This window comes from Chaetodon trifascialis, chromosome 6 (assembly GCF_039877785.1).
Source record: "Chaetodon trifascialis isolate fChaTrf1 chromosome 6, fChaTrf1.hap1, whole genome shotgun sequence".
In the NCBI taxonomy this organism is placed as follows: domain Eukaryota; kingdom Metazoa; phylum Chordata; class Actinopteri; order Chaetodontiformes; family Chaetodontidae; genus Chaetodon; species Chaetodon trifascialis.
In genome coordinates this window covers 27,219,864-27,508,221 of record NC_092061.1, presented here as the reverse complement: position 1 = coordinate 27,508,221, position 288,358 = coordinate 27,219,864, and the positions used below count along the sequence as shown (strand labels likewise).

Below are 288,358 nucleotides of genomic sequence, written 5' to 3'. Positions count from 1 at the left end.
TGTTGTCATATTATATTGTCATGTCATGTCAAACTCTCGGCTCAGCATGGCAGAGGGACTGTGCATCACTTGTGCTGGGGGCCATAAGGTGGTCCAGAACAAGAACTGGGAACCCACATCAGTATAGGCTTTGAGGATTCATAACAAACATGCTTTTATCTCGAGGAGTCAAAATGTCTGCTGTGCTAAAGGTTTATTCAGAACAGTCAAATGAGGCATTCAGTTTTGAAGAGTCTTTTGCCTCCTGAAAGAATGAGCAACTTCCATTTACTCCATGATAGATCCCATAGTCCTACCTGCACGATGTAGCACTTCATTTGGAAGCACCTTTACTCCACTGATCAACCAGGTTAGCTCATCTGAGGGACCACAGAGCACCATGCTGTGCAGGGCCACAGAAAGATCTGTAGCTATGTCACAGAAATTGTTAAAGCAGCATTTACAAGACTACATGTGCAGTACGTCCTCCTTCAATCCAGCCATACCTTCAACAGAAAAGGCTGACTTTAACATACACCTTGGCCATAAAGTATCTAGATACATGCTAAGCTTTCAAAAGTGAAAAATTTGATTTACTTTTATTTCTTGGTGACACACCTGATTCTGGCATACATGTTTATTCACCTGGAAAGCTAACGTTCGCTAAAGCTAACACTGTCTATGAAGTTTGAAGTCAAATGTTTTCAGCTGCATCTGCTTTCAAAGATTAGTGTCAGCTTTTTTGCTTTTACATTTTTATTTTGAATTTAGCTTTACTAATAGTCTAAAACACTGAGAGTTTACCTTTTAAGTCACTGTAATCAAACGGTTTTCTACTGTCTGTGCAGTTCACACAGTCGAGTGTGACAGCAACACTACATCTGGAGTCCAGGGCATGCAGCGCCCCCTGCTGGTCACTGATGGTCACCCCCAACGTTAAAAACGTACTGTGTATTTTAGGAATTATTTCAATAATAACAACTGACAAACAAATGCACTTTGATCATCAAAAGACTGACATAAAATTCAATATACAGTATCTAAGGACAGTTTTATGCACAAGCACCAAGGACATTGTTTGAAAAGTTGCTGATGGAACTAGCGGAAGTGACTAAAAATGACAACCTGCAGACAAAAAAAGTGATCTGACGCACGTAACAACATATCTCCATGTCATTTATTTTCTGCAATGAATTTCAGGTTAGCAAAACTGTGTAAAAGTGAAATTCTTAAAGCAGCAAGCTAATAATTAAAAACCATGTAATGGTACAGTCTGAAACCACTGATGACAGGATTACTGCTGATTCAACAAACTAATCTGCTACAGTGCCATGTAAAAATTTAGGAATCAACTGCATCACCAACAGATATCACATAACTGATGACAAGTATTTCTTTTGATTCATCTGTGAGTGACTGGTTTGTTATTTCAACCAAAATCAGGGCCTGGAACTATAGTTTTGTGCTCCAGGATGCTGAGGCAGCAGCTGTCAGTCAGCAGGACAACGCAGAGGTGAAGAGCACATCTGTCTGACTTCTCTGTCCAGTCGAGTTCTTCAGCAGAGGCCTCTCACCATCACTGCTCCACCAGGCAGAGACAGCTGGTAAAGCACCTTGTGCCTGTTTATAGTGTTGAAAATTTAGACGCAAACTTTTATCATCCTGGTTCCATCTCAGTTCAGCCAGTCCAGATCATCATCGTCCTCTTCATCACCAAACAGAGGGGCTGGGGGGGGGCGCCCTTTCAAGCTCTGGAAACAAACAAGATAAGTGAAAACTTGAATTCTGTCCATCAATGTTGTATTAATGGATTAATTAATGGAGTTTAGTAGTCTTTAAAGACGTATAATGTAGCGATAAAACACCACTGACTGACTCAACATCGAGACAAAACACAAAAGAAGGGCTGGGGTCAGAGGGTGACAGGGAGCGCTGAATCATCTGAGAGCTTAGATGTCCTTCCTCACCATCTCATCCTCTTCTTCCTCTTCACTGGGTGCTGCGGGGGCTTTGGCAGGAGCTGTGTTCTGGAAAAATGGCTCCTCTCCATTTTCCTCACCCATTCCCCCAGTCAGACTGAGAGAATAGCAGAAAAGAGTGGGGGTACGAAAAGACAGCGACAATGAAAGAGAATAGGACCATGGAGGATGAAGCAAGCAAGAAGTGAGTTTGCAGGATTACATGCATTCATTAGTAAAGATGTTACAACTGGAGTCAAGTTAAAGTTAAATGAAATCGTAAATAACAATGAGTTAAGACTGCATCTGACAACATGTGACCAAGTCCACAGGTCAAAACTGGTTGGCCAAGAATAATCTGACACAGTAAACCAGGTCTCACCTCGTGTCCTCTCCTGAACTGTTCTGAAGTGCAGGTGGTGGAGGTGGGTTGGCTGGGGGTCCAAAGGTTTTCTGAGAAGCAGCATTCGCGTCTCCTCCATGACTTATGTCAGCCGTGCTCTCCTTGTCCACCTCACTGCTCACAGCAGCATTCTTTTCTGACGCAGCTTCCTGTTCATCCTCATGTGGTGAACTCTCACCAGGTTCATCATCTGGATCTGCAGACTTCTTGGCGTCTTTTACCTCTGCACAGGATTCATGAACTGAGTGTTCTGCCTGCTCCCGCTCCTGCTCTACCTCAGACTCTGCTGCTGCTGCTGTCTCTTGCTGTTTCACTTCAGTGGATGAAACAGGATGGAGATCAGTGGCTGCTACTGCCTCCGCCTGTCTTTGTGTCTCTGACTCTGTTGCTGTGTCTGTCTCCGTCTCTGCAGCTACTCCCTGATCCATCTGGGTGTCACTGACTTGGTGAGAATCCAATTCAGCCACATGCTCTGCTTCCTCCTTTTCTTCCTCTTTCACTCCTTTCTCTCCATTTACATGTACATTCTGATGAGGTGTCTCCTCTCTTTGTTTCACATCATCACTTTCTTCTTCCTCCTCTTCATTCTTACTCAGACTCAGCGAAGATCTGTCTGTGCGACTGAGCAGCTGCAGGGTTACATTCTGGAAAAAATGATGTCCATATGATTGAGGAAGGTTCACCAAAACATATGCTTGGCACTAGTGTTTTGTTGTACAAAGTCAGGTACAGCCAAGAGTCATTTTTGCCAGTTTCAACAGAAACAACCCCCTCTGAATGAGCAAGCTACACACTGATCTATGCTGACAATGCAAATGACCCTAACCCTAACATGGTTGCTAACAGTTCAAACATGAACAAGCTAGCAGCTGTTAACCTTTCCTTTACAGGGATTTAGACATTTTAAAGCTTGCCTTCACACATGCAAACGTTCCACCAAAATAAGCCATCCATTCACTTCCATGATTCTGTCCAAACTGCCACAGAAAGGCTGCTTTGGTATTTTATGACAAAGGTACTTACCTTAATGGTCGTGACAATGACCCCCAGCACAGCCTGGCCACTGTAAGATTCACTGAGGTCAAACTCCCCTCTCAGAGAATGAAACACTCCGTTCATCACGCGTTTCACCTGCAAGTACACAAAGGTTGTTCTTCCACTGTGAGCCATGATATGCAGCACTAGTCATTATGTGATATGCTCATGTGTCCGTCTCTATAAAAACAAACATAAATAAATGAAAACCTAACTTGTCTACAGCAGGTATCAGTCATGACATAAATTATCTTAAAACTCTGTCACTGGAAAAAATGACAGATTTATTGTTAAAATGTTTATAGCGACATAATCAGTGGTTCTGTTCACAAGGTTATCAAAAAATCATTCTCATGGATTTACAGATGTTTTTGGACAGTGATTAACATGTATCTTGAAATACCATAAAAATAGGAACATCTGCACTTCTTAAAGAAGCGCAAAAACAGAACTTAAATCCTACATTTATGAAGATTCTTCATATTGATTAACATATGTTAGATCTTTGGCTGTAAGCTGTTTATACTGAAAAAAATGGAAAGATTCCAGTGCAAAAATCAAAGCCCTACCTACTATAGAGAGTGTAAGACATTCTAGGCTATACTGCAAATGTAGAGGGCAGGGGAGCCATCAGGTAATCAATAAAAGTGAATCATACTGAATTGGATTTGAACATGTGAGCATTCATCGTACCGTATCCCCTGCAGGTTGTCACTTCCTGTTTGTGGGTGGTGAAAATCCCCCACTGAGAGGGAGGGGCTGAACGCTCAGCCATTCTTCACTGACATCTGGTGGTGGTGATGTGCTATTGCTGATCATTTTTGATATTCACTCTGATGCTCGCAGTGACAAAGTTCCACTCTTTTCATGAAAGCTGGAAAACTGGTGGGACTAATTGTGCGGCACCCTCAGTTATTTGTTCCGGTCGTGCATACAGTGCGGGTGTGCTCGCGTTTGACTCTCACCTCTGCTGCAGTGTCTCCTGAACTCTCTTGCTCTGCCAGTTTCCTCTCCAGTACAGCCACTCTTCTTTCCAGTTTCTCCCTGACAGCTGCTCCTTGTTGCTCCAAGTTTGTGTACTTAAAGAGAATAACAAAGTGATTGTGTGTGTTTGTAGGTGGGATGCACCCAGGAATAAATAGCAGCACACAATTTTCTTGAGAAATGAATAGCAGTTGAATACATAAATGCAATGTCCTATAGAATTCCTGGAAAATGACATCCTTGATGGATGCATTCCCTGCCAATGATGACCATTTAATCTAATTAGAAGCACAGGCTGACTGACAACGACTCGTCCATCTTACTTTTTCCTGAAGGGCCTGCAGCTCTTCAGTCTGCCCGCCGTGTTGTAGTGAACTCTGTTCGTCTGCATCTCTCAACTGCTTCAAAGCCGTAAACTGTTGAGAGTGAGAGTCACACATCATATATTCACATTTACATCACACTACATGACTAACTTCTTGTTTCCAATTATGGTTACTGCAGGTTCAAACTGAGCTCTCTGGTTGCAGCTAACCAGAAAGACACGAAAGCTGTGGTATTTGTGACTGAAGGTATGCTTCAAAAATCAGAAACAAAGTTTGCAGTTTTTTCTTCTACTTTAAGAACTTGAAGCTAATGCTAATGCTTTTTCTACAACTGGTGGTTTCATTTTTCAACAATAGTTACAATAAAAAGATTTAGATAACCAACTGCCCAATTACCTAAAATAGCTGAGTAGTAACTATCTAGCCGATAAAAATGTCAAGGCACTGTGTATTTGTTTTCTTTGGCATAAGCTAGCCTGTGTGTTTTCTGGAACTGTTGAAAAGTCAAAAGTTGTGTTCAAGGATTTTATGTCACCTGACAATGTTCATTAAAAAGGGCAATCAGATGTTAAGACGTTAATGCAGGCCGTACTGAGCCTGCTCTGCATTATGACCTTAACCTAGAAACTTGCCCTACATGAAGATGAAACAAATACATGATAACGTTCTTATATAAAGAAATGACATGATTATTAAAAGGGGTGCTGCAACTTCTTAACGTTGCTGGACTCACAAGAGACAGATTTTAAAAAGAGGTCGAAATATGTACAACAGATGCCAAGATATTAGGACTTTGGATCCTAGCATGGGTCAAGTTCTAAAAACACATTCCCTACATTTCCCACAATGCACCCCTGATGACATCATCAGGGTTATTATTAAAGTAACCATAATGTGTAAAGTTTGAGTTCCTCTACAAGTCAACAATAAGACAAACTCTTTGATTACACTGAATCACAGTGTGTGTGTGTGTGTGTGTGTGTGTGTGTGTGTGTGTGTGTGTGTGTGTGTGTGTGTGTGTGTGTGTGTGTGTGTGTGTGTGTGTGTTGCTTGTCTACCTTTTCTTGGAGCTGGGTTAGCTTGTCCTGCAGAGCATCTCTCTGCTCTGTGACTTCAGCCAGCTCTCTGCTGTGTTTCTCTTTAGCAGAGGTCAACGTCCGTTCACACTTCACCTTCCACTCCTCCTCCAGCTCCGCCTGCATTTGAGACAACTGCAACACATACATGGTACAAACATTAGTGGTGCCACTTCAGATAAAGACTAACAGACCCAAAATATATTTAAGGGAGTTCAGAGACCCATTGGGAATGGCCATTGCATTATCATTCATGCTGCTTCAGTAGTATATTCTGTGCAGGAAGCCCTTCCATTGGATGCTACCTGTTCAGATGCAGCATTGTCAGTGCTGGTCCTGGCTTTGCGCAGTTGAGCTCGGAGGTTGTCCAGCTCCTGCTGGCTGCTCTTGCGGAGCTCCTCCACCTCCTCATCCCGACGCTGACGCTCGGCCTGCCACTTCTTCTTCCTCTCCAAAAGTGTCTGAATGGGAGGGGAACCAACGGCTTGTCAGCATTTATTATTTCACATTCCAGAAACTCCTGTCTGAATTATTTCTTAACAGTTTCAAACAGTTCTGAACAGTCTTGAACATATTATCTTTCTTTCCATGGTGATTTCTGTGTCCTGTGATATGGTGAAGGACAAAACATGAAGCATACTTACTCGTTCTAGACTCTCTTTATCAGTCTTCAGGTCCTGTAGTTCCTCCTCCATGTTGTTGGCTCTCAGCTCTGTCTCTTTGCGTCTTTGCTTCTCTGAGCGGTACTGAGTGTGAGCCCTCTCTGCTGCCTCCTTCAGCTCTGAAACCCATCAACACAGCACTGTAGATTAGTGTTTCTTTACAGTTAACATGGGCTGGACTGACATGGCCTTGGTCACTTAGTGTGTAACATTGTTTGTTTTCAGATTTTCTTTTGGCTTTTGCGCTGCACAGCCGTGCTCTTTGTAAGAGCAGTTACCTTAAATTGATTGCTGATGATCTGACACAAATTAAATTGCGTGCTTATAATAAGAGCTCACTTCTGTCTGCCTGTTTTATCTTATTCTTCTGTGCCATAGAGCTAGCAGGCTGACTCTACCCAGGCTGGACTGGGAGCTCAGAGCTTCGGAGCAGTTTTGTTCTTCACATGGCTAGCACAGGAGTTTTGGACCACTGGGAAGAGGAAGTTTTGGGCCAGGAGTGGGGAATGCTGGCTGGGAGCAACGACAAGTGACAGAACCAGGCTCAGCAGCCTCTACAGACATTATGGCAGAGGCGAAGACACCAAAGACACTGGTGGAGGAAGCTAAGAAGAGAGAGTGCCTGAGCAAGAGGCAAGAGACAGGAGTAAATCTCAGACTGGCTTTCAGTCACTGGTGAGAGCTTCACAAAATAAAAGACTGAGAGACAAATGTTTTTTACTGTTGGACTGCACATCTGGCCATATTTACAACAGTGGAGTATAAGTGAATTGCATTCATCATCAGCACAGACCTTCCAGCTGTGTTTCCAGGGCAGCGACTCGTTGGCTGTGGCTCTCACTGTCCTGCAGCGCTGAGCTCAGTTTACTCTGCAGCTCCACGGCCTTCTGCTGCTGAGCTGAAGCTTCTAGCTGCAGCTGAGAGAGCCGGGCAGTGGATGAAGCCAGATCCTCCGTCAGACGAACCTGGTGGAGTCACAGGTGGATAGGGGGAGGGGTGAGTGGAGGGCATATACCAGTAGCTGTCTACAGTGAAGTAAAACCCAGGGCACACAGAGACAGAGTAACAACAGAGCGACAGCCTGGATGAGTGGCTACTGGTGCTAGTGTTGTGGGCAGCATGACCCTGTGGGGGAAAAATGGTGAGTGATGACTGATGGAGAAGACGGAAGGGAAAAAAGAGGAAAGAAAAGTTAGTTCAAATGTTAATGAAGTATGATATAAACAGGATGATTCTGGTGGCTGTGGTCAGATCTGGGTCAAATAGTAGATCTATATAATTCTTCACATTCTGTGCCACATGTTTGGAAGTGGGGAGTGATCAGGATTAAGACAGTCAGATCAGCTGACCAATACTGAACTGCATCTAAAGGGAAGTCATTTACAGAGACTGTCGAAACTTACTACTGTCTTTACTTTGTCTGCTGAAAACAGCTGTTGATTTGAAGGTTTTTCTTATCTTGCAGATACTATTTGACCCCAGACTACTAGCAGTATACAGAGGAAACAGGCTCACCTGGCCAGAGCCCAGGTCCTGAGGCAGTGCATGCTGAGAAGAGAGAGCAGTGAATGCTAGATTTTCCTCAAGAGGAGCACAGCAAAGAGTGAAGCCCTCATCATTAGCATCAGAACAGGAAAAAGACACTAACTGATTAATTAAATACCAGCCCAAGCCCCACTGACAGTGCTGAATTTAAAGTGTATTACTGAAGTGAAAAGCTTAATGTTAAATTCAGATTACTGCTGCAACGATTAATCGAATAATTGATTAGTTGTTAGTTATTAATTGCCAAGTATTTTGATAATCAATTAATTGGTCTGAGTCATTTTTTAAAAGTCAAAATGACTCCAGCCTCTTAAAAATTTAGATTTTCTGGTTTCTTTACTCTATGACAGTCAGCTGAATATCTTCGGGTTGTGGACAAAACACGACATTTAAGGACGTCATTTTGAGCATTTTCACCATTTCCAGACATTCTATACACCAAACAAGTAATCAATTAATCAAGAAAATAATCAACAGATTAATCGACAATGAAAACAGTCATTAGTTACAGCCCTAAATACGTATAACAATAGAAGATAATGATGCATGTATCAAGTTACAGTGCTATTCCAAATTTATCATCTTGAATGCAGCACAAAATATCAGTGTTCAGTAAGTTTTGCAAAGTCATTTTGTCCATTATGATGATGCTGTGAAAACATAAAAATGGATCTTAAAAATGGAAAACATTCTGCAGGTTGTACCAAAGGACAGAGCTGCATCTTCACACTAGATTTCATCTGCCAGATGGTAACAAAATAGATATAAATAAAACCACTCAGTCTTTAATTAGACAGACATCCATCTGGCCTTGTGCTTTTAGCCTGACAGATACTGGAGTTAATACCGACAGTGATATTTAAAAGTAAATACGTGTGTGTGTGTGTGTGTGTGTGTGTGTGTGTGTGTGTGTGTAGTAACACATATATACACATAAAATATAAATTTAGAAACAGATTAGATATGGTTATAAAAGATTAAGATCTGTACTGAACAGAACATTTTATAAATCTAAAATAAGCATGTCAGTGGTCTCTGCTGGACAAATTAATACTAATAATACAATAATAATAATGTATGACACCAACATGGACATACCTATGATAAAGCAAAATCAGCTTTTAATCTTGGTCCCACCAATGTATCAGTTGACTTCTACTTGACCAATCACGTTGCATAAAACCCAGATCCTCAGTCTGAAGGCACATACACACACTGCAAGCCACTTGGTTGATGTCATGCTGCGTCCAGTATGCTCTGACCACATGCTAATGCACATGCACAAGCAGCAGTCTGCAGCCACAAAGGTCTGATCAAGCATATTACATACATGGCAATACTCTGGTGTATGTGATGGTTTGGATCCACTACAAACTACTATCTTCTGACTAATACTGCAGTTGGTCAGCACTGCAAGAGAGTAAGATCATCCTTGCTACAGTGTGAATGCATCAGTCTCCAGTCTCAGCTGTCCCCCTCTTCACCACTGAAGACAAATCCTCACCTTGTCCTGCTCAGCCTGCAGGAGTCTGGCCTGGCTCTGCTCACTGGTTGACTTGAGGGAGTCGTTCCTCTTTTCCAGCAGCAGGTGACTCTGCTCCATGTGCCTGGACAACCACAGCACAACTACATTACAGACCTATTCAGACTGAAATCCTCCTGATTCCTCCTGAGTCAGTGTGGTCTGTTGTCACCATTAGTCCAACCAGATGCAATACGAAGGAGACACTGACAATTGAAACCTTTCTAGTCTTCAGTCTTGTTTCCATCTTGCTTTTTTAATCCACCAATTGCATTTTAAACAAAATCAATAATAAATAAACCAATAATAACATAAGACACATAATGGTGGCTTCAAACAGAAGAGCTCCAGACTATCATGTGACAGAGATCGTACTGTATACATTTCTACGCAGTAGAAATAGTGGTAGGACATGATGTTTTGGCCTTCTGTCAGCCATAATTGGGACATTTCCAGCTCACCTCTGGTTCTGATTGATGAGCTCTCCAATTTTATGGTTTTGCTCCTCAATGCGACTGCTTTTCTCAAAGACTTCCTTTCTTAAACATTCATTTTCCTAAAAACAGAAAGTGACACACAACACGGTTTGATTTGAAGTCCCAATACACCAAAAGATGCAATAAGAGAATCAGTATTTGTGTTATAAAAAGAGACGAAGAAAAAACACGAGTAACAGAGCCTCAAACAGCACAAGGCACTGTACTATTGAGGGTGTACCTGGACAATTCTTTGGATGTTATGCATGATCATGGAGGTTTCCATCGGCATATTAGGCACGCCCATGGAAAGACTTCCTTGCCTCTGAAGGTCATCTATCTGTTTAAGGAACAGAAAAACAAGAGCCAGACATAAAGCGCCAGTCAAAGTTTAAATACGCCTTCTCATTCAACGGTTTTTCTGTGTTTGAACTCTTTTCTACATTATAGATCAATACTGAAGACATTAAAACTATGAAATAACACACACTGTGTGGAATTATGTGGTGACCAAAAAAAGTGTGAGCAAAGCTGAATATTGTAGATCCTTCAAAGTCGCCCCCTTTCACTTTGATGACACACTGTTGGCCTTCAGCTTCAGGAGGAAGTGACCTGGAATGCTGAAGGAATTCCCGTATATGCTGAGCACTTGTTGTCTGCTTTTCCTTCACGCTGTGGTCCCACTCATCCCAAACCGTCTCTGTTGGGTTCAGGTCAGGTGATTGTGGAGGTCAGGTCATCTGATGCAGCAGTCCATTACTCTCCTTCTTGGTCGAATAGCCCTCACTCAGCCTGGAAGTGTGTTTTCTGTCATTGTCCTGATGGTCAACAAATGAAGCACAGACCAGATGGGATGGCATGTGCTGCACAATGCTGTCGCCGCCATGCTGGTTAAGTGTGCCTTGAATTTTGAACACCACCAGCAAAGCACCCCAACACCATCACACCACCTCCACCACCTCCTCCACCTCCTCCTCCTCCTCCTCCTCCTCGTTTCACAGTGGGAACCACACATGCAGACACCTTCCATTCACCTTCTCTGCATCTCATAGACACAGTGGTTGGAACTTATCAGACCAAAGTACCAATTTCCACTGGTCCAATGTCCATTCAACCATGAAGACCTGATTCTAGCAGTCTCCTCTGTGATGCTGATGTTGAGGTGTGTCTGCTATTTGAACTCTGTGTGGGTTCTAATCTGAGGTGCCATTAATCTGCGATTTCTGAGGCTGGTAACTGTAATGAACTTCCCTGCAGCAGAGATAACTCTTGGTCTTTCTTTCCTGTGGTGATCAGAGCCAGTTTCAAAATAGTGTTCTTTGAGAAATTTGATGTCTTCAGTATTAAACTACAATGTAGAAAGTAATAAAAATAAGGAAAAGGAGCATTAAAATGGTAAAATTGGTACTGTAGCACCTTTCTGTTAAAGCTCCTTAATGAACACATCTCTGCACATAGAGTTCATACCTTTGAGGCCAGCTGGTCCACTTTATCTGCTACTTTTGTGACAGATAACCGGATCTCTGTGTTGTGTTGTCGGGCCTCAGTCATCAAGAAGGAAGTCACATCATTGGAGCCTGAAGAAAACAGCATGATCACAACAGGGTGTGTCATTTGTAACAGTTTCACTTCTTAAACACAAAACTGTCATGCAGCTGTGTAGTATTATTGACTATCGAGGGTGCTGTGCAGAACTGCATCATGAAATGGTCAAATGGACCTGATAGTCACTCTATAATCTATGTCTATATTATATATATATGTGTGTGTGTGTCCCTCACCCATGTATGGGACAGTTTGTGCAGGGTAGACCTGGCCAACGGGCTGCAGCTGAGACGGAGCCACAGAGGTTTGTGTGTAGGAGTAAGGCTATGAAATAACATAATGCAAAGATATAAGGAGATATTTCCAGATGTGTTCATATGTAGGTACTGATGATACGTTAGTATTTAATGTGGTGAAATGTCACCTGAAAGGCGTGGCTGCTGTCTGGCAGCCCAGGCTGTGGGGCAACAGTTGTCATAACTGGAACTAAGGCAGAAGGTGGAGCAGTGTGAGGATGAGGATGCACTGCAGGAAAAACATTAGAACTTAACAGATCACATTTAGGGAATTCATCAAGAAATTGTAAAAATACTCTCCACTATCATAAGAAAATTGTGTTCTGTCTTTGTGATCCTAAACCGCAGGAAAAATCTATATTATCAACATGTGGAAGAAGTTTACCGTGTATTGAAGCTGGAGCAGCAGTGGATATATGCACTGGAGATGGAGCTGCAGGCCGATCCTTCGCTCTGCTGCCACTGGTGTCCTGGACATGAACACATTGTGGCAGATACTCAGTAAAGACACCAGATATGGCAGATCAGGGCCACTCCAGCTATTTTGCATTGTATTTCCATTATGTTGGGCCATTTGCAAAAGACAGGTTAAAAAAATCAATTATCAGTGCAGGAGAGGCTGTGAAGTTTGCATGTTCTTCCCGTGCATGCGTGGGTTCTCTCCGGGCACTCCGGCTTCCTCCCAAGAACCAAAAACATGCTCATTAGATTAACTGGTGACTCTAAATTGCTCCTAGGTGTGAGTGTGAGCGTGAATGTTTGTTTGTATATATATGTTGCTCTGTGATCGGCTGGCGATCTGTCCAGTGTGTACCCCGCCTCTCGCCCGTTGACAGCCGAGATAGGCTCCAGCCCCCCCGCGGCCCAGAAAGGGATAAGCGGCATAGAAAATGGATGGATGGATGGGGACGCTAAGGTGGCCTGAATGAAAGCTGCTGAAGTATGGGTTAGGCTCCAAAAACACTGGGTCCTACACTTCCCATAATGCAATTCAAAAGTGTTATTCATTGGACCCTCCCTGGCTGGGAAATTCCCACATTCCCTTTGCTACATGTCGTCCCCTCCCTCTTTCCTTAGCTGCAATATCCAATAAAGGCAAAAATAAAGAAAGAAATAAAAGCCCAAGCACAGATCGCTCCAGTGATGTCATTATACAGCTGTATTCGCTGTACTACACGGCAGCATTCTAATACGCCCATCACCTGTAAACTGATTTTAACAAGTCCAAATGAAATCAGTGGAGTGTCCTGTAAGAATATTCATTAAATACCAAATTTTTAAGTCAGTCTTTTTCACAGAAGGCGTTTTGATGTGAAGAGCACAGGTGTAAATAATCAAATGGATAATTGTTCAATTCCATTTAGCTGATGCAGTTTCAGGCTCCTGGTATTGTTGGCTGGCTCACTATCAACATTTACTGGGAGACCTGAATAGAAGAGAGCCGTTGTTAATGTTATTAGTAACACCTGAGCTTTTCCCACCACAAGTCACAAAGTGTGCTGTGAAAAAGGCCCATCAATGCTAAGCTGTGTGCTGTGCTGCAACTGCATCGATCCACTAATCAATTAATACTCATCATTTAAATTAATTCTAAAGTATCAAACGTGTTAGCTAAAGGTTCTTTGTCAGGCTGCTAAATTTCTCTTCTACCATTGTAAGTTGAATACTTAGACTGTTTAGTCTCCTGTGACTTGTGGAGGGCATTAAGCATTTCTCATATTTTTGACATTTCATATACAACATAGTTAACTGACTCGTTGGAAAATAATCAACTGATCAATTAGGGATGGGAATCGAGAACCGGTTCTTTTTGAGAACCGGCTCCCAGTGGCTCAATTCCTTGGAATCGTTAGCCTGCCTGGTTAACGTTGCATTGTTTTGGTTTAGAACGGAGCCGATATGGCGTCGAGGCAGAAACGCTCAAAAGTATGGCTATATTTCACGTGAAAAGATGACACCAGGGCCACTTGCAACACATGCAAAGTTTCCATTTCTTCAAAGGGGGGAATTCCTCCAACATGAAAATATTTGTCCACACAGCATGCAATTCATTTGCAGGAATGTCATGTGTTTGATACGCTACTTAGCGACGCTTGTGAATCTAGCGGCAGAGCAAACACCAGAGCGTCATCTGTTATTAGTAATGAGGGTAATGTTGAACTCTTACAAGCCGTGTCTGCTGTGTTAAGGTTAGCACCATTTCACTGTAAACTGCTTTCGCCATATGAATAATCTCCATGTCCCTCCATCAAATTTAGATGACGATGACTGCCAGAGTCAGGCTGGCTCAGAGGCTGCAGCGGACACCGGCAGGCCTCGCGCACCTCTAACCACTCCTTCGCTGAGGCAGGGAAGAGTAAAATGACCGAGACGAGGATAAAGGAATGTCACAGAGCTGTCACTAGATTTGTGGTGAAAGGTTTGCACGTTTTTGCCACTGTAGATGCCCCTGAATTTCGGTAGGTTCATTCGTTGCATTTTATCTGGCATATCTGTTCAAATGAAAATCAAATTCTGTCAGAGTTGCATGTTGCTATTTTAACCAGTGGAGTTCTGCTTCATTCAAGACACTTAACACAAACAAACCCATTTGTACTCTTTTATATCCTCACCCAATGAGAATCGATAAGAAAATCGATAAGGAATCGGATCGATAAGCAAAATCGATAATGGAATCGGAATTGTTAAATTCTTATCAATTCCCATCCCTAAGATCAATCAATCAAATGCTTCTTTAGTTGCCCCATTAGGAGCATGATTACAGTACAGTGAATGTGTTTCAATGCCTTCAAACACACTGTAATTTAATCATCTTCAAAAAAAGACTCAAACAGAAAGTGATACTGTGACGCACACATCACGTCCTTTTTTGGCGATATGCTGACATTCTGTTGGTTGTGGGCCAACAGTAGCTGCATTTCCATTACACCTAGAAATGCGATAAACCTAAATATCGCAATAAAATACTGGTAATGGAAACACCTATATTTCGAAAATCCTCTCAAATATCGCAAAAACATTTTTACGCTCTCATGAGGTGGTTTTTCAGACGTGTCGATTTAAAAGTGTATCGCAAAAGTGTAATGGAAACACTTTTTTCGCATTTACATGTCGCATCTGGTGCCACAAGAGGTTCAAGAACATCGCAAAGCTCGTTGAACGTGGCCCGGGTCATCCGAAAATGTTGTATCCACAGTTCGTCTGTGAATTCCTCATTTACAATCTTCTCCCAGAAATCCCTTATTCGTGGCCGCTGCCACACATAAGGGCTTCGCCTTTGAACAGTTATACGTTGCCTCCGCCTTCTGTTCATAATAAGTACAGCAACAGCCGTAGCGGCTCCTGAGATCAGTGTACCGAGACGCATAACGCTTTCGGCCATCTTCCAGTCTCGCGGGACGGCCGAGAATTTACGAGAATTTCGGTTAGTTCGCAAAACACCGTTCAATGGAAACACCTGCAAGTAGCACTTGAACTTTGTCGAAATTTCAGAAATATCGCTTTTATTTTGCGAACAACTGTAATGGAAACGCAGCTACTGACTGGGTGAATAAAGGATAGCTGAATGATTAATGGACCAGTGTGTAGGTTTCAGTGACATCTAGCGGTGAGGTTGCACACTGCAACCAACACAATACCATTCGCCTCACTCTCACCTTCCAAGCCTGTAGGAGAATCTTCAGTGGTCTGTAAAAACACAAAAAATGCAAAAGGATTTAGGGCCAATAGATGGTCCTAAATCCTCCACCCTGGACCTTCAAACTGTGTCATCTTTTTCAGACACATATGTGGGTTTCTATGTCATCATAAAAAAAACTTAAAGCAATTTAGAGCATTTGAGTGGGCTTCAGACTAAAGGATGGGGCTGGTGTTATTCTAGAATTATTTTATCATTGCCAATAAATCCCATGAAAAGATGACCTGACTAGTCGTCAACCCTGAGCCCAGTGCTTCCGACCAAAGACAAACATCTTAAAAATGGCTCACAAATTTATAGTGTTGTTTGTAAATGATTTCCTAAAACAGCTAGTCACTGAAGTTTTGTTGAGAACCACTGCTCTAGAGAGTATTTCAGGCAGCAGGCTGGTGTATTTGAGACTGTGTCAGGATAAAGTACAGTGTGTGTGTTCATGGTAATGAAGGAACATGTCATGATGTGTCAGGCCTTGGACACACACAAAACACTGGTTAGTAGGACACATTCATTGGTTTTGGCCTTTTCATGAACTTTTTTGACAATAGGAAATACAGAATATCAGCACACTTTTTCATCAACAGACCCACCTCAAGCTCAGAGTCACTGGATTCAGGCTGGCTAGCCACGCCTGTCAGAAAGGGCAACATGGGCTGGCCCATCTTTGCCATGCGAGAGATCAGCTTGGCTTTTGTGGCGTCTGGATTCTGAAGTTAGAAAAGTAAGCAACCCATCAATAAAGCTGCTAAACAACTGACGGCAATTAATATCGCAGTACGTCATTAATAAGAAAAAAAGCAGAGTGGATGCTCACTGCCAGCTGCTCACTGAGCGAGTTCGACTTTGAACGAAGCGGTGGCTCCCTGGAACAACAAGAGATGGTCAGAGAGAAATGAGCTTATGTGACGAAAGAATTAAGAATGATGATGATGATAAAGATTTCCTGAGGCTTAACGCTCACCCTGGTATGCCTGAGGCTGAACCACTTGTCTGCACTGAGGGCTCTGGGTCCAGATTCTCCACACTGGGGGCTGGAGAAGGAGCAGGAGAGGGAGCAGCAGAGTCTCTGGAGCTAGCACTAGCCCGATCAGACCCACTGTCCTTGGAAAACTTCACCTAAAGCCCAAAACAAACAGAATCAGCTTCATTTCACACCTCAACAACATTACAAGCAACTTGGAGTAAAGAGGTCGTGACAGAAGTATTCACGTGGCCCTCGAATGATCAGGTGATTCAGAAAAAGTCAGATACAAGAGAGATGAGGGAAGGATGTAGAAAACTGTTCAGTGGGTGTTACCCGTCGAAGCTCTGATTCAAAAATAAGAGTGCTGTTAGACGGGACACGGTTGGGGACTCCCTTGGATCCATAAGCTAGGTTGGGTGGGACGACAATGAGACGACGGCCTGCCTTCTTCATGCCCAGCATGCCTTCCTCCCAGCCCTGGTCACCCGGAGAAGCACAGGAAGAGGGATCATGAGGTAATAACATAATAGCAGGGCAGTGATGAACATGATGCAGTCACAGTTTAGGCTGGTCATTTAAAGCTCGGCTGGTTTACTTCAAAACACAGTGTTAGCACATTTTTCTCTTTCAATTTAGTCATTAAGATAGGCCACTAGTTTGTTTCTTCAGACTTTATTTTCCATTTTTACTTTTGACATTGGGGGAGGAAGTAACTGGTGCACACATTCAGGGGAGCTAGTCCTGTAGATCGTTTCAGATGAGTGCACTGCAGTGTTTGCTCAGTGTTTGAGTTCAATGGAAAAGTCAACTCATGTTCGAGTGACTCTACTGATAATTCATATGATGATCTCCCTGGCAAACAGTGAGCCAGCATCGTGGTACAGAGTTCAGCCCAAAGACAGCTGGTTAGGCCACTGATCTCGCTTCGTCATACAGGCCCCAGAATGATAGATCAACAAAATGTTGATGTCCTGTAGCTGCAATGTTTTGTACATGATGTTTAAGTCTAATCTTTAGTTAATTTAGAAACTTATCTTAACAATTTCAAATGTTCCTGGGCAAAATGACCATATCTACACAATCACATTTCTCTTGTTTGTCCTCTGAATGCACCAACATGTGACATCCAAGCATCCTCACATTATCAATATCACAGTATCTGGAAATAAGAAATGTCGCAATGAAACATGTGGAGTACAGTATGTATGTGAAAATAACTCTACATTTTTAAAAATGAAGCTAACACAAGAGGATACCACCAGACTGAAAAATAATAAAGTACAAAAACTAGAAGTCAATCTGAATATTTTCTAACATTATAGTGATTGTATTAAAAGGTGTGTGACTGCCCTTGAGCCGCTATTTATTCAGAACAGTATGTTTCGACTCACTTTGATGACTTTCCCCGCTCCAACTTTCAGTCGTAGCAACTTGTCTTTGTTGTGGTTGGAGTCAAAAACCTGAAATCATATTTAAGATTCGGTGAGTTGAGTGCCATCAAGTCCGGAAAATCTACAGGACCTGGGGTCAAATTGATGGAATAATGACTGAAGTGTGCGACCTGTCCAATGGCGTGGTCCTGCAGGAGCCAGCCTGTGTACACCACCTCCAGAGAGTCTCCGTTCTCCACCGCCTGGCCCTCACCAAGACTCAGATCCTGAACCACCACAGTATCTAAGGAGGCTGCACTGTTTGCTTTCGCCAAACACACCTGACACACACCAAAGGGAAGAAGTCACTGTCCGTTACATAACTCATGTCATCTGGTGAAAACTTGTATAACCGCATGTCAGAATGACAAAGGGGTTTAGATCACCTCTTTGCAGAAGTCTGACGAAGTTTTCTCTGATTCAAACATGAGGGACCAGTTCTGCCTCTGATCATCATAAAAAGTGCAGTAGTTGTTCGGCTGTACCTGCGGGAGAGAAAGAACATGTGGTCCAGAAGACAGAAAAGACAAGATGGCAAACACTTGAGCTCATTTGCGTCATTTTTTCACCAGGCACACATCAGTCATCTGCTTATTCACAGCAGCTTGCATCAAAGTTTACATGTGAGAAACTGTCATGGATGTGGAATCTGTAGAGCAGTGAATTCTGACATGTTGTTCCTGTTGTTATGTTTCCAGTAACTTATCTACCCAGTGACACACTGAAGTGAGTTTGGAGTGTGCTGCTGCTTTTATTTTAATTTTTATATATTCAAAAAAATACAACAAGTTTAAGTGGAATAAATCTTCTTGCTTTGGCATTTTGATTGGGGATGTGCACGATTAGTTAACTGGCTGATTAAACTTTGCTACCCTTGCTAGCAGGTGCCAGAAAGACTAGTCAGTTAAACTTGTTTTACTAATGAACACATTTAAATTACAGGATAAGTGTTCATAATGCACAGCAGGGTTTCAGTAATCCAGTAATTACTGTTTTTTGGCTGGGAAAATCTACTGAAGTCTGATATTTAAATCTCTGTAGTCATAATGTCTGGTGAAATTAATTCCAGAGTTAGATGTGAAAATATCCTGGCTTCACAAACTCTTTTTCCCTGCTACTTCTCTGTCTTCCCTCGCTCTCGCTCCTCAACCGAATCCATGAACAATGGGTTTATTTTGACCAAACCAGAGGTGGTGATTGTTGGAACAGTGAAAGACAAACAAAGCAAATTTTGATCAGTTCTATTTTGTTCCTGTCAAGTTTGAATGAAGTGCTTTACAATGATAAAAATACTACTTCTGCAAAAGGAGTCAGGTGGCTTAAGCAAGAGCAACATAGAGGCCGCTTCGGTTCAACAAGAAGGATCTTACTCTTTAAATATAAGGGATCCTTTCTATAAAAATCTGAGCCTGTCAGTGATAAAAGCAAGCACTTTTAGTTGACGTACACTGAGGGTGCACAAATGCATGGAGCCCGTTCACACATATGCATTCGACATTCTTTCTGTCTCTACTCACCGTGAAAACAAAGCCCACATGGATCTTGGCAGCTGTCACTTGTTTCTGCTGGCTCAAGTACAGAAGCAGCTTGTACTGTACAAAAGAAGTGGGGCATTATACATAAAAATCAAAAGTCACACCAATAATCTCAAACAAGTGACCAATTAGCAAAGCTCCAACCTCTTTTGTTGCGTGGTTGCCCAGTACGGCTGCTCCCAGCTTGCCCTGCTTCACATACTGTCCGTTAGTACTGAACATGGGACAAGAAAGGCAGAAAGGCTTTTCACCTGACTTGCTATAAGATGATTTGGAGAGTCATGACTTGATTTATGCAGCTGATTGTGGAATTCATTTTCATATCATGAAGCTGAAAAATTCAACAAAACACAACATAAACGGGGTCCTTACTATCTGAAGGTTTGGGCTGCTGTGGCAAACAGCACTGCAGGAGCTCCAGGTGCTGCCGCTGGTTTCTGGGTAGCTGGTGCTGTAAACGGACAAAAGACATTCATTCTGCCTCCACATTGTGGCTGAATCTGATGCTATTAATGTCTCTGTTCTGATGGTCTCACCTGAATTGGAGCTCTTTCTGGGCTGTTTCGGTGCTGTGTACTGGAAAGACTCGTTCCCCTGACTGGCTTCCTGGTCTAGTCCAAACAGGGAGGCCAACTTGGCCCTGCAAGGAGATCGAGCGTTAAGATCTACCTATAGTTATGTTTGCCATGAAATGTACGATCCACTCCATGGTTACACTCCCAGAATAAAAATACCCTGGCCGCAGAAACACATCAAGACATGACGTCTGAAGCAGCGCTGACTGTGCAGTCAGGCTAGTTCCTACTCACAAGTGTAAAGCCTTTCCTCTTCATTCCAGGGATCTCAGGAGTTACTGTGGCTGCCTGTCACACTTCAGCTTCCAACACCATTTTAATCCACATGAAGGTTTAAAAGTCAAATACGTAATAGGCTACATTATGTGCATTCTAGCTGCACAAACTTACTAAAAAATGTCCACACAACTGTGGAGCTGCATCTTCATAATCAATCAAACAGTCTTTTTTTTGGGTGAACCAATGTCATTTATTCTACAAAATGTCAGAAAGGGATTTAGACAATTGTTCTGAGCCAAAGAGATGTGATGAAATATTTTGTCATTTAACAAATGACAAACAAACAAACAACTCACAGTCCACTTAGCAGCATAAACTGGAAATGTTACCTCATCCCATGGTCTTCAGTTTCAGACTGAACTTTCCTCTATGAATTTTATGTCATTTGCACTGTTACTAAACTGAGAGAAGCAGCAGGTCCTCATGTTTGAGGGACTGCAATCAGCAAACTGTTTTGATTTTTGCCCGACTAATGACTTAAACAAGTAATCAAATATCAAAAGTGATGGTGATTCATTTTCTGATGATTGACTAATCCACAAGAACTGTAGTGCACAAACAACCAGACCATTACTACACCATCACATGCTGCAACTTCGTCACATCGACTACCTCAATCACAGGCACCAATCTCATTGTTTTCAACACACAGGAACAAACCTGCAAGGCTAGACCAACATTTCTGCAAAGTGTCTGTGGTTTCAAAACAAGACAAGTTTTGGAAATCTGTCCAGCTAACTGTACTGACCCCTGGAACTCCTTCCACTGGTAATCATTGGTATCTCCAAAAACAGACATGTTGAAAGCCTTTAGGCCTTCATCCCCGATGGTAAGGAACTGGGATGAGGAGGGCCAATCTGTTTGCATGTGTGAGTTAAAATCCTCTCAGTGTACGTTCCAACGCCTCTATGCTGGGCTGCCCCTGTTCTCTCGGTCGCCCGTGCAGTCACACCACTGTGGGAGATTCAACAGCATAGCAGAGGAAGAAGCTGAGCAGCTCCGACTTCGTGCTGGGTTTCCACTGAGCAGAGACGGGCTGTGGCAGAAGCCTTCACTTTACTCCTCTAACAGGCAGCATGTGAGAGGAATTAGCCGCCATAACACTCCTCCCTCCGCTGGCTGCTTATTCCACCAGCTCCTACACACTGTGCTGCCATCGCAATGGCCTGAAAACGTGGCAAAGCTGTAACTAAACGCTTCACAATTGAGAGACATGGGACATTCATAGTCACGGAGTGTGTCAGAACACAGTGGTCACACTTTAGATTCCTGAAACAGCTCATGTGTCAACGTCACAACTGAATAACCTACACATAAACGCCGATTTTCAACAAATGAACTGTTTCCTTCTTCACTTTATACGCTGGCAGCCTTTGAGTGCTTGGACTTGGCTCTGAAACACTGTACTTTGATAACAGGGATTCTGGTTATTAATACAGTAGTTGAATATGTCAATGGAGATATGAAGGCATGTGATGAGCAGATCAGATGTGCAGTGGATGTGAAATCAGTGAAGCTGTGTCTTGCTATAAAGACGAGCCATGTTTTGAATTGTCCGCAGTGAAAACACTTTGTGGCTGCTGTGGCTCTGAGCTTTCCTGGACTGTCCGCACCAGCACAGAGTTAACTGTCGTACTAGGAAAGACTTTTAGAGCTATCAAACGTGATTTTCCAATTCGGCACATACAATATGACCTTCAGAGTGAAGTTAACTTAATTTATATCGAATTTCATCGTGCTGAAATGAAAGCGCTTCTTTTGGTATTTTTGTGTAAACAATTACTGGCAACAAAAACTTCATTTTAAAACATTAACTGAAGTATGTGTTTCATTGTGAAAAAGTCTAAGTCAGCCTAATAAGAGAAGAATTCACCAAAAATCACGGAGGCTTTAGGCTATTTTCTAAAAGACATGACCTACAAACAAGGTCGCAATAAATGAACAAATATCAAATCAAATTTGGTCCATACAGCACAGCAGCTAGCTTAATGCTAGCTAAAGCTGCTCAGCTAGTTAGCATGTAGCCTGACAGCATTACCTTATTTTAACAAACAAACTCACCCTCCGCTGGGGGACATGAAGTCCCCGTCTTCATCGTCTCCGCCGAACATCTTTTGAGCGTGAAGCCTTTTCTTATAAGACAAAACAAATGCACAGATCAGTTAGCAGTTTTTACATGGCTATTTTTTTTAACCATGACTTCCCCTTCCTGTTTGTGGTGGAATCAGCTGACTTTCCACCTGATCCGAATTCAATTAGCGGCAGCTACCACTGGAGGGCGCTAAAGACTATTACAGGATTTCAAATGACTCCCCAAAGGTAGCGTGCTCATTACAGGATTTAGTCCTGAGGAGGAAGGCAGCACAAGGTCATCCTGAGTTGAAAGTGCTGCTTAGTCATCAAGAGTTCACACTAAGGAGATGCTGCTCTGTAGTCAACCACAACCTCTGACCTCACAGAAGGGCACAGAGGACAGAATTTCTTAATATAGAAGCAGTACTGAGTGGTGTGAATGGCACTGGCATTAACAACAAATGAATGAAGGAATAACAACTGAATTCCTCCCACACATAAATACTATTCAAAGTCAGATTTGGAAGAGAGAAATTAAAAATAAGTTATATCAGAATAAGTTTTATATTTCTATTCTATCCATTGAATCCTCTCATTTCAACATGTGGATGTGATGTGGCTAACTGATATTATTTGTTACTATGACAATATCTATAACTCTATGTTATTGGAAAAATCAAAATCTCCCCCATAGATCTGTTTCTATTAACTGCAATTATTTTTTATTTACTATTTACAATTCAACTTATTCTAATACTTTTTAAACTTATTACTGTATTGCATTTTATGAATACTTTTATATTATAGAGTTGACTGTCATCTGTGCTGTTATATTTCTTGTGTACTCATTTTATAACTAATGCGATATGTGCACTTTCCTTTATAAAGTCTTGTAAAAAGTTTCATTTCACCAAATGAAAATAGTTTTCACTGAGTCTGTGGCATTTCAGACTTTGTATGCCATAACAAACAGAAAGTGTTGGTGTGCTCTCACCAACCTGTTTTCAAATGTTTTCCTATCATCATGGCAAAAATAGATCTCATTACGTTCACATAAACACAGCCACATTTCCTACAGTCACTTTTAATTCAGTCTAAGGCTCATGCCTTCCTTCTTTGCCAAGTTCATTAAAAGAGCTATATTGCTTGGCTGAACTCCAAATAGCATTTTGATCTGTCATAATACCGTGTCAGTCCTGGCAACACATACATCTAATACAATTAATCTTATGTGTGACATGAGCACTGGTGGTTGTGAGTTGTTGATGTACTTCTTGGACTCATCCTTTTCCCCATCGCTCCTATACTCCATCTTCAGGTTGATCCTGAGTGAACTGCTATCATCTATTTTTCTGTTCTGATATTTTCTCCAAGGCTCTGAGATAATGATGATATGCAGCACATTCAGCATCATTACAGCTGTTGGTGCAGGATGTGACACTAATACTATTTACTGTCTTAATTTGCAAGCAGCTGTAATTATATTCTGTACAACTGACAACACTGACAACAGTTCATTCTTTTCTGACAGCCGAGCAGTTTATATGTACCACATGAGCAGCATGGCGCTGGGGAAAGCAGTGTGGGTCTGTCAGTCAGTCCACCACTTTGGTCCACATTGATTTATCTCAACACTATTTCATAGGTTTCCATGATCAGATGTTCATAGTACCCAGAGGCTGAATCCTCTTCACTTTGGTGATCCCCTGACTTTTCCTCTAGTGTCACCATGAGATCCACTAGAGATCCCAAAATCACAAACTTTCTTTCAAGTTCTAGTTCAGGGTGATATTTTGAAACTCAGCTCTGGACTGTATTTAACACAACTGCATCATTAAGATAAAACAGTGATATTTATCTAAAAGTTGAGTCCCACCACCTGAGTGTGAGTTAGGAGTAAGTACATTTCAGATCAGGTTAAAATATATTCTCACCTTTCATAACTTTCTAGAGGTCCCTTTTAGCTGAAGAATATTTTGTGCTTTTGTAACATCATATATCATTGATGCTCATGAGGCATTTTAAGTCCTAAACACTGATCACTGTAATCAGTGCATACTGTACAGGAGATATACAAATTAACATTAGTACAGAAGGATGGAACAAAGGTGTGCTGATGGTAACTGTTCGTCATTGTTAATGCAAATTGTATGAGTTTGACAAGATGTGATTTTTAAAATGTTACCTTTTCACAATTTCATTCATGGAGATTTATTTATTTATTTTTGCCTGCAGTTAAGTTCAGAAGTTTTGGCTGTTTAAGAGCTCCTTTAGTTGTTCTATGTTGAAAAAATTATAGAGTTCAGCTGTAGCTGATAATTTGGCTGCAGCCCAATCAGTTACCACATCAACCATTACAACTGCTATTGAGTCACTTAAAAGATTCTCCATGAGGTTTACACACTATTTTATTCCCCCCTCTGCATTAAAAAATCTGAAATAATAGGGCCTGAATACTTAAGTTAATGGGAAACCTGTCTATTATATGAGATGGCATGGCACAGAAAGTCATTTGATGGTCGATTTGAACTTAGAAAATGCTTTTTATTGTATTATGGATATATTTTGGTTGACTGTTCATGCAGCATGTTAAATCCTTGGAGCAGTGTTTTGACCTTGGATGTGTATTTGGTTCCTATCTCAGAAACAGCCATCTGTTTTCCAGGTAATAAAGTGTTGCCTTTATCATGCTGCAGGTTGTTGCTATCCACCTGTCATAAAGTCCCTTAATCCTTCTCCGTTCCCCACCAGTCAACACATACACACAGGACAATTAAATATAATCCATCTTCTTTACTCTCTTTCAGTATTTACACATGATCATTTTACAGCAATATTACTTTAGATTTATGGCATTTCAACCATCTTTACCTATCAAAAATATACAAAAATAGAATCGCATCTGTTTCGTCCTATATCACAACTGTCATCAGTCCATTTCTCTTGCTGTATGTTAGGAAGAGGTACGTGATTTCCTGTTCCGCTTCGCTCGACGTGTGGCCGGAAATCGAATGAACTCAAAGTGTTTGCTTTGGTCCGTGTTGGGGAAGGGAGGCGGGCCTGTATGTAGCCTCTTGATGAAATGTACCTCTCTCTGATTCTCCCTGGTCCTGGAGGCTTTGATGGGCCTCCCTTTCCGTGTGAAAGCCACATACCAGCCCTCATACTTGGCATTCTGGAAGGCTGTGTAATTGTTCTCCAGGACTATCTCTGTGAAGATACAGTCCCTGCTCCGGCCGTTGGGCTGCGTGAGGAGACAGAAAAGGTTGCTTTTGTTAAATCTGATTGTCTGATTCATTCATATACACAGGAGCCAAAAAACATCCACATCAAACACCTTTATTACCAATATGTAAGTCCTAAGATTTCAAATAAGCGGAAACATTATTAAAACAGGACAATGTAATTTTAGAAAGTAACAGACTCTTCCCTCTTAAGCCTTACTTGGTCAGGTATGACCAGTAGCTTACGGTTTGTAATGTTAACTAACATTCGCAAAATTAAGAAAGATATTGCAGTGTAATGTACATTACTGGGTCAGTTAGCATTAACCACAATTATCACTTGTAACCACATTGGCCACAGTTGAGCAGGAGTTTCACTGTGTACCCTTTAGTCATTTTAAAAGCTTTAAACTGGAAGGCTACATAGCCTCATGTTTAGCTGTCTGGAATTTTTAATACAATACAAATAAGAAAAATGTCAGTTTCTTCAGTTTATTTCTGTTTAACTAATAGTTTGACAATTTGGCAAATTCACTGAGTTGCTTTATTGCTGACAGCTGTCCATTAAGTATGAAGCTCCAGCTAGGTGGTTAGCTTAGTAGCCTGACTGTGAAAAGGTGGCAAAATCTGCCCATGAGCACCTCTAAAGCTCACTAGCTAACATGTTATATCTCATTTATTTAACAGAAATAGTTTGGCTTATAATGTTCCTGTAAAACCACAATGTGTAGAGTTTCTCTATTAAACAGGGCAAATTAAGCTGAATTTGGACAGAGCCAGGCTAGCTGTTTCCTCTTGTTTCCAGTCACGCTAGGCTAAGCTAACCAGGTGCTGGTGGTACCTTCATATTTACCACACAGACAGGAGAGTGGTATCGATCTACTCATCTAACCCAATTCTGATAAGCATTGAAATTATCCTACCTGCGCTACTTATAGCAAAAAAATCGGAAAAAGAACTGTCCTTCTAAAAGAGCAGCTTCATCTTCAGTGACTCTGACTCCTATTTACAAGAGTTGAGACCTGTTTGGCAGTGCAAGTCTTTCTCTGAGGGTACTTTTTATCTGCGTAAACAGACATTACAGCAGCCACAGTTTCTAGGATACACTTCTGAACCATGATGAGAAATAGATTTATGACTTGTCATGTCAGCCAGATATGTGAATCCATCTTTTCCATTTCCATTAAGGAAGTGGAGAGCTGACATATGACCAAACACACAGGCGGTGCATAATGGGAGGGTACTTTCCCCTCATCGCTGTCAGCCATGGCCAATAGGACTGAGTGACTATCACTCAGTCCTCTGAGGACTGCTTTTTTCCAGCACATCATGTCCTGGGGTGACTGACAAGCTATGAGACCACAATGACAATGGACTGAAGTTTTAGTGTGGGAGCTACACTGACGTTTGTATTGCCACACGTTGTTAGCTCTCATGATAAATACATAGATGTTTAATTTCTGTTCCAGTGACGTGTTGACTGGAGAGCTGTTTGACCACTCACAGATGTGGTCATATGTCCACCTTCTGTCCAAAATGAATTGGTTGGGACCGAGGGAAACATTGGTTTTGCATTGATTCATACACGCTCAGAGTATCTGTATGTTTGGCAAATTTTAAAACAAATGTCACTAGTGTGAAAATAAATTTTGCCATAATGTAAAAAGAGCATTTGCTTTTTCATTAAATATGTCACAGCACTGATTAAACACTGCCATTAACTAAAATCAATACAATGTTTCAATATGTGCTGCCACTAGTCTCCTCATTGTCGAAAAAAAAGAAATGCATATTATACCTTTCCAACTAGTTTCCCCTTCCGGTTCATGCAGAGGTATCGCCCACTTTCTGCACCTCTTATCCTCACTCGACTGCCAAAGGTATCGGTCTCAACAAAAAGTCGAGCTGCCAGAAAGAGAGAGGAGAAGGTCAAGGAGCTGAAGGGAAAAAAGACAGGAACGCCACCAACCAGACTTTTTTTTGGTTTGTACTTTCAAGAGTTCTGTGTAACATCCCAAACAAATAATAAATGATAATAAATAATGAAACATGCAGTTCCCTTGACAATATTTAGACTATAGGCTCAAATCTCTTTGAGGCTCACATTGATTATGAGGCTCATATATGAAGGACTACAATATATACTCTACTGCACAATGTCAGGCATCAACAGTATTTAAGGTCTGCTCTTTGTTCATTAACGCTTCTGGTCTGCACTTTCGTCTCAAACAGAGACAATGGAGTATGTCAAAAGTTTAAGAAAATTCATTATGTTATCCGTTACTACAAGAATTTGTAGTAATTTCAAAACATTTTGTATTGAATTATCTTTTTTTTCTGTGGACTGAACAGAAGCTACAAAAACTGTTGAGTCAATAAGAGCCTTGAGATTGGCCTGAGAAACAGGAAATGATACTTTTCACATCAAATGATTAAACAAATGTTATCATTAGACATTAAAGAGCTTTATTGGAAGTAGAATATACATCCTCAATTGAATTTGTCCTGCAGTCAATCATGGCCAGTGGGAATTACAACAGCCTTGTGTATTGGGGGCTATAGCAACAAAGGACTTGTCCTAATCAGCCGCTAATTCGCCAGACGATGGCTTCATGGATACAGCAGGGAGGCTGAATTAACATATAGGCCTGAAAACACCTCACCAAGGGAGGGCCAAGCAGGCTGGAGGTGAAACTGCTGGTTATAACCAAGGATATCAGTCTCCATCAGGGGCTTTGTAGCTGCACTGTCAGCAACCAATAAAGTGTGTTCTATTGAAGAGCTTCACTTAATTCCTCTGAATAATTGCTTAACATAATAGTTCCATTTATTGATCTTTGTTTACCAAGAGTTAGCAAAAATCGCTATCAATACAGCCAAAAAAGGCTCCAGCTCAAATTTTACTGAGTGAACTACTAGACATAATATCCCCTTTTGAAAAAAATAATAATAATAATAAATGCAAATATCAATCAAAACTAGCCCCACATCATATAAATGTAACAGAAATAAGCATCTGATTTTCTGAAATGACTAACCCCGTGATCTTCTGACTAATGATGCCAAGATATTCCATCCACTGCAGGATAAAAAGATTTTTAAGCAGTTTGCTTATTTCTGACACAGACATGGATGGTGGCCGGAAATTACAAATATCCCCTTACTCAATTTGTACAACATGAACCTAAAATTTTTAAATGTTCAATCATATTTTATGTTGTAGTGTAGGCCTATGTAATGATGTTACTTGCCAAGATTATATATTTTCATGAAAATATTTGTGTTGTGTGCAAAAAGAGCAACATGTTTAAAAATACATCTACAACTTGAGACAGGTTAAAAATCTTGTATTTTTTTTTTTTTTTTTTCATCCAGAAGGTTGCAGTAGTCTGTGAGGATACTGGAAATACCTTCAGAATACATGTAAGCGTTTTTAACAACCTTCTGGGTTTTTCAAAGTTTAATGAAGTTGATTTTACAGAAAACAGGATGCTTAGTCCTGTGACTGCAGAGGAATGGTAATACGAGAGAGGCACAAACTGGGGGGGGGGGGGGGGCTCCAAAACCTGATTTAGTCCCAAAATAAAAAGAAATATATCTGACTGCATCATTTTTTGTCTTTTAAGTACTTTGGCTGTGAAGCGTGCAGGATATGAAATAACGCAAAACCTGCTGCAGGATTCTTATGGGGCTCTACTGTTGGATGAACTCCTCAACAAAAAATAAAAGTAGCCAAGTGTCCCACAAGATGAGCAGCAGGCCTGGGGTCAGCTCTTACCGTACATATTTCCATCCTCAGCAGTGGCGGTGACCCTTTTGCCCTGAATCTGGACGTGCTTCCCGCTGGTGCGGCTGTAGAGCTGGTACACTCTGACCTGTCTGCGGCTGAGCTGGTCCGTCACTGCGCCCTGCGTCCTCACATACTGCTTAAAATTAGGAGACGGGTGATTCTCCCCCTTATTTATGCAAAGGGAAAAATAAATTACATAATTTTTTCTTTCTAATCTGGGATAGAGAAATGTATAGTCGATGTTATAACCATCAGAACAGAACAGGCTGTCCTACACATCGAATTCTCCTTCACACAAGTAAAGTAAGTAGTAAGTAATATTAATAATATAGTAAGTAATATTCGTTACACTCAAATGTGAAATTCAGAAGTGATATATTACAGATATTTATTATCATTTTTCTTCCTTCTTAAAATGAACAGTGTGGAGCAAGTATTTAGTGCGCTTACCTGGGCATGGCACCACAGCACGAAAAAATGAAAAGATCTGCAGAAGTAACAATAAATGAAGAGTTATTCAGAAGTCACGTTGTGGAAAACGTACAAGCATACAATCTGTCGGTCGTCTTACATGTAAATACAGCGCTGGTTTATTCCATGCATTCTTCTTTTTATTTCATCCGATCAAGAAACAGAATCTTGAAGCAGTTAAATCCCAGAAGGATGCGGTCAATAAATCCACCGGCGCAGCCACAGTGTTGCATATGCACTCCTGACCTGTCCATCCACACCAAGCAAGTTCCTGATACACGCACCTCGGAGTTATTCCTCCTCACATTTAGCAAAAAGCTGAGGCAGCTGACTGAGAGGTTAAGAGCTCTTCAACAGATCCGTGCAGCCCATCAACAACAAATACATCCATTATAAAAAGCTGTTAGGTGGTTCTTTCCATCGCAGCCCAAAACATGAGGGGTCCCCGGCTCGGTGCAGGTCTGGTTGGGTTATGTCCAGGTTTTGAAAAGCCCTCTGTCTCACCGAGATCAGGCTGCTCACTGGTTAAATGTTGAAAGGCAAAGTCCCTCCCTGAAATCTGTCTATTGTGGGTGGGCACAGAGACAGGAGCCCTAATGATGATTTAATATGGAGATGCAGTTGTGCAGAAAAATCATTCACATTCTTTGAGATTTGCAAAAGAAAACGCCCAAAAAAAATAAAATATTCCGCATCCAAACCCTGAAGTTTGCTGCCAAGACAGCAATGCTGGTTTCAGAGTTTTACTTCAAATTTGATTCAAGTCTATCCCTCAGTCTGCCTTTAATGCAGATCATTACTGTAGCACTGTATTTAAAAGTGGCAGCCTAATGACACCTTGGGTGTGGCAATTAGGTGTTAAAGAGCCCATTGCCCCCTCATCCCCCAATACACCTCCCCTTTTATCTTATGTTAACTGGTCACACTTCAGCTCATGTAAAAGGGGCCAAAGCAAATCATATAGACAAAAGGCCTGTTTCATCTTTACATAATAACCAACCATCATCCCAGGAGGAGCAGGATGCTGTTTTTCCTCTCGCTTTGAAAACAAGTCATTTACAGAGAAATGAAGAAAGGAGACAAGCAGACAGAAGAGAGAAACAAAGCGAAGGGAAAGAGAAGACGAGAGAGGAGAAGGGAAAAGGTTGATACAATTCTGTATATGTGGGTAGCTGCTAAGTCCAGATGAGGCAGTCTGAACAACAGCGTAACACGAAGCTTCAAGTGCCTTGACATCTTATCCTTCTCACGTTCTCTTGACCCCACCAAAACCATCACCCCTGTCCAGGGCAATAAAGTGATAAAATGCGGCAGTTTGGCATCTCTGACATGTTGGCCTGCTTTTGACTGGCTGACAAGAGCCAGCAGCAACTGATTCCACTTGTTGATGCCACCAGCCCATCAATCCATCAATCAGCTCTGCTCTTGTATCACAACAATCAGTACTGTTTTAGTCAGAAAGCTAAACAGGCATTTAGTGATGTGAGTGATGTGTACTGAGAGGGCCAGGTCACAATTCAACAGCTGATTGGAACATGTCTGTCCACTTCAGAATCAAAACACTTTTTAGTTGATTGATCATTCATTCGGCATTTGTGTTAAGATAAATAATAATGCCAATAACACTGAGATCAGAAATGTATCTGTGCAAAAACTAATGAATATACTGTATACATGCTCCATTTATATGCTATACACTACAGAAAAATATAAGCACAATGTCCTAATCTTCACATTTTACTAATTTGGCAGCAGTGTCCCACTCATTACAGTGGAACAGCAGGCAAACAGGGTCCAGGAAAAGGCTCACCTACATGGAGTGCCATCATGATCAATGTTATTAAATGCACCTGTGCTTTCTCTGCTGTGAAACACTGCTTCATAATGAGGAGCACCACAGTTGGTTTAAAGCATTAGTTGTGATTTTAGTCTGCATGTTGTTTTTTCGAAAATAAAGCTGCTCCAATCTTCAGGACTGGGAATTAGGGCCAAGTTACATGGTTAAAAAAAGCTGCTATGCACAATATAAACAGTAAATACGAAATAAATATTAATGACTTCTCATGGTTTTTCATATAGCAGCAGAAGTGCTAGACTTCATGCCATCCTCCGCTGCATCAACCCTTTTCACTGGGTTTCAGTCCAACATTGTGCTGCGGCCCACACATGTTGGAAAGCTGTAAAGCGGTTTAGTCTTCCTTCTAGAAGAAATGTAATTTAGCATTCATTTGTGGAGGTTAAAAAGGAGGGCCACAGTAGGTACCTATAGCATTGGTTTTGATTTAGCTGAGTTTCTGTTGATATCACCTCCACAACACTGGACGCAGACATTGATAATAATCAGACATATCACATTCTCACATCTCATCTCAATGCACAGTCACGTGTCGACGATAACCACAGAGACATTTGACCCAAAGCCAGCTGTCAGACCCATGGATGGTCGGCCAATCAGAGGCTCAACCAGGAACTGAGAGATGCACCATCATCATCTACCATAGCCTCCTGACTACCAGGAAAAAAAATATTGTCCAATCGCAATTTTTTTTAATTCCCCAATCTTTGTAAGGTTATTAGAATACTGAAAACATTTTTTTTTACTAAACATCATCTCCTGGTAGTCACCTGAGTACCTGTAAAAAAGTCATGTGCAGCCCTGCCCGTCCAGTTCCTTCATTTACTTTGTGATACAAAGCGACAGTAAGCTTCACAGTGTCTCATTCTCACTCACTTTTGAGCTATGCCATAGCCTACGGCCTAACCTGGGTGGAGGCCCTTGACACATTAGTTGACTCCAGCTTTAGCTAAGGCACAGTGAACTGTGATTTATGTGGAGAAAAGTCTATGTTAATTGCTGTCATTGCTTCTAATACAGTTTTCTGCAGTGAAGAGCTGTGGCTCCATGGTACCAAGTCACATTCTGCTAAATGCAGAAGCATGGCCATGCAAGAACACCTCTTCAGCTTGTGGCTGCAGGAGCTGCAAGGATAACGAGGGTAATTTTTTGTTTGATGATAGGGTTGTCCGTGGGTGTTGAGTACTTTTGCAGGAGCTGCTGTCAGCACTGTGGAATTCACAGATCTCTGGCTATGCTGTGTTGTCAGCGATATGTTTTGGTAATGGAATATAGAAGAAGAAAAAGAGGAGCTAGGGCCTCATGTAATGCCACTCGTCTAGCTTTCCTTCCTCCAGCTACAAGCAAATAAATACATTGTGATCGTACACCTGTTTAGAAGTTAGGGTACAAGAGAGAAATCCTGTCCATTTAGTGTGAGCAAAACAATCAAGTATTCAGTGTGTAAATGTTTTTTATAGGCCCTTTGTGGTATTTCCATGGTTTATCCACAGTGACAGGCTTAGCAAGCCAACCTAGATGTCCTCCACCTTCTGGAGATCAACACTGATATATTGCAGCTTGGCAGATATGTTAATGAACAAAGTTTCCTCAATACGTTAACAGAAAACGTAATCCACTTAGTTTTGCCTTCAGGCTCAGCTCTCGCTTCACCATGAGATCCTGCCCACATTACTGCACATGCTGCGCTGGTCCACCTGCCAGTCTCAGGTCCCATCTCGCCCTCATTCACGAACAAGACCCAGAGACTGACTGGGTCACTTAGGGAAGCGACTCGTTCCTAAGGGTCATTTGTTGCTTTGTTCAAGTTGTTGGAATGCCTTCAGTCAAAACCTCTTTGTTCTGCTAGCAGTGGGTCCTGAGAATGACAGTGTTGGTTGGTTGGACTGTCTGGTCATCCAACGCTTTGGTCCAGGTCGACATACTGACTTCAATCGACTGGCCAGAATGCCATCATATTTGGATGACATATTCATAGCTGCCCAAAAAAGATTTTTTTGCTTTCCTTTTGAGACATTTTCTTCTATTGCCACCATCAGGCCAGAGTTTCAGCTCACATACAACAAACGTCAAAATCAAACGGACTGGGAGTTACTGTTAATGTTGCTGAGAACATTCACGCCTGCAAGGAGCTGAAATTTTCTTAAAATCTCAAACTAAAATTCCAGCTCATTGTTGTCCAAGGGCTTGTGGGTTGATTCGGCTGTGGACACTACCATAAATTTCTAAAACAACATACAGTCCTAGAGTTTTAAAAATCCACACTCTCGTAATTCCTCTCTTTAAATATATATATTTTGTATTTTAGTTCATATTCATTTGAAGGAAAATGCACCAACATTTCTTAAAGTCATTTTGTAATTTATATTTATTGTAAGTAATTGTAATTTATTTGTCTTCATTATTGATGATCATATTAGGTGCTAATCCAAGTTATGATGGAGACAAATAGTACAGAGTGTATAAATAAGTTTAGGAAATGAAATCACATAAATGATGCAAATACATTTGTAGTCTTGTTAATACAGCGAGGAAAAACCTTTTACAGACTTTTGAGCAGTTGCCAATTTTCCACAACTTCAAAACAGTGAAACCCATTTCCCATCGAGCTTGGGCCTTCCTCGGGGCTACTGTAGCTCCACTGACAAGTGAAAGGGGAACTGGGGTCTCCAAACAGCTCTGACCACATCGTAAAAATCTCCGCCATAAAGAGCAACTGGCCACTCTTTCTGACCCTGCAAAAATAGAGGGAAGGGTTCAGAAAGTGGGTGGTCCCCTTTATGAATGATCAAAAGAGGAGAAATGTAAAAAAGGGGGAAAAAAGGAGGATTCACTTGGACAAGCAGCCTGCTCCTCATCAGCAGCATCGGGGCTTTTCTTGTCCCTCCCGAACCCACAATCAGGTCAGTCTTCACTGCTCTCAGTTGACTGATTCAGCAGCCTGGGAACGTTACACTCAAAATGTGAACATAACAGTCATCTGTGATTGTGCTTTTGGCACTTTTTGTGTAGATGAACACTTATCATATACACTTATACACTGAGGGGTAAAAATGTACAACTCTGTGCTTATTACGAAAGCTGCTGACCCTTAGATATCGCCCTGCCATTTGCAAGCTGACCATTTGAGCTTGCCAAATTTGACACAGCTGACGCAGGCAATAAATTTGAACAGGTTCCCCACCCCCCTTTATCCATAATGAGTGCTGCCCTGCGAAGCCTTTGAACACACACACACACACACACACACACACACACACACACACACACACACACACACACACCAGCAATCCTAATGTGATAATAATAGGATAAAGTTGTATGATGTGATGAAAGACACAAGCATACTACGAATTCAGAACTCTGCAACGAGTGAAAATGTGTCTAATGATGATGTCTAAAAATGCAACATTCAGGTCAGATTGATGTGTGTGAATGACTAAATAGGAAATGAAAGAGCTAATGGGTGACAGACAACTCTGTCAGGGCGGCCAGACTGTGCAAATCCCCTGAGTCCCTGAGTGCTGGGATGTCCGACAGGTGATACCCAAGTTGCTGATCCGTGATTAACACTCACCAGTTGCGGACAGGCTCTGACTGCTTCATCTACAGGCCAAGAAGCTGGGAACATGTCAGACTGCAAAACTAATAAAGTGACTCACACAACTGCCCTTCTCAGAACCACGGACACAGAGAGAGAGGGAGGGTCGGGTATGGGGGGGTTACAAGGGGTGGTAATGAAAATAGCTGGACATCCAGCTACGCTGAGGCTACAGAGTCAGACGGGGCCCAGCATCTGTGTTATTTTTAAGGAGCAAAATGTCACTGAGCAATGAACATGCTCAAGGCGCATATCTAACAGGGTTAGATGCAAGGTCACACCAAAGCCAGATCACTTTCTGAAGACAGACGCTGTTTTAAATGGTAGTGACTCCTTTGAAGTTGTAACCAAAGTTCCTGAGAAATTCATTGTTAGCTTTTAATTGATTGGACTGGTATGTGCACATGTGGTCTATCTCAGTTGTTGGCAGAAAACAAACTAGTTCTATTCTTATATACAGTATGGTCATGGGTACTCAACAGACATTTACAGCCCCTACATCTAAAGAAATGTCTTATTTTGGTTTACTCTGTTCACTGCTTGTAAGATTAGTAAGTTATGAATTAAAGACAATTCTGATATGGTCAGCCTGGCTCTTATAGTTTTATCCACTCTATATTGACTATTGGTCATGATAACATTGTACTCACCACCTTTGTTATAGAGATTTGGGGAATATTGCAACAGGTTGAATAACTCTGAATAGGGCAAGGAGTACAGGCCTCCAAGCTTTCCGAAAACATTCCCTGTAGCTGTACATACACATACACATACATATACAATATACAACATATGCACATGTAAAGACACATATCTACATATCTCAAAATCCATATTTAGATACAGACAGGCATGGATATGTAGACCTGGTAAACAAGCCAAAAACAGCCACAAGGCTTCCAAGCCAAGTGAATTGAGTAATTAAAGCATCGACTATTTGAAGTCCAAATAATTAGCTTGGAAAGGCAGGTAGTTGAGAGGGAAGTGATTTGCTATGATGCAAAAAATAAAAATAAAGGAATAAAGGATAGCACTTCCTTGATCCAATTAGGGAACTGATCAGTCTCCAGGCTAGAAGTGAGGCAAATGCTATATAGTTAGCTTGGTATGTAATGATGTCTATATCCTTGCCAGGAACCCAAAAACTAGCAATAATTGTTGGGCTCAATTGTTTGATGACACATACTTGAGAAGCCTTTCCAAGATATGATCCCAAAATGTAATCTAGGATGGCCATCCTCAAAACATGTGCCCAACTGTGTTCACATGGCACCCAACACAGGTACAATTCATGCTGGGGTAGAATTCAGACAAAGAAACACTTTGAATTGGAGAAGACAAAGGGAGGGGGTGTGATTGCAGCATAGGGAGTGTTTCCATGTCTCTTCAGTGAGCTCAATATTTCAGTTTTGTTCGCTGGCTGATTTTCTTTTGTCCAGAGAAGTTGAACAACTAACTTGGACTCCAATATGGAGTCAGACAAGCTCTTTGCTAGCAGAACAAGAAAACTGTAGTGTTCTTTAGTAACGCTGTTGGTCTGGAGGTTCCTCAAGGAGTGCGTCTTTAGTCTATTATGGTTGTTCTGAAGAATTTCAAAGAGACTAAAGTGCAATCCATGAATAGGTTGATAAAAATGCTCAAATGTTCTGACGCCACATTTGAAATGCTGCATACGTCTGTGGGGGAAAAGATGTTCATGTGGCAAGAGCATATGGCCACTGTTGAAATTAAAGTGCTTTCTAAATTGGTGCCAAATTCAGAGATAGCTTTTTATTACAGGATTGTTGACGTGTTTCATAGTTTCTCAGTATGGATATTGGAGAGACTGTGGGATCAGAACGGGTCTCCATTAGAGCCCACGTAGGGTGCTTATTTTCATATACTGAGATCCAGTAGGTTAGTGTAGCTGACATGGACGTGTTCTCTGTGACCGTCACTCTAGAGGTTCCTGGAGAGTCATTGTGAGGCTCAGTGACCATGCCATGTCGTCAGGCTAGTTCTTAGGCTGTTCTCATGTAGTCTTTGTGTTAAACACCTCTGGGCCAATCTCTGCACTAAATCTGATGCGCAGATATCGAACCTCTCATCTAAGCTCTAGGAATTTAAAGATAAAACTCTCTGTATTGCTCCATAATGACAAGAATGTGTCCTGATCATTCATCTAGTATTATTTGCTCAGACTATCAGTATAAAGGCCAAATATTTCAACATGTTTTTACTACACTGATTATGCTATATTAGTTGCTACCTACAGCTATCCTCACCAAAGCTAAAAGGTGCTTTGAGAATTTCTGGCAAGGGAAAAAGCATGCAAACAATTTGACCTCTGAACACTAGCATTGGGAAACTGGCCATTTATTAGAAATTAGTTATGGATGGAAAAACATGTGACCTCCTCCTCCCAGAGGACACATCAGGCCATTATATTTGACTGGTTTGGGATTTCAAGGACTCATTGATAGCCATTTTCATGATTTATTCTGTCATCAGTTGACGGCAAGACTACAGACATATGTCACTGATGTCACTGGGCCTTGCAGTCAAAACACGATTCAGACCCCAAAGGAATTCCACAGAGAAATCCTTTCAAAATAAGAGGATGTATGCAACTGAAGCCAGTAGGAAGGTTTTTTTTAAATGTTACAAGAGGTCACAAATATGCAAATAATAAAACACGAAATGTAGTAAGCCTTTCTTATCAGCCTAGTGTATTAGCTTCACCCTCCCCTTTAGCTTTACTTTGGGATTGAAGGTACCAATAGCTCATGCACAAAATATTTATTTTTCTTAAAAAATATTATTTTTCATCTCACTAATAATAATATTTATACAATTTTCAAAAATCATATTTAAAAAATCTGATCAAAATGTCTCATTAGAATCTATTAGGTGATGGTCTTTCACAGCGTAATACAGCTCAATTATACAACAAACATATGAACATATAAATGTGTAAACTGCATAAGACGTGGACAATACTGACTGGGCTATATCTCATTTTAAATCAGTGGTGAATGAGAGCCCAATGCTTATTGTTTGACCTGAAGAGCCAGCAGAGTGATGCCAGCACTTAGAATTTATTGTTCTAAAGTGAGTATCTGAACAAAAAGAAAATGTATTCCTCTTGTTTTTTCAATGACAGCTTGTGAGTTTGCTGATTTCTTCCAACCTGGCATGGGGTGAACAACATTCACCCCTGGGTGCACATTTACACACTGTCAGTCATCTTTTCTGGCTGCCTCTGAGAGGTTTTATCAAACAGCGTCAGACATCCTGCAAACAAATACATTCATTTAATGTAATTTAATATACCACATTACAGGATGAATTAGTTTAAGTCTATATCTGGTGAAAGTGTTTTTTGTTCTCCACTCTCTGAATACAAAAGCCTCGTAAGCTGCAAAGCGTCTTTGACATCAGTATTTCTTGTCCCCATCAATGGTTTTAAAGCAAAGATGTCACATATTTCCTGTGATGCTCACTACATATGCTCACAGTGCTCACTGCCTTTTTGAATATTCTCTTCTGCTCGTGTGTGTAACAGTGTTTGTTTACACAAAAGCATGTTAATATGGAGTCCAACAAGTTTCACTCCTTTTCCACAGCTGAAACTCATTTTGAGCAACGCTGTCTTTACTATTCATTATCACTTAATCTGCAGATCTTTTTCTTGATTAATTGATTCATTGTTTATAAAAATGTCAATAACATTCAGTTTTTACTTTACTATCAGAAAAACAGCAAATTCTGACTATTTAGAAGCTCTCACTTATCGTAGTAATCCATTATAAAAATAGTTGCTGATTAATTATCTGTTGATTGACTAATAGATTAATGGGCTAATAGTTTCAGTTCTAATGAAATTAAGATCATCTGGATCTGTAATGATCTCAGAAATATTTATAAATAAAAATAAATTAATAAAACTAAATCAATTTAATTGTTTAAAGATACAAATTATTGCATGTATGCATATGTAATACCCAATGCACATTGTGTGTGCATTAGCCAGTCTCTAAAAGACCATATACTATATGTGTACCGTGCAAGAAAAGATTCATTCAGTTCACTCATTAAAAACAAACTGGGTCAGTGTTCCCAAAATCTAAATGGAGGTGAAGCGTTATAGTTCCCCTCCCTTACGCCTGCCTGTCTTCCCCTGAACAGGCCTCACTCCTCACTCCCACCCAGCATGGCTGCCCTGGCTGGTCTGGTGAGAGCTGGAGCCCCCAGGAGCGAGCGCTGGGCCCCAGTCCCAGCTGGTGTGCTGTAGTGGAAAGGCTTGATGTGGGGCTGCAGCAGCTGTCTGCTCCATCCGCCCCTTCCTGCTCTGATCTCTGCTCTGCAGTTCACACCTGATCAGCAACGACTGCACTTCACATAGGAATTTTCCATTTTCTATTTTCTGTCACCCTCCATGGCTCACCCCCACTGCACCATGGGCCCCAGACCAACAGCAAGACAAGTGGTGCCCTACAAGTTGGTGGCTGGCGACAGTGACACCCGCACCAGTGGGTGGTATTTCAGGCCTGCTTCCATGACTCAGTTGCTGTGGAGGAAATGGAGAATTACTGGTCCTCTATTGTTAACTAAAGCCGCTGATGTTAATTCTAATGAAAGACAATGAAGATGCTAATTAGGCTACATGTCAGTGAGGAGACAGTATGGGGAGCTAAAGGATATCATTAAAGGTGCTATGATTAGCCTTTTGGCATCAGTATATCATTATCACATTCACTTTGAGAGATAAGTATACCCAAAACAAACATGCAAAAAAAAAAACAACAACAGAGAATTCTATCAGTCACTCTATCCTATGGGCCTATCTATCCAGAGTTTGACACTGTGCTTCTGGGGCAGATTTCACAGGAAATCGACTGGAAACCACATAGCTAATTTCACATTAGCTTAAATGGACAGTGATTTTTTGTTCGGAAGGACTTTTATCAGCTTATTTGTTCAAAAAAACACCAAATGCTACAAATAACATCTAGAAGGAAATAGACTTTTTGTTTTTTTGCTTCCGCAATTCCTTGTTTGAAGAGTGTCCTCAACAAAAATCAAATGGCGCGGGTAATTTATCTGAATGCTTAAATGACCTATGTTTGTGTTTTTCTGCAATCAATCTCCTGTGGCTGCACATAAAAAGACTGCCCTCAAAAAAGATGAATGTAGTGTGACACTGGATCGTGGAGGATTGGGCGTTCGAAGCATTGCTCTCAGACACATCCAGTGTTCTCCCAAAAGTTAGTGTTGGTTTCTTTAAACCTGCCAGGTTGGTTTTAGTTGCTTTAACTTTATCATATCTCAACTACAGAGGCAGGAGATGAAACAAAAAACCTCAGATTAATCATTTTGTTGTTGTTTCTCAGTGACTGAGTCAAGTGTTGTGGATGAACACAACGCTGCACTCTTACCTGGCTGTGACCTCTACGAGGACTGCCATCGACCCTGGTCAATCTCTCCTCGCATCTTACCTCTACTGGCCCTTTGTTCCTCTCAAAGGCCCCCTCACCGCCAATGAGGGCCCAGGCGCAGTGGCCCTGCAAACTCTAGTGCTGCTGACAAATGCATAGAGTCATTCAGAAAGCCATCAGTCACATGTTTCACAGACATCATGACATAAACAAACAAGGCTGGTGCTACTTCAGCTAAGAGGAGGGAACACTGCCATCACTTGGTGATAGTGGCCATGTGGAGATCAACAAGCAAATAGCTTATTATTCTGCTTTCTGTCTGTAGTACTCAGTATAAGAGCAGGATTCAGAGCAATCAGGGCATGAATATATGATACACTGAAGTGAAAACATTTTAGGTAACACCATCCACAAATCTTCTCCAAGACATGTCTTTTATTGCTGAAATATTACAAAGACAGTTCTGCCTGGAATAATGGGGATAAGCGTCTTACCCATGCAGGAGGAGGGGGTCGGATCAGGTGGTCATGGAGGGGAGCAGTGTAACAGGACACTTTCAAAGACAGCACTTAAAAAAAATACTTTAAAAAACCCACAAGTGGGTCTCTTGTTTCTGCTCACCCGCGAAGTCCAGGCATCAAGCTCTGAGCAAGTCGCTACAGGACCTATCACTACGGCTGCAAGCACAGAAGTGGCTTTAACACCAGCATTGATGGTTACTGTGAGACTTGCCCGCCCATATCATCCCTGAATTGTCTCCATTAGGCTTTAACAAAATGGCATTAGCGCTTTCAGAAGGTTGGATCTCACCCGAGTTGCCGATGATAAAGTTGCATTTATCTAAGGGTGCTCTGATAACAGCGTTTGATCTTGTCTGGTTGAGTAGAGAGCAAACACTGGTGGGGGTCAAAGGCGTTTGCAGAATGCCATTATCCCACTCAGTCAGATCACAAGTGCATGAACTAATAGGGTGATGTGGAGCGTCAAACAGGCATTAGCACACTATTATGCAGCGAATAATTGCTTTTTAATTACACTATAATTGAGGAAAGCTGTTTTTCATGATAAAGTCTGTGACCTACTGTGAGGAGGGTTAAGTACCATACATCTGGCAAGCAAAAGGAGGTAGATTAAGGTGACATGCTGTGTCAGAAAATAACATGTAACATGTATAGAAAAATTACAAGAACCAGTTAAGCAGCAAATGCTTTCATTTGAGATGTATAGTGTCTATCACCAATAATGTGGCTGATCAATTCAGACTAAGTCTATAGCCATGTTTACCATGTTCAGCATCTTAGTGTAATGCATTAGCATGCTACCATTGACTAATCAGCACTAGACACATAGTCCAGCTAAGACTAATGTGAATGCCAAAGTGTTGGACAAACTGAAAATTTGACCAGATGATCCCTTACGTTCTCTGGGAAGCCCGAGTTTCATGGCAATCCATGCCATAGGTCTTGAAATATTTCAGTCTGGACCAAAGTGTTGGCCCGGCTGACCAGCACTGCCATGCCCATAGCCATGCTGCTGGTATGGACAAAAATATCAAACAGTCTGCTTCCACTTTGTCAAATGTGGGGATTTTCTGCTTCTGGATGTTTTATGTAATTGTAAATGTCTTTGAATTTTTGTGCTGTTGCTTGTTTTTTCCAAGCAAAAGCCTCTTAGACCCCACAGGAGTCTTACAAATGTTTCGTCCAAATGTCCTGATCAAAATGTTCGTGCAGGGAGGCAGGACAGAGGATCGGCTCCCAGCAAGGCTCTCAGGTTCAGACAGGAGGCATCAGCAGACTGAGGCAGCAGTCAACAGCAGAGCAGAGATAAAGCCTGAGATCTGACAGCGGATACGGTTACATGTCACTTCTGATAGCTCCCAGCATTCCTGAGAAAATGTCTGCCTATACCTCACTTCAGCACTCCGGCCCCCCTCCCTCCTTCTCTCTCTCAGGTTGACAGGCTGAGCAGTAGACACAGGGGTCCACAGCAGGGTGCACTGTGTGTGTGTGTGTGTGTGTGTGTGTGTGTGTGTGTGTGTGTGTGTGTGTGTGTGTGTGTGTGTGTGTGTGTGTGTGTGTGTAGGAGAGGTGTGTAAAAGCATCACCCCCTCCCTCATAGCTCCCAGCTCCTTGGATAGCTCCGGTCACACTCCAGTTCAAACAGAAGCAGCTCCCTGCTCTCAGGCTGGCTGGGTGCAGACAGCAGGTCAGTAACAGACCGAAAGAAGCAGACACCCACTCCTGACACTGTTTGTCTTTTACACCAAAGAAGAAGATGTACGAGGAGAACATGTGATCCATCATGGCTGTTTGGGGTTGTTGGGAGGGGAGATGTAAAATCCTCATCAAAATAAAGCATGACTTTATTGTCTGTATTTGTGTGAACACAAGAGTTTCCCCATGGAATTGTATTGCTGATGTTTTATTTTATTTTTTGTCATTTTCTATGATGTTACCAGAGGTGGCCTTCATCTCAGGAGAGGTGGCCTCCCCTGGAATAATTATCACATTATCATACATTCATACACCAATATGCACATCAACTACACAAAGTACAACCCTGGGTCCAAAAAGTTGGGAAGCTGTCTAAAATGTAAATAAAAACAGAATGCAATCATTTGTAAACAAATTGTGTTTACCAACAAGTTTTATGAGGTGTTCCTGAGCCCATGTAATAATCTCCTTCAAACAATCATATGTTCAGTAAGTGGTGAACCTCGCTTGTGAATGACTGAGCCTTTCCAGGATGCTCCTTTCATAACCAATCATGATCACCTGTTACCAATCAACCTGTTTACCTGTGGAATGCTCCAAACAGGTGTTTTTGGAGCATTCCACATCTTTCCCAGTCTTTAGTTGCTCCTGTCCAAACTTGTTTGAAATGATATGCTGCATCAAATACAAACATCCACCTATCCCAAGGACAGTGGTTTGATTCCTGGCCTCAGCAGTCTACATGCTGAAGTATCCTTGGGTAAGATACTGAACCCCAAAAACACCCCCCCGATGCTGTGCCATCAGCGTAATGCTCACAATGAGCCGGCGGCTTAGCTATCGTATGAATGTGTGCGCCAATGGGTGAATGCAGACTTCAGTTGTAAAAACACTTTGAGAGGTCTTCAGACTAGAAAAGCGTGATTCCAATACAGCCCATTTACCATGATGAGGTAAATAATTAAAAATATTGTCGTTGCACTGTTTTCAATTGAGTATATGTCAAAAAGGATTAGCATATGATCACATTTTGCTTTATTTATTTTTTACACAGCTTCATCAACATCTTTGGAATCATGGTTGAATAAACTGGAGGGACATTGCTCATTCCTGTATGATGGCTAGCCGCTCACATTCACACCATCTTAGCTGTTCTGACACCACATCAAGTATGAACTCTTTCTGCAGATCATAATGCAACAATTGTTCCTCCTACTCTCAGTGGTGAGCATGGTCCCCTTTGGACAGCTCAACAAGTGTGTTTATCCTGCGCAGTAGTATGGGAATGCAGGTTGTGTCTGAATGGCATCTTTGGGAACAAAACAGAGTTTGTGGTCATTTTAATGCTTGAGTACTGACTACATTTTGCACTGAGGTTTTATTTAAAACAATAACTGAGTACTCTTTGTCTGATAAGATATTTTCCAGATTAGAAGATCTTCAAGAAGGGGGACAGACCCTCTGTATAACTGTCATTCACATAGATGAGAGCAGTAAGAAAACAGCATCATCTGGAAACTTGGAAACTGGCCAATCAAATACTTTTTCAAGACAAAACACCTTGTATTAAGTATTGTATCAAACATTTCAAGGCATTGTTTATGGTGCTGCTGAAGTGTATTGGTCATACTGACATATATGTTTCTATTAATTCGCCCCCCCATCTTTTATCAGTGAAGCTGAACAGAAAAACCTCTCTGTATAATAAATACAGTGCAACAGCACCACAAACTACTTCATCAAAGATAATCATACAGTTGAAGAAACACCAGTTTCACCAAAGACTGAATATTAGAACCAAGCCAGAAGTCATTGTAGGACTAAAAATAACCTTAAGATAATCTATGAGAAAATATTTTAAATCAGATTTTTTTGTATTTTAAATTGATATTTTTCATGATAACATTAAACTGTATAATGTGCAGGTGTTACTCCCGCAGTTCCTCTTAGATCTCATTTTAGCTTCTTTTAGATATTTATCTGTCAACTCATCAACGTGGTTTCCAGCAGCAGCAGGCAGTTGTTTTCACTGAAAAAGCTCTGATATACCGGATAAATGTTCATTACCTGCTCAGTTAAAAGCTAGCTGGTGAACATAGTGAAGCATTTGTCATCTTAAGTCACATATTTTTCACAGATGCTGGTGGAAATCAACTCAGAGCGAACAGGAAATATTGAACGAACATTTTTCAGGTAGACAGAAACATGGCTAATGTTGATCTGTGTTTGAGTAAAAGTGAGTAAAAAGGCCTGTTTGCTACCATGATCGCCACAACAACTATACACAGTATAATACATCTAATGCTGTGTTTGTTCTACTGCCCCCAAGTGGCCAAAATGCAATCATTGCAGCTTTAACCTAAATATAATTCCAAAAATAGAGGAAATGTCATTTAGCAAAAAAAAAAAAAAAAAAACTTTGTTGCATAATATTTTCTGTTGTGGAATTAATGTATATCTTACGTCGCATTTAAGTGAAAACAATTATAACAACTAGATGAAATACCCTAATAATTTTATATCATGGAGGAAGCTCCATGTAGTTGGTATTTGACAACATCTGGCTGAATGTTGTCCACTATTTGATTTGCGGTTAATGTGACCAGCCATTCCAGCACAATGTGTTAGACTAGCCCCTGACCAGAAGGCCATAATAATAACAAGAACAAAAATGTTTCCACTCCATTAGTACACACATCTGACAGGTCCACTCTCTTTAGAAAAGTCATGCATTTCATGTCTTGATGGTTGTTTAAGCCCCCTAAAAAGTGCAGAAAAAGGAGAAAAATGCAGGACAGTGGTGAAATCCCCACACACACATACATACACACCCTTTTTAACACATTCCGGAAGCCACCGATGAATGACATCCTGTGAGGTACTGTATCCGTCAGGCCAACCCACCCATTGCAAATTCTGACCGCCTCAATACACAAGTGCACCTGAACCGTGAAAGGAAGGTGAAAATTAAGTCTACTTTGGGGCATTAAAAAAAGCCTATGGCTTATCTCCCGGCTGGAACGATGCCTTCCCCTATCTGACACACAAGGAGGCAGGGAAGCTGTCCTGAATGGGAAACAACATGGCCCTTTACAAAGGCCTGTTAGAAACAATTAGTCCTGAGTGCCAGGGTTTTGATTTGACCGTCTAATTGCCGGTTCAGGGTTGAGAGACTGTGTGAGGTGGCTGGGAAGGCCGGGGAGCTGTGAGAGCCCTGGGGGAGAGCTGCTGTCACACAATAGAAGCTTTTATTTCACATTCAGCTTCTACAAAGCGGGTGTGCTCAAAAGATTTAATCCCACATTCAGACCTGACAAGAAAAGTCATTCATATTGAAAAGGTGGGTACAACACTGTTTCAGGTGCCTCCCGTCTATTTCCCACCCTTACCCCACCTTCCAAACCAAAGGGGGGCTTGGTGGGGGGAGGAGGGCGTCAGACTATTATACTATAATATATTTATTTCTTCTACAGGTGAACAAATTAGAGGGGGAACCTGATCCTGGTCAGGATCACCTACAAATCCTTCAGTGGCACTCCTTTCAATGAGCTTGCTTTTTACAGAGGCCAAATTGAACAGGATACCATTCCTGACTGCAATATGTGTGAGTGATGAGTGGCTGACACAAATAACAGTAGGCTAGGCCATGCATGTAAAAGGATGGGACTGTGCTCCAGGATTACAGGAGCCTCATCCATGGTGGTTTGAGCCTCATACTTTCACCTCCTAACATGGCTGGGATTTCACTCCCCCCGCCCCAAATTCTGTTTTAAGAAGTCCGTCCTCACATACCAAATCCTCCCCCTGACTCTTAAATATCACCTGCTTTCCTCTCCTTTAATCACCTCAATAGGCATTCCTTCATGCAGTTTACAGGAGGCTGTCGTGCACAGGTAAAGGGGAAAAAATTCTTTCAAAACAAAGGTGAAGCAATCCATGCAAGCTGTAACTGTAGCCACGTCTCAGTATCACTGGACAAGAAGAGCAGATTACTTTGAATGCATGCATGAAGTTTGCAGACTCAAGTCATGAAGTATGGAAACCACACTAGCTTTCAGCTTAAAGGGAAATTAAGGTTTCATAGAATTGGGGCCCTATGTAAGAACATTTTACACACAGTTACTTGCTAAGAGAGGAGTGAAAGATTACACAGAGAAAACCAAGACAAGAAGTGAAATGACTGGGAAACTGTTGTAAACTGATTCACGATGTCTTCACTCGTTGCTGTAGTTGTGAGCAGACACAGGTTCCCTGTGGGGGATTCTACGAGGAGTTATTACCCCCTCGTTGGATGCCCACACATTCAGTTTTACCATCAAATAAAGCAGTGTTGAAACCAAAAGCCACTTTTAGAGGACAAGCTAAGGATGCTGCAAGATTTGTTCATTTAAAGGACTTTTCTGCAAACACTCTTATACCAACACAACACATTGTGTGTATTATTCTCCAGGTCTAACAAGCATGTTGAATGCATTTCCTTTTATTATTTTTATTTACATGTTTGAAAATAGTGTGTATTTTCCTTCCAATAGTGTGCTGGAAATGTTCTTCCTCCTTGCCTTTTCTGGCACATTGCTATGCTTACTTGCACCTGTGGACGATATGAACAAAATGGGGACGCACTCATGAAAGCATTGCAAAGCATTGCAGGATACCTCTAATTTCATGTCTCAAAATATAAAAGAAATGAGGCAACATGAGCTCACCCTGTCACTAGGTGCTGGTCAGTACATGCATGAACAAATTTTTATCAACACAGTGAACTAACTGTACTGGATCATCATTGTCACTGACCTAATCAGCAGTTTAGCAGCGGAGCTCCTCCCTGCTGTCTGAGTGTGCAGTTGACAGCTCAGCTATTCATTGTTTATTGTAAGTCCAATATTTATCTACAAATCCAGGCATGAGGAAAAAATAAATTAATAAAATGCCCATGCCATGAAAAAGATCCCTTCAATCCCTTTGAGTTGATCTCACTAAATGTGTTTCTAACCCACATAATTATGAGTGTTCATGTTTCTGGTCCCATCTGACTTGGTAGTAGTGATGTCACTGTGTTCCCAGATCTTACTGTGGTGAGCACAGTGTTATTACTGTTATTACTGATAAAATTGATGACTAAAACTATAAAAGATGACCAAAGTTATTTACCGTCTCCGTACAAGCTTACCTTACTAAATACTATCCCTATTAGTTGACTATAATTAAATGAATGTCACATTAACCATTAGTTGTCTGTAAAGATAATCTCCTCCAGGTTCACTGTGTTCCAACAGCCCATATGCACCCGAAGGTGTGCTGCAGTCACATTCATCAGAGAAAACCCTAAATTTTTCCATCACCCCAGTCGATGGAGAAGGTCACTTCAAAGAAGGGACTGAGTCACAGGGGCAATAGAAGCCTGGGACCGACAAATGCACCAGTTGTAAAACTTAACAAGGTGTGAATGCCCTCTGTGTGCCCTGGCTCTCCAGTATGCAGGGACAGCCTGTGGAAGTTCTTAGGGCCTGTTGCACACTGCAAAAAATGTTGATTCTGGCTGTTTGTTGTCCTTTGTGTCACAATGGACTACTGACAATACAAGTCAATACTCCACAGACGGCGTGTTCACCAGACTCAGACAGACTCCAACTCACATTTGGATTTACACAATTTAAATGAATGAAACCAAGCTTTTAAACGACCTGACATGTGCTCTGATCAAGGTGTTAAAAGCTTGGTTAAATGGATGTTAACTGATCAGATGGAATGTTCAATATGTGTCATTAATCACATTTAATCATCAGTTCACACCTTGAGTTACACAATTAACAAGAGGACTGAAGTCCTTTGGTTTCTTCACTTCTGATCAATTGTTGAAACTCTGCCAACACTCATCCTCAAGGGAAAGTTGGCCTTGGCTAAATGTTTGCTGAGTGAATCACAGTTGTGTGTTTACCTTGTGATTTGATTTCACATCAAGAATTTCACTCTTGATTACAACCATGAACAGTAACACATTAAGTCTAAACATCATCTGAGAAAAACACGTTTGTTTTTTTTTTGTTGTTTTTGGGGTTTTTTTGTATAGCTTCCAAAAAAAAATAAATTCGGACTCGATAACTGGCATCAATACTAATTTTGTTGCCCACCTTTTTGACTAAGTTTAGGAGTTAAGGGTTTGATCTGCATTTTCTGGTTAAAACCATGGGTTTTACCTGGGTAAAACCATGCTACCAGTGCTGTGAGGGTGTAATGTTGAATAAACCACAAGTATCAAATAGATTAAAACTAACTGAAATATCATCCTGATCATAGTGCTCTATGAAAAGTTTAAAAGATTTATAAAGCATGACTGTGTGAAAGAAATCGCACCATAATGTATCTAACACCTGTCGAGATATGTCACTCTCAACTACAAATGTCAACATGATCTTGGTAAAAGTCAGTTAATCCCCAGAGTCCATGGGATTCAGTGGTAGGGGACAGTGGATGTCTGTCCAACATTTCATAGCAATCCATCCAATAACTATTCAGATATTTCCGTCTGTACCAAACTGATGGACTGACCAACAGATAAGAGAATAAGAATAAGAAGAATGTCATTCTTCTTTTTATTATTACTGTTCAGGACCAGGTCAGGCTGTAGCAATGTATGCCCTGAGCAGCCTTTATTGTTTTGAAATTGTGTGTTTTATTTGCAAGAGGAAGAATTCTTATTTCCTCTCTCAGAATTAACCCACAGCGGTCTTGCTTTAATAAAAATAACTAGATAAGGGCTTAAATGACGTGTTGAGGTGGACTTTTTTTACAGTGTAGCAGCTCTTGGGGGGAGGAGCGAGTGTTTGGAGAGGAAACATCAGGTGGCTGCTTGGACCAGTAGGCCTGGACACTTTTGATTTATCTGTGCATTTCAGAATTATGTGGCCGACCTCTTCACCTGACTACCATTTGTGTCACCCCCAAGTTCTGTTCAGGCCATCACCCCCACCACCCAAACCATACCAACCACAGAGCATACCGCCTCCAAGCTGCAGTGTCATCGACAGTTCGGTATACACACACATACACACTTGGTCAAGAATAAGTACTAGTAATGCTATTACTGGTCACACAGACAGACAGGCTTTGATTAACCTCTGATTAGATCTCTGAAGCGGTCTTTAAATACTCAAGGCTCATTTTATATTGTGCTGTGCTGTGTTGGCTTATGTGCTCAAAAATTGTTTAATTACATGACAAACAAGATCATGGTCAGGGTGTATTAAGCTGTGTGCACAACTATATGCCTGCAGACATCTACAGCTCCGGTAAAGTCTAGATTACCTTTATGTTAAATTATAAAAGTGAATGCTGTCAACATGTCTCAGCAAAAAGGTCACCAAAACAGATTTACTATAAGTGATGATGCAACACCTTTCAATTACAGTTTCTGTATAATTTCTCAGTTTCAGTATATTATCTGAATGAATTGTCAGTGTGTGTTCTTCCAGCATTTGAAATAAACTAACAGCTGTGACATTCCGTAATATGTGTGAAAGAATACTCTAATCTGTAAGGAAAATGAGAAAGCAATCTGACTTTCAGAAATGTGAGTATAGCACCTTCTAGTGGATGTACACGGTTAAGGCAACAAGGTCTCAGAGCTTAAATGCCTCCTAAAAAATGATAAACGTCCACCAATACCAATACTTTTTGTAGGATTTTTTTATTATTATTTTATTTTGGCAAATATTTTATTATAACTCATTTGCATTTGAATCAATCATTCAGTCCATAAGGTGTCATAAAGCAACAAATGCCTCTCAAAACTCCCCAAGCCCAAGCTTAAGTTGCCTGTCCTGTTTGACCAAAGCTGCCAAAATGAAAAGACATTCATTTTCCTAGTGACATAAGACAAACGAAAGCTGCATACAATCAGTGTCTGGCACCCTTGAGTCAAAGAAATGACCAGAAAATAATTGACAAAGTAGCTGTTAATTAATTATTGCTGATCGACCAACAGATCAATCGGACGATCATCCCGGCCCTGTACAGCATATGTATACGTACAGTACATTCATGCACACACACACATATATATATGTGCATAAACATACATTTACTTGTCCTTACACATACCAATATACAGACTCTATCATTATCATCATTTAGGCTTCATCAACGGATACCTCCTCAGGTTATGGTTGAATAGAAAAACAAAAAGGGAAGTGGAGTTCTGATGAAGCATTAACTCTGAGACTAGAAACTGAAAGGTTTTTGAGTTCCAGCTCAACTACTTTATTATTCTGTCTGCATTGTTGTGGGGGTTTTCAACCTATTTATGTCTTTCACCACTTCATAGTAAAAGAGAGTCATTAAATGACCCTGAGTCAGCTTGCTTATGTGTTGCCCTGCTGACCTCTGTCTTGACACTGAGGGGCTGAATTAAAAAAAAAAAACTCAAATGGAAAGTCAGTTGTGTTCTAGAAATGGCAGCTGGAGGAAGGAAACTCAGACATTTCAAAATTTCTATTTTTATTCTTCTAGTGCAGTAAAAAGCAGTGACTGGAAAATTGATGGAGGATATGATACATCAGGTTTACCGTTTTTAATTTGAGAAAACACAGGACATTTCTAAAGCACAAAGAGCATTTAAGAAGGATCAGATCAAGTCAGATGAAACCACATCACTCAACTTGATGTCCACGGCAGCTTTCTGAGTTATAAAAGTGGTTTACCAGTTTGAAGAAGAAATCAATATAGTGAGGATACATATGATTATGATTGTGAATTTTAGCATCAAAACATGGAGGTGGACTCTGTGAAGACACCATCTGAGGAAAAGCCTCCCACAATTCGCAGAGCATCCATCAACTTAAAAAGTGACATGTCTGCTCATTGACTGCTTCTTTTTCACTCTTGGGATTTTCTGGCTTTTGATGATGATGATATTTTCACCAAAGTTTGATGGGATATCTTTTTGTTTTCAATCTAGATATCCCCATACTCAAGCTGTTTTTATTATAGAATGTAATTTTTCCAATGACACTTGTATTTTATGTTTTTTGAAAAATAGCCTTTTTGAAATAATCACTATGCATTTAAAAAGAAACCCTGAACATAAGAAGAATTAAATTACATTTCATAATAAGTAAGTTGAATAAATCATTGTTTAAAATTATATATTTTCCCAAATTCACTGACGTGTTTAATATTAAACACTTGGGGGGCTTCATACCATACAGCCAGGAAACACTTTCTTCTTGAACACAAGCCTATCCATCAACCTCTGTGGAGTGAACTAGTAGAAATAAGTAGGTTAATGATATTCCACTTGACCACTCAGATTGTTTTCGGACATGCTTGTCATGAACTAAAGGACACCTGAGGATGACTGCAGTGCTGGAACTCTAGCAGGCGATCGGGACTTCTTGCCATGCGTTCCTAATGCCTGCAGGGCTCTGCACAAAGTCACAGCTCACCTATGAGCCTAGATGTGCCGTAAATCTCATTATCCATTTCTGAGGGAAGTCACTCGTCTGCTGACTGACTTGGGTTTCCCATGAATGAAGCTGCTGATGTGCGTGCGCGTGGGTACAAGCAGAGGTGAGAGGAAGCGGGACCTTACCATGTAAACGATGCGCCAAAAGCTCAGACCAAACCCCCAGCCGCCAACTATTTAATGCACGCCCTTTCTGTTAGTGGGCTTCTTTACAGACAAATAAGTGCTCACGCGCTCCTGCAGAGCCGTCCGCAGCATCCGCGCGCACACAGCCAGTATCAGAATGGGTCTCCGCTACTCCCAAACCATCCCTACGGTTATGTTGCTGATAGTGGCAATCGTCGGGATTCTGCTGGTGGTCCTTCCGACTAATGAGATTGAGATGCCTCCTGAAAACATGGTAAAGAAAAGACTTATTCTGTACATCGTGTCTAACTGCTAACTGGCGCATGCAAAAGCTTTCTGGATAACTCTGCGAGCAGATGCGGCCAGTATTAACAGCCTTGTAGTAGTAGTATTGATGCTCCTGTGTGTGTGTGTGTGTGTGTGTGTGTGTGCGTGTGTGTGTGTGTGTGTGTGTGTGGATATATTTGGTCAAAGGCTACAGGTTTCAAGTTGTAATAGTTATTTCCATGTTTCTTTGCTTGAATGGTGGTCCCTGTGACTGCTTTGGGAGGGTCTTTTTTCTCTCGTCCTGTGTTCATATTTTATTTGTTTTCAGCCTTTGCAATAATAGTTACATAAAGAGGTCATAAAGACACCTCTTTGGCTTCTTGCTCCACGCTTCACAGAGATGCCTTTGCCATGCAGAGGGCAGCAGCTCTGTCTCTGGCGGGGGTTCCTCGCGCCTTCGTAGTCGAATGAATCCAGCGCGTGCTATCGTCGCTGTTTCTAGTTCAGCCTGTAACCTTTGCCGCATGTCATGCCACCCCACTTCCCGTCGACCTCTTTATCTCACTCTGACCAATAAAGATGAAAAAATGTGCAAAAATATCTTTAAAACAAGAAGTTCTATTAAGACAGTTGTTTATTAGTAACCTGCACAATTTTAAAAATGCCTTCCAATTTCTGTTAAACTGTTCAACTGTTAAATTGTATTTTAATTTTATTTATTTATGTTGCAGGGAAGTTGAAAGCTCAAAGAAATATTTCATCTACCTCCATTACATCCTGGGGGGGGGGGGACTGACTAGTTAAATGGAATCCCTTACATCTTAAATGTCACTACTCACAAATAGGCAATATTAAAATATAGTGAACTGACAAATAGCTTGCAAGCCCAGACCAAATATTTAAATTCAAGCTTTTCAGTTGTTACTGCTGCTTAACAACGATCAATCAAAGAGTTGAGTCATCATAAGCAGTGATGGTCACAGTCTGAGCTTCATTTCTCCGGACCTGAACGTGCTGAGCCATAAGCCTGTGTGTCAGCAAATACTTAAAATGAAACCTGTAGCCTTTACCACATCACCTAACATGCAGTAGATGTTGGCTTCAGCGGTTAAGAAGAGTTTAGCGAAAGGAAGTGACACAGAACACCCCTGCCTACACAGACAATGAGGAGAATGAAACAGACAGAAACAGAGTGAGATAAAAGAAGCAGTTTGTCGGCTTTATTTCTGAGAACACATTCATGTGAAAGGGTACATACATGATCACCTCCTGCCATATTTTGCCTTTGCCTGTACAACAATACTTGAATAGAACGTGATGCTTTGAAGTTATCTTTGTAAAAGAGCACACAAAGGGCGACAAAGTCAACATGGCTGAATGAATTAAGACACCACAATACATAGCAACACTGCCCCTGCAGCTCAGTGAGCCTGTGTTACCAGAGGTGCACTGAGGCATTTCATACTTTATATTTGCTCAGTGTGATACATGAGCATTGCAATATATCAGGATAGCTTGTTTGTTCACCTTCTGTGTTTCTGACATTTAATGCTCTGTCTGTTTCAGTATGGAATCGTTCTGGATGCAGGCTCATCCCACACCTCCATGTACATCTACAAATGGCCAGCTGACAAGCAAAATGGCACTGGGATCGTTACCCAGCACAGCGAGTGCCATGCAAGCGGTGAGCTCTGGCCATGCGGATAGTTTTGAGATATCCATTTCTGAAACATATTCTTTATCACAGTATGATGCAGCTTAATTTGTGGTGTTCACTGCATTTACAAATCCAGTTTTTAAAAATTCCATTTAAGTCCATTATTATCCACAAAGTATGTTTTCAAAACCAGGTTATATAAAAAAAGATAATCTGCATGGCTTGATACTACCAGTGGTAAGTAAAAAAATATGTTTTCGTTTTGTTTTTTTGTAATTTACCCTTTAACCACAGACTGTTCTTGTGGCAAAAGCACTCTCACTTTCACTTCCACAGTGATATCCTATAGGAACTTATCCAGTGACTTTATGCAGAAGCATTGTCAAAACATTATGTCTTGTGCAAGACCTTTGTTCCTAAGCGGTTTACTTCCTCACCAGACTGTTCAAGCCATCTTAGTCATTGGCAGTTATTCCTCTTCTTGCCTTGGTTTGTTTTCAGAGTTCCTTAGACACATAAACCAGAGCCATTATCACAGGGGTCATCCTTCCTTTCAGACAAGGAAGTCCAGTTTCTTCAGAAGGTCAGAATGAGTTCTTTGTAAGCAGAACTATTTTCCCTTTCTGTCTAGGTGGAGGCATATCCAGCTATGCAGGTGTTCGTGGGGGTGCAGCGAGAAGTCTTGAGGTCTGTCTGGACCAAGCCGTGAAGGATATCCCAAAATTCAGGCACCACCAAACTCCACTCTCTCTGGGAGCTACTGCAGGCATGAGGCTCCTGAAGTCAGTAGAAATTAAGACAGGATATCACAATAATATTAGTACAACTGTTCTCATCGATTATGCATGAGGACATTAATATGGATCTTTGAAGGGCTTAATATAGTTTTATTCTTTACTCTCTTTAATAGCATGGTCAATGCTACAGAGTCCCAGCAGGTACTGAAGGAAGTAGAAAACAAACTGCGGTCTTACCCATTCCTCGTCAAAGAGGCAACTATCCTGAGTGGACAGGAGGAGGGGGTGTATGGCTGGGTCACAGTCAACTACTTACTTGAGAACTTTGTTAAGGTGAGCTCTGACTTTTCTGTATAAAAACACTCTCCATTCATTACGTAAGAAGTCACAGAGGAAAGAATCAATTGTAATTTTCAGATTTTAGCAACAGCAAGTGGTAATATCAAAATAGAATTAAGATGCACAAACATCAATAATGAGACATGAGCAAGGCACAGTAACAAGGATGTGCAGATCCAGGTAGCAAAGCTTAGAAAAGTTTCAATTTTCAGGAGCGTTGGTGCACATCAGTGCTGGGAAATAGGACAAAGACATCAGTTACAGTTAGTCACATGACTGTAAAACAATGCACATACAGGGGCTGAGTAATATAGGAGTAATATAGTCAATAAAGGCTTACAGGAATGGGACAGTTTACACAATTATGATGCTAGATGAAACATCAGGAGATGTTATTAGCGTCCATTCTCTGGGAACTATGAATTCAAGGATCACCAACATCAGTAGGTTCTGGGAACTTTCAATATGTATATAAAATTTCACAGCAGTCAAATCAAATAAAGCTGTTTCTGTCTGAAGCAAAGTCATTTAGCAACCAACAGGCTATGGCCGACTGAAAGTGCTATAGATTCATGTTAACTGCATGGCTAAAATATTCCACACAATGCTTTGTAAGTGCTGAAGTGTCTGTGTCTGGATGTTTTCATCTGAGTAAGCTCAGTTCAGTGTCGGAATATTTCTATTGTACTATACACCAATTCAAATTTTGCTGTCTGACATGTCTTTTCTTGCCACTCAGTATGGCTTTGCCGAGCGTTGGCTGAATCCAGGCAGAGATACAATTGGAGCATTGGACTTAGGCGGAGCTTCCACTCAGATCACTTTTGAGACCTCGGAAAATGTGGATGACAAGAATAATGTGATGGAGCTGAAGCTTTATGGACAAACCTACAAACTATACACCCAGAGCTTCCTGTGCTATGGCCAAGACCAGTTCTTGAGGAAGCTGCTGGCTCATCTTATCACGGTACTGTCACATAGAGGAAGAAGTTTGTGATTTCTGCCTTAAGACTTCTCTTTCTTCTTGACCACAAGAGAGGCCAGAGGTCAGCTAAATAACTTTACTCCTGGACCTCAATCACTGTCTCGCTGCTGTACAATTGCCAACAAGGATTGTTGAACTAGTGCCCTGAGAGAAGGGTGCACTCCATCGACTACAGCAACCTGCTGCTACACACTTGCTTAAATATATCAACATTTTGAGAAATAGGCTTGGTCTCCTTCATGCCTAGAGTTTGTTGACAGGACCAATACCAGTCAAATGTCTGCTCTTTGAATATGATGCTGGAGCAGATTTTGCTGTTGTTGGACAGAGCCAGAATAGCTGTTTCCCCCCATTGTCAGTTTTTATGCTAAGCTAAGCTAACTGGCTGCTAGCAGCTTCATAGCAGACACATAAGCGAGTGTTAGCAATCCTCTCATCTAACTCTAGGCAAGTACGCAAATAAGTGTATTTCCCAAAATGTTAGAAACTGAGAACTAATCTCTCTTGGGCTTCTTAAGTGCTTCAAAGTGCACTTCATCATTTGGAATTGACCGTGTTGATTATTGTCAAAAAATTGTGGATGAAGTTGGCAACCTAAATGTGCTTTTAATTGATGTATGATTGGAAATATTAAGTATAATTATTACCAAGCACTGGTGCTGGTAAATTGTGAGCATTTTCTACAGTATTCTACAGTTTTTTTGTTTTGTTTTTTTGGGGGTGGAAAAAGGTGTGTCATATGCTGCACTTTGCTTACACATGTACCAAAAGAGTACTATAACACTTTTCCTTTTTGTCTCTTTCAGACTCAAGGTGTCAAGACTCAAGTGTCCCATCCATGTTATCCTAAACAGTTCAACATATCTATAAAGCTAGGGCAGGATGTCTTTGATTCTCCCTGTACTAAGAGCTATAGGCCAGCCCAGTTCAACCCCCAGATGTCTGTGTCAGTAGTGGGCACAGGAGATTACCAGAGCTGCCTGGACAACGTAAAAAAGATGTTCTCCTTTGACAACTGCTCCTACTCCAAGTGCTCTTTTGATGGAGTCTTCCAGCCCAGCGTGAGAGGAAGCTTCATGGTGAGGGAGCCTATGAGACAGAGACAGCAACAACCTATAGCTGAGGGGGCAAAAGTTACAGAAAAGGCCAGAATCATTTTTACTCACAGACCAAACATTTCATGTTCATGTTTGCTGCAGTCTTTGGCTTTCTGAATTTCTCATTTTTCATCACTTTTTGCTGGTCCACGTACTGTTAAATTTTAATGAATGTCCTATCATATGCAATATAAACTACAACTTAAAGTAATAATATGACAGTGGCAACATTGTCCAGGGATGAAACATCTGTCCGTCTGTCCATCCCATTTTTCTGAAAGCGACATCTCAGGAACACCTGGACAGAATTTCATTTGGACTCAAAAATGAACTGATTCTTTTTTGGAGATCAAAGGTTGAAGGTCAAGGTCACTGGGACCACACGCTACACATTTTTTATACATTAAATGAATTCATACACTGATTATAACAAAATTTCATAGTATAAAATGCTAAAGTGATGACATTTGGCATCCTAAAGGTCAAAGGTCACCTTCACTTTAACACCATAAAGTTCTGTAAAAACACTTTCACTTTTCAAAACTGCAACTTGACTGGTTGGTGGAGGCGTACAACCACAAAGTGCTAATTCTCGTTTCATTTTCAATCTGAAATTTGCAAAGTTTAAGATTATGTCCAAAGTAACTTTAACAAGCTCCTCCCCATGTAACTGTACAACCACAATCTCTTTACAGCCAGTGCTGTAGCGGTGGATACACCATGGCAATCATCCATCCATACCCCTCCATGAAACTTGTGTGCCATGGATTAACAAACAATGAAAGAGACTTATTTTCTCCAACATTATGATTTAAGACCGTGCTTTTGTCCAGGCTTGGTGCCGTTGCCTGCAGGAGGCACTGTTTTATGGGCTGCAACATGACAGCTAGCAGCAAGGCTCAAGGATGTCAGTCTGTCTGTCCTTGATTTTGGTCATGCCATGAAATTTGGCACGGACATTCATTGTTCCTTACTTCATGCCTCGAACCTCTAAGGTAAACCTCTTAACCTCTAAACTTGAAACGTCCATCAACGTTTACTCTACTGTATTGGTGACATCTCGGACATGAAGGAACCTGGGAGTGATCCTGGATGAGGAATTCTCATTCTCACCAAACATGGCAGCAGTAGCTCCTGTAGATTCCTCCTGTACAGCAGAGGGATCCAGTCTTTTCACTCTATGTCCTTCCTATCCAGAGCCCCTGCGTCTGCCATCAGACCTCTGCAGCTAATGCAGAATGCTGCTGCGTGTCTGGTGTTCAGCTTCCCAAAGTTCTTCCACACCATTTCTCTCCTTCAGTCAGGACATTGGCTGACGTTTGCAGCTCGCACACACTTCAAGACTCTGGTGGTGGTCTATAGGACAGTGAAGGGAACTGCTCCATCATACATCCAAACCATAGGTCGAATCCTACATTTGGGCACTCACGCAGAGCCCTCTATCATGCTTTTAGCTTTTAATTTGAGAGAGTTGCACTTTTTCACATCTAACTGTTGTACCTTTTGAGTCTGAATGCATTAATTATGCTGCAAGCCACTTTGAAGAAAAGCATCTGCCAAATGGATACAATATGATGAAAAAAAAAAAAGAGGTCAAGCAGATGTTTCTGTTACAGACAGTAGTTTATATCCCACCCAGGATTTGCTGTCAGTTGTTTTGTTATGATTGATAATTCAAGTGAATTTCAACCTAAGCATTAAGGAAGTGCTCAGCTTTCAGGTTCGACAGTATGTTTCCAAGCTATTTGTCTTACTCATCTCTCTGTGTCTCCTCCTCTCCACAGGCATTCTCTGCCTTCTTCTTCACTCACAGCTACCTCACCCACCTCACCAACATCCCCATCAAGTCCCCCAGTCAGCTGAAGGAGGCAGTCCAAGTCGTCTGCAACATGACCATGTCTGAGGTACTCTCGACCACACAGCTCTCCAAGTCTGACCCCTAATAACTAAGGAGTTTTTTGCTATTAAATGTTTGACATTGTTACACTGATGATAGACTGAAGGATTAAAATTTGAATTGCAAACTGAAAATCTCTTCCCACTGTATTTTCACTCACAGATGACTGAAAAGACAAATCAGTCAGAGAGATACATGAAGAATGTCTGCGCCGTCTCCAATTTCATCCAGGTCCTCTTAATAGAAGGCTACAGTTTCGATGAGCGTTCCCTTCCTGCCATCTCTTTTCAAAAAAAGGTCAGGAGTGAAGGAAATAAACACTCCTGTTGACCATTTGCTTGGATTTCAGTCTGTGTGTTCAAACTATTGACACCTAACTGGAGCACCGTCTGCTACCCTGAAATCAGGAAGCTCGTCCGTGTTGTGTTGGTTTCAGTGGGTCCCCTCTTGTTTTACAGGCTGGAGGAGCATCTGTTGGCTGGGCCTTGGGTTACATGCTGAATCAGAGTAGTATGGTACCAGCAGAGAGGCTTGGACTGATGAAGGCTCTGCCCTCAGGACCTTGGACTGGCATTATCTTCCTCTTCATCACCATCCTCCTCATTGCACTGGGATACCTACTGATGCTGTACAGAAACACAAGAGCTAAAGAGGGCCTGGTGTAAGAGCAAAGGTGACACACCTCCAAGTCCAATTCACATTCCTCTTCGAGCGTGCACATCCCAATCTAAAGCGCTTAATCTCTTCTCAAAAGAAAAAAAAATTGAAAGAGAATTTTAGATTTTTTTTTTTGTTTCACTTTATTGTCTGTGCATGTTAGTGAATTCAATAAAACAAAGCAGCTAAATATGTCCTGCACAGTTTTTCTTTGCAAATCCACAGACTTCCTGCTTACACATGAAGGCTCACATCAGTGTGTGTAAAAGTGTGAATAAACCATGTTCTTTGGATATGTGTCACATTCATTATGTAACATTACACCCGCTGAAGACGACCACATTAGCGCATCACTGCCTCTGTTCTCCCCTTGTTATGACAGAAACAACCCTCATGTGCTTGAAATGATACGAAGAACCAAATTCACATAATTTACATTTTTGAGACCTCAGCTGTGCTCATTTTTCTCAAACAGATGTTTTAGCCACACCTTATTCATTTTAACCAGCTAACTGAATCTGTCACATTTAAGTCATCTGGTATAAGCAGGACTTCGTAGGTGGTGATTCATGTTTGTGGGTTTTCAATTTTACTGTGTTCACTGCGTCTGGCCAAGACAATTGATTTTAGAGATTCTGTTGTCATTACACACATCGCTTGTTAGATGGTGAATCAGTGACGGGTGATCAGATCAGCAGCATTAATGTGGATGACTACAGTAAACTGGAAGCAGAACTGCAGATAGCTAATTACTTCATGTATTGTTCTGTTGAAGAGCTGACATGTCAAACCATGGGAGGCTGATTTTGATGACCTGGTAAGCCAGTTAGCTACAAAGGATCCAAAAAGTAACAAGTTATGTATTTGTCAGAAACAGAAGAAAAAAACAAAACAAAATAAATCTGAACTTCCAGAAGAGAGAATTTATTGCAGTCCCAGTCCCAAGACTGGACAGCCTTGGGTGGGACCAGCTCTAGGGAGAGAAGACTCATTACTGAAAACAACCAAGACACATGGAATTGTATTTACTCTTTCTTGTGCTCAAAACAGTGTGCTGTTTGTGCAGCTGCTTGTGCGTAACAAAAAATCTGAAGTCACATTTTTAACAGTTGCTAGATGGAATACAGTCATGGATTTAAGACGCACAGCACAAATCCTCATGTTTCTGGGAAGGAAACCCTAAGTACCAAATGTGACCATTTTATGTAGGTGTATAAGAGCTTTTGGGCATGTGAAGTTGGCAGTCTGTCAAATGACTGTAATTACAACACGATTCACTTGATACATCTGAATATATTCACATATTTAAGGTGAGAGTTTGCACTTGAAGTCATGATTTCATTTCAGATTCTGTACTGGACCTACTGTAGGTGTGTCTCCAGCAGTGACAGTGACAGGCTGGACGTGGCTCACAGACCCATGTCCTCTGGGTCTGTGACATGGTCTGCTTCTGTCAGCGGAACGCCCAAAACATTCCAGTACCTGCAGCATTACTGGTGGTGTGGAGTTTTTGCTCAGTGATTCTGTGTGTGTGTGTGTGTGTGTGTGTGTGTGTGTGTGTGTGTGTGTGTGTGTGTGTGTGTGCGTGCGTGCGTGTGCGCGCGCGTGCGTGCATGTGTGAATGTTTGGAGCAGTGATCATGCAGTGAAGTTTAAGTTTACTGAGTAATCACAGTCAGCTGTCCACATCTTTTCTTCCTGCTTTTGTGGTGGAAGAATATAAAGATGATTCTGAACACTTGTGTGTCTTTACTTCAGTAAAAGTACAGAGGTATTAGCAGAGAAAGAGAGACATATGTATGTAATTGTTTTTATTCTGGTGGGTGTATTGTATTTTATATTATATTATATTAAGTATCATAAGTTGTAAATGGGGGCTGCACGGTGGAGCAGCAGGTAGTGCGCGTGCCTCACAGCAAGAAGGTTGCCGGTTCGATCCCCGGGTCAGACGGGGCCCCTCTGTGTGAAGCTTGCATGTTCTTCCCGTGCATGCGTGGGTTCTCTCCGGGTACTCCGGCTTCCTCCCACAGACCAAAAACATGCTCATTAGGTTAATTGATGACTCTAAATTGTCCGTACGTGTGAGTGTGAATGTTTGTTTGTCCTTCCTTACATGTGGCCCTGCAATCGGCTGGCAACCCTGCCTCTCGCCCATTGTAGCTGGGATAGGCTCCAGCCCCCCGCAACCCCGAAAGGGATAGGTGGTATAGATAATGGATGGATGGAAGTTGTAAATGTAGTGCAGTAAAAAGTACGATATTTGTCTCTGAAATGTAGGAGAACGGAAAGTGGTGATAGTGGAAAAACTCAAATGAAGTACAAGTACCTCGAACTGTATTCAATCAGAACTCTCTCTCTCTCTCTTCAGAAAAAAAAAATGCTCAATTGAACACAAGTTAAGTCAACGACACGTGGCAGTCAGACCCACATTATCCATGAAAGTAGCTGCAGACACGCAGCCGCAGCTGCTGCCTAACCACTGAACAGGTCGACGGCACTGATTGGTTTGGAGCTTTGGCGCCACACGTACCACGTGACCGCGTGGCGGCAAGATTAAAGAGTGACGCAGCTCTTTCAATGGCGCTGATTTTTTCTATAATGTATTCACTGACAAAATGGTCAGGGCAGCGTCCAACGCGATGACTACGATCTCCGTGTGCAAAGTCATTTGAAGCCAACAAACAACGATTAAAAATGTCTCTGGAACCTTGTTTTGGTCATTTGCATTTATAAACACGTTCATGATTTTCATTCACAAACACAAATACTCTTAATGGGTGACATATTTAAGCCAATACAGGAAGTCCAGCGGTGAACGACTGACCACTTAAACAAAGCGTACGTCCTCTTTCCGTAGAGCGCGAGTGAGGCAGGGAACTCTTCCGTTGCGAGTGTTTCAGCCGGACTACATACAAAGTTGCAACACAGGAAGTTTGCTTTGACAGCGTAGAACGTAATGTGTTGATATACTTTAGAGCCAGCGAGTCTCTCCTCGGTTACAAATTCCTACGTTAGCAGAGTTTATTCACACATAAAGCTTGACTTTGATGAGCAAACAGACGCGACGATGTTCGCGGGGCTGCCTGAGCTCGGGATATCCAACGGCGAGGATCTCAAAGAAACTCTCACCAACTGCACAGAGCCGCTGAAAGCCATTGATCAGTTTCAGGTAACGCCATGTTACTAATTGTTCTCCGGACCGCATGTTACTGTTAATTATACATGTGCATTGTTAAAAAAAAAATGCTTGTGCATTGAGTATGAGCTTGCGCATCTGCGACTGATCCAAACTGTGGACCTAAATATCATCCAGGTACAGTCTGCACCGGTTCAGCTCGCTGCCTCCCTCTGTTTGTCATCTGTTAGCTAATTTTAACACTTGCAATGAAAGGACAAATGAAAATGTGGATGCAATGTGCAACAGCTGTTTGCACTAAAAGTGGTAACTTCAAATATTGTGACTTTAAGAGCTAATATCCTGCGCTTTATAAATATCGTTAAGTTATTGTAATACTAAGTTATCGACTAGTAAAATATGGCAACGATGGCCACTTAAGTACTACTAGAATGATTCATTTTCCTAAATCACATATCTTTGGATATGTTAATGATAAAATATTAGTGGTATACTTTTGTATTTCATTCATTTGATTCTTGGCTTTCTGTCAGTGAAGCCTTTGGCACAATGATCTGAAATGGACAGTTGTAGAAATGCAGCTCCTCTGCACGTCTTATCAGCACTGTGCTTGTTAATTCAATTCAATTCAACTCAATTCAATATTCCTTTATTCGTCCCGCGAGGGGAAATTCCAATTCACAGCAGCACCAATGAAGTGGATAGAATAGTACAACAAGTGCATGCAAGTTAAGCACAACAAGTATATACACAAGGGTGAGATAGAAAGAAAATGTCATCCTAAAAAATTGTAAATAGTATTTACAGACTGTTATGTACCGGTAGTATTGCACAGGTTATTGCACAGATTATTATACATATTATTGTACTGATTACTTGGAGCAGTTTCTGTTGTACAGTCTTACGGCTGCAGGAAGGAATGACCTGCGATACCGCTCCTTCACACACTTTGGATGTAGCATCCTGTCACTGATGGAGCTCCTCAGTGCAGTGAGTGTGTGTTGGAGGGAGTGGGAGTCATTGACTGTCATGGAGGACAGCTTGGCTGTCATCCTCCTCTCCCCCACCTCCTCCACCTGTTCCAGAGGGCATCCCAGGACAGAGCTGGCCTTCCTGATGAGTTTGTCCAGCCTAATAGATGAACTGAAGGAGCAACATGTTAAGACATACAAGAATACAACCTGCAGACATTGCAGACACGCGAGGGATCATTTATTCATGTGGCTCTGAATCAACCAGCCACAGCTGGAACTAACCCTGATGATGTTCCATGACTGCAGATGGAGAATGGCATCCTGCTGCCGACCCTCCAGTCTGCTCTGCCGTTCCTCGACCTCCACGGAACGCCTCGGCTAGAGTTCCACCAGTCTGTCTTTGACGAGCTTCGAGACAAGCTGATGGAGCGAGTCGCCATCATTGCAGAGAGCAAGGAGGAGGACAGGTGTGTCAGGGCTTGTTTCTGACTCTGAGTAATATTTTCTGATGGAGCCACATGGGGTGCTATTGTGCTCTGTTTTTTCACTCTTACCGACAGATACGGGAAACTTGAAGAGCTGCTGGAGAAGAGTTTTCCTCTTGTCAAGATGCCGTCCATTCAGCCAGTCGTAATGCAGGTGCTGAAGCATCTACCCAAGGCAAGTGGCTTTAGAGCTGCTACTCTCCTGCTGAGAACTGAAAACACCTATATGACGAGAGTGTGGGCAATGATGATGTGTATTGTGGATGGGGATTTTTTAATGTATATCTAATCAGCTGCTGAACAAATTGAAGACTGAAGAGCACATTTCGTGGTCTGAATAATAATTCTGACATGCAGATATTTCCAATTGATCAGCACTGCAGTGGCTGTCCAAGTAGTGCAAACTATTATCTCTGGTGTTATTTGATTGTTTTATTGGGTTTTAGAGCTAACTTGATATTTATTAACTCACCCATAATTAAAACATACTTTTAAAAGTTCATTATTGTTGTATTTTTCAAACACGGATACGATGGGGCAGGACACATGCCCTGCAGCAGCTGACTGTGAGCAGGTCTCAGTGCCTCCAAGCTGCCTCCAACTTCTCACAGACTTAGGAGCTAATTTATGCATTAAAATGCTTTGTGAATTTGACTTTTAGACCAAAAATTATTTAGGAATATTACCATTAGGACACACACACCCCTAACAGAGTGCTGTTGGAGAATCATTGCACTGAAGCTGTTCTGGAGGCTCATGGTGGAACGGCACCTTACTGACACACTTAGACTGCTTTTACCTTTTGATTTGTTACCTATCTGTGTCTGTGTCATGAACTGTGGTGAAGAAATTGACCTGTTGAGGGCGCTAGGTGAAAATCATTCGGATGCACTTTGTGGGAACCGTGAATGTCTGTACCTAGCATCATTTGATAAAGAGGAGGTTGAACCCTCTTAAAACTCCCCTTAATCTTTGTCACGCGCTCCCTCCCTCAGGTGCCAGAGAAGAAACTGAAGTTGGTGATGGCTGACAAGGAGCTGTACAAGGTGTGTGCTGTGGAGGTGAAAAGGCAGATCTGGCAGGACAACCAGGCTCTGTTTGGGGATGAAGTGTCACCCCTCCTGAAGCAGTACATTGTGGAGAAGGAAGCAGCTCTGTTCAGCAGCGACCTCTCCATCCTGCACAACTTCTTCAGCCCTTCTCCCAAAACACGGCGGCAAGGCGAGGTGGGTCACAGTCCTCAGGTGTCTAAAGAGCACTAAGCGGTCTTTGAGATGTGAATCCAGGTGTGGGATTGTTGTTAAACCCTTCTGTTGCTGCAGGTGGTCCTGAAGCTGACCCAGATGATTGGAAAGAACGTGAAGCTGTATGACATGGTGCTGCAGTTTTTACGGACGCTCTTCCTGCGGACTCGAAATGTGCACTACTGCACGCTGAGAGCTGAGCTGCTGATGTCTCTTCACGACCTGGACATCAGTGAGATCTGCTCCGTTGACCCATGCCATAAGGCAAGCACAAACTGATGCAAATCAGTTTAGTGACTCTCATATCACTGAAGAGCCCCATACCCTGTGTTTCCTGTGTTCATGTCTCTTTTGTGTTTGTGCTGTGTGCTGTGACAGTTCACTTGGTGTTTAGACGCCTGTATCCGTGAGAAGTTTGTGGACGGCAAGCGAGCCAGAGAGCTGCAAGGTTTCCTGGATGGAGTGAAGAAAGGACAGGAGCAAGTCCTCGGGTAACCATGAGGGGACACGTTGAGTTTATGAACAGAGCCGTTCACCTGTAATGAATGGATGAATTCATCCTTGGAGTGTTTTTTTGTCCATTCCAGGGACCTGTCCATGATTCTGTGCGACCCGTTTGCTTGTAACACCCTGGTCCTGAGCATCATGAGGAACCTGCAAGAGCTGCTGAGTCAGGACGCTTTACCCAGGGTGAGCTACTGTTACGAGGACGCAGGCAGCAAGATCCACAGCCATGGTGATGGTGTCATGGTATTCTACTGAAGGACAGCTGGGGCAGTGAAAGCAAGCAGTGTAGCCAGCAGAGAAAAGGAAGAAGACGTCGAGCAGGAAAGCATGGATGGAAACAGTATAGTTAAAAAAAAAGTAAAACATTTGCAAAGTAGCTTTTAAAGTGTTTTTTTACTAGGAAGGAAATGTATTCAACATTGATTACTGGTTTTGAGTAAAACACCCTCAGCCAACACTCCAGAGCAGACACTGGATATTTCAGTGTTCTCGTCTTAACAGCGTGTGTGAACGTTAGACGCTGTTAAGTGCAGTCGTTTATGTTCTGTTCTCCATCTCTCTTGGTTAAATGGTATTCTAGGTCTAAAAACTGTTGTATAACACCAAGGCTGTGTGTGCCGTGAACATATGCAGTGGAATGTACTGTGTTACTGGATTGTTTGTTTTTCAAATGACAGTTCCCTCACACACTCACACACTCACTCACACACACACACACACACACACACACACACACACACACACACACACACACACACACACACACACACACACACACACACACACACACACACACACACACACACACACACTCACACACCATTGTGTCAACAGAATGTGAAGTAGTTGTGTCTGTGTGTGTGAACAGGACAGTCCAGACCTGATGCTGCTGCTGAGGATGCTGTCACTGGGTCAAGGGGCGTGGGACATGATTGACAGCCAGGTCTTTAAAGAGCCCCGTATGGTACGTTAAGTGTCACCATGGGAGGATCTTTGCATTAAGTTTGAAAGTCACTGCTAAAATCTGTGTGTAAATGGTTCAGAATGGAGTCATTTTCTCTCTCAGGATCTGGAGGTGGTGACCCGCTTCCTGCCTGCCATGATGTCAGTGGTTGTGGATGATCACACCTTCACTGTGGAGCAGAAGCTTCCCAGTGAGGAGAAGAGTTCGCTGACATACCCCACCACCCTGCCAGATGCCTTCAACAGGTACAGCGCTGCAGCGGACGAGCTGGGGGACACGATATAACGTGACCTGGCTGGAAGCTGCTCTGTGAATAGTAGTGTCAGAGATTCTGCTTGCTTCTAACAGATATATAATGTATGTATTTATTACAAGAGTTTACTCTGATGAGAGAACAACACCGTCCAGACTTTTCGGTCTCTTCAAACATTTTATAGACAACATAGTTAATTAAAAAAATAACCAGCAGCTTAACCCAGTCAAATTCCAGATCAAAGCTTCTGTTTTTTACTGCCTCCATTTATCCATCTCTCTTATTAGCTTAAAATACAAATGTATTGCACATTTTGCAGTTTTTTGATTTGAAATAAATCGTTGTCATTCAGGATTTATGATGAATTATATAACTATAGAATTGTGGTAAAATCCAGTTTGAAAATACATTTGTTTCTAATTCTTAAGATGCCAGATATGATCAGCTGATCAGTGAAATCTTTCAGAGAGGTTTTATGTGTAACTGGTGGCAACTGTGGGCTCACAACTGCATCAGAAGTAGATAAGAGATGGAAAATGAGAAACAAACCTTCACTCAGATCACTTTTATTCAAGTCACATTCAGCATTAATCTTATGATGGGGGTCAAGTTATTTCTAAAGCAAATCCTAACCAAGAATACAGTAAGGCTATTTGCAAAAGCAGGAGTCTTCACAGACTTCACGTTGTGTGCATACCTCCTGCATGTTGTATGAGACTGTCCTTCTGGAGACGGCACACAGAAAGTGAATTTTATGGCACTTTTTGCTCCTTCAGTCAAGGATGTTTTTCCTTGATGAGAATTGTGAAAAAAAAGTATGGTGATTGTGGCTGTCTGTTGCTCCCCCTCAGGTACCTACAGGAGAACAGAGTGGCCTGTGAAATGGGTCTCTACTACGTCCTCCACATTGCCAAACTGAGGAACAAGAATGCCTTACAGAGGTTACTGCCTGCCCTGGGTGAGTATGAGAAGTCCTGAAATCTCAGAGACCATATCATCTAAAGCCTGTCGGGTTGAAAATGTGTGTGAAGCGTCCACATTTTACAATTTCTAGTTTCTTTGCAGCATTGTAGTCCCCACAGGCTCATTGGTTTTGCTGATATTGAGCTTCAGATGATCGTCTTTGCCTCATGTGATGAAGCTCTCCATCAGTCCTCTGTGCTCCTCTGGAAAAGAGTCTCTCAGTGAAGACAGCGTGTTTCTCACTGGAATTGATTCTGTGGAGTCATACATGTCAAGTGTTAACTTCCATTTCACCAAAAAAAGACACTTAATACATTTTACTAAATTCCCTCAAAGCCTTCACTACATATATTATGTGAGTCTGCACAGACATGGATGTGAATGTAACTTCACTGTCAGAGGCGTACAGCCATGAGGTAGTAATTCTAGTATTCTTCATTTTATTTCCACGTTTCTTCCAGGTTCCTTGTTGAATTGCTCTTTGTTTTGTAATTGAAGACATGTGAAAGTAATGTCTGCTGTTCCCCACAGTGGAGACCTATAATGACATGGCCTTTGGCGACATCTTCCTGCACCTTCTGACCGGACACCTCACACTGCTCTCTGATGAGTTTGGAACGGAAGACTTTTGTTCAGTTGTCTTTGATGGCTTCCTTCTTACTTCTTTTTCCAGGTGGGTTGATTCTAGCAGATCCCAACTGCATGACCAGAGTCAGTATAGTCAGCTTTATGAAGTTCCACATCATTTTTTCATCTGAAAACACAGAGTGGACCAATATTCTTATTACACAGAGCTCAAACATCTCTGCTTTGTCTCTTGTATGGAAGGCTCATTAATATTTTGAGCTTGTGAAACAGTGTTCACAAATAAATTCACAGCTTGCATTTGTTTGTAACCTTTTGTGTGTGTGTGTGAAAAAAAATGTATGTGTGTATCTGAATGTGTGAATTTGTGAAAGAAAAGAAAGAAAAGTTTGTGCATGTGTAATAAAGTTTTGAACTGTAGGAATATTTTGTGCATGTGCGAAAGGTTTTGTGCACACATGTAAAATTTGCACATGTGCAAAATGTTTTTGTAGCTGTAGAAATATTTTGTAGATATGGAATTAAAACGTGCAGGAATGTTTTGAACAGTGAGATTTCACAAAGTCTGAGAGGCGGACACGCAAATGTCCTATCCGTGCATGTGACACTGAAGTGTACACGCTACGAGCACGAGCCCTGTTTTTATGCCTGAGCTGACAAGACAAACTAGCATGTTGCCCTGACTAGTCACTCAAAGGAAGCCAAACTGTCCAATCAGGGGGCAGAAGTTTCTGTCGGGTTCATTCTGGTCACATTTTTGTTCTGGACTATTTCACACACTCAGAATATTAATGCCCCTCATTTGTTCCCACACTCCTGATGTTTTTTCTGTCTGAATATCTTCCAGTAAAGAGAACGTCCACCGGCACACCCTCCGGATGTTGCTGCATCTCCACCACAAGGTGCTGCCATCGTACATGGAAACCTTGATGAAAACTCTTGAACCTCCAAAACAGGTTGGCTTCATTTCCGTGTTCAGCTTGTGCATTCAGAGTTGTGGTGATGGGTAGAGCCAGGAAGAGTCTCCCTGTGCTACAGTCTCACAGTGACACCTTAAAAACACATGTGCCTTTGTCACCCACTCAGGTGGCAGGTTAAGTAATAGTAGCTACAGTAGTAAGATTACCGGCATTGCTCAAGAAACTCTGCACGATCTGAACAACAAACAGCTGCATAAGAAAGCAGAATCTATCTTGTCTGATTGTTCACATCCTTTACATCATCAGTTGCAGTTTCTTCCATCTGGTTCACTGCTCAGACTTCCACTAGCCAAAACAAACAGATTTAAACATTCCTTTGTTCCTTCTGCCATCTCCCTACTCAACTCCAGGAGGAAAAGGTAGCTTGCCTGTAGTGTTATGATTTTATTTATTTATTTTGAAATTTATTCTACTTATTGTTTTAACTTCTCTCTCTCTCTCTCTCTATATATATATATATATATATATTATTGTTTTTATAGGATTATTTGCTAGTGTACATGTATTTTATGTTTGCTCCCTCTGCCGTACAACCAGTTGCCCCACTGGGGACAAATAAAGTGATTGATTGATTGATTGATTGATTGATTGATTGATTGATTGATTGATTGATTGATTGATTGATAGGTGAAGCTGTCCATTAACATCACAGCATCACATCCTTTAGCTGGGTAATGTTCTCGCTAATCAGTCCAATGATTCAAGTGCACTTATCATGGAAGACAGGATGGTACATGTGAACATACAAATGGGCAGGCTGATAGGACTGAAAAAGTTGTCTTGATATTAATCAGGATATTTTACAGTATTGATATTTTACGACAGGACACATATTTTCAAAATCAAATATCACTTAATGCAACTGACGTTTTCATTCATTTTCCATCCAAGAGAAAACACACCAGAACAACCAAAGGGATGACAGACTGTTTATATAGGATTCATCAATAAAGAATTTGAATGCTTCTTTTTTTTCCCCACAGTGGATAAAGCTACACTCAATCTGTGGTCAGGATGCTTAAAACACTGCAATATGCAACTCTTCTTCTTTAGAAGGGAAGTGTACCATTATTTCCTCCTCCTGCTGTCCTTTCTCTTTAGACGTCGCATACCTTGAAACAGCATCCATCCAGAATCTTAAATGCCAAACGCCAAATTACAGCATGCTTACAGGAAATGGGATGTGCCCCAAAGTTTAGCCAGATTCAGGCATTCACAGGCAGACTGACGCAGATGTAAATATAGATTATTTATCCAGTTAAAGATTTCAGTGCCGGTTTCATGTCACAGATCAGATGTACACATCAGACTTGCCGTCTTTTCTCTCGTGTATGTACTGACACTTTGCCTGCTGACCACAGAGCAGCGAGCCGGTGAAGGAGCTGTACACCCAGCTGACAGAGAAGCTGGAGGCCCAGAAGAAGAGCCCTCCACCACTTGAAGAAACTCCATCCCTGGATCTGGGGCTGCACCCAGTGACCGTCCCCACCACCGCCTCCACCCCAACCACGCCTATCTGAGACGGAGCAGACACAGAGAAAAGCAGACTGCTCTGTCAGTGACTGACTGTAAACACAGCCACCAGCTGGCTCGTGAATTCGGACTGAACTGGACATTTTCCATTCTTTTTTGTTGTATGATTTTTCATGGAGGTTTATTTTCTTTAGATGTTTGTCTCTGAGAGGGTCTTCCAGGTCTGACCGTGTAGTCCAGCAGCCAACTATTTTTCTTTGGGGTGGGGGGAGGGAGGGGAGCAGTACTTTTCTAAACTTTGTGCTCTTGCATTATTGTCCAAAAATACAGTATTTTCATATGTAACTGGGCTGTCATCGTGTTATATTTGAATTGTGTCAGTAGTGCAGCAAACCTGTAAATAAATGATTATGTAGAAATACAAAGTGGTGTTGTTCCAGACAAAGGGACGAGATGAGGTGCCACATCTCATCCAGCACTGCAACACCTCTGTACAGACCACTTGATGACAGCCACTTGACCTCATTTGGCAACTCCCTTGGCAGCCACACAGCACACACGAGGACAGCGTGAAAGAGGAAGAGCGAGTGTGTTTTACTTGGTTCAACATACTGAGGACAACTTCAACACTGGTGAGATCTGTTCACATTCTTTCTACATGAGTAACCAATGCCCATAGATGAGGTTTTAAGAGGCCATTTTACCTGCTATATCATTCAGTAAGGGTCTGTATGTACAGTGTATACTGATATGCTGGGATATCTAAAAAGCTTTGTGTTCTTAATGATACTTTAATAGTTTTTTACAAAAGTAAAAACATGGATGTAGTGTTTTACAGGTTTAAAAGAATTGTGTTATACTCTTGCTACATTACACTGAGTGTAAATGCTGTAAGTGGGAAAACCATAAAATATAATGAGACAATTTCCAGCCTCCAAGGGGCAAACCAGAAAACCTAAACCATGAACTAAAATGTCCTGAAAAGTTCTGAAAGGCTGCATAGTTTGTAATTCTCTTTGGGTTTGTCACTGTGAGTGATCCTTTTGAGTCATAGTCTTTTCATTCAATATTGGTATAAATATATTTGGATTAGTAAAGATTTAAAGTAGACAGCCGAGATAGGCTCCGGCCCCCCCGCGACCCCGAAAGGGATAAGCGGCATAGAAAATGGATGGATGGATGGAAGATTTAAAGTAAATTGTTCATTGGGCTAAGGCACCTTCAGAATGATCGTGAAAAACAATAATATTAAGTACTATATTGTGTATTAAGTGGGAAAATAGTTTGTTCTTGCTTTGTTAAATTTTGGCATTGGTGTTCCAGAGTCACCGTTTGATTGATAATATAATAGTCGGTATAGAACAGCACAAGTCGTTATGCACTGAATGGGCTACTGTTTTCAGGCTTTGGTTGGGCCACCCTCAGTGTGTGTGTGTGTGTGTGTGTGTGTGTTTTAAAAAAAAAAAATCACGTACTTGAAAACATAGTAATTATGATCAAGTATTACTTTTAATATTCCAAGTTATTATTTTACTGATGTCCTATGCGTACTGAAATGAAGTATTTGACAGGTCTTAAGGCTGACTGGGTTGCCACAGTAGTTAGGAAACCTCACCTTAGGGAACTCAGGCAAAACACTGTGTCGTGTATCTATTTCTAGACATATTAAGCACCAGTAATGCATCTCAGTTCCTTTATAGTACTAAGAACAGAAAGACAGCCTAGTCCTAGTGTGAGTGCAGATGGTGTATGCATCCATCAGGTGGACAAAATAACATGAACTCCTTACAGCATAATGTGATACAAACAATACAAAAAGGTAAGCAGAGGGTTGAATCTACAGCTCTTTGACAGGCTGAATGATAGAAGCTTCACAAAGTTGTATTCATTGTATGGATACTGGATTGAATCCAGTTAAATGTGTGTGTTGTTCATTCCACTCCATAAGGAAGATGCCGTCCAAACAAATTGATGATTCCAGTCCCGAGGGTGCTGCTAGAGAAAGAGTCTGACTGTCCAAAATGGAAAGAGCTCATCTTCTAGAGAGCATGAATATAATCAGCAGAGTCATGCCAGTCTGCTCATTAGATTTTGATATATTTTGTGTAGAGGTCAGACTTTGGGCCTGACGGTGGAACTGGAGGGCATGTTCCAGGTTCAGTTCAATTCAGTTGTATTTGTATAGCGCCAAATCACAACGGAAGTTGTCTCAGAACACTTTCCACATAGAGCTGGTACAGGCGGAGCTCTTTTGTCTACAGAGACCCAACAACTCCCTCATGAGCAAGCACTTGGCGACAGGTCAGCACTATGTCCAAATCCTTTGGATGAATGCATTCCTCTGTAGACAAGAATATCCACTGAGAACAGACTTCGTGGTGATCTGGCCATTAGCTTTCAAAGTGTCTGAAATAAAGTGTAGCCTAAAAATCACATAGTATTGCCATTTATATTCATTTCCATCATATGAATGAATTCTTTTTGGAATCACTGAGCAATTCAGAGACATAGGTGGTGATTCACAGGTCTGGATGAGTGTAATGACCACAACTTACATAAAACCAGATGAGGAATAGAAGGAGTTGGTTTATTAATTTGTTTATTACTGAATATGGAAGCTTAAACTTGCAATAATCACAAGGTAACATCTGCCAGGTGCAACAAGCAAACAACGAATGCCGAGCTGAAATTCTATAAAGCTCAGTCAAGCCGAAGAGAGCTGCATGTTCAGGTGATCATTTTCTGGAGGTTCATCACGACAAACAGCCCCTTTCACACTGTCACAATGTTTTCACACTGACATTTGATACACTGTTAGCATAAAAATTCTTATTAGAAGCTGCTTTCAGTTCCATTTCAGGGATACTCCAGGTCAAAATGACAAAAAATGGACCACAATAGTGAAAAACTGCCTCAAAAGAAAGTTAAGTTGCAATGCTAAACATACCCTCTGAATTACACAAAAACAGGAGGAAAGAGGAGTAAACAAAATGACCCTTACTGGGCTTCCAGGCAATGAGCTAAAAACAGAAAAAGCAGAACCGTCTGAACTGTCTGACATTAAGGTGACAGCAACACGTAAATAAGCTGTGGACCCAAATAGCTCACAGTGCAAATACCCTGCCTGTAAACACGAAGATAGGCCCAGAAGTGCAGTTCTCACACGATGCAGCTCCAAATGGACCGTGATTGGCTGCAGGTCCCACCAGTGTCATAAGCCAATAGCGTGGGGGAAGGTGGAGGATCAAAAGCTGAGACCAACCAGTCTGAGGGGCAAGGCAGCATGAACTAGCATTCTTCAACATTACACATTCAGCTACGGGTGTATGGGATGTGAAACAGGCTAAGTTTGCTACTATTACACTATATTGCACTTTCATGGAAGCTATTCCGTCTGCTATTAACTGCAAACAGACAGTTTATGCATCAAGCTATATTACATGAACTGCAAATGTGCAATTCACATCCTTTTCTGAGTACAAAAACAAAAGACAAATGTATAAGGGACATAGTCCAGAGAGTTACAATTGGTAAACCTGCTTGTATTTCTTTCTTTTTTTTTTTTAATCATTTCTAATTTGGTATGGGCTGGAAAAAAACATGGTTGCTACCCAGAAAATGTTGTGCTTTTATTAAATAAGGTGTGAAAATACTGCTCAGGTGTTATATTGTTAAAGCAGTAATTGTAAAGTATCAGTTAAATGTTGTTCCCCTTTCTTCGGTCTGCCACAACACAGATGTTTTTTGGGGAACTGTACCTTTAATTACTTTTTGGAACAACCTTTATACATTTTTAAACATAAGATTTGATACTTATGTTCAAAAATTGAGCTTGTGTTATTCCTGTTTTGGATCTTCACTTATGAAATGTCTGCTAAGAAAAGTTAGGCCACTAACCATATTTCTTTATTATCAAAGGTCAGTATACACTCAAGCAAACGCTAAAGCTCCAAACAAGTAGAGCTTTGGGAGGCAAATTTCATGTGTATTTTTATTTTTTTATTTATTTTGGTTGCATTGATGTATTTTTAGTTTTTTACCTATTATATTTCTTCATTGATTTATTATTATTTGTGTAATTTGAGCAGACAATGAATTGTTACTGTTGTTGGAATAATAATCCTATTATGAGTCTCATTTTGTAAATAAAGATTTAAAACATTCATACAGTCATCTGTTTATTGATCCAATCTGAAAAAAGTTGCATTTGTAATGTACAATATTCTGTACTTTTCCCACAGGCATAAGAAGCAAGAAGATGTTTGAGACGATGAAGCCTCTGCTGGTTTCCTCACAGCTTGGGAACAGCAGCAATGACTCTGGATCTTGCCTGGCAGCGACCCAGCATGTGTCCATACCCATCCTCCTGAGCCTGGTCTTCTTCCTGGGCTTCATCTTCAACATGTTCAGCCTCTGGGTGTTCTGCTGCTGGTCGCCCAGCTGGACCTCTGGAACTACACTGCAGTTCCACCTGGCCCTCAGCGATGCCATCGCCACCCCGACCACTCCCATGATGGCAGTGTACTTTGCCATGGGCAACGACTGGCCCTTTGGCCATTTCCTGTGCCAAGTCAAAATTGCCCTGCTTAGTTTGCATTTCTACGGCAGCACTGTGTTCCTCGCCCTCATCAGCATTCATCGGTACACGGCCGTGGTGCACTTCAACAGAAGCTGCTGCATGAAACAGAGGGACTTTGTCAGGAAGCTGTGTGCAGGAGTTTGGTGTCTGCTACTGATCCAGGCTCTGATCTACGCTTTCATGCTTCCTCCAAGTAAAGAGGGCAGTCACAACCAATGCCTCTCCATCCATCAGAAGAAGCTGACAGATGCCTACTTTGTCATTAACTTCATCCTGTTCATCCTTTGGTTTTTACTCCCGTTCCTTGTGTTAGCTGCTTGCTATGGCCGTCTGGCCAACACCTTAACCCGCCTCAACATTAGCACAGCTAAAGGTCTGAGAGTCAAGGTGAAGTCTCAGAGGATGATAGGCATGTGTCTGCTGATATTTGGGCTGTGCTTCCTACCTCTGAATGTGGTACGTACTGTGGGGGTGATAGTAAAAAAATATTACCCAGGACAATGCCACGTTCTTACACAGATCGAGACGGCGTATTATGCATCCTGGATTTTAGCCGGAGCGAACAGCTGCCTGGATCCACTGTTGTACTGTTTTGGTTCACAAAATTTTCGAGATGCATTCCAGTCTTTCAGGATTGGACAGCGAGATAGTCCAAACAGAAGTGATTCAGAAATGACTCCAAATCAGTAACACAGTCAGAGTCACAGGCACTTTAACCAAGTGTGACCAACATGGGGGGGGGGGGGGGGGGGAGATCAATGTCCTGTCCACAGGAATCAATGTTTGTGGACAGATCCTGTTCAGATTAAATGACAATGAGCTCTCCCCTACAAACTATCAAAAACTCAATTCTTAGTGCAGGCCTGAAGATTTCCCTGCTGATTTAACAGACTGACACCCTCAATTTGATGAGCTCAGCATATTGTGGCGTTACCCCTTCATATACCCATCTCTTATTTATCTTATAGTCTATCATGTTAGGGTCACAACATACTGTGTCTCTTTTCTGTAAAGGTACTTCTTTTTCAGACTGAAATTCTGTGTGGACCTAAAACTGATAACAAAAAACATATTGCACCAACATATTTAAGAGATTAGTTTGACATTTAGTGAAATAGGCTGTGATGCCAAGAATAAGATGAAAATACTGCCCACTAATGTCTGTAAGCAATACATGAGGATACAGCCAGCAGCCTTAAGTGTTGCATCAAGACTGGAAGCGGGAGGAAACAGCTACCACAGGTAACTAAATCCACCTGTCAGCACATCTAAAGCTCTCTAATTAACATGTTATACAGTATCTGATCTGATTTAATCCATCCAAAAACAGAAGAATAAAAACCTTCATCTTTGCCAGAAGTGACTTTGGGCTAACCAGTTACCAAACTAGCTGTAGCTTCCTATTATCTGTAGCCTCATTCTCAGCAAGACAGCAAATAAATTTATTTTCAACATTTCAACATTGAATTATTCCTGAGTAATAAGTCCTGAATCTGGCTGAAAAGGTCCCCAAAACTTGTGACTGCCAAATTTGACAACCAAACCCAACTTGAGACTCAAGGCTCTGTTTTTGCTGTATTTCATCCATTGCTGATGGTTAGCTTGTTAGCATGCAACTTCCCAGTGGGCATTGCCTATCTATGTGTGGTGGCTGTGCACAGTGCTCAAGGAAAAAATAATACGAACTCTATAGGCTGTAGGGTTTGTAGTGCAACAGAGCTCATAGCTGTCATTAAACTCGGGTAATTCATGACCTGATCCTTACGTATGGACAGATTATGAGACAACGGTCCCCTGGGCACGGTGCTTCAAAGGCTCACTTCTCCCCTGCCATTTTGTTCATGTTGTGATCTCTAAATCCCACTTGACTATTCGTGCCATGGCAGAGCCACACCAACAGCCGTCTCCATAAACTTCAACACAAAAAATCATCAACGACTGGGATGCAGGTTGCATTTTCTCTATTTGTTGTCAAACATATTTACTTGCCTTGCTAATTTAAACTGAGGCTCGTGGCAGCCTGAGTGTGCAATGTGCAGCTGTATTATGTGGCAAAGGTACATAAAAATTGAATCGTAAATACCAGATTGGATTGGACCGGTATCTTTACTCAACTCAGATACTCACCTTTAAAGGATCAAGACTGTAAGAGTCTGTGCTCTGAGCTTAACATCAGCCTGCTATCATGATCACAGTGACAATGCCACCATGTTCACCACCTCAGTGTGTGTGTTAACATGCTGACATTTGCTGATTAGCATTACATATAAAGTACAGTTGAGACTGATGGGAATTTGGTTGGTTTGAATGGTTTTGCAGGTATTTGGTCATAAATCAATCAATCAATCAATCAATCAATCAATCAATCAATCAATTAATTAATTAATTAATTAATTAATTAATTAATTAATTAATTTTTCACCTGATGGTGAAGTTATTCCACTTCATCCTGAGGAGATATGACTGAACCCAACGTCATATTCAAGCTCCCATACCTGATCATGATTTTATTGTGTTTTCTTGTTTGATTTCGGGGAGGGTCGTGACGTCACGCGCAGGGGCAGGAATGGAGAGCGCGTGCTATTGGTGGTGCGCACAGGTGAGCAGCAGTCAGGCTGTGGCTCGCGGAAAACATGGGGAGACTTCAAGAGTTTGAAATCGCTTTTGACAAAAACAAAGTGGTGTACAGTCCGGGCGACTCCATCTCTGGAAGCGTGACGGTGAAGCTGGGCCAGCCGCTGCAGTGTAAAGGTAAGAGGCCCTTCATTCTGGACTTATTTCGCCAACCTTTGCGTACCTGGTGGAAAAACGTCGCCATCGCTGAACAAGGAAGTGAGAGACTTAGTCAAGATTAAATGGAGTAAGTTCGAGCCTCACTCACTGGGATTTCACTTCAGAACTAGCCTGTCGTATTTGAAAATGATTTCCATGTTCATATGACTTTCTGTGTCTACGGTTATTGGCTTTAAATCTGCCTTTCTAACGCGAGTGGAAGTCATTTCTTGTTGGGCACCACTCCAGCCTTATGTAATATTCCTGAGAGATTTGAAGAGGACCTCGATGCGAATATGAGTGTTGTTTCTTGTGTTGGAACTAAATCTTATAGACAGGCCTGTTTTTCCTTAAATATTACATTTATTGAATTATATTTACCATCATGAAGGTCCAATCAGCATCACATCTCATGAAATGTAATGAAACAAATAAAATCAGACAATCAAAAGAACAAAAATATAAGATAAAATAATAATGATAGATGTTAAAAATAAAACAGTGCCAGCTTAAAGAAAAAACTCTGAAAAAAGGTATTACGTTTTGAGAAATGCTTTAAAAGCTGAGACTGATTCTACCGTGAGCTACATTGTTATGTTTGTTTGTTTGTCTTATTGTCGTGTTTCTTCTCAAAGACAATAAAGAGATGTTTCGATGGGACATTTTTTCTGATAATCCAGTGTGTTTTGAAATGGTTTATATAAGCCAGATTTCAGAGATATTTTCTCAACCTGTTCAAGGACATTCAGGGTTTAAGTTTTTCTGAAAGTGACTGAACACGGTCAGCAGGGAAAAAACAAAACTTGTATCTATTCATTTATTTATGTATTTATTATCCTAAAAGAATTCAAAGCCCAACAATGAGTCTGACACACAGATACTGGAATCAACCTTTGAAGTATCCACTGATATAGAGCGTGAACTCCAGAACAGTTGTGAAACCAATAAATGGGCAGAATCCAGAGATGACCTCAGTTTCCTCACCAGCAGCATCAGCCCTGCCATGGCCGACACGGCCTGTTCCTTTCTGTGACATGTACATGTGCTATACGAGTTTGTCCTTGATGCTTATGCCGTCTGTTCGCCTGCCGTCAAAGGATGCTGCTTCTCTGTGGTGTGAAGCTGTTTGTGAATAAGAGACCAGAAATTCCAACTGCATATCCTGAAACGACCTCCTGGGAATTTCAGAGAGCGGAATCCAGACCACATAAATTCAGACAGATGGTTTTTAAAGATGCTACAAATTGCTGTGACATGTAACGTTGTGTTTAAATTCTAGTTTCAGTTATGATTGCATACATTTCACAATCATGTGTTCAGTTGTTGATAAGACACAAATCCTCACGGCCTGCCTTTGATTCCATACATTTTAAATGTGAGGGTTTGCTGTTTTTTTCAGTTTTATATCATTGTAAATTGATCATCTTTAGGATTTGGACAAAACAAGCAAATTAAATTAAATGAGCTTTGAGAGTGTGTGATGTCATTTTATGCAAAACACTCCATTAATTAAAGAAGTTATGGAACAATAAATAAAAAAAATCTGTTAGTTGCAGCTCTAAACTGAATGAATGGGAAAACGTTGCACACTTTGCTACCTGTATGGAGTAGCCTGTAAGCACAGGCTGCAAATTAAGGAGGTCAAACTGGAAAAGTGAGTGAATGGCACTTCCACTTAAGAGCAGCATCCAATGTAAGTGTTCTTCTTTTGTAATTCAAGATCATAAAGGCTTTACTGTTTACTGACGAAGTGACAAGTGATAGAGAACGTGTTTGTCAGCGTCTGTGGACTTGCTGGGAGAAGCTTTTATGTGTTTGTGGGTTTCTGTTTGAATGCTCGCGGGGCCTCCAGTCTGTTTACATTCCTCTTCAGGTAGAACCGGTCAGACCGTCAGCTTCACAGCGCTGCCTCCCAGGAAATACACTCTCACCATGCAACAGTTACAATCACTCCTGGATTATGAAGTGGGTTGGGCACTGAGATAAGATACTCATTACTGGAAAAATTACTATTCACACTGCGTTATCACAGTTCACTTGTATACAGTGGATATGATAAAGTTACAGAAGAACTGTTTCAGAGGTGTGGAAACAGAAAAACAAGAACAAAATGAATGTTTGCTGTTACACTATATGGTTTTTAGACTAAAAATAGTTCCATTTTAGTGGGTCTGACTCAGTTTTTCCTCTGGGCTCATGATTCCCGCTGAACCTGCACAGAGCCCTGACCTCAAAATGGTGGACCAGTGACACAGATGCAGGAAATGACTCTTCAGTGGGCCGTCTAGTCTCTTGAACCCTCCCAACAGTCTGTAGTTAACCTCATATGCTGTTCATTTGCTCATAACCATAGAAAATTTATCAGATGCTCCCTTTATGTAAACCCACTGAACACTGACAAACTCATAATCCCATTGTAATCCTAATCATATAATCATAATCCCAGGCTATGAATTATCCAAATAATGCATAGATCCAGAACTCCAATGGAAATGGCTTCAGAGCTAAGAATAAAGAGTCAGATGGAGACTAATGCTGTTTGAATCTGAATCTTGAAGAAAGCGACTGGATAAAAAAAGATCCAGGAATAGGACTGTACATGATGACATTTCTGATGGAGCGTTGGACACTTGCATGTACATGACACAAAAGATTTGCCTGTATGGCAGTGATGACACTGTATCCATTGTAGTGGGCCAATGTTACAGATTTCCAGGGAAAAAGTAGAAAGATATAAAAAGCAGCCGTGGAAGATCACTGAAGTTTCTCACTGTTCTGTGGGACTCAGAGTTTTTTTCTCTCATGCACACACTACTTCATGTCTGACTTACTGTGTGTGTCATTTTTTTCCTCAAGACAGTTGCACATTGTGTGCATTGATGATGATTCACCTGCAGCAGTTTCATATTCATCCAGCAGCTGGAATTTTTCCAGCAGTGGGTCACCTGATATGTAATGTTATAAAAAAAACAAAAACAAACCTTGTCTGCCTGGTTGAGAACAAGCTCATCTGGCTTACATTGAATGTTTAGACAGTACTTTCGTCAGTCACAGAACTGCTGGGTTTCCTTTTACTTCTCTTTTTCTTTGGGTGTTGGTGTAACACACTTGTGCTTTTTTGGTTCTGCCCAGAGAGGAAATGACATTAATGACTCTGCCCAATGATATGATTTGGTTATAAGATGTGTTTCATGCTGCAGCTGCTTAGAATTGTCATTGTGGCTAAAACCTGCAATGTAATGTGTGTATATTCTTACTCTGCAGCCATCAAAGTGAACTGCAATGGTTTCTGTGGCATCACCAATAAAGTGAACGACACAGCATGGATAAAGGAGGAACAGTACTTCAACAGCACCGTCTCTGTTGCAGACAAAGGTACACAGCTGATCAGTTGAAATATTAGCTAAAAATCTGATTGAGAGAGTTTGATTCTATCCTACAATTAGTATCAGATAGGTACACTTTGCCATATGAGGACAGTTCATATAGAGCTGTCCACTCACACATCAGTTGTCTTTAATACTTTATTATGAGTTTTTCTGTTACCACAGAAAATGTCACAATACACAAGGTGAAGTGCACACACTGAAGAATGCTAAACTGATTTTGGAACAATTAAACAATATATTCTTGTATTTGTACATTGTGGAAAATAAAAGTCGTGGTTGAAAGTAAAGTGTAATGACTGCAGTACTGAAGGTTCCCTTTTTCCACGCACCCCTGAGGCATGTCTGCCTGGTGGGAAAGAGCAGAGCAATGGCTACTGTTTCCACTGACAGATGTTATCTGTGCTCTCTGTGTCCCGGACAGGAACCCTGAAACAGGGAGAGCACAACTTTACCTTCAAGTTCCTCATACCAGGTAGGAGCGTGGAGTGATGGGATGAACACTTTGTCACTGCACATTCTTTCCTATGTTTGTGTGTGTGTGTTATTCTGGCATTTCACAGCCTGACAGACATGTCCTGGCATGTTGATATTTACCCTAATTCCCTTACGCTCCAGCAGCAGCGAGGATGCGACTCTTACCCCGTCATTCACTGGGGCTTATAAGTGCAATTTGAAACATTGTACTGATTTCCAGTATGAGCCAGCCCAACTTGCTGTTGCCATTTTAGATTAACATTTAAAATGCTGCTCTTCAAAGCTGTTCTAATCATTATTCTTGGATGAACAGTGGCTCCAATGACCATGTGTAATGTGAAACTTTTTTGCCTCTTATACCTCATTGATGTGGTCCTAGGGTCTCAACTGTTTCACTCTCTCTGCTCTCATTAGCAGCAGGAGGCAGATGAATGTAGTGAAAAGGCTCTGACTGTGCACTCCCTGCCCCGCAACAAACAGCAGGCAGGTAGTGACTAGCTGGTGAAGAAAGTGGAGCATTTAGTAACAAAAAATCAAACAATGGAGCTTAAAGTATAATCTGTCTCTAACCACTGGTATTCTCCATTTTCTATGTTCAGTTAGATAAAAGTTTCAGAGTAAATACTTCCATCAGTTTTTTTAAGGTACCGACTCAATTTATTTATTTATTTTTTAAAGTATAACTGAGGTTTATTTTGACTTTGCTTTTATTTTCGTAGTTTTAGCAATCATTCCTATCAGTAACAGTGTTATTGTACTTACCAAGTTCCTTCCTTTAGATGTGGGACCATGTTGACATCTCTGAAGAGAAGTCACATTGGGTGAACTATGCACACCTAGTGTGATTGTTGATGGCAAAGTGAAGCTTTTTCATTGTCACAAGATGTCGAAGCTGCCTTCATGTCCTTTGTGAACTCACATATATATGTATATGTGTTAGTGTAACAGTTTGTTTCATTTCTACAACCTTTTCAAAGTGGATTATATTCAAGGGTTGAAATTATACACATTAATCAGGAGCATTGTACAGAAAATGTGTTTATGAGAAGCAAAATTGCAGACCCTGCAGACAGACTACCAAGTCATGTTCTATACAGAGCTGAGAGATGAAATAGAGGCAGTGGTGTGGCTACAGAGAGTGTGTTTTATCACGCTTGGCCTCTGACTTCCTAACACCTCATGAAGATCCCAAGCACTTGACTATCTGTTTAAGTAATGAGAATAAATATGTATCTCAAATATATATAATATATATAATAATATATATATATAATAATATATACCCCCAACTGCACCTGCCGAGCTGTTTGAATTCAACCATGACTTCCATTGACTGTGATAATGGCATTATTTTAGGTCACTTTAGCAAAAATTTGGCTTGATAGGTCCTTCTGAAAAGATACTTTTTTTCTTCCAAATCTGAACCAACTGAACACAACTAATTAATGAACCCACTGGCTGGATACTTGTCTCACTTCCAAATAGATTTTTAAAAGCTGGTGTTTTGTTAATGTGTCCATTTAGTCCTTTTCCTGTGCGTGGAAGACCAAAATCACGAAAAGCTGATTCAAGTATGACCATATTAGATATAAAATAATTGTTTGATTTCTATGGGTTGGGGCAGAGTCCCAGGAATACCTGAACAAGCCTTACCTTACCTTATTAAAAATGTTCTGAAGTAGGATATTTGAATAAAGGCAGACGTAGGGTACGACGAAGGGTAGGTCTCTCATGCAGCCGATTCTCCTCATGGTCATTCCATCTCCACCACCACGTCACATGACATCAGCAGCTGTCTGTTTGCACCACGTACTCATTACAAAGCAATCTGTGACAGCACTCCCTGAAGACGTCAGATTTTTGGATGACTCATATAACAATAATGAAATGTTAACTGTGACCAAACCATGAGTTTATCATCAAGGTACTTGATTATGAAACAATACCTCTGTATTTCTAGTAATTGGTTTGAAAGTCGTCACAGAACTGACATGTATTATCTCAAGATAATGAGAAAGTTAAGTTAGTTCATGAGAAAACAGTTTGGTGTCTTATGGTAATGAGATGAATAACTTAAAGACCTTAAAGACATTTGAATAAGCTGGGCTGCTTTGAGTTTCTATACACAAACAATGGAAGATTTTTATCACTTGTTTTACTTTGGTAGGCGTTTTGTAGTACAGTCATGAGTCTTGGAGAGCAGTGCAGCTTGTCCCTCTCTTCCTGCCTACACACTGTTGCTGTGGTTAATTACGATGGGCTCCCACACATGAAAGAACACAGCCAACCTTTGTGTTTAGCCTTTGTGAGGCCACTTATCTGCTGGAGATCTGCTGGATTTTTCCAGGTAAAGCCCTCTCCACCTGTGACATCACAGAAACTCAAAAGCAACCCAACCAGTCTTTTTACTGTTCAGCTCAATCTAAATCACATCATTTGTGTCTGTTGCTTTCACCACTAGAGTACCCACAGGTGTCTCCAGACAGCCTCTGGAGTCTTGTTTTAATGTTTGCATGAAAAGTCAGGAAAATGACTGGTCATTTGTCAGGTTTTTCAAAGATATGGATTAAGAACAATCTGGAACAAGGGTCTGTTTTGTGATGGCAAACCATCATTGTCTTATATATAATGAGCAGTAATTCTCAGCTGTGATATAACACAATCAAATTGCTATATTTTAATGGCACAATAATCAAACCACCTAGGGAACAGCGACCCAAGTTAAAAGGAGGAAAAGGACAATGGCAACTGTATAGTACCCTGTTACACCCTGTTATATGTATTGGCTGTTGTGTAATACAATTAATATGTGTTTGACCTCTTTCCCGTAGGCTCTGCTCCAACATCCTTTGAAGGCAACTATGGTAGAATCATTTACAGAGTGAGAGCTTTTATTGATACACCGCGGTTTGCCAAGGACTACAGCACAGAGAAAGCTTTCTACATGCTAAGGCCTCTAAACCTCAATGAACTGCCAGACATATGGGTGAGCTGTGATAAGATGTGTGAATATGGTCAGTCCTTGTCTGGTTAGACCGGTGAACCCACCAGCACTGTGTCTTGTTCATGTCATCCCTGCAGAAATATGACATCAACAGTTAGTGGTTCTAGGGGTGATTTTAAAACAGTTTATCTGTGTGTGCAGCACTTCTGTGCAGCATCTCCATCTATACTGCGGGTTGTTGGAGATGCGTAATGTTAGCGCATAAAGCGAAATGCCTTGCATTCTGTGTTGAGTAGCAGTGTAATATTTGATCATAACTCATGCAAATCCTTAAAATGAGATGAGCAGCAGAAATATGAAATGCTGACTACACAACAGCTGTAGGCTACTGACTTAGCACACTTTATTTTTCAGGAGTCCAAATACTGGATGTCCTGATTCAGAACTATTATGTTGATCAACTTAATATATTATATCCATGAAGGTTTAACTGGAGATCCCATGATGATTGATGTGAAACAACCATTTTTTAACTAGAGAACATTCGTTGTCATAAATATGACGAGTGGCTTTGTTCTTTCAAGTTTTCTAACATGATTTTTAATCTTTTGGCTTGTCAAATCAATCCAAGTCAAGAGGCGAACATCTGTACATCGATGGCAGTCTTGATAAGTTCATGATTTTATAACACTGCCCTTCTCGATGCAGGGCAACTGTTCATCTGCAGTGACCCAGCAGTTCACCTACATGCTGGTGAAAACAGGCACAGTGGTCGTGAAGACCCAGACAGACATGAAGGGTTACACACCAGGTCAGATCATCCAGGTGATGGCCAAAATCCACAACCAGTCTGGGAAGAGCACAGGCAACATGGCAGCCAGCCTGATGCAGGTAAACCCTTTTTACAGCTCCAGGATATGTCCAAGCTTCCAGACCAAAATATACTGTCTCTACCTCCAAATCTTGTGCTTAGTTTTTGTATTGTTTGCATCATTTTTTCTTGCTGCAATGAATGTGTTCTCCACTAGTCCCATATTCAATCTGTTGACAATGCATGTTAACAGAAACCCTGTGTAGAGCTGTAGTGTTTGGTTGATAAAAGCATATGCTTAAACAGATTCATGTTAAAGGACAAGGCGGGAATTATTCCATACATGTCTTGTGATATTAAGTTCTTGTCAGCAGCATATCCCACTGAAAGACCAAAATCATCAATGCTTCAGTCTGCCGCCAGCTCTTGCCTGAGACTTAAATCTTAAAAACAGGTCACAAAGATATAGTTTGATTTTGAGCCAGTGGAACAGTGTGGATCCTTGATCTTTTCAATAGTTGTTTGGGCAACAGTGGAACTCTGTGCCACAGAGGAGGAAGTTATCACAGGATTCGGATAAACACACAATATTTGTTGCTGTGGGTCTTTTGATAGGATTTGTTGACAATAAGAAAAATGTGGAAATATTGCCAGCCATATTGTTTACTATCAAATTATTGTTAATGCTAGTTTAAGGACGCTCCTCTCAGATGATGCATAATGCCACCAGCCGGTACTTATGCCACACATGTTATTATGTGAAAGATTCATTGTTACTTGAAGTAGACTTGCACTGTGTCTTTAGTAGTGCTTCTCTATTGCATGTCAGAATGTCTGCTGTGAGAAGGCTCCTCCTCTGTTTTGAGTGGATGACTCTGCATCATTCCAGAACCACCAGGATAACTGTATATTGATTTTGATTGATATTGTTTACTTGGAATTCAAACATTTCAGGTGCTTAGAACTAGCTTTTTGTATTGCCCTGTGCTAGAACAAACAAATTCACGTGAAAGGCACATATCAAGATTAAAGCTATACTGATCAATATTTTTATAGTACCAATAGATCAATAGACTAATGTAATGTGAAAGACGCCCAGAGAAAATCATCACCAACTGTGCCATTCCTTTCAGCTCTGTGGAGTTTTGTAGCAGCTGTCTGGTCACCCTTCTGGTTTTTAGGCTCCTGACTTCACTGTTTTGGGTCCAGTGAGGCTGCTCTGATAAACCTACTGTATGCTACTGCCCAGCGAGGTGGTGATGACTAAATAATTATTATTAAGGTGATCATAAACACAGCTCCAACTGAATGTTGATGTTGTTCTGTGTCAGTTGGATGTCTTAATAGCTGTCTGCTAATACCATATCAACTCTATAAGGTGATCGTGTGCCAATGTTTTATTTTATGCAGTGCCCTTAAGTGGCTGAAACGTTGATTCATAGATTTCGATCAAAAGATTATGTACAAATGCAGAAAGACTTTAATGAACGAGGCTTCAAACTCTTGAGAAATTGTAGTCTCTAGTGTACTGACTCAAGTTTATGAATGTCCATGTTTATGTTTGTTTTCAGAGGGTGACCTACGAAACAAAGAGGCCCACCCATGATGTGAGGACAATTGCGGAGGTGGAGGGTGGCGTGGTGAAAGCCGGCAAGGAGGTGGAATGGAAGGAGCAGATCATTGTTCCTCCTCTTCCTCAGTCCTCCCTCACTGGCTGTGAACTCATAAAGATTGAATATTATGTCAAAGTAAGATATGCCAATCCTCTGTTCCACTATCAGCAGGATTGTCTCTTAGTTAAAGCACCTCTCATTAATGCACCTCCTTTTGTAAATGTGATGGAAATTTTACACGTTGGTCTCATGTCTGAATAAGTGGCAGACATCACCACTTTAACTGAAGCTAGCAGTGTCACAGATTACGTGCCTTAAAATGTTTGACGTTCTATTGGCATAATTATTAGATTAATACAATATTTGCTCGATGACGTGACAATGAAAGTAACTGTTGCAACTCCTCAGTGAAATGTTTGCATTGTGTTTTAGGTGATCACATACAAAACACACAGAGAGGGATCAGAGAAGACAGAGTATATTCATAGAGCTCTGTCCAGATCAGTTCAGCTCAGTTGCTTTTTTTTCTACATGAGTTTGGATTTTAGTGAATGAAACACAACATTAGATTTGGTGTAAATTTTGTATTCTTCCAGGAAATATAACTAACATTCTCTTTTCCTCTGATTAATCAGGTCAGTCTAAAGTCTCCAGAGGTCCAGTTAACATTACCCATCCACATCGGGAATGTCTCACTAGACAAAAAACTGCAACCTTCCAAAAACGCAGCTCCTGCACCCTCTGCTGCAGCTGAAGATAGACCAGCCTCTGCCTCTACCCCTGACGCTTCCACCTCCACCATGCCCCCTCAGCCTGCCCCAAAACCTGCTCCCCGTCCTGCACCTCGTGCCAGGATGTCCTCCCATAATTCCCCCAGTGCTCCTCCAGCTGAGTGCCACCAGGGAGCGGAGGGTGGGATTCCAAGTTACGACGGCTTCCCCAACAAACGGCAGTCTCAGCTGGTGTCACCCAACGCTTTCAGCTATGCCCCTGGCCTCTTTTTCTCCCAGAGCCAGCAGCACATTGGGCCTGGCACAGCGCCCAGTCCGCCCATGGGCAGTGGGTCCACAGGAGCCACAGCACCTTACCCCCATGAGCGTGCTACCTCAATGTCATCACTACTCATCCTGCCTCCAGACTATGGCACCTCCACATATCCCCAAGGTCAGTTGGCACACACTCACTTCATCCTGGCTCTGTCCATGCATGTAAACTGGAATGTAGAGACGAAGAACTTAGGACTGATTTTAACACTTATTCATCATCTGCAGTCCAGTCCAACACCACCCTCAGTAATAAATATGTATCTCTGTTGGATATGTATCTCTGTTCAGTTTCTGTGTCAACAGAAACTGAACATTAGAAGCTTAGTCAACATTGAATTTATGGCAGATGGTATTGGATTACTGTTGATTGAAATGTTGATATGTGCTTGTCTGAGTCGCCTACTGTTGCTGAAAGCAATAAGCTTAAGAGTGCTTTGAGGACTCGTGCTCTGGCTATGCCTCTCAGACTACGTACTGGTTGAAAACTAACTAATGACATGTGTTGTACCGCACTTGAGAAACACTAGGCCTATGTATATGCACAATATGGATAATGAATAGTGTTATTGCACAGTTCAGGCAAATATACAACTTAGAAATTGCACCAGATGAGATGGATAGTGTGTGTAATGTATGTAAAACAGTAGTGAAAAACAAAAGTGGGTTTATGATGTAGAATTGAGAAAGTTGTTGTTGTTGGGGGCGCATGCAGCCTGAAAGGAATACCTGCAGACAAGTTCCCGGCAATTTTGTAGGACAATTTTGTGCATCTATACTAAAAATGATCATAAGTAGGGTCAGTAGGTTTGAATGCATTTAATTTTTTTAAACATTGCCATTATTGTGGAAAGGACAATAACCAGTTTCATCATTATTTCTTGTTTGTGAGGTGTAGCAAAAATGTGTGTGTGTGTGTGTGTGTGTGTGTGTGTGTGTGTGTGTGTGTGTAGTAACCAGTTGGTCTGATAATGTCTGTTACAGAGGCTCCTCCTTCCTATGATGAGAGCTGCAACACATAAAGTGGATGAAGAAGCAGCGACGTGCCAGAAGATGATCAATTCACTCTGATATCAAACAGAAAGCTGAGCCGAAGCTGCAGTTCATGTACCATGCCAATTCATTTCCTGCTATTTAAAAAGGAACTAACTAAACTAACTTGAAAGGAAACTGAATGTGAGTGGGTGTAATAAGGGTTTCTTTAGGCCTTAACTGACATTTTGTTTAAGTTTCAAGCTTTTCTAAATGTAAGAGAATCACATTTTGAATTGAAATGAGCGTGAATTGTATAAACTCTGTTGTCCAGTGAAGTACCTTCACTAATCTAATGGGTTATTCTCTCCTTCAAAGCAGCCACAGCCAATCAGCACAGCCTTTGGTGTCCTTTTAGCACTTTGAATGAAAGAGAGGGTGAATATGCAGAATTTTTATTTGCTACTCTTTGTACAGTAACAAGAAGCATGTTTTTAGTTATGGGTTACTTAGATGACGTCTGTGATGTCAAATGTGAAAGTTTGGTGTATGAAAACCTGGCAAAACAAGCCATCTCTGTTAGTTTAGTCTAGTATCTCTCTTATTTTTTTTAGAAGCCAAAGAAGCAGTGAACCTGTGGAATGTTCATTGAAAACAGGTGAAATCATCTTCATTCTTCTGGCATATTTTTCATTCATTTTGTTTTAGAATATTTAACACTGGATACAATGGTTTGTTTGCAAAGATCTTTTTTAATTTGCCTTTGATCAGGAGTTATTGGTTTTATGATGATGATGTAATCCAGATTTTGCTGTTCCAAGTTGTCTACATATAGCTTTGGAGGGACAGTTTAGCCTCTTAAGAGTTCAGCCTTGTTTGCCATGTTACCTTCATGTCCTTGACCTGTGTTGTAATACCTGTAGACTTCCTTAGAGAAATGGTGGCCTGCAGTATATTCTTCCCCTGCTGAATGTGTTTTGGTTCTGGCGGTTCATGCCACACATCTTTTCTGTCTGAAGTCTGTTCATAGGTATACAAATGCAACATCACTATCACATGAGGTCTTCTTTGGCGTTGGTGATGTGGTTCACATCACCTGTTTTAATCATAGTGTAGTGAATATGTTTTCAGATTTCTTAATCAAGTTAAAGCCTTCAAACATGCAGAAAGACAATGCTGTATTTATTTATTGTTTTGAGTGTTTTCCAACTGCTGTGTTGAGCCCAATAAATTTGTTAAAACCACTTCTGTCAGATAGTTTCATGTTCTTTGGTCTGTGGTAGTGGAATGTTTTTGTTGTTTCATAAACAGTTCTGCTTTCTGATACTGTTTAAAAGGGATGTAACTTCATTCATTCATAACCCTAATGTATTTGTCTTAATGTTAGTGGTTGTTACTGGTACTGCCAAGATTGTGTTTAGAATTGGGCCATGTCCATATCCATCCATCCATCCATCCATCCATCCATCCATCCATCCATCCATCCATCCATCCATCACAGTGAATGGTTGTAGGTGCTGCACAGAGGTGGAATAATGCCACCCACTGGCAAAATGACAGCACTGCGGCCACATGATCTGTGCCTGGAACATTTCAGATGCTGTTCAGATACATATCAATAAAAAGTTTTGTTAGGTATAGACCCCTTTTAATTTAAGTTTTACAAATATGTTGGAGGGTTTTCTGCTTTCCCCCTGTCTGTCTGTCTGTCTGTCTGTCTGTCTGTCTGTCTGTCTGTCTGTCTGTCTGTCTGTCTGTCTGTCTGTCTGTCTGTCTGTGTATAATGAACTTACTGCATGGACCTTTTCAAACAGAAAAGAAAACAGTAGAGAAAAAGTACAGTAAAGAAAGTTTATTAGAAAATAGAAAAGGCTCCATTACTTTAAAAACAAGTTTTGTGCTTAAGAACATTTTAATATGGGGTCTATGAAACTTTATACAGTAAAGAATGTTCAATAAAACATTTCTTAAAAGTCCATTACTCCTGAGAAAAAGTGCTTGAATATGGACCATTGCTTTGAAAAACTGATCAAAAGTTTTATGTTTTAGTTTAAACTTGACATGTAAATCAAGCAATAAATAAATCCTTTGTACCAAATCACCACAAGACGGCAAAACATTCCCTGCAGCGTACTTCCGTTTTCGCCTTATATCGCCACTTAACCCCGAAAATACTTCTATCGTTTTTCTTAACACTTTACCAACAGCTGAAACCACTATAAGCCGGTGAATGTGTCTTCCTCCAGCCTCACTGTGTTCAGCAGCTACAGCTCGCTGAAAGCTGAAATGTTTCACAGCCCCTCGGGATATGAAGAAAGCGCACGCGCGCGCATGGACCGCCGTAACAGCGTGTCACGTGCTTGTGCGGGTGAGGGCGGAAGTGGAAACTCCTGTCTTCCTGTCCCATCCCTCTCTGCTCTCGCTCGGATAGAACTACACCGACTGGAGCTGGTAGGATGAAACTCTGCTGCTTCAACTTTTTTTCCCCACACCGCCGTGTTTTCGTCTTTGCTGGTGTTTGTAAGCTGTCCATGCTCTCTGCTCGTCTCACATGACTCCCTGCTCGGACTGCTGGTCCAGCGGGCTGAGCTTTGCTTTCCTTTCTTCCATCTTTTGGCCTCATTGTCATGCAAAGATGTGATAACTTTTTTCGTGGTGCACTAGCCATTGCTCTGCATGTAGGATGCTGCAAAGGTGGACGTTTTTGTGTGTACTGTGGCGTAATGAAAGAGTTCCATATGTAGTTATTTACTTTGAGAGGAAGTATGTGTTCGGACTTGATGTTTTACATTGAAATAGTGGAGTAGTCTGAAACTTGCTTAAACTTCTCAGGTGCCACTGAGGTCCTCTCAACCCGACTGGTTTCAACAATCAGCCCCTCAGGATAGCAATGGATCACAGTGGAGCCAGTGAAGGGCCTGGACCAGGCAGAAGTCCTTCCAGTCCCTCCTGTGGGACACCCATGGGTGCCAAGGGACAAGCTGCACAGAGCAGCCAAAGGCCCAAAGTAAAGATAACTCCCTTCCACAGCTCTCCCATAGTCAGCAGTGATGGAGCTCTCCGCAGCAGACGACCAGGAGCAGCTTCTGGGAAAGCGCTGGCGTCTCCTGGCAGCCTGTTCCGGGACACACCTGGCCGGCTGACTGCTCCACCTGTCAAAGAGAGGCTCACTGTCCCTGCTGGAAGCTCAGGGGAGCATACGGCCAGTTCAGGCTGCCTGCTGGACACAGCTGCAGCCAAAGCACAGGCAAGCCCTGTTATAAAGGTAAACAGACAAGCCAGCAAACGTGAAGCAATTCCACGTAAACAGGTTTACAGAAATGATTTTGTCAACTCCAAGCACAATTTCAGTGTCTTCTCCTGTTGACCAGAAGATTCTCAGTGATAATCTGAGAGAGGAAGTTCAGGATGGGTCATATGGAAGAACACAGTATTATTTTCCACCTCTTATCAGTCCGTGCTTTTATTTAGCTTGTTTGTCAGTTGATTACTGCATTGTTTAACTTCCACATTTTTATTCTGAAGGATGCATATTTTACAAGCCTTGCTTCAATTTTTCTTGAAACAGTTTAATAACCCTGTGCTGAATTTGAGAACATGTTAAACTAGACCTGTCACTGGAAGTGGGCCAGTTGTTGGTTGTATTTTATTGTACAATCCATTAGCTTAGTGGTTGACAGATAGTTGGAGAGTAGGGCAGCAAATAGCCGGCACATGATGCTGGTAGCGTGGTTTTCTGATAAAAGGCAACAGTTTAAAAATAAAAACAAAGGAGACACAATTGCTGATCTTGACTGAACATTTACAAATTTAACGCTGATGTTCTTGTCTGCATTTTCTGTTTGCTGAAGTAGATGTGCACTCTGTCTGCTGTGCACTTATTTTAAATACAAAAACATCATCTAAATAAATGTCCACAGGTAATCAGAAAATATGAAGAAAAAAAAACAGCTTGTGAATGAAAGATACAGCATTTTTCAGCAGATGGCAGCAGCTCTTTGTTTCTGAGGGAATTTGTTGACATATATAAATAAACAATGCTCCCAGTGTTAATCAACTGACTGATTAAATGCTTTTACTCATATATTGTGCAGAATTTATTTGACATTGACTGTTTGCTTGTGAACGGCGTGTGGGTCAGGAGGTAGAGCGGGTTGTTCACTAATCAGAAGGTTGGTGGTTCGATTCCTGGCTCCTCCTGATCTCTAATGGCTGTGAGTGTGACGGGGTGAATGTGGCATGTGTTGTCAAGTGCTTTGAGTGGCTGGAAGATGAGAAAAGTGCCAAATAAATGCAGCAGTGTGCAGCATATGCACACCGTACATAAACTGCACGTATGAATTTAAATGTTAGAAGTGGTTTGTTCTTCTCATTCATGGAATAAATAAGAAGTATATTATTGTTGTTCTGCCTCCAAAGACTCCTGGCCGGAAGGCACCGAAGACGTGCCTGACAGACCCACTGAAGTCTGGACCACCAGCTGACACCGCGCTTTGTCACAGCCAGAGAGGCAAAGGCAAAGAGAGGAGAGCTGTCTCCACCTCTACCTCCACCTCCATCAAACGTCAGTCAGGTTAGCTGATCCTTTCTCTTGCAAAATTTACCAGTTTGAATCAAACTCATAGAAATACCTGGTGGAAAACAGGTTGCAGCAGCAGCAGCAGCAGCAGCAGCAGCAGAGATCAACACATGTACGACCACAACTGCTGCAGAAATGTGGATAGTCCATCTTTTTTAGTGTGTGATGAAATAAGGTATGGCTGTTAGCAAGCACATCCAGGTATTATGTGTTGCACTTCACATTATTAAAAGATATTTCAAAAATATCAGCTTCTGTGCTGAAATAGCACATGTCTAAAATGTGCTGTCGCTCTGTAAGTGATTCATACCAGCAGATTGTATTACTGTACTAATCTGATTGGTCCTGTAACTTACTATTAGATTTATTATTGTTATTAAACAGTGTTTGTATTTCATTTCTTCGTTGTTTTGCTTTGTCTTTTAACTTTTCACCTGTATGATTTCACATTGCTGTTAGCTGCTGGTTACTCTCCTTAGTTGACGCTGCAGTAATTAAATTTCACATTAGGCTCAATAATTTTGAATGTTCCAGTGCATCATCCTCCCATTAGTTAATGTAAGGAGTGCAATTGGAAGAAAAAAGTATTAAAAGTATTTTTCTTGTTGACACACTTTATGTATTAAAAGCACATGAAGCTGAGCCTGAATGTTATTGAATCCTCTTGATGTTTCAGTTCTCTGAAAGTTACAGCCCATTAATGTCAACGTTACATTAATCACATCATTCTGTCTGTAATAACGGCTTTCCATACAGTCATAATCAGTTTTAAAGAACAAACTTAGGCCTTGATGGAACATGTTGTATCCAAGGGTATTTGCTGGTGAGGACTTCTGGCCTCCATCTAACCTCACTCTGTGCGCTTGTCCTAGCTGTGAAGAGGAGGAAGAGGAAGATGGGAATGTACAACCTGGTCCCCAAGAAGAAGACCAAGGCCCTAAAACAGCAGGAGAAGGCAGGTCCATTTATTTGTTTGTTCCTGTTTGTCAGACGTCCTGCCTGCCCAGTAACATAGAGGCTGCTGTATGTATAAGTAGCCTCTATGTTGGTGTATAAGCTACATGGTGCCTGAACATTAGTGACATGCTGTTTTCAACATTAAAAGTTTGGCATAACTCCACACCCACATATCTGACCTGGGCTGACACAAACACGGCAGCAGCTTTAAATGGGATTGCTTCACTTTTTTGCATTCTACAGTTTGACATGGAAATAACGATTTTTCATTGACGTATAAGAAAAAAGAGTCCAAACAAGTGTAGTAAGTCCTGAACCTTCAGGTGACCAGTTCACAAGAAGACCTCTAAGTCACGATCACATTTTTTGTCAAGCCCCTCTTTGGAGCCTTCACGTTTGCCTCGTCTCAATCCTTCATCAATAACAACCAAAGAAATGCCAAAATGTCTGACGTTATTACCTGTAGCTGACTGCAGTATTTGTCAGTGAAGCGCATGATTTTCTTTTCTTCCTTATCAACAGCCATATGCTACATGTGATGTTTTCTTGCTCCACTTGTTCTTTCTGTGTTCATGCTGTAAAGGCTACTACACTCTGTAAGTCTCGGTAACTTTAGATGTATGTGGATGATTACTAATACGTACAAATGTCATTCAATTTTTCAATCAGAAAGCGGAACCAGGAGTGAGCGCGGAGAAGCACAGAGCCACAGCGGATGACAAACCAGCGATTCTAGCAGGGACTCTGAAGGATGGGGAACCGCCAGCCACCAGAACTGAAGTGCAGGTGGAGGTGGAAACTGGAGCGGGCAGCCATGTTGAATACACAGAGCTGACTTTGGACTGTCTGGACCTGAAAGCTCAGGAGGAGCTGCTCTCACCCCCCCCGTCTGGTGATAACAGCATCTCACTGACTGATTTGGCTTCATAAGATTTATCTGAAATGCTCTATCCTCTGCAGAATACTTTTCAATAGGTCACACAGGTCAGTTTCGGGGTGTGATGTATAGTGAAATAATGGGATGTGTGCATGCAGGTGCAGCAGCAGATGCTGACGTGACAGAAACAGACCTGGCTGAGGAGTTACCGCTGTGCTGCTGTCGTATGGAGACGCCTCACAGTGGAGGCAGCCTGTCCACACTGGATCAGACCTGCATGGCCATGGAAAGCACAGATGGAATGGTACAGATCATCTGAGTGAACAAAAACCCTCATGTATCACTCTCATTATAACCTCTTATCAGAGATCAGATTTGAAATATTAGATAAAAATCCCATCTAGTTAGAGGTGAAAAGTCAAAGCTGTGTGACTCAAATGATCTCATATGACAAAACCTTCTTCAGCCTGGCCATCATCAGAGCACCGCAGTAATTATTTTAGGCATATGTGACTTTTTTAGCAGAAGTTGGATTCATTGTGTCCCATGTTTGCATTCTTTAGCTGGGAGAGGTTATCAGGGATTCAAAGGCACCCACTGCATTGGACGTTTGGTTTGAAAACTAAAACTGCATGGTAGGTTTTTTGTGAACACCGACTTGATTTTCTCTCCACAGCTGAGTCGTTGCCAGAGGCGAGTGATGAAGCAGGAAATGATGCGACCCTCCAACACAGTTCATCTGCTGGTTCTGTGTGAGGACCACCGTGCTGGCATGGTTAAGCACCAGTGCTGCCCTGGCTGTGGACTCTTCTGCAGGGCGGTGAGGAAAACAAAGAGACACATCGAAACCTGACATTATTATTTATCAGATTGCGCTCGTTGTCCATGAGAAGATTTCAAGTCAGACTCATTACCAAGAAACGTTTTGGTCAGATTTCACAGTCATGGAGGAATATTATTAGAATATCATCCTCTATTTGCTCTTCCACTTTGTTCTTCTGCCTTTTGTGACCATCTACTGCCACTGTGGCCAAGTGGTAGTAGCTAGAATGCAACCTTGACCAATCTGCAGTGTTTTCCTGGTCCGTCCCACAGGGCACCTTCATGGAGTGCAGGCCGTATGGCAGCATCTCCCACCGCTTCCACCGTGACTGTGCCTCCATCTTAAAGGATCTCAAGTTTTGCCCTCACTGCGGAGAGGATGCCAGCAGTGCAAAGGAGGTCACAGTGCCCAAGGCTGATCAGTCGCCCTCTGTGCCCAGATCGAACCCTGGGCCATCACTTCCAGCTGTGCCCACTGTGGCCACCCTGCCATCAGTACCAACCACGCCTGCTGTGCCACAGATACTTAGGGCTAAGAAGACCAGTGAGCCGCAGAGGGACAGAGAAGAGAGCCCGAGCAGGTAACGCAGGACACCACTTCCTTCCTGAAATCACTAAACTCGCAACTATTAAAGGGTAATTCCAATTTATTACAACCTGGGTCAAATAAATCTTTCTGCTTTCTGCCTCCAGGTTAAAGGGCGAGGCTGTGTGTGCTGCAGATAGACTACCTAAAGAGTCACTGGAGAGCATCCTGATGGCACTGGACGATGAGAAGTAAGTTAACCATGAAATATTTTCACAAAAGGTTGCAAAGACTTACAGAGTGGGCCCACAGTTTGCACTTTGATTAAATTGATTGAGACCTTTTATTCATTTAGCCTGAAACCAAAGAAAGTGAAGTACCCCACCAGACAACTGTACATCTCTGCAAAGCAAGGAGAGCTCCAGAAGGTCATTCATCTCCTAGGTAACTCAAGTATGTTATTTGACACAGAGTGGCTTCAATTATAAGAGCTCAGTGTGGTGGATTTGTAGTATCACACTGAAACTTTGCATTACAGTTGATGGGAAGGACCCCAACTTTATGATGGAGGGGCAAAACAAACGCACCCCTCTTCATGCAGCAGCTGCTGAGGGTCACCAGGAGATCTGCCACATGCTGGTCCAGGTGAGGAGACTGAGGCTGCACCTCAGGGCCTGTATTTATCTAGAGTGGCACATGATCATGTCTTGGTTTTTAGCAGCTGTCTTTTCTTAAGAACAGTGGACAGTAGAAAAGATAAATTCCATGTTTTCTGTGCAAGGATCCCCACAGCTGTACAGAAGGTTGGCGTCATCACTGCTGCATGTGCAGTATGCACAACATATGCAAGATGCATATTAGTTCAGGCTGACTAGATCTTCTACTGTAGGTCACACAGCTGAATCATATTATCTACTATTTCTAAATGGATATACATTTATAGTTTAAGCCAGATGTTTGGTTTACCAGAGTTTACTTACAGCTTAAAACAGATGGCTTCATGGTAAATGTCAGAAAACGACAATTCATCATCATTATTTCTCCCTTCTGGATGAGAGTGTTGTAAACAGCGACCTCACTCCCAGATTTAATACAGCACCTGTTGAACGCCAATGTAGTACGCTCCATCAATAGCTCAGTTGTGCTCTGAGATATGAGAGTTTTTAGTACTCAGTTAACTTTCAGCACAACTCTGAGGAGGAGATGTTTGATAAGCACAGGCCCAGATCCAACAGAAGGATATCCATTCTAGAAGTGTACAGTGCTTACTGTGCAGAACATGGATGCACGGACTCCCTCTGGAAATAGTGACCCCTTTAAAAGTTCTTTTTAAAAGTACCAAATAAAGATAATACTCACTGATATCTAAATACAGTGAGTCAGTTTTCTCAGTCTTTTTAGGAATACGGGTGTAAAATGTAAGCTAAATCAAATCTGAGTGGAAATTCCATAAAAGTACACTAACTTGCGTTATCCAACTCATATACCTGTACTAAACTGGCTAAGACATATTTTGTTCTGTCTGGAGCAAGAGAGATGAATTGCCTTATCAAGCTGCAGTAGGTAGTGCCACATGTTGGCTGTTAACCACAATGAAGTGTTGTTGGCTGATGTCAGTGTCTTCATTAGTGATGTTGGGGTCCTGTGTCTGTGTGTGTGCACCCATAGGCTGGAGCTAACCTGGACATGTTTGATGAGGAGCAGAGAACACCACTGATGGTGGCCTGTGAAAACAACCATCTGGACACAGTGCAGTATCTGCTGAGAGCTGGAGCATCCGTCAGCCACAAGGTGGGTCAGCACACACTCCGATACAGTCAGCGTCAACTGGCCCGACCAGCCAGATGTGTGCTCACGTCAGAGTCTGCTTCCTCATTCATCACTCAGTCTAATCTCACTCTGTCATCTGCTGCCACTGCTCGGTCCTTTTCACTACTGTTCCTGTTAGTGTTCGATCAATGATGTAACAGCACACTAAAAGGAACATATAGTAACATAATGAGGCAGAGAAATAGAAAATCAACCACTGAGGCTGGTGTGTTCACAGAAGCCACTGCAGCAGCAGCGTCAGTTCGGTCCCACACAGACCTGACACACTCATTTTCCCAGCAATTTGGTCCCACTTTGGTCTAGAGCAGTTTGTAATAGCAAGCTGTTGTGAATTTTCTAAAATGTTCAGCCCTTTTAGAAGAGAAGTGCTGGACTCAGTGGATGTGCATATTAAACTTGATCTCATGTGGAGAATGGGGAGAGACGAATTTTTCCAAAGCGACCTGCTGCAACTGATAAGTAAAGTCACAGCTGATCGTACAGTTAAGTAGCATGTCTTCCATAGAAGGACGAGTTCATGTTGATCACATCAAGTTCCTGTGTAGTTTAGCAGAAGTATGGCTGGGTAATGAAATGAACAGATTTGTTTTTAAGTGGCACATAGGAGTGAGAATTTTCTCTTGCCTATGAACAAAATTCAGACGTGGTACAGACCTGCTGTACGAGTCATCTACAGAGAGTCTGACTTTGTCAACATGGGACGAAAAGCTCATTTAGCCTGACATCAAAATGCCTTAATCTGAAGCAGTTTGGAGTTTAAATGTGATACTGAAATGAACTCAACTAACATATGTAACAAAAACAACCTTGTTATTTTCATTGGCATATATCAGCCCAGCAAAGTCTGCAGCTGAGTTCACCTGACAGTGTGACATCACTGGCTGTAGGTCATAGTATTCTATCAGTGAATATCTCACAGACTTTCACATTTGCTTCATTGGCTCTCATATTAGTCATGGACTTCTTTACTTTAGAAAGATGTCTTTTAGCATCTTACTTTCTTGTCTCAAAACATTCCCTGTTTATGTCTGTCACAGAACAGCTGCTCTGATGACACGTCAGACAGCTGTACTGCAACCCACGCCAGACAAGTTGACACGCTGTGTAAAACGTAAATAAACTAGAATGTGATCATCTGCTAATCCTTTTTAACATGTACTCAATTGAAAACAGTACAAAGACAATATACGTAATGTTTTACTTCATCGGCTTCATTGATTTTTGTAAATATCTGCTTATTCTGAATTTGATGCAGCAATATGTTTCAAACATGTTGGGACAGGAGCAGCTACAGACTGGAAAAGATGTGGAATGCTCCAAAAACACCTGTTTGGATCATTCCACAGGTAAACAGGTTGATTGGTAACAGGTGATAGTATCATGATTGGGTATGAAAGGAGCATCCTGGAAAAGCTCAGACGTTCACAAGCAAGGACGGAGAGAGATTCACCACTTTGTGAACACATGATTGTATGAAGGAGATTATTACATGGACTCAGGGACACTTTGTAAAACCTTTGTTCTTTTTTGCAAAGTGATTGCATTCTGTTTTTATTTATGTTTTCACAGCATCGCACTGTTTTTGTATTAATATTTGTAATAAGATGTTTTATTGTGTCCACTAATAGGCCTACCACTGCCGACACTTAGATCTGTTCTGATCTTTTGTCTGTTGATTTCTCAAAGCAGGACTTGAGCTGCTCTTCTTGCTACTCCGTGATAACATTTTGTGGATGTAATTTGCCCACAAACTGAGAAACTGGTTCATAATTTGAGTTTATGTCGTTAAGAGCATTTAATGTATCTGACCTGGAACACTCTTACAAACACAGGTCTAGGATAAGAATAGGAAAAGTTCTTGTTGAGGAGAACTGCAGAGTTGGATAACTCCTTGTGGGTTTGTCACTAGAAGTGATATTATCAATTTCTATAGTCACTTCTTCCATTGTTTATATGGCAGAGTTGATTAGAGCAGCTTTAAATAGAATTTAGTTAGTATAAGAACCAATACTTCAGTGCAGTGTACTGTATGTCAGGAGGAAACAGTCATGACAGACCGAGGGAGATAGTATGAAAATGATTGCTGTGGGAAGGGAGACTGTCATTAACTGATTGTTTAATGAAAAGCACTTATTTTAATGAACCTCCCAGCCTTTAAGCCTAAACTAGGCTCTTGAGGAGATGATAAGGTGTAGAACATTCTAGAACTGTTGGACAATTTCTCTTCATGACATCCATTCCAATGTCCTCTTTCACCTGCATGGTTTAAGTCATGGAGTCTAGAAGCCAATAAAAGTCCCTTTTATTTGGACTTAAACAGTGGTGGCAGTAGCACAGTGTTGTTCAATGTCAATCATGTTGTCATCCCAGGATATTATGGGTTTCACCTGTCTGCATCTGGCAGCTAAACTGGGACATTATGACATAGTCCATCACCTGCTCTCCAAGGCATCCAAATACGTCAACTGTCAGGTAAAGACACACTCCGCCTCATTTACTAACAGCTGCTTACAGCTGAGATTGTGGAAATATAAAGTCATGTGTCAGTGGAAACCTTTGCAGGAGTTTTATAGCTTGTGTCTGCAGGATGACGGGGGATGGACTCCCATCACCTGGGCCATCGAGTACAAGCACAAGGAGCTGGTCCACCTGCTGCTGGCTAGAGGGGCTGATGTTAACGTCAGAGACAAGGTCAGTGCACACGACATGCTGCTCACTTTCACAACCGCGGCAACACTTTGTCTTCACACTTCATACAGCATTGCAGCTCATCAAGGTCAACTCTTTGATAAGTGTGCTCTCACGGGATGCATAACATTTTGTACCTCTACACTGAGTGAAATGTAAGCACAGAACAGTGGAGACGCAGAGGGGCAGAGGGTGCTGTATCACCTTGGCCAAGGAAACAAGTAGACTTCACTCACAAATTAGAGCTATCTCTAACTCAGGCAGGACTTAAATGGAGTTAATACTCAGTTTATCATGGCAATTTACTGAAAGGTTTGAGAGTTTTTTTAGATTTGATGATTATATTGAAATGAGTTTGGCAAGACTTCCTCAATCCGCTAGCTTATCCCATAAGAACCCGGACCCATTTCTCCTTCAAGGAAAATGATGGGGGATTGAACTGAATCAGCTAAATTAACTGAGCAGATCATAATAATTTTTCTTATTGTGACATATATGTCACATTAGGTTTTCCGTGACAATATTAAGGTTAAAGGCCCGATGTGACATAAATGTCACAACGATATTTATCTGATTTGTTTCATATCAGTTTGTTCAAGAAACGTGTTCACAGCAGGTTAAATGTGATAACGGACATGTTATGTAAGCATTAGAATTCTTAAATGGCTTGAATCTTACCTTTAGCAACAAAAACACAAGCTTTTTAAATGTAGCTAGTTCGGTCACATGTGTTATCCTGGCACACAGACATCTTGGAAATGTTGTTATGGGAATACAAAATCACATGACCTGTCACATGACCAATCAGGATGTTCAGTATGTGTCACTTAGGGACTTCATGAGTTAAAGCCAAGGATAAAGCTGTATGAGGAACTTTCCAGGACATTTAAAGGACTTGTGACACCTGTGTCACTGTGGGTTCTTTCGGGTTAAAGAAAATCTCTCTCACTCCAACCGCTGCCTCAGGGTCTTTTTAAGTCGCTGTCCAGCGTCCTGTGCTGCCTTCCACAGTGTAACTGATTACCTGAAATGATCTCGTCACCTTGACTGTCTCCCAAGTCATGGACCACTTTGCATAAGCAAGATGCTTTTTAGCAGCTGAATTATTAGAGGTGTTGATTATGCAAATGATTAATCTCATTAGTGTGCACCTCCTCATGACCAGGTGGCATTCATCAAGTGGAAACATGCAGTTTACAACAAGTATATGCGGGTAATTTGGATGAAACTGACTTTGAACACTTGTACCAGCAAACGTGAAACAGGGCCAAGAGTCTACAGCCACACTAGCCGCCCTGTGAGGCTGCACAGCAGGGCTTACTGTAAGGCATCTCCGCTCTGTAAATACTGGTATTAACAGGTTGACAGATGCCTTTAACTCCTCATTGTTTCAAGTGACAGAGGTGATGACATCATCATGCATGTCATGCTGATGCTTCATCTTCCGTCTAATCCTGGCCTGTTAATGCTCAGCCTGTGCTGTTTGAAGCCCTGCCTCTGTCAGAACACGGTGTCAGTGCTGACCTCTTTCCTGCTCTTTCTTCAGGAAGAGAACGTCTGCCTGCACTGGGCGGCTCTGTCGGGCTGTGCTGACATCGCCCAGGCTCTGCTGGAGGCTCGATGTGACCTCAATGCTGTCAACGTTCACGGTGACTCACCGCTTCATGTCGCTGCCAGAGAGAACCACCTGGACTGTGTGATGTGAGTGTGTAGTCTGGGAGCAAATGTCAAATGGGGGGGGGGGGTTTGGGCACACTGGGGCACATGCTCAAAGATGTACATGTGTGAAAGTGTTTTTTAACCCATATTTTACTAATATACAACATATTTTTGTTTCATTTATCATGGTGCATAGGACAAGCTGCACCCCAGGTTGGGTTTTCATTCCTACTGCAGTCACTGAAGGTGTCCGACACCCAGTTCAAAAACATTGGAATAAGATCTGACTTTAAAATGATGCTTTTAAGTTATGGTTGTATGCAGTAAATGTATTTAAACTACTGAATTGCTTTAGCACAAAACATGAATATGCTTAGCTCCATTCATGCTGTCAGGTGCAGATGATGTGAGTTTTGATGTGATGTGAAGAAATGAGTCTTACTTCTTACTGCTGACATTATTATTTACTGAAGTAATTAAAAGGATTCCATTCAGTTAGTCTTATGAGCATGCTCCAGTCATAGGAGTATACTGTGATGTGCACAGTAATCCTCCTGTACTGATCATGGTTTTATGTAAACAGTAAACTGAATGTTTGGTCCACTTCTCATTCTCCACTTCAGCCTGGCTTTCCCTGTAAGGTTTTAATATGTTCCAATCTAAAAGGCAATGCTTTTAAGACACTGAAGCCTTAAAATGTAAAGATTTGATTTTACATCTGACAATCCCTTACCTCCCGTGACAGGAAAGCTTAATTCAACAGGATTCACTGGCATTGTAGATTAACAGTGTACCTCCAGCTTTGTGTCAACATTGTGTATTTATCCCTTTCCTGTTTCAACATGAGAGTACCTCTGTCCAGACAGCTCCATAAAGACATGGTTTTCCCCAGGTGTTTTGAAAGGACTTGACTGGCTGACACAGAGCACTGACTTCAACCCTATCCAACACCTGCAGGATCAACTGGATGCCCATAGTTTTAATGATATGCTTAAGAATTACATAAGGCTGCAATGTATGGGTGTCAGCAAACTTTGTTCATGTGTCCACATACTTTTGGCTATACAGTGTATCAGCTCCTGGCAAATGTACTGTAGAAATGTCTACAGGGTATTTGTTTTAGCTTCACAGTCCCTTTATTGGTCAGTCCCTTACTTCCTTTGTTGTCTTGTTATATTTCACTTTTTATCTATGTCAAAAACCTATAGTAATCTCGTCCACTTTTTATTTTAACATCCTCCATCCACAGGTTGTTTCTGTCTCATGGAGCTGATGTCAATCAGAGGAACAGGGACGGAGACACAGGTCTGGACTGCTGCGTCTGCGGCTCCGAGGTGTGGACGGCCCTCAACACCAACAAGAAGCTGACTGATGCCAGGAGAGGCAGGGACTGCCAGGGAGAGAGAGTGCTCAGCAGGTACACAGCAGCACTGCTGTGTGTGTGTGTGTGTGTGTGTGTGTGTGTGTGTGTGTGTGTGTGTGTGTGTGTGTGTGTGTGTGTGTGTGTGTGTGTGTGTGTGTGTGTGTGTGTGTGTGTGTTTGTGTGTGTGTGTGTGTGTGTGTATGTGTGTGTGTGTGTGTGTGTGTGTGTGTGTGTTGGCTGGACTATACAATATTAATGTTTATTTTCTAATATTACGTATGTATAGAACTATAATAAGACATATTGCTGCTGTATGTATCATCTGTCTTGGTGTTTTCATTGGCTCTGTTCTTCTGTTGGCTGAGACACCTCTACCTGTCTTACTTATGAAACACTTGCAAAACACACTTGAGGAAAAAAAGTAATGTGATCAAGCTGAAAAACTAAGCCTTTCATAGCTTTCTAAATTCTAAAAGATGTTCTTCAAGGGAGAATTTGAGGAATTCTTTGGGAAGTCACAGTCAGATGATTGCCTTTACAGAATTTGAAACAGTGTGTTTTTCAACTAGCTTGACAACTTTACAAGATGGTTCTCAGTCTGGCTTTTAAATGCTTGCTGTGGAATTAAAGCTGCATTCATCTCTTTCATTTTGGCCACACAGGGGCAGAACTCCACAACAAGCTGAACATTACATACATTTGGCATATTATGACCATACCAACATCAGAGAGGGTGACATGGCTTCGAGAAAAATATGAACATGCTGATGCTAATGGCCGCCATCTTAGTTTAGCTTGTTGTTGAAAATTTTTGATCTGATGTTGGCACTACATTAAAAGTTAAGGGATCATCAAAGTGATTGCAATTCGTCCAGAGGAGATCCTGAAGGCTGCACCAAATTTCATCACAGTCCATCCAATAGTTGTCGTAGTGGTGGACTAACCAACCGACAGACCAGCACTGCCATCCCTTGAGCTGTGCTACTAGCATGGCTAATAACAGCTGCTTGCTGTTGCTGGAAATGATGCTGATGGGAGATGTGGGAGTGAACCAGAGTAGTGGTGGCGTCTATAATGTGAATTCCCAGATATTAAATGTTCATTGTGATTTTCTGTAGCGTTCCCAGTGAGGTTTGTTCTTAAAGTGTGCTGAAGTAGCATATCACCACATGGTTAAGCTACGTTTGAGTTAATAAATGTATAAATGCAGTTGCAAGAACAACACTTTCTGCTCCCATCTTAAGGTGTTTGAAAGAGAACTTCTTTTAATTCTGATATTCTGATTATGAACTCCCCCTGACCTTTCATTCATGTCTGTCTTGCTCTGTATTGAGTCAGGCTGATTGTTATTTTGGGGTGTTTTAACTGTGCGTGCTCCCTCATGCCTCTCAGCCCAGAGAGCTGTTTCCTCTGCTCTCTGCTGAACTGTTCAAGTGTGTGCTTGTCTCTGCTTCTCACGCCAGTATGCTTTATGTTGCGTGGTGAACCTGGTGAATATCAGTACTGTGCTGTCTGTGCCATAGCTGTGTGCTGGGATGCACTGGCACAGCATGGACTGGTTATTGATTTCTAGTGAAGTGGGTGTGTCAGTGTATTTGTGGGTACTGGGCAGACCCAGCAGGAGCACAAACAGTTCCAGCACAGTGACTGAACCCAGCTGTATGCCAGGAAGTCATTGAGCTCTTAACACCACAAAATGTTGTTTTTCTATTTCACTTTGTGTACACGTTCAACAAACGTCAATGTCAATCATTGTGCTTCAGAGGAGTTGGTGGGCATGTTTTTCACATCAGACAGTGCCAGGCTGTTTCTCCCTGCTAACACTCTTTGTGCTAAGATAGGCTAACCCGTCCAGACTCCAGCTCTGAGACAGATCTTCTGCTGAGCTATTCCCACTCAGAAAATGAGACACAGGTCTATGTACCATGACCACCACTGCATTTTTACAATACAGTTTATATGGAATCATTTTTTTTCATCTGCTTGTCATTAATCGTGAAATTGATCCTTACCATACATGTATTTGAAAACCTAACTTTTCCTTCTCTTAGGGACATTTCTCGGGGGTACGAAGCAGTTCCTATCACCTGTGTTAATGGAGTGGACAGCGAGCCATGCCCTGAAAACTTTAAATACATACCAGACAACTGTGTCACCTCCCCACTGAACATTGACAAGGACATCACTCACCTACAGGTGAGACCCGAGCTCTCTGTAAACTATACATTTATTACAGTATCCTAAAGAAGGCAGAACATGACACACATTTAATATCTCTGTGTGTAGTTTAAGAATAAGTGTGGTTATATTCTATATTTTTCTTATTGTCAACAAATCCCATGTGCAGAGTCTCAGCCAACAAGTCATCACAAAGTATTGCATGTGCATCAAAGCCTGATATATCTTACTCCTATGCCCCGAACAGATCCACTGCTGTGCAAAGACTATTAAAAACACATCAGTGCGCCACACTGATGCCCTGAGTGACAATCCCATATACATTGTCCTGCTGCTCCAAATGCTCATTAGAGCACCAAATGTGGATTACTCTGCCACTGAAAACAGTCCCCAACAAATGCAGCATTTCCTCCTGACAGACTGTCAGTGACAGACTGTTTTAGGAAATGACTGAATCTTGTATATGTATATATGCTACACACAGGGTAGAAAAGCATTGAGATGAACTAAGGCATTGTGGGTTTTGGTCTTTTCATGGGATTTGTTGACAATAAGACAAGTATAGAATATTATTAGTCTTAACCTTTAAGCAGGTGCTTCTGCAGGTTTTACATCACTGTGACGCGTTCATTTCAGATTTGTGCTCTGTTGGAAATGTTACCAGGTCCCACCTACTAAGACTGCTGTCGTGAGTTTCTTTGAAAAGGGAGATGGGATACTTGATTAAACCTGCAAGTAGAAGGGACTGCCATTTACCAAATATCCATGAACAGTTTTTCATTTTTGTCGCCTGTTTAAATTCATAGAGAAAACACTCCAAACAGGCGTTCTGTTTCTCTTTTCCACTCATACTATATACATTCAGTTCCACCAGGACAGTAATGTAAGATCAAAGCTGCCAAATGTCAGAATACCTGACTGATAATAACTCACTGATGGTGTCATTCAGCACTGCAGCTGTACAGACGACTGCTCATCCAGTACCTGTGTGTGTGGTCAGCTCAGTCTGCGATGTTGGTATGATAGCGTAAGTTGACACACACGCACACGCAAAATGCTAAATAAATGTACGTTTGAGAATAGACTCTGTAATGTTATTTCAGTTTCTTTTTTGGTTCTTTTGTGTGTGTTTACAATATAAAGCAGTTATTCCAAATGGAAGTTTGGTTTTCAGTGGATTTTGAGAATGTAAGAAAATTCCCCTGAGGCCGTTAGTAACAGGTCTCTTGGTGCATGCATAGGAGGGTCGACTACCTCTGGACTTCTGTCAGCGGGAGCCCCCAGTACTGTTCGAGTGTAACCACGCCTGCTCCTGCTGGAGGACCTGCAGGAACCGAGTGGTTCAGAACGGACTGAGGTGACCTGTTCTACTTTTTAGGCATGGCACAGCAAGGTTGACTGGCTGCACGGTATCCAGCTCTGCTCATCATCACGGTTCTAAAGTTTTAATATCCAAAGATAAAACAAAAACACAAGCCACTGGGCGACTACAGAGACCACATTCTGACCCCATTTCCACTTGTCATTTCAAGTGTCTCACATCTGGATAAACTCTAGCCGTGATTTGTTTACACATATATGCATCACAGTTGAACTGATATAATGAGTATACACTGAATATACTGAACTGGGACACCACAGCAAGGCCTTTTTGAAATGACTTTTGTTCACTGAAGACATGGCTATAACATTTCAAAAAGGTACTTTAATGCATTAGAAATACAATTGAATTATAGAAAAGTCATTACGAGTACACTTTTACTCTTTGAGCTTAAGTTAAAGTATGTTTGTCATATTCTTAAGTTCTACTTAAATGTATTAAACATGAATATAGTAATTCAAAGCTGTTTTAAAGTACTTACAAAAAGCGTACTTTATTGCAAGTGTATAATAAATTGTACCTAAGTGTGCTTTTAAAAAGTGTACTGAATTACAAGTACTTTAGATAGTAAATAAGTGTTCTTACGAAAAGTAGACTTATTTTCAAGTCCTTTGTAATACACTAGTCGCATGCTTGATTTAAGTCTACTTTAATGTCACCTCATTGTAAGTATATTTAAGTAGATTTCCAATCTGATGTAATAAAAAAAATGTACAGCGAGTGTGTTTTGAATGCTCATAAATTGTGATTTTCACTGCTGTACTTCAGGACACTTAATAATAATAATAATAATAATAATAATAATAATAATAATAATAATAATAATAATAATAATAATAATAATTCTACTTATGTAGCACTTTTCAGGACACTTGAAGACTTCACAAAGGGAAGAAAAATAAATAAAAATAATAAGATAATTGATAAGATAAAAAGGAAAAAAGAACTTGTAAAAAGTGAAATACTATTTATACTTCAAGTATACTCAGGTATTACTCAGGTAGTACTCAAAATCTTCTTGAGTACAGTTAAGTGTACATGAAGCTGACAAAAATAGCAAAGTGTCCTTGGTACATTGTTCAAAGTATAATCCAGTCATAATATGGGATATGCTGGAGGCAGACCGAGAACAGTTATTTCCTCTTACTGATGTGGTTCCACTGATAACTCTTCCACTTGAGCAGGAAAGGACACATTTAAACCTTTTCAGCATCTGGCTAGAATGTTCCAAGCAGTCAGATCTCAATCCATTTGGCATGCCATGTATTGGCCATGTATTACTCACGTTGTGGGGACATAAGTGCAGGTCTCCGTAATGTAAAGCATTACATTTTAGAGCAAAAACTTGGGTAAGGATAAGGTTATGTTTAGGTTAGGGTTAGGCAGGTAGTGGTTATGTAATGTCCCCAAAAGTGATGAAAACCTAACACTCTGTGTAGTTATCCCCCCTTCCATCCTGCTGCTCTGATGCTGACATGCACATGTAGAAGAAATGGTGGGACTCAATTCTCTCTTACAGGAAAAGTATTAGCTCTCTAAATTGTTTTTCTCTCCTGAAAACTGTTTTCTTCCATAACATCATTGTCTTAATGTTCCGGCCGTCAGCTGCTGGATGAGATAATTGCCTTGTTGTTGTTTCAGAGCCCGGCTGCAGCTCTACAGGACACAGAAGATGGGCTGGGGAGTGAGGGCCATGCAGGATATCCCTCAAGGGACATTCATTTGCGAGTGAGGACAGGCTGTCATAAGTGAAACAACTGAATTCAGTTTTTTACAGCATGAAATATTGAAGAGAAGCTGCACTCTGAGCTCTTTCCCTCCCTAATGCTTCCACAGGTATGTTGGGGAGATCATCAGTGATGCAGAGGCAGACAAAAGGGAGAATGACTCTTTTCTCTTCACCCTCGACAATAAGGTGACTGAATTGGTTTACATGAATTTTTAAAGCTGCGACACGCAACTGTGCGTGTTAATTCTGTGACATAATTGCACACACTCACATGTTTACCACCTTGACGAAAATGATGTGATGTGACACTTTTAGATTTTGATTTCATTAATTTTACCTGGTTTGCAAGTACATTAGTGTCTATTTATGAGTCTTAAGAAATCATAAATGATCTTTTACAAGGAGTACATGTAAGCTGGGCTCCATCAACTGTAACAATTGTTTTAATATAACAGAGGTAACTAGTTACAAAGGTTTTACAGTATATACAAAAATATGATGCCAAAGTTCATTTGTAGGTTAATCTCATAATACTACACATAATCTCACAGTGTTCCTCTCCATATTAAAGGGTAAGTAAACAATGGCAAGATGCTGACATGTCTTAAAAAGTAAATGCATACACACCCAAAAATAGGAAGATAATTGGACTCTGCTACATGAACTTATCCTATCAGCCCCATCCAACCACATCATTTCACAGTGTCTATAATAGTGCCTTCTGTTGCAATGATGCAATTTTGCATTGTCATGGAAATTAAGCAGCCTGGCAGACATAGTGTAAAAGTTTTCAAAATGCAAGTTTTCCTCTGCTCTCACTGAGTATCATTGAGTCATGCACATTATCTTTATGAGGTTTTGTAAAAAGGCAGTGAGGACCTGGCTTTCTGCAGAGACAGCATGTTTTCCCCTCTGCACCTGCACAAATCCAATCACAAAAAAAACTTTTTCGTCACAATTACCTTTTTGATAAGGTCATTGTCACCGTTGGCTCGTCATGTTTCCTAAACATTTCTCATCTTACAGAATATCTCTGCCTGGACGCCATCTCTGGGCAGTCAGGATGTACTTTCATTTATCTTGTTATGGACTTGAACCTTGGTCGGTAACAAAGTAAAACTGTGTGACGCTGTTAATTCACTGCTGTAGACCTGCAAGGGTGCAAAAACTATTAGAATCTTAATAGATTCTTTTATTTCTGTATCACTCACCCAAGGGTGTCCAGCTCACACTGGTTTACACTTCTTCCATCACCTGTATACATGTATGAAACACACTACATCAAACATAAACTGAACAGATTAAACATACAACGCTCTCAGATGTTGATGATAAGCATTTAACAAGAAGTGAGTGTTGTAATCCACATTAATCTCTCATATCTAACAGACTGGGATGTCGGGCAGGTGTTTTCTGGAAAAGGGAAGGAGTGCATGTGCTCTTATGTTTGGTCAAGAGGTGGCGCTGCAGAGTCTCTCATCCAGACACAGTTCAGTACATGATGAACTGTCTGCCTCTGTCAGCAGCGTTCTTCATGGTTTCACAGACTGCTTGATCTTGTGATGACAGCTTGTTGATGGTATCAGGGTGGACTAGTTGTTGAAGGAATTATTCTGAAATCAAATCTCAGGTTTGATTCTTCACCAGCAGTTTGTTCTTTTGATTCATAATGAAAGATGCTAAAACGCAACCTGTTTATTTATTCATTCTGCCTCTTCATTCCCACTCAGGCTGGTGTGAGGCTACATGCATTAGGGCTGTGGTTCCTAAACGGTCTTTGTCATGCCTTTCTTTGGAAGCAGGAAATATTTCTTCAACCAGCAGCAGCACTGGGGACACCAGTAAGAAAAGGAGCCCAGCTGAATTTGATCAAATAACATAATCAAGAACATAACGTACTGTGGTCATTACACTCAGTTTGGGAAGCCGCACAATAGGTACAAACAAGGCTAGAATCAGGACTGGTCCGATCCATAATGCAGCAAAGATGGTTAGATTCACCCGTTTCCACTCTGGAAATTAAATGATAATTCAGATGTAATACACTATGTGTCTTCATAGATTTGTAATTTCTCTGACTAATATGAGACGTCACTTAAAAGAGGTCCAACAAGACCAGAAACATGAGCAGTCAGACATGTTGGAAATAAACCAAGAGGCTAGTCCAACTTATTTGGAAGAGAAAATGAAAGTGTTTAAACCCAAATTATGTAATTATATTCAAACATATGTTTACATCCGTAAGTTTACAGCACATTGTAAACTGTAAGTACAGAAACTGTATGTACTGTTGTGTGCACAAAGTTTCCTGTGCAGGAGTATTAATGACCTTTCAGGTGCCCTCACTCTCACTTTGACCTCCAAATAAAGTGGTTTGGATAATCTGGATACACTGTTAGCTTGGTTACTGCCTGTCTTGTGGTTATTGCCCTGTCAAACTTGCAGTGGTGTTACCGTGCTCTGACACTTCAGCAGTGAACTTGGTGAGTGCAGTATTATCAGCTGAGGAGAAAAGTTGAGCTATTTTTGAAAGATTTTGCTGAACAGATTGACGGGCGTCTCTAGGTAAACCCAAAGAGATGTGACTGACTCTTTTTCATCATGGACTTGTGCAGGTGGGAGACGTACACTGTATTGATGCAAGACTCTTTGGCAACATCGGCCGCTTCATCAACCATCTGTGTGAGCCCAATGTGATGGCTGTGAGGGTGTTCACCATGCACCAGGATTTACGCTTCCCCAGGATAGCCTTCTTCTCCAGCAGGCCCATCAAAGCTGGAGACCAAATAGGGTGAGTGGTGGAAAAACAAGCTCAGCCCTGTCCACTGTCTTCCTTTTCCTGTTCTGGAGAGACCTTTCAAATAAAATGTTCCAGATAATTTGACGGACTGTTGCCTCCTCTTCAGGTTTGACTATGGTGATCACTACTGGAGGGTGAAGAGCAAGTTCTTCAGCTGCCACTGCGGTTCCCTCAAGTGTCGCCACTCAGCCGCCAGCAGATAGAAACTCACTGATGACCATGATCCCTCTTTCTGTCTGGACACATTCTGTGACCTCTCTACAGTCAGAAACACTGCCTTCTGAACCAGATACCATGTAAGATTAGGTAAACACCGGTGGCATTTATTTATACACCTAATAAGGTTACTTTTCTATATGAAGAATACTGCAGTTTGTTACCAGCCAGAAATACTCTATGTGAGAGTGGGTTTAACTCATTTTAAAGAGCCAACAGTCAGGTGAAACGATCTTAACAGATGATTTTAACATTTATGCACTATGCCATTAATACTGCAAAGTGTTTAATTTGTGGATTAATGAAGTGAAGTAATGTTTTGGTAGTCTGGTCTCATCTATGAACGTGCTTTTTACTACGTGTCTAATTAGAAATGAATAAACACATTTTTAAAGCATCTTTACATCTTATTTTTTATGGCTGGCTCACAGTCAACCTTCCAGTCCCACACCTTTGGGATGAGGTCAGGGCTGGCTTTGTGCTCAAGGTCCTTGTCATGTTGACACAGGACAGGGACAAACACAAAGTATGACCCAAAGTTGGGAGCAAACTGTTGTGTAGAATATCATTGTATGCTGGAGCATCAGCATTTAGCTCTATCTAAAGTAGTAGTACTAAAGGGCCCAAAAAAGGAAAAAAATGACCCAAACCAAAAGAACCCAATAGTATACTACATGTCCACATATATTTGGCCATTGGAACTATTTTGTTCTCCATCTGAGATCACTTCTTGAGAAGCATGATGACATTAAACTATTTCCTCATTAGTTAGTCATTAGTTTCCATTATTTACATCTCATTTGTTATTTAAGTTTTACATGTGCAAATAAATAAATTTAACCTAAACATCTCAAAAGACCTACCCTGGAATTGTGGTGAATTATAATCGGTTAAAAAGGATAAATTGGCTTACTTTTTTGTCATCATTTTGATTTTTTTTTTTTTCTTGCTTTTGGCAATGTCTTTGAAGCACGGGCTCAAATTTGAACCAATTTTTTCCCACAAGAATTGGTACAAGCAACACGTGTCCTTGTTTTACTTTGAAAATTTCCATCAGATGTTGTGTCGTTCCTGCCTTGTGTTTGGTCTACACTAGACAACCACCGGATATACAGAGTTTCTATTCGATTCGCGGTGTCTTACATTGTCAGTACATTTGATTTATTAAGCATATTCTACAGCCTAAGAGATATCTGTCAGGTCTGACATACACATGCACTTATTCTGAAAGTGATTACGGAAGTTTTTATTTATTCCTTCTAACTTGATCCCGGTGTGGCGCCCTCGCGCTCTCCTCCCTGTTGCTATGGAAACAGGGCCGGTCAAGGTGGAGCCACTGGCTGGCATCTTCTCGGTCACGTGGGGGTCTCTGGATAAGGAGCAGTGGAGAAAGTGGTGTCTCAACATTCACGTTAAGAGAGAGTTTAAGGTGAGACTGCTCGTCCGTGTTTTCTCCATTAAAGATTCAAACAAACTGACAGCGGCATGTTTTTCTTACCTTGACCGCGGGGCGAAGTGGTACAAAGAAGAATTATTCAGCGTTCTGCCCGCAATGGAAACGAGTGTTTAGAGGAACCGAAATAATGTTTGTGGACGCTTTCTGGAGGAAAATACGTCTCGACTCCCCACTCTGACGGTGAGCGCTGTTTTGTCTGCTCTGGTCTTCTGTGTTAAACTCCCCGAGGCTTTTGGTTGAAGGCGCATCCTGTAGCATGGACTTGAAGCGTTGACGCCACTAGTCTGTGTTTGAGCTCCTTCTGAGGACCGGGGCAGCCAGTCGAAGGAGGAACACCCATGAAAAATGATGCATCATGGAATCTGATAACCTAAACTTTGAGCAACAATTTCCTGTCGCGGAGAGTGACAGCATGGGAAGCAGCACAGACTAACGCTGGTGACAAAGAGCCTCCCTCACCGTGTTTTGTTGTGAATGTTTGACTCTCATGTTCGTGGACGACTCACGCACCTAAAGAACCTGGGGGACGGGACGACAGTGTGTGTTGTGATGCTTCTTCTCCATTTCTTGTCTGGTGTCAGTTTTGGTTTCTCCAGCAAGATCTGCGCTATCCCAGCATGGCTCGCTTTGAAGACGAACTGTCCAGCCGCTATGGAGGCAGCTGTCCCGCGGGCCCGGCCAGAGGGGCCAGCCGGCAGTCGGGGCCTCAGGGGGGGCAGAGGATGTACAAGCAGACGATGGCCCAGAGAGCCAGGACCATGGCCATTTACAACCCCATTCCTGTCAAACAGAACTGCCTCACCGTTAACCGCTCTCTGTTCACCTTCAGCGAGGATAATATCATACGGAAATATGCCAAAAAGATCACCGAATGGCCATATCCTTCCAGTCCAGTCTAACCCTCAGACGTGCCGTTCTGTCCCATAGCGCGAGATCACCCCGCCGAACTCCGCCTTAAAATATGTCAGTTTAAGGTTCCCTGCTTTCCGGCAGAAGATGCATGTATCTAGGTCATGATACACATTCTCACACGAAACGAAAGGATAGAACCTTAATTTCGGCATATATTCAATACGCAAAGGATCGTTTATATCAATAAAAATCCAAACTACCACAGTTGGTTCTCCTGTTGTTTCCACAGCCTGATAAGGAAGAGCGACAATCCTGTTGATTTTCTGTAGAATTAATGTTCTGCCAGGTGTTATTTCAGAGAAGGTCTTAACCTATACCATTTTCTTCAATAAATGTCAACTACCAGTGCCAAGCAAGGGAACCTTAAAGAGACACATTTCTAATGGTGTTCGGCGTCATCCTTTTCTTATTTGGCAACAGAGTAAACAGACCATTAGCTGATCTATTAGTGATTACTAAAAGGTACACCTGTAGGAAGGACTGAGTGCATAACATGTTGCTTGATGTTTGACTTGTGTGTCACTAAAGTTCAGAAATTTGTTTCATGCCAAGTCTTCTTCTTCAGGCTGTCTTGTCATGGTGTTTGATTTTCTTGCATTCTCATTTGATAAAGAATTTGTGTTTGAGATTGTAACACAGGAAGACTTGTGTTTGTCTCTGCTGTGGGCTGATGGAGTGAAGTCCCTGGTCAGAACAGGTGTCATGCTCTCTGTCCTCATGCTCAATTCTTGAATTGGGTTTGGACATAGAGCACATCAAGGTAAAGCTGCTGATTTATAGGTTAGGTTTACTTGGTAGGCCATTGTCTCACTGGCTTTTCATTGCGAAGGCTGTCTGCAGATGGTGCTGTCCAGGGTGCTGAACTTCCAGCAAACAGCAGGCTGGCCTCAGCATCAAGGCGGTGGCAATCTGCATGGGTGTGACATCAAACAAACAGGCTGCAGCAGTAAAAGGCAGCAGGAGGCAGGTTTGAAATTAGCTGCTGAAGCATTTTCAATTGATTAAGTTTGCGCTGAATGATTGTGTGAGCATCAATGCCACCTGTTGACTTTCGTGAATTGACTTACCAATGAAATCATTTGTCGCTAGTGCAGATGTGGATACTTTCTGAGGAAAAGTCAATGCTAAAACACCTTATATGTGAATGAGTGTTGCAGCTGTTGCAATTAATTCACATTAAGTTGTGTACTGGCCTCCATTACATCAGTCACTGGTTGGTTACCCTCAGTGCTGAGCACACATTTATCATGCTTTGATGTTGCACTGCATTACTGAAGCCTTTATCCTGATGCAGAGCGGTCATGCAACACTGTAGGATCTTTTGTGGCCCTGAGCAGCTGGAGGCCCAGTGGCTGGAGTCTATTGGCCAGCTCCCTGTCTCGAGGGCCCCCCCCCCCCATTTTTAGCAGTGCTGGAACAGTCCTGAGGGGATGTTGAAGTGGTGGTGCTAATGACACAACAGAGGTACACTGCAGTGAGGGAAGATACCCACTAATATGCACAAATCTTTGTATAATTTCTTGAAATAGGCAGAAACTCTCCACTTGCTCAGTGCTGCAGAAGTGTTGCATATTGATGAGGGTCCCAACAGGCTTTTGACTGAGGCAGAATTGTGATAATTGTACTTTCATCTGACAGGACGTTGTTTCTATGAATCATTGAGGACAGTGGTGGGTTCCCCCCAGTGCTGAGCAAACGTATATAAGTCACAAGGGAATAAAACTAGCTAACCAACTAGATTATGAACATTGGGGTTAAAGAGACATTACACCAAATTTACACATTAAGTATAGTTTACTTGTGGAGTACTAGTCAGGCTGTAAAAAAAAAAAAAAAAAAAAAACACTTTATAGTGTCTTCTGTGGCTTTGGAGGGACCTTTCCAAAGTCTGAGAAAATAACCCTGGTGATGTCAACAGGGTCATCTCAGCCTGGGCTTGTGACCTCAAAAAATTAACAGGAAGTCTCCATTATAAATTGAGGTTGTGACAAAAAGTCACGATGACCTCTGCCGATTTTCTTTATGTGGGAGAATCATATACATCTCCAGTGCACTCATTTATTGACTGTTGTCATTACAGTATAGTTAATTGAGTCACTTTTCCAGTGTGAAAGCACGACTAACCCAAACCTGCTTAGAATGAGATTGCAATATGGACAGTAAGTTCTGTCCATACTGAGGCAGCCAAGAAGTATCTGATGTAAACTTTATTTGTAGCTGTTTTAGAAATGTATTACTTGTCTTATACATTTGTAAGGAAGCTATGCCACTGAACACCAAGCAAGAATTTAGGTCCAGAGAGAATGTTTCCATTTGTGCTTTTTAAGAGTTTAGGATTGAGTTTTCCTTTTTTCATCTGTAATTCTTGTTATGTGTATTGGTTTAATGGCATGGTTTGTGTTTTAATGTGTAGTAACCTGTGAATTTGCTTTCCACAAGAATTCCTTAACACTGTCACTCCATTTGAGTACATGATCTTGGCCACCATTATAGCAAACTGCATTGTGCTGGCCTTGGAGCAACACCTACCAGCCTTAGACAAAACACCGATGTCAGAACGTTTGGTAAGTAGCCACATGACTGCTTTCCATTTCCCACTGTATAATTCTGCATACCTCATACAGTAGAAAATGCTTTGCTCTGTTATTTTTGTTACCACATTGCAGAGACACGTGTTTTCTGTCCGTATGTGAAGTTATTCTAGAAATGTCTCCAGTTTGTAAAGCAGCCCCAAAAAAACACAGTGGTCTAATTATTTTCAGCTGTAGGCTGCTGCAATCAAGTAACAGAATCCTGCTCTGGTTAATCCAATCCTTCCCCTTTTTCCAGTCCACATGTTCATGGATTTGTAAAGATCAGAGCCCAAATATGTTAAAAAATCTAAATTTTATTCCTCAGTGTCAGACAGGGCCCCTCATCCACAGCACTGCTGGCTCAGCAGAACCCTGCAGGGCTGCCTTTGAGCCCCCCCTGTGTATCATTACCTCAGGTTACCCCTGCTGCACCCTCCCCCACCCCAACCTTTTTGTTAAATCTTTCCATTAAAAGAAGCAAGGGCTGTGAACCTTTCTGTCCAATCAAAGAGCTGGTGTTGGCAGGGGCAGGGCTGTTTTAAGAATGAAATGTCACTCCCTGAGGCAAGGAGCCTCCCAGCTGCCCACTTTCATTGATCCACTCCCTGAGATGGCCTGAAACCCCATCTGACACACATACCACAGAGTTCATGATGATGTGAAGCGATCAGATGTGTCATCAGGACTGGGTCACTGCATAATGAAATCCTATATACAGTTTTAAAGCCTTCTTCTGTCAAATAGTTCTGTCGATTGATGAATCAGTGAATCGTCTAACCAGCTCTAGTCTGTGAACTCCTTAGTATTTTCTGCTTGTGACATTGGTGATGTTGAGCTTGAAGCTTATTCTTTTACAATTCGTTCTAAAGCCCAAACTCAAAGCATATATCCAAAGCAAGAAACAGAAAAAGCTAACTCAAGAGCTGGTGTAACGTTGGAATCTCTTTAGTAGGGTTCCAGTTTCAGAACTGAGACCAGAATGACATGAAAACAGCACTGCATTAAAAAAGCGCACAGGGCAGGGTTGGTGGTCAGTCAGGTACTGCTGAGATGATGAATTACCATCCAGAAAATAATAGAACTTCCCCATTCATGTTACAAGGCAACCGGGAATATGAGCTTGCGTGTATCAGATCTTTGCTGGATGACATTGCATTGGGTTACGTCAAAGTAAGAGCCAGGCTCAACATTTTTGCTGATGACACTGTGTTTCTCTTCTTCTCAGCACTCTGTGTTAGCAAAGACACTGAAGCTGCATTTTCTTACACACTGCTAGTGTCGGTCTGAACACAGCCTTACTTTGAGAAATAGAAACATGACTTTCCATAAAACTGTCATTTTCCTAACAAATTAAGCCAAATGTAAAATGTTGTCTCAACATGTGCACGACATTTGTGTAAAATAGTGTGGTTTAAACCAGGGAGGATTTGATTACAGTGTCAGAGACAGTAAATAAACTGCCATCACCAAGGTCCATGGACACCTGATTATATTTTAAAATGGGGGAGCAAACTTGGAAAGATACACAAGTGGCAGGTGGGACTAGGGGTCCTCCCCCAGAAAAATAGAATTTAAACAAGTTTCCTCCAGTTCTCCACTACCACAGACACCTGCCTGCGCTAGTCCAGATTCATTAGATTGATTGAGGATGCTATGGAAACCAAGATGCATCAACAACAGTATATAATTGGGCGAGGGAGAGAGTAGGGCAGCAAATTAGCGATATTAGCAGTAATTGGACAAATTCACAGGGGGGATGTATTGGTAAAATAAAAGGTGGGTAACTTTAAATGTCCCCTGGCTGAACTGTCCACTGTTAAGTCATGGCAAACTCATAAAAAACAGAGTAAACCCTTGTCACATTTGGAAAAAAGTTTGAGTGTCAACCCTCATTACATCCCAAATGATAGAGTTAGCTAACGTTGACTCACAAAAGAGTCAAGTGATCATTGATAAAGGCTACATAAATATAACTACTTGATTGCAGCACTGAAAAAGTGGGATAGCAAAACCACAGCTTTGCTCTCCCTATTTAGATAACAGGGAAACCTTATGTCTCAGGACCATGGTCAGGTGTTGAAATAGTGAATCCCTTTTTTATTTTCCTTGCAAAAATGAGTCAAATTGAACTCTAAATTTGGAAGTTAGAATACTGGAATCACCTAATTAAATGCATACCATGAGTAATTTTTTGTCCAAATCAGATGGTATGACTTCAGTGTCCTCAACAGTACGTGTTCCTGAGAGTTCTTTAGGGTGTTAAAGCATCTGATACAGCATTGGAGATGATCATGGGGTACTGAATCATACAGACTTGCTCCCTGAAGCTGCTGAGAACAGTCATATAGAGCCTTCTTTGGGTTGGACATTGATAACATTGGCATTGACTGGCCAATATCTGATTTTACTGACTTGGCCAAATGGAAGTCTGTAATTTCATTAATCCTCTTTACTTTTTCACAACAGGACGACACAGAGCCCTACTTTATTGGAATATTTTGTTTTGAGGCTGGCATCAAGATCATCGCCCTGGGCTTTGCCTTTCACAAAGGCTCCTACCTGCGTAATGGCTGGAATGTAATGGACTTTGTGGTGGTCCTAACAGGGTGAGTAGCACTGGCCTAATGGCTTATACAGCTGCTAACTGACAGAGCTGATGGGCAGCAGCGATTAATGAGGGGAGGGGAGAGCTCTGCTGTGTGTGTGTGTGTGTGTGTGTGTGTGTGTGTGTGTGTGTGTGTGTGTGTGTGTGTGTGTGTGTGTGTATGTGTGTGTGTGTGTGTGTGTGTGTGTGTGTGTGTGTGTGTGTGTGTGTGTGTGTGTGTGTGTGTTGCGTTTCTAATGATCAGTAGAGCCAAGCCATTCCAGATGGCGGGGTGTTTTCTTCCTGTCTGAATAAACAGTCTTGATAAGGTGGTAATGTCCACATTAGACATCCAGCAGAACAGAGGGGAATCAATGCATATACGTACAGTGCAGAAACAAGAAATTTCTGCAACACAGGATTTCAGGAAGATATTTTTTATTGTGCCCCATCACACCTTTACAAAGTATGAAGCTTTTGCCTTTTTGAATTGTCAGTAGTGAGGGTCAGAGCTTGTTTCACCTTTGTCAAATACGCTGTTTCAATATATTGTGTTGGAGCTTGTGTCAAAAGATGACCATCACATGACTGATGATTGATGACATTGATGCTTCTGAGTGCCTTATTAGTTTTACAGCTTGGAAAGTTTGCTGTTAATATCTACTGTATGTTCTGCTGTTACATAGTGTGTCACAGTGGGATTCGAGGAGAGGAGAATCATTGAGAAATGTGGTGATGTACATGATGAGAAGTGTGCAAACATTTCGGCCTGATGCAAAGTGATAAAAGGTAGTGAAAATAATATTTCAATCACATCACAGTGCACATCCACCCACATAGAGAAATGTCAGCAATGAAGGAAAAAAGCATGAGCTCACAGTGGACAAACATTTTTCTGTTACTTCAAGCTGCCTTTGTCCTCTGTTTAGACATTCAGCTGTTTCTTTTTACTAAATCCAACTGTTCATACATTCCTTTTAGCTATTTCAATTAGTCACTGACTACCTTTGACTATATGTTTCAACTGTTTATACTTTTAGCTATCTATTTCAACTATGATACCGTTACTTTACATTGACCTTTTCAACTGTTTGTCCATTAATCACAGATATTTATTTCAACTATTTATCCATTACTTTTAGCCAGCTGTTTCAACTTCTCTGCTTGCTTACTTGCTGCCTTACACCTACTCTTAATTCCAACACTGTTCAGGAGAGATAGCTGTCTCTTTTTTTATAATCAAACTTCTTCTAATAATCTAACTTCTATCTTATCAATTCAGCTGAGCGACTCCAACATTTTTTCACTTTCCCCCTGTGGTAGAAGTACCACACAACAAGGCACATTTGTATTTCACAACAAAATAGACAATAAATTTAGGAATTATTTTATGTAGTATTTGCAAGATAATATGTGCATTGACTACAGCATTCTGAACAAGAATGTTATAGATAAACAACACATATAGCCTTCTTCATTGAGCATGGGATTAAAGCTTTATTATGAAATCAGCAAGTTGTTGTGGTCGTGCGTAGGACCCAGTCATGAATGGCAACAGTCATTTCTCCTGAGTTCACCATTCCAAAGCTTCAAATCTTAATCTGGCAGGAAAAAAGCCCCAGAGCATCACAAGGCTTCATCTACCCATCACTAGTTTTCAAGTGTTGTTTTTGTACGCTCACACATCCACACATGCTTTATGGATGGAACTAACAACTGATTTCATTAGATGTTTTTATGGATTAATCAATAAATTTTTTAGTCTATAAAATAATAAATATAATCAGCAGTTACCAGAGCCCAAAGTAATGTCTTCAAATTGCTTATTTCTCTGACCATCAGCCAAAAAGCACAAAGGCAACAAATCATCATTTTTGAATAACTGTAACCAGCAAATGTTTAGTACTTAAATCCTTTAAGCTGCTACTATAGTTTTATTGATTAATACCCTGTTCTTCAACTACTTTACTAACTGAATCCTTTCATTACTGTGTAAAGCTGACATGGATCTAAAGTATTCATTTACATGGACTTGCTGAATGTTTACTTTGATCCTCAGCAGTTGATCCGACTGATAGTACTGGCTATATTGTACACGTCTTCACATCATTGCCGTGATATAGTTATCGATTCATGCTGTAGAAATGCCCATCAACAGACATGAGAATGTTGGTAAACCGGCTGTAAGCTCTTTTTTGTCATTCTATCATCTCAGATTGTCTGTGGAGTAAACAGAGAGCATCCCTTGGGAGTATTAAGCTAGTTACGGGAATAGTGCTGTTGGTGCAGGGGGATGGAGAGCAGAGGAGGCTGGAGTGTTGGGGGTTGGTGGGGAAGGGTGGGGGTAGTGACGGAGGATGCTGTTACGCTGCAGATAGTCCCTGGGTACCTGGTGGTTCCACCAGGGGATGTCCAGGCCTCTCTTACATAATGATACAGAGATTTATTTGGCTCATCTATTGGGGCTTGTGTCAGGAACTTCATTGCAATAAACAGAGCCCGCCAATTCCCAAACCCCTCATCAACGCCTCTGCCCCTCCCACTGGAAGTCACAGGGAGTCACTGAGTGTTTTTCTTGTTGGCTGAAAAGAAGGGGCAGCAGTAGCTGGAAAATGTAGTAAATGCTGTCAACCAGAATGAGTCTGGTTTTGCTGGAATGGAGCTATTTGTGCTTTGTGTGTGTGTGTGTGTGTGTGTGTGTGTGTGTGTGTGTGTGTGTGTGTGTGTGTGTGTGTGTGTGTGTGTGTGTGTGTGTGTGTGTGTGTGTGTGTGTGTGTGTGAGAGAGAGAATAAACATCTATAGGGGTTCATCCTTTGACCATACCAGTGTTTTTCAATGTTTTATCCCAAACCAAACCGTAAGTGCCAGGTATGTTCCAAAGCAAACCATAGTATTTTAGATGTTTGAATATGTTTACCTGTACTTTACAACTGTAATGAATGTATACATACAACAACAATAATGCACGTGTTGGATTGCCAACCTTAAAGCACAAAACTAGTCATAATCTATAATTTTCTTATTGCCAACAACTCCCATCAAAAGACCAACAATGTGTCCTACTGACAGGTATTGTTTGTGTCCAAAGCCTGACTGTCTTATTCATCTGTGCCATATGCCCCATTGTTGTCCAACAACTATTGAAAAATACGTTAATGAGCTACATCATTGCACTGGGTGATGTGTTCCTTCATTACCAACAGAATGAATGAGCTAGAACTGAAAACCACGGACAGGGCAGGGAAGTCAGAAAGTATTGAGAGAGACAGAATATTGGGACATTAACATGAGATGATTCAAATAGACTTGTGAATATGCCTAAACAGCAGCCCACTTGGAAAATTTTTAGCTGGCAAATTCTGTAAAGCAGTAACTAAACATCCATCAGTCCATCCATCCATTTTCTACTGCATGTCCAATGAAGGATTGCATTGGCAAGAGGCTCAGCAAGGTAGTCCAGGCGTCTCCCAAATAGTTTTCCAGCTTTTCCTGGGGAGGGGCCAAACCAGATGAGATACATAATCTCTCCAGCATGTTGTGGGTCTAGCCCGGGGTCTTCTAGTAGTTGTATGTGCCTGGAACACCTCCAAAGAAGGCCCATGGGGAATTCTGATCAAATGCCCAAACCACTTCAACTGCTCCAAAGAAGCAATTCTGAAGTCCCCAAACTGGACACTCTCTTCCCCCTGGCAGCACCTTGAGATCTTTTTCATGAAAATAACAAACAGTATTAAGGACAAGGGACAACCCTGGTGGAGCCCAGCACCCACTGAAAATGTGTTTGACATCCTGCTGAGAATACAGACACAGCTCTCACTCTTATAAGGTTATATAAGGACTGGCTGTCTCTTAGCAGTGGCAGTACTTCCTCAGGACTACTGGGGAGACGCAGTTGTAAGCCTTCTCCAAGTATACAAATTGCATGTAGACTGGATGGACAGAGTTCCACGACCGGCCTAACAACCCTCCACTGTTCCACGGCCAGGATCATCAGCATAATCTGCATTGCTCCTCCGAGATCCAAAATTCGACAGTCAGTTTTAGCCTCCTCTTCAGCACTCTGGCATAAGCCCTTCTGTCCTCAAGAGAGCCTTGGACCAACCAAGCTGGAAAGGCCTTCTTTTTCAGGTGGACTGCATCCACCAGCGGTGATGATATCGCCACAAAGCTGATGATCAGTCTGTGGTACAGTGTTCTGGTACAAGTACTTATGAATCAGCATATTGTTAAACATTGTGTTTGTTATGGTTGATCCATACCAGTCGTGCCAGGCATGGCAGTCAACAAGAAGTCCAATGACCTTTCCAGGACACCACCCAGAGACCGTGCAGTTACAATCAGGTGCAGTGCCATTAACTATGGAAACAGCCCTCAGATTTGTTGTTGTAAAGTAAGATGGCTGCTTTTTATAAAGTCAACCACCAGCGTTGTCTTTGTTGGTCATTTTGCTGTCTGTGGTGTAGAACCCAATATGCTTCCACTTTTCTCAAATGCTTTGGTGTCGTGATTATCTGATCAGAATGGCTGCGCCTACTACTGATCTCCATGCATTTTAATTGATGATAAATGGTGGTATGTAAATGCTGTAAATTTTGAATTTGAACAGATCGATGCAGTTCAAATATTTCATCTTCCTCCACGTTTGATGAAAGTTTGAATTTTGAATAAAAAGTGACAGCCTGAGTATGTGCATGACACAGTGTTGTGTAAGTATTTTTGAGCTGTGGATGGGTATCAAGCATCAACCTCCAGGGCTGACACATGAAGCCAGTGCAGAAGTGCATTTCCTTGAATGGCCACTGGAGGCTGCCTACAACAATGAGTCACTTGAGGCTCATAGACCACCATATTAAAATATTAAAATATTAATAGCAGAAATAAACATTTTTACAGCCTGGTACAAAAATTCTTTTGGTCGCTATAGCTAATATCCTCAGTCATGAAAACTGTACAGTGGTGAATGTTTATAACTCACTGTTTATATTATATTATGGCTTAAAGTTACGTATAATTATGAGTATGGCTGCTTAGTGTGATAGCTAGCTGCTAAGTTTCAGTGTTTAGGCTTCATTTGGCCCACCCAGCCCACCCATACTTCACCTCTTTGCCCATTTTGGGATGATATCATAGCAGCTATGTCCATGTGTTATACAGTCTGTGATGTTGACATGACTGTGTGTGCAGCATCTGATCTGAGCTAAGCATGCTGAGTGTAGATGTGAGGTGAGAGTCATTGACAGGTTGTCATGGCCTGTGTGGAGCCAGAGCCTCTTCCAGTGTTCATGTGTGTGAATGGGAGTGGCCCAAGCAGGCCTGATTGAATTGGAGCTTTGAAGGCTGACATGATAACCATAATTGGTGGATAGAGGCCATTGCAGCAGTAGTCTGGACATCTTATCAGTGCCAGGCTGCACTGACAGCTTGAGCCACGTTGTCAGGGTAGATACCAGATCACTCATATAGTGCATGCAGCTGAACACACGGACGCATTTAAACATGCATGCACACACATGTGCACACGTGCCACAGATCACTTATCCGTGATGATGTCCATTTCCTGCAGGGTGTGCTGTGTGGACACAAGGACACATTACTCACTGCATTCACCTCATTTGGACAGGACTTCAGAATGTCTAATGTCAGCTCAGCCATCTGTTTGTAGTGTGAGCGTATGAGGGTTAAACTGTTGCATATAGGTATTAATACACTATTTTCACATTGGCCATCTTTGGCTGTGGGTACAACTCTGTTTTTTAATGATAACTACAACAGCATAAAAGACTACATTTACATGTTTTTACTTGCAACTACTGGTACTTTTTAATGGAGGCTGACGAGTCAGGGCCAAGATGTAGGCCAATACAAAACACCCGAGGATGTGAAATGTGACAGCAGGTTAGCAGAGCATAATGTGTTTCTTTTGAATTCAGGGTTTGCTTGTGTTTGAGAAAAACACTGACAGGAAGGTTTGAAGCTCCCTGGGGAGAAGAAGAGCTCCAAACAGATGAACAAGGACCGCATGAAATCTTTTTACATTTTTTCCAGATTGCATTTTGTTTTTTCCCAAATTCCATGTTTTCTGTTTTTGTTTTTATTTTTAATCCTTTGTTTTACCAATTACACACATTTGCTAGCATGCTGCTTCTGTGTGTGTGTGTGTGTGTCTGTGTTTTATTGTTTGTGGCTCTGTCTGTGTTTTCTGCATCATGGAAATCAGAGGGCTCTAGCTAACAGACACATGCCTTAAAAAGTATTTTGGTCACATTAATATGGCAGCAAACAGTAAGTGTACAGTGGGTGTACAGTAAATTTATGGGCCATAAATAAAAGATTGGCCTAATGTTAAAAGTGGCTAAAGAGCCTTTTGCAGGACTATTTCAGTGTCTTGGAAACTATGCTTATTCACATTCTTTTTGAGAGTGAGATAAAAAGATCAATATCAATCTGAAAGTTGTGTGTAAAGTACAGAGTTGTCAGGATGAGAGTGGGAAGCAGCTACTCTGGCTCTGACAAAAGTTCCAGAATAGGAACTTGAAACACTCAAACAGAAATGTAAAAACGACATGTTGTGGTTGTTGGAGGAGTTGTGTGCTCCAACTCTTTCTCAGTGAATGACTACCTGTTGCAGTGACAGTGAGCAATAAGTATATTTCCCTTTGATATTAAAAATGTTGGGCTGCACGGTGGTGCAGCAGATAGTGCGCGTGCCTCACAGCAAGAAGGTTGCTGGTTCGATTCCCGGGTCAGGCCCTTTTGTGTCAAGTTTGCATGTTCTTCCTGTGCATGCGTGGGTTCTCTCCGGGCACTCTGGCTTCCTCCCACAGACCAAAAACATGGTCATTAGGTTAATTGGTGACTGGAAGAATTGCCCCTAGGTGTGAGTGTGAGTGTGAATGGTTATGTGTTTGTGCCCTGCGATCGACCGGTCCAGGTTGTACTCCGCCTCTCGCCTGTTGATGGCTGGGATAGGCTCCAGCCCCCCCCGCAACCCCGAAAGGGATACGCGGTATAGAAAATGGATGGATGGATGGATAGAAAATGTTGATCAATTGATCTTTAAACTGGTGCAATCTATATTTTATCAGCCATTTTTGAATGTAATTAATTACGTTCATGATTCGACTTCACTTTGTCTGATACAGATTTTACAGTACACGTAGCCCACTGATGCTTTTGGCTGCCTCCACATGACCCTCCTTATCCATTTTGTTGTATTCCTTCGGGAGCTTTCCAGGATTTGTCATCCTGCCATAGGAGGCAGTCCAAAAGTCTTAGTCTCAGTTTTTATTTTTTGTTTCCTTGTTTTTTTTTGGGTACATCATGAATGGGTGATATTCGGTGCACAATGTATTCCATATATCATTTTGTTCAGTGTACTCCAGTTATTTCATTCTGCTTCTATGTCAGTCAGGGTTTTCGTAGGTTTTGAGAATGTCTTTTCATAAATCCCTAGAAATGGAGCTGAACTCTGCTGGGCATTCAGCTGTTATTTATACACATAAGAGGAGAGAGTGACAGTCATGGCATACTAACAGGACTTTCCAGGGACAAATGGTCACAATCATGTGCCTTATTTTTCTAATGTACCGAGGTGATTGTGCCTGGACAAAATGGTGTCTGTGCCTTTTCTAAGGCAGGCCTCTCCTTGTATGATTATAAAGCAATATTTGCTGCACATGTTTTACATAGCATCTGCTGTACAACTGCATTGTAGCTCATGAACAAACTGACCAACCGTGACATTGTTTACAGCCAATTATCAACTGACAACAAAGGGAAAAAAGCAGCAAAATAGTCCAAAAATGCAAGAAGCAGTATCATTAGTTGCCATCTACTGCAGTATCTAAGTATTTCCTGTAAATGATAACTCTGTTTTATTACTCCTTGGGTCTTAGCTTGGTAATCATTCCTCTCTGTTATAACAACATTGTACTAATCAAGTTAATTGCAGCAGTCTGGAAACGTGGCAGCACTGATGAAAAATGTCAGATTGGGCAAACAACGGGGATTAGAGATGAAGTTTTAAACAATCCCCAGATAATTGCAATTGCAATTTAAATTGTAATTATTTGCTCTAAATCAGACTGCAGGCCTGTGTTTGTGTTCTAAGTAATAATAACCAAGATGTGAAGGTATTGATATTTGTTGATTACAGCTGAATAATTGGCCATTTAGGTATGTAATCATGACAAACGTCTGATAAGTCATATCTTACTATCAGATGGATGACTGATACTGTTGATGGTTCTGCATTGAAGCTTCTTGAGTTAACAGCCTCACAGACTGACCACGTGAACTGCCTCACAGCTGTGAATCCTGGTCACAGTTACAATTAGTCATTTGGCAGACGATTTTATCCAAAGTGATGTACATGTGAATTTACATACTGATTGCACAGCATTGGGGGTATTTTTTTGTGGGAAACAGTAGGTGAGGTAGACAGGTTCAATGCGTACTTGAGATTTTTGCAAAATCAATTGATTTTTTGTTTGCGTGCTGCATACTACATGCTATATAGGCAGTTCCAGATACAGTGTTGTTTCTTCTTCAACAGAGTTTTGCTAAGAGTAAATGGCACAGACACTGTCATACAGAAAGTATATTACTAATAAAAAAGACAAAAGTTTAATTTTGTTATTCTTCCACCTTCAACTGTAACTGTACATTTTCTGCACTGTGCAATAGTAGATTATTATTCTCTTTTCAAATGTGCTCATTTAGTTTTACCAAATAAAGTGCCTTATGAAGGTATGATTAAAGGGTTAGCTTGTTTACAACCTGTCTGGTTGTCTGATCAGACTTCAGTATAACAATGTCAGTGTGTTCCCAAATTTCACCAATTAGATTAGTGAGGTAATTGGTGAGCACTAAAACGAAAACTGAGAAAACAAGAAATGATGCAATAAATCGAAATTAACACTTAAATTGCAAAAACACATCAACAAGATTATGGTCTACAAGAGGCTAAAATTCTAGTGTTGACACAAACAGCGGTAGCTAGCCTATACAATTTATAGTATTTATGTGTGAGGCAGTTCATGGGCCATGTCATCCTAACACCATTACCATTTTGAACATGCCATCAATTGATCCCAGTGCACATCGTACATGTGTTTGCTCTCAGAACATGGGCTGGAGCCATCTTTCATGAGCTGCTAATCGGATCATGTGGTGGGCTGCATGGGCGCAAGAGCCTGGATTTAGGTCCCATAGGCCAGCCCCGACCTCTACCATGTTCCAATAAGATGTAGGGAGTTGCTAATAAGAGCATATGTCTGCCTCCCTGTGCTCCCACCCAGATCAATAGTGTATTGAGCTGAACGCACAGGGAATAGATTCACTTCAGCACTCCTCTTTATAGCTGGCTGGATCAAAGCAGTTGCTGTTGGATCTCTGCAGTGGCTCGTTCCTACAGTACAGCCTTCCCTCCCCACACACATGGCTTAGGATAGCACCACTTGGTGGAATGGTAATATTTTTCAGATATCAGTGAAATATTTAAGTGTCACAACAAGAATAAGGTGGACCTGTTAGAAGAATTTACCTTTTACATGCAGAATCAAATATGCTTGAGGTTCCATGTAAACATATCACATCATCAAAACTCCTCCCATTTTTACATACAGTTTTACACAAATCCAGTTAATATTCATCCGTCCGGGCTTGGCATTGACCAGTAGACATACAGTAGCTCAGAGGAATGTTTGTTGTTTTCTGCTTGTGGTTACATTACACTTGTTCTCAGTCAGGTTGCCTAATGCCAAATGACTCAAGTCAATTTTACAAAATGAGGGAAAATTGAATGTGCCAGTGGCTGCTTTTTAGCAAAACAGACATAGTCTTGCCTGATTCCCATGATCTGCCTCTGTTCAATCAGTGTCTTATCATGTTCATGTTCTGGCTGTTGTGCAGTTGCCCTGCTCTACCTGTCTGACAAAAGGAAATAAGGCCCAGCTTTTATGCTATGCTTGCATTTCTTTGAGCAGTCTCTGCATTGTTGTTCTTCCTTCATTTTCTATACCTGAGAGGAATGTATTATTTCAGCTGCAGCCTCAGTGCAGTTACAGGTTACAGTCTCTACTGACATAGTTTGGGTTTGGATAAATATTGGCGAGATGTTAGAAAGCCTCAGAAACATTTCCACAGCCATATGATATATTTTCTGATGAAAAAATTGGTGTTTCGTGCTGAAAGAAATCGAGGAAAATAGGTGTTTGTACTGCTGTAAGACCCCATCTGTTTTCTGTGATCACTGTAGTCTCAGATGTACTGTGGAGTGGCACTGCCTTACCAACAGACATATTGATATGATTATGGTAAGAGCCAGTTTGTGTATTTGCTGTGTAAATGTCTTGTGATCGACAGAGGATCCCAACTCTCTCTCTCTCAGCATCCACACCTCCCCTTGAACCAACACTGGGGACCACTGGCTCTCTGTGCTTGGCAAATGCTCACAGTGTACTGGTAGTAACAATGTGTGATGCAGCACAGTGCTGAAAACCTTTTGTATAGTGAGAGGCAGGAAACCAAAAAAGAAAATACAGGATAGCTGGATCCTAATCAAGGTAAAAACACTCGACGTAGATACTGTAGTCTAAATCAATATTTTTCTTAAGATTGAAGGTCTAAAAATAATTTAAAATATGTGGAATTTCATGAAAGGAGGCATGAAATATGATGTGTTCTTGTTGAGTTTGAATTCATATTCCAGTTCTCTAGGCAGCAGTACGCCTTGAGATCACCATCTGCAGTTTTTAACCGAGATGAGGAATAATGTGTTTGTTTTTAGCGTGACAGCTGCCTGTCAGATGTGAATGTCCTCCCTGATCTTTCTCCGGCTGTCCACTGACTGTCCATCACCTTAGCAGGTGTTAAGTCAGTCTTTTGCCTTTGTCTTTGAGTTCTCGCTGTTTCAACAGTCCATTGTCTCCTGGAGACATATCAAGAGGACATTGACTGCTGAAACCAGAGCATCCTTTAATCCTGTATCAGACTACACAAACCCAGCCCACTTTGAGATGATTTTGTTGTGATTGAAGAATTACCAGTGCCGTGGCCCCTTATGAATGATGATTGGGCATCTATACCTGTGTAGTTTGACCTGCTAGATGACCTGTTGTGCAGCGTCTGGGACGCCCTACCAAACCCCAACCAAAAGTTGGGGTTGTCAGAGTTTCTTTGTCCTGACATGTCTAGTGTGACATCTCCCAGCATTGACCAATCGGGTGCTCTCTCCAGAGCACAGTCAGGTAACCATGGCAAAGAGGAGGAGGAGGGATGCTGCTGTTAGGTGGGACAATAAACTCATTCATGCTGCAGGAATGGTGTTATTTTTTCATTTTGGAGTAGTAAAAAGGTCACAAGTCATTGTTGTTAGTGTGAAGATGCCCTTTGATGACATGTTTGTATTGAAGATATTCATATTCAGCCTGACAATAGCTGGTATTCTCTGCTGAGACAAAAGCAGTTTGTTGTAAATACAGTGTATAGAATACAGAATACTGTTATTTTCAAAATAGATTTTCTAATTATATTTGCATGTTTGCAGTAAAATTCCTAAAATAACTAATGTTCCACTGTGTTCTGCAGTTAGTCTCAAACTGTGTTAGCGTTCTGTTTGGTGCTGGGCAGGTAGTGTGCTCAAGGTTTGCTGAAGCTTTTTCACAGAAAACAGCTGCCTGCTGCGGGAAATACAGTTGGCTAGAAAACCAAACCAATGACTTGAAAGAGTCAAAAAAGGCAATGTATAAGGAACTGCACAGTCAGGCGATAACTGTGTGTGGGTTTCTTACCATAAGACGCCTTTTCACAAAACATATAGCTGCTTCCAGAATTTGAATAGATTTTCTACACTCTTAAAAAGCATAGATGATTTAGACCATCATGGGTCACTGAAACATTGCTGAAGCCCAGGCTGAAAAGTATTTCATGAAAATGTTCATTTGTTGTCATACAATTGACCTTTAAACCTGAAATGGCTGATTTTTTTCCGGCCACTAGGGGCAGCAGAAACAAGCTGTAAACACAACACAGACAATTTATCGACTTTCAAGTTGATAAAGTGAACTAAAGAGTTCTGTTTATCTCTGCCCGGCAAACGTAGATCCAGTATCTCTCCTTGAAGCTCTGGTTTGAGAAACATTTGTGGCTCTTCAGCTGCTATGTAAATCCTCCATCAGCTAGTGTGTTCATCAGCTCATCTCTACCTTTGGCTGTCTGATGTTTGGTGCTGAACTGGTGGTTTACAGTGAGCTTTTTCACTGAAAACTGTTGTTGCTGGAAATGAGGTTGAGGAAAGCAGAACTTGGCTGTTAATTCTCTGTGGGTTTCATGCTTCAGATGACCCCTTTCACCATCATTGCTTGGTCCATTGTGAAATTAACACAGTGAAAAAGCAAAGATCATTTAGCCCAACATGGCACACAAAATGCTGCTGAAATCCATAATAAAACTGATTTGTTGGTAGAGGTAATATTGCCCTGTATTTTACGTTAAAATGAAGCATTCGTTCATATCAAACATGACTTGATTTATTAGATATTAAGGAGAAATGTGGAAAGAAAATGTATTATTGAGCTGTTTTTGCAGCTGTATTCCAGGTTAAATCTTTTTTGTTTCGCCAGCAAATGACACAGAGTGGCTAATAATGTTTCTCATCAATGCTCAGCTCAGTGAGTCTGCAAACTCATACATTCATTTAACAGATTGACACTTTATACCATCCACTGTATTTTCAGGTATGCGAATGAACATATTTCATTTATTCTTTGTACTTCTTGTGTTGTTAGGTGAACACTGAACCGTGATTGCAGCCAGCCAATCAGGGGCTTGGTGATTTAGGGAGGGTTGTCAGAATCTAGACAGTGGACATTGTGATGATGGCTCTGTGGTCGGCGCTAATGCACACAGCCCGCCACAAATCTTTTGGGAAAGCCAGACTGTGGCGTTTGTACAGTGAGCTCCTCTCTAATCAGCCTCTCTATGAAGAGAAAGTCTGGAGCAAATGAATAAATAATTGATTAGGTTTCACTGTGGATGAATTAGCCCAGTTAGAGAGTGCATTTTATCCTCTTTGATAAGCACTGTGCACAGTATTGCTACAGTATACTTTACCTAAGGGATATTATACATTCTACTATAAATAAAGTGTTGTAAAATGTCCAGTCAGCTGACACTATGTGTTGGAAGAGTGAGACACATTAACCCTTTGCTGCCATTCAAAACAATTAAATGTGAGCACAATTTGGTGAAAAAGGTTTAACACTGTGTATATTAGATGATCCATTTGAGACCATTTATGACATTCTGAAATAACCACATCATATTTGACATGCCACTGAAACGTGTGGCACTTTGCACCATGCGTTATGAACGTTGGCCATTATCTTGATGTTTAAATATGGTCATTAGTAAAATAATAATGTTAAGTGACTAGTGTTTCTGGTGCCGTCTTGTGAAGGTAGCCACATTTAACCATCTAGTCGACTAGTTGTGCACATCACATCTCAAAACATGAACTTATTTCAGTCAGACAGTTCACTCATGGTCTCTCCTGTCAGATGTGATTGTCCTCCCTGATCTTTCAGGGAGGACAAAAGGAGGAGGAGGGATGCAGCGGTGGGACAACAGCAGTGGGACAACAAAACACAAGGAAAGTTCTTTGACATGCTGTTGTCTCTGTGCCTGCCAGGAGCGCATCCACAACTGTTTTTCTTTTCTTTTTTTTTCTCCGCAAGATTGCCAGCATCACACACAACATGCTTCACCCGCCTCCCCAATGACATCTTAACTCACGCGTGATTGTGAAATAAGATGTGGCATGATTGGTTGGGGTCATGCATCACTGACCAAAACACGGCTACAGTTTCTGGTTTCTGGTCGTTGGATCTGACACGTTGACCATCGTCAAAGACAAAGAAATCATGTAGTGTGATCCCGGCATAACTAAGACAGCTCTCATCTCTCCTCCCAGTTTGCTACACTTCTTATCATGTGATCAAAAGTCCACACTTCTGATGACATCATCAGGAGTATTTTCCCATTCTTGATAAAGCTCCCCCAGAGCCACATTATGCATACCTTTTTCTTTTTTTTACAGGCTAGGTGAAACATCAGATGGCTCTGTGAAGCTGTGGAGTACAATTTAAAATGAATGTATTAATGCCACAAATTCACAGTAATGTGATTACCTCCACATTTCAGGCATAATAATGGTTTCAGAAGAAGAATTGCACTGAAACAACAGTATGAGCCTCCTAAAACCTTTATCAGTCAAACTCTAGTGTACTTAAACTCTGTCCATTTACTGTGCTCAGTGTAGCGGTGAAGACACCCGTCGGGGATTGAGGTGCTTGACTGGCAGCCATGTTGTACGTGACTCTCCAAGCCATTTGTTAAAATGGACTTTATTCTCGGGAAGTGGGGGATTATGCTGGGAAATGTGAGCTGTGCCTTGAACTCCCTCCACCCTGCCTGACAAATACAAACAGTGTGGATAGAGATGTGACTGCAGCACAGCACAAATCATGTCAGGACACAATGCCACAGTTTCTGTTCATTTATAAGGTGAAAATCTTATTTTGAGAATAATTCAAGAATACATCCATTTTCTATACCGCCTATCCCTTTCGGGGCCGTGGGTGGGCTGGAGCCTATCCCAGCTTCAACGGGCGAGAGGTGGGGTACACCCTGAACTGGTCGCCAGCCAATTGCAGGGCAACATGCAAAGACAGACAACCATTCTCACACACACACACACACACACACACACACACACACACACACACACACACACACTCACACCTAGGGGCAATTTAGAGTCACCAATTAACCTAATGAGCATGTTTTTGGTCTGTGGGAGGAAGTCGGAGTACCCGGGGAGAACCCACGCATGCACGGGAAGAACATGCAAACTTCACACAGAAAGGCCCCGCCCGGGGGCCTTCTTGCTGTGAGGCACGCGCACTACCTGCTTGCGCCACCGTGCCGCCCTAATTCAAGAATCTTTCAGTTATTTTCATTGTTTTTTTCATTGATGACTGTTTTCCCTGGTTCTTGCAGTAGATCAGCGTTAGCTGGAGATAACAACTGTGTAATGTTGATTTTAACGTTTGCAGTGTGCTTGAATTGAACTAGACTGATGTATGTCAGGTTTAGACCAGAGTTTGTTTGATGCTTTGTATCATGTGCTGTATGTTGTCCTGCCATCATTCTGCAATCTTGGTTCATTCACTCCTTTTGTTGCTCTGCTTGTCCTGCTGCCCAGCGGACACCACAGTCAGGTTTTTGTTATAGGCTCATTGTGATGGAAGCTCACATTTCAATGAAAGCTATTGTTATGGTGCTTTTGTCATGGTGCTCTCACAGCAGAGTTTCTTTCTCAGGGGGTTGTGTGACACTAACACAGGGAACAGGAGAGTTCTGTGAGTGGTATATGTTATGATGTACCAACAGTTTTGGTTATTTTGTGAGAGATGTTTGTATTTGTGCGTTTGCTGTGTTCTTGAAGAGGTTGGATGAAGGTGATATCACATATTTCTAAGCACCAGTCAATATTTGAATGTGATGAAAGCGGGTGGATTGTTAGCTCTGTCTTAGCACTGTCAGTCAAATCTGATCAAACCACACCCACACAGTCCTGATGGGGCAGGTAAGCTGAGTTTTGGTGTTATACTTACGTCGTTTCATCTCAGATTCTGGATATGGATGGGTGTGGTCAGAATACTCTGATATTATTTAGTGACACCCTCAGTGATGTCACAGGGTAGTGACACACCATGGAGGACACTTATGTCACATGATTGCAAGGCGAGAATCTAGCTGGTGGAGGTCAAGACAAGATTTCCAGCTGCTATGAAGTTTCTCTTTTAATTTGATTGCTGCTTATTCAGTCATATTTAATGTTATAGAAATACTTAAGAATTGAAACCAAGGGCTTTCAAAAATATAATGAAATATATCAAGCATAATTTCAGCATAATGTATTGAGAGCTCCTGGTGGCCCCTGTGATTATGGTTCAGAAAAGGATGAGTTCTGGTCTGATAACTATTAAGGTAAAATAGCTGGTTTACACCTGCAATGTTTTCCGTCTTAGATCACATCATTAAGAGAGTAAGGACGCTGTGATTATTTTTTTATACTTCATAGATATATTAATGCCAGTTCAGCAATGACCCATAAAAAGTAAAAAGGTGACAGTTATTGTGAACAAGCACATCATACATACAGTCAGGCCCGCTGCAGTTTATCACAGACAGCTGATGTATGATACAAAGAATTCAGGTATTTTATGATGGGCCCTGTTTTCTTATGTGTTGACTGAACCATTAACCTTTGAGACTTTTGGGTCAGTTTTTCTCTCACGAAACTATGAATGCATTTTTTAATGAGTGTATTACATTATACATCATTTTTTCCTGTGACTTTCTCTGTCATTCATGTCAATACACTGTCCTCATCAAACCAGAAGCCAACGAGGAAAGCAGCATTAACAGTCACACAGGTTGAAAACAAACCCCATGTCAGCTGCACTCACAGAAAAACAGAAGTGGTAAAATTATTCTCTGAACTGTTTGTTGTAAACATCCATCACAGTTAGAGACACATCCAGCTTTACCTCTCTGCTCTGAATGTTGTTGCTCACTATTTTCCTGTGTTATGAGGGACCATTTGTGACACTTCCACTGTGCCCCCTCTCAGTTAGGGCTGGGCCGATAGAACGATGGCGATATGTCTCACGACACGTCATCAATATCAATATAAAATGCGTTCGATAAAGCATTTGCTAATTTTTTTTTTCTTCGTCGGAAGAAACCTGAAGTTGCAAAGCGAGGTTGGTTGCATGAACAAAGGCACTAGCTCTCAGGTAACTGAGCAACGTGGGGAGTAATCGCTAATCAGTGAGAGAGACACGCTAACACGCCAATCATGTAACATTATCAAGTTCAGTTGCGCCGTGTCGTTGTCACGTGTTTGTTGCTGTGAGATGAGCGAGTGAAGAAATCGTTGATAGAACAGGGAAAGTCAGCTCGCCAGTATGGAGTTTTTTGGATTTTCTAAGTCGGACCGTAGTCAGACCAATGTGGTCTGTAACTTATGCAAGACTTTTGTCCCCACCAAGACCGGTAACACCGCAAACTTATTTAACCACCTTAGCCGCGCTCACTCTTTGGAGTGCAGCCGTATTCGCCAACGTCCGCCAACCGCAGCACCACCGCACACGCAGCAGACCACCATGCAGAGGTATCTGCTTCAGTGCAGAGGTTATAAACATCTCTTACACGTACTTTTTTTTTTCTTAAACACACTTGTAATAAAAATGTAATTGAATAGTTCATATATGTTTAGAGTAAGAAGAGTGACTAAAGTTGTTCATATGTCTAGGCTGGTTTTATAGTTCAGTCAGTGTTACTGTGCTGTTTATCATGTTTGTTTGTTTGTATGTTACAGATGTCAAGTCTACCTCAGTTTCTGCTATGTTTCCAAAACACTGCACATATTTGAAAACATTTTTTCAAATATGTTTTTCAGCTTGTGAACTTCCTGCACTAAACCTGCAGAAAAAAAGTTCTCAGGTTTCTCTCTGTTTACATTTTTACACTTTTTTTACATTTATTATTTGAGTGTTTTCCATGGTTGTTTTGACATTTCCTTTCTGCCTTGATAGCTGAGGGGATTATAATCAGAGGAAGGTTAAATTTAAAATAAAAATGTTTAAATTGAATGTATTTTTCTCCTGGTCCTTATTTTAAATAGGTCATAAAAAATATCAATAATTATCGATATCGACCAATGTAAAACACTTTACACTTTTCTATCGCAATAGAGTTTTCAGCCATATCGCCCAGCCCTACTCTCAGTTTGACCTGGAAAGAAAGTGGTTTAGATAATCTAAGTGTCTGACTTCCCTTGTTGATTGCTCTGATGGACTTTGTTGTAGTGATGTCTTAATGTTATTAAATCTTAGTAGTTTGATCAGTTAGGCAGATCTGGTGAACAAGGTTTGACTTCCATTCAATTTTAGGTGTCCCAAAAGCTCCGGTCTTACTAAGCGTGAACTGGTTTGTGCTTTTCTTTGCATTTTATTTTGTAAGTTTCCCTCTGAAGCACAGCATGCACTGACACTAATTAGGGCCTTGAGGTGGGTTCTGATCTTGAGGCTCTGTCTTGACGAAGCTCCCTGTCTAAAAGCGTAGTGTAAGACCTCCATGTGGCCATGTTAGTCACTACAATGTTATCAGAACTGATAGAAATAATAGACAAATGAGAATGCATGTGTAAACCTGAATTGTCCTTTAACAAATGTACTATAATGTCTGTTTTCACTTTTTAGTTATGAGTTTTTTCATGTGATGTACGATATATGTGATATATGATGCAGAGGGATGATGAGGCCAGAGGGTCACGAGTCAACGCCTTTGAAACAAGGTGTCTGTCAGAGGTATAGCAACTCAAACAAATGAGGTGGAGACAACCAATGACGACTGAACTTTGGACCTTGTCAGAGCACATGTGGGGCATTTCGCCGCTGTGTTCCCTCATTACTGTGAAAGGAGGAAACTGCTGCCATTCAGCATAACCGGCCTCAGCCTGTTTCAGCTCGTTGCACACATAGCCGGGAAAGAGAGGTGGCGAACGAGACAAAGGCAGACAGACAATCTCTGCGCTGATGTGTTTTCTTTTTCGGACTGATGTGTCTGAGACAGTCGATCGATAGCCTGGGAGGTGTCTCGAGCCCCCCACCCCACCCCCCACTCCATCACCACCATTACCTCCTCCAGGGAGCTGATTGATCTGAGAGCTGGTTGTCAGGGAGGATCGGGGCCCCGCAGGCAGCAAGGCACTGCTGTCTCCACTCAGCTACTAGCCATGTATCTCTGCATGCTACCTTGCTTACACTTTCATCTGCAGGGGAAACCAGCCAGAGAGCATGCTGGAAGAATCAGCTTGTGGTTGCAAAGCTTAAATGACTGTGTATATATACAAAAGGATCAAATGAACCCATGCCTCTAATGTATTCTGGCTGAGTGCCACGCCCAAATTGCAAGTCTTGAATAGGCTCTTTCCAGAATTGGTTATTTTGCCCCATTCAGCCATGTTTTCTCTTTGTCTAGATGCCAGACAGTGATGAGTGTAGTTTATTGAGCGTGGTCTGTCATTATGTTAAGCTGATGTCCATTACATGGCTCTGGCCCCAAGCTCTGATTGAACTCACAGCATTGATTTGCACTTACTGTCCATCACAGAGACGGTCCAGTCTCATTTTATTGCACAATATAAACAGTATGACATGTTTGACTAGAGAAATATTGTAGTCCTGTGTGCTTCAGTGGCTCAAGGATGGCACTGGAGATACCCATTCATAACTGAATGTGCTTGTGGTATTGCAAAGTAGCATCAGCAGTCGCAAAGTTACGTTTAGGGCTGACAGCCATGAGAGCCATGAGAGCCAGCTCTCTTCTCAGCTGTATTTCTCAGAATAATGCTGGGAAAACTACCAATACATTTTTAAATTTTCAGTATTTTTCGGTCTGTGAAGTTATATCTGCCCAGTGTTCATGGTCCAAACATTAGTTTATCCTCACAATGTTCTTACATTTGTGGTGCATGTAAGATTCTTTAAAAGATGATGTGAAAGCAGTCCATTCTGAGAGCTGTTCAGCTGTCGAACAGTCTTAAATCAGAGGAGTGAACTCTCCAATTATAAAGCAGCTTTAGGGTACAACAATGCCTGGCAGTTTAGTCTTACAACAGAAGCAATTTGCCCTTGCAATTGCTAATGAAGGGCAGGATTTGCTTGGACAGTGCTCTGTGTGCAGGCTCATTTGTGTCACAAACCCCATTTGCATAAATGTCCCTGTCTGATGCAGTTAAGAACTTTGCTGAAGTAGCTGAGGTGCAAAATGTTTGCATGCGGCTGGCAGAGAGGTTGACTGCTTTACACACATGTAGAACCAAACCATAGTAGCCTGATGAAGCTCTACACCATGTTTTAGAAAGACAAAAACTTGGGGAATATCCCTTCTCTTCCATGACCTTCTCCTGGTGACACTGATCTTGTCTTTTATTGAAATGGGACATTTTTTTTCCCCATCTGGCATAATGGTTTACATAACTGTGTGTCAGAGGTATTATTCCAACTACCTCATCATCTTTGAAACTTTCAGACTCACTCATTGTCATGGATATGAACTGGGATGGTATGAACCCACTTATTGCACACTGTATGCTTTCTGTGTGCATAAATACACTGAGAGAATTACTTTTTACTTTTTTTTTTACTTTTTTTGTTTTTTTTTCTCCAAGCAGCACTTGCCCCAATGTGTTAACAAAGAGCTTCCTGGTGAATTGGGAGCTCACAAACTGGTCAGAGTACACACACACACACACACACACACACACACACACATACACACATCTTTTTTTGTCTTTTTTTCACACAAAAAAAGACAAAAAAAGATCAATGTATTAGTAAGATGCTGAAAATGATATTTATCGATCATCATCAGTATTTTACAAATTACATGCCATTAGAGCTGCATTTGTTTTGATCTTCTCTCTTGTATTTAACATGCAGCCCAAAGTCATTGATTTTCTGTAAGATAAAGTTCATCAGAATGTTTAACTGTTATACTGTAATATTTCACTCTAAATGTCATCAAACACACAATAGTGAAGCCTGCTGGAAATGTACTTAAGATTTTAACTTGGTGATACAATGATGTCTTTTTTTTCTTTAATGAAGTCACCATATAACTACTGTTGATTCACCTGAAACAAGCAAGTTGATGCGTCCACACTAACACGTTTTCATTTGAAAACAAAGCACTGTTTCAGACACACACACACACACACACACACACACACACACACACACACACACACACACACACACACACACACACACACACACACACACTAAAAGGATGAAAGCAGTGTGCCTCCACTCAGGTGAGCTTAACAAAGCTAAATCATCATTCAGGCAGATGTTCAAGAGCCCTTTTAAAAGTTTTTTAAAAGCTAATTGTAGTTGTGAAGCAGTTCTGATGTCAAGCACTGTGCCGCAATAAAGACACAATGTTGCATTCAGAGCCAAGCAATATTGGAACGTAATGTCATTGCGCTGTCTCACAAAGAAAGAAAGAAAGCCGTTCTCAGGAGCTGAATACTTTCCTCTCCTGTTAGTTCACTCTGACAGCTTTACAGCCAAGACTGCCAACTGAACCTTCACTAAAACCCGCCCTCCTTAGGTATTGACGCCATGCCTAGTTTTAATAGGTAGTTAGTTCCTCAATTGTAATTGTAGTCAAGCTCTCCATTCTCGCACTGCACATACAGAGTTTACAGTTTTACCATCATCATTTCTGAAACTCTTGATTCCTAAACAGGATGAAATCAGTCATGAATCAACAAGAGAAGGCCTCTTATTTCTAGCTCACATCTGTGTTTACTTAGATCTTTCCATAGCCTGACAGCCATTAACTAAGTGGGTAGATTTATACTGAGGAGCACACTGGACTGCATCTGCATCTTTTTCCTTTTATTAATGTATTAAAACAAAAAGACAAAACCCTGACTAAGCTATCCGTGAAAGACAATAACAGAGAGAACATGAACAACAGTAAGATTAGGATTAGTGGTGCAGCATTTGTGTGTTGGTTTGGTCTTGGTGTTTGCAGGTGTGTGTGTTCTGAACAGGTGGTCTATGGAGCAGATGGATGAATGAATGAAAGAGAAAAAAAGCCTTTGGCCTCGAAAGGAGCACTCATGCTACGTCTAATTTTACTGCTTCCAGTCTTACTACTGCTGTTACTGTTACTTATATCTCCACTGCTGCTACTAGCACTTCTACTTCCACTCACAATAATAATAAGGCGTGAGGGTCGGGGTGGGGCCACCGGGGCACCGTCGGGCAACTCCAGAATAACTTCTATGAAATATGAATTTATTAGCTGCTGTAGCCATGTTGTCATGTTTTGTTCTGTTAACTCATCAGTCCAGCTTTGTTTTGCCCCCAGACCCTTTTAGGAGGCAAATTTACCGAGGACTGACATGTATAAGGGTCAGAAAAATTCTTTGTGGTTAATCAGTGACTCGCTAATGTGAGCTAATGCTAATGCTAGAGAGTTGAGAAGTTCATCTCCAGCAGACATTTCAATTTGACATGCTGTAAAACATATCTAAGACCTTAGATATGTACTTAATGGCTGCTTACATGATGAAATAGAGACTGAGGTTAAAGCTACATGTCGCTGACATAGCTGTTTAGAGGAACAGCATCGTTTGTGTAGTAGATAGTCATATAGTATTACTAATAAAATGCAAAAAAGAACAACGTGGAGGCTAATTAAGATTGCATTTGTTCTAAAAAAAACCCCTTGAGTTGTTTGGATGCTCACTGTGGAAGAAAAACATATTTGGACAAGCAATGCAGTGGTTAGGGTTTCTCCCCGTTTGAGAAACTCAAAACAAGTCCTATTGAAAATGAAATGAATGTATTTGTGACTGGTTTTTAAAGATTTCTGTCTTCAGTAGGAACCAAAGGGCTCAAGCCTGAGAGCCACAGACAGGATGGGGAAGTCAGAATAGACTAACACAGTGGTCTTTTCATGGGGTCTGTTGACAGTAATAAAAATCTAGAATAATGCCAGGCTAATCTTTAAATAATGCATTCTGTTCATCACCTCACTTTTATTTCAGACCTCACACCCCTGCATGACAACAATTAACAGTTCAGTAGTGTTTCTCTTTCTCTCTTATTCTCTGTTTTGTTTGCTTCCAGTCTATTTTCATGCCATCACAGGAAAGAATTGTGTGTGGCAATCTGATACACCATAATGGGAGTTCAGACAATTTTCCAACAGATGACAAGCTCTCACTGAACAATTACAGAGACATGAGAATAACGAATCACAGCTCAAGAACAAGACAGTGTATGTATTGATATGAATATGTGCATGTAAAGAAGCACACAGTCTATTCTCTCTCAGCCAGTGCTGCTCTCCTGACTATTTGTCTCTAATGAGATCATCGGAGCCTCCTTTGTTTCTATGGCGACACCTCCAGTCATCTCCGCTGTGGTTTCCCCTTTCCAAGCGTCTTTCCCTTCTCTCTCTCTCTCTCTCTCTCTCGCTCTCTCTCTTACTCTCTCTCTCCCCCTTCATCTGTTGTCTATGCATCCTTCATATCTCTCCCGTTCTGTGCTCATCTTATCATCTGTCTCTCCAAAGTGCTTTCAGCAGCATCATCAGCAGCAGCTACTATACATCTCCCTCAGGGACATATTGAGAATGAATCTGTGTTATAGTAGTAAAGACAAAGGTGGGTAATATAGTGGAGTCTCCTGTGTTTTGCAATCATCATGACATAATAACCACAATTTTAAGCAAATATCACATGAGTTTTTACTGCCACCCATAGGACAAAATAACCATAACATGTGGGGTAACTGATATGGTTGTTTATTGAACCCATATAACACTGAACACACCACGTTTCTCATAGATTATAGCAGATCAACATGAATCAAATTAGACAGTTACAAAAAAAGATAAGGACTATCGTATTAGTTTAGTTATGAGGGTCATCCTGTTCTAAATCTATTGGGACATAAACTTGCTGTATTTATTCTTGACGTAAACAGTTAATGTGAGTCCTGCTGTGTTACGGACTCTGGAAGTAGGACTCAGATGCAGAGACGGTAACACAGTTTATTTTGAAAAAGTAACAACAAAAGAAGTAACAACTGAGGGAGCCGATATAACGGGAACGGAGAAGTCAGTCTCTGCTGGAGGACACTCGACAGCTTCTAATGAAAAAACACAAAACTCCGTTAAGGGAAAGCACACAGGCAAAAGTCCAAAAAATAAACGCTGGAGAAAACTCGACAGCCACCACACAAAAAACAAAAATCTCCACTTGGGGAAAAACTCACAAGGCAGGATGAAACTCAGGTGCTGGAGAAAACTCGACAGTCACTGGTATGGAAACAAAAGCTCCGCTGGGGGAAAAAGCACACAGGCAAAACAAAAGAAGCACAAGTGCTGGAGAACCACTCGACAGACACTAGAACAAAAAACTCCGTAACGGGTTAGCACACAGGCAGGAAAACAAAACTCACAAAATCACAGCGTGCATGAAGGCAAGAACAGCTGGAGAACACAAGGCAGGAACCTGGAGATAAATGCTGAGGCGAGAAACACAAGCATGAGCAAAGTGACCATCTGGCATCAGAGTGTGGGAGAAGCATGCTTAAGAAGGAGAGTCCTGATTAGAGGAGATAGGTGACAGGTGTGTCAGGAGCTGCTCAACCCCAGCAAAGATCAGCCCTGCCCCTGCCTTGTTCCAGCCCTGAAAAAACACACAGAACAAAATCAGAGCAGATCACCAAACCACGGCCACAACATGCTGAAGATGCACATCACCGTGTTTCCGTTGTTGTGCTGTCACGATAGTGGAATTTTTAGATTTCTGTAAAGATGAGTATAACAGGGCAATAATATGACAATGAGGTATGACTTTTCTTTTTTTGGCTGGTAGCAGAGAAAAGCAGAATGAGTCAAGTGAACATTAATAATTCACACTTTCTTACATTGATGAATTCTTGACGTGGTGCACCTGTTCAAAAATACCTTTCCAGCAGGTCTTATAAACCTGCTTATAGGGCCCGCTGCATGGCCCTCAGGCTGTTCCCGTTCTGCCAGGCCTGCTGTATTTCTCTCTGTATTGAGCTTGGAAAGTTCTGTGGCTGTGATTAATACAGATCTTTAATTACTGCAGGTTAAGTGCAGTGCAAAGGGGAACACGTCTCATCTACATCTTCTTTAGTTGGCTGTGTGAATAGAGGATTTGTGTTTCTATGACTTTGGTGTTTTTATTATTTCACGCAGTTCTTCTTCTGTTACTGTCTGTTCTTACGCTCGTCTGTCTCTCAGTTCTGAGAGGTCAGCTCTTGTCTTTCTCTTCCTCCACTTGATATCCCTCATAATTCCTCATGTCCACCTTCTGTCTTCTTTACTCTTTCTTCCCCTCTCGACTGAATGGCACAAGAATATTCTTGGGATAAAAGAAAAGTGCAGTCGGAGCAGAGTAACAAATGCACTGTTAATCTGATTTGTCACCGAATCTGAACCCTAGAAACCCTCCTCTCCTCCCCACTGCTCTGGGATGATATTTACTGGGCACCAAGCCAAGTCCAAGTATGGCGCTGTCATAAATATTCAATTGAATATGAAATTTCGGGGTCAGTCAGTGTGAGCAGAGAATGCAGTATTGAGCTGCTGCTGATATCACAACACGACATCAGGCTGGATCTTTTTCTCTGGGTGTAAATAAAACTTTGACTCAGTGTTCAGTGAAGGAAACTGTTTGTCAGAATGTGCCGTCCACCACCTGGACCAGAACAGAAAGAGCATTATCACAGAGCTGTACTGTGTCAAAACATGTATTCATGTTTTGTCACGTAGTACTGCATTTCTGCTGTAGGCTGTCTGCTGATTTGTTACCAGAGTATTTGAAACATTAGTGTGAACTGTGGGGGACAGAAGCACACCTTAGCATCTGGTCTGCCAGAATTGTAGTAGAGGAAGAACGCAAGCTGACCCACTGGCCATGCTGGTAATAGCAGTGATATGTGGTTTTATTCACTATGTTTACAGATGACATATCAAAGATGTAACACATGGCTTAACATGATTAAGACTATATGCAAAAGACTGTTTTATCTGGAAGCTCTGCTCGGGGATAGTTGGTCCAGTTTGACATGCATCGATGCTCTTCTCTTTCAGACGTCTGTTTCATCTGTTTTGTATGTGTCCCTTGTGCTTTAGTTGGAGGTAGATTACAGAATGTTGACCTGAAGACGTTCCCCTTCTATGCTGAGACACGTGCCTCTTCTGCAGTAGTTTCTTCTTCACCATGTATAGATTAGAACAGGGAGAGGGAACCGCTGACTGGAACTGCAAATATGTTCACTTCCTTTCGTTTACTTTTCATCCCCTGAAACCAAATGCACACCTTAGCACACTCACCAGCATATTCAGATGTCACACAGGCCTTTGTAGGAGAATGCAGTGTTTCCCCTTTCCCATTTTTAATTTTGCTGTGAATGATTTCATGAGTAATGAAATCATTTACCCATATCTCTTGGAAAGCGCGACAGTCCAGATCTACTTATATTTTGTTGACAGCCGCCTTGATGCACTGATGTGATATTAACTGATACGTGTGTGTTGCATTCAGGGACCACTTGGAGGACTTTGTTAGTCTACTATTTTATGCTATTTACCTTATGTTGTCACAGGTCATACACAGCCTAGAGACCAGATATTCCCCACCCCTGGATTAAAGAGTGACACTAGAGTGGATTTTCACTCCTGCCCCGTCCCAACCCCAGTAAGGGATGCCAGAGTAAAAAAAATCCTGTCCTGCCCCAATCCAGGGACGATGACACCCATCCTGTTCCTGAGTTGGTGTTTTTATTTATTTTGTTTTGTGAGGGTAGTCTTTTCATGCTCTTGCTAACCTTTTCAGATTACTTTTCGACTGAGGTGAAAAGAGTACTACAATATTATACTCAAGTAAAATTACTTGTGTAATTGTACAAAAAAAAGTAGAGTAAAAAAAAAAAGTAGATAAAAGTAAGTCATTTAAATTGCACTCTAAGTAAATGTTTATCTGTTTCATTTTTAAATTATTGGTTGGTTATTATTGTTAAACTGTTGACCATCCTCTGGTTACAGTTGCATTTAATGTCAGTCCAACATTACACCACAGCACCGAGCCCTGATGTCCAAACCAACAGTAAATTCCATTTGTATAGACAGATTTTGCAGCCAGTAGACAGCACTAATAATCAATACAGCAGCCCTCCTCTCTGTAGCCTCACTAGAATTAACCAAAAAAGAGGACAAAACTCAGACTGTTGGATGGGTGCAATAAGAAAGGAAATGACCTTGATCATTTTAACAGCAGAATAAAACATCACCAAAGCAGACAACAATGGAGATATGTCAACAATATAAACTCCACAGCAGCTGCAGTGATCATTGTGTCTGTAGTAGTGCTGTCAAAAATATCGCGTCATTAACACGTTAACGCAAATCAATTTTAACGGTGTCATTTTTTTTAACTGCAAGATTAACGCTCTTTGTGACCTAGTGAACTTGTAGTTTTTTATAAGCTGTGGCCACAGCTAGTAACGTTAGAAAAACTACAGGATCTGATTGTAAACTGGAAACAAAACAATAGGCATGCCCCACGCACTTGTTTGGTCTTTTCTGCTCGCTAGCTGTCAAAGAGTAAGCTACCGGTTTGTGTGGATGTAAAGTGCGAACGCCGAGATGGATGCTAACAAGATTCTGAATGGAAAGTTTAGTTTCAAAAAGTTTCCAGATGTGTCAAATGACAAGACCAAAGTTATCTGTGTGTATTGTCGATGTGAACTGAATTATCAAGGTAGAACATCCAGTCTGAAATACCACCTGATGGCCAAACGCGCGGCTAATGCGAATTCTCCGCTGCCTCCTTGTCAAAACCAGGTGACAATGGATGGCTTTCGACAGAGGCATATGGATGCTATTATGTTCAAAGGAAACTGAAGACAGGAAAGTTTAAGCCATGGTTTAACTGCACTATAGCCTGAGTCCTAGTTTACAGTGATGTGCACTTTGTAACTTTATTTTGGATCACCCTGTTTTGATCACTTAGAAAGGGTTGTTGAAGGGGCTTTTTTGTAAACAAGTATTTATTTTTTTGTCGTCTGTTTATTGACAGTGTTAAATTGTGTGAGATTTGATTCATTCAAATGTGAATGACTGCTCAAAGTGAGAATGTTAGTGTGAAATATAACACTACACCTTGTTGTTTTCAATAACTATGTTATAGTTAACTATGGCATTCATGAGATAATCACGATTAAATATTTTAATCGATTGACAGCACTAGTCTGTAGTTGTTACGTACTCACCTGTCTGAGCATCATTTTCAGCTTTGTGCACCCTGACGTCCTCAACAATCTGCTCAGCCTCTCTGTCCCACTGTTGCCAGTCCACTCCACCTCTCTGTCCCACTGTACCCAGTCCACTCCACCTCCCTGTCCCACTGTACCCAGACCTCTCTACCTCTCTGTCCTACTGTACCCAGTCCACTCCACCTCCCTGTCCCACTGTACCCAGTCCACTCCACCTCCCTGTCCCACTGTACCCAGTCCACTCCACCTCCCTGTCCCACTGTACCCAGTCCACTCCACCTCTTTGTCCCACTATAGAATATTTAGAGACACACAGGGACCTAAACCTGTGCTCACCATATTTGGCAAACCGCACTGTAGCTGAGATACTGTACACAAGTATTGGGAAGATGAATAAACTGCTGTTCCTCCAGAAATAGTTTCAGAATGTAATCTGTGCTGGAGGGCTTACAGAGAATCATCCTACTTTTTAAAATATTACTCAACATGACCAAATAAAATGACTGTATATTCAGCAGAATCTCAATTCAAAACATCATTGTTTGCTTCAATAGCGTATTTATTGTCACCCATCAATACCTGGAGACGGTCACAGTCTCCTGACCCACACCAGACCTGTAGTAAACTTTATTCCCACACTCAGTGTCTTTTTACTGTAAGATCATGAATTAAAGAAGGGAAGAAGCTCTTTGCTCTGTTGCGCTCATCCTTCACCTCGCTGGACTGACTTCATAGCACAGGATGTTCATATGGGTGCTGCTGATGCCTTGCCTGAGCATCTGTCCCAGATCTCACTCTGTGGTGACGATTTCTGGGAAATCTGAAGGCCTGGGATGCTGTGACAATGTGTTACTAATGCACTTTGATCCAGAGTCTATCATGGTGAGTCGTCATTCTGTGTACAGTCTTACATTTTAATCAGATTTTTACAGAGAATGCATGTTTCCCGTGCTGAACACCTGCTCTCTGTTTGATCTTTCCTGAGAAATATCCTCACTTTAAATATCCTGCAGTTCAGTTTTCTGCTTTGTTTGGAATTCATTAAAAACATTTGTTGACTACCCAAATTTACTTACACCAAAAATCCATGAATGACTGTTAATTCAGGCCTTTCAGAGGAAACTGCTATGAACTGAAACCTGTATTGTGTGACAGAGTATACAGTATGGGTATGTGTGCACGTGCATACACACATGTCCGGTGTTTTTGCAGTGTGCATGCCTGTATACGTGTCTGCTAATGAATGTGTCAGTGTGTGAGTTTTATGTGGCTGAGCTCAATGTCTCTGCCCGACATAATTGGCTGTTTTCCACTTCACCTACTGCAGCCTGCTGCTAATGGAGCTCCCAGGTTGGGCTTGTGTGGGAAGACTCCGGCTGAGTGTGTGATGCTCTTTTACAGGCTCAGCATGCCAGTTATCTAATTCAGCCCGACTATATGCTGCCTGCCCGCCTGCGTCACTGAATACAGGGCCAGTAAGTTGTGTGTGTATGTGTCTGCACATGGAGTGCTTTCCTACACAGCTGTAATTACAGAGTTAGTGAACCTCCCCTGGAATGCAAATAATGGACTTGTAATTCATGTTGAGTGAGCTGTTGGACAAACTGGCAAATGAAATTGACAACGCGCTGCATATTAAGCACTTGTCTTCCAGAGCTATAGTGTTGTGTGTATCAAATCATTCAGCAGGTAAGGCCCAATAAAAACCATCTTTAATCGAGTGTGAAGTATGCACTCGTTCACTAGCAGTCGTGTAATAGACACTGCTGGAGATGAAGCAGCTCATCATGGCAGAACAAAGCTTTCAGCTCTGATGTCAGAGCCAAAGCCTATTACGACTTTGCACCAAGAGTGAACACAGAGAGGATTTCACACTGGAAAAGAATTCTGGGAGCAACAGCAATAGCAATCCATGTCTTGTATGTTTTGCTAATATCGTAAATATGCAATCTGCAATTTGATCATCTGAATTGATCAGTGGTGCAAAGTAAGAAAGTCCATTTACTTCAGTGCTACACTTAAGCACAGTTTCCTAATTTTTCATTCATTTATCTGACAGGTGTAGTTACAAATTACTTTACATATCAAGATTTTCAAAGCCTACAATGACCAAAACAGTGTACCTCATTGTTACACCTTAATATTTTCTTTTCAGAATAATTGTTATACTTATGTGTCAGCATGGGCATACTTGTCTCATGTGTAACATAAGTTCTTTTATTTAACTCATCTGCAGAGAGAACCAAGTCTTTGAAACAGGCTTATATAAAACACATACTTTATTTATACTTCCCTGTTTTATTTGAAGTATTTTTTTAATCATATTTTTGTCATTCTTCTGATCTGCCTCTGTTTTATTCTGCTGTTGGGCCAAACATAACACTTCCTCCATGTTTAACAGTCTTGTTAAATTCAGTGTACATTGATGTGCCCTTCCACAGCAGTGATTCCATCAGTATGACAGTCATGTCATACTTACCACTCTGCCCGCTCACAGCAGAAAGTAGCTCAGTCAAATTCTTCCCAGCATCCTCACATGGGGAGTATTCACAGGGTTATTTGATGAGCTGCAAGCTAACATGCTCATCAGTTCTGTACTGTGCCTTTTTGTCCAAGCTATAATAACGTTCTCAGGAATTTACATCATTTAGTTCAGTAAAAAGTTACTGAAGAGGGAAAGAGCTTGTTAGCTCGGTTGTTAATGCGATAATAAGGTCATACAGATTATCAACAGATGCACATGTACCATTGACTCTTTTGTGGAGAACTTCTATTTAAGAATGAATGGTAAACTTATATCTAATGTTTTAGCCTAGCTAGTATAGTTCCTTGGTACATTCAGTATTAATAGTTGTGCAGCAGGGTGTCATTTGAGTGCTGAGAACGGCTGTTAAAAGCACACAGCCAGGCACTGCAAAATTCATTGACTTAGTTAAAGTTAATACATTACAAAGGAGTGCCTGTGTCACTTCTTTGCAGCCTCTCTCTCTCTCTCTCTCTCTCTCTCTCTCTCTCTCTGCTGTTACATTGTCAGGCATGCAGGCTTCCACTGTCTGCCACCTCTCACTCCCTTTTAACATTTGTCGGTGATTGCAGAGCTTGCACTGAGTAGTGACCTCAGATTTCTGTTGTCAATGTTGATGATGAGTTGTTGGGATCCTCCTTCTCTCTGGTCTGAGAGGGATGATGGATCGGTACAGTGGCTGCCTGGTCCATGGCTGAGGAGAGGGAGAGCCCAGGAGAGCCCTGAGCTCAAAAACTGCACTGTACAGGTGGAAGGCAGATTGGAAAAATATGAGTTGGGAGAAGGGGCTGCAGAATGATGATATACAGCATGAGACAAAAGCGATGTAGCTCTACCAGTCATTGTGGGTAATGTTTTAAATTATTGAGTAGAGCTGCTTTATGTGAATTTTTTTGTATCAGTTTGGTAAAGTCATGAATTATTAGATATTTAGTTCAGTGGATTAGCAAAAGTTTTTGTCATTTGTTATTTTAACCAACTTCTTTTTCTGCAAAACAAAACACGTACTGTAGCAGGGCTGCAATCTGGTCCAAGCTACTCTACAGAAATTGGTGTCTCTGCCTTCTCTATCTTCTCCAATAAACCATTTGTCCGCATGTAGTTATCTGTGAAATGACGTCTTTTTCATATTAAATATTATTAATATTTGAATTTGCTAGAGGCATTACAATTAAATATTAGCTTCCATCATAATCAATGATCCTGTCAGCAATTGGATTTGAGATCATACAGCAAGTCAAAAATCTGATTTTCCATTTAGCTGATTATATAAATTCAACGTTGCTCAAATTAAAGTATTGTGTGTGACAGTATTGCTTGAATTTAGGCACAAACATAATTCCATACAGGAATTCACCATGTCTCACACATAAACAAACTTTATGCTTAAACTTTATGAATCTGCTTTGTAAATCAACACACAAGAGAAAAAGTAGAGAGGATGCTATTCAAAGACACAGCTGAGCCAGTGCAAATGATCCCATGGTCAGGTTGGATTTTTGTACAGATTGAACAAAAGAGCTGTAACTTGATCATTAGTGAGCTTTAAAGATGCAAGTGGGCTGATTTTACAGATGTTCCCCTCTGTTTCCAGTCTTTATGCTAAGCTAATCAAACTGTGTGCTTGCAGATAGATATAAGAGTGCTATCAGTCTTCTCACAACAACACTCAGCCAGAAAGCAAATAATTATATTTACAAAATTATCAAGCTATTCCTTTCAGTTGTCATTTAGATGATTGTTAAACTGAAGCTATCTCAGCTCAGGTGTTAAGTCTTTGATCACATGGTTACAACAGACTTTATTGCTTAGATTTTAGGTGATGGTACCAATCAACCATTGCAGTTCAAATGAAAACAAACCCATAGCTCCCCTTCTCCCCCCCACCTCACTGATGCTGTGCTGTTGTGTATTGGAAGTTGTTTTTCCATCAGCCTTTCACTCCAACCACCATCACTGTTAAATCTCCTTTGCACTCTTGTTTTGTCCTGTAAACCTAACTGGCTTCATGATGGAGCTGATTTCCTGCCAAACCTGGCCTTCTTGTATTTTTAATAGACAGCAGGCTGGCAGCAGTCTACTACACCTACATACACCAACTATATCTTACAACATGTTGCTGCTATCTGCCTTATCTCATCTTAACACTGGGCCAAATGGAGCAGGTTGTAGCTTTAAGTTGAGAAACCAGTAAGCAGTATGATTAGATGAATACAGCAAGGTCAGCTCAGACCGGATCATCCACCTTTGAAGCTGATTGAGCAGAAAAGTTCAGTCTATGACTTTCAATGCAGACGTTTGTGAAAAAATCTGCACTTGAGGTCCATTTCCACACTAGCTTTTTCCAGGTACCAGTACAATTAGCTACTGAATGGCAGCCTCTGTGTGGTCAAAGCTGTGGTGCCAAGTTGGGAGAACTTCATCCATTATCAGCTGGCAAATAGCTGTGTTTGCTCTTAAGCAGTGTTTACCATCTCTCTCTCTCTCACCTCACATTCAGTTGTGTTTACGGTAGAAACAATGGAGCATTCACTATTCTCATGTATCTATTATATCTAATATAACCAGGTGACTGTAGTTCCATGTGACAGACTTCATTTGGCTGTGTACATGGTAACCCTCTCCCCTCTGACGCTGAGTCATCTCAGTCTGAAGAGGACTGATATTCCCCACACAGCCCTCTTCAGGAACTGTAAACAAACAGTTTTTACTAATTGATAATGGAGATAATTTGTTTGACTCATACACTTCTTTCATGTCGTCTAAGTTTATGTGTGCAAGTATAAAGTGTTATAAGGCTTCCCCCGGGCTCCTGCTTTGATAGATACTTTATTGAAGTTATAAAGGCGCATCTTTTTTATGGTGTACATTCTGTCTTCATCTTCATCAGTTAACCAGCAGTGTTACCTGCTTCCTCTCTAAATAAGCTGTGCTGGTGTTATGAATATTGTAAGGTCATTATAATTGTCATTATTTTGCCCTTAGGACTGTACAGAGTGGTTTAAAACTTCCAAGCTTCATTCGTAAAACATTGATATTTGATTTCCAAATCAACATTCAGTTGATCATGAGGCTGTTTTTGCAGCTTCAGCTGTGTCTGCTGCCTTAGCTTCAAAGCACAGCTCTGCTTGCTCAGCGGAGCGGCTCCAGCCAGCACATCACTTCTGTGGCACACTAACCTTCAGCGTTGATAGGCTATTACTCGTGACATGCAACCATTAGATAGCACTGTGGGCAGGACATTGAGCAAGACCAGAGACTGCTGATAGATGGGACTCCCTCAAAATTTGGTATTTCACCCATTTTGATCCAAGATACTACACTGATATCAGAGTACAGACCCCTCATCTGTGTACAGCCCCAATTCTGAAAAAGTTGGGACGCTGTGTGAAACATAAATAAAACATAATGTGATAATTTGCTAATCCTTTTTGACATTCACTCAAAAAAAAACCCTCATCCCTGTTTGAAGTGACAGTTAGGCTTGAGGCTTCCTGTTGGTTTAATCTGTGGGTTAAGGCAAAGATTAGGTTAAAAATCATCCTTGTAGGCCACAGTTTTTCTAGCCTATCCAAAAAAGTGATCAGCCGACGAGAACGTGCATGAGGCACACAACATCAGTGCAATAGCTAAAGTCCAGACAGCAGACAGAGAGGAGGCTGCATCAGAGCTCTAACTAAAGAAATATGTTGAAAGAGATCTTTTGTACTTAAGTTGATCAAAGTGTTGAGTTATATCCATTAAAGAAAGTTGAGTCAACAAAAAAGACAAACTCTACATACATAAATATAAAGAAGGAAGAAGGCTGCAAGATACTATTGCAAACTCCAGAAAAATAAAAACAAGTGGCTGTTTGTTTCTCTGTCATTGCAACCCGAAAACCTCTTTGTATATAAAAACACACTTGCAAATGCCCACACTGGTCAGATGCTAGAGTCGGTGGTGTTGTCTTTACTTTTACATACCACTGTTAGCAAGTTGTCCTTGATTTGTAACATGCACACCAGCCCTAAAAAATGACTGATAATTCATAATTCACCTTGAGTTTGTACCACATACTGAAATGGATGACTTGTGAGATGATTGAAAATAAAAAGCGTATTTGTATTTCTACTTAGAAAATTCAGTGGAAGTGCTGCCAGTCTTTTCTTAAGTAGGAGGCTTTCTTTTCTGTCATTTCGGATCAAAACTGTTGTCTTCACATTGTGTCTGTCGAGCACATCAGTGGCTGAAGGACCTTTTTGAATGGTGATGAACACACGGCTGCTGGAGAAGCCAGAGACACAGTCTGAGCACTTGCTCTACAGATATGAGAGGTGATCTATTTTTCTCACAGCCAGATACTGTAACCTATACCTGCATTTATATTGCATGTGCAGAGGCTGCTCCCTCTGCTCAGTCTGTCTGTCTTGCTGCTGCACAACATGAGAGAGAGGCTTTTTCTGTAATTGAACTTGACCATGCTTTGGAATTGTTTGCTGTATTATGAAGATCATTTCTGGGTCATATTTTTTCTTTTCCTTTTTTGTTTTTCCTTTGATTTCATTAGACTTTCTCACTATATGAGATATTTCATCTTCTCCCTCTAATCTTGGCCTAGCAGAAGCTACAGGTTGTTTGTTGGCACAACACTTGCTCGCTTGGTTCTCACAAAATATATTTACATTGTAGTCAATTGCATTGCCAAAAATATTTTGGAAGAAACAGAACTTTTGCCTGGATTCCACTCATTGGCAACATCTGTAGGACAAAGAACACAAACAATTCAATTAGCTGCAGTTGTTCTAGAAATATCAATGGTCACTTCAGTCCACACTGAAACATGTCCAATATTTGATGGACAGCCATGACTTTCCTACCAATATTCGTGGTCCCCAGAGAATGAATCCTACTGAACTCAGTGATTCCCTGACTGTCCCTGTCGAATGACCAGCAGGTCATTATTTTAATTTTATAATTTTAATTATCCTGTGAAAGAACTCGCTCTGCTGTTTGCTGCTCTCCTCTGCCTCCCTGTCACTGCTTACTTCCTGCTGCTTCGTCATCAGCAACAAACATAATGTGCCATTTTTATACCTTGATTTTTGTTTTCTGTCTCTCTCTCTCTCTCTCTCTCTCTCTCTCTCTCTCTCTCTCTCTCTCTCTCCAGTCTCTCATTTCACCAGCACTCCTGTTGGTGAAATTTGACCTTTGTCTCTTTGACCTACTGTGGCTTGAACGTCATTTCTAAGCCACTTTGGACAAATGCGCCTGCCAAGTGAATAAATGTAAATGTACAAGTTTGGTTTCTTTCACACATTCCTCTTCATGTGTCATCACATTAAAGAGTGAAGTGAAGGCAGATGCTATGAAGCAGGAGTGATTCTGGATTTAGGGCACCATTGTCGTGAGTATGCAGAAACCCCCCCTGGGACAAACAGAGAGAGAGATTTCTGGCTGTGTAGCTGCTCAGCCGGGAAGAGTCATGACAAGCTTATGAAGAACTTCTGCTGTGAATGATTAACATTTACACTTAGAAGTGCTGTTCTTCCTCTGCCTGCCCCTCCTCACTGCTGTACAGCACTCTGCATACCAACACACCATGACTGTTATTCCACATGTGCCTCCTGACTGATGCACACACTGCACAGAGTTGGCTGTACCCATGAGGCCCTGGCAGGACTGGATTAACGCTGCAGTCTCTGAATGCATGAAATTGCTTGTTGTGTCATATGACTGTAATAACCCATCCCACATGGAAACACACGGCAGCATGTTAAAGCAAATTTTCAGAGCTCTGTATTCACATCCAGTTGTGTGCTTTAATATTCTGTAATGGCAGACTTTTTTCTTCTGATAAAGTTCTTCAGTATTTTAATCTTTCGATTACTGAAGAAGTTTAAATTCTGTTAAATGTATTTAGGAACCCTGTCTTATGAGCGTTAGAATGATGTGGAGTTAAACTTGTGGTGGTCCAGGCAGGAACGTACTAGCAGCAGCTGTCACTGAAGCTGTGATAATACTTTGAATTGTAATAACAGTAGTAATAATATTAAAAGATCACTCCAGTGATGTGGTTTTGCACTTTCATGAAGTTGAAAACAAATCAGACAGATTGAAAGAATGAAAGATAAAAATCAAAAGAGCAGGGTCTGAGATCATCTGATCATGACTTTTAGTCTCCTGTTTCTATCCAAAAGCACAGGATCCTACACTTCCCATAATGCAACTGCAGGTTGCACGTACTACAGCAAAATGGTCTGTGCTTTGAAAAAAATGAGTGTGTGTGTGTGTGTGTACGTGTGCGTGTGCGTGCGTGCGTGCGTGCGTGCGTGCGTGCGTGCGTGCGTGCGTGCGTGCGTGCGTGTGTGTGTGTGTGTGTGTGTGTGTGTGTGTGTGTGTGTGTGTCTGAAACAGTGCTTTGTTTTCAAATGAAAACGTGTTAGTGTGGACGCATCAACTTGCTTGTTTCAGGTGAATCAACAGTAGTTATATGGTGACTTCATTAAAGAAAAAAAGACATCATTGTATCACCAAGTTAAAATCTTAAGTACATTTCCAGCAGGCTTCACTATTGTGTGTTTGATGACATTTAGAGTGAAATATTACAGTATAACAGTTAAACATTCTGATGAACTTTATCTTACAGAAAATCAATGACTTTGGGCTGCATGTTAAATACAAGAGAGAAGATCAAAACAAATGCAGCTCTAATGGCATGTAATTTGTAAAATACTGATGATGATCGATAAATATCATTTTCAGCATCTTACTAATACATTGATCTTTTTTTGTCTTTTTTTCTTTTTTTGAAATGAGTTATCTTAACTTAGTATCAGGCGAGTCACCTTTCTTCATGTTATCTCGAAATGAGGATAATTTATTGTGATAAGAAACGAATGAAACAATGCCAAATGGAAATGAGAGTTAGAACGCATCAATAGACCACCGAGTGGAGAAAGGATTTCACTTGGCTTTCAACTTTCAGTGAGGATCAGCAGCTCTTGTTGTGTTGCTGCTGCAGGGAGGCTCCAGAAGAGATTCAAGGAGACGACCCTTAAATAATGAGTCCCTCTATTAAGTGAAGTCTGCTCACAGACTCCAGTCCAAATTTTACCGCATCAACTTCATTGATTTTTGGAATTATTTGAAACTATTCATCCATGTGGCTGCAAACCCCACCAGAGGTGGCAGTTCTGCCTGCTGAGCCTTGTGGACCTGCTCAGATTGTGTTTATTTGGTCATTTTTCCTTGACTGCCTCTACCATGAGTGAATAGGCTAAATGGTTTCTATTGTTGTCTGTTTTCATTGTTTTTTATTGTTGGGATTTCCTACTTTTTTGTGCTGTACCAGTTGTGATTGGCATTGATCAAAGATTTGTGGCTATTTTTTGTCAAAAGATACATTCATCCTCACATGACCAAAAGTGTGTTGATGTTGTAACGTCTGCACATGGGGTTTTATTTTGAAAATTTACCTGGCTTCCCACCTGGCTCCATCTGCTGTGCGTGGAATGACGTGTCATCTGTCAAAAGTAGTCGTGGAGTGTATTCTCCTAGCAGAGCAGAGCAGAGAGCACTTCTGAAGAGTGCGTGGGACACACACTGTCTGAAATGGCAACGATCAGCTCCATCGCAAGTGTCGCAGACAGAGCAGTGGAATTAAGGGGTCAATTTGATGCAGCAACATGTTTCAAACAGGTTGGGACAAGAGCAACTACAGACTGGGAAAGTTGTGGAATGCTCCAAAAACACCTGTTTGGAACATTCCACAGGTAAACAGGTCCATTGGTAACAGGTGATAGTATCATGATTGGGTATAAAAGGAGCATCTTGGAAAGGCTCAGTCGTTCACAAGCAAGGATGGAGAGAGATTCACCACTTTGTGAACACATGATTGTAGAAAGGATGTTAGTACATGGACTCAGGGACACACAGTGTCTACACAGAAAATGTTCAGGCACAGTATTGAGTGTAGGTCACCCACGTTTTGGCAGTAGTCAGAGCTGAACACACAGGTTAAGCACATAAAAATGAAAAAGACTTTAGATAAAAAAAATACCATTACACAGCCTGTTTAGATAGCTGTGTTAATTAAAATAGAAGTGCGCACACAGCTTGTGCAGACAAGCATTTACAGCATTTCATCAGTGTCATACATGCTCACAGTACCAGTTTGTACTGTGCTGTTGTTATTGTGACAAACACTGGTATGATATGACTTGCAGTTCACACAGTTCAGCGACTGTTACTACCATTGACTCATGTGTTTGCAGCCTCATACATTATTTCAAGGTGAACTGATGTTTAAAATGCTACACGTAGCACGTTTTCTTGCTGATGTGTTTTTGACAAATGTTCGCTGATGAAAAAAAGTACTTGTAATGTTGAGCGTGTGCTGTTGTTGTGTGTGCAGGATCCTGGCCACTGTGGGGGCTGATTTTGACCTAAGAACTCTGAGGGCAGTGAGAGTGCTGCGGCCGCTCAAACTGGTCTCTGGCATTCCAAGTAAGTTAACCTTGCGCTTTAACATATTTTTACCACAATTATTGTAACTCCAGGCACAGACAATAACACAGCACTAACTGAGTTAGTCAGGATGTAGTTAGCCTAGCATAGCATCAAGACTGGAAACTTGCTAATTAACACATTGCATCACATTTGTTTACGCTGCACATATGAAGAAATGTAAAAACAGGGTTATATGCTTGAGTGATTTCTAGACTGTCAAACAGCATCCAGGCTTAACAAAGCAGTGAGGTTGAAAAGACTGATCCTCGGGTCTGTTCAGAGGCCAAAACCACACTGCAGAAACACTGGATGGATGGTTGAACAGTTGTTAGTCAAGAAATACTTCCACTACATAACCATTAAAACCAAATAATCATAATCAAGCTGAATTTCTAAACATATGAAATAAAACCTCTCAATTTGTGAGCTTTGGAGGTGTTGGTAGGTGGCGACAGAGCCAGACTAGCTGTTTCCCTCTGCTTCCCGTCTTTATGCTAAGCTAGGCTAACTGTGTCCTGATGCTGGCTCTTTACTGAACACGCAGACATGAGATTGGAATTGATCTTTTCATTACACTCTTAGAGTGAGCACATTTTTCAAAACAATCAACTATTCCTCTAAAGGAGAAAGGTCTATACAGACTTCTCGCCCACGGTCGACCCACACATGCTTTCAATGCACTTGATTAGACATCTTCTGAGGATGGTGGAGGGGTGCCGCTTGATCTCCCTCTCTCTCCTGTTACCTTGTTGTGCATGTGCACTGTGCTCCTTGGTTAGCTTGTTAAACAAGAGCCTGAGACCGAGCAGCCGCCAAGGCCAACTGCTTTACCTCGCATTGTTAACCAAAGTATAAAATAATTCATGTATCTGCCCCGTGAGTTGCATCCTCTCCATCATTTCATGGGTTCTGCTCATGCTACATCCTTTCACCAGATTTCATGAAAATCAGGCTGTAGTTTTTCTGTTATCCTGCTGACAGATAGAGAAACAGACAAACAAACCAAACCTAACATGACCTCCTTGGCAGAGGTAACCCCACTCAAAAACAGAAATCTGTTATCATGAACACAGTGTCAGACTGAATGAATTAAGTGCAGTGAAAAAGCAATTTAGTCTGATTTTCAGGTTAGCGAACCAAATTTGTGTCAAGCAAATTACCTGTGGTTCTGTCAGCAGATGGCTGAAGTGAATTAGGCTTCGACTTTGTGTCATATCCTTCTCTCTCACTGTCCCCATGTTTCCTGACTGTCCTCACAGTCTCACATTCCAGTAAAGGCACAAAATTAAAAATAAAAAATAGTCTCTTGTGTTTTCAAAAGCTTGCTTCTCTTGTCTGCTCCAGGTCTTCAGGTGGTGTTGAAGTCCATTATGAAAGCCATGGTACCACTGCTGCAGATCGGCCTCCTGCTCTTCTTCGCCATCCTCATGTTCGCCATCATTGGCCTTGACTTCTACATGGGCAAGTTCCATCGCACCTGCTTCAGGATAGACACAGGTAAGGTGTTAACCTAAGCATACAGTAAGTTGGTAGAGGACAAAGGACACTACACAGGGACAATAAAACCTTTTTCTAATGGTGTGTGTAGTGACTTAAATTCTGATCCGCTTCTGCTCCTTTGCTTCTTCCAGCTGTCAAAAACATCCCAGTGTCTTACTGAGGTTTGTCAGATTTAGCCAATTTACTGCCAACATATAACCAGGTCAGCTGGATCAGGGACAGAAGGAGGGTTGGCAGGGCCCAGAATTGCTTTTGTTATTTTTTATTGTGCATTAGAATGTTGTACACGTTATTTCTATTTCAGATATTTTAAATATTGATTTGAATGAGCTCCTCCTTGAACTGCCACCTTATCGTGGTGGAGGAGTTTGAGTACCCGAATGATCCTAGAGGCTATGTTGTCCGGGGCTTAATGCCCCTGGTAGGGTCTCCCAAGGCAAACAGGTTCTAGGTGACGGGTCAGACTAAGAGCAGTTCAAGAAGCCCCTTATGAAAGAAATTAAAGCAAGGAAGCGTACGTCGCCCGGATTGGCGTCACCGGGGCCCCGCCCTGGAGCCAGGCCTGGGGTTGGGGCTCGCAGGCGAGCGCCTGGTGGCCGGGTCTTTGCCCACGGGACCCGGCCGGGCACAGCCCGAAGGAGCGACGTGGGCCCGCCTTCCCGTAGGCCCACCACCCGCAGGAAGGATCAGAAGGGGCCGGTGCTATGTGGAATGGGTAGCAGTCGTGGGCGGGGGCCCCGACGACCCAAATCCTGGACAACGACTCTGGCTATGGGGACATGGAATGTCACCTCACTGTGGGGGAAAGAGCCTGAGCTAGTGCGGGAGGTTGAGCGGTACCGGCTAGAGATAGTCGGGCTCACCTCCACGCACAGTCTGGGCTCGGGAACCCAACTCCTTGAGAGAGGCTGGACTCTCTTCTACTCTGGAGTTGCCCGCGGTGAGAGGCGGCGAGCTGGTGTGGGCTTGCTTATAGCCCCCCAGCTCAGCCGCCATGTGTTGGAGTTCTCCCCGCTGAGCGAGAGGGTCGCTTCCCTGCGCCTTCGGGTTGGGGATAGGTCTCTCACTATTGTTTCGGCCTACGGGCCGAACAGTAGCGTAGAGTACCCGGCCTTCTTGGAGTCCCTGGGAGGGGTACTGGAAAGTGCTCCAACCGGGGACTCCATTGTTCTGCTGGGAGACTTCAATGCTCACGTGGGCAGCGACAGTGACACCTGGAGGGGAGTGATTGGGAGGAACGGCCTCCCCGATCTGAACCCGAGTGGTGTTCTGTTATTGGATTTCTGTGCTAGTCACAGTTTGTCCATAACGAACACCATGTTCGAGCATAAGGGTGTCCATCAGTGCACGTGGCACCAGGACACCCTAGGCCGGAGGTCAATGATCGACTTTGTAGTCGTATCATCTGACCTTCGGCGGTATGTCTTGGACACTCGGGTAAAGAGAGGGGCTGAGCTGTCAACTGATCACCACCTGGTGGTGAGTTGGATTCGCTGGCAGGGGAAGAAGCGGGACAGACTTGGCAGACCCAAACGTACCGTGAGGGTCTGTTGGGAACGTCTGGCGGAACCCGCTGTCAGGGAAGTTTTCAACTCCCACCTCCGGGAGAGCTTCAACCAGATCCCGAGGGAGGTTGGAGACATTGAGTCCGAATGGACCATGTTCTCCACTTCCATTGTTGATGCAGCCGTCCATAGCTGTGGCCGTAAAGTCGGCGGTGCCTGTCGTGGCGGCAACCCCCGAACCCGGTGGTGGACACCGGAAGTAAGGGATGCCGTCAAGCTGAAGAAGGAGTCCTATCGGGCCTGGTTGGCTCATAGGACTCCTGAGGCAGCTGATGGGTACCGGCAGACCAAGCGTGCGGCAGCTCGGGCGGTTGTAGAAGCAAAAACTCGGGTCTGGGAGGAGTTCGGGGAGGCCATGGAGGAGGACTACCGGTTGGCCTCGAGGAAATTCTGGCAAACCGTTCGGCGCCTCAGGAGGGGGAAGCAGCTTTCTGTCAACACTGTTTACAGTGGAGGTGGGGAGCTGTTGACCTCGACTGGGGATATTGTCGGGCGGTGGAAGGAATACTTCGAGGATCTCCTCAATCCCTCTGTCATGTCTTCCGTAGAGGAAGCAGAGACTGGGGACTTGGAGGTCGATTCATTCATCACCGGGGCTGAAGTCACTGAGGCAGTTCGCAAGCTCCTCGGTGGCAGAGCGCCGGGGGTGGATGAGATCCGCCCTGAGTACCTCAAGTCTCTGGATGTTGTAGGACTGTCTTGGTTGACACGCCTCTGCAGCATCGCGTGGCAGACGGGGACAGTGCCTCTGGACTGGCAGACTGGGGTGGTGGTCCCTCTTTTTAAAAAGGGGGACCGGAGGGTGTGTTCCAACTATCGGGGGATCACACTCCTCAGCCTCCCTGGTAAAGTCTATTCCAGGGTACTGGAGAGGAGAATCCGGCCGATAGTCGAACCCCGGATTCAAGAGGAACAATGCGGTTTTCGTCCTGGCCGTGGAACACTGGACCAGCTCTATACCCTCCGCAGGGTGCTTGAGGGTTCATGGGAGTTTGCCCAAACAGTCCACATGTGCTTCGTGGACTTGGAGAAGGCATTCGACCGTGTCCCTCGCGTCATTCTGTGGGAGGTGCTCCAGGAGTATGGGGTTGGAGGCCCTCTGTTGAGGGCTGTACAGTCCCTGTACAACCGGAGCAGGAGCTTGGTCCGCATTGCCGGCAGTAAGTCGGACCTGTTCCCAGTGCATGTTGGACTCCGGCAGGGCTGCCCTATGTCACCGGTTCTGTTCATCATTTTTATGGACAGGATTTCTAGGCGCAGCCAGGGGCCGGAGGGGGTTCGGTTCGGGGGCCGGCAGATTTCGTCTCTGCTTTTCGCGGATGATGTTGTCTTGTTGGCTTCCTCGAGCCAGGACCTTCAGCATGCGCTGGGGCGGTTCGCAGCCGAGTGTGAAGCAGCTGGGATGAGAGTTAGCACCTCCAAGTCCGAGGCCATGGTTCTCGACCGGAAAAAGGTGGCTTGCTCCCTTCAGGTTGGAGGAGAGTTCCTGCCTCAAGTGGAGGAGTTTAAGTATCTTGGGATCCTGTTCACGAGTGAGGGAAGGATGGAACGTGAGATTGACAGGCGGATCGGTGCAGCGGCTGCAGTAATGCGGTCGCTGTATCGGTCTGTCGTGGTAAAGAAGGAGCTGAGCCGAAAGGCGAAGCTCTCGATTTACCGGTCAATCTACGTTCCTACCCTCACCTATGGTCATGAACTTTGGGTCATGACCGAAAGAACGAGGTCCCGGATACAAGCGGCTGAAATGAGTTTCCTCCGCAGGGTGGCGGAGCGCTCCCTTAGAGATAGGGTGAGGAGCTCTGTCACCCGGGAGGAGCTCAGAGTAGAGTCGCTGCTCCTCCGCATCGAGAGGAGTCAGCTGAGGTGGCTCGGGCATCTCTATCGGATGCCCCCTGGACGCCTCCCTAGGGAGGTGTTCCAGGCATGTCCCACCGGGAGGAGGCCCCGGGGAAGACCCAGGACACGCTGGGGTGACTACGTCACTCGGCTGGCCTGGGAACGCCTCGGGATCCCCCCGGAAGAGTTGGAGGAAGTGTCCGGGGAGAGGGAAGTCTGGGCGTCCCTGCTCAGACTGCTCCCCCCGCAACCCGGCCCCGGATAAGCGGAAGATAATGGATGGATGGATGGATGGATTTGAATGAAATTTACTTGAAACAGCAAAAACCACATTAGGCCCAGTCAGAACATGAATCTTATCCTAAAGTGCAATGTTAACCACAGACCAACCTGAACAAACAAACGGACCTTTGCTTGACACTGTGCAGAATTAACTTTGGCTTGATGCCTTTGGTTTTCAGTGACATTTCTCAGGTGCATCACACATCTAGAGTGCTGCTGTTAGATGAAAAAGAGAGGCTGAATGAATTCTGTCCAAACCCTCCTGTCCAACATATCCACAGTGACACTTCTGTCTCTACAGAGCACTGTGGGGAACCATAAAAGGAGAGCTGTTATAGTGCAGATCTTTGATTTAGTTAACTAATTTTGATCTTCAAGCCTACAATAGTGTGTTCATGTTGCACCTGTAGTATGTAGCAGTAGTTCAAGTTCAAATGCAATATTGGTTGTGAAGATTGGGAGTTTTGATTGAAATCTGAATTTTATTTGATTGAAATTCACTGTGATGAAAACAGGAAATGAGGTCCAGTGTACAGTGTAATGTTGCCATCCTGTGTCACATTTTGGTTGAACCCATGTATAATGAATAAAATGCATGTCTTTCTTTATCTTAGCACGAGGTACTTTTACATAATATATCCTCAGCCTTCCTGTGTTTGTGTCATTGTGTATGTTTGTGGCCGTAGGCGAGCAGGCAGCAGAGTTCCCCTGTGGCCTGGAAGCTCCAGCGAGGACGTGCACCAACGGCACCGCCTGTAGGGAATACTGGATTGGACCCAGCTTTGGCATCACCAACTTTGACAATATCCTCTTTGCTGTTCTGACCGTTTTCCAGTGCATCACCATGGAGGGATGGGTGGACATCCTCTACAACGTGAGTCCATGTACAGGACAGCATCTGTTGGTTCTTAAGTACCATATTTGTAAGGGGATGGTTGTAAGAGGTGGGTGGGTTTACTGTGTTTTGAACTGTTGGCTCTAGATTGTAACCTCACTGTATTGTACACAGGGTATATGCCCAGCCTGCCTCCACAATCTCTGTATGGCTGCCAGGAATGTGGGCTAACTTTTTTTGCACATTGCACTGATGCTACAGAGGTTGAGAGTTTTGTAGCGCAGGTGACAAAATTGTAGCATGAGTAGAAAACATCTGTTACTGTTTCTAAAAACAGCCACTTGAACAGGCACGTGACCGGCAAAGGACATTAATGTTGCATACAGAGCTTCATCCATTTATTTATTTGCCCATACACAAAATTTTAGGGACATAACACAACTTGCTATACAAAACCTCTATATATTATGCTTAAAATGCAGCATGACTCACAGCAAATTTAGACCACAATATATACAGTATTTTTTATATTAAATTCATTTTGATCATACAAGATAAATCTGTAAAATGTCTGTGTTCTCTTATTAGTGTTTTACACAAACAGACAAGGGAAGCTGTGAAACAACTAAAAACTAGAATCCAAAAGGTTTCTTTGTTCTTCAGCAGGATGCTACAGATGAGCAGACTTCACTTGATAGAGGGACTCATTATTTAAGGGTCGTCTCCTTGAATCTCTTCTGGAGCCTCCCTGCAGCAGCAACACAACAAGAGCTGCTGATCCTCATTGAAAGTTGAAAGCCAAGTGAAATCCTTTCTCCACTCGGTGGTCTATTGATGCGTTCTCCCTCTCATTTCCATTTGGCAGTGTTTCATTCGTTTCTTATCACAATAAATTATCCTCATTTCGAGATAACATGAAGTGACTGACTGATTTCAACTGAGGACAGACCTCCTGCCTCAACATGATTAAAGAAGCATGGCTTTGCTATACCAATATGGCGGATGCCACAGTAGACTACAGCGATGAAGTAGAATAGCGTTGCACCGTCGATTCACCTCACACAAATAAGCACACAAACCTTCACTTCACACAAGCAGCTCTGGCTGTGTGTGACCGGGTGAACGAGAGGCAAATTGTAAAGCACACTGAATAAAAGAGCTCTGAAACAGTAAGTAAAATAAATGGACAAAGAGTTCAACCCGTCTACAGTATACCTACTAATGTAGTTAACGACAAGAGTTGTTCTCCTGGTTATGTAATGATACTTTGCTTCAGTATTGAATTATTTACAGTGGGACTATGTCACAACCAGCAAGTGGCACAGAATAATTAATTAATGTGCCAAATGCTTTTTCTGATCATATTCTAAAACGCTTTACATAAAAGCAGCATATAAATGTAGCCACGTACCTTTTAATTGACGTTTTCTACAGTTGGTTGATGACCACCTGGCAGTCAGACTTTTATGTTTTAACTAAATAATGATCAATGAAATCATGTTTTTTATTTACCGTTAGAGTAGATAGTTCAGTCTTCAACATAGCCATTCAGGTCATGAACATTATCATTAAGAGTCAGTCTAACTGTTATTAGACTTAGACTTACACTGAACTTTATTAGTCCCAATTTCGGAAATTCTTTTGTTGCAGCAGCAGGTTAAACAATACACATAAACATAGAATAAAAACTAAGATAAAAGAGTGTTCTCTAAGCATATAAACATAGAATAGCAGCAATTCTTAAAATACAACTAAGTGTATGTTATGATTTAACTTACATATGGCCACGAAACACATTTTTATCACATGTGCATTAAATTTGCCATCTAACTGTAGTGAAAGTGCGCCTTTGGACACTAACAGTTAGTGAGGGGGCATCGTCCAGCACAAGGGAGGGAGAACTGTTATGGTAGCATTTAGTTAAATTTCTTACTTTGCAGTCATTTTTTCTGTTAACGATGAGTGTGCTCCCCAGTCAAACAAGTTAAAAAGCAGTCTGTGAAAGTATGTCAGTGAGGATGTTCAGGCTAGTCTGTCCTGTGCATCGTAGCTGAGACACTGTGCTTTTCCTCCTGACTGCTCCTTCCCCTCCCACCCTTCCTCGGGGGGTGATTAGAGGCAAGCATAAGAGCCTGCAGAGGATGACTCACACACAGCCACAGCTCCCATTAGGACCACAGCACTGCAGCCTTACTGCTAACATGAAACAAATCACAGCTCTCTGCCATTTGCATAAAGTTAGGATTCTGTCATGCCAAGGAAACAATTATGCAATAGGTTAAATTATTAAACAGTTATAGTGGGAAAAGAATGTGTACTTGGCAGTGTGAGTCTCTAGTAAGACTGAAAGGGGGAACAGAAACACAGAGAAGAAGAGGAGGGAGGTAGAAAGCGATCAATAGTAGTTTGGTTGCTGAGAGCAAGAGAAGGCGTGGTGGATAGAGAATGCTGCTTTGATGCTTCTTAGATGTCAAATAATTGTTTCCCCACTGTAACAGTTATTGGACACAGGAACATGATTGCAGCACAGAGACACATTAACTCTTTTTTACCCGTCAGAGCAAGAGTGAAAGCAGATTAAACACAAACCCCCTTACATAAGACATGAGGAACTGGAGAGGAGTTACACGTCCTTTCCTTTGAACCATAATGTGAATGTGATGTCATCGAAAATGTTGCTGCTTTATGAAGCACATAAACCAAATTTATTTATTCATTTGATTTGATCTGATTATTTTGTTTTGTAACTGTCCAGTTTATGATGATAATATGTCAGAACTTGGAGAAATAATTGAATAGTGTGTGTCTATATTCGGGAAAATGGAAATGATGTCAGTGTACTTTCTACCTGCCGCACAGAAACTGATATTTGATTCAAATATTTCTGTTGCTTAAAGACAATAGATGCCCCCTCCCCTGACTATAATATCATCCCTGAAAACTCCTGAAAATGGGAAATAACAAATAATGAGAAAGTTTTATGTTTCTTTTATCAATCAGACCTACAGTTGCCAGAAATCCAGTCATTTCAATGAAATGGTGAATCATAACTCAAGTCAAGTCAATTTTATTTATACAGCCCAAAATCACAAATAACTAATTTGCCTGAAGGAGCTTTACAATCTGTACAGCATATGACACACTGTATCCGCAGACCCCTGATTCAGATGAGGAAATCTCCCCCCAAAAAACATTTAACGGGAGACAGAAAGAGAGAGAACCAAGGAGAGGAAGGATCTCCTGGAACATGAAGATTTAGATTCAAAACATCTGGAATGATGAGCCAGGAGAGAAAGAGAGAGAGAGACAGAGAGAGAGAGAGAGAGAGAGACAGACAGACAGAGAGAGAGAGACAGACAGACAGAGAGAGAGAGAGAGAGAGAGAGAGAGAGAGGTACAGAGAGGTCCCTGGGTGGCTGATGGTCAAGGCTGAATGAAAAGAGAAGACAAGGAGGAGAAACTAGAGATGGAGAGGGACAGAGAGACAGTCAGAGTGAGACAGAAAAACACACAGCTTGGACATTGGTGAGACAAAAGACAACAGATGGTTCGAGAGCTGAAGTGGCTTCCAGTTACAGTTAACAGTAATCGTGTAGACAGGACAAACATGGACTATAAATCCTGGGGTTAGAGGAGGAGTTTGTGTTTCTTAACCTGCTTCAGGTCCTCATTTTCCCTTTGCTTATTGAGCTGATGGTCCTACTGGTTATGTTGATTCTGGTTCACTTCCTAATACTTCCCATTAGCATCTCCCCTTCCATTATCTTCACGATGAAGATTTAAGACCTTTGCTCCGTCAGTATTGGCCACTGTCCTCATTCACATGATGAATAATCCCCATTAAACTGGAGTGTTAATCCAGAATTAGTCCAGGGCTAGGGGGTTAAGGGTTCCGTTCCTTCATCCATCATTAGACAGCTCTCTTCATGTCTTCTGGATCACTGACAGACTGGTAATGTGCTTTGACCGTGCAGGCCGAGGTTGCTGTTTTGGCTGCATATGATTGGTGGCTTCTCTGATTGAATTTTCAAGGGAGGAGTGACGGCTGTCTCATTTCCTGCCACTGGGGGACCCAGCTGTGTCCTCTTCATCAGAGTGGCCATCCATCATGGTCAGATGGGCCCTCGTCTGTCTCTGCCAAAGCTCTGACTCTCTAATGGGGATGGAGGGCAAAACTTAGACTGTCAATTTGTCATTAGGAGACCCCCAAGACCTCTTAGCCATAAACTCTGAGAGGCCCTCTCCCCTTTTTATGCTGTGTCTGAAGAAAACCTCTGGATTACATTAGAAACTGGCATACAGTATAGTAAGGATTTAGCATTATAGATGAAAGAGTGCATCCTAAGAGCACAGTAGATTTGGTGTTGAATCGAAATAACCGACAACTAACTTTGGTCATTAACAAGCCCCACATACACTGTAAAGAATCAGATGAGATGAATAGTTCTGACACAAAGCAGGCCTTGTGCTCCTCTCATATGAAAGGAGAGATGTCAAAACTGTAAATGTGTCTCCATAAAACATTGTTATGATGTTGCCAACATCCGAGCTGCTGCCCCTGCTGACTTGCGCTCGGACATAATTTCCAGCTGCACTGTAGTTGCGGTCTAGAAATCACACTGGATTTTCCTGCTTCCTGTAGAACACTCACAGCCCCATATGCACACTGAAAGAATTTCAATCATTCTTTTTCTCCACACTAGCCCTGAGAAAAATCTCTCTCTTATGCAATTTCACCGTGCAGTAAAATATGGGGCACAAAATCCACAGTCGTCATTCTGCCAGTATCGACAGGAAGAATAATTACAGCAACGAGTGTACATATGGACGTGTGAGGATTGTACTAAGACACACTGAGAAAGAATACGACCGTGCTCTTTAATTCAGCTGTAAACACACTGTAATCTGAATGCTATTGGATCTATATATGGAGGCGGTCTGATATCAGCCAGGTGGAAATCTTCAAAATAATCTGATCAGGGATGCACCATGTTTGAAGTCTGCCAGACTCACTCCCCTAATGTGATGTGAATAAGGAGAATGCTTATTAACAGCAGGTATATGTACAAAGGACAGTGATCAGATGTCATTATTTAGGTAAGATATCTAGATACAGCAGATCTGAATGCTAGCAATGCCAGTGTCCTAAAGAAAAAAGTTCTCCAAATTCTTTTTGTTGTGTGTTTTTTATATATTTATCAATGCAAGAATTACATTCACCAGTGTTGTTTTTCAGTACTCAAAATTTTGAGTCCGTAACAGCCAGTTAGCAAACAAAACAACATTGAAGATTAAGAAAGTCATTTCATTTTCTGTCTTCTATCATTGTTTAGCATGACATAGGAAGCTTCGAAAGCATCTCATCATATTTCTTCTTCTGTACTTTCATCAGTTCTTCCTTAGTCCATAGAAATGCATCACTTCCTGCACATCAAACGATGCCCTCAGTGGGGACCTGCGGAAAGAGTTAATTTACTTACAACAGCAGTATTAAAAGAGGGATTTGGATTTAAGAGTGACTTAATACAATACTCACAAACCCATATGTACATTGTTCAATGAAAAATTCATTCAAAACAAAACTGGCTATCCTCCAAAGACTTTTTAGTACAAAGTTCCCTTCTTGTGTTACTACCAGCAATGAAACGCTGTCTTGGAAACACTAATGAGTTTTCTAATGAGTCTTGTTTTCATGAAACAAGGACTGTGGATTTTGTTCCCCATTTCTTACAGTGTAATGACAGTAGGAAGGGATCATTACTGCATGGCCAGTTTGAACAGGTGGAATGATTGCAGTAGCCAATAACTCTGAACTGTATTGTCTGAAGACAAAATGTAAAGCTGTCCTTTATTGGTTTGTCATTTCTGCAACATATTAATCCTCTAAGCCAAAGTATAGAGATGATTCCAGATGATTACAGTTGTAATCTTCTTCAGTACCTCTTCCATACTGTAGTACAGTACCTGTCCCTGTGCCTAGGTGTGGTCTGTTATCTCGGCCGTCTTTAAGTCTATGCCCCCGCCATCCTGTTATGCACTTTTCAACAAAGAAGAGGGCATTGTTGGCGTCACCAGCCTTTTCAGCTTGTCAGGGCTAGTTAGGGTTAGAGTTTCCCACCTCCCAGTGACACAGCAGTCACTCACCTGTAGGCAGTAGGCTGACTTTCAGATGCGATCAGATGGAGCTCTGGGGAGCAGGATGTTTACAAGGCGACTTGAGGACAGCAACACAAGATACAGTGCAGACTACTCGCTGCCACTTGTCACGCAGCTCTGCTACAACTCCTCTCTCCCTGTATGCTTAAAGATGTAGAGTTGATGAAAGGCTGTTTACTCGCAATGCTGTAATTCTGTCAAATGAAAAAGATCAAATTTAAAGATATAGTTTATTAAAAGTGTCATGTATCATCAATCGTAGTTCAAGTCTGCTTCGTTGTGTTTGTGTGAATCAGTACCTGTTATTTGCTGGTCTATCTCCAGTGTCTCAGCAGTATGGGTGTGGTATTGCTGTTGAACTGATAGCTGTCCTTGTGGGGCACTTGTTGGGGCAGAACAGTGCTACTAATGGCTTTTCTATTGCTGTGTGCGCGCTCTCCATTATGTTAGCCAAGGTCTGAGGCAGCCTCACCCCGACACCAGCTAATGCACTCATACACCCAGCTCTCTGCAGCCACTTCTAGCGCAGAGCAACATTATGACAGATGATTCCTCCTTTCTGACACAGCACCTCTGTGTAGGGATTCACTGGCAGCAGTTCATCATAGATCGTCCAGCCCCTTCCCCTGTTACTGTATCTGCCGAGTTGTCTTTGTCATGAAGTAGACTGGTGGTGTGACAGTTTGACTTGTTCTTTTTGAGTTATGGTTGTTATTATTATGAGGGGTGCCAGCCAGGTCTCTCTCCTGGCATTTAAGAGTAGTAAGTCAGGTATAGTTTAGTTGGTGAGTTTGGTTTTTCTTTAAATGGGTTTAAAGCAAACCGCACAAAGGATGTACATACATAGAATATTACACCCTGCACATTGAATGAGACACCACAAAACACACAACCCAACACAGTATATGTTGCAAAAAACCAGTGAAAATGTATTGTAAGTGCTGTACAAGATCCCCAAAAACCCCACAAAACAATGCAAGAACCACAATGACCAATATTTACAAGACACCCACAAAATCCCGATCCAGTCCACAGACAACTCAAGGCAATCAACTTAAAATTCCACTCCGGGTTTTCCTTCAGCTCCACAAAAAAAAAAAAACGACTCAGTTCATAAAGAAATAAAGTTCAGTTCAATTCAGTTCAGTTCCAAGTTATAACAGTCAGTTCTGAACAGGAACAGGGCAGAAAGAAAAAAAACCTTCAAGCAAACTGAAAGGAAGAAAAAAAAAAAAAGTACTTAGTTCACTTACTGAAGTTAGTCAGTCAGTCCGTCCAGTCAGTCCAGTCAAACGGGGAAGTCCAGTCCGGGTTTTGGCTGCTGGTTTGAGGAAGAGTGACCGGTTTCAGTGAACAGCTATCGCAATCAAACAAACAAGTGGAAAAATATAAAAAACTGTGAAATTGAGTTCTCTGAAAGAGTCTACAGGTACTGATTTTGCAACTTGGTACAACTTTATCTTGTTGTAAATGCCAACTGTTTGCTGATGTGTGAATAAAATATATGACACATAATGTGTCATGTAAATACAGCAGGATAGCATTCAATGTATGTTTAAGTTTAATTTAAAAGGTGCAAGAGCTGAATGATTTTGAGAAAACGTCAAATTTCTGGACCAGGATTTCCACTACGATATAAATTGCAATAATATTTAGATTTTAGATTTAGATTCAACTTCACCATCATTGTGCAAGTGCTGACACAATGAAATGCAGTTAAGCATCGACTCTTAAGTGCAGGGTAATGTGTGTATGTATAGTGGTGATATATAAACAAAGAGTAACGAGTAGTGTGTGAAATGATTTTGCGAAGATATGTGCAGTATAGAAATGAAACTCTAGTATTGGTGTATTGATATTGGCTTTATTTATTTTTTAACTTATCCAGAAAAGCCACAACAGTACGCTTCAGATTGTCTACACCTCAATCAATTAAAACATTAAAACTGTAGTCTCAGAATAATTTATATCCTTCTCTGATGATGGAAATAATATTGAGGAGAACAGCACATATTAGATATCTACAGCAATGATTACAGATGTGCTGGGCACACACATAAATGCAATTATAAAATTATGAATAATGTATGCATACACAGCACATAGACAGTTTTAATCACATAATTTGGACCAAACATAATGACTTGAACATAATCAGCTTCTCGTGTTTCTACATGAAAAGAAATATTGAAAGAGCTCAGCCTCTAATAGTGTCGCTCTGTCAGGAAGCACTCCAGGTACCCTCCACAGGGTCCTCTGTCCTCTGTGACAGTGGCAGCAGGTCACCACAAAAAGATGTCAGATATAATGATAATAATGATAATAATAAACCTTATTTGTATAGCACCTTTCATACAGGAATTGCAGCTCAAAGTGCTGTACAAGAAAGGATCATCCGTTGTTGTCTCTGTTGTTTGAGATGAGGAGACAAGCCACTCCAGTGACTGAGAAACATTGAGCTCATGTAGCACTTATCTGATCCCTGATCAGTTTCCCTGCTGAATGATCTGTGAGGGAGCAGCAAGAGTGAGAGTCCATGAACAGATTACATTTTTGTCTCTATTATTATGATTGGTCCATGTGTTGATGTAGTTTGATAGTTTACACTAGTTAAACTGTTACTGTTGTAACTGACCTTCTGAAGTGTCCAAGTGTAAACCAAAGTGCCTTAAACGTCATCTGGATTTAAACTAGATGTGACACACTTGGAATGACAAGTTTAATTGGAGTCCTAGATATTACCTTACTTTCTCAGTACGTTCCAAAAATGATCATGACATGAAAAATAACTTTTTATCTCATAGTAACAGCTCCATGCTGTTGTTGTCTACTACCTGTTTACTGTGTAGTGCACTATGTTTACCCTGTCTGCCAAAGTCAGGGGGCTTTGTCCATGAATATCTTACTCCACACTGTGAATATCCAGAGACAAGAAAACACTTATCTAATAAATTTAATCTTTCCTTGTAAGTGAATTAACTACACTAAACAAGAGCTCCTTGAATGATTCTTTTTCATCTGATTTGACCTTTGGTAGCTGGACAATCCGACTGAAAAATGTTAGCAGTTGAAAGTCACAGCAGCCAAATTAACTTGTTTCATGCAAAAGATGACTCATATCTAAAGTGCTTTCACCACCACACCGCACAGTAGGCCCATCCCACAAGAACCAACCACAGCATCAACATTCAGCAGCAGTCAGTCAGTCAGTCAGTCAGAACAATGGAGGCTGCTGTTTACCAGAATTATCAGTCAAACTACAGTTTCAAGTAGCGGGTGGACCATTAATCAGAGATTTGTGGTTCAGTCCCTAACTTCTCCTGTGCATCTGTAGAAGTGTCTGTAGAGGGGGGTCCATTTCAGACAGCTCTCTCAAGCTATTCCTGGTATTTACAACATCTTTAAATTCTGTTTCTAATGCATAGAACTTACCTCTGGGTTGCTAACATGAAGGAACAGTGGCAGAAATCCGGTTTAGATATGAGAGTGGCAGGGTGACAGCAGGTATGACCTCCAGAAGCATCAACAGGATGTCCATTTCATAACACAGACACGCCCCCCCCCCCCCCCCCCCCCCCACACACACACACACACACCTACACACAAGAGTTCAGCATGTAGCAATACCAGATATTGATCATGTTGTATATCATCCAAATACTTTCAATCTGTAAAAGTTTCCTTAGTGCTGAAGAATAAATCAAACACAGTAATGTGTGTCCATGTCATCCGGTTCATATGGTTCCACTTGTCTTCATTCTGCTGCAGGTTTAATGCTCTCTGTTGGCTGCACTGTGGTTTTTACAGTAAGGTTTAAAATGCAGATTGGTCCAGCTCTGTCAGCCTGAGGTGAGCTCTACTGGTCTGATTGGACTATTGATAGAAGAGGTTGAATGTTTAAAAATAGCTCTTTTGGGAGCAGAGATTGATGATGAGGCCATATGAGGCTGAGACTCGGCTGGTAAAGCTCTCTAGTAATGTGTTAGTTTGGGACAAGAAAGGTTTGACCCGTCCATGTAATGACTCTGTACATGTGCTGAAATATAATATGTTGTATAAAAAGTAGGGCTGTCAGTTTAACGCGTTAATTAGATTAATTAATTACGCTGCAAATAAACGCGCTATAAAACATAACGCGCAGTTAAACATGAGTGGCAAGTCAATGCACAAGCATTTTAAATTTGGCCCTTTGAGTGACCCGTAGGCTGCAGTGGCAGATCGCATCCTACCTGCGCCACTAGTCAAAAGCAGGGTGACAACAGACATGGATGCGATACTGGAGAGCGAGGCAAGTCTACTTGGACCTTTGAACGGCAAATTTATTTATAAAAAGAACAAAGACGGGACTATTAACAAGAACGCAGTGATGCCTGGAATAGCGACTACTACTACTAATACTACGCTATTGCAAGGGCCTTATTTTGCGACAAACTCAGATACATTGTGTGTAATAATTTACAAACAACGATTAGCTTTCCGGAGTGAAAGCAAGTACTTGCGTTGCCTAGCAACGGTGAATCGCTCGCACTTGTTGATGACGTAACCCTGAGCTACGCCGCCTCCGCTCAGCGCCTCTGCGCCCTACCTGGTGGTGAGCGAAGAGAAAATTTCTTACTTAACGAATGAGCAAAGCCACGACAGAAAAACTGACAAACTCAATCGCAAAATGGGTTGCTGCTGATTGCTCCTCTGATTATGAAGCACACTTCACCAATAAAAATGTGGATATCAGATCTTCTCTTCTTGGTGTATTCAATTGATTAGTCATGCACTACAATTTTGTAATTTCCTAGAATTCAAATTCTTTATTTGGGGGCCTTTAGCAGATATGAGATTAAAATGCGATTAATTCGATTAATTAATTACAAATCCTGTAATTAATTAGATTAATTTTTTTAATCGCCTGACAGCACTAATAAAAAGACTGTGGCTACTATTGATGGTAGGTTGGCTGTTTACAGTTGCTGGGGGGGTGCAGGTTATCCTGTGTCATGCTAGTGTCGGTACTCGTGACAATTCTCACTGACCAGTTAATACTCTGCAGTGTTTTCACATCACCTTTTAGTCTCTGCTCAGCATCTATTATCCACTATGGGTAAAAAAAGCCATGCAGGGGAAACTACGAACAAATTTCATGACAATCCGTTTGTTATTTCCACCGTGGACCACAGTGTTGGTTAAGGAGGAAATAATTAGCACTACACTGTCAGATTCACGAGCAAATTCCCATAAGTGCATGAGTGCTGAGGGCTGGCCAAATCCATGATATCCAAACAGTGTCCAGATCAGATGTACCCCTTACATATATATATTCCACGTTTAAACATTGGCAAAGTTGGATTTGCTGTAACTCTGCAATAATATTCTCTTTGCTCCTAAGTGGGAGTCAGGCAGGAGTTAGACTAGGTTTAATTAAGACAGACTAGGTTTTGCTACTCTGCTGCACTCTGCTACCCTGCTATCAGAAGATGTTTTATGATGCTCCCATACAAACTTTCAAATATTTCAAGATTTTCTTGTTAATCTAATACAGCTTTAATTACATTTTAACTGAAATGAGACTCTGTAGTTAATGAATATTTGAAGATGAAAGCAACACAAGTCAGTTTTTAATCCACTTACAGGTAAAGCTCTACGATAACCTCAAACTCACACAGTGTTTGACAGACAGTATTATGGCCTAAACAGTTAAAAAAAAAGATGAAGTCGTTAATGAATAGTCGCTTATCAACACATCCAGAGGACAGAGAGGAACATTAACATTAATATGCTTGTGTCCACCTGATAACATATGTCCAATATTCACTCTTTTGCCTTTAGCTGCTAAATCAGAGGTAGCAAACTCAATTTCATCCTGGGCCACATCGGCCTTATGGCTGCCCTCAAGGGGACTATATACATGTATCAAGTTGTCATCATATTGCATAATTGCCTCTGCATTCAATTATTATTGTTTTTATGAATTTCTTAATAATAAGTAACTGGCTCTGAAATCCTTGGCCCTGTGTTTGGTAATAATGTGCCACTTTATTTCTATTTCTTTGGCTCTGCCACTGCCTCATCACAAAGGAGACACACCGGCTGGTCTCCATTAAGCACAAACATTCTCTTTCCCATCTCTCATTAAATAGCCTTCCCTCTGTAACCTTCCCTTCTTGGACATTTTGTTAGGTTGCTACCATTAATGTTACCAGCTACAACCACCATGCTGCTTATTATATCCTGTGCCAGCTCTCGTGGGCCACATTGACCTGGTTTGACCCGCGGGCCTTGAGTTTGACATGTGTGTTTAATGCTCCACCATATTCACCAGTTAGTCAAAGACTTTGTCTGCCTGCTGTTTGGTGCTGGGCAGGAAGTGTGCAGTGGATTTTCAGCAGCTTAAGAGCCAGATGTTCTCTAAGGAATTGATGAAGATCAAAACAGAGCTAAAGTGAGAGTGAATGCTGGTGTCTCTGTGTCTGCAGGATAAGAAATAACAGTACATAGGCAACTGTTTGCCATCATGTTAGCCCCCATAACACCTTTAGAAGGTCATGGCCACAAGTGTGGAGGGCATAGAGACGGATGTACAGGTTGTTGTAAGTCGACTCGGCATCAAGTTGACTTGATGCTAGTGAAAACGTTAATGTAACTGCTCCAACCAACCACTACCACTGCTTCCATGTCAACTGAAAATAGCAGTGAACTTGAAAGAGGCTTTTTCTGCTTTTCTCAAATATTTTGTGCCTTTTTCCGTATTTTTCCTTCACAGGTCGTTCATGCTTAATCTCGTGTCATTTGCAGTCTTGCACGCCATACTGCATGTGAGCATTGTATCCTGTAATTAAGCTGCATAATGCCTCAGTTGTGTGGAACAGCAGTTGGTGCTGCTTGGTTCAAAACACGGTAATGAGACTATTCTTTTATCTGAGAAAACAATGAGCACATCTATGGATGCAAAATGAGAAATTAACACACGCTGCTGAATGATAGGAAGGCATCACAATGGGTTTCAGTAAATGAGTGCATCACCAGACAATTTCCAGTCATCAAATTAACCTCCCAAAGTAATAATCTGAGCGTGAGTACCCGCTGTAAAGAATTCTGTAAACATTAATACAGTAGAAAGCCCTCAGGCAGGGTGGAAGTCACAATGGAGAATATGAGCCTCAGATTGTGACTGCTGCTTCTGTCATTACTGCTTCACAGACAAAACCACACACACAAACAAGCACACCTCTCCTCCACCACCAGTACCCAGTTTATTGTCTTATATTTCCAAAGGGAGCTGGTGATTTGACAATAGAGACAGTAAAGTGAGAATAATATCCATTATAGCAGCGGAGCCTGTCATTTTTCTCGTAGTCTCACAGCTGAAGAAAGCAAATATGGCCCAGCGCTTTGCTCCCATCAGCACTTCTTTGATTATGGGTTTTCAGAGGTGTTGATGTTATCTCTAGACCAGCAAGATACACAACTATGATGCCTTTGAACCCACTAAGCAATGTACTCTACAGCATATGGCCAAACGTAGTGTGCCCACTACACCTGTGGGATGAACTGGAACACTAACTGTGAGCCAGACCCTGTCTCCCAACATCAGGGTTGGATCTCACTAATGCTCTTGTGTCTGAATGGGGGCAGATCTCTGAAGCCAGGTTCCAACAGCTCGTGAACAGACTGAAACCAGAAGAGCGGAGGCTGGTATGCCCATGGTTTGGGATCACATGTTAAACACATATAGGGGTAATGTCTTCACACTGAAAGTAGGAAGAATAGTTTTTATCATAACATCATGCAGGATGATGTTCCTGTTACTTTATCCATCCCCTGTGTTTCAATGGACCTTGTCATTGGCAATAAGCTGTTAATACTGCTACATAAGGTATATGAACAAAGTTAAGTGGTCAGTGCATTGCTATCTATAGATTTAAACAATTCATTTAAGCTGTTATGGAACTCCTTCAGACGGTCTTAACAACTGCACGCCATTACTTAATTATCATGCTTTGTAAAAATACCAGCAACTCTAGTAAGTAATCAACTTAAACCATTCCTCTCAGCACATTCTGTTCAAGCATACACCAATCAGATCTTAGAGAAGAGCACAGCACTGTCACTGCTGCCACCTTTGTTTTAAATGTTATTTCTTATTATTATTTGGCTTTTTGATGGGTTTCATTTATTTCTGATTTTTCAGCCCCTTAAATTACTTCTCTGTCTTTTAATTTGCACTCTAATGGAGCATGCTCAAAATGTTTTATTATTGTACTGATTTTGCGTTTTAATTATTGTCCCTTTTTATCTGTATTTTAACTAAGCTTCCTATTTGTGTTTCTTGGGTTCTAGGATATGCAAATGAAATCTGTTCCTCAACGTATTTTTCAGTTAAATTTAGGTTTGAATGAATGAGTCAATTAATGGTATGTAAGATTCCCATCTTCAGTAGGAGCCAATGGGCTTTGGCTCTGAGAGCCACCAACAGAGTAGGCAAGTTAGAAGGTACTCAGAGACGGGCTAACACAACGATGACTAACGCTTGTCATGCCGTTTGTGGACACTAAGACAAATCTAGATAGTTTATAGTAGTATTAGTAGTCCTGTAATTGTATTAACAGTCCTGCTCTTTGTCACTTTGTGTGTATGTGTTTAGGCCAATGATGCCTCAGGGAACACATGGAACTGGCTGTACTTCATCCCCCTCATCATCATCGGCTCCTTCTTCATGCTCAACCTGGTTCTAGGTGTGCTGTCAGGGTGAGTACAAACTTTGATGTTGACCTGAGCTGAGCTTTTCCAGAGTCTTTGCCTTTGACTTTTGAGATAATCTCTTCGGTCATGTGATGGCTGCCTTTGCTCAAGATAAAACAAAATGAGAAATCTTTGCTTTGGTATTTCTCCACATTTATTTTGCTCTCTGCCAAATGTCCATGATATGGAAACTCTCTTTTTATTCACATTATTAAATAAGATAAGAACTAAGTCTAAAACAACATGCTTGAATGGCTGCAAAGATTCTCCTTGGTGTCCTCAGGTCAGCACTGTAAAGACGGTTATACCTTCATATCAATCAAATGTATTAAAAGTGCTGAGAGGATATGCTGAAAAACAGGACCGGATTCATCTGTATGGCTGGCATTCAGTGTTTTCCACCTCAAAAGGGACTCGTTTTTCTGAAAAAAAAAAAAAAAAAAAAAGTAAATATGAATATGAAAAACTAGAATGCACATCATAACTACCAGTTCTCCACATATAGCAAGCAATCTATTCCCAGGAAGTAATACTTTCAAATTACAAATTGTGAATTTACATAGCAGTAAAGAATAAGTAAGTTAAACGGTGCCTAATTCTTGATGAGGCGATCTACCATTATTGACTTTATGTGGAAGTAATAAGCAAATGCCCCGACTCCATTTTTTTTGTCTTCTAACTTCTGTCTGCACCAGAAGTTGGAATTTGTCATGTGTAGATTGACACTTTGCAAACATCTGACCACTTTTATAGCATAGTGTACATCGTGAAGGACTGCTAGAGACTGTCTTCTACAGCAGTCTGACAAACATCAACCACTGTTTACATTGCATCACAAATAACACCAGGTATTTGTGCTTTATTATGTGTTTCTACCAACTCTATCATGGCCATTAAAAATGTGTGCTAATGCAAATACAATATTTATATGTCCCAAAAAGTTATTATTATGCAATTATTGCAAGAGTAGGTCAAATCCGAGTATGGCTGGACTGTGTACTGTCACTGTCCTGAACTGTGGCCAGATTGTTACATGGATAGTCAGCGGTGGTGTCTATAATATGAGTTCCTGGATATTAAATATTCATTGCAATTTTCTGTAGCATTCCCAATGATGTTTGTTCTTAAAGTGTACTGACGTTGCATATCACCATATGGTTAAGCTTTGTTTGAGTTAAAACATGCAATGATACATGCAGAACAATACATTCCACTCACATCTTGTTGTAGTTTTGTGTATTATCTGTTCTCTCATTTCATTCAATCGGACAAAAAAAACAAAACAAAACAAAACGGAAAATAACTGTTTTCCTGTGATATGAAGTGTGGAATAATAATATGAAAAAATAGAAAATCAAAATCAAAATACAAGTCCGAGGCCTACTCTCCCACTGAGTGATGGACTGATCATCTTACAGGTGTTAGATTACTAATGAAGCTTTGGTAATTAGATGTCACTGTATGACATATGCTAAATCAAAGCGCCAGTTAGGGGAACAAGAGTGTTAGTGTCTCCTCATACTATTCATAGTGCTTCACAGGATAACTGTCTAACCTCCCATAGCTAAAACAGTGACGACACTGGTGGGGTTTAATGCAGGAAACCTTGTGCACTGTAGGAAATGCTATTTCTGCACACTTGCTCACTGCTATGTTCAAACAGATGATACACTGACCCAAAGTAATAGTAAATGTGCCTCACTGTGACAGTCTCCAGAGGATATAACTCAGGACTGTTCATGCCTATTCATTAGTGTGGAAGCTTCAACACTCCAACAACCAATGGTGTAACTTCATCTCTTCAGGGACAGACTGTATAGAGGGCTGTCCCCTCTTTGCTGCGCTCCAGCCAGTAAAGAGCAGGACCGAGCTGCTAACATTAGCCTAAAGTCTGATCGCAGCCAGGACCAGCTTCAACACGCTGAAAAAATACACAGGGGATCTGTATGAGCCCTGCTTTAACATGTTCAAAGACCTGCTGTGCCTACTTAAGGTTGTCATGCTATAATGGGACATTCAGAGGAGAGTTTTAGTAAAAGGTCTTTGAAAATACCAATATTAAGGATGACTTTTCATATCGGATAATCATAAACAAGTATTCTTTAACTTGGATTCAAGCGTCCACATATAGAGATTTTTCCTTCTTCCTGAGTGTGCACTTCTCTTACATTTACTAATTTAGGCAAATTCCACATCTGCGGCAGCTCCAATGTAATATTCATGAGGTTTTATTAAAACATAAATTCACATGATTATACAAGTCTGCCACACCGTGAGCAGACATTAGACTGTGCATGGTGTGCAGAGCCTGGCATTGTAATTCTGTGGAATACACTTCCTCATTTATAAAGCAGCACAAGTAGCAGATGCTGAGTTGTCATCACCATTGAATATAGCATCGTGGGAGAAGGCTGTGTTTTTATTGCCTCTTCTGTAATATTGCTTTGCAGTTATTATCATCCTTCTTCAGCTGCAGCAGTCTGTGGGTGTTCCTCCCCATCCTCCTCTCATGTGCAGCATCTTATCCACAGTATATCATCCATACCAAATCATGAAGGAATGGGATTTTTCCATTGGGGCGGGTCAGCTTTGTCAGTTGCGAGGTTGCTGGTCCAAATCTGATAAACTTTTTCCATACTGTGTGGAATACATGTGTTTTTTTTCTGGGAGCCAGTGCAGGGATGTCAGGGTCAATGAAACACAGTCTTGTTTCTTTGTTCCTGTTTAAACTCTGGTGGCTGAGTTTGGAATCAGCTGTAAACAGGATTTTATGCCTCTGTGCTGGTGAGAGTTGTGGCCAGAGATCTCATGTTTTCAGGTTGTCCCTCATATTCCACTGAACAGAATGGGCTCTATTTTCGATGCCGCCGCTGGCGCCGGCGCAGGCTGTGCTGCCAGCACAGTAGTATTTTCGAGTGGCGCAGGCAGGCGCACGGCGCACTTGGTATTTTGGTAAACCGAGGCATACAGAGGTGCGCCAGGATGGGCGTTGCGGCGCAGTAGGGGGGAGGTGTCTGCATAATGAGGCGGCGCATTGAAATTTTCGACCATTTTGGTCTGCGCCGGCGGCATAAAAGTGGATTTTCGTAAACCGACGGAGTCGTGCGCTCACGTCACCAACACCTCACAGTCAGGTTTCCACAGTGTCTGGCATTTCACTGCGATCAATTATTAGCAACAGCCGCGATTCAATGCAACTATCTGTGTCAGCACATACAGTCAGACCTAAATTTCTATATTTTGATCAGTATCTCATCTGACCACATCGAAAGCGCGTCCGGCACACGTAATGGTCACTCAACCTGACTGAATGTACACAGGTGAAACAGGGATGTCTGGTGATTTTTCCCCGGGTCGGCACATGACTCGTTCATCGTGGCGAATTCTAGCATCCCTACAGTCTTTCAGGGGGACACCCCTCTGGATGGGCGGCTGCTAGGTGATAACGGCTATCCACTGAAAACATGGTCGATGACGCCAAATATCACACCGTCAACAAGACAGCAGCGTGGTTTTAACGGTTTTTTCAGCAGTGCTCGTTCAGTCATTGAACGCACACTGCGATCAATAATTAGTAACAGCGACGATTCAATGCAACTATCTGAGTCAGCACATACAGTCAGACCTATATTTATATATTTTGATCAGTATCTCATCTGACTACATTGCAAGCGCATTCGGCACGCGTAATGGTCACTCACCCTGACTGAATGTACACAGGTGAAACAGGGATGCGAACTAATCGGTTAACGTCGCTGTGCCAACCAGAAACAGCCGTGACATCCTACAGAGCATATATACTGCATCTATCTCAGAGCACTGAGAGACAGAGAGAGACAGACACATGGAAAAAACGTAAGTGATGATCGCTGTCCGCTATTACCCACGTCATTTCATTCCAAATACAAATGTTATCATTGTAATGCTTAACGTTATCTACAAAGATGGAGTACATCATTGCTTTGAGGAGGAGGAGGAGGAGGAGGAGGCCGAGGATTTAACATCTAAGGACCTCATATTTAGACATCAGAATCAGAATCAGAAAAATTTATCCTCAAGGGGAAATTGTTTTTGTTGCAGTGCTCCTTACAAGAATAGAATTAGAATAAAATTAGAAAAGAAAGAAAAGAGAGAGAACTATATACATAAAAAGCAAATATAAAAACAAAATATTTATATTAAGAAGATATATATAAACAAAATATACCACAAAATATAGAACACAGTATAAAACAATATATATATGTACAGATAAGAAATAAACATTATATACAAACGGGTGTGTAAAGTAATACAAACGAATGTCATGAGACATGAGTGACGTCAGTCTCCTCCTGGGAGAAGTTTGGGCGTTGGACACTTTCCTGTGGGGTCTCAGTCATCCTCGAAATGTGCCTGGCCAGCGGCGTTCTTAAAGGTGAGGCGAGGAGCTGCTGTGATTGGTGAAAATTTCACTCGGCTGTGTGAAACCCACTCCACGCCTTCTCCCCTCCCTCTTTTCGAGTTGCCCCGCTGGGTGGGACTGAGATGAGAAGGGGGAGGAGATGCGCCGGCAGCGCAGCGCACGAAAATACCAAAGTCTGCGCCGCCACGCCCCATCAGAAAGTCAGCGGACCTGACTTTGTGCCACGCCTGCGCTGCACCAGCGGCAGAGTCGAAAATAGAGCCGACTATGTCAAAGATGAACTGATTAGCTGATGAACTGGTCAAAGGTCACTGTGACCACACAAAATATGCATATGATGATAACTCAAGAATTCATACTCTAATTATGACCACATTTTACTGTCTCATAGGATAAAATGATCAGTGATGATGTTTTATAATCAATAGGTCAAAGGTCATCTTCACTGTGACATCATAAAGTTCTAAAAAAACATTTTCTGGCCATCATTCAACATACCTCAGGAACAGAAGCACTCAGAAAACTGTGCTGATTGTTTAGATCTTCTGTACTGTCGGGTTGAAAATGTGTGTGAAGCGTCCACATTTTACAATTTCTTGTTTCTTTGCAGCATTGTAGTCCCCACAGGCTCATTGGTTTTGCTGATAACAGGTGATCGTCTTTGCCTCATGTGATGAAGCTCTCCATCAGTCCTCTGTGCTCCTCTGGAAAAGAGTCTCTCAGTGAAGACAGCGTGTTTCTCACTGGAATTGATTCACTGGTATAACACATTGAAAGATTAACTGATTAAATTCTTCTTAATGGGAGAAGGCTGTGTTTTTATTGCCTCGTTGGTGATATTGCTTTGCAGTTATTGTCATTTTTCTTCAGCTCCAGCAGTCTCTGGATCTCTCTTCACTGCATGTATTATGTGAGTCTGGACAGACATGGATGTAAATGCAACTTGACTGGTTGGTAGAGGCAACAACTGTGAGGCGGTAATTCTCGTTTGCACATGACAGAGAGCAGGAAGTTACAATATCGATCAAAAGGTGTGAATGACACCATTAGGTTAGAGGAAAGGTTCTAATCAAACAATGTTTCTATTGCACAAAAACTGAATTCAGCTATAGTGTTTATCCATCACTTGTATCTATTATTATCTTTCACATTCAGAGAACAGTATAATAATGGTAATTCTTTTTAAAACCCGATTCCAAAAAATGTGAGGACGCTGTGGAAAACATAAATTCAATCAGGAGAGGCAAGTGAATGAAGGAAAGGTAATTGTTTATTATTACAGATGATATGTGATTAAGTCTTGTCAGAAAGTCTTTGGTACTTAGACTCCACAGGGAGATCATGTAATCGAGGGGCATCGCCCTGAGCCACAGCAAGTTAAATCCCCCCAGCCCCCCCACTGGTGGTGGTGGTGGCTGATGACCCTGTTGACTGATAGGCTGATGATGAATGATGAGGCTGAAGATCTGTAAAAGTCTTGGCAGCGATGTGGAGGTGGAGGGGTGCACATAACAGCAGCATGAAAGGATGGAGGCAGAGAGGGAATCAGATTTAAAAAAGACAGCAGCAAGATTAAAGGCTAACGGTGAACGTGTGACACTCTGCTATTGGACAGATGTGACCAGCTGATGAGAACAGCTGATATCTCAATTGACAGCCCCAGACAAGGACAGCAAAGAAATGATGAGTGAGCATGTGTGAGAGGAGTGAGTGGAGGAGGATATGAGACATAAACTACAGGCCGAAGTGTGCAAAGGAATCATCTTCCTGACTGAACTTTCACCAAAGCTTCATGAAAACACAATGTCATAACTTGCTAATCCTTTTTGACATATTTGTTTGACAAAACTCTTGTTGGTAATCAAAGGTCATTGTGTTTTTATTCATGTTTTGCACTGCATCCCAACCTTTTCAGACTCAGGTTGTATCACTGGGACAATGGATGAAACAGATGAAATTCCAACCATCAGTGGCAGCACAATGATAAGAACTGTCTCACCTCTCACCTGAGAAGTTCACCTTCCTTTCCAACATCCTTTCCATGCTGAACTTTATGATCATTTAATGGCAGAAACTGGTCCGTCACCATGACACTGTTGCATGGTAGCCGAACAGCTGCTGAGCATTATCCTGCCCTCTGTGTTATACTCTCCCTTTAATCAGAGTTTCCACTCCCATGTTTCTCCAGCGGTGTTTCTGTGACACTGCTGTTATTCCTGTTTCGTCTTCATCTGTCTGAGCTAATTCAGAAAAATGGATGAACACAGAGTTGCATTCGTATTCACTCTCCTGTTGCTTAATTTTAAGGTCATTAATTTTTGAAAGAAGCCACAGTACTCTGTGTTCCAGCTGGCTGCTCTGCCCTTCCTGATAAGACAGTGTTTCTCCCTGCTGCTGTGAAATCTATTTCCTCACAGTGCTTCTCTTTGGAATCAAGGTGAGAGACTGACTGTTCCTTCAAGTAACTTCAAGTAATTTGTGGAACATATTTTCTTTTTCTTTTAGCCTTAATTCCTGCAGCTCCTTGCAGGATGGAATAATAAGTCTTTTTCTTGTTGACTTAATTTTGACGGTTAATTAATTGGATCCTGTTTAGACAGGACTTTGATGACAAGAGTGACCAAACTGCAAAGTCAGCTCAACAGAGCCATTAATGTGTTTGTTTGGACCAGTTTTGTCACACCTTGAAGGACAGGATTTTAGTGTTTTGTTTTCAGCATACTAGCTCCAAGTTGTTATCTCGTGTGGTGTTCCCCAGTGATCAGTTTTAGGCCCATTATTGTTTCATTTGTACTTGCTGCCACTCGGCCAGTTTATCAAGGAACACAATGTGCGGTACCATAATTATGCTCCTGACATATCAGAATGTGTCAAGGACATTTGATAACTGGATGTCTAGTAATTGCTTGCAGTTAAACAGTTATTATGGCAAAAGCTAATCTCTTTAAAATTGTCACAGCTTTCCATGAAAAGCGTCACAGGTCAGAAACCTTGCCGTTGTCCTGGATACTGACCTCACTTTCCAGAGCCACATGAACAATGTAGTTACAACTTGATTTTACCATTTCAGAAATATCACGAAGGTGAGAAGATTTTTATCCCAGGAAGACACTGAAAAACTTGCCCATGCTTTTATTTCCAGTTGGCTCGACTACTGTAAGAAGCTGCTCACAGGAATATCCAAAAACCACCTTGACTGACTGCAGCTACTCCCGAGTCTTAACTAGAAAAACTAAATATGACCAGATAACGCTTGTGCTGAGGTCATTACCCTGGCTGTCAGTAAATTTTAGAATTGATTTCAAAATTTTAGTACTTGTTTTTAAGGCCCTACATGGTCTGGAACCACAGTATCTCTGACATGTTTGTGAATGAAGCAGGTAGACCCCTCAGGTCATCTGGAACAGGCCGTGTGGTTATTCCCGGATCTCCACTTACTTTTTAATGGTTTTAATTCACGCCTTATTTTTTACAGATCAGCTTCTGGTCTTAATTATTAAGACAAACATCTTATTTGAATGTTAACAACCTCCAGCTTGCTATTAACCACTCTCATTTCAGGTGATGAGTTTAATTTAGCCGTTGTATGCATATCAGTGGATTTTGACTGAAAGTTTATTTCTGTTGTCTGTTTTCTTTAACTTTTCATATTCTCTACACATTCACACAGACGCTGGACATCCATCGTGCATGTATAAACAGAGAGAAAGACTTGACAAAAGCTTTTGAATGCAGGTAGCCTTTAGCCGCCCCCTCTGTGGTTATCTTGTCCTCTCTGTTTCCTGGTCTCTCCACAGAAGTTGTCAGATGGCTTTACAGTTACTAGGGAGGTGGAAGGTCACTGATGCTGTCTGGCAGGGCCGTGCGGGGGCCATGTCATTGTTTAAAGGCCACGATCTGAGCTTCAGAGCAGGCAGGAGAGCAGATACATGCAGGGTTGAGAGGCTGCAGATCCCCAGGGGAGGTCGGGGCCATTCACTCAGCTTTTATCCCATCAGCGTAGGCAGGCTGGGATAAGATGCGGCTGTGATCAAAGTTGAACCCCCAACTGTCTATTCTGAAACATCCTCTCACACATCTCCACTTTGTCTAGCTTCTACTTTTACCATAACCTCTCTGACAATGTGTCTTGCATACAGTATGTCAGGTAAAAACACAGTTTGCATTGGATGATAGTGTTTCCCTATGTGTGTCTATGTCTACAGACTTTCATCTAACATTATCTTGCTGCTTTGTTCTGAGTTGCACATCATTATCACTATTATATCATTTTCAAGTATACTGGAAGCAAGTGGCTTTTTTTGTATGCAATATGTTTGTATGCATATAGACATACTTACATATATTGACCACTGGCTCAAGCAGTGCTTTTCCTGACCTTGAAATTCTCTTTGCTCAGCTGTGAGGTGTTTCAGTGCCCAGCACAGAATGTACGGTGCAAAAGTGGGAGGTTGATTCAGACCAGACAGTGCAAAGAGACTTGGTGTTTGGGAGGAAATGTGTCTTAGACATTGTGCTGAGAACAGACGTCTCAGAACCACTTCTGTTTCTGGAGCCACTGGAGCCCAATCAGCTGCCACTTTTGTGATTTTATTTTCAAGATCAAACAATACTAATTACTACAACGATAATGGAATATTACTTTAAAATGTAAATAAACTATTTTAATGTAACAGTCTTCAATAGATGTGCTTACATTGGCATCAGAAGTTAACGTTTCATGTGGTTACAGTAGGAGCATTGCTAAATCAGTCTGCACAGATTTAGAAATTAATATGGTTTATTTTGACACTATCTGCTGTCCACAGCTGCTTTATACTATATGAAAAGCATCTCCTTCAGGTCATTACACCCCTGCAGCTGTCTGAAGGCAGCAGGACATCTGCAGCGTCTGATTAGAGAAGCGCCACGCTCAAGCACAGTGCCATTGTAAACCCTTATAAAATCACGTACAAATGACGCCAGACTGCTACAGAATATCCACACACACCTCTGCACACATCAGGCAGGTCTGTTAGAACTCTGTATTCAGCCTATTTATGCAGGGGACATCGGATTACCGGGCTTTATTAATCCTAAAAAAAAATCAGCAGTTTATGTTTTATTCATGAAATGCAACCAGACGTTGCTGTGCCATGTTTTAAGATATGATGCAAGTATTTGAAATGTAGAACAGAAGAATTCTGACTTAAATAGCAATGGACTGACCGATCACATAATCTGCTTCACCAGGTATACACTTCTATCATTGTGCTGAAAAAGGCCTGCCTGTGGCTGGAGAACTGTAGTGCTGAGTGCTCACATCTGCTGCTCTGCACCATGCAGACAGCAACATGACTACCTGGACAAACCCACTCTTCATTTGTTGAGATGTTGACATCATGCGTCACTTTGATTGGCACAGTTGCTTCAGAGTGATGTGACTGTCTGAGAGCAAATTTTTTTAACCCCCAAGCCCTCCGATCTACATTCACCCTCTCCCAGCTTCTTTGCACTTTGCACTGCTGCTCTTATATGAACCAGAATAACAAGTGGGCTTGGAGACCCTCACTCAGTCTGTGCGCTCAAGTCCTACCATGCCGTGTTTATCAGTGCCCATGTGCTATTAAATTGGAGCTCATTGTATGCATACACACATATACACACACACACATGAATGCAGTAAATGCTGTACATACACACAAAGATTTGCATGTAACATCTACATAGAGGGAGAATACACACACTGTACTGTATCGTACTATAATGCATTTTGAATACTGGTGTGTTTCTATACATGTGCATATTTTAATTGGTCTGGCTGTTTCTGGAGGACAAGAATATGTGTTCTTTGCATGTCTGAAAGCTCTAATTTAGTGTGGATCTGACTCTTTGTGCAGTGTTTATGTTTGTGCTCATGCTGGCATATGTATCAGTGTGTGAGACGGTGTGAAAGTGTGGCTGAAAGCTGCTACAACGCAGGGAAATCCTAGCTGCCACAGTCTCTGACTGCACACACACACACACACACACACACACACACACACACACACACACACACACACACACACACACACACACACACACACACGTGCTACACACACACACACGCACGTGCTGCACACACACACACACATGCACACACACACACACATACATGGATGCACTGCACACACACACACACACACACACACACACACACACACACTAGAGAGAAAGATATATAGCCACAAAATTAGATTTAGGCATGCTGGCAGGAACGTATACAAACACACACACACACACCCTCAGGAAGGCAGGCAGACAGCCACTGCAATGCAGAATAGAGCTTCCCCCTCTGCTGTGTGGGAGACACACCAATCACTGAGTGGTGGGGGTGGACTTGAGATCCCTTGCTCTGTTATTTCAGTAGTCTGTCTTCCTCTCTCTTGTCTTCTCCCTCTCTCTCTCTTTCTCTCTGTCTTTCTTTATTGGTCTTACTGTGTCTCTCCACCTCTTTTTCCTCTCTTATTCCACCTCCCCCTCTCCCCCACATCTCTCACATATCTCATCTCTCAGCTCATTTAAATTGAGGACTGGCTTCTTGCCATGACATAGTCCTAACCCTTATGTTGGCAAAGCAACACAGTGGCAATGGAGAGATAAAAATGGGTGATAAAACAAAAAAATGTGATATTAGTACAAAGACATTTTTTAATGGGTCTAAAAAGATAGCATTTAATACTTTATTGAATTAAAATTGGGTTATATGTGCTCTTTATGCACATATTACCTTTGTAAACAAGATAGTATCATATGCTTTCCTTTTTGGTCCAAGACTCCAGTGCAGGTTTCTTAGTACAGACAAACACAGGTATTCAAGCTACAACAAACACATGACCATGTGTCACTGCTGTCATTCACCTCGGTCAGTTTTGGCCTGTTAAAAGGATCATTCTGGTGTGTTACAACTTGGCCCGTATTTTTGTGCTTTTGCTCATTCTTATCAATAAGAATAACATTCATATCATCATATCACTGAACTATTTACTTGTTTTTTATCTTACAAAACACAGAAATCACAGCATTAGTTCATTCTGGTGTCTTGGTAGCTCTGTATTCATGATACTTCAGTTCCACAGTCCATACAACAACCGACATGAATAGCTTTTGAAACTACAGGTAGCTGTAGATGCATGTAGATGAGGCGATAGCAGCCTGTGTAATGACAAGTTTGATTTTTTTAAACTATAAACGTAAAAGTTTTTTCTTGAATTTCTTGTATATGTTTATGCATATTCTTACATGATATGTGCCATGTGTCAAAGTGATCCATAGTTATTGCAAAAGGCCAAAAACCAAGTGATGTCACAAGCCATTGGTGTTGAATTGCAAATCTTTCTTGATTTTGTGAGGTCAAGTCTAAAATCATTCGATTCATGAATTGAGTCTGAGCCCATATCATGTGAATGGGCACCTCAAAGGTCATCGTTGAGGGAAAGGACAAAGGAGTGCCTCACTCTGTGTAGACAGATATTAGCTTGTTGTCCAAGCATGACACCACCCTGCTGCTGATGGCTCACCTATTCCACAATGTGACAGGACACTGACTCTGTCTTGCCTGCTGGAAGTCAGCCTGCTATATACCTGTCAACAGTGGAGTGCTCCAGGGTCTGTGTGTTGGCTTGTCAGATCCAATAAACATTTCTGTGTGTGGTTTCTTTGTGGTTTCTACAGTGAGTTTGCCAAGGAGAGAGAGCGGGTGGAGAAGAGGCAGGAATTCCTGAAGCTCCGCAGACAACAGCAAATAGAGAGAGAGCTAACTGGGTACCTGGAGTGGATCTGCAAAGCAGGTCAGGCACAAATACACACTTCGGCCAAATGTGGGTTACAAATGTGTGTTTAGCCCTCAATAATCATTGTAGTTGTATTTAAATAAAAACTGCACTGTAACTGATTTCAACACAGATATGACCTAATTTTGACTACTTTAAATTCAGGTGTTTATTTGTGTTGCAGAGGAAGTGATGCTGGCAGAGGAAGACAAGAATGCTGAGGAGAAATCTCTGGATGGTGCGTGGTACAAAAGGAAACACAACAACTCTGGTGAGGACTGCGAGCTTCACAATCCACTGTGAAGACAGAAAATAACCTGCAAGTGTAAAAAAGAATTGCCTCATTTTACAATTTAGCACCATGGTATTACACTGATAGCTCAGGAGTATTTTTAGGGACAAAATCTCCACAGAGTGCTTTTAGGGAACTTTCACATCTGTGGATTGATAACTCACACCAGCCGAAATGAAGCGCACTAACCAGGCAGATGCATTGGAGTGTGCTTTAACTGAACCAAGCAGGTGAGGTGTGAATGCACCTGAAAAGTCATAGGAAAAGGCTGTTTAAGGGACCTTTTGCTTCCTTATTTTGAAGCATTTACTGCTGAAACTGGTTATTGACTCTTTTCACAGCAGGCATTTTTGACTTGTCAAAGCAGGAAGAAAAGCGAAGGCATACAATGAATCACATTAACAAGGGTTCCTTTCCAGTAAGTGTCCTCCTAAGCCATGTCACATGCTCACTACCAGACACCTGGAACTGGAACACCTAAATGAGATTGCAGCCATCATTAATGTTATTAATTCCATCTGTGCTTTTCCTGGTTGAGAGGTCATAAAAAATGTAGCAGGCAACTACAATAAAAGCAAGGCATGTTAACAGGTGAGCACCAGGTACCAGGAGCAATAGGAGGGAAGGTAGACTCTTTACTGAATGAGCTGAGGAGGCAAGCAGCAGTCAGGCTGACATGAGAGCATGTTTTCCCTCTGCACTAGCTTGTTGGCTGTTTAAACTTATTGCTTCAGTTCTTATTATTGCTTTTACTAGCTAGCATCTTTAACTTAAGCTATTTTACTAGTCACTGTTAGCTTGTTTAACAGCCACAGTAATACTGTTAGCCAACGCAGTGTGTTATGCCTGGTTTAACTTTGACTTCTTGGAAAAATTGACAAGTTAACAATAGATAGTGATAGCTAGTTTTTGCAAATCGGGTAACTATTTTGAATGTGTGAATCATGTGATAATGCATTAGCACACGTCATAACAATAGGACTTTTTCCTGTTCTTGCCATCATGGCCCTTGTATATTTCTATTTTTCATGTCATGGTTCAGGCCACTGTGACGAGCAGCCAAGTGAGGGCAAACCATCTGCGTCTGCCTGCTGTAATTTTGTAATTTCAAGTCTGAGATAACGTGGGATTTTTGACAGCGATGATATCTTCCATTCAGTCGATTTAGCTAATTAAAAAGGACACATACACTGCTGTATCTGGTTTCACTTGATAATGAACTGCTACTTGTGGAATACAATCAAATTTGCTAGGTTAGACAGTTAAACTGGATTGGGGTATTTACTTCACCTGAGTGGAACAGAGCCATCATTCATGTTATTGGTAACACCTGTGCCTTTCTTTCTGTGACCAGTCAAAATGTCTGCTGTCACTTCAGCTCTCTCTTGTGAAGCTCAAGCTCCATTAGCTTCCATCAGCCATAGTCACTTTAGTGGTCGTCCTTTTAACCCCAGGCCTCTTTTCATGCTTTTCATTAGTATTGTATTTGTATGTATGCTATATCTACATTTTAAATTGCACTTATACAGTATGCATATACTTCAAATGTGCACATACCTATACTATGTGTATATTATTAGACAATATAACATAATATATATTAATTTAAAAGCACCAACATTTGAAATCTTTTTTAAATGACGTATTGCTTTTAAGTACACTGTATGTTAGTACCTTATACTCTGTCTGTATGCGTAACTGATGTATGTCATACTGTCACATCTATCACTATCTGAGCAGCTTCTAACTGAGTAATCAGTGTGTGGCTGATACAGATCATTTCCACTAGCATCCCCCTCTGAGATGTGAGCGTGTGCGCACTCACACACATTCTGGTCTTATCAAGGCCATTCTGCCTCTCATCTGTAGCTTCACCCAGGGTAACAGTCACAGTGATTATGGGTGCCAGGGTGGAAGGGTAATGAGATTAAAAGGAAGTGCAGAGAGCGAGGCTCACTGGAGTTCAGAGGCAGCGTGGGAGTATGAGGGCCCTTCACACAGTTCTAAAGCTCTTCTCTTCTCTGTAGTTTTGATACTCTTCCTGCTTTTTTAATAGCTCTTAACAGCAAAACTGTGATAAGTTACAAAACACCAACAGTCAGCTGGGGAGAACATTTGGGATATTTGGCAGCACTTTATTTCATTATAGCAAAAAGAATGGTATCTTTATAACACAGATACTTTTTAGCTGTCACACATATGCTGCAGCATTGGGGGCCTCTATTTACTGCTCCATAATATTTGCTAAAACAACCAATTGATTGCTAAAATGTACATTTTCTGTTGATTGACTAATCTAAATATTAAAGAAGAAATCCCCTTTCAGTTTCTAGAGCCATGTATTGAAGATTCCTTTTGAGAATATAAACAATAGGTTACTCTTGGTTGCTTTTTGGTCCATATATGTAACTATGTATTGGATATTATAGTACATGTGGCCGTACCCTTTGCTTTATTTCATATTTTAGCTTTCTTTTTATGCCTGTGTTTATCTTACTGGGATATTTTTTTACACTGCTTTCACCTTTGTAAAACATTTTCTTTTAAGAACTGGTAATCCAACAAGGAAGCATTTATATGAGTAAGAAATAAATGGATTATGAATAAAGCAAACTAGCCAGAAAGTTGTGAGACGAAGTTTGACAGCATGGTAGAAGCAGAAAAGCTGGAAAAGCTGGAAGTTTATGTATAAAGAGCAACACACGGCAGAGTGGGAATTAGTTAGAAAGAAAGCATCTTACTTCATGAACTTTAGCAAAATCCTCAGGCGTCTGGATTAAATCAGATGAGCGGCTTAATGACTGATTTATTTTCATGTTGTATTTGCAGTGCTGAAAAGGACCAAGAAGAGTAAGAATGACCTCATCAATGCAGAGGAAGGCGAGGACCACTTCACCGATATCTCATCTGTTGGTGAGGACAGTATCTGACACACAAGATCTACATGTTACTGCACGTCTTCAAACTGTCCAACCTTCAAATGGTGTTGGTGCCATATGTTGAAGACTTACACAAACTGCTCGTTCACACTGCAATAATCAAACAACCTAATCGCACATCTAATCTCAGTTTAATGGAAAAGAAGAACCCATTTCAGAGTGTTGTCTCATAAATTTTAAACTGACAAACATTATGTGGACTGTGGCTGCCCCACCACAGGTTAGCAGAGCCCAGTTGACACAGGAATCCATCAGCTGCCACTTTGGTGGCAAGGAAATATGTAATTCTCAGTCATGCTAGCATGTAGATGCATTAATACTGACTGAGTTCCACATGAGGTAGTCCACGGTGTGTTTCCTGGGCCACAGACCTTTGTAGCATGTGTCTCCTAATGTTTCCTGTCTCTGTCTATACTGACTGCAGAGATAGATGAATGAACAGAGTGGGTTAGTGTGGGTCTTCAGGTGATACAGTATGAGTCAGATGTCTGGATTAAAATAGATCAGGAAATAATGATCCCACTAGTCTTCCTGTGCTAGTAATGAAGTTCTAATCGAACAATTTTTCTCCTTCCCTTTTGTGTCCAGTTCCACCTGACATTTGGGCGTAATTTAAGTTACAGAAGGTTTAATATAGCACAGGCTAAATGGGAGTAGGGAGGGGGTGGTGAAGCCCATGGCACTTTGATCTAAAAGAGCCAAGGTTTTCACTGTGGTTACATCACAGGTAAAACAAGTCAGAATATGAAAAGCTTCTGTTGTGAATGTATATGTTGATTATATCACATTCTGTCTATTTATCCTTCTGGTTCTTCCCATGATTCCTCTGTGCCTGTGGAACTCACAAACATAGGCTGGATTGTTCCACAAAGTGTCAGTTTCAAACTGCAAGCACATTGCTCCGCAGTGAAATAACTGAATCTTGTGTTGATGTAAAACAAGGCTTTGGTTGAAAGTACCTACACTCAAAGACAGTCTTAATTTGGAAAGACAACCTTAGTTTTAAACGCGGTAACTTTATTGCCGTTTCGTATGTTTTGTCCCAACTGCCCCCCCAGGGTCGCCGTTCGCCCGGGCCAGTGTGAAGAGCAAGAACGAGAGCTCGTCTTACTTCAGGAGGAAAGAAAAGAGGATTCGCTTCACCATCCGCCGTCTGGTCAAGTCCCAGAGCTTCTACTGGACTGTGTTGTGTCTGGTTGGCCTCAACACGTTGTGTGTAGCCATAGTACACTATGACCAGCCTGAGTGGCTCACCTATGCACTGTGTGAGTACCAGCAGTTTGGGTATATACATAGTGAATAACTGTGATGGAAACCAGTGTGCCCACATTGTGTCACTGTTTAGCCTAACAATATTATTTTATTTGACCATTTTTACATTCATTAAAATTTCCCCCAAAAATGTATTGATTTTCACCCAATGGCTTCAAACACAGATCACTTTTACTGCATAGAGAATTGAAAAGTTCAACATTCTATTTATAAATATGAATTACTGTTGTAGAGCTGTGTTTAGTTATTAAGATTAAGATTAAGATTAAGATTTGTACTTGTACTTATTAATCACAGCACACACATGCTACAGGGAGGAGGAGACTGTACATACGCCATGCTTTTTGTGAAATTATTTTTTCTGCGTTTGACCCATCCTCGGTCCGTCGTTCCTCTGCGGCTGACCAGGAGCGGTGGGCTGCCAGCTGCCAACCGATGCTGGTGCCCGCGCCCGGGGACCCATCCTTTTTTCGTCACCGTTGGTCAGGCGGTGATCTTCTTGCATGTTTTTAGTGGGGGTTATTTAAGGAGGAAACCTCGGGTGAACACGGGGAGAACATGCAAACTCCACACAGAAAGGCCCCCTTTTTCCTCGAGCAGCAGGCACCGAAGACATGGTGGAGGACACGCCACCAGCGCCCACAGCGGGATTCGAACTATTATTATTATTATTATTATTATTATTATTATTATTATTATTATCATCAATATTATTATTAGTCAATTGATTATCTGATCGAAAGAAAATTAATTGGCAACTATTGTGCTAATTGATTAGTTGCATCAGTCATTAAAATGTCAACTATTCGCTGGTTCCAGCTTTTGAACTGAAGGATTTGTCACTGTCTTTGACAATGATGAAAGTAAATGAAGAGTCTTTCAGTTTTGGACTGTTGATTGGACAGATTTGAAGACATTGCGTTTGGCTCTGGGAAATTGTGAGGAGTATTTTTCACAATCTTTTGACATTTTATAGACTAAACAAATAATTGATTAATCGTGAAAATCAGCAGATTAGTGGTTAATGGAAACAGTTGTTAGTTGCAGCCTTAAAATGTTCAGACTGTGACTGAGATGCCACCTTTGCTCCACTTTACACCAGAAAATCTGACTTGGTCACTTTTTAAAACACACACATTGAAATCACTCGAAGACAAACAACAAAAACAAAACACTGATGGTTAAAAAAAAATCGAAAAACTCCCGTTACTTATTATTTGAATGTGCACAGGTAAGTTACTCCAGTTCCTGGTACCACAGAATGTGAAAGATACCCATGATGGTATTAAGCATAGTATTACCTTGTTGGGATTAAAACTCAGCAAGCATAAGCCAACAACACTGTGAAGGTTGTGCTAGAGGTATGAGGCTCCAGAGAACTGGATCAAACACATGCAGCTCTTCATCCTTCCATTCACTTCACAACTGAAAGTTTAGATTTAGACCCTCCTCTATAAATCCTACCTTCAGCTGTAATGTGACTGCTGCTGTAATTCCTGTCAATTCTCCAGTCTGCTCAGGCAGATAAGAAATAAACACTGTGGTGTCCTGCTTTAGATCTAAATAGGGACAGGGAAACAAGTGCAAACATGCATCACACAAGTACCATTACACACTTCACAAACACATGAGCAAACATACATCTCACACACTCCATCATGAGAGAATACAGCAGTTATGTCCTCAAACAATAGACTCTTTCTGTGTCTTATTTGCTGTGGGCACAGCTGAACAGGCAGCAGTAGTCCAGCTGTATTGAATTGTGCAAATCAGCAGGAGGCCCTTTTTAACCCAGGGCATTGATCTGTGAGTCTTCTTATTGTCCCTGAACAGACCTGGCCGAGTTTGTATTCCTGGGCCTGTTTCTGGCAGAGATGTCCATGAAAATGTATGGCCTCGGACCCCAGAACTACTTCCACTCCTCATTCAACTGTTTTGACTTTGGGGTGAGTCATCCTGTTCCGGCTCTGCTTGGACTCCAATCAATCCACAGTGTCTTTTAGAGTGTGAGCATGTGTGGGTTAATTCAAATGATTCAAGACTGGTGTTTCAGGGGGAGAAATGTGTTTGATTATTGCCAGAAGGGCCAAAAACGATTGTGTTGATGTAATGGTTGCATAATGAATATTTGGAGTGAAAGCTGTGGAGGCCTGCTGCACTTATCAGACTGTGTTCACAGGTGATTATTGGCAGTATTTTTGAGGTGATCTGGGCTGCCATCAAACCTGGGGCCTCATTTGGGATCAGCGTTCTGCGTGCTCTGCGACTGCTCAGGATCTTCAAAGTCACCAAGTGAGTCATCAGAAATGTCTCTCTGTGCTGGGAACGCTGATTATGCCGTACTATTTCGGTAAATATTCATGCATTTGTGTGTGTAGGTACTGGAACTCTTTGAGGAATCTGGTGGTATCCCTGCTCAACTCCATGAAATCTATTATCAGCCTGTTGTTCCTCCTCTTCCTCTTCATCGTGGTCTTTGCTCTGCTGGGCATGCAGCTGTTTGGTGGCCAGTGAGTAATTTGCTTCTACTGCAGCCGCTCATTGTGAAGAAATAAAACGCAACTGTTGACAAGATCAGTGGATCTGAACACACAGATGACATACACATTCTCTCAGTATCAACACACGTCCATAAAGCTTAGAATTCCTTGAAATACGGAGATACAGTCCTGCCCAAGGTTATTTGTATCCACTGAACATATGTCTTCCCTAACCGGGCTGCTGTTGGATCCTATATCGTCAGCCCATGGACTCATAAAGCCTTCCAAAGATTGTTGTATGCCTGAATATATTGAATTCATAAATATTTGAAAAAATGTGAAAATGTCTGTGTCATAGAAACATTCTTCTGGATGACTCAGCAGTAGTCTGCTCAGCTCATACAGCTCCACTGCCCCCTCAAATATCCATGTTTTCCCAGAACAAACCCCTCATAGCCTAGCCTTTCCCCCACTTTGTTTTTCTCTGGATGGTACTTGCAGTTTTTATTCATCAAATCTTTTTCTTCAGTAGTCCAGCCAGTGGCTAATGTAAAGAAATACAGGCTTAAAATTACCGGGCCGTGCGAGTTGTGCTCACGTCTTCATGGCAACTTCATACTTCCTCAGAATCTCTCAAAATATATTCATTTGATAATATAAATAAAACCAACAAAGTCAGTGAAAGTCAAATTTTTTTGCAGTAGAAATACTATCAATTTTCTTGAGATTACTAAGGCTCAGACTCAACATGGTTATTGTATTCCAGGAACACCAACACCTTCCTCCATCCAATCATATAGAGGTACTCACTGTGAAATCTGCGACAAAAAATGAAAAATGTCAGAGTATGTAAGGTACCACTGACAGGCCAGTAGATGACATTTCTGAGCAAACTTAAACTTAATGTGAAAGGTAACTGTAATAAATTTGAAAACAGAGCAAAAACAACCAAGAGGCTTAAAAAGGAACAAGTATTATGTCATCTCTTCTTTTAGCAACATTCAGCCCTGGTGGGACATATGCGTACCATAATTCATCAGTCAAGTGTTAGAATATAACAGTGATTAACTTAAAACCTTTAGAACATACTTAGGATTAAACAGAGGAGAAACATTCCCAACAGAGCTCAAAGAAAATAAGAACACATTTCACAGGCTTCTGAAATAAATGTAGTTTGCCCTCTCTGCTTTATGTGGTTGTCTTCTAATGAGATCCAGACTGCAAAAAGCTCTCATGGATTTTGAAAAGGCACAAAACTAATTCTGCTGTCATTCCAACCTCTTCTATCTGTATCCCTCACATTGGGGGGAGATGTAATTAGGTCCCAGGAGACAGACAGAGATACAAAATGTCAGCATTAGCACAACTCATCCATTTGAGAAGAATAAACAGTCAGAGATGAGCAATAAGGTTGCATGGACCACGCACTCAGACGGCTCAAATGTAATAGTGGTATATTGTGCTGGAATAACATGCAGCAGTCAAATGGAGAGGACAATTAGCTGCTCCGTCCTCCACTAGGTGGAGGAGTGAATGTGACTGTGTTCTGTCTTTTAGAGCTTGATCACATTCTGTTTGTTTCCTCCCTACAGGTTTAATTTTGAAGACGAAACGCCGACAACCAACTTTGACACATTCCCAGCAGCGATTCTCACCGTCTTCCAGGTAAAGGTCAACTCCATCATGCTGTTTTTCTCTTTTTCTATTTGTACCGCTGAACCAGACTCAGAAATCAGCCTGTGTCTCTCCTGCAGATCCTAACTGGGGAGGACTGGAACGCAGTCATGTATCATGGGATTGAATCACAGGGAGGTGTTCACGGGGGGATGTTCTCCTCCATTTATTTCATTGTCCTCACTCTCTTTGGAAACTGTATCCTGCCCGATTGATCCAAATTGATCCACCTTTGTGGCTGTCAGGCAGCCTTATAGCACTGTGGAAGAATTTGGCATTGATTTTAAGAACAGCTGTGATTGTAAATATTGATTCTGTGTTAATCAATCATTTGATCTTTTCCTGAGACCGCAAATAACCAGACACGCTCCTCAACGTGTTCTTGGCCATCGCTGTCGATAACCTCGCAAATGCCCAGGAGCTCACTAAGGTACAGTATTTTGTTACAGCTTTAGATATCCTGGCTTTAAAGAAGCATTCAGTAGGCAATACAAGCAATGGCACCATGTCATGTGTACAACATGACATGGTGCCTTTAATCAAATCCCACATATACATTGTATGCCCATTGAACTGAAACATTTGAAAGCTTCTGTCAGTGAAGAGAAACTGAGAGCAACAGAGTAGAATGATAACTTTCTTGTTGTACTGATGGAATTAGTGCCATGAAAGTCTGAATTAATCAAAACAACAGGTAAACCATTAGAAATAGAGGCCTGTCTCTTATATAAGTCTGTTTTAATAGAACCTTGGTTTCCTTACACATTTATATAGATATGAGAATTGGGAATTTATGGGAGGATGTGTGGGAATCTGATTGGCTGGTTCAAGAATAGTTCATCTGTGTTCATTGTTTTATGTCGCCATATTTGTTAAGTGTCCACATATCAACTCTCCTGGTTGCCCAGATCTACTCAGCACATCTACTCAGTCTGTATTGATCATATTGCTGACAGTGTGAATGAAAAGAACCAACTGTGCTCCACAGATAAATGTCAAGTAATTAAGACACAACCTATAAAAGGACTTGCTGTATGCACTGTATGTATGCATGTATGTATGTCCTTACACATACTCTTCAGGATGAAGAGGAGCAAGAGGAAGCTATCAGTAAGAAGTTGGCACTCCAGAAGGCCAAGGAGGTAAAGGAGGTCAGCCCAATGTCGGCAGCGAACATTTCCATTACGGCGTAAGTCAACGTCCTCTATTGCTTATTCTGGCTGTCTGAAATCTCTAGTCTTTTGTTTTCCCATTCAACACACCCCCATAGCGAAAAGACACACAGGAATTCTGGGTACCTTTGTTGTACAGCTAACTCGCTACCTGTGCTAAAGACCACTTCACCAATGTCAGCACACATGACTGCAGGACGCATGTGTAAAAAGTTTTACTATCCATATTAAATCCATAAAAATCCCACCTGTCCCATTAGTCAGTGCCCAGATTTGTTTTTTGACTGAAGCACAAACCCTTAATAAATTTAATTACAGAAGAAAGACAGCAATTGCAAAACAGCTTTGCACTGAATGATTCAATAATTCAATCTAGTGATACACATGAGGAACATTGTAGATAATAGCATTTATGTTCCGCTTATAGCCTAAATATGTAGGAAATATACATAGTTGTTAATTTTCCTGTTTATTTCTGTGAAGCCCTGTTTCTCTGTCTGTATTAACACAAACAAAGACAACCTTGTCAGAATATTCTTTCATTGATACTTTCATGCATGATGTCTGTCTGTAGTTCTGGAATGTGATGATGACAACCTCGTCCTGAAACAAAGTACAGTTTTGACTAACCTCCTCAGAGTCAATGACCCAGTGGAAGTCAATGTTAATCTCTTCACCCACACACACGTTGTGCTCGTCACTTCTTTTCCTCACAAGGCAGATCCCTGTTTTCTGTCTCCCAAATGAGCTCTCCTCTAGATTTCAGCAGGGTCCCTAGGACAAATCATAACATCAGCAGACAAAATACTGTTCACAAGTGAAGTGATGGATATTTGAAAGCCTCTTAAACAGCCAGTATGTCCATGATATCCCATTATATTTTTGACATGGAACCACAATGGCCACACGCATACATCATGTATGATATTGGGATAGGCCGATATTTAACATAAAGTGTATCAAAATGTTAAATGATAATTCATATACTTACTGTTTCAAATACTTAAATTTGCCATTCTTCATGAGTTAAATTCTGTTTTCTGTATCACACTGTGTTATTATGCAGTGGCTGCTCAGGCTCATGTGGATATATAGCATTTGTTTAACACAAACCTGAGAGTGCTGCTCTGGAGGCATGAATAATCTTGGTGGAGTTGAACCTCAGTGGATGAGTCAAAAAGACTGCTCGAGAATGTTTTTTGGACCACACGGTAACTACCTTATATGACAAAGTTGAATGGCAAATAAGAAGTCTTGAAAAAAGGAACAATATTCACGTTTAGCTAGTTTCACCTAATCTACCATCTGACATTTACTAGCTGCTGCCATTGAGCTCCAACATTTCTGTTTTGGTACCACATATAGTATATGTATTTTTTCAGCTCCACCCATGACGTTCTTGTATCCAGAGTAGTGTTACGTCTACAAATGTAATGTAATGTAAAACTCAATTTGCTTTGTGCATCACTGGTTACAGTGAAATTTTGCTTGTTTATAGGTGTCAGTATAACCCTGCTCTTTCCTGCTGGCCATTAATAGCATTTCCTGTCTTGCTTCTTGTAGCTAAAAAACTAAACAACCTGTTACTATGGCAGTGAAAATGTCCCTGATGGTCCGTTGTCTGACATTTCCTCTCTGGTTCAGTCTTAGTCTTGTGTTTCTGAGCTTTGACTGCCCATTACATTGAAATGTGATGGAAGGCTGAAGGGCACAGGGAAGACAGAGAAATGTGGAATGGTGTCTGGCTGTTTCTCTGACTTCATCCTATATGATGTTCCCCCTCCCCCATTTTTGTTTTGTGCATGTGCAGTTTTCTAACACGCAGTCGAGGTAACGCGCACTCTAGCAGCTCATCCATCTGCAGCGTTAACTCACTGTGAGTTATTACCTCTCTGTTACAATGTTTAAATCCTCCCATTACCATTCTCACATTCCTCCTCTTCTGCTGCCATGCCCTGTCTTCTGCTGGTGTCATTACTCTGTGTGAATTGTCCATAAGAACGTGGTGGCTCTTCTGAGCTCACACCCTCTGACAGAGCTGCGTGTGACTTTAAGTATTTCCATTCCTGTGTTTTCTTTTTATTATTTCTCTGTGATCGGCAGGTGTCGCGAGTGTCTGTGTCAGTGATCACAGTTTCTGACTGTTTGTGATTGACAACCTTCTTTCTGAACGATTCTTTTCAGTGACTCCACCTCTTGTTCATACTTCATGTGTTCATCATGTATTTGCAGCTGTGATTCATTTTCCCAAGCTAGTTGTAAATATGTATTGTATGTTATTATTGCTTTATTTTTGTATTAAAGATTAGAAATATAATATGTCTTCAACAGGAACCAGTGAAGAGGGTAGGGAAGTCAAAAAGTATTGAGAGATGGACTAATGCATTGTGGGTTTTGGTCTTTCCATTGGATGTAGAAAAATGTAGAATAATGCCAGCTTAGTTCCCATATTCAGTCGCATACATCCAACAAAAGCAAGCAAATAAGCCTTACTCACTTAATAACCATTGCTGAGTAGTTTTTCATGTATGTACGGTGATTCCACAATAATAACAGTACCAGATTCCTTACACTTTACAAGACTACATCCAAAAGTGTTGTGGCACCTTTAATTACTTAAGTGACATTAAGACAACCCCTTAAGAGTTTGGTTATTGCACCTGCTACAGTTTCTGTAATATACAGGTAATATGCAAGCAGTAATTCTCCATTTATAAAGTTGTTGTCAGATACTTTAAGTTTAACTGGTGAAAGACAAAATTTGGGGTTTTGCTTGTCAATGAAACTGTAGTTGTGTACTATTTTGAGGATTTGTTTTGCCTGTCATTTCATATGCATAAATTAAATTTTCATTAAACAGAAACTCAAAGCTCAAACAACTGAGATGGGTAGATTTTGCAGTGCAGTTTTTACACCATCCACTGAGACCAAGGCTAAAAATTAGCATTCATAGTAATGGCAATTTGCTGTAACTTAATCTCTATGGACAGATTTTTGAATGCAAAATCTATGGGCAAGCGACAAGATTTTAGTATCAACAGTGTTCTGGTTTCCATTTGAAGTCTGCTTGTAGTCTGAGTAGTATTGACCAGTCACATTTGGATGGGCTTTGGTTGCAATGAATGTCTGTGTGGCGAGCAAAAGAGGTGCAAAACATTAGCCCAAATGCAATCTCGGAGCCATTCGTCTGTCATCTGGCAATGATTTAGGTTTTTCTTTGCTTTTTAAAAATTTATCTGCTTTCATATTCAGATGAATTAAGAGTCATCTCCCAACTCTCGTGTCTCGAGTTGCTAATCAGACTGGAAACAATGTCTGGTCCATGGAAGAAGAAGTCTTGGCTCGCAGATCCATTATCTGGATGTCCGCTGGCTAAACTGGAAGCCCTGAAACATTGGCCATTCCCCTCAGTGGCTCAATCATTGTCAGATGATAGCCGATGGATTCCAAGATTTGCTCTAAATTCACTGCCCCCCCCCCCCCCATTAATTCCCTGCTTCTTCTCAGAAAAAACTATTTCTTTTGGGTTTTTGTATAATTTTGCGTCTCTACTGTACATGTTTCTTTCCTGAAGCTCATTTGCCCTGTTTGTGCTTTTGTCTGTAACCTGTATCTGTCCCTTTGAAGTTCCTTCTTTCCCTCTGTTTGTTTCAATGTTGCTCCCTTTATGTGTTTGTAGGAGTTATGTCTGCACCCCAGTCCATCACTACTTGAGGTAAACCTAACCGCCTGCTAGCAAGGTGGTCATTGATGATGATTACATGCATAAAACATACATAATCATGTTCTCATTATTTACATTCTTGCAATCAAGACCACGTGAATAAAACCAACCTGCCCCACATTGTTGTCATGCACACCATGTTACGGGCTTCTCTGTTCATTCAGTTAGTCCAGTCCCATGTTGTCCATCCACCTGTTAGCAGGAGTTCGTAAAGAGTATAATGCAGTGTGCTTGCTCTTGAAATTTTACATATGTAAAATGTATATATGTTGTACATATGTAGAAGGTAAGTATGAAGAATGCAACTGCAGGATGATGGAGCGTTGAGAACATTTGATGTTATTTTCTGTTCCTAATCTGTGTAGTGAACAGTTTGACTTCTCTGATGAAATGCCACGTTAAGAGATGGCATTATAACGTGTAATTTCCCTCTGTAGAATCAAGAGAAGAGATAGCCCTGTTTTTTCATACAGTATCAAAAGTGCATGCGTTCAGCCATTTCAAAGTACTGTATTACACTCAGACATTGACAGAAAAAAGTAGCATGTCAATGCATGGCAGTGTGCCCATGCTTGGCCCTTGTTCAGGCATATTCATTGATAAGCTCATGAGCGCTCTCCACAGTAGACTGTGATGAATGGACCCAGTGATTTTCTGTGTTGAAAGCTCCATTGCGCCTTGGTCATACTGTAAATCATTCAGCATGTAGGGACTTTGTGTGCCATCATGAGATGTAAAATAAAATATACTGCTGTTTTAAAGTGCCATGAAGTCATGAAGTGTAAAGTACATGAACATGAATGTGTTACACTTCAAAGGAAACCATGCCTGTCAGTGTATTCATTGGAAATGCTTCTATCCTTTGTAGAAATGACAAACTGTGGCACTGCCAGCAAAGTAGAGGGTTGAGAAACAGATTTACAGTGTATTTTATTTGGTAATATCAATCTCAGTGCTTTGATGAGTCTGGTTTTCCTGCCCCTCCCCAGTAAGGAGCAGCAGAAGTCAATGAAGACAATGTCAGTTTGGGAGCAGAGGGCCAACCAGCTGAGGAGGCAGAACCGAGCGAGCTGCGAGGCCCTCTACTGTGAGCTGGAGCCTGAGGAGCGTCTCCGCCTCTCATCAGCCCTCCACATTCGCCCTGACATGAAGACCCACCTTGACCGGCCGCTGGTTGTTGAACCTTGTGACGGGCCTTTGCTGGGCGGACACCAGCACCACCATCACAAGCCCTCAATGCCAGAGGAGGCTGAGACTGCTGCCGATCCTCCCCCTGTGCCTCACCAGCCACGCCGCCATCACCGCCACAGAGACAGAGATCGGGCCAGAACGAGAGAGGAGACAAATGATAATGGGGACACCATTAAGGACGGAGGGCACCACGTACATCATAGCCACTCCAAAGACCACGATGGCAGCCGAGGCAAAGAGGGGAAGAGCGAGAGGTCCCGAAGCCGAGATGGAGGCAGGAGGCATCACCATCAGAGCTCAGTGGATGACAGCGGAGGTGGAGGAGTCACAAGCGAGAGAGAGCATCGCCATCATCATTCACACCGACAGTCCCGAGGCGGCAATGGGACTGTGAACAGTGGAGGGCGGGGAGAGCGAAGATCCCGCCGCAAAGATGGACGTTCATCTAACAGGGATGGAGACAGGAATTCTAGAGGAGACAGTGGTGTCAATGGAGAAAGGAGGCGACATCGGACTCATGGATCCAGGGGCCAGTCCACAGTTGAAGGAGAGGAGTCCAATGAGAGAGAGAAGACCCATAGTCACAGGTAAAAATCAGAACTATTGCATGGTCGACTGACTTTACAGGTCTCCAAGCTCATTTAAGCCAACAGTGGACAGCTAGAGATTCAGTTTCTTAGTCAGCTTTCCACATCTGTTTAATGAGAGTGTGAAGTCAGAAAGTATAAGTACAGTGACACTGTATTTGGACAGCTCTGTATGCAAGTACATGGACTTGAAATGAAACCATGACCATGAGATTAAAGTGTTGACTTTTTATTTGAGGGTGTTTACATCCACTTTAGATGAGCAGTGTTGGAATTGTTGCCTTATAGTTTGGGGGAGGCAAAGAGTAATTAGACAAGTTAAGTAAATTTAAAACCAAGTTTTAGTACTTGGTTTTCGATTCTTTGGAGTCGGTGACTTTAAGTCTGCAACCCTCTGACAGCAGCAGACACATGGTATCTGACTTTTTCTCTTCAGTCTGGCCTTACACTGTGCAGTTGAACAATACAAGACAACACAGTTCAATTGAGGTCACATGGTTGAGTCTCAAAACGTTTCAGAGTCGTGAGCTTGTGTTTGGGGAGATCACTTAAAATTTATATATCCTCAACCATAATGATATAGCATTTCTAATTCAGCATTTCTCCAAAAATAATGTACGAAATAAAAATCTGATTTAAGAAAGGTTGGCTTGACCTTCAGATGGAATTACAAATAAACGATTTAGACATATGGCAGCATGAACAGTAGGCACAACGGCCTATTTCTTGAAATTTGTAATGACAGTTCGATCGAATGAGTCAGTTCAGCGGCCTTTGACACAACTTTCTCCAATGTGCCACAAAAACAAAGTTGTGGAACAGGCTTGATGTGACAAACAGCCTCCATCAGTCACTGACATCAGTGGCAGATTAGTTGTGAATAAACTGAAATGTCTTTGAGCGGTAAGTCTTAATTCCATATCTGTTCTTTTCTCTGTCTCTTCTTAGAATGTGGTAAGTGTAGGCAGTGATAATAAAGTCTGTCTGCCTTCCCCTCGTGACTGTCCGTGGCTCAGAAATGTTACAGATCTCAAAAAACAGAAATTAGCTGATTGAACTTCATATTTCTTAGATGAATGGTGGACTTCATGGAAATCTACGGTGAACTCATCTGTAATAACGTCATGGAATACAGAACACTGTCACTGTGACGCCACATGTCTCCAACATGGCAGTGTTCTCCCTGTGTGTAATGCAGTGCCCCATTAACAGAAAGAGAAATTATGTTGCATGCTGCTATATATAGGCAATATGTTTGTTGTTGCCATATATTTTGGTGTGTAGTGTGGTTTCAATGAATGTAGAACAGTTAATCAGGTAATCAATCCCAACAGCCACAAAGCCCATGTACTGCAGCCCCCACTCCGCATAGGTCAGAGACCCCCTTCAGAAGCCACAGTGTAATTGGAACACTGTCCTGAGAGTCAGCACTTAAACGTCATTGTTTCTGATTGATTTCGAATTCAGTGTGCCAGAGAACGAGCCAAAACAATGAAAGCAGATCACTGCCCTAATCATTTTGGAGTGCGCTTCCCATTTGTAAGGAAAATTAAAAGTTGTACTGAAAGAGATCATCAAAGGTTTGTGTCTGGATTTACTATTAAAGCTCTGACATTCTGTCATTTTACGGTGACCCTGCCGTATTAAATGATGTTTCTGCTGGTCTGTAAGAGTTTAACCAGATCCATCAACCTTTTTAAGTCAAATGAAATGGAACTTGGCAGTGGTGGCAAGCAGCACAGTCATTGTTTAACCCCCAGACAGGTGTGAGACATCACTTGACAATATACTGATTGTTATTGTCTAAGATGCTGTCTCTGTTCTAGGGACAGGTTTGGTGACTCAGAGGGGGAGTCCCTAGCCATCTCCCCCCAACAGGGCTCTGGTGGGGCCGATTGGCCTCCTGACCGACCAGAGGACTCAGACAACCAGAGGAACGTCAGACGAACTGGCCAAAGTTCCGTCCAGCTTCCTCCCGTGACTGTCACCTCCCCACCTGGAGAGACCACCCTCATACAATGTCAGTACCAACTGAGACCGACCAGATTCACACACATCACTTGGATCACTTCCATGGCAGCCATTACATTGAAGGTCTCTTTACATAGCCACTTACAGTAAAAGGTATTTACCATGTAGAGAGCAAGGTGAGGTACTCCTCAGACAGATGAGTGTCTGCTGTGTGAGCTTGCACATGCAGTTTATTTTTGTATAGCTGCCCAGCTATTAGTACCCTGATCAGCCCAGGAGATGTAGATATTCAGATCCATCAGGTCTTTTCATACAAGATGAATATTGTCTTGGGAAAACAGTGTATGCAAGCACCCAACACAACTCGGAACCAAATGAAGACCATCTCGCAGCGACCGGCGTGCTGAATACTGTATCAAACAGGTTGTTTCATTTATCATTTACTGCCTCATCTATGAGTGCTGAATTCTCTTCTACTATAGGTACCCTTCCCTGCAATAAAATGAAAAATAATCATAATAATAATAATACAGTGGAAAAAAAGATTTTGAAATGAATAGTAATACAGCTATGATAGAAGAATTAAAAAGTTCATGTGAAATAAAAATCAAAAGGTAGGATAAAATATATTGTTCACTCACAGGAAATAAGAAACAACAAAGAGTATTTTTTATAATTATTTCTTGGGCTTTATGCTTTTATTATACAGTAGCTGTCAGTAGAGAGATGGCAGGAAATGAGGGGTAAAGAAAGATGGAGTACCTTAACCCCCAGGCCATCAGAAATGACCATTTTGATGTGCATCAGTATTTTTTCTAATGTGAGAAAGTGAAAATGCCTCTAATTCACAAATGGTTAGCGGGAAGAACAGGAAGAATCAAGCATCAAAGCCAACGGTCTCTCACATGGACTTTGGAGTGTGAGGGTAACCCCAAATAAAGCAGTCAGTTGTGAGATTGTATCAAATGCTTCCAACCAATACTTGTGTGTACAGATTTGTGATCCAAACATGTGACTGTAGGTAGCTGGAGGCTGACAACATCTGCTCCAAACAGCCTCAAGGTCCAAATGTTAAGTGTCTTTTCGCTGATGACACATGGTCAGTGTCAGTGCAACACATTAAAGCAGCATGTTGTTCTTTTTGTTTGTTTTGTCCATTTGTCTACATGTAAATGACCTACAGGATTTGATGAACACAGAGCAAGCTGAGTATTCAAATGTGACTGTCATGACGCTTGTCTGCATCGCTGTAATTGAATTTGTCTTCTATTTGTCCTCTCAGTGAACAGTATTGACTGTGAGACAATGCCCATGAATGAGAAGACCCTGGAGGATCTCGGTCAAAGTGGACCCAAACCCATCCTGCCTTACAGTTCCATGTTCATGTTTGGACAGACCAACCCGTGAGTCACCTCGAACTCCTCCATCCACTTCTTCACCTCCCACATGAGATTGTATGTTGTCAGCTCTTTTATTTCATATCTATAATCTATGAGATTATCATATCAGTACCAGGAGTCAGTCCTGCAACACAGTGAGTGCTGACATCTCATAACTCTGTGCATGTGTTGAACTGTTCCCTCTGTGCTTTCCCTACTCTTAAAAGCTGTAAACGTCTTCAGGAGACTATGAACATCAATCTCCTCTGCACTGTACTCTACTGTACTCATAAACCTCTGCATAAAAATGCTATCAGTTAACTATACCAACACACACACGGTAAACGGTGGTAGCTGACTACATGTCGGATGTAAACAAGAAAAGTGGTCATTTTAGGTTCAGGCTGTCCACTGACTTGTGTTCTGAAATGCCACTTGATTTAGAGGAAAGCTGTGGCCTCTGGGAAGTTTTACTTTATACATTTGACTCATATATATTGCATATACCCTGGTGTTTCTTCATTCATCTCAGCGTGTTCTGCAGCTTATTTTTGATCAATATGAGTCTTTCATATTGTTTTATTTGAGATTCCTGCTGAAATTGTTTTGAAACATGCAGCGTATTGTCTAAATGCTTTTTCCCTGTAACCTTTGTTGCTTTATTTCTACCTTTTTATTCTACTTTTGTTTTTCTTTCCTATTTATTAGACTGCACTCTTGACACACTGCTAAGGTACAACAAGGCCAAAAACTTCAAATATGGAAGGCTCTGCATCCAATGCAGGCCAAGCTTTTGGTCATCAGATATAAAGGAAACATACGTAGGCATCCACAGATCCACCGTGTCACACATCAGTACAGAAAGCAACACGCTCTCTGCAGCCTGCAGGTTTAAATGAGGATTTTGATCTGAGCATTTTGCTGTGGAAGGAGTTATTTAATGTCTTTGAAGACTGTAGGTACTGCCATCTATGATGGCGTTCACTTAGCATTTACTTCTTCTGATCTGCCATTCTATTATTTTCATTTCCTGACTGCATTTTATATGGAATCTGTGACACAGTAAACAGTTGAGAACTGCAATGAAAAAGCACAGCTTTGCTCTATTTGGTGTCATTATAAGCTTTAAGGTTTGTTTGTGTCAAACATTTTCCCTGATAAAGATCTAGTGACTCTAATTGGGCTTTACTTTGATCCTTGCTTTAGACCTATTTCTGTGTTTTCACAAATAAATAGTAAGCAGAGGCCCCGGCTATATCTGTTATATCTGCATCTACAGCTTACCTCTCCCTCCCTCTGTCTGTCCCGGCCTGTCTCTCCTCAGGGTGAGGCGGTTATGTCACTACATTGTTACTCTGCGTTATTTTGAGATGTCCATCCTGGTTGTCATTGCTATGAGCAGCATTGCTTTGGCAGCAGAGGACCCTGTCTGGACGAACGCCCCCCGCAACAATGTGAGACACAGATATTCACATATATACAACTGTGTTTTTAAAAAGCTGTTCTCGGGTTAGCGTGCAATTTAGTTAATTCTGCTAATTAATCTCTTAAGTAATGAGAACATAGATGCAATATCTTCCATTGTGTCTCTCTTTTGCAGGTGCTCAAATATCTGGACTACGCCTTCACTGGTGTTTTCACTTTTGAAATGGTTATCAAGGTAAACATGTACATAAACACACATTTAAAACACTAATAACCACAGGACTCCATTGTCTTTCAGTCATTCTTTGATTCTAATTCAGCAGAATTAAGTTGCTGACTCATATTTTCTGCTTTGTGAAAGTACTTCCAGTAAATGATGAATGTGGAGGGGACATCGAGGCAATCAGTGCCACTGTATTTTCATTTAAATCAATGTCTTACTGTCTTTCACTGATTAATCTAACAGAATGGGGATTACTGGTCAGCCTGTTTCTAGCTCAAAATTAACACTTTATGCATGTCTTCATAAACAGCTACATAATTAATTTCAAAATATAAATATTATAGGATAATCAATAATCACCAAAGGTATTATATAATAGACTCACTGAGTACCTGCCTAATAACATAGTTATGTATCAAAATAGTTGATTCGAAACAAATTATATGTAGTCAGATAAAGCAAAATAAAACAGCATGAAGTCAAATGAAATGAGTAAAAGAGGAAGTGAGATAACAGTGGTGTCTTTGGGGTAGATGGTGGATCTTGGTCTGCTGCTTCATCCTGGATCCTACTTCAGAGACCTGTGGAACATACTGGACTTCATAGTGGTCAGTGGGGCGCTGGTGGCTTTTGCATTTTCGTAAGTTCAATGACTCTTACCTCTTTCTCGTGAATTCAGTGTCTCAAATTTGTAAGTAATTAATCCTGATTATCAGATTTTGTGGATACATCTTGTGTTCTGGTGTGTCATTTATAATATATACACCAAACTTCAGTCAGAAGCAACATGTGGACTGTGGAGGGCAGAAACACAGTGCCCTGTAAGATCTAGTCTGCCAAATGTTTGTTGGAAGAAATGTTCCACCATGAGCTGGAGGGTAATTTAACGGTGGAGGAACATAAGATTGTCAGGGCTCTAAGAGGCCTTGCACAGGCCAACGCCTGTGTGAAATACACCACTTGTCACTCTGCTGCTCTACCAATCGACAAGATGCTGAACTTCAGTGGATCTGGTAGTAGTGGATGCCCCTTTTACTGGAACTCATGTTTACTTATCCCAGGTTGGATGAGTGAATGTCATGCAAATGTTACTGTATGGATGCACTGGGTTTAACATTAGAAGACTGCCTGCGCTCACAGAGCTTTTAATTATCAATATGGTGGTTTTATGTGACAGTACAGTTGTAGCATTATATTTGTAATTCAGCTATCTAAATAACTGCTGTAATTTTTACCACTTCTATTCATATTTTTATCTTTGCCATCTTTATTGATGGATTTTACAGTGTCATCTTTGTTGGTTCAAATGTGTATGAATATAATGATATGTGGTTATTAGAAGCTTTACTTTTTTAACTATTTTAATGATGCAGGCTTTCAGACATACTGAAAGCAGTCCATTTTTGCCTTTACCTCTGGTCCCAGTTTTTTCTGTGTGTGTGTGTGTGTGTGTGTGTGTGTGTGTGTGTGTGTGTGTGTGTGTGTGTGTGTGTGTGTGTGTGTGCATGCGTGAGAGAGAGAGTGGGTGTTCTGGTGTTGTTTACTGTGTTTATTGACATGATCCTCTCCCTGTTTCTGTGCTGGGATCGTTTTGAAGGAGCTTCATGGGGTAATGCCTCCTCTACCTCTGTCATCCATCTTGTCTGTGACATTATCTGTGTGCATGTATGTGAAAGAGAACACATACATGGCTTACACTGCAAAAGCAAGTAATTTCCTTGCATATTCAGTCTTGCATTCAGGTTTTCTTTAAAGGCTTGTCGTAGGATGAGGAACTCTTATTTTCTCTAAAAGCACTATTGTTTGTTTTAGTAAAGAGAAGTCTGGAAAATTAATTGAATTTAAAACAATACACATATTCTATGCCTTATCTACTGTATGGAGTTACGTTTGCACCTCAGTTCTGAGAGGGCCGTACACTTTGAGGATGTGCTTCAGTCATTTCCTACATTCCCAGAATTGAACAATGCCATTTCTTCTCAAAACACCAGACACATAGCAGCTGCATTAAATTCTGGTCTATGGACCCACGGGAAATCACCTCATCTTCACTGGATTTCTGTCTGCATCATTATTGATTATAAAAGCAAAATAGTGCTTGTAGATGGAGTCAACTCAGAATTACAAGATGCATCACCATCAGCTGTAAAGGTGAATATTTCCTTTCAAAGACTGTAAGACATGCAGTATATGAAGAGAAATTGCTTGTGTGAATGGGTGTTTTTTGCAGTGTGCACTGACACACTCCCATCTTGTCACCCATCTAAGACCTTCCTGTACTTGACCCTCATGTGCTTGGCTGAAGGTCCTTCCTCCATGCTCTCCTCTGCTATAGAGGGGCATGTCACCTGCGTGTTCATCATCCTTATCTTCCCTCAGCCTCTGATGGGAGGTGTTTTCATCAGCACTTTGCCTCACCACTGCTCTGCTTGGACTGAAATGATATCATCAATTTTACATTCTCCGTTATTAATTCATCAGTGGCTCGCTAATGTAACAGGCAAGCTGCTGCCGGAGGGCATGAGTACATCTTAGGGAATATTGATCTTCTCTGTGATCTTAGCATGCACATTAAATAGATTGGTATGACATCTATGCTGTTAGCTATAGGTTTTTAATCACTGCCCTATGACCATACTGTCACATAATTGCCATTTACATGCAGTTTAAACTCCCGTACTCAATCTGTATCTGTCTGACTCAGCATCTTACTGTCGATGGGGATATACTGATATGGTTTGGTTCCACACCTGTGTTGAATAGCAATTGTAAATACTTTCCCCATGAGTGAAACTCATATACAGTATTATCATCACTGCCAACCTGTTAAATATAGAGACCCAAGATTCAATAGAAAATAGACAAAGACATTATGAAATGATGCTTACTAGCTTATTACATAAAGTGGTAACCTGGTGATACTTACATGGTCAGGAGCTTGCATGTCATAACTAACTATATTAGTTAGTTATGGTTATGTCAGTTATGTCAAGGTAGCGCTAACTAGTTTTGCCCTGCAGTAGAAGAACATGTCTTTATTCCCATTTCTTCTACATGGGTCACCAGGTAGCGAGGATGACAGTTTTCTGCCTGGGACATGCAGTGATATTATGTATGCAGTGAAGTTAAGAGTCTTTACTATATTCTTGCATCAAATTGGTGTGACACATTAAAATGCCAGCCTTTCTACTAACTCATGGAATTAACATTAGCTTAAGTTGCTAGCTAAGTACAACGCATGAAATCTAGGACGACAGTTGTCACTTCAGATGGAAAATCAGCAGTCAGCGGCTCAAAGTGAGAAGCGTTGAATTAAACTGACCTGCAGTAATCTCTGATTGCGAAGAGAAGCAGGTTGAAAAATCATTTCACAGGCCGAATTTTGAAAACGTATGCTGAAATTGATTGTTAGATTTAATTTTTACTCTGTTTACTCATCTAAATATTTATTTCATGATGTCTGATGTATTCATTTTCTATTGAAGACTATGACCCTATCTTGTCCTTATGTATCAGACCTCACATATCTGATGCTTTAGCACGTTAAATCAAACTCACAGAAATTATTTGCAAAGGCTATTTGGCTGCAGGTCACTCCTGTACTGGCAGTTGTAAATAGAAAGTCTTGTTTGACAGACAGCTGTCATTCACTCACCATGCATGTTGCTGGAACTGGTTCTGCCTGCATTCCATTTGATCGACTGCCTGTGGCAAGGACAACGAACCATAGCATCCCCATCAAAGCCAAATCTGTGAATCTGTCATCTCACCTACTAGAACCACTCAAGTGAACCGCTCGAGCCCCGTCTGCAGCTTTTTGGTGCATTTCATGTTTGATGCTGCAAACTGTAATACTGCCTTTTTATGTCAGCTTCAGATACTAGTGACAACCTGGGTTTGAGGGCTGGGAAGATATTTCTGTTACTTTTATAATATCATTAATATTATCATTTAGAAAATCTCCAAGGAGGCCTGTTTTATTGGCATTCGCTCTTTTTATTTGATGTTTTGGTTGAGACTGAGAAGTTGTAGCAGCGTGAGAGTTACAGAACAAGAGCTGAGCAAGTGCCTGTCATACACACCAACAGTCTTGATTTGTGTGTTGCTTCAGTGATAGGCTACCTCCAAAAATAACAGGCACATTCAGCATCCAATCACACCTGTTATTTTCTCCTTTAATGGCCTGATAGATTGTATGTGGATCCATTGTGGAGCCTATTCTTTACTGGGATTTACTCACCCAGTTGTCTGCTACCAACCAAAATACAGCTAGGCTGCTTTCATGAATAGAAACTCTGGTGTTGTCATTTGATACAAACATATGCTTTATTTTGTTTGTGTGTGAAGCATCCATAAATGTGCTGTACCTTGTTTTACCACTGTTTTCCCCCAAGTAGATCGCAACAAGGTGTGACCAGGTGGGGAACCTCCCTATGCCACTCTGACTCCCCACCCACCCTGTACCCATACCTCACCCCAACCCCTTCCCTCAACTCCAACCCTCTCTAACTACCATTCTTCTTATGCTTAGATCAGCTTCATGTATAAAATGATTCAACTCATAATCCAGTGAATCAAATGTCTTCTTAACACAACAGTAACCTCTGTCTGACAGCTTTCAATTGAAACCTTCCTCTGCCTACCAAAACCACTGCTGCTTTTAACCGTTTCATTCCAAAATGCTGTATTACCCTTTTGGATGAGAATCAGACATCACTTTCTATTTTCTAGGTCATTAATGAACACATCAACAAACAACATTAACAATAAGACTTCTTTAAATGACCTAGATCATTGTTTTAGTAAGAATCCATTTCGCTGATAGCCAAAAATAATCAAAGGTCAGTTTTGAATAGTATAACACATGCTTTATATGGCATGTTGGAATGAACCTGGTCATTTAGAGGGTTAGTGTCTTTAAAAAAAAGTATTTTTCCTGTGTTGGTCAATCTGTCTTTCCTCATAGCAACCACCATCAAACCTGGGTCTGTTTACACAGGATTTCCCTCCTTTCTGCCTGAGTACCATGAGGTACTGCAGTAATAGCATATAAAGCCTTCCCCAGCCTTCAGATACAGCCAGTGGTAACTGGGATTAGCTCCTCGAAACAGGTTATAAAAGCAGATTTTTATGGACAAATGTATATTTCTGTTTATAGATGTTTACTCAGAAATGTAAAGTGAATACACTATTGAGTACATAATAAGGAGTAAGAGCACCAGTTGCTTTGGGACTGTGCTGCTATCACACTTGTGAGCTATGTGTAGTGGACAGAAGGAAATCCTTCAATTGTCGGGGAAAACCTATCATAAATAGAAGTTCAACCATGTGACGCTGTGTAAAACATAAGTAAAAGTAGAATTGTCCTGACTTTTTTGGATTCAGGGTTGTATTAAAACAGAAAAAGATCTGAACCCATTCTTTAAATTATTTTGAAATGCAGCTGGCTTACTGAGTAATGTAATTCATAGTCTCTGGAATAAAGAGAAAGAGAGAGACTCTGGAGTGTAATGGAGGTAAAAATAGAGCAGTGTTGAGACAGTTGGAAGACAGATTTTGTTTTCAGGGCCCAGCTCTCTGTTCTCGTTCCAGGAAAATGATGAACAGTTATGGCCTCAGCCACATCTGAGCCAGATGTCCTCATTATCATTTGAACCTTCACATCCCCCTAAGCACCCGACAGAGTTTTGTCACATTTTAGCCTCTGTAACAAGTCCAATCTCGCTTTCTCTCCAGCCTCCTCACTATATATATATATATACACACACACACACACACACACACACACACACACACACACACACACACACACACACATACATATATCTGGGTGTTGAGGGGTATTCTTTGAAAGCTATCAGAATATCTTACATGGTTGTTCTCCTAGCCCTCATTGTAACTGTGTGAGTGCCTTGGCTAACAACCCTCTGGCCCTATGTCACTGTAAGCATGCCAGACTAATGTGCATCAGAGCATGGAAGTTGTTGCATGTGTTTGTGATTGGAGTAAGGGACCTCGTAAGGGCACATTGACAGACCAAAGCTATGTCATCATGTCACATGGATGCCATGCTGTTTGTTACCCCACAGCTAATAGCAGTGGAGTCCAGGGTTCCCTGAGGGATTCTATAGCGCCTCTCTCAACATTTGGGACTGTTCACTATAATCAATTTCAGATAGCATCATTCAAGCGTAGTCACTGGAGTCATAGGTTTCAGTTTTACCTCTGTCAAATCCACATGGATCTGAGGTGCACCAACCAGTCAGCGCTTCCTGGCTGAAGCCTCCGCAGGGAGGCTGAGCAGTGTAATGCTGTAATAATTGGAGCACACCCTCCCCCAGTTTGCCACATCCATGCAACTTCAAAAATGCATGTGATTCAAGACAACCTAACAATGCTCAGAGCTTTCAGCATCTCAGGGTCACTCTCATCCACACCCAACACCTTCCTGCTGAAGAGCTTCTTCACAACCACAGAGACCTCTGGCAAGGATATGGGTAAGGCCTCTCCTGAGTCCTCCAGTTCTGCGTCTTCAACGGAGGACGTGTTCATGAGTCCCGCAAAGACCTAGAAGATGCAAGAGGGATTATATATCTCATCTGGCTTGGGAATGCCTCAGGATCCCTCAGGAGGAGCCGGAAGACGTTGATGGGAAAAGCGATGTCTGGGCTTACTTGTTAGGCACGCTGCCACTGCAACCTGGCCCCAGACAAGCAGCGTAAAAATGGATGGATGGACAATGAACTCTGGGTGTGATTAGAAAAGATATTTCATCACTAAATCCCAGTAACAAAACTTATATTGAGGCAGAAGCTGGAACTAAATCTTATTGTAGGGTTTATTGGTTGTAGATACGGTAAATCTTGTTGTATTGTGACATGAATTGTTTGAGTAGCCGGCTTTAGTGCTGCGCTGCAGAATAAATAACCCGATATAAACCAATGAAAGACATTAAACAGGAACAGTTCACTGATAGAAGCTGTGCAGCTGCATTCTGTCAGTGTTCTTCTTGTTGGCTTCATGTTTATGTAATTTTATGACATGGAGAGAAGCTTACATAATTGTTCACTGTACAGCAGGCAGGATACACAGACTACAGGGTTTGTAGCTGATTGTTTGGGACAAGAACACACAATTTGACTCTATATGCAACGCCTACTTCAGTCAAAATGTGCTTAGGATATTAGGATATTTTCAGCTGGATTTGCTTAGGCTTTTAAACCACAAGTCTTTAGCACATTTATTGTAAGACAGCAAGATGTTACCTGTGACATTCTCTGTCTGCACATTCTGTTTTACTTTATCATTGTTCTCAAGGCTCCTTCAAGTGCTTATTCAGTACAGGGCTATCAGAAGTTATAGGCTTATATTATTTGACACTTTCTGGGTGATTTTAAAGAACACACGATATGTCAGATGATTTTTGGCTTATCCTTCCTCTGTGAATCGGATTTTCAATACTGTAGACATACTGCTTTATATCCCACCTCTTTTCCAGCTTCTCTAAATTCCAGCTTACAAGAGAACACCGCCCAGTTTATGAATTCATGGTATTCCTATACTCTGTAGTAGTGTTTTCACTTGATCGTATCCCTCATTTACTTTTAGATTGGCAAATCTAAATAGAATTTGAAAGTACAATGCAGTTGATTTAACATACCAGGATATCTACTTGGTATCTCGACTGCCCTCCAGGGAGTCCTGGGAACACACACTAAAAACAAACAATATAACAGTTAAATCATGTCAAACTGTGTTAACAGTCAGTCAATCAAGTGTGTACTAGTGTCCAGAATTCAGTTTACATTTGAAAGCCTGTTGAGTAGTTTGTTCCCTCATAGATGTCATAGATAAATGCGTCAGATTGCTTTAGATGAAGGCAGGTCATTGAACAACACCACTGAACAGCATCTAAAACTGTTCTGAAATGGGTTGCATCTGTCATTTTACAAAGTGACCAAGTGACCACACCCACTTTCTGCAGTGATTGGCCAGGTCTGTGATGAGACGGTAAGCCTTTGTCACAACTACCTCCGTCACTTTAAGTGTGTACAAATCAGTCCAACATCACGAGTGCCTTCTGGAAAAGCGTGCGCTGTGATTCCACATCTGTATGATTCTTCTTGTCTTGGATTTTCACCCCGTCAGTGAGTGTGCACATTTAGATCAGCTATAAATACTTTTGCCTTCAGACTAGTTCATTTTTAGCCTATCCCCAGCTTAAACCTGGAAACTGTTCACAAACACAGTGTTCATGGCTATAGGAATTTCCAAGCATGTGAATCCTATTCCTTTAAAGCCTTTGGCCTGTGGCCTGCAGCAGCAGCAGTGTGTTCTGTGCTCTTATGGGTCAGTGCGAGGAACGTGCTGTACAAGTTAGACAACAGAATTCTGTCACATCTCTTTGTCAGGACATCATAAGGGAACACAGCCAATGTCCTCTGATATGACTCACTACACGGGAGAAAACGAGCAACTGGCCTGCACAACGCTCATTTTTGTACACGATGCACCACATCTGATGGGATCTGGCTATGATTGGAATGATATTGTGTAGTTTAATCTTGGCATTACACTGCAGTAGTTTTGGTGAGTAGCATGAAGAAGGACATGGCTTTCCAGTTCTCATGCCTTTGTTGTGGTTCTATCCAACTTCCACTGAAGCAAAGGGTCGACTGCTGCACCTTCAGGATATATCCAAGAGCTTGTCGATACTGACTCCATCTTTGATTATCAAAAGTTTTTGAGAGAGTCCAAAGAGCATGGATTTAGTTAATGGGGGGGGGGGGGTTGCAAATGTTGTGGAATGCTGGAATTTTGGTCAAGGTTTAAAACCCCTGAAACACATTTTAAAATCTTGAGTATTTCTATATATTCATGACTAAATAAACAACAGTTATAGATATAGATAAACTATATTGATAAAAATACACTCTTATGTCTTATGTATTAAGATTTTAGCTCAAAAAAATCTGATAATCTGCTTAGTCAGGCCAGTGTGATCTTGGTGTTTTCAGATTCAATAGACAACATACAGTAAGGAAACAAACCCACAACTGATTTTCAAGGCCTTTAAAGTATCTTAAGAATGTTGTAGCGACAGTCCTTGGGAGTTAATCAGGTATTCTATTCCCAAAGAGAAGCAATTACTTTCTGACAAATAAGCTCTTTGTGTTGTTAGCACTTTGTTATCTGTGTATTCAACTTTCATCAGTGTCCAGAATAGACCCTGTGCTCAAGTGCTACCATACAATAATGACAAGAAAAGAAATCTAAGACACGTACAGTAGCAGAAGCAGCTATTCGTACTTGTTGGATGGTGGTAAGTTGATCGGTTTGTGTAAACTCTCTGCTCGTCATGTATTTCTGTGTTGAAAACAAAAGTCAAGTCTTTTGTGCAAATAAGAACACTGGAAAAACAAGAGAAGTACAAATTGTACAGATAAAACAAAGCAACTCACAGACGTTTATTCAAACATCACCTCAGATGATGGCTAGATGAATTATTTTTCTGTGTTTTATTTGGCAAATTACTTTCAGATCTTTAGCACTAAGATCTTAATCACCCAAAATGGCCACGCAAGACGTCTTGTTGATTAAGATCCCTGATGCACAGTCTTTAGTGTGACCATGTTTGCATGGAAAACAGCGTGATGATGCAGTCTTCTTTTTACAAAAGGACAAAGGAGGCCTCTCTGTGATTGAACTCATTGACTGCATGTGTTGGAATAGATTTCAAACTGATTTGTTCATGTAAACCAGGATTACATGATGCACACAGCTGAACGGTTAGGAGATGCATGTCCTGTGTGAGGTTGTCTGTATTGTGGATTGTGTCCTGCTCAGAAATAACATGACAACCCTACATATCTATAATCTATAAAACTACATATATATAACCATACATATAAATACAATCTAATACTTTTATACCTACTCTACAGTTTAAACATTTTTTAGAAGTATTGCTTTTGATTGCCTGTGATGCTTTTGTTTTTGACAGGCCCAGAGACTACCAAGAATATTCTGCTGAATATAACCTAGTTTGGTTTCAACTGAAGTTAATGACAGTGGAAATGCATTTGTCAAGAAAAAACATCACTGCATAATAATTCTAATTTGGCTTCGGCTGTTTTAAAAGTAGTAGAAATAGTTCTTAGGAACAGGATTATTTCCCTTTTTCTGAGAGTGACATGAAAAGATCATTATCAGTCTCATTTGTATGTTTTAACTATGCTGAAGTCACGACGTGGTTAGCCGAGCTTAGCTTAAAGACTGGGCATTCAAGTTTTAGAGTCGCTATTATCTTCAGATGAACAACAAGTAGTCACTGTGAAGCAGGAAACCGTAATCCAAACTCTTCTCCTGTGCTCTCCCTCGGTGCTGGAATGAGTCACTGAATTTAATTGGCAGCAGAGTTCCTCTCTGTCTTCAAAAATTGCTTGAAGACTCACCTCTTCTGGGAATTCGAACTCACCTAATATGCTCCGTCTTTCTTTCCCTATCTGGATCCAGCCCTACATCTGTCTAAAAAAGTAATTTGGGAGGCCCTTGTGTTCTTTAATGCACTTTGCAGCCTTGTGGCTCTTGTCTTGGGTGAACTGAGTGTTGTGGCACTCAACACTCACTTCGTGAATCCTTCTCTACATACTTCTACATATGCCAAATGAACACATGTAAATGTATGTACTACTATGAGAGTGTGTGTGTGTGTGTGTGTGTGTGTGTGTGTGTGTGTGTGTGTGTGTGTGTGTGTGTGTGTGTGTGTGTGTATGTGTGTGTGTGTGTGTGTGTGTGTGTGTGTGCTTTGTTTAACAAACATTGACTGTGCCTTCAGAGGTGTTGGAAGCTATTTTTTTTTTCACTCAGACAGAAGCAGGCTAACCATTTCCCTCTGCTTCCAGTCTTTATACTAAGTTAGTCTAACCATGTCCTGACTCCAGCTCTGCACTTAAAACTCAAACATGAGATTGCTATCAATTGTTTCATCTCACTTTTTCAAAGAAAGCGAACAAGCGAATTTCCCCAGAGGTTGAAATCTTCCTTTAAGCATTAAATATCTCACCACCATGGTCTCTTTGAAAAGTCACACTCGTTTTCCTCCATGTACTGTACGAGTCTATAGTATGTCTCAGCATGTTAGATTAATGACAACTACAGTGTTAAATATTAAATGGTTAGCATCACTGGTAAGCAACAGTAGTTACCCATGGAAATGTCAGTGACAAGATAATATATAAAAAGTTAGCCAGCAGGTTGCCTGGGTTATCAGGGTTCACCTCTTCCTTTTCCATTATCCATCCACACTAATCCTGTTCAGGGACACTGGTTGAAGATTGACTTCAACCACAGAAATAAATCTCACTTTAAAATTACATTTGAAAACCAATTACTCCTGTGTGCTCCATATTAGTCATATTAGTAATACGGAAAAATATCTGCTGTACTACATGTGTATCTTTGTAGATAATTCTGTTTGTGCTCTAACTGTGTTTGCTTTTCACAGGGGGACCAAAGGCAAAGACATCAGCACTATCAAGTCACTGAGGGTTCTTCGTGTGCTCAGGCCTCTCAAGACCATCAAGCGTCTGCCAAAACTCAAGGTTCTGCTCCAGTGCTGTGATTTATTCTGATTCATCCAGACAGGTTAACAGGGCACGCTGTGATTCAGCAGTGCAGGTGTTTCACCCAATGATACACTGCATGATTGTACTTGAGTATGAAGGCACCAGATGTGGCACTTAGCCCCAAGTCCACCACTTCTTAATGAGGATGGAAATATTTAATGTCCCTCTCAAATGGGGAAGAAATAGTTGTGTTGAGGACTATTTTCAGACACACTTGGTGCTGTAGTAAGTATTTCAGGCAGCAGGTCAGTGTATGTGGGACTGAGTCAAAAGAAAATACAGTGTGTGTATGTTCATGGTAATGAAGAAACATGTCACCCAGTACAACAGTGTTTTAATAGTTTTTGAAGTACAATGGAGCTCTACGGCACAGAGGAAGACGATATATCAGGCTTTTATGCACACACAATGCTTAGTAGGCTGCATTCATTGTCGTTTGGCCTTTTCATGAGATTTGTTGACGGGAGGAAAAATATCAGATATCATTAGCCTTATCTCTCAATTCAGAATCTTAATAGTATAGCAGTGATGTGTTACATCTCAGGGGTGTACTGTTCCGTAAGGCACAGAAATCTTATAAACTAAGTCATCATAGCTTCAGTTTAAATGAGCTCAGCAGAAACCACATCAGCTGTTAACAAGTACACTGCATCCATAATAGTCTGAAATTAAAAAAGCCTGAATCTGTTGAAGGCAAACACTGACTGTTAATAATATATTGCTGCAGGTTTTGTAACTACGGGGAGCTGACTTTTTCCTGACAGAGCTGAGATCTGGCTGAACATAGAGTATCAGTGGGTTTCAGTGTTAAACCACTTCTCCGTTAAGACTGCCTCTCCTCTTTTTTTCTCCCTCTCATCAGGCGGTGTTCGACTGTGTGGTCAACTCTTTGAAGAACGTGCTGAACATCCTCATTGTTTACATCCTCTTCATGTTCATCTTTGCTGTCATCGCAGTTCAGCTCTTCAAGGGGAAATTCTTCTACTGCACAGACGAGTCTAAAGGCCTGGAGAAGGACTGCAAGTTCGTCTAAGTCTCCCTCTTCCTTTTTTAACATCTCAGAAACATTTAAATTGTCATCCGTCATATGTTGTAACAACCAGAGCCCATACCTGTCTAACCCCACTCAACTGTAACATACCTTCATGTCTTCCAGAGGACAGTTCCTAGACTATGACAAAGACGAGGTGGCTGCCAAGCCCAGAGAGTGGAAGAAATATGAGTTCCATTATGACAATGTGCTGTGGGCCTTCCTAACCCTCTTCACTGTTTCCACTGGGGAGGGCTGGCCAACGTAAGTGAAGCTGACTTGTTTGCCTCTTTACTTTATAGACAAATGTTATGCTCTGTTATAAAATGTTATATAAATGTTATAAAAAAACAAACCTCAGTGGTTTCTGTGGGAAATACAAGTAGGAAAATAACAAAGACAAAAACTTCACAACTGAAAACTGGAACATGTTAAGAACATACAGAATGGAATCATAAAAAGTATGAAAGTAGTTGTTAAAGCACAAAATAAAAAAATGTACCCATCCATCTGTAGCTGACAGGTAGTCAGTGCATGACTGTGTCAATCTTGACTTGTGTTCTAAAGTGCTTTGAGTGGTTGGTAAGAATAGAAAAGTGCTATATGCGTGTACATGCAATCCTTTTTACTGAGTGCTCAGTAAACCAAAATGCGTAGTTCACTCCTTTTTGTTTTTAATGTGCTCTGTCAGTAAACTTGTGTCAATCCTAGTATCCATTCAAAATTCACTTTGCCTTTAGCCCTAGTTTGGTCTCCACCAACTCCTGAGAAAAATGTCAGAGGTTTTTCACTGAAAACACCTGCCCGCTGCTGAAAACAAGCAGTCCTCAAACTCCAGCTCATGACGAAAATATTGAAGTTCTCTCTTGAGTTTGACATCTCAACTCAGTTCACTTACTAGCTTTTTCCAGAGTACTGAGGAATATGAGATAAGCCAACGCCGTTTGCTTTACACACTGATTTGGTCCACTCTTAATAAGAAAATATTGACGAGTGCAGCTGGTTGTGGAGGAATGAAAGGAGTACCCCATCAATTTTACACAAGACAATCAGTGTTGTTGTCACAAAGAGCACCACTCAGCATGTGCAACTATGCTCATGTGCAATTATACAGTTGTATAATGTCCTCTGTGGCTCTGGCAAAGCTTTGTTGAATGATGACATTTTCTAAGAATTTGCCCTCACACTTCAGACGAGATCCTGGTAAATACAAAAGTTATTTATATAGCATCTAAGCCCTTAAGGTCCTTCCTAAGGTCTAAGAGTTTCTAAAGCAGAGGAGAAAATGGTGGAAAGACAAAGAGGTGAGAGAAATTCTCCAAACACTGCATGACAGTAAAATGAAACAAAGGGATAATGTTTGTGGTTGATCTCATTTGAGGTGCGCTCACGGCTCCCACCTAACACAATAACTATAACGCCAGAGATGAAAGTGATCATCACACTAAGATTTTTGGCAGCTGGAAAAATGCAGCAGTGCAGCAGTGATGACTTCGGTCTGTTGCAGCCTTCCATCAGCAGAGTGATCACACAAACAAGCGCTTTCACAGCCTCATGTTGTGGTGCAGCTCATCTAGTTTCCACTGGATGTCCACACCTTGCAGGCTCACCAAAGGGCATTCATGGATGTAGTGGGCTTCCCCAGTGTTGTTGCTGTAATTGATGGGAGAGTTATGTCAATTAATGCAGCTGCTTATATAAGCTGGCCACCAATCCCAGGAACTGATAGAAGCTGAGCCATTCTTCCCCAGTTAATAGACCTATCAAATAAATCACCAAATAAATGTACCAGCATGCTAACAAATCTAAATATAACAACTATCAGCATGTTCAAACCGCTGTTGAGGCATCTCCTCACGCATTCTGCTTTTCATCAGATATCTTAAGCATCGTCTTGTGTATGGCCCCCTTTGGGCAGCCAGCACCTTTTCCTGCAGGTGAACATACCTGTCCTTTCAATGACAGCATCATGCAGTGAAGAGAGAGGGGATCATTTTGTTTATTTTCCATGCTTTTCTACATGCTGCTGTTTTGCTTGCAGGCACTGAAATACTGTGTCTTGCAGCAGTTTTACAGGGGCCATATGAAAGAGACTGAGGTGTGTGTTGGCAGAACTTGATGAATGGAGCACTCTAACCTGTTGCCTTTCAGTCACAGGAAGTCTCTAGATGGCTAGTGTCCACAGTGACCCACTTATTGAAGACCTGCTAGTGTCATTGCACTAAATGATGTACAAAATGCCAGTCAGGGGCTTCTTCTGAAAGTCAATTATATTCGACTCACTTCTCATAACCTGAAGGCTTTTGTGGCCTGGTATGGAATTGCGGTTAAAACCACAGTATATTAAGTGTATTAATGAAACTAAGCCTCCATATCTGTACTGCTGAATATTGACCTCATGCCCATTCACAAAAGACTTGTAATTGTCAATTTGTGCTTTAAGACAAAGATACGTTGGCTTTCTCATCTTTGTTCATGGGCTGACTCCCATATGTAATTTATGATTCCTCATATATTTGACCATGTCAGGTTTGTCTGTCTGTGGCCCTGGTTAAAAGAATTATTCTTAGGATTTTTATTATGTTACCTATTATTACCACATTGGAGAGTAACATGACAAACTGCATGTATTACCACACCTCATCTGTGTGTGTTTTGTTCTCTCTTCGCAGTGTCTTGAAGCACTCTGTGGATGCCACCTTTGAAGACCAGGGTCCCAATCCAGGCTACCGGATAGAAATGTCCATCTTCTATGTGGTCTATTTTGTGGTGTTCCCTTTCTTCTTTGTCAACATCTTCGTCGCTCTGATCATTATCACCTTCCAGGAGCAGGGAGACAAGGCCTTGTCTGAGTGCAGCTTGGAAAAGAATGAGGTAAAGCATGGACGTGACAAACAGCTCTGAGCTTGATGTTTTGTTGACATTATCTATCTGTCACGGTGGAACGACACTTCACAAAGACATTTGTCACCCATCTGTGTATACTGAGAAGGATGCCAGACTAGTTTGCATGAAGACACGCACAGGAAATCACAGATGAAGGTGCAGACACAGTCACAGTACAATTGTTAAGTGGATTCTATATATAATTTAGGTGTGGCCACTGATTGGTCCAAGATGAGTCGATTCCAGTCTGAGCCAGTGAAATAAAACCATACAGTGGCTGACTGAACGTTTGAAATGCTTGCTTTCTGATCCAGTTGCTGCCTGTCCTTGTCATTAAAATTAAAATTGTTTGAAACAAGTTTGATATTTACTACTGGAGTCAGGACCACTGACATCCCATATACAAGCAGGCAAAACAGGATGAAAGCAGAGCTTGCAGAAAGCAGTGAGCACATGTGCAATGTGCTGTGAGTGAGAGAGTAAATGTAATTATATAATCCACTTCATCAGGTTTTAGTGCACAGACACATTTACCTCACTCTTAGGAAGTTCCCTCTCCCCCAGCTCTCCTAAGCAGACTTTGTTGTTCATGTTGTCCTCATCTCTCCATCCACCAACTCATCTAAAATTTTGCATGTTTCCTACATGTCAGATCGCATTATAAGTCAGTAAGGCTCAGCTGTTTCTGTTGAGTGTCTGTTTTGGTGCAGGAACACACACAAACGCTCTTGCAGGATTTTGATGGTTGACTATAGTCATAGCCTACCTATATTATGCATATTATAAGTTCCCCAGTGTGTAATTTTTATTTTGAAATGTTTCATTATGTGTCATGGTTTTGGCTTCCAATACTGAAATATCTGCATATGTTGGTCAAAACAGTCATTGTGTGTGTGGGATGTCTGGTCTTTCAAGGTGCCAGGTGCTCATTGTTGTTATTGTTATTATTATTATTATTATTATTATTATTATTATTATTATTATTATTATTATTATTATTATTATTATTATTATTATTATTATTATTATCATCATATGAGGTTTCAGAGCAGTTCCTTTCAGATAATGAAGACAGTGAAGCAAAGTTGTGATCTCTTTGTTACAGAGGGCTTGTATTGACTTTGCCATAAATGCAAAACCTCTGACACGCTACATGCCTGAGAACACGCAGTCCTTCCAGTACAGGATGTGGAAGTTTGTGGTCTCAGCTCCATTTGAGTACTCCATTATGATCATGATTGCTCTCAACACTGTGGTACTCATGATGAAGGTAAGAGCTTTTGAAGAAGATATTGATAACATTACAATGCTGAACTGATGCAGTTTTTCTGCTGTTTTTTGAGGTCAGTCCTGGATTCATTGGCTCAGGAAAGGAATAGTTTGACATTTTGAGAGATATGCTTATTCCCTTTCTTGCCAAGAGTTTGATTGAATCCACTCTCAGGTCTTTACAGTAAATATGAAGTTACTCTCAGCAGCTTAGCTTTTCATAAAGACCAAGAACAGTGAGGTACAGCTAGCCTGACTCTTTAACACAACCTGCCAACCAGCACCTCTAAAGCTCGCTGACTAAAATCTTGTATCTTGTTTGTGTCAGTACAAAAAAAGAAATTCTAAAAACAGCAATTTGTGGTTTTATTGGTGTTTATGTTGGTTGGAAGCTAAGCTAACCATCTGCTCGCTGGTGAAATAAAATAAGATTCATAAAATAATCTTTTATTAATCCCACAACAGGGAAAATTTACTGAGTTGCAGCAGTGTTACAGTAGGCACAATAGCAAGAAGCATCAATAAATAAAAAAAACATATCTAACACATATAACAGCAAAGAAAATTAAAACAGACCATGTTTGAATTTTACATTATTGCACATAGAAAGTATTGATACTGCACAGTTTAGTATACACTGATATTGCATGAGTATTTTTTTCAGTTATGTGTGTTCTACTGGGAGAAGTGTTGGTTGTAATGTCTGACAGCAGGAAGGAAGCAAGGAAGGACTGTTAGCTCTCCTTCACACACTGTGGGTGAAGCAGCCTGTCAGTTTCTGTTTACTGGATGTTCACTGGTGTAGGAGAGCTGTTTGCACCTGTGGAAGTACACAACCAGCTTTTCATTCTACTCTGCATTGATCTGGAAGTGGTTCCACTGGCACCAATCCACAAATCAAGTTTTCTATACTTCCTGATGCCCCTGTCTGTGATGAGACCAATAATTGCAGAGTGGAAGGAAGTCAGGACTGCTTCCTGTGGGGCCCTTGCTCTGCAGACATTCATGTCAGACTCAGTGTACATACTGTGGTCGGTTGGTGAGGCAGTCCATGATGTGTGCTGTGAGGTATTGGTGCACTCCCTCGCTTGGGCTGTTTGGTATTGGAAGCAATGGAGGAATAAGAAAAGCATGATCCTCACAGTGCTTTCACAACTTACAATTACAATTAGTCATTTGACAGAGGCTTTTATCCAAAGCAATGTACATATGAATTCACACGCTGATGGCACAGCATCAGGGGCAGTTTTGGGGTTCAGTATCTCACCCAAGAACACTTCGGCATGTGGACTGCCAAGGCCAGGGATCAAACCACCGACCTCCTGATGGGTGGATGACCGCTCTACCTCCTGAGCCACACAGCCGCCAGAGTCTTCCGGGTGACAGATGAATCTATGTAGGTGGTACATGACTACATCATCCACCCAAATACCAGGTTGACAGGTGAACTGTAGAGGTTCATTGATAGTCTCACAAGCTGGTGGAGATGGACAAGGACCCCCCTCTGCAGTGTTTTCATCAGGTGTGATGTCAGTGCCACTTGCCTGTAGCTGTTGTGGCCCTGAGGTCATTCCTCACCTGGTTTGTTGTGGGGGACAGATTGGAGATGGTGGGGGGTGGGTAGGACAAGGGGCAGGAAATACAGTGGATGTACAGGGTGGCTGTGAGCTGAATGTTGTGGGAAAGAGGTTGTACTGTAGGTTCTATGATTCTCCGCCTCAGCTCCCTCTGCACAGCTCCTCTTTGTTTCCTGGCCTAAAGACCCCCTCTTTTCTTTTTGTCCTTAATGTCAGTAGGCTAGGGTTTTACTATTGGAAAAACACTGTACAGTCCTGGTGAGTACAGTATTCTCCACACAGAAGTTCATATAGTCCATTATACAGTGTGTGAGAGTGTGAATGTACTTCCAGTGAGTATCACAAAGTACTTCCCACACATGTATCAAAACAGTCCTTCAAACCCTCACCAGCCTCGTTCAACCATCCTTTCACTGTGTGAATGTCAGCTGGCTGCCTGAACAAGATGTTTGTACACGGACAGGAGGTGCATCAGGTTGTGGTCAGAACTTCTGAGGAGAGAGACAGGTGATGAGTTATACGCCTCCTTGGTTTTAGTGTGAAATAAATCCAGTATTTTATGTCTCTGGTGTTACATTCAACATATTGAGTGAATGTGGGCAGAAAGGAGGGCAGAGATGAGCAAGGTCACCAGAAATAAGAAGGAGGACATGCAGGTGTTGTGTCTGCAGTCTGCTTGGAACTGAGTGGATGACATCACAGGCTGTGTTGTCGTTTGCAGAGGGGGAAATATACACCGCTGTCATGATAATATGCAAGAATTCCCTCTGGAGGTGGGTATGAGATATGAGTATCAGATATGAGAGTGGTATTGACCTTATCATGTAACTCTCAGCAAGAAAGCAAATAAGCACATTTCCCCAAATATCAGACTATCTATTGAACAGTGTTACACCCACATGTCAACAAGAAAACTTGATCAGCTAAAGTGTACCTTGAAATACCATTTGCTCCTGTCTTTTAGTTCCACGGCGCTCCAGACTTCTATGAGGCGATGCTGAAGAACCTCAACATAGTCTTCACCACTCTCTTCTCTCTGGAATGTATCCTCAAGATTATTGCTTTTGGTCCACTGGTGGGTAACATTTATAAAGCAACTTCAAATGTCCTGAATAATAAATAAGAGCTAATGGTTTTCAACTGTTGTTTCTTAGAACTACCTAAAGGATGCCTGGAATGTCTTTGACTTTGTGACCGTGTTGGGCAGCATCACTGACATCCTGGTGACTGAAATCAATGTAAGAACACCGTATCCAAACAATATAGCTGCCATGGTAATGAGCAGGGGCAGGAACAGCATGTACAGCAAGCTTGTGCAAAAAGCTACGTAGCCACATCAACAAGACAATCAAATGGCAGTGGTCCAGAGAGCCTGACAGCATCAGATGAGGGAGAGGGGAGGATTGTGAGGAAGTTTGGAACAATTAATCACAGAGGACTGTTACAGGATCTCAGGGTGGATGTTTTTTTAACCTGCCTCAGAGAGTAATGTGTGGTTTACAATTGAAAAATTCTCTATTGTGCTTTCTGTGTTGTTCGACAGTTCCTTTCTGTGCACTTACCTGTATACGTGTGTATTGTGACGCAGCCTTTGACTGATTTACATGTGTGTATTTGTTGAGCTGTATCAGTTTGTTGTGCAATATGACTGTTACTGTTCTCTCGCCTCTCCTTCCTCGGTCTTCCTTTATCCTCATCTTGCTCCGCTCTCTGTCTCTTCCCTCTCTCTCTCGTTGCCTGTCTCTCTCTTTCCCTCTTGCTCTTTTTATTTCTCTGTCTCTCTCTCCCTCTACATTTTCATGTTGTTGATTGTCATCACCGGTGTTGCCTTGCCCTGGTCCCAAACATCACTAGACTACGGTGAGTGACTTTCTGTTGCCATTCTCTGCTTTTAGCCCACCTAATGTTTAATTCAATATAAAAAATGGTCTCTGGTCTCTTGAATGTGAGTTAAAAGAGTTATCCAATTATGTAGCACTGTGTTTCCATAAAATCGGGGAGCTTGTGAGAGATACACTAAAGCATGAATGGTTGAAAGTGATGTAGCAGAGGCCCAGATATCCTGACTTTCCTAACTCTCTTTTAAACATATAGTTTTTTCCATTTCACATGTCTGAACAGGTCCCCCAGTCCCTTTTATATAGAAGTCACAATGGCAATCTGACTGGGTCGATCTGTAACATTTCTGTAACACAGTCCGTGCAGTACAAGTTGAATGCCATCGCATTAACATAAGAGCTGCAGCACCACACAGTTCAATACACACAGAGAAATTTAAATGCACAGCTTGTTCTGCCTTGTCAAGAACAATGTAATATGTAATACAATTGTTTCTTTTGCATAAAGAAAATGAAGGTAGTGTATGAAACACAGAATCATGTGAAAAAATCACACACATCCAGCTACAATAACCATCAGACCAGCTCTCTCTTCCTAAATCTTTCATCCATGCCTGCTGCATGGATAACACACCATGTCAACAAGTACATATTAAGCTGTCATTGTATATTCTGTACAACAGGCAGCAGACTTCTAATGAACGACGTAGTTGATTGGAAAATGTATAAGCAGATTGACTTTGAAAAGAGGATCAAAGCATTCCTCATACTCCCCTGTTTTAACATGCCAGTGAGAGAACAGAGAGCAATCTTTCCTTCCAGTCACTATGTTTTCAACTCACAGCTGTGGCACCACTGCTTCTCATACACCAGGTGTCAAGTATTGCTCAAGCAATGTGTTAAGTTACATAACAGTAACCTTATGTCTGGAAAAAAACACTTCAACAGAATAGTGGAGACAGACATGTTACAGAGTGCATGTTTAAAATGGTTTTATTCTCTTTTAAAGGTCAAGCTTTTTACTCTATGGAAGTGTAGTGGATCCTATGCTTCCCATAATGCAACTTGATAATGTCTTTTGCTAAATTCTCAGTGCGTTCTCACTGGTATCATTTGTGCCCTGATGACATCATCAGGGTAACTTGCTCCTGCAGAGCCACACACAGCTGTTTTGTGATACTGACATGTTGAATCAGTGGAGTGGCTCTAAAGCAGGAGATGGGTTTGTTCTTGTTATGTTTATTGATGGGCCAACAGTCTACAGGTTTTCTTTCTAACCAGGCACAATTTACAGATTGATGCCTTTCAACAAGAATGGATGAAATGCTTGGCTCATGCTCATGTTGTGGGGACAAAAATCTGTTTACACAGTCACATGGGGAGAAAATACAGGTCCCCACAATTTAAATCATTAGATTTTAGGGTGCAGACTGAGGATAGGGTTACAGGTTAGGTAAGGTTAGGTTAGGTTTAGGCTTAGAAAATGTGAAATTAGTGAATGTTAATGTCTGAATCTGTGATGCACCCAAACATCGGCTGCAGAGACATTAGTTTGGGTACAACACTGATGTACCTTGCTGCATTCTCTCCCACGAGACATGAGCCAGATGTTTATTAGCTGCTGAAAACCTGTAAACTTTAAGCTCTGCACAGCATGTTGTTGATCAGACAATGTAAAGCTTTACACCTTACCCCCATTCAACCCTGATATTGGTGTGTTTTCAGCGAGTGATGATGGCATTTGGTTGGTAAGTGCTTGATGTCCCGTCTGTGTCTAACAGGACAGACTGCTGAACTTGAGCTTTCTCAGGCTGTTCAGAGCTGCTCGGCTCATCAAGCTTCTGAGGCAGGGCTACACCATCCGCATCCTGCTGTGGACCTTTGTCCAGTCCTTCAAGGTGCTCACACACATTATCACATGCTCGTGTCCGTGTAGGTATACTAGCACCTACAAACATGTGTGCTAGTTTACTTACACACACCCACATTCAGCAACTACCTGCAAACACAAACTCAAACATCCTGGCTGGGATAATTCAGAATGAATATTAAAAATTGACTGTGTTTTGGTTCCCTGCTGCTTCCTTTAGGCTCTGCCTTATGTTTGCCTCCTGATTGCTATGCTGTTCTTCATTTATGCCATCATTGGGATGCAGGTGGGTGATGTTTCTATTGTGGTCACAGAGGCCATGATAATCATGTAGTGGTTTACGTTAAAATGATGTGGCCTAAACTATGAAAAAGATGAATTTCATGTTGCTAAGACAGTATAAATCCATTTTCCTCTGTGTGTGTCTCCTGTAGGTGTTTGGCAACATTGATCTGAATGAGGACACTGCTATCAATCACCACAACAACTTCCGCACTTTCCTCCAAGCTCTCATGCTGTTGTTCAGGTATAGGAAGTCTTTTTATATTTATCTCATGAGCACGTTAGATCACTTTGTCAGGGTAGGCAAAGCCCAGTAGGTAATGTACCAAAAGCATAGTGCTATTTAAACATCTTGATGATATCATAGCTGCTATACTTATTAAGATGTAAATACATGCTCAGGGTTGATAGTCAGGCAGCGGTATGGAGTTCAGCAAACATGGACAATGTCACCTCTTTCCAAACTTAGAATTATTCTATTTGAAAAAGCAAAAACAAAACCGGTCCAGGTTGTACCCCGCCTCCCGCCCGTTGACAGCCGAGATAGGCTCCGGCCCCCCCGCAACTCCGAAAGGGATAAGCGGCATAGAAAATGGATGGATGGATGAAAACAAGAACCTGGATGGGAAGCATCAGTCAGTCAGTCAGTCAGTCAGTCAGTCAGTCAGTCAGTCAGTCAGTCAGACAATCCACAATTCAAAACTGACGGAGCTGAGGAGGAAGTTACATCAAGATTCTTTGTGTAACTAGAAAGTGGATCTCACAGACTATGGTGGTGAAAGGTTGTGACAGGTTGTCTCCACCACAGTATCACAGACATATCACAGAAATATTATGGAAAGAGACAGAAGTATTTAAATGTTTGACTTAAATATCCATTAAAGGTTAAGTCCTGCATCTTCCTGCAGAATGTACTTAAGAGTATAATCAATGTCATGTCGAATGTCAAAGGTTTATCACTACATATGCAGTGTTACATTAGTATTACTGGATTATTATTACTGATGCATTAATGTATAAGCAACTTTTAGTGTTGTGGCTGGTTGACAGCAAGGACCACGCTACATTACTAACTATTCCCTGTTTGCCTTCGAGAACACTGCAGTCATCTGCTGCTGGTTTATTGGAGGTTCCCAGCAAAAGCTGAAAGAAAATCGTTGTATTTTACTTGAGTTTATGTGTTCTATGTACTCTGCTTCATGATGTTTAGAATTATAGAGTTATAGAGAAATATTTACAATGTGAAACAGTGGCTTTAAAACGCCAACCAAGTCAATTTAACTTAAAGCACAATTTTGAACATTTTCAATTCAGGATTTATTGACTCTACATTATCTGACTTTTTCTGCAGGAGGCATTAATGTAATAATAACATCAGTCAGCACAGTTCAACCTTGCCTGTTAAATGTAGAAGCTGAACAATGGACGTTTAAAACACTGCCAACCCTCTGTATCTCTTTAATCAAACTTCTCTGTTTTTCTCTGTCTGTCTATGTTTTTATGTGTATTAGGAGTGCAACTGGTGAGGCCTGGCATGAAATCATGTTATCATGTTTGAGTCACCGAGCCTGTGACGAGCAATCAGGGAACCATGGGAAAGAGTGCGGCAGTGATTTTGCCTACTTCTACTTTGTCTCCTTTATCTTCCTCTGCTCCTTCCTGGTCAGTCCTGAAACACTCCTAACTGTAACTGTTACTGTGATTTATTTCGTCAGACATGACTGTTGGATCACACTGGCCTTCCAGAAAAGTTCCAATTCATTTGATTTTGTTCCCAGCAAGTGGTGCGCCAGAACATAGAACAATGAGGTTCATCTAAATGCCCTTAAGAATTTCGTGGTGCTTGTAGTGTGGAGACATTGTGACTACTTGTATGGCTAGTTTGTGAACTACTGTAGCTGGCCAGCCCCTGTAGCCAGCTGCTTTACTGAAGCTTGATCAGTATAGTTTATTCAGACAAAGTTGAGCTCAAGTTTTGTTTGCCTCCACAAGCTGCTCTGTTGGTCATGATAGTGCACCATTTTCCAAAACTTCAGAATTGTCATTTTAAATGCTTGTTCGACCAGGCCAAGACACAAATGTGAATCCTGCCTAATGTCTGTGCTCCAGATGCTGAACCTGTTTGTGGCTGTCATAATGGATAACTTTGAATACCTAACCAGAGACTCTTCCATCCTGGGGCCTCATCACCTCGATGAGTTCATCAGGGTTTGGGCCGAGTACGACCCAGCTGCATGGTAAGGTCAAGCTACCCTGTGGGCCCCAGACAATAGCGTATAAGTAAAGTTGAGGGAATAGACACCCAAACTTTACTCCTGTCTTCCCCGTTTGTGACTATGGTGACTGAGTGAGGTCTCATACACAGGCTTTGTTCCTATACCTTGTTGTATGTAGTCAGCCCACTGATGATCATTGTTTTATTTTAAGCTGTCCTGAACGTTTGTTTATTTATGTGCTTGTTCTTTTCCACAGTGGACGGATTTCCTATAAGGATATGTACAATTTGTTACGCGTTATCTCACCCCCCCTTGGCTTAGGGAAGAACTGCCCTAATAGGGTAGCATACAAGGTTTGCAAATACCAGAAATTTCCGTCACTAGGGTGCTTTGTGTACCTCTATGCCAAGAGATTTTTAACTGAATGGCTGTGCACCAATGAAATCGCCTTTACACTGGCACCCGCCCCTCCAAACTGACTGGCTTTGGTTGATGATGCCGGAGAGGAAACAAAGCTTTCAAAGGATGCCATGCCAACTTTCTCCTGTCTGTTATGTTTAGGTGACAGAAATTTCCCACTTTCATCAGAGTAAACCCTCAAAAGTCTGGAGAGAAATTTGACCAGTACATTCAGATCTTTAAAATATCTGAATGAGATCAAAAGCTCTATGAAGAATGTGATCTGGTCTTTTTATGAACACGTCTGCCAGAGGAAAGCCAGGCTGTGAGTGAAAGCCCCGGACAAGTGTTCAGGCTGGCATTGAAACCTTTGTCTCCGTGCACCCTGGTTGAAGTACCAGTGGGATGTCTGCTAGCATGCTGAGGCAGACATCCTCGTTACAATGCTGTCATTTCTCTTCCCTCCCATCAGCATCCTGTGTGTTGGGTCAACCCATCCGTCCCTCTTCTCTCCCTTCCTCCCCTCTCCCACCAAACTCACTCTTTATCATCCCATGTTTCCTGTCAGGGATCCTGAGCTCCACAGCGATGCATCCCTGTGCCCCGACGCAGTGGCCGAGGATGACATCCACCTTACATCTCACTCTAGGAAATCTATTAACAACAGATTTCTGTTTTTCCTTTCCATTATTCTCCTGTTTTGTTGATTTCTTCCCTTTGTTCCTCTCCTCCTTCTCTAACTCCCCATCCTTCTCTGTTTGCATTTGTTTATTTTTGATTTCCTACCCTGTCAAGTGGCCGTATCAAGTACCTCGATATGTATCAGATGCTGCTCCACATGTCCCCACCCTTAGGTTTGGGAAAGAAATGTCCGCCAAGAGTCGCCTACAAGGTAGACCCTCCTCTTCCTCCACCTTCTTCCCTGTGCTCGACAACCTTTCTCCATTGGCGTGAACACAAGCCAATGTCTGTGCTCTGCAGTGTTCCCTCGTTTCTTCACTTTGTTTTGCTAGTGCTCTGATATTTTTGGTGTAAGCCCCTACCTCATCTTTACTGTCTTTACTGTTTCTTTGAGCATAGCTTCTTGTGTGGGCTAATGCCCATCACCAAAGATAACAGCCTAGAGTTTAATTTAAAGAGACTTAAAGTCATGTTAATCAAAATATAATATGTAATGGAGGAAATTTGCTACTTTATGTCACTATTTCCTTTGAATGGTACATCCTAGTTGGGGTTTTATTTTGTGGAGCAGTGTGTGTGTGTGTGTGTGTGTGTGTGTGTGTGTGTGTGTGTGTGTGTGTGTGTGTGTGTTTGCAGCTTCTGTTGCCTTTCTGTGGGAGTAATATTTTCTATGTGTGCTTTTCACTTCATGGTTCTGTCTTTGCTGCTCATTCCCTCTCATTCTTTCTCTCATCTCATCTCATCTCATCTCGTCTATCCACTGTTGGAAATATTCTTTTGTGCGAGTGTGCCTGTGTGCTTGCGCATGTGTGTTTGTTTGTGTGTTGGTTGCTGCACAGCAATGGCAAAAATATGTCAATGTGATTTTTATTTTATTGAATTTTTGACTGAAATTGATTGAGATAAATGAAAAATCATTTTCACCTGATATGAACATGTCATCTGTATCTGGATATCTTATCTGAATGAAGAAAATTTTATGTAATTGCACAGAGAACACATCACAAAACCAAATGTGATCCTCATCGTATGGCGCAGTCGACAGCAGCAGACAGAGCAGTTTATAGCTGGGGTGATTAGAGTCTTTGATGATCCTGTAGGCCTTCGTCCTTCACCACCGGATTTAGAGGTCTGAGTACACAGCCCTGAGGGCCACCGGTGTTGAGAGTCAGGGTGGAGGATGTGGTGGGGCCTGTCTGCACAGCCTGGTGTGTTTAGGATCCAAGAAAGATATCAATTAAGAGTCATTTGTGTTGGACGTTCAGAAAAGTGTGTTCATCATCTCATCATCTTTCTTTAGATTAAAATATGAGTTTTTTTATTATGATTGTTAATGCATATTAGTCTTTTCAGGTCAATGTTTATTGCCTTCAGCTGTCTCTGTCGGGCACATGACTCATGCATGGCACATTGTTTGTTAACATCCACCATGTTAGTTGACAAGTCCACCAGCTGCAACTACCCAATAATGCATGTTGAGATCGTCTCTGAATGAAAACAGTCATGCCAGGTGTATATGTAAAAGCCTGTGATCAGATGTCATTAGCAAATAACAGGTCCAGCTGCAGATGGTATGTTAATACCAGGTGTAAATGGGGTCGTATAAATCCATGTGGACACATTGTAGCATATCCATAGTTCTTCTATTAGGCTGTTATAGTGTTAGCAAATAAAACCCAGTTCAGTTTTTCTTTAAATGAAATATGAGATCTCATTCACCATGAATTTTTAGATAAGAATTCTTTCTCGCACAGCTACTGTACTTGTCTTTTAAATTTCCAGGTGTCAGTATTCCTGTCTTTCTAATTGATTGTGCAGCCTGTTATTGTGTGTGTATGTGTTTGTAGATGAGTGTGTTACCACATGCAAATTAGTGTGGTTGTACAAGTATGTGTGTGTGTGTGCGCGCGTGTGTCTGCCCCTCAGCTCTCCATACCCGTCTCATTCTGAATCTGGTCTTTCTTACTTTCTGCACTGCCACTGATAGCACATGTAGGTGAATGCTTTTTATGTTCAGGGGAGCTCAACTCTTACAGCAACAATCCCACAGCATTTTGTATGCATCTAGTTGTGCTATTAGTCCGAAATGAACAAAGTCTTCCTGCTAAGGCTGCCCAAGCTTGGTGGAATGGACACTCTTTATTGCTAGCTGCCACTGTACATGTAGAGCATACTCAACTTCCTCAACTCCAAGTTGATGATTGCTAGGATGGCAACCACAGAGTCGAGCTCCTGCGACTGTCGAGGCACCTTCATGGTTATGCGTTACATGCCTTCTCTCACCTTTTTTTCGGTCAATGTCAGTCTTGCACCAGTGCACTTTGACTTGCAGCGTAGTGCATACTGTAGCTAATAGCAGTGAATGTGAATGTCTAGTTTGTCTCCTCTGTACATACTTGTAGAGAAGGCCTTTTGTGTGCTGAACCGACTCTTAGTAACATTTTACCAATATGGCCAAACTTGTATGTATTCAACAAAATTTAGCAAAGCACATTTGAGGTACTTTATGCTCGGAGAGTGAATCCATGGAGGGTACTGGATCACAGCAGCACACAGATTGATTTCTCTGGGTGAATTGTGAGTTCTGACGGGGCTATTTGCTCTTACTCAGTGATCTAATGTCTCTCTGTCACCACTCATCTCCTCTCCTCAGCGCCTCGTCAAAATGAACATGCCCATCGCTGATGACAACACTGTTCACTTCACCTCCACCCTGATGGCCCTGATTCGCACCGCCTTGGAGATCAAACTGGCCTCAGGTGAGAGAAACCCACCAGACATAATTTAAGGAAGGGAATAAAAATGAGTAGAATAGACTAATGTAAAGACCTACCCTCCGGTTTTCCTTTCTAAGTAAAGACAGTATTATATGAATGATATTAATCTTGCCTTGCCTCAAGTCATATTAGATTTAATTGAATATAAATGTAAATTACACAGTGTCGTAGAATGAGGATTCACAGGCTATAGGGCCATGAATCACAGGAACAAATAAATGTCTACTGACACAGGAAGTTGTGATTATATGGCATCATAAGAGGAAACACACTGTAAGTGCATGATAATGGTTGTAATGAGAAAGTGATCTGGACTTAGTCATCTAGGATGCTACTAATCTGGATGGATGTAGGATCAAAGACCGAGAGAGTGATTAACAGAGCTACGTCTTTGGCCAGAAAAGGTAGTTTAATTTATTAAAAAAAGTCAACTTATATTTGACAAGTCTCTTCTTTTGACTTGTGACTATTCAATTTGTTCTTGATTTGAAAGTTTGAGAACCTATGTGAAATATTCTGGCTCAGGTTTCTGTTGCTGGCCTCTTTGTGCTATTTGGTTAGCTTGCTGAACAGTCTGTCACTGTCACTGTAGCCCTCACTCATTCTTTGGAGACAGACCATTAAATTAGGAAAATAAAATAACAAAAAATCCCCCCCCCCAAAAAAAAAAAAAAAAAAAAAAAAATAACAGACTCATGGACTCAGCTGACATTATACAGACAGGTTGTTTGAAATCATGCCTTTAACAAATAAATGCATTTAAAATGTTGCCAAATAACTGATATAAAAAGCAAATAGTAGATGACAAAAGCAAATCACAGATGACTAATGTCTTAAAATGATGTCCTCAAACTCCCAAACTCACCTCACTGTGATGTCATGTGAAATGTCTCCTGTAGCAGTTAGTCAGTCACAACCACAGTGACAGATGTGTTCAGGAGCCAGTTCTCAGAGCTGGAAATGAGCAAATCTGGCTCCCATTTGGGCTCATTAGAAAGCTTTGTGCTGTGCTAGACATGTCTACTGGTTCTCTCTGCTGGCTTCACTGCTTCTATCTGCACTTTAATGAGGAGTTCTCATCATCTGTCAGGAACAACTTTACTGCTTTGCTTGCTTTGTTTTGTAAATCTGGATTGAACTAGTTGGAAAACGCTTCTGTCACTTCTTCTGTTTCTCTTTATTCTTTTTATTTAAAACACAGTATTACCAAGCAAGTAACCAAGTTACTGACGGTGGATCGATGTGTTTTCATAAAACAGCTTAAGTGTCTATCTTGTCTCTCTCTATGGATTTCCAGGCATGGTTGCCCAGCGATTGTCTGACGCTGAGTTAAAGAAGGAGCTGTCCACAGTGTGGCCCAACCTGTCTCAAAAGACCATGGACCTGTTGGTGACACCGCATAAACGTAAGCATTTTACCATTATCGACACAGTCGCCTCATCACCTCTGTCTCCTTGTCATAAACTGGCTCTTGTGTGTAAATGTTGTGAAAGTGTATACATGTGTAAAAAATAAATTGGTGGGCACTATTTTTACAGTCTTCACAATAAAAGGATGTTTTTTCTTCACTCGACATTAACTTAATAATTTAACAGAATTCTCTCAATATGAAAGTTCAACTGCCTATAAGTCTCATATCCGTAAAGGACTGTGCATCATTAAGTGATTAGCCTGAATGTCTCATGGTTATTACCATGGTGACAGTATGTAATTATTATTAATAATATTATTAAAACTAATTATAGCTTCTTATGTCATATCAAGTGCTTTAAAGTTGCACCTCTTCACCATCTAACAGGGTCACTGGTTCCAATACCCTCAATCAGAAAGACATTATTTTTTCAAACCTATCAAATGACTGTGACAGCCACGCAGATGTGCCAGGATACAGTCGAGAGCCAAAGTCTCACCTCTGCAGCTTCTGTAACTCAGTGCAGTCTCTCATTTAGTATTTCTTTCACCTGTTTTTCTGAACAGACGACGGGCGTTTCTGGGGGTTTCTATCCATATTCTAGTTAATGTTGAACAAAGATTCCTCATCCATGTATTTGCCTCTGTTTTCAAGGCGTGACATTTAGCCCCCACAAATACTGAGAAAACAAACATCAAACAAACAACATCAGATATTGTCATTATCAAAACATATGAAGCAAGTGCTGTTTCATTTGAGTTTCCCTGTGTGTGTGTGTGTGTGTGTGTGTGTGTGTGTGTGTGTGTGTGTGTGTGTGTGTGTGTGTGTGTGTGTGTGTGTGCGCGCGCGTATCTGTGTATTTCTGAAAAGAATACTGCACTAATAGAGCATTGCACTCCCATGACACTGTCAGACATGATGGACAGTTTAGAAAGAACATGTCAGACTCAATGCAGTATCTTTTTTATTCCATGCGTTCTTCTTTGTCATAACCTGGTGCCAGTATTACCCATACTGCAACTCAGTGGCCAATAGTTTGGTCCGAGCTACTGGTGTGTTATACTTGTAAGTCAAGTTTATTCATATTGTAGCCAAATATCAAAAATAACAAATATGCCCCAGGGGACTTAAAAATGTGTATGGTTTACAACACCATCTGCCCTTATACCCCCTATTCAAATGAGGAAAAACTCCCCCGAAAAAGACCTTTAACAGGGAGAAATGGTAGAAACTTTCGGAAGAGCAACAGAGGGGAATTGCAGTAGACGTCGTGTGTACAACAGACCAACCAAAAAATCAGAGTATCTACAAATACAATGCATGTAAATTGGAAAATGTCAAGAATATGGAGTGTGGAGCAGCTTCGGTGTGTTACTGAACATGTAGGACCTGAGCCACACAACCTCCTCTCCACCATGGAGACGTGGAAAGAGGACAGACCACACAAACACAGACAGGAGAATATAACAAACAGAGGGAGAGAGAGCATGAAGATCCAGATCCAAAACATCTGGAGTGAGGCACCGACAACCAATGAAAGGTCTATTGAGATCAGACAGGTATGACAGGGTGAGCCGCTTCACAGTTTTCTAAGTCATGAGCAGTACCTTGAAGTCTGATCTGACATGAACAGGGAGTCAGTGAAGCGAAGCTAACACTGGTGTAATATGGTCAAATCTAGCAGCAGGATTTTGAGTGTTTTAACCACATAAGAGCCAATCCAGAGATGCCAAATTGGTTTTCGAGGAGGTACAGTATAGGAGAATACTGTGAGCAATGGTATCAAATGCCTGAGATACAGTACAGTAATAGAAGTACTGAGGAGGAATCTAAATCAATAGTGAGCAAAAGGCCTTTTTTTTTCAGTACAGTTTCAGTGGAGTGAGAGACCCTGAAAGCAGACTGAGAAGTTAAATATGTGGGCAGAACATTGTTGAGACACCACTCTTTCTAATATATTTGAAAAGAATGGAGGGTTAGACACTGTTGAGTTATTTAGACACCCTGGATCATGGTGTGCTTCAGCAGAAAAAAATCATGTGCTGTCAAGGATAAACAGATATTTATCAAAGAAAGCATATAAGACAGAGAGCCAAGTGCCACATTGTGCATTCAGACAATGAACATTGTATCTCTGATGAATGCAAAAGAAAAAAGTGCACCAGCCAAAATAGAAGATATGGCTTCAGCTAATGTATTATAATCCATCATGTCTGTTTCTGTACTGCAGTTATTTTGGATCTACTTTTAACTACCTTCAGAGACTTCTGGAGCGCTCCTCAGTTTAAGAGCATTTTTAAGTTGCAAGAAATGTGATAGATTATATTTATTCTTAAAATTGTTAGCAGAAGTAAAAGTGAAACCGTGAACTTGGCTACTGCTGCCATCTTTTGGTCAGAACTGTGCACCACCACCACCACCACCTTGCTACACAAAGGCATCTCCAGTCAGTTTTGTCGAGATGCTTGTTTTTGTTTATCTTAAAAATCAGCTTTAATCACTTAGTGTGAATTGATCAAATCAATCACTGTAAGAAGTTCCTTTTGTTCAAACTAAACTATTAGGAAGACAAGCAGGCAAATAGAGATTAATTGAGGACGGAGGAATGAGTCAGCAGAATTTCCTCTCCTGCTGTCCTGTCCTCCTTCCTCACATCTTTTCTTCTCTCCTCACCCCCTCAGCCAATGAACTGACAGTAGGGAAGGTTTATGCTGCCCTGATGATCTTCGACTACTATAAGCAGAATAGAGCGAGGAGGCTTCAGCTGCAGCAGCAGCAACAGAGCGCGTCAGGCTCCCAGGTACAACATCCACACCACTCATGCCTGTGCACTACACACACGGACATGCACTGAAGCACACACACATTGGATGCAGTAGTGCAACATAAGGAACCTGTATGCATGCGCCCATGTGTATTATGCTTGTACACACTGGAACACACTTTGACCGTATGCCTGCATGTATACACACATGCAAAGAAGATGCTTTTGTATCCACTAGCCATCTACTGGTGGATTACAAAATCAATCATTCACTGTCCAAATGTATGTTTTTAGTGTAAAAACACCTACTGATCGGTTATCTGCTAAATTAAGGCCCACATACCAGCCGCAGCCAAACATGATCCTGCATTTGGCTGTTGGCTGGGCTTATTTGCAACCTTGCACATCTACTGCACATGTGCATGTTTGTTCCCACACACACAAACATTCACACACATACACACAATGAACTGCATACAAGCATGGCTGTGAGAAATGAATATTCTGGCCCAAGTCTCCACATCTGGGTGGCACTGAGCCCCCGCTGTCAGACCTGGATCCAACAATATTCTGCCTGCTGCCTCTGAATGTCTTCAGCATGTTGCCATCCGTCTCTCCTCCACAGTGCAAGGTCGGGGCTCTGTTTAAGCCATTGCTGCCTCTGACTCACATGCAGGAGAAAGATCTGCCTATGATGTTAAACAGTGTGGATCCTCCCAGCATGCTTCAGCCCCAGCCCAAAATCCATGCCAAGTCCCAGCCACTGACCAGACCTAGCTCCAACTCCCTCAACAATGGAGGCACACTGTAAGTTCAACGCTTCAGGAGCTAAAACTTAAGTGACCGCATCAGGACTAAAAGCTAGATCCAGAGTAAAAGTGTGACTTAACAACATCAGCACATTAAGTCAAGGTAGGTTTAGTAGGTTTAGGTCCCTTCAGGCTGAAAATGAAGTCTTGGCTTAAAGATAAATACTAAGTCTAAAGGCCATACTTTTTGCAAATGCACACTGCAGTTTTCATTGAGTGTGTGTTTGAAATCTGCATGTATTCAGTGCCTGATTTACTTAGAGAGCAGCAGCTCCTTACACAGTCAGCTCCTGGACTGATCCTTGTACTGCCCTCCACACACACACTGTGAGCTCAGTGATCAACAAACTAAGAAACAAAATCAAACTTAGTGGTTTTGATTAGAAAATTTTTACTTTAAACTGCACTGGACAAAACTGTTGTTTTATAACTTGAAATATCAGTCATAGAATTATGCCATTTTTAGCATATATCTAACCACTGATTTATTCGGAGGTAATAAAAATGTTAACATATCTCCTCCTATAATTTATGTGACCTTCTGTTAAATTAATATGCAATGAGAGAAAGCCTTGGTGCAACAACAATCAACAGGTTAAAATCTACTGTGAACTATAAATCAGTCTGAACGTTGGAGGACTCTACAGTGCGACCACTAGAACATACTGTATGTCCTCAGTCTGCCTTAACAGTAGCAAAGTAGCTAGTGGTGATTCCCACCCTGATCTGGAATCTGGAAGGAGATATAAAAAACAGGTTTACTACATGGGGTTTGATTGTTTGCTATATTCTCTATATATTTTATTTGGATCAGAGTATCAGCATATTGTATAATGTGTGTGGAGAGACCAAGTCAAGGCAGCCGGACTTGCTTTGGATTCTTAAAGACATTTGGCCTCTCATCCAAGTACCAATAAAAGCAATACAAAATAAGAATTAACTATATGTACATTATATACAAGAAGAGTATAAAAATGATATTGCCTTGAGTATTTCAATTACAAATGGAAGATATGGATAATAAAATACAGTGTTTTGTACTATTGCACAGTCAAAATATTGAACACAGTAGAAAAAGAATATATAAGCACGGTAAAAGAAATCTGTAATATTGCACAAGATATTTGCACAGACTCAATTTATATTTGGAAAACGTTAAACATAAATAACAAAGTCGTGCAAACAGGTTTGTGATGTAACGTGAAACAGCATCAACACGGTGCTACATTAAATGATGTCGGAGTGAAACAGTGACAGCTGTTGAAATGAAGGACCTGTGGTAGCCTTCTTTCTTACACGGTGGATGCAGCAGTCTGTTACTGCAGGAGCTGCTAAGCCCCCACTGCAGGGGGTGAGAGGGGTTGTCCATGATTGATGTCAGCTTGGCTAACATCCTCATCTCACCCACCTCCTTGATGGTGTCCAGAGGGCAGTCCAGGACAGAGCCAGCTCTCCTGACCAGTTAGTTCAGTCAACAAAACCCCCACAATGGAAGAAAAAAGCGGTGGCCCTGACATGTACACTACTTTATGTAGAAAATCCCACAATGCAATGCTTCAGATTTTTTAAATGTGTATTAGCTTTTTGGATGAGAGCTACAACATTGTCAAAAAATGCATCGCATTCATTTGCCTTTTATTTTGACCAAAATTCTCCACAGACAAGGACAGATTATATGCTTAATGTAACATGAACATGGCCTCACAAAACATATGGAGTGCTAAAAGAGATTCTTAAAAGAGAAAAGTTTGAAATGCGTTTGTTTGTTCACTGTTACTGTTGTTGCCACTGTTGATATAATACTTAAAGAACAATGTGTATCAGTCACTGCTGAACAGTAATTCAAAGTTTCATCCTGACCACTAAACTGTGCTCACACACGCTGTGGACACAGCATGAACACTGTTTATCACTAAATCATTCAGAAATGAAATTATCAAATGTTATCGAGTTATCGAATGAAGTTCCATTTGGACGTCTGCAGACTGAAGATGTTAACCTCTGACCTTCAAGATTTACACTGTAGTATTATTATTACTATGGTGAGCTGTGACTGCTGTAACACACAGGCCAGGTCATGACCACATCAAGGCATCCTCTTCCTGGGTGATGGAGAAACCCAAGGAAGCTCCCCGAGCTAAGACTAAGAGAACTATGTCCAGGGGCCCGTCAGAGGATACACCGGACACTGCTGTTATTCAGGTACCATAGAAAGACACATTTCCAACACATGCTGTCTATGTGAAACTGGATTTGACTCATTGTTGCACAGATGCACAGTCGCTTTCTATATCATTCATTCCAAGAGTCTCTAGAGCCTGCAAATTATTAGAGTCATGTTCAGTGCCAGCATGGTCTACAGAGGTTAGAATATTGTTAAAAAGTGTAATTAAATGTATGTTATTGTAAACAAATTCCCTGTAAATATACACATTGAAAACACTTCATGTCACGTGTAAGCCAGGTGAGCACTTACAGAATTTAAAACATTGCAGATGTCACAGAATACATGGATTATGTATTCCTGGATTGTGGCCCAGGCCTTTATTTACCTCAATGACAGAGAGAACCAGGCCTTCATTAGAAACATGGGTATAGTTGGCGGTTTGATCCCTATGTCTTCCTTGTCCTTGGACAAGTCACTGAACCCTGGGTTGCTCGCCTGCCACTGGTGATGCACAAGCAAGTGTATTCTGAATTGACGGTCCCAAGCCCAGGGACGGATTCATCAGGAAGGGCAGCCGGCAGAAAAGCATATGCCAAATCAAATATTTTGATTACAAAATCAGAATTCTATACTGGTTGGGCGGGGCCTGTTTGACAAACGAGATGGAAATAGATGATCTGCTATGGCTACCACTAATGGGGAACAGCTGAAATATTGAAGTCTTGTCATATTTTAATTAGAAGCCTATTTGTTTTCTGATGTATAATGTACATTTCTGTTGCACTAATTGCACCAGATCAACAGTAGATAAAAAATGCTTAATGCAGCTCTAGTCATCATAGAGTTGAAGTTGTTTACCACCTAACTGATTAAGGAGAAGAGGAACAGCAAAAATGTGTCCACCCCACTCCCTTACACCAAATGACGCTAATGGAATCGTGTTTGTGTGTATATCCAGGAGTCAGTGGAGATGAGGAAGATGGAGACCAGTGCCAGCAGTACAATCCCAGCCCCTGGCTCAGGTCTGGAGAGCCAGGGCAGGGCTGCTTCTATGCCTCGACTCAATGCCGAGCTGCAGGTAACGCCATCCTCACCACACCTCTGTTTGTAGTAGTCTTAACTCCTTGATGAAAATGTATATTATTATCAGTCACATCCTAGTACTTTCAATATTATGTTAGTTCTAATCAACAAATACTGATGACCTTCAGTCTAGTCTCTCCTTACCGCAGTCTGTGGTTCACGCACACACACACAGTGCCCATGTCATTGTGCTCTACAGTAACACAACAGGTTGGCTCTCCTCAGTAAAGACTGTTGTCTATCTGTGTGAACAGTGCCACTCACTCACTTTTGATCTTGCTCAATTGTTCTCTCCACTGCAGAGTAGAAGCTGGATTCACTCGGTTGTTCATTAAAAGTGTTTGGGTTTAGCCACTGTGTTTGGAACTTTTTTAACATGGGAAGTGTTAAATATAGCTGTGCCTACATTCCTGAGAATAAACCAAAACAGACAGTGCTTTTTTCTAACAGTGTGATCAGCTGTCACATAGACCATTTCTACTGAAAAAGCATGGAGGAGCTGGGACTCACTATTCATCAAGTCTAGGCTGAAAAATCTAAATGGATCTTTCAATAGATCCTAAGAAATATAATAAGCCTCTCATTTCCTGAGTGATGTTGATATTGATCGATTCATACATTTAAAGTGCATTCCTTACACTGTCCAGTTGGAAGAGCTGTTGTTGATCCTGCTCTCACTGCAGAGGAGAGGTCTACAGTAATCAGATTAGATTCTGGCAGGCAGCCAGCTATTTGTCCAGTATCGTTTTTCTCCTGCTGCCAACTGAAAAGATGATAGTGGCTCCAAATGACTTTGGGCCCAAGATTTAGTGGGAGAGGAAGATGGGTAATTGGGTTACTGTAGAAGACAGAATCTAGAGTGGGGGATTAATGAAAGGATGGAAGGAATTAGGGCGGGGGGTTGCCTTGTTGACTTGCTGTCTTATTTTTCTCACCTTTTGAAACAGAAGGCCTTTAGCCAATTCAATTAATACTGGCCTTTTGGAAATTGCCTGCTGCTGCTGAGTGCGATGGAACTGTACCGTGCAGTCTGAACTCTGGGGCTCCGGCCTCAGTCACATCAGTTTATCTTTCACTCTTGCTAGATTGCTTTTCTTTTGCTTAATTTGAGCTCAGCTTTTCCAGGATCAGAAAATGACATCTGTTAAGACCTGTTCTCCTCTTTAAGATCATTCTTTGTGCTGTGGTGACATGGAAAACCTCAGCGAGTCAGTCAGTCTGACCTCCCGCTCTGTTCACAGTGAAGACCAAAGAAAGCAAAGCCCACACTCAGTTACTTTAACCCAGCTGATACGGGAAATTAGATCCTGATTTTGCAGTTTCATCACATTTTAGTACAGTATGTGTAGAGCCCCATTTTAATTAGCAGGCTATGCTCTTGTCGGTCCCTCTCAAGATAACAAGGCAAGAGCAGAAGGAATCGAGGCTGATATGTTCTTAGAGATATCTGAGAGTCACTGAGGCAGACTCCAGGATGTGCTAAAAGATGCAGAGGGTCTGAGTGCTGTGCAGAACAACACAGGAAAAATGCCGCTGTTGCATTGTGCAGTGCATCATTTTGTTTTATTGGCAGCTGATGAAATGTGTAATAAAGATCACAGAACAATCCAGGATTCAACTGAAGATTATTGGTAATGTATTATGCAGAAGTAACAGTGATAAATATATTTCCTTATTTCTTTCAGTGGACTTAAGTACAGTGTTGAGGAACCTCAGTGTTTCTAAGTTATGCTACTTTTTGTGGTTAATTTGCAGATTTTACATGCAAGATGCAAGAAATCAGAAAATCTGTTACTCAAATAACTCACATGTCCATCCATTCACCCATATTCTGCTGCCTATCTGGGGCAGGGTTATGGTAGCAGGTAGCTAAGCAGGCTAGTCCAGACATCCCTCTGCCCAGTAGCTTTTTCCAGCTCTGGGGATCTTGAGGTGTTCCCAAGCCAAAAGGGTTGTATAGTCTCTCCAGCATGTTCTCCTACCAGTGTGACATACCCAGAAGACCTCCATGGGAAGGCATCCTGAGTACATTCAAAGTAAAGGAGTTTAAGCTCGACTCGAGCTCAGTCCAGATATTGAAGCTCTTTGCTGTGTGTCTGAGGGTAAGGGAAACTTGTTTTCAGTCGCTCACACCATTCTACCGTCACACTCACAACAATATATTTCAATCTTCATCATCTCATGGTGAATCTACACATAGCACCTTGCTGCTGAGGTGCTTCTACAAGTATTTGAATTCCACAGAGAACATGTTGGTTAGGTTGCAGAGATCATCAAAATGCTCTTGCCACGACTCAACATTATCTCCAGTCAGGGTTAGAAGTTCTGCTGAGCACAACCTGAGCCAAGCCCTGCTTTCTCTTTTTGAATTGTCTGATTTTTGCTGCAACTTCTTTGAGGATAACTCCAGAAAAGGACAAAGTCAAGCCCCTCTGTAGGAATGTGGTTCCAGACCTAGTGCTATGCCTAGAAGTGAGGCCAATTATATCTAGTTGGTCCACCCTACGCACTAATTCTAGCTCCTTTCCTGCCAGAGGGGTGACGTTCCACATCCCCAGAACCAGTCTGTGATGCCCAGGGTCAGCACACCTTGGTCCCTGCCTTTGTGTGCCACTCAGCTAATGATGCACCCAGTCTTGCCGGTGCTGGGCTCACAGTGCAGCTCCCCCATGTGGTTCTTTTGACCTGTGCACAATCCCATGGGTCATAGATGGGTCCCCAGTTTCCCTGTTCCGGGCGAGGTTCTGCAGCTCCTTCTTGGCCCACTCATTTGTCACCTGTGAATTGCTCTTGGTGTGGCCCCTCCATTGGGACCAATTTGCCTTGAGAGAGGAGCTGTTGTCCACAACACAGTACCCAGAGTCACAGGAACACAAAAAACACTCCACCACTATAGGTGGCCATTCTCGCATAGGTGACCCAAAGGCACAGCATATATTATATCATAGTTTGATTTAGAAACTCAACATGAATATTCTGCTTACTTACTTGTTTACTTAATCAATAATCAATAATCAATAATAATAATAATGATAAGTAACACTCTGAATTAGGGTATTCATAATGACATCACAGTACGTTTACTTTAACTGATGCTGATGAAGTGCATTTTGGTGCTAATACTTGTGTACATTTATTAGTTTAAATGCAGGATCTTAATTAAGAAAATGAAAAATTAATATTGCATTTTTGAGCAAGTACCTTATATTTGAACCCACTCTGAGTTGCATATGAAAATTTCTGACTCTCATGCTCACTGATGGTGGTATCAAAGGTGACATTATGACAGACAGCAAAGCTCGTGACCACCTCTTCCTTACCAGTTATATAGCGTGATATAACAAAAGGGCTATAATTATCTAGAAATTCTATACAAAGTGTCTTTAAGTAAAATATTTGAACACTTCTATAATGACAAACAGTAGCTGCTGCTGATGTTACTATGTCTTTTTCTGCTGTTCTTTCTCTCCATTTGTCTGGCCTTTATCCCTCTCTTTCATAACAGCGGAGCCACTCGCGCCACTCTCCAGGGATCCACCTAGCTGTATGTACACACTGTCACAAAACATACGTGCTTGTTTGTTGTTTGACAATCTGCTGATTCACCTGTTCCCACTTGGTGAAGTCTTAAATCCACAATGGCAGTACTGTGAATCCAAATACATTGTCATTAAAATGCAAGATGGTAGTATCAGATGATCACATGAACTCACATGGGTTAATGTCACCATACAACTAGGTGTAGTGTTGCTCTGGATCGTGGGCCTGATTTGTATATGGCACCACACCATAAAGCCCCTGGCAGTCAGACTGCACTGCATGTGTTACTTACCAGCATATCTTCTTGCACTGTGGGCATGCAGTGCTGTATAGTTAAGCAAATGACTTGAACTGAATCAGTCAATGCTGCATGTTTCATGAGCCTGTTTCCATCTTCTGTCATCATACATTCCATCTTACATTCTGTGTGTAAGATGGAAAATGACCAGGTATGTAATTCTGATAGAGGAATTCTGGTAAATTTTATTTATTTTGCCTAATTTAACGCTCACACTTTTAGAATATATTCTGTAAGAAATATCTGAATCAACCTTTAAAAGGTTAACAATGTTAACAGTCCTCAGTGGTATTGTGTAATTCCCTGGTTGAGGTCATCATCGGCAGAGTTTTGATCGATAAACTTAATTGAGATGGATAAAACTGGAAAAACTGCATGCATCTGCTAATCTCCGAAGATCCCCTAAAGACACATTCTCTCATCCTTTTCCTCAGAGTTAGGTAAGCTGTAGTACTATTATCCAATTACATTAAAAAAAAAAGAAAAGAAAAGTTGAATAGACATCAGTGATCTAACAAATACAGAGAGTCTGTCCATGTTTAAATTTAATGAATTAACTCCCACTGATTTGAATGGAACGCCTGCTCCTTTATCCTTCAATACACAAAGAAATGTTGTTAAGCCAGAGCTGTAGGTGCAGGCTCACCAGGTGATCCCACTGCCGCAGTCTCAATGTAAAGATCACTGAAGTGTTTTCATTCCCTTTCTATTTCGTGTGACAAAATAGGCAATTTTGTAAAACCTAGTAAATATTCAGAGCATTTCATTTCAGTTCAAATGCCTTTTCTTTTGACATACCCTTTAATCACATGGTTGAGTAAAAAAAATTCTTGTTTTAATGTGTAAACATACCATCTGCATGAGTGAAAACAGTCAGTCCCTGCTCTCTGGAGTGTCTTAGTGCAAACTGTAAGTAAACAATGATCATATTATGAACCTGAGGTAAGTGAAAACTACAAGTACTGTCTTGCTGGATGAATCTTTGTGTCAGAGATGATTCTCATGGGCCCTCCTCCTTTCCTCAGTCTGTCCCTGATGCAAGCCCAATGAAGCGCTCAGCTTCCACTGTGGCCCCACAGCGGCCCCAGGAGGTCAACCTGAGGGACTACACCCTAGAGAAACCCAGCCAAGATCGACCCCACCACCATCACCACCACCACCGCTGCCACCACCGCAGAGACAGAGATAAAGACAGAGACAGAGAGAAGAGACAGAGGTCTTTGGATACACCTCTGGGTGGACAACAGCCCACCTCTGCGGGTAAGTCAGCATCGACACACAACCTGAGAACACAGTAGACAAATACTCTGTGTATCCTGAAGTTCCATTTGTTGGATATTTCCAGCAAAAAAGTGAAGGTCTTACTCATCATGTCCTTTGTAAAGCATTTTTGCTCTGCTTAGGACCTTTTCGGTCTAAAAGACTGAGCTTAGCCGAGCTATCTGCCTGCAGGCTACACCCTTAGATTCTATGTATAGATATGAGAGTGGTATCAATCATGTCATCTAACTCTCTGCCTGAAAGCAAACAAGTTTACCTCTCCAAATGTCACACCCACTCTTTAGTAAAATAATATATAAAATAAAATGACTAAATATCCGTGAAGAGAAAACACTGTTACAAAGTGCCAAGCTAATTCGAAAAAAGTTACAGCATGAGTTATGAATGTAAGGTAATACGTATTCGGGCAAGAGTTAAAAAGGAAACCAAAGAAAGATCACAGTACTTCACAGCCATGATTTTATCCATGTCATAGAACAATGTAACGTCCACCTCTGTGGAAAAGATGGACACAGCACCTTTTGTGTGAAAACACGAGTCGTGTCTACCCTGCAGGGTCTCAGCTGTGATAGAGATCAGCAATGCTCTCTCTCCTGCAGCTCCATACACATGCTCTTTATTACTCAGATAAAAGAGACAGACAGACATGAACGACCCAGTAATTTATAGGTAGCCCCTCTGCAGGGCAAGGCTGTGGAGAAGGAAAAATGTCAGCAGAGGGGATAGAAGCCCTTTGGTGTTACGCTCTGTCTAAATTCTGCTACAGTGAACCAGCTGCTCATGGAGCTTTTGCCATGTAGATAGTGTGCATCACTGTGATTTTACAGACTACTTGTTACTATTAAGTGGTATTTGTGGACTGTAGATCCTAGTAGCAGGTATTCCACCATTTTGAACTTGATCCTTTTTTATTATAAGGTATTGAGTATTCACAAACAATCGTGTTCTAATTAAGCTTAGAAGAGCATCTAAAATAGATGCTTCTGAAAAAATCAGATGCTGATAGTCTACAGTAAAACCAGTGAAACACAGGTTATGGACTGTCCAAAAGAAGCTTACTAAAAATATACAGTGTAAGCAAGGCTCACCATATTCATGTTTTAGCCCTGCTAGCAGCGTGGCTCTGTGGATGGCAGTGTTGGTCTGTTGGCCTGTCGCTTTGATCCAGACTGAAACTACTATTGGATGGAATGCCATGAGGTTTGGTGGAGACATTGATTCCCAGAAGTTGGATCCTTCTGATTGTGGTAATCCCCTCACTCTTGCACTGAGGGCCACAGCTAGATCGGATAAATTTAACATTGACTAGAGGTCCAATTGTACAATGGTGAAGACATGACTCGCCCTCCTTATAGTAAACAAAGGATATGACAGGGCACTCTTTCCCTGTGTACATGCCAACACTGCAAACAGAGTCTCTAAATATCTTCATCTTCTAAATAAAGCTACGTTTGGTTGAATTCCTGTGTTCGTGTGGACTAGGCTTCAGTCTAGTTTAAAGTGATTTCCCAGGGTGTAGTCAGGGTTTTCCTTCTACAAGAGCACACAGTTGAATTTCCACACTTAAGTTCCAATTCACCAAGTACGCCTTCTTATAGCATTTATCAGTTGTATGTAATAAGGTTACTAATGCTTTGTATACAGTACATATTGTTTAAACTGAAAAAGAAGAAAAGAATGATAATGAAAAACTCATGAATAAGTCGTGAATGAAGTCATTGATAAAAGAAAGTCAACAGTTGCTCACTCTAATAAATCAAATCAAGTGAATTGTATTTATACAAGCCAATATCACAAATCACAAATTTTCCTCAAGGGGCCTTACAATCTCAACAGATGACAAACCTGAGCCACACGACCTCCTCTCCACCTTGAAGACCTGGAAAGAGGACAGGCGATACAAACTCACAAGAGGCAAAGCTCAACCACATAGACACTCACACAGGGAGGAGAAAATAACAATAACAAGAGGGAGAGAGAAACAAGGATAACATGCATACATGATAACAGAGAGTGAATTCCTGAAAGACGAAGATCCAGATTCAAAACATCTGGAATGAGACATCGACAGCGAAGAGAGAGGTTCCAGGATGACCGATGGTGCAGCACAGAGAGGCCTGAATGAAAAGAGAGGACAGGGAGGAGAAACTAGGAGACATCAGAGGGTTGGAGAGATGCAGAAAGTTGATATTCTCCTCAGTGGGACAAACATGGACTATAAGTTCCAGCTTATGGATTTCAGTCTGTTGCTATAGATTTTACTAAGCCATTAAAGAAGCATCAATCATCAACTCTGCATACAGTGTTCTTAAATTATTGATAAAGGTTAGCGTGCCATGAAGAATGATCATAAATCATGAATTCTGCAGTAATAAATGTCATTAATACAGTTAATACAGCTCCTCCTTGAACTGCCACCTTATCGTGGTGGAGGAGTTTGAGTACCCGAATGATCCTAGAGGCTATGTTGTCCGGGGCTTAATGCCCCTGGTAGGGTCTCCCAAGGCAAACAGGTTCTAGGTGACGGGTCAGACTAAGAGCAGTTCAAGAAGCCCCTATGAAAGAAATTAAAGCAAGGAAGCGTACGTCGCCCGGATTGGCGTCACCGGGGCCCCGCCCTGGAGCCAGGCCTGGGGTTGGGGCTCGCAGGCGAGCGCCTGGTGGCCGGGTCTTTGCCCACGGGACCCGGCCGGGCACAGCCCGAAGGAGCGACGTGGGCCCGCCTTCCCGTAGGCCCACCACCCGCAGGAAGGATCAGAAGGGGCCGGTGCTATGTGGAATGGGTAGCAGTCGTGGGCGGGGGCCCCGACGACCCAAATCCTGGACAACGACTCTGGCTATGGGGACATGGAATGTCACCTCACTGTGGGGGAAAGAGCCTGAGCTAGTGCGGGAGGTTGAGCGGTACCGGCTAGAGATAGTCGGGCTCACCTCCACGCACAGTCTGGGCTCGGGAACCCAACTCCTTGAGAGAGGCTGGACTCTCTTCTACTCTGGAGTTGCCCGCGGTGAGAGGCGGCGAGCTGGTGTGGGCTTGCTTATAGCCCCCCAGCTCAGCCGCCATGTGTTGGAGTTCTCCCCGCTGAGCGAGAGGGTCGCTTCCCTGCGCCTTCGGGTTGGGGATAGGTCTCTCACTATTGTTTCGGCCTACGGGCCGAACAGTAGCGTAGAGTACCCGGCCTTCTTGGAGTCCCTGGGAGGGGTACTGGAAAGTGCTCCAACCGGGGACTCCATTGTTCTGCTGGGAGACTTCAATGCTCACGTGGGCAGCGACAGTGACACCTGGAGGGGAGTGATTGGGAGGAACGGCCTCCCCGATCTGAACCCGAGTGGTGTTCTGTTATTGGATTTCTGTGCTAGTCACAGTTTGTCCATAACGAACACCATGTTCAAGCATAAGGGTGTCCATCAGTGCACGTGGCACCAGGACACCCTAGGCCGGAGGTCAATGATCGACTTTGTAGTCGTATCATCTGACCTTCGGCGGTATGTCTTGGACACTCGGGTAAAGAGAGGGGCTGAGCTGTCAACTGATCACCACCTGGTGGTGAGTTGGATTCGCTGGCAGGGGAAGAAGCGGGACAGACTTGGCAGACCCAAACGTACCGTGAGGGTCTGTTGGGAACGTCTGGCGGAACCCGCTGTCAGGGAAGTTTTCAACTCCCACCTCCGGGAGAGCTTCAACCAGATCCCGAGGGAGGTTGGAGACATTGAGTCCGAATGGACCATGTTCTCCACTTCCATTGTTGATGCAGCCGTCCATAGCTGTGGCCGTAAAGTCGGCGGTGCCTGTCGTGGCGGCAACCCCCGAACCCGGTGGTGGACACCGGAAGTAAGGGATGCCGTCAAGCTGAAGAAGGAGTCCTATCGGGCCTGGTTGGCTCATAGGACTCCTGAGGCAGCTGATGGGTACCGGCAGACCAAGCGTGCGGCAGCTCGGGCGGTTGTAGAAGCAAAAACTCGGGTCTGGGAGGAGTTCGGGGAGGCCATGGAGGAGGACTACCGGTTGGCCTCGAGGAAATTCTGGCAAACCGTTCGGCGCCTCAGGAGGGGGAAGCAGCTTTCTGTCAACACTGTTTACAGTGGAGGTGGGGAGCTGTTGACCTCGACTGGGGATATTGTCGGGCGGTGGAAGGAATACTTCGAGGATCTCCTCAATCCCTCTGTCATGTCTTCCGTAGAGGAAGCAGAGACTGGGGACTTGGAGGTCGATTCATTCATCACCGGGGCTGAAGTCACTGAGGCAGTTCGCAAGCTCCTCGGTGGCAAAGCGCCGGGGGTGGATGAGATCCGCCCTGAGTACCTCAAGTCTCTGGATGTTGTAGGACTGTCTTGGTTGACACGCCTCTGCAGCATCGCGTGGCAGACGGGGACAGTGCCTCTGGACTGGTAGACTGGGGTGGTGGTCCCTCTTTTTAAAAAGGGGGACCGGAGGGTGTGTTCCAACTATCGGGGGATCACACTCCTCAGCCTCCCTGGTAAAGTCTATTCCAGGGTACTGGAGAGGAGAATCCGGCCGATAGTCGAACCCCGGATTCAGGAGGAACAATGCGGTTTTCGTCCTGGCCGTGGAACACTGGACCAGCTCTATACCCTCCACAGGGTGCTTGAGGGTTCATGGGAGTTTGCCCAAACAGTCCACATGTGCTTCGTGGACTTGGAGAAGGCATTCGACCGTGTCCCTCGCGTCATTCTGTGGGAGGTGCTCCAGGAGTATGGGGTTGGAGGCCCTCTGTTGAGGGCTGTACAGTCCCTGTACAACCGGAGCAGGAGCTTGGTCCGCATTGCCGGCAGTAAGTCGGACCTGTTCCCAGTGCATGTTGGACTCCGGCAGGGCTGCCCTATGTCACCGGTTCTGTTCATCATTTTTATGGACAGGATTTCTAGGCGCAGCCGGGGGCCGGAGGGGGTTCGGTTCGGGGGCCGGCAGATTTCGTCTCTGCTTTTCGCGGATGATGTTGTCTTGTTGGCTTCCTCGAGCCAGGACCTTCAGCATGCGCTGGGGCGGTTCGCAGCCGAGTGTGAAGCAGCTGGGATGAGAGTTAGCACCTCCAAGTCCGAGGCCATGGTTCTCGACCGGAAAAAGGTGGCTTGCTCCCTTCAGGTTGGAGGAGAGTTCCTGCCTCAAGTGGAGGAGTTTAAGTATCTTGGGATCCTGTTCACGAGTGAGGGAAGGATGGAACGTGAGATTGACAGGCGGATCGGTGCAGCGGCTGCAGTAATGCGGTCGCTGTATCGGTCTGTCGTGGTAAAGAAGGAGCTGAGCCGAAAGGCGAAGCTCTCGATTTACCGGTCAATCTACGTTCCTACCCTCACCTATGGTCATGAACTTTGGGTCATGACCGAAAGAACGAGGTCCCGGATACAAGCGGCTGAAATGAGTTTCCTCCGCAGGGTGGCGGAGCGCTCCCTTAGAGATAGGGTGAGGAGCTCTGTCACCCGGGAGGAGCTCAGAGTAGAGTCGCTGCTCCTCCGCATCGAGAGGAGTCAGCTGAGGTGGCTCGGGCATCTCTATCGGATGCCCCCTGGACGCCTTCCTAGGGAGGTGTTCCAGGCATGTCCCACCGGGAGGAGGCCCCGGGGAAGACCCAGGACACGCTGGGGTGACTACGTCACTCGGCTGGCCTGGGAACGCCTCGGGATCCCCCCGGAAGAGTTGGAGGAAGTGTCCGGGGAGAGGGAAGTCTGGGCGTCCCTGCTCAGACTGCTCCCCCCGCAACCCGGCCCCGGATAAGCGGAAGATAATGGATGGATGGATGGATGGATGGATAATACAGTTAATGGCCATAAATGATCACATGGTCTGCAGTTTTAAATGTTCCTCAGTGAAGAGTCAGTAGTTTCCAACTTTCTAATAAATACATTGCTGTCAGAATGTCTGCGGTGACTCATGACTGCTTCTTACTGAACAGAAGCAAATGTCCTGATAAGTAGACTAGAATGCAACATCTTGACACCAAAAGACACAAAAGTGAAGACTCAGATATCATGTAGAACACAGAAGCATCACCTTTCACGCTGCAGGATTGTCCTCCTCCACAGGTGCTCCAGGAGAACCAGCGTCTGACCCAGCTGCCTCCAGAGAGCGAGCTCACGACCGCGGACGCTCCCACGAGAGGAAACACCACCACTCCTCTGCGGACAAGCAGCGCTACTACTCATGCGACCGCTACTGCAGCCGGGAACACTGCCACACCAAATCTGCCACCGCCAGCTGTGCCGCCTCCCCCAGCGAGGGGCAGGAAACCAGCAACAAGCAGGTGGGAGGGCACAGGCCTGTAAAGTTGGACTAAACAAGGCTTTAGACCAGGTGAAGGGGATTTAGACCTGTGTGGAACTGATCAGAATGATACTGTGTAATCAGCTGAGGTTAAGGCTCTTCGTTTCATGGCAGTATGGTAGGATGACGTGTGTTTGCAGCATGTGCAATGCTAGGTCTGAAGATATAGAGACAATTACTGTAATGAGCTTACATCTGGTGTGATGAACGTTTGTTTATCAGGTTTATATGGAACATTTCTGTTCAGCACTGAGATTATTCAGCCTCCAGAAAATGGTTCACCTCCAGCTGCTGAGGACAAACACTGAATCAGCTGAGCAATCAGCATTTTGTTCAGGTGGCTTATGAAACCTGTTCAAATTGTATTTGTGTAAAAGATTATAACAAAATTTGGTGTTTATTCAATTTAATTCAAAATACTTTCTGCTCCAAACACTCATGAGTGCACCAATGTCAGTTCATTTGCATCAGAAAATCCCAACCAATGCACTCTTTCCTCCTGTTTGAGTAATCTGATAAAAACTACAGCAGCAGCTGTTGTAGGACATCACTGGGACTTAAAAAAAGAGACTATATATTTGTGAGTTTTTAAAGAATGGAATCTTCATTTGGAACTGACAGACGTAAACAAATGGCCTCATGGAACGTTCATTTTTTCTGTGAGGCTTGTGTGTTCCACGTCAGATTCATCAGACTCTCATAAATCACTTGTTTCAGCCTGATGAATGTCACCTGTATATATTTAAACTCCAAATTCAATGAGATGATTTGAGGTCAAATGTGTGTATTTTCCTCTGCAGAGAAAGGCGGACTTTCCTTAGACCGGCATGTGTGCTGCATGTAGGAGAGGCAGTGTAGGAGAGAGACAGAGTAAAAGGGGAAATTGAATACAGACTCTGTCTCAGTTTTACAGTGATCCCTCTGCATGCTCTTATGACTACTTTCTCCTCTGTCTGCCTGTAGTGCAGCCTCTCATGGCCTTTCACTTCTTTCCCCACTTTCTCTTTTCATCATTTTCCATTCATTTTGTATATCTATCATTCCATTTCCATTAGTGCTTCTTCTTTCATTCTCTTTTCTCTGTCTGTGCCCTCTCCCTCGTTGGTTCTCTGTCATTTTTTGTGTCATCACATATCACATATATCACATTTTGGTGTCCTTCCTTTCCTTCCTCCGGTGGCCCTGTCCCTGTTTTCCTTTCCTCTCTTACATATTTTCCTCATCGTTCTATCGTTTCAAATTGCTTGTCCAATTTTCATCTAGGGCAGTGGTTGGGTTAAAGGCAGCCCAGTGGCACTGAGCTCCAGTTCTAGCACGCCAAGCCGTGGACGTCGGCAGCTCCCCCAGACCCCCCTCACCCCGCGGCCTGGGGTGGCCTACAAGACTGCCAATTCTTCCCCCGTGCACTTTGTGTCCAGCCAGGCCTCTCTGAGTCCCGGTCGGCTGAGCCGCGGCCTGTCGGAGCACAACGCCCTCCGGCACAGCGGCTCCCGCCACTTCCCCTGCCCCGTAACTCGTATCAGCTCCGAGCCCTTCCTGGGCCAGGGCCACGACGAGGCCCTGGGCAGCCTCTATGGCAGCCTCCGGGACCAGCTGGACGTCTTCCAGGATGCGGCGTCACTGACGCCCAGCCCCGGTGTCAGACACTCATCTCGGACCGCACTGCCTCGCATGATGGGAGCCCTGCTTCCCGCTCCGCAGCAGAACCTTGGGGTGCCCAACGGGTACCACTTCAGCTTTGGGGGCAGCACCAGCCCAGGCTCTGGCGTCGGGGCACCCAGGTATTACCAGGAGGCAGAGGAGGACGAATGGTGCTAGCATGGCTTTAAACCAACCTTTTTAATGCATTTTTGAGGAATTGTGATGAGTTTTATCATCTTCTTTGAAGGCTTTAGTTTACATTGTCACTGTGTGTTTAATGCTGTTGAATCCTAACTTGGAGAGCTATGGTTAGGGAAACATTCTAAACAGGGAGAGAGTTTGACGTGGGTAATGTTTGAATGTGAACAAAAAAGTGTCATCTTTAGCAAAGGGCACGTAGCATTATGGAACAGATGAGTAGAATTTTTGCCAATCTCAGATGTCTTAAAGTAGCTTGGTTTACTTTGACTTCAGTGCTTTGACTTCAGTGTTTTGTTGATGCCACCATATTGATCCTCAAACAGCATTATGAACACAGATATTACAGTGCATTAAGATGAGGGAAAAGGGAAGAAATATTTGGATGCTGTAGATAAACTAGCAGACGTGCTGTGTGTCATCCATAACTCTAGTCTGTATTCAAGGGAAACACGAGCACTGATGTATTTTGCTTTTGTGGTTGAGGGTGGTTATTTTACTGAGCAGTTAAGCTTTATTCACATTAATGTTAAAAACTTGAACTGTGCATGCTGCTTTACTCCAAACAGGAGTCTTCTGGAATAGTGAAAGAGTCTGTGCAGCTAACTTTGTAGCTTAATTGCTAATATTAATTAGCAAAAACGTGAAGCTTCATTAATAAGCTTCATTAATTGGTTTTTTTTTTGTGACTTTGACACAATATATGATCACCTTATAAGATCGATAAGGCTAACATGTTAGCAAATGGTTGTCTAGCATTCATTTGGAGTGGCGTTTCCTATAGTGACTCTCCTTTTGGCTCTGGTTTGGTTTCTACTAGCTCCAGAGAAAAATATGTGGCTCATTAGCTGCTCAGTGCTCCACTCCGTTCATCCTTGATGTTCAGCTCATCTCTAACTGTGTCTGCCTGCTGTTTGCTTCTGAGCAGGTAGTGTACAGTGGAGTCATCAGAGATTTTTCACTGCTGAATCAGCAGCTGCCTGCGGCTAACTCTAACCCTAACGGTTAAAGACATCACAACACTCATGGTGAGCTGTGCACAATCCTCCAGATTCTTATTACAGCCAACAGCACATGCTGCATAGCAGACCATTTCATTTTGAAGCTGTAAAGTTACTTACTGACAGCATGCTGAAAGTTCCACGTGCGTTTGAGAGTCAGTATGGCAGTTTCAACTGCAAGTGATGGCACTGCAAGTCATGGAAACTGGACCAAAAGTGGGTCTATAGTTCAGTGAAAGGACAGTGTAAGACGTTAGAAAACCTTAAAGACATTATGTCAGTGTATAAACAGCTGTGTTGTTCTTTAGTTTAGGACTCTACCATTCCATGATGATGCCTAATCCTTTATGACATTCCCTTTGTGTCAGTCGACCAGGTGAAGTGCTGTCACACAGACAGCAGTGATTGTTTTGTCCGGTAAACGTTTCTTGCAAACTTCAAGAGAGAAGCATCGCATGGTTTTGAAAAGTACCAGACTGACCGATTTGTTTTCTATAAAGATTTCCTGGTAGATGTTCTCTTTTCATTGTGTGCATTTTTTGTATGACATGAAAAAAACAAAGTTGTGTTTGATGTGAACTGCTTCCGGTTTGCCATCGTTTCAGGTCTAATGTTTCTTACAGACTTCTTTGCGATGTTTTAAGACAAAGTGCCTATCCTTTTAGATATACTGTAGAAAAAGATGCAATGTCAACTGTTTTCTAATGCATCCACACTTGAGTCGATGTTTGGTTCATTCTGTATGTAGCTCTGCAGGAAACATGTACAGAAAGCCTTATCTGCAAGCAGAGAAACGACACCTACAGTACGCTTAAAGACAGGAATGGAGAAACGACCTTCTGAAAGTCGATTATTTTTCTTGTTTTTGATAAAACATGAAATCATGTATGGGTGAGGAAGAATCAGCATAGTGGAAACACTATATGATTATTTAACAACTATGAAAACTGCATAAATATATCAATCCAATTACATTAATGCCAGTAACACAGTGTGCATGTTGACCTGGTCAGCGACCTGCTATGACCACTTTATAGATTTATTTATTTATTTATTTATTTATGTTCATGTGTGTGTGTGTTTGATAAGGATATCACAGTGTCCTGTGTGTTGTGCACCTGGAATCTGAAGCAGTGGAGGTTAAACAGTGTGTACTTTCTCATTTAGGACCCAGAGTAGCAAAGGGGCTTGCGGTCGGACTCTCAGTGGATATCTGAGTCATGCCGGCCCCGTGTGTGCATATATGTGGATTAAACTAACACTGGTAAACATCAGCTGTTGCAGATATATTTTGCATTTCTGGGTGCAGTTTGATGTTTTGTTGTGTTTTTTTTTTCTTCTTCTCATGTGTAACTGGCAAAAAATTGATGTTATAATGTCATGCCAAGTTATTTCCAGCAGCTGCTGTACCATGGAGTTTGATAACAGGAGATGTCACAGCGATCTAGTTGATTCATATTACAGGCTTTGGTGTCACAATGGAAAAGTTTTGTTTGGCTTTGTTTTTTTTCTTGGTCTGCCAGTTTGCACTGGTGTCGAAACTTCACACAGGGAGAAAACTGATTGTAAAAGAGGCAGAGTGACCAACTTCCTCACCCACATTAGCAACAATAGCATTATTAGCTGTGTCCCAATTCCATACCACATACTGACTCCAAGATGGTTTGGCATATGTAGTGTGCTCACAGTGGAGAAGCTGAAGTATTCTCAAAGATGTCAGAGTGCACACTGAAACCGCTTGACTCTCTGGGGTGCTGTCGATGGACAATGCGATTTGTGAGAGAACTGTTTTTGTGGGATCAGAAATCCTGATCACCATTGTTACACGATGGCGACCACAGTGTTGAGGCTCCACAGGAGCCATTTGCAGTTCTCAACATATTTTTAGAATTGAGCCTTGAAGAAGCTTGAGGAGGACTGTGGAAAACAAAAAAGTAGTACAAGTATTGAATTATTGCTCAAACACATTTTGCCTTCTTTTCGTCTAATTGAATTGTCATTTCAAATTCACAGTTTGATTGATGTCTGTTGATGCACGTCTCATCATTTCCTGATATATCTAAGACAACATCAGTCAAGTTATCTTGAGTAAGGACCTGGGACACACCTAATATGTCCATATACACACTTTTAATTGTAAGCCAGAAGTGGACGCCTTCTGCTGGGCCTTGTTAAAACCCATTCTGGAAAACTGAGGAAATTCCATTAGAATTAGAAGTTCTGTTGAAGTAGGAGATGAGGCAGACTGAGGGACTCTTGTCTTGCAGGCTCAGCTGTATATAAAAAGCATAAAATACTGAGACAGTAAACCAAGTTTGAAATTCTGTGTCAAAATAACCAAATCTCATCTGAGTCTGTGAGACTGGAAAGAATGTTTGCACTCCAAAAAATGAATTACAACCCAAATCACCATACAACTCCAGGAATGAACACAGGACCACAGACTGATATGTAACAATGGTCAGAAGAGGATCTGATGCGAGTCAAGGATGGATTTTTTCCTTCAAGTGGTTCTACTGGCCAACACCTGCCCTTCACTGAGCTCTGCTTCCGATTTGAAGGAAGAAATTCTCCAGCTGTCAGATTTCTAGTAACATCTTCACAACATCTACAAGTCACAGAGCTCTGGAGGACTGTCTGTTATACCTGAAACTGTACTCTGCTCTGAACTGGATCTGTGGGCTACAAAAACAATATTTGTTATATGCAACTTGCTTGATACACACAACAAGCATCAACATCACGTTGTCTTTTGTGAAACTGTGATCTGTTGTTGTGCTTTCACGTCATGGCAATCTGCAACATGAGGGAAAGATTTGAACCTTTGCAGCAGCTGATTGACTGGAAGGTATTTGTGGAGGATTTCTTGAGAGACTCAGCAGGTAGTAGGGGAAAACAGGGGCCTTGTTCAACCAGAGACACACATTACATGAGCTAGACACAAGCTGAAAACAAGAGAGTAGGGCTATGCAACAAGACAAACCCATTTCTTCATCCATTCTGTAGCTTTACATGCTGGTCTCTTCACATTCAGGCTTCAGCATGATTGTGACCAAATGTTTTGTAGAAAATGCTATGAAAAAAAACATGCAAACAAGAAAGACTTCAAATGCATAAAGGCACAAAGTGTAAACAAAAAACGGATTATCTAGAGTATCTAGGATTACAGCAACTTTATACGTATATTTGCATGCATAACATTTACCCACTTCGACAATGTCAGTGACAATCCCATGGCTCCAAATGGGAGGTGTGTCCTGTTGGGTCACAATAAAAAGGTTTTCGTAACGCAACCTTGAATCCTGTCAATGTGGTTCTTTCCATCAAAGACAGGAGCGCATTCTTCTGCAGATACATTTTACCATTCTAAAAGTTTTGTCGCACTACGGCAAAAGAAAAAACACAAACAAACAAACAAACAAAAAAAATCAGTGAGATATCTGTACCTCCTTTAACTATGCGGCCTCTGCATTGCGTCAAAGGAAACGTACCTGTGCCCACGTCTGGACCAATAGGCTACCAGACATTACAAGCAATCCAATCTCTTTATTTCTGCGTACCATTGGCAGTGTACATGTGGCTTTTCTTGAGAAAATACTAATGTTTGCATGTTCTAATACTGTATGTGCATGTAGAAAACTTAGTACTTTTAGATACCATGTGTTATTTTGTTGTTGATTTTTAATATTTGATATAAACTGTGGGGTTTGTTGAAAAGACAAATTTCTATTAAAAACAGTATTGAACATTCTTGACAGTTCCACCCCGTGCAGCAGAACTGGAACATTCCTTTCTTTAGGTCTTGGGATTCAGTGAAATATTTGTTTGCCTGATTTTCTGTTTCTTGGCCAGACTTTGAATTCTGCAGTTGTTTCTACATTAAACATTTTGTATGAAGCAAAGCTCCTTGAAATAAAAAAGAATGAAATGAAACTGCCTCTTATGAGCTCAATGACCTGAGTGTTTGGATGCACTTGTGGGACACTGCCCACTTAATCTGCTGGATAACTGTGAGAAGGATGTTTAATCCATTACACTGAGTTTTGTTCAATCAAGATGTGCTAGAAAGCTCCAGGAAGAAAGCCTGAGGTAAGATTAGTTTGTCAAACTACTGTTTGAATATTTACCCTCCATTGCTTGGGGCAAACGGGACAAGCTAACAAATCAAAATGTCTGTTGGGGCAAAAGTGATGGGCTATATTTGTTTTCAAATTGAGTTATTTGCCTTTGTTTTTTGTTTTTTAAATATTTCAGCGTAATGCAAACAGCCTTCACCAGTCTCATATTAATTTAGGCCTTTTAGGCTTATAGTGACAGTGTTGCATACAGGCCCCCCCTTCTGATACACATCGCAGCAAGCTAGAGGATCATCTGGGGTTAAAATTAAAAGGGAAAATGTAAGAGGATCATCAGACCATTACATGTTGGAAAGAAGAAGAAAATTGAAACACTAAATGGTATATCAAAATGACTATATTATGAAACAGCAGTTGAAAAATGAAACTTAAAATCATGAAATGGAAAATTTTAAATCTTAAATGTAAGTATTTAAATTAAAGGTTTAAGTGTGAGACCTTACTTTGAAAATGAAAATGAAACCATTTCGAAACGTGAAAGAGAAAATGAATTGTTTATTGCTTGTCTTGGTTGATTAGCCTGAATGAAAGCTGGACATAATGGGAGACAACAGTCCATGTCAGAAAGACAGAAGAAAGACAGAGCATCCTTCTCCAGTTGTCAGTATACACCAGTGCAGTCAGTCAAATGAACTAAATGAAGAGTTTCCATCAAACAGAAAAAGTGTCTTTGTTCATATTTGTGACTTGCTTAAAAAGTTAACTGGCATCTTTTCAAAATAAAGCACTCAGTCCTCCTGTGGGCAGAGCAAGAGGACTGATCGACGTTCACGTGATGCTACTAAAGCCTTCGTTCATATTTATATATACAAATATGAGCGTGTGTGTATAATATTATTATTCTTTAGCTTTTTGGTTCTTTTGCATTTATTAGCAGTGTTACATTCAATACTCGAGTCATAGTATGGCTTTGTTTTGATACTGCGGACCGGAAGTTACCCTATGAAGTCTTGTGGCTTGACTAGCCTGCTGAAGTCGTGGCCAGTCCATCACCTGATGATGGTGAGGTGACAGCAGGCACGATGAGAACAACAAAGAGACGTTCACCAGGAAGAACATTTTAACGACGCGAGTTTATTGTTGCTCTGTTTTCAGACTTTTTGTCGTCCGGAGGTCAAAGTAACGACGAGGCCATGTTTTCATTGCGCAAAGTGCAGCTTTTCTTACTGTATGTGTACATACTGGCTGTGGACGTGATGCACGGAGACACGTGGAGTTTTCAGCGGACAGGTAAAATACACGCTCGTGACTATAAGTAGCAAATAGTTTTCTTTAGACTTGAAAGTTACTATTGAAATATTTCAGAAGCTCCTGATGCTCACTGAAACTCAGTAGTTTCACTGAATAGCCTTCAGATTTGTTGCAGTTTTATTCATTGCTTGTTGGAACCCAAACTATTTCCATGTCGTGTGTGAGCTCTCTGCATTCTGTGGTCCTCACAGACCCCTGGACGTCTGTTCCTGAGTAGGTGAACTTGCAGATGCTAATATTGGGATAATGATTTGTAGTACCAGGTTCTTCCACTGAGCGCCGCTGTTGCTGTACTAAACCACCATCTGCTCATGTTGTAACCTAACATCAAAGTTTATTTGATGTGCAGTGGAGAGTATAGCAACAGCTCTGTGCAGGTAGTTTTCTCCAAAGCTTTTTTTCTAATGTACTTAATTTCAGTAAATTTCTGCATCTTCCTCTATCTGCATGTGAAACATATTGTGACTTCAAGCCTCTTGCTTTGGGCTAAAGTAGAAACATGCCACCACTGTGGGCCTAACATGCCACAATGTTGAGAAGAAATGTTCTTTTAATGCCTTTTAACAGTATTTGCCCTCCTCAGCCCAGAGCTTTCACCAAATCTGGTTTTCCTGGGGAATCAAGCTGCAGCTCAGTCATTTAACTGTGTGCGTTTTTGAAAGCTGCAGCTGAATTTCAGTTTTGTTCATGATCACACCCCATCCCAGATCAGTCGGTGCAAAGAAAAGAACAATCCTGCCTATCTGCCCCTATCATCAAATGTTAGCAAGATTTTGAAATGTACTACATTTTTAGCACTGGAAGTAAATTATTACTGTTGGCTGAGTAAATCATTTGACAGACTATCGTCCCCTCTGAAAGATGCTCAATTCAGGCAACTGAAGGAGAAAAGAAAGAGAACAATCAGAGGGAACGCACCTTGCTAGTAGTATTCAGTGATTTATGCAACGTGGCTTCCTAATGTTTTAATCAGCCTTCGGATACATGTGAAGCAGACAGTGGATCAGCTGCAGGTCAGTCCTCATTATCTGCTCATGTTACTGAAGATGTCAGAGGAGCTGAGCTCATCGGGTGGCTGCTGAACGTCGTTTCAAGCCGTCATTAGCAGCAGTTCATACTGAAAGATTTACATTTACATTTACATCAGTGGTCTGTTTTGTTGTATGAGCTGACCTTATTTCCACAGACATGACAGTGGATGTATTAAAAGCAGCAGGGGCCCACTGAGGCCGGTACACACAGTCTGCTGACCTCACATAGCTGACAGCATAGCTCTGCCTGTCTTCAGCCTGAGCAGAGCTCTTCAGGTAGTTCCTCTGGAAATTGTCGTGAGGCCATGTGACACAGCGTTTCAGTGGAGAAACACCAAGTTGCAGACGGGAAAAGTTTCAGCCTCCTGTCTCTTCACTCCCTGGTGGTGGCCGGCTTCCAGAGAGCAAAACCTCATTAAATGTCCAGTTTCTTAAATTGATGCTGAGCCGGCTCAGCCGGCTCTGTCCATTGTGTTGTCTGTCCAAATGCACGGAACTGTTGCTTTGATTGCTACAGATGGTTTGGCTCACAATAATCTTCATCTGTGTGTTATTTCAGAAGTAAAATAAGCTGCAAAAAACATTTTAATGACAGTAAAGATATGAGTGAAGTCAGATGTGATTGGGTCTAGCATCACTCCTCTGTCCTCCCTGCCTGTCTCATCTCTTCATGCTGGAGACTCTTTGCTTCCCACAGAAGATGAATGACAGCTGATGGCTCTGCCCAGCTCACAGTGTTCGTGTGTCTGGCCTGCATCACCCCCCCACCCCCCCACCCCCCTTTCTTTGATTAGTAACAGTATCTGTCATAACGAGGCTGTATCTTAAGACATATTCAGCAGACTGACTGACTCAAACTGTAGCCAAAACATAGAGTAATATTAATAATGATCATGATTATACAGGAAAGAAAACATCTGCTGTGAGAAATGGCAGTTTTTTTAAGATGCTTCATGCACCTGATTAGTTGGTGTACAGTCTAATATTGCTTTTGGTACTATGGCCGTGCTGTGTCCAGTGTTCTTTTGTAGCTTATTTAAGAGTGACTCGAGGTGTCACTCCTGAGAGGATTCCTTCTTTGGGTGTGTGACACACAGACAGTGTGGTGTTATCGACTCTGTTGTATCTGATGTAATGTTTGAAGCAGATGGCCGGTCTGTGGGCTCTGTGTTCTCCTCTCATGTCACATCAAAGAGCCTGTCTGACAGCAGGTCAGGGCATCTGTCCAAGTCTGCGGCGAGTGTTGACGAGCAGACAAGCAGTAATTAATGTCACTCACCTTTCATAGCTGAGCCACGAGTGCAGCGAGCAGCACTGCGTTAACATGATCTGTGACCTGACATGTGAGTGTGTCCAGTTTCACCCTAAACCCTCAGATGACTACATTCTCGTACTGCAATACGAGAATGTAGTCATTTCTTCAAACATTCCAAGGAAAATGAAAAGGATTTCAATATACGAAGGTTAAACTGTACAGCCCTGCTAGCACCCTGTGGCTGCAGTGATCCTCATTACACCCAAAATCTGAAAGTGTTAGACCACTTCCAGATCACTATTGGAAAATCCATTTGTTTTAATGGGATAACCATCAGCATTAGTGGCGTGGAGGCACTAACACAAATCCACACCATCACAGATGCTTTTGTGGGCTCTGATTCTTGTTCTAAGTGTCTGACCGCATTATGGAAAGGCTCCCTTCTTGTTAGAAGAAGAAGAAGAAGAAGAAGAAGAAGAAGAAGAAGAAGAAACATACTTTATTTTTATCACACACAACATCATGCACAATGCACATGCCATTCTTCGTGAAATTCTTATTTCTCCGCATTCAACCCATCCATCGTCTGCCTTCCTCTGCAGCAGACCAGGAGCAGTGGGCTGCCAGCCGACAGCAGCACCCGGCGACCCAGTTCTCCTTCGTCACCATTGGTCAGGTGGTGATCTTCTTGCATGTTTTTAGTGGGGGTTATTTAAGGAGGATACCACGGGTGAACACAGGGAGAACATGCAAACTCCATACGGAAAGGCCCCTTTCCTCAAGCAGCAGGCACTGAAGGCGTGGTGCCTTCACGCCACCAGCGCCCACAGCGGGAAATTCTAGCTGTGAGGCGACAGTGTTACCACTTGTCCCACCGTGCCACATGAGTGAGATCCTTTTTGTTTAACCAGAATCAGCCTCCATATCACTCTTGCCAAAGCTGCCAGACGCCATTTACAGAAACTGTAATTTTAACACTGTAAAACACACTTGGTGCAAACTCGACAGAAACAAAAGAAAACTCACCAAAACCTTCTTTGTTTGTCTTTCACTGTTCCAACAATCACCACCAACTCTGGTCTGGTCAAAATAACCCTCAGTTCACTCAGTGAAGATGTGAAAGTAGGAGAGGAGCGAGAGAGATGGCAGTCAGGATGTCTGAACATAAATGTGTCCTTTTGGGGCTCTTGTTGGAACGACTGATGATGGCGGACAGTGTCTGTTAAACACAGCTGTGAGCTTCAGGCTCATTAGAGGCTAGAGGGTAGCCACTTTACATCTACGTGTGTGAGCAGGGGTTGAATATAAAGCTTGTCCTGTGATTGTCTTGTAACCATGACTGTGCTAAGCAAATTTGATGGCAACCTGCCTGAGATGAGATGAGATATCTTGTGTGCAAAGTTTCCAATTTGACCTGAGAGTGGCACAGTAAGAACGTTCACTGGAGAGTCCAAAGGGAAGGGTTCATCCTCTGGGGAATGTGATTGTGCTCAACATTTATCCTCATTAGAGCAGATTCTGATATTTCTGTGTGCTCATCATGAACAGTGAAGACCACAATCATCAAGGCATTCTGGTGATTTCATAGGTGACCAGTGTGTTTTTTGGCACAAAGCTCTCCCTCAGTGACAGTGACAGCATGTAGAAGTGTGAGTATAATCAGCGTCTGAAAGCCCCCCACACCTTTCTGCCATCAGAATCGGGGTCCTGTGTCCAACAGTTTTTGTTACTGTCAGCTTCACTTGAAGCTGACCCTGTCAACCAGTCCCTGTGTGAGTAAAGTAATGTAAACCTCTTAGACCTGAATTCTTGCTTTCCATCCTGACGTCAGTGAATCTGCTTCCCAAACACAAGACGGGAAACGCTTGACTAAAAGCTGTTCTATCTTTTCAGTCAAGGCCCACAAGCCGAGCTCTGGAGACATCCAAGAACAGCAGCAGGCCGACCCGAGCTGCTGAATGGGCCTTCAAGTTGATCTCTTGTGCTTGATGACTGGGCCTTGGCGCTAAGTGCTCTTCAGGAAACGCCAACATCCTGATCAGGCGACCTCAGATGGAGCAATTTATCCTGCTCACCTGAGAAGACAGAAGGGTCAAATGTGCCAACTTGTTCTTGCTGCTTTGTTAAGAAAACAAAATGTCACATGATGTAGGTGAGGCCAAACCACATGTGACCGCTGATATAATAACCTGCAGAGCCAGGTGAAAAAGAAGATGTCACCATCGTGGGTAATCCATTTTTTGGGGTGAAAGACATGTCACTTTACAAAAACAGTGAGTCGACAAGATGAGACAGTTTTGTCACTGCCATTAGCTTTGCGTGTGATTGGTCATGAACAAAAGCAGTGAACAACAGGAAAGGTCAGGGGATCACCAGTGTCATGACAACCCAACCAAACATGACAGCCTCATGGTGGCGCTAGAGGAACAGTCAGCGGGTCACCCTGGGGGACCTTGAATGTGTTCATAGCATAAATCCCATGGCAGTCCATGTTATCATTGTTGAGATATTTCAGCCTGGACCAAACGGACCAACCCTGCCGTTCATAGAGCCATACTGCTAGCATGGCTAAAAAGAGTTTTCCAAGCTGTGGTCTTACTTTAGCTTCAAAATGTCATTCAGCTGTGAAATCAACACTTACCTCTACACAATCTATGAGATCTGGGCACCCCAGAGTCCTTTAATCACCAAGAGATTTACTTTATCTCCACTTTTCATCTGATCTAAACAAAGAAACAACATTTCAGCCCAAAAGTCTGTAATCAAGTTGGGCAGCTCTGAAAATAAGAGAATATTCTGTGTTTGCTGCGGGGATACCTTGTGTATGTTAAACATGAAGGATCTTTATTTAGTGATGTGCCTGGTTACAGTCTTTGAAACCCGAGCTGATAGCAGCAGGAGGGCTTGATGCTGCCTGCTGGCTCCCATGTCACCGTGGCCTTGATCTTTGTGACTGATGGCTCTTTTTGATGCTTGCCAGTGTCTGCACTGCTGCAGCCTGGAATACACATCTTAACACACTGATCTAGCCGTTTGTGTTTGCATGTAGGTGTTGAAGATATGAGGTTCCTGAGAAAGATGATCCCGGTCTGGTTTGGTGGATTTTTCTCAACATGCAATGAAAAAGAGTAGCTAACCCACCGAAACTTGCTCATTTGGAGACGTTTCATCAAGGCCGGATGACCAACTATGTTAAGCTATTAACTGTCCCTGAACCCCAGACATCCAAATACACTACACGCCTGGGGTCTACTGTGTTTCATTAGATTTTTGGTCAGTGGTATTCTAGAATACGAACACTACAGTATCAGCTGTATAGCAGTATATTTGTCCCATATCAAGCTGTGAAGACATGAGTTGTCAGATGTCATGAACAAAATAATCATCTGTTCGTTGTAACAGGAGGATCTGTCGCTACAATGACCAGATTCAGCAGCTGCTTTAAAATCTGAATGAAAAGGGTCTCCAGAGCAGTGGAGACGTCTCTTAACACCTTTCTTGCAGTCATATCAGAAGCCTCCAGAGTTCATATACTGTATGTGTGGAGCTCATTGTCTTCCATGCAGACAGGAATGTGCTTGTTCCTATTGTAGGTTACCTGTGATCCCATCAGTCAGCAGAGAGCCTGACCAGTCTGACCCAGTCACTCACACTGACAGCAGGCTCTGCGCTGCACACCCCGCACAGCCGTCTGAGCTCCATCACAGCGACTCATTTCAAGTCATGACAAACACGAAGCATTTTGATGCATCAAATTTGTCCTGCTGATCATTTCCATGTTTTGAAATTCTTCCATTCTTTTAAATTAAAATACAGTGAAAACTTCTTTTTCTTGCTGTGGCAGTCTGACCGCAGAGGCTTGAGTGGCGCTGGTGTTTTTATGCATTTTCTGCACAAGTTGCATAGAAATGAAGTGAAAACAGGCAGAAGAAAGGCAAAGAATGCACACTCTTTTTACATTTTTACACAGCAACACTGTACCATCATCCCAGCAGTTTGACATCAGAGAAACTCATCACAGAATTTGAATATGTTTCCTCTGCTCTAGTGTTGCTTGCCCATAGGCCTGTTAACGACTGTTCTCAATTCAAATTTCTATTTGAATTGTTAAAAAAAAATCCACACATTTGATTGTGAACATTAATGTTTGAATGTTGCATTTGACACAGTGTTAAAATGATAAAATCACTGTTTCTGTGAATGGAGTCTGGTGCTTTGGTCAGAGCGATATAACAGCTGTTTGTGGCTCTTACAGCTGATCTTGTCTCTACAATGTTGTCAGATACTTATTATAGCAATCTGAGCCTGTCGGTGGCAAAACAAACACTGTTAGTGGACGTACAGTGCTGTGAAAAAGTATTTGCCCCCTTCTAGATTTCTTATTTTTTGCATATTTGTCACACTTACATGTTTCAGATCATCACAAATTTTAATATTAGACAAACAGAACCTGAGTAAATACAAAATGCAGTTTTCAAATAATGATTTTATTTATTAAGGAAAAAAAGCTATCCAAACCTACATGACCCTATGTGAAAAAGTAATTGCCCCCTGAACCTAATAAGTGGTTGTGCCACCCGCAGCAGCAATAACTGCAGTCAGGCGTTTGTGATAACTGGCAATGAGTCTTTTGCATCGCTGGGGATGGATTTCGGCCTGCTCTTCTTCACAGAATTGTTTTAACTCAGCCATGTTGGAGGGTTTTCGGGCATGAACTGCCCCTTTAAGGTCACACCACAGCATTTCAATTGGATTTAAGTCTGGACTTTGACTTAATATTGGGTTTTTTAAACCATTCAGAGGTGGACTTGCTGGTGTTTCGGGTCATTGTCCTGTTGCAGAACCCAATTGCGCTTGAGCTTGAGGTCACAAACTGATGGCCGAACGTTCTCCTTCAAGATTTTCTGGTAGACAGCAGAATTCATGGTTCCATCAATCACAGCAAGTCATCCAGGTCCTGAAACAGCGAAGCAGCCCCAGACCATCACACTACCACCACCATGTTTGACTGTTGGTACGATGTTCTTTTTTTCAAATACTTTGTTCTTTTTACGCCAGATGTAACGGGGCGCACACCTTCCAGAAAGGTCAACTTTTGTCTCATCAGTCCACAGAATGTTTTTCCAAACGTCTTAGAGATTATCAAGATGTTTCTTGGCAAATGTGAGACGAGCCTTTGTGTTCTTTTTGGTCAGTAGTGGTTGCCAGTGGATGCCATTTTTGCCCAGTCTCTTATTGTTGAATCATGAACACTGACCTTAACAAAGGCAAGTGAGGCCTGCAGTTCTTTAGATGTTGTTCTGGGTTCTTCTGTGACCTCCTGGATGAGTCGTCGTTGTGCTCTTGGAGTAATTTCGGTAGGCCGACCACTCCTGGGAAGGTTCACCACTGTTCCCAGTTTTCTCCATTTGTGGATAATGGCTCTGACCGTGGGGGCTGCACGGTGGGGCAGCAGGTAGTGTGCGTGCCTCACAGCAAGAAGATCGCTGGTTCGATTCCTGGGTCGGCCTTTCTGTGTGAAGCTTGCATGTTCTTCCCGTGCATGCGTGGGTTCTCTCCGGGTACTCCGGCTTCCTCCCACAGACCAAAAACATGCTCATTAGGTTGATTGGTGACTCTAAATTGCCCCTAGGTGTGAGTGTGAGTGTGAATGTTTGTGTGTATGTGCCCTGCGATCGACTGGCGACCGGTCCAGAGTGTACCCCGCCTCCTGCCCGTTGACAGCCAAGATAGGCTCCGGCCCCCCCGCAACCCCGAAAGGGATAAGCGGCATAGAAAATGGATGGATGGATGAATGGCTCTGACCGTGGTTTGCTGGAGTCCTAAAGCTTTAGAAATGGCTTTGTAACCCTTTCCAGACTGATAGATTTCAGTTACTTTGTTTCTCATTTATTCTTGAATTTCTTAAGATCACGGCATGATGTGTTTCTGTTCGAGATCTCGCATCCTACTTCACTTTCTCAGACAGGTTCTATTTAAGTGATTTCTTATTTGAACGGGTCTGGCAGTAATCAGGCCTGGGTGTGGTCATGAAATTGAACTCTGCTTTCCAAAAAATGTGATTAATCACAGTTGCCTCATGATTTAAAAAGGGGGGCAATTACTTTTTCACATAGGGTCATGTAGGTTTGGATAGCTTTTTCCCTTAAATAAAATCATTATTTAAAAACTGCATTTTGTATTTACTCGGGTTATGTTTATCTAATATTAAAATTTGTGTGATGATCTGAAACATTTAAGTGTGACAAATATGCAAAATAGTAAGAAATCAGGAAGGGGGCAAATACTTTTTCACAGCACTGCACATTGACGGTGTGCAAACACCCAGAGGGATTACACTGCACCTGTTTTGTGGCTGCCTGCAGTGCTCACATAGGAGCCATAATCAGATAATAAGGGACCAGAAGTCCTCCCGTTTGTCTGGGATGTTGAAATCTTCCAGGACATGTGGACCAGCACCAACTGGAAACTGTGTACACGTTACTTTCATTGATTGAAGATGAAAAAAGCACATAATTCAGCAACAGGGTACAGGAGATTATTTACTTATTTTGTAATGTACAATAATATTTTAGAAGAAGGTTATGTTCAAGTAATATACAAGTAGCCTGTCTCTTGTCTTGGTTTTCCCTCTTATGGACATACTGGCCAAACATAGATATAAGAATGGGTTTTTTAGAACACTCAAACGTCCTGGTGCACATCTGAATTTACTGTACAAAAATAAATGGTTTTGGATGAACTCCTGAAGGATTGATCTCTGGAACATTGCTCATCTTGTCTAAGTTGAGTATCTGCTACTTGCCTGCTGCAAATGTGCAGTTAAAGCACATTAAATGTGCTTGTTAAAGCAAAACAGTGACACCAGGGAAGAAAAAACTCAGGTCACCCAGCTTCAGTGTTGTCTGCACTCATCTCTTCTGATCTAATACACGCTCTCATTTTGTTCCACAGCGTTCTACAGCTGTGCATATGGTTCTGTTTTCTGAACCACAATCACTGTGGAGCTCATTTCCACTCCCACAGTGAGACAGTAATGAATGTAGACACACCCTTAATCCAGCGTTTGCACATCAATGCTTCTGTCTGCCCCCCCGCTTCTAACACCTGTCAATGAAAAGCACCGCACAGGATAAAAGCAGTTTACCTCATGTGTTAGTTAAGCAAGCTTCTAATAATGCCAGAGCAGACATTACACTTAACCATTCCACATGGCTGTGGCTGTATATGATGCACGTATCCTGAACTCATCACGTGCATCTGAAAACCATCCTTGGTGGTCATGTGTCAGTCACAATGGTTATTGAATGTCAGCTTGTATGTAACATAGGCTGTCTTTAATTTGCTCTTCTGTCTCTGTTGTGCAGCACTCTGTGACTGTCTGCTCTTGAAAGGTGTCATGCTCTATAAATTCACTTCCTTACTTATTTGTAACTGCAAAGCTGCGTGGTGTCACATCTGATATTTCAGGCTAATGCTGTAGAAGTGTTAGGTTACTTTAACATTGGGTCGGCCCTCCTTGTCTCAATATTATTCTTCTGGGAGGGGAAATGAGGAAATATTTTAGGGTCAGTCTCACTGAAGGCAGGGAATGTGGACAATTTGCAAGTAAGAGCTCGTGTACCTTTATCTGGACCATTTGGTGAAAGGTCATTAATGTGAGTGAAGGCAGTGGTGATGGCTCAGTCATCCACACAGTGTGATAGCTGAGTGTTGCATACTTTACATCAGGAGTGTGTGTTAAATATATTTGAATTACTAATGTTCAATAATGACCATTTACAAAGTGGCATCTGATTTTATGAAAAAATGCATCAGGATGTTGAAGTTCCTGTTGTTGCCCCTCATATTTGATAGTGCATGTTGTTTGATCAGAGACTGAGGGTACTAATAACTGCTCTGTAACTTCGACCCCCATCATGAATGCCATGTTATTGTCCTTCAACAAGAGAGTGATGCTCTCTCTCAGACTGTCTGTGTCCCTTAATTCACATAAAGCCACAATTAGAGGCAGCAAAAAGCAGCAGAGGAGTTGTATTCCCCTTCATTATCCAGTTCTGTGTTATCTTTTATCACAGAACAAACCACAGTTTACACCCTCCTGAAAACACAAGATTTAAAGAGATAAGGGATAGTTTTTCAAGTTCCAGTCAAAATTGAGAATTGAGTGATTTGTTCACAGCTGCTGCTCAAATATTGACTGAACAGATTCTGAAGTGGAAAATACTTAATATTACATTCATAATAATCATAACCTCTAACAAAGCTATTGGTTAAGAAATGCTCTACATTTGGATAGAAAACCTGACAACACAGGAAGCATTTCAGCCATTTTTAACTTTTATTTCATCCCTCTCATGAATGGTGGAACAGATGCACTCTGTCAGGTCTGTTTTCTGTCATCTTCAGTGTGTGATGACAAAAGCACAGCTGAGCACAGAAAAGTCTTTTGGTGGAAGCTTCCACAGAATGAAGCAGAACTGCTGCTGCTGCTGCTGCTGCTGATGTGTTGGTCTCAAATACACTGCCAGTGTACTCATGGTGTTACAGCTGACACTGTCCTCACAACAAGCTGTCCTGTCAGCACAGACAGCAGCCTCATCGCCTACAGCCACCACACCAGAATTCATCATGATACTGGAGCTGTGTGTGACTATGCAATGGCAGGTGTAAAGGGAGAGGAGCAGAGGTCTAACTGCATCACCCTCATACCTGGGGGTGGTGTCACTTCAGATACACCGTTCTGTTGTTAGCCACTGACACAGAAGCTGGCGGACAGGCTGTACTGAGCAGCTCCCTGCTGCAAATATGAAATGAAACCTTTGCTGGAATTCCCACCAACCTGGAAGCAAGTTTCATATCCATGCGCACTGCAGTGTTTCTCTGGCAGCTGATGACACACTATAGTCATGAAACTGTCAGTGATTGGCTGGTTTCCTGGGACTGAGTTAAGTCCAAATTTACCTCTCATCATCAGTCAACACGTGGAGTCAAGATGCCAGTTTCTTTGCTTCCACCTGCACACATCAAGTCAAGCTGTCTGCTTTGAAAAATAACACCTTTCCATCTGTGTTTCTGCCTCCGTCTCTCTCACAGTACAGTAATGGGACTGAAATATCTGTGTGATTTAGGAATGCAGCTCATGCTTCATGGCAGAGCTTTCATCACATTATCATAGCTCAGTCATGTGAGACTGCAGTTGCAGAGGAGAGAAGGATGAGAGAGATAAAATGTATGAAGTGATGAAGTTAATGTACAGGCAGACACGCCTTTCACCACTGACGAAAACCTTTTAAAACAGTTATAACAATGAACCCTTTTTCCTCAACAAGGTGAAAATAATGAATAAATTCATTTTTTGCATGATATGTTACTGCTCCTATTCTTCTTCTTCTTCTTCTTCTTCTTCTTCTTCTTCTTCTTCTTCTTCTTCTTCTTATTCTTCTTATTATTATTATTATTATTAGTAGTAGTAGTAGTATAATTATATAAATGCGTTACCACCCTACAACACTACAACACAAAACAACATTACATTACAACCCTCTTATTAGGGGCTGGGCTTTGTTGATGGACCCCTTGTATTTGTTCCTGCTCCTCCTCGTCCTCTTCTCCTTCTTCTCGTACTTCTCCTTCTGTCTTCCCGTTCTTGTTCTTTCTTTCTTCCTTTATTTGTCTTCTTCTCCTTCTCCCTCTTTCTCTTCTAATTTTTTCCTTTGAAAAGTTTGAAAATTCAGGACAGATCTGTTGTGTGTGCTATGACTTTGCACACGCCACAAGCAAGAAATATGAAGTCCATCTCTGTGACGGTAAACTAGTTAAACCCAGGTGATGCACAATGGACGTGTTAGACCTGCTCAGGCATTTTGCTGTGTGACGTAGAAACACAACTTCAAGGTTTAAATGATAATGAATAAGAAATAATGCTAATTCCTTTTCTCATCTTCCTCCTCCTTCTTCCTCCTGCCTGACTGTGACTTACTGCTGCATAGAAGCTATACGTTTGTTTGTGCTTATTTTCATGCACATAGAACAGTATACTCAGGCATCATAGTAGGCGCATTTCTTGTTCTCAGTTGATGAGAAGTGTTTGTTCTCAGCTTTCTGTCCACAGAGGTAAATATGAGCTGGTTGAGGTTCATGACCAGTAGGTCATTCATTTGAATTAGCTCCAGTCTGTCTCATTTCTGCCAGCTTTGTACATATATCTGTTGATCTTTTCACTAGCTGTACTGCCACACAACACCGCTGTGAAACTAGAGGAGAGTATCTTCAGGAGTGGAGACAAAAGCTCTGCAGATGTTCTCTCAACTCATCACAAATGTGTCATTAGTTTTCCTCTCTCAGGAATTTCCCACATTTTGCTTCTTTTTCTATGTTGCTGGCAACAACTGGGGAATAGAAAGCTGAAAGGTCACACACCACATCAGACAGAAACACCGATATGACTGACGAACATGTTGTCTCCATATGTTCACCACCATTAGTGAAGCTACACAGTGTTGGATGCAGTTATGCTGTTCATCCTGTAGACTCGCTTACTGTTACTGAAGAGTTCCTCAGCAGTGGCTGCGCATGTGTTTCCTTTCTCCATGGCTGTTATAGTACTGCTGAGCTCCAGCTCATTCACTGAGAAATGAATGGAGGCCGTTAAGACTTCATTAACCCCGACTGTGGCTATTGGATTTCACTGCCATACCGTGGTGAATGACTGCGTCAGCTCTGCAGTGGCATGTAAGAGACGTTCAGTGGTGGGGTCAGGGGCCGGGGGTCAGGAGATGAACTCATGGCAAGGCTGCAGAATGTGGTATTTTTTAGCTCATACAACAACAAACAATATTTATATGCATCTACACACTTAACATCAACCTTTGGGTCTAACATCCTCATTTTTAGCTCATGTTTTTAGCTGATCAGCAGCTCAGCTGAAACCAGTTCAAGCCAGTTACCACTTCACGGTGTTGTTGTGGTGCCTCAGCAGAGGACGTGGATTTGTTGCAGCGTTTCTCCCAGATGTTGGTCAACGCCACTGGTGTGTCCCTGTCAGTGGACGCTCTGAGGTGTCCAACTCTCCAAATTGGTCGTTATGGCAGTCTTATGATGGCCACACAGCAGGCGTTTGGACAAAGGTACTGTTACATTCCCTTTTTTTCTTTGCTTCACAGATTAACACTAAGTTTGGCCTCTAAGTGTGTGTCAGCGATGGCGAGAATACAAAATCTAAAGGCATAGTTTTGGGAAATATGAATTCCAGCAGTTGAAATCATTGCTGTTTGTATATATATAGTGCGTACCTTAAGTAGTGGGTATATTTTGTGTTTACATTTTCTAAATGTTAATCAAACCAGGTAACTGTAATGTTGGTCACTGTCTTATCTTATTGTGAGGTTTGTTTGATTATAATTTCCTAATCTCCGGTCTGTGTGGGTGGAGTAAGCGCAGTCCACTAATGTTGAGTTTCATTTCATTTAATTGATTGTCAGGACCTGTACGCCTTGTCGGTAGGTGACAATAAGCTGGCACTGCTTGTGTATCAAAATGTGAATAATTGTGAACTTTCGTTGGTTAATTCTGGGTTTTGTTTTTGTGTTTACATTGCAGGTTTACAGCCTAACTAACTAACTAACTAGAGACACTAACAGAAAAAGGGAGAAAAGAAAAGAGTCTCAAGTTGTATCCGCCATACTTGTTCTGATTACCCTTCCAGAGGGGAGTTTATTAAGCTATAGTAGGTAGTTTAGTAAAAGTCTGGACTTTCTTTTTAAGAGCAAGATGAAAAGGTTGGCATCACCCTTATGTCTGTGCGTGAAGTAATGAGCTGGAGTTAGGATGTGTTTAGCCTAGCTTAGCATAAAAACTGGAAGAAGGGGGAAACGCCTGGTTAAAGAATACACCTCTTATATTTATGAATTAACATGTTGTATCTTGTTTGCCATTTTTACATTTCTGTTTGTGTACAGGTTGACCATATTGCCAATATTGTTTAAAGAAAATTCACTAGTTTCATCTGGTCAAATATGAGGATTCACTACTTTTCCTTGTCTTATAGTGGACTGAATATCTTTGGAGTGCCGGTGGGACAAAAACGGTTTCAAGACACCGCCTTGGGTTCTGGGAAATTTTTAATTGAATTCTAAATGAGTGATTGCAGGAATGAATTGGCAGTTGATTTCTAATTGAAATAATAGGTGCAGGGTTGGCAGGTGTATTTCTGAACTTTGGACAGAGCCAGGTTAGTTGATTCCCCTGTCTCCAGTCTTTATGCTCAGCTTGGCTCATCACGTATTGACTCCAGCTCTGTACTTAACACACAGAGATTGATACCAATCTTGTCGTTTCACTTTCAGAAAGAGGACAAGCTAATTTCCTGAAATGTTGAACTGTTCCTTTATATTCACAGAAATGTACTATGAATTCATTTTAATTGAGTCTTCTGAAATTTCTTCATTTGTTTTTCAAAACTTAACATCTGCGTATGTGTATGTCTGTCTCTGTGTTCACAGGCATGCATGTCCCCATTTCTTCATATGTGTGTCTGTGTGTGCGTCTCTCCTGCAGGTTTTCTGATGAGTTCAGCATGCTGATGGAGTTGCGCAGCTCTCAGACAGAGGAGAGCAGTGTGGTGACTCTGTTAAACGCCCAGCATCACATCCACCTGCAGCTCCGGCTTGGCCCACATTCACTCACCTTCATCTCCACCCAGCACAGAGAATACGAGTATGTCTGACCCTGAGCTGAACTACAGCACATTCACTCTGCGTGACCTTGGTCAGCCGTGCTTTCTAGTTTGAAGAGTCAATTTACCCAGAATGCATTTGTAACAGCTCATATAGTCAAGAATTAGAGAGCTTTAACTTGACACAAAAGTCTTCTACAGTCATACAAGAGTCATCATGAAGGAGGTAATGCTCAGAACTCCAAAAACAAGACCCACTTGTTATAAAGAGGGATTTTCCTGTGTACAGCCAGCAACTTTAGTTTAGTAAGAGCACTCACTGATTTCCTGAAAGTCTCCTCACTTACTCATCTATCCCCCCTCAATCAAATTTAGGTTCCCGGTGGGCTCTCTGTGTGATGGCCAGTGGCACCAGGTGTCACTGGCTGTCTCCCCGCTCTGGCTGGAGGTTTATGTGGACTGCTCTCTGCTGGAGAGGGTGAACTGGGCCTATCCATGGGAGAGCATCTCCACTGATGGCCTGCTGATGATCGGAGGCAGCCTGGAGGACTTTGAGACACCTTTTGAAGTAAGGAAAAATCTTTCTGTTTAGTGTATCAGCTGTAGTGTTTGCTTGGTACTAATTGATAGTTGTGCAGAGGCCACTTGGTGGCAGTAGAGAAAGCTTGATTGTATTCTCTGTTTTCCTCAGTTTCCAATCACCACTTTAGTTTTGAGTCAGTCACTTTAGGAAAATGGACAATCATTTGTGCTGTTTTCTCTAAGCGATTTGTATGCAGGAAGGATCAAAAGTCACATTTGACTGGATACATGGTGCACAATCTGGCTATTGCACAGTAATATTCAGATGGGTGATAAGGATATAACACTGTACAAATACTTCATTACAAGTGAAGGTTTTGCATTCAGAAGTCAAGTAAAAATACAGACATATTAAGCAGAATTCCACTGAAAGTATCAAAAATAAAAGCACTCATTAGGCAGCAGAATAGCCCCTATCATAGTGATACTTTTCATTCTAAGTTATAACTAACTAAGGCTGTCTGATACATGTAGCGGAGCTTTCTTCTGAAATTTAGTTGAAGGATAAAGTTGCATAAAATGGAAATCCTAGAGTAAAATGAAAAATGGAACTAGTGTACATGTACTTCATTGATGAAACTTCTGATCATGGCTGAACTACATTATACCATGATAAACCTCATGGTATCTCATCTTTTCTGTCCTTAAGAAGAATTTCAGGTTTCAGGAATATAATGCCACTGTTGCAAACACTTCACACACTTTTCATGTCTTGGTGTTTCACAATTGGCTCTTTTCAGTGTTACAAGTGAAAGAGAGCATTCAGTAATTTGTCCTGACTGAAAGCTTCTTAATTGAGTCCAGAACAGGCAACCTGAGTACTGTGTTGTTGCTGTCCAGCAGTCTGGATGTCATCCTCTGTCTCTCCGGCTTCATTTATCATAGCCATGAGGTTTGTGTGCCAGACCCAAGTACACTGCAGTCCCAGCTGTGAGACTTGAAGTCAGGGTTGCAGGGGCAGATTTTAGCAGCAGTGATTGATGTATGTCCTCACCTGGCCCTCTTGACCTCATGTCACATGTACAGATGAGTGTGTATAGTGAGAGGAGAGTTAAAGGTGAGGGCTTCCTGTGCCTGTGGTTTACCTATGGATAACCTATGACCCTATGTTCTTATTGGTGTCCTCAGGGTGCTGTGAGACAAATGGCCTTTGTGATGGGGGATCCAGGCTCTGCCCGAGACCACTGTACTCTTCATCAGCCTGCCTGCAATCAAGCAACCTCCAGTGCACTCTGGGTAGAGAGTCCAAATGAACTTATTTTTTTTCTTTACAATGTCTTTTTTTGACAGGGGGCATAAAAGTGGTGAGACATTAAGTATAATATCTTCAGTGGCTCTGGTAAAGCTTTGTCAAGTCTGATAAAATGATAAAAAAAACTACTAAACTAAAATGCACAAAACTACTAAAACTAGACCCAAGTTATGTTAAACCATGTAACTGTGTAAGTCAGTTTGCATTTAAAGTTTGGAAATTTAAAGTAGCACCAGACGTTGGATGGTAAATCCTGGGTACGTGCTGCTTGAATCCATCGTTTTATTGTTGTAAATCTCTGTATTCCTTCTTCCTGTCTCTGCTCATTTAGAACATGCATTCTGGCACCAGGCGCCATGAATCGTCGAACAGTGCAGAGAGCTCTGCAGATAAGGAGTTCATACACTGGGTGAGTGTGTGCACTGTTGACATATAGTTGGTGGAATGGACTGTTTTCTTTCACGTTGCACAGACATTGATTTAGGTTTGAATCTTGTTTGAGTGATGGCCGTGTGGGTGCTGTGTTTGCTCACATTATTCTACAGCGTCTACTACTTCTACTACTGCTTCTGCAGAATGGTTGTTACACAGTGAGGACATACTGTAGGAGTGAGAAGGGACAAATGGAGCGAACAGTGAATGTATGGTCTTAAGTGTGCTCTGGGAAGTTCTTTGTAGTTTGTTCTTGTGAGGCTCTGATTTTATATTTCCTAATGAGGAAGGCAGTATTTTGTTAGCAGCATGGAAACAAGGTCTGTATCAGCGCTCAGTGCATCACAGCAGCATGTTGGGTGTGTGTGTTCATGTGCAAATCCTGAAGGACGTGTTGGCTCTGATAAACGCCCCCTTAGGGAGGATTATGGTTTGGCCCTGTGTTCATTCATTACCGCTTCATCTAGCTGCATCCTCAGTACTGCCTCTATCCACCCTCGAAGGATTTTCGCCAACTTTCCACGCTCAACAGAGGATGCACTTTTCAGGGTGGTGGGAGTTTAAAGTTTAGTGGTTCAGATGGCTATGTGGGTTGGGAAAATCCACTGGGGAAAAGTGGATGATTAAAGATCTGCTTGCATTGATCTATTTTTTGCCTCCATTGCATTTTATGCTCCCTTTAACAGTCAGTTGCTTCATGTAAAGAAATGTATTCTTGAATTTTGAAATGAAGTTTGCTGCTCAGATGTCAGGTGCACACTAAGCTGTTGCTTATGATTGTTTATGACTTTTAACTAGTTTTACGCTGAAGCTCTTACTGCTGATTTAAATACAATCACGATTGAAATGAAACATGAGCATTTCTAATATAGTACATACTTGCCACAGTTTCACGTCAGCACCCCTCCACATATAACCAACCAAAATTCACACACACACACACACACACACACAC

General features: G+C 41.8%; 8 protein-coding genes across 11 annotated transcripts; 6 read left to right on the top strand and 2 right to left on the bottom strand.

Annotated features, from left to right (window-relative positions):
* Nucleotides 1-1,135: 1,135 nt before the first annotated feature.
* fkbp15b (FKBP prolyl isomerase family member 15b) lies at nt 1,136-22,520 on the bottom strand. 3 transcript variants are annotated; one of them, XM_070963918.1, is made up of 30 exons: nt 22,346-22,520; nt 19,967-20,070; nt 19,803-19,881; nt 19,575-19,644; nt 19,413-19,487; nt 18,282-18,380; nt 18,027-18,176; nt 17,857-17,925; nt 16,799-16,942; nt 16,463-16,617; nt 16,316-16,364; nt 16,092-16,208; nt 12,193-12,277; nt 11,936-12,036; nt 11,748-11,835; nt 11,434-11,543; nt 10,208-10,306; nt 9,952-10,046; nt 9,473-9,575; nt 7,939-7,971; nt 7,217-7,388; nt 6,406-6,542; nt 6,067-6,222; nt 5,744-5,896; nt 4,683-4,775; nt 4,341-4,454; nt 3,364-3,471; nt 2,320-2,984; nt 1,947-2,055; nt 1,136-1,730 (listed from the first exon to the last, which is right to left on the bottom strand). In XM_070963918.1, exons 1-30 carry the CDS (start codon nt 22,393-22,395, stop codon nt 1,653-1,655), a joined length of 3,660 nt encoding a protein of 1,219 aa, XP_070820019.1. In that variant the 5' UTR covers nt 22,396-22,520; the 3' UTR covers nt 1,136-1,652. The 3 variants fall into 3 exon arrangements, with proteins under 3 accessions (XP_070820019.1, XP_070820020.1, XP_070820021.1); XM_070963919.1 differs by lacking the exon at nt 7,939-7,971; XM_070963920.1 differs by lacking the exon at nt 1,947-2,055 and having other exon boundaries at nt 1,142-1,730.
* Nucleotides 22,521-25,310: 2,790 nt separating this feature from the next.
* On the bottom strand, nt 25,311-29,974 carry fgf17 (fibroblast growth factor 17). Its single transcript, XM_070964708.1, has 6 exons — nt 29,943-29,974; nt 29,822-29,858; nt 29,360-29,537; nt 27,380-27,486; nt 27,106-27,108; nt 25,311-25,601 (listed from the first exon to the last, which is right to left on the bottom strand). The coding sequence occupies exons 1-6, from the start codon at nt 29,972-29,974 to the stop codon at nt 25,311-25,313; spliced, it is 648 nt and encodes a 215-aa protein (XP_070820809.1).
* A 22,622-nt stretch (nt 29,975-52,596) lies between these two features.
* On the top strand, nt 52,597-60,448 carry LOC139332692 (ectonucleoside triphosphate diphosphohydrolase 2-like). Its single transcript, XM_070964766.1, has 9 exons — nt 52,597-52,794; nt 54,354-54,471; nt 55,076-55,226; nt 55,355-55,514; nt 56,260-56,487; nt 57,312-57,584; nt 59,387-59,506; nt 59,662-59,796; nt 59,958-60,448. Exons 1-9 carry the CDS (start codon nt 52,678-52,680, stop codon nt 60,162-60,164), a joined length of 1,509 nt encoding a protein of 502 aa, XP_070820867.1. The 5' UTR covers nt 52,597-52,677; the 3' UTR covers nt 60,165-60,448.
* Nucleotides 60,449-63,035: 2,587 nt separating this feature from the next.
* nelfb (negative elongation factor complex member B) lies at nt 63,036-72,135 on the top strand. Its single transcript, XM_070964614.1, has 13 exons — nt 63,036-63,324; nt 64,572-64,732; nt 64,826-64,925; nt 65,746-65,976; nt 66,073-66,258; nt 66,373-66,485; nt 66,582-66,684; nt 67,370-67,465; nt 67,568-67,710; nt 68,570-68,676; nt 69,213-69,354; nt 70,114-70,222; nt 71,608-72,135. Exons 1-13 carry the CDS (start codon nt 63,223-63,225, stop codon nt 71,764-71,766), a joined length of 1,752 nt encoding a protein of 583 aa, XP_070820715.1. The 5' UTR covers nt 63,036-63,222; the 3' UTR covers nt 71,767-72,135.
* Nucleotides 72,136-75,989: 3,854 nt separating this feature from the next.
* LOC139333027 (P2Y purinoceptor 4) lies at nt 75,990-76,988 on the top strand. Its single transcript, XM_070965267.1, has one exon. The coding sequence runs from the start codon at nt 75,990-75,992 to the stop codon at nt 76,986-76,988; it is 999 nt and encodes a 332-aa protein (XP_070821368.1).
* Nucleotides 76,989-78,908: 1,920 nt separating this feature from the next.
* arrdc1a (arrestin domain containing 1a) lies at nt 78,909-91,553 on the top strand. Its single transcript, XM_070963923.1, has 8 exons — nt 78,909-79,049; nt 82,335-82,445; nt 82,881-82,931; nt 85,765-85,919; nt 86,586-86,768; nt 88,260-88,436; nt 88,937-89,465; nt 90,329-91,553. The coding sequence occupies exons 1-8, from the start codon at nt 78,932-78,934 to the stop codon at nt 90,364-90,366; spliced, it is 1,362 nt and encodes a 453-aa protein (XP_070820024.1). The 5' UTR covers nt 78,909-78,931; the 3' UTR covers nt 90,367-91,553.
* Nucleotides 91,554-92,710: 1,157 nt separating this feature from the next.
* ehmt1a (euchromatic histone-lysine N-methyltransferase 1a) lies at nt 92,711-114,318 on the top strand. Of its 2 annotated transcripts, none has more exons than XM_070963921.1 (23): nt 92,711-92,767; nt 93,149-93,581; nt 94,736-94,889; nt 95,768-95,850; nt 96,522-96,744; nt 96,888-97,033; nt 97,406-97,549; nt 97,825-98,132; nt 98,245-98,328; nt 98,433-98,521; nt 98,616-98,722; nt 99,746-99,868; nt 102,278-102,379; nt 102,494-102,598; nt 104,142-104,296; nt 105,504-105,671; nt 107,669-107,813; nt 108,745-108,822; nt 109,037-109,152; nt 110,818-110,904; nt 111,013-111,091; nt 113,521-113,696; nt 113,812-114,318. In XM_070963921.1, exons 2-23 carry the CDS (start codon nt 93,207-93,209, stop codon nt 113,906-113,908), a joined length of 3,144 nt encoding a protein of 1,047 aa, XP_070820022.1. In that variant the 5' UTR covers nt 92,711-92,767; nt 93,149-93,206; the 3' UTR covers nt 113,909-114,318. The 2 variants fall into 2 exon arrangements, with proteins under 2 accessions (XP_070820022.1, XP_070820023.1); XM_070963922.1 differs by having other exon boundaries at nt 95,768-95,854; nt 96,526-96,744.
* A 954-nt stretch (nt 114,319-115,272) lies between these two features.
* On the top strand, nt 115,273-264,449 carry cacna1ba (calcium channel, voltage-dependent, N type, alpha 1B subunit, a). Its single transcript, XM_070963724.1, has 51 exons — nt 115,273-116,254; nt 118,748-118,853; nt 121,329-121,468; nt 160,335-160,426; nt 161,774-161,926; nt 166,299-166,486; nt 181,239-181,342; nt 193,437-193,552; nt 193,719-193,805; nt 196,656-196,739; nt 197,824-198,030; nt 199,871-199,983; nt 200,217-200,329; nt 200,416-200,547; nt 202,110-202,182; nt 202,272-202,389; nt 202,554-202,621; nt 203,274-203,380; nt 205,174-205,239; nt 207,043-207,078; nt 208,077-208,865; nt 210,692-210,885; nt 212,119-212,239; nt 213,540-213,669; nt 213,816-213,875; nt 214,397-214,503; nt 215,461-215,472; nt 218,258-218,281; nt 225,370-225,466; nt 226,353-226,513; nt 226,647-226,784; nt 229,193-229,394; nt 230,512-230,676; nt 233,217-233,327; nt 233,407-233,501; nt 235,877-235,988; nt 236,181-236,246; nt 236,395-236,486; nt 237,754-237,904; nt 238,352-238,479; nt 239,653-239,749; nt 242,192-242,297; nt 243,613-243,720; nt 246,408-246,526; nt 247,116-247,297; nt 249,369-249,501; nt 250,425-250,544; nt 254,055-254,093; nt 255,413-255,647; nt 261,711-261,928; nt 263,212-264,449. The coding sequence occupies exons 1-51, from the start codon at nt 115,995-115,997 to the stop codon at nt 263,764-263,766; spliced, it is 7,230 nt and encodes a 2,409-aa protein (XP_070819825.1). The 5' UTR covers nt 115,273-115,994; the 3' UTR covers nt 263,767-264,449.
* The last annotated feature ends 23,909 nt before the right edge of the window (nt 264,450-288,358 follow it).

Bases quoted from the DNA above. Each gene is read 5' to 3' on its own strand.
- ehmt1a (XM_070963921.1), top strand. From the start codon at position 93,207: ATGGATCACAGTGGAGCCAGTGAAGGGCCTGGACCAGGCAGAAGTCCT. The intron at 94,890-95,767 runs GTTAGCTGATCC...CGCTTGTCCTAG, and splicing joins CTCCATCAAACGTCAGTCAG to CTGTGAAGAGGAGGAAGAGG. The intron at 105,672-107,668 runs GTACACAGCAGC...TCCTTCTCTTAG, and splicing joins GGAGAGAGAGTGCTCAGCAG to GGACATTTCTCGGGGGTACG.
- nelfb (XM_070964614.1), top strand. From the start codon at position 63,223: ATGTTCGCGGGGCTGCCTGAGCTCGGGATATCCAACGGCGAGGATCTC. The intron at 67,466-67,567 runs GTACGTTAAGTG...TTTCTCTCTCAG, and splicing joins TCTTTAAAGAGCCCCGTATG to GATCTGGAGGTGGTGACCCG. The intron at 69,355-70,113 runs GTGGGTTGATTC...AATATCTTCCAG, and splicing joins CTTCTTACTTCTTTTTCCAG to TAAAGAGAACGTCCACCGGC.
- LOC139333027 (XM_070965267.1), top strand. From the start codon at position 75,990: ATGAAGCCTCTGCTGGTTTCCTCACAGCTTGGGAACAGCAGCAATGAC.
- cacna1ba (XM_070963724.1), top strand. From the start codon at position 115,995: ATGGCTCGCTTTGAAGACGAACTGTCCAGCCGCTATGGAGGCAGCTGT. The intron at 202,390-202,553 runs GTATCCTGCCCG...GCAAATAACCAG, and splicing joins CCTCACTCTCTTTGGAAACT to ACACGCTCCTCAACGTGTTC. The intron at 250,545-254,054 runs GTAACGCCATCC...CTTTCATAACAG, and splicing joins GACTCAATGCCGAGCTGCAG to CGGAGCCACTCGCGCCACTC.
- LOC139332692 (XM_070964766.1), top strand. From the start codon at position 52,678: ATGGGTCTCCGCTACTCCCAAACCATCCCTACGGTTATGTTGCTGATA. The intron at 55,515-56,259 runs GTGAGCTCTGAC...CTTGCCACTCAG, and splicing joins TACTTGAGAACTTTGTTAAG to TATGGCTTTGCCGAGCGTTG. The intron at 59,507-59,661 runs GTACTCTCGACC...TTTCACTCACAG, and splicing joins GCAACATGACCATGTCTGAG to ATGACTGAAAAGACAAATCA.
- arrdc1a (XM_070963923.1), top strand. From the start codon at position 78,932: ATGGGGAGACTTCAAGAGTTTGAAATCGCTTTTGACAAAAACAAAGTG. The intron at 82,932-85,764 runs GTAGGAGCGTGG...TCTTTCCCGTAG, and splicing joins CTTCAAGTTCCTCATACCAG to GCTCTGCTCCAACATCCTTT. The intron at 89,466-90,328 runs GTCAGTTGGCAC...TGTCTGTTACAG, and splicing joins CACCTCCACATATCCCCAAG to AGGCTCCTCCTTCCTATGAT.
- fgf17 (XM_070964708.1), bottom strand. From the start codon at position 29,974: ATGCATGGAATAAACCAGCGCTGTATTTACAT. The intron at 29,859-29,942 runs GTAAGACGACCG...TTACTTCTGCAG, and splicing joins AACCAGCGCTGTATTTACAT to ATCTTTTCATTTTTTCGTGC. The intron at 29,538-29,821 runs GTAAGCGCACTA...TGCATAAATAAG, and splicing joins TGCTGTGGTGCCATGCCCAG to GGGGAGAATCACCCGTCTCC.
- fkbp15b (XM_070963918.1), bottom strand. From the start codon at position 22,395: ATGTTCGGCGGAGACGATGAAGACGGGGACTTCATGTCCCCCAGCGGA. The intron at 6,543-7,216 runs GTCTGTGCTGAT...GATGGGTTTCAG, and splicing joins CCTGGAAACACAGCTGGAAG to AGCTGAAGGAGGCAGCAGAG. The intron at 3,472-4,340 runs GTGAGAGTCAAA...GTGTACTTGCAG, and splicing joins CAGGAGACACTGCAGCAGAG to GTGAAACGCGTGATGAACGG.